This window comes from Melitaea cinxia, chromosome 15, assembly GCF_905220565.1.
Source record: "Melitaea cinxia chromosome 15, ilMelCinx1.1, whole genome shotgun sequence".
Lineage (NCBI taxonomy): Eukaryota > Metazoa > Arthropoda > Insecta > Lepidoptera > Nymphalidae > Melitaea > Melitaea cinxia.
In genome coordinates this window covers 4,655,877-4,944,234 of record NC_059408.1, presented here as the reverse complement: position 1 = coordinate 4,944,234, position 288,358 = coordinate 4,655,877, and the positions used below count along the sequence as shown (strand labels likewise).

Genomic DNA, 288,358 nt, shown 5'->3' with positions numbered 1-288,358 from the left:
TATGTATGTATGTGTGTGTGTATGTATATATATGTATATGTATGTATGATATGTATGTGTGTATGTATTTATAGTTATAAGTTTGTAATACATTACAGTTATTCAACTATTTTCTCAATATTGTTATTTCTTGCACTGTGTCCCCCGCTATATGACACTCTCTCTCATGACCATTGGTTGACTGGAAGAGATCTCTTCTAGGGATAAGTCCACCTTTGCCATCAACTATATATGTAATTTTCTGTATATTCTGTTATTAAGTGCAATAAAACTATTTAATATAATATAAATCTACAAATGCTACAAGTATTGGTAGTAGTCAATTCGTCATAAGTAAAGTCAATAAAATAATGGATTTGTAATCGAGGTTCTAAAGTGTCAAAGGTTCAGCAATCAGCACCCCTGGATCAAAAATAAGAAACGAATGGCACACAAGTTGCACCGATCATTGTATGGCAATATAGTTAAACTGTATCTTAACCCATGCTATCAAAGAAACCTAAATTTCCTTTATGTCTACCAGTGTCGATGATTATACAAAGTTGTCATACTTTACGGTATTGGGCTCGATTACATATTTTAAATTATTCAGAATTGTCCGATAGTTTCGGAAAGTACAGTAAAATATAAATACGTAGTTATTAACTGTGTGTTAAAAAAGCCGACCGATGGCGAAGAATCCTTCACACAAATTAATAAGGAAATCAAGTGAAATTAATTATCCACACCACCATTTTTGACCAATATTTCAAAACAGAAATTTCTGAGTAACACTTACGTTATCTTATAAGCTAAAATACTGCTACGGAACTTAAAAAGCCGACCGATAGCGATAGGGTGAACGCTGAAGTGATGGTGGTGATGATGATGATGATGACGACCATAGAGTAGATAAATTAAAAAGGTAATAAATAGACTATTACCATTAGTCACTGACTCCTGTCAAATTGTCAATGTGACATAAACATAACCTGTACGTCTTTAAACTTTTTTGTATAATAAATAAGTAAATATGTCTAAATCTACTGCATTCATTAACTTAATAATAAAAAGAAATATTTCACTTACCACACCCCGTGAAGGAAAACGCAATTTCCGAAAATTTGTAATACCTAATAAAAGAGGCAGCAGATTGCATAAACAGAACCAAGCTGGTCCAAATCCTGAACTGGAGATCGACAAACGGGGCGTCCGTGATGTAGGATATGTGTTAAACGGGCGCTTCGTCTCTGTACCAGAAATGATACCCGAGCTTATTGTTCCTGATTTGAAGGACTGCGAACTGAAACCCTATGTCTCATACAAAGCAGAAGATGTTATCCAAAGCGAGTTTACCGCGCAACAACTATTTGATGCTGTGTATAGCAAAAAAATTGTAACGGACTTTAAAGAAAATAAGTTATCTGAAGAAGGGTTACCCCTAGAACCATCTGAGGAAGAAAAATTGCAACCAGAAGAAGCCATACAAAGAGCTAAACGAACAGGCTCGGATATATTTTAGGTGTACTCCATAATATTATAGTTTTAGCATGTAGTTTAATTGTATATAACAATAAATAAATTGTAAACACAAATGAGTTATATTACATTCTTGATATATTGAGGAAATTACATACAACACACACAAAATTTAAATATTCCTAATAATTCTTTATTAATAAAATGAAGGATTACATGTCTATATTTTGACAATGCTATTTACCTTTACCACAATATGAATTTAAAGGCATTTTTTTAATTGACCAGGACGGTAAACAAGTGTATAGTCAACATAATGGTAAGCTGTTAGCCTAACCTAACCTTTATCTAGGTAATAAAAACAAGTAGGACACACTACAAAATATTCTGCACTACTGAATTTTATTGCTCTCAAGCAGTGTTGTGTTCCTGGGGTGAGTAAGGTGACCAGAACTCCTGAGGAGGGAGGGGGATGGACGGTGAGGTCGACAATGAGTTACGATAATTGCTTCTCATCAGATGAGCCATACACTTTTTTGTCGACATAAAAGTACAATAAAAAATAGAATTATTGTTAAAAACAATGAGCTATTTACTTATGAGGTATTTAAGTTCAGATGATAACTGTTTACTATTATGAAACCACGATGCAAGTGGAATTTTTGTGAATGGTGAATAAAAACATTTACATTAATACACAAATCAAAACAAATAAATGCCGCGAAACACTTGCGACATGCGATAGATGAAAGAAAATTTTTGGGGCGATATAATTAGTTACATTTCTATAAATTAATTTTTAAAAATTAATTTTTAACCCTACCTGATTCTATGTAAAAGATTTGTATTGAAATAGAAAGGTAAAAAGTTCAGTAAGTATCCAAAGAGCATATAAAAAAATAAGTATTTTCAAAAGTATAGTAAGTCATCATCATCATCATCACTTCAGCCTATTGCAGTCCACTGTTGGATATAGGCCTCCACAAGTTCGCTACAAAAATGGCATGAACTCATGTGTAAATAAGTAATAATAAGTATTTTTCAATGCAAATATTAAAATAAAAATTAATTGATAATTGTATTTGCTAGCAAATGAAAAAAAAAAAACCTACTTCAATTACATCGACAAGTAAGTAGACGAAATAAATTAACAAACGCACTATTCGCCACTACGATTTTCGAAGATTCCCCTCGATTTCTCTGGCATGCCATCATCAGATCCTGGTTTCCTTATCATGGTACCACCCTTGGGATATCTCCTTTCTGCATTAAAAAAACTTTACATATATATATATATATATATATATATATATATATATATATATATATATATACGGTCGAATTGAGAATACCTCCTTTTTTGACATCGGTTAAAAAGAAAGTAATTTTTTTTAATAGCTGACCCGGTCAATGTTGTTAATTTGTTATAACTTAGAGGTTTAAAAAATCGTTTTCGACCGACCTACCAAATATGCACAAAAATTTTCATACCTACGAATCGGTCAAGCCGCTGCGGAGGAGTTTGGCCCCAAACACTGTGACACGAGAATTTTATTTTAGTAGGTAACCTGAAAATAACATTCATATTTTCTTCTTATGTCACACGAAGTTTTGTCGTTATGACTTAAAATAACTATCAATGACACGATTGACCCGGCTGTGTATTATCAGTATTCAGTATCTAATATGAAATTAATCTGAGTAGGGTAACCTAGTAAATTCATTACTCAAACTTCGTTTATTGCTTCGCGCGGTTGTGGTTGTTATATTGTACGGCGCGTGCGCACTCGTTTAAAATTTTTACATATATATCTACATATAGATAAAATGGGTGGTAATTATTCCGCTATGGATCCGATGAATGTGCCTGTACCCGATCTAACAAAATTATTCGAAAGAGATGGTTATTTGAGGCCTTACGAAAGAGAAATTCGCCGACGGTGAGTCCTAATCTATTTTTGCCTTTAATTTCGTAGTAAAAGTTGTACATTTATTACAACAATAACAAATCTTTCGAAAATCGAAAAATATTATAGGTTAACTTTTCTGTTTACTGTGATACTACAAACCAGCAATAAAGCGCTTGATAAAGCTCTCGAATGTTGACAATTTTAGAAACTATTTCAAAGTTAATAGCATATGATACCTATTAATTCTAAAACGAATAGACTTAAAAATATTCTATTTATTGATTGTATCACTCTTGTGTTAAAATTTGTTTCTATAAGAACTATGATTTAGATACAAAGCGCTTTACCGCTTCAAATGGATAGGAATGATATTTTCAATGTCAAACTTAAGGTCATTTCAGTAAACAATTTATATCGTAGAAGTTACCTATAATTTATAGAATGTTTTATATTATACGTGAAGCAAGACCTAGTTATAATATGAGTTTATTTTAGTATGCCTTGATTTAATTTTAAAACTGCCAATTGTATAAGACACAGCATGATAATAATAAAACAGGTACCTATTCGAATTAATTGGTACCGGTTTAAAAGTAGACAACAAAAAATCTAGTAGGTAGTAGTAGCTAATATATACTATAATAATTTAATGATATGTAATATAATTACTAAGGTGTTTTTTAAAACTTTCCATGAACTATAAATAACTATAAATTTGAGTACATTTTAAGTTTCCAAAAATGATGGTACTAACAAATTGCTTTTTAATTAGATTAGCTAGACTAAGACAAGGTGAAAACCGCGACGTGTGACGTGTTAATGGTTACACGAAAAAAATAAACACGAATTACACTGAAAGGATTTCGAAATCCTTTGCCGAATCCTAGGTCAACAAATTTGCATGGATTCGGAACATCTTACACGCACTACATCAGAATTTCTTTTTCAAGATAAAAAAAAAAAAAAAAACATTATAGCGACTGCAACCACAAGTCAGTATTCGATTAAACATTTAATTTGCTTTAGAAATTGTGTGTCCCATTTTCGTTTCTTAGATGTTCAGTTTTCCGATTGAATACTAATTAAGTTTATGTTATACCACAGTTTATTTATTTATCAGTGTTTATATTAAATAAAAGGTGACTTTATTCCTATATACAAAATACAGTAAATAAATAGTTTTGTCATTACTATATTAAAATTACTTAGGTGTAGGGTAGTTAACTACTACCTACTTATATCTATGTCCAACCGTGGACTAAGATAGACTAAAATCAAAGAGTAAAATAACTTGCTTAAACAACTAAAATGTAGCGCATATTAGTCGGATGAAAATGTTTTCCATTTTTTTTCCAGTTATTTTAGTAAAAACATAATTAACAAAAATTTATTCAAAAAGTATTGAAATACTTAATATTAAGCAACTATTTTTTGTTTTTATTGTACAGGTATGCTTGCTTTAAAGACATATGGGATAAAATTGAAGCCTGGGAAGGAGGTGTGGAGGGCTTTACTACTGGATATAGATATTATGGACCACAATTTGGGGCAGATGGATCCGTCGTCTGGCGAGAATGGGCCCCGGGAGCACATTCGGTTCATCTTCAGGGAGACTTCAGTAAGCATTAATGTTATATAGCCTTATAATTAGCTTGCAAAAATGACATTGGAGTTTCTAAAAGCTAACTTCTATTTTTATATTTTTTTCTAATGCTTACGCGAATTTCACTCATCATAACGAAACAACTTTTTCGGATTTTTATCACGATTTATTCAGTTTTTTAAATGCCCTAAGTTTTCTATTATTATATTTTTTCATAACCTATATCCTGATCCTGTTCTAAAATCTTAAACTATAGTGGACTATTATTAGAAGAGAACATCGGCGGTCACTGGTTCGATCTCCATTAGAGTGGATATTCTCTAGTTGTGTCTTTTCACCGCATCTTCGAGAGCAGGTATAGCTGTTGGTCCCGGTAGCTATCATATAGGTTCTGACCCTTCTCCAACACGGACAAAGAGGTTTATGCCCAGCAGTGAGATGTTACAAGCTGAATTAATCGTCAATTAATTCTCGAATTAATTTAAAATCATTATATTAAAAATTATTTTATTTCCAGATGGCTGGAACCCAAAAAGTCACCCGTTTAGAAAACTAGAATTTGGTAAATGGGAGCTTCATATACCAGAGAATCCAGATGGCTCTTGTCCTATCAAGCACGGAAGTCGCGTCCAGTTAATAGTCAATGACCATTTATACAGAGTGTCTCCATGGGCGAGCTATGTCAAACCATTTGAAGGTTTTACGTACCAACAGTTTATTTACAACCCAGATGAGGTAACAGAGTTACGAATCTAACTCTATACATTATATAAAAATAAACATACTGTGCTTATGTTAACTGCGTGAACCTAATTTACGAGTATATTTGACAGTAACGCGAAATACTTTCAAATAAATAAACGCTTGTCACTCAGCAGCCCCCAGCAATCCTATTGCGCCCATGTCGGGGGTCCGGAAACACACAAACACCAGACCACGACAAACATCTATATGGCCAATACAAATGTCTGTCGTGACCGAGGATCGAACCCGCGACCGCCAGCGCAAAACAGCCAGTGCTGTAACCGCTGTGCTATCGCGTCGTCAAACTTTTAAGCTCTGTATAATTTATTACTTATTTGTAGAACGATGCGGTATATTATTTTTCTTATTAAAGAAAATTGCAGTAATGTAACAATATTTAAAAAAAAATTACATTTATGTTATATTTCAGCCCTATCGATTCAAACACAATAAGGTGGATAGACCTGCTTCTTTACGTATTTACGAGTGCCACGTTGGAATAGCTACCAACGAAGGGAGAGTTGGAACATATGCAGAGTTTAAGGATAACGTGTTACCTAGAATTAAAAACTTAGGTATTTTTTAATCAAAATTCAGTAATTTCAATTCAAATTCCTAGAACAAAGTATTATTTAATATTATACAATTTTTTTCAACTTTCAGGATACAATGCAATTCAGTTAATGGCTATAATGGAACACGCATATTACGCGTCTTTTGGATATCAAGTCACAAGCTTCTTTGCAGCTAGCAGGTATACTATTTCAGCTTCATCATTCATCATCATTATCATTATCATTTCAGTCTATCACAGACCACTGCTGGACATAAGCCTACACAAGTTTACGCCAAAACTGGCGAGAACTCATGTATTTTGGTCATAGTCACCACGCTGGGCAGGCGGGTTGGTGACCGCAGGGCTGACTTTGTCGCACCGAAGACGCTGCTGGCCGTCTTCGTTCTATGTATTTCAGCTTATAATCTAATAATAAACGTTACTCAGAAATTTCTGTTTTGAAATATTGGTCAAAATCTTGTAAATAATTAATTTCACTTGATTTCATTATTAATTTGTGTGAACGATTCTTCTTATTATTAATCTTATTTAAGGATACTCATTCTTGAGATGTCATCAACGAGGCCAACTTTATTATTTTTGGTATATATCGTTTACAACAATATTAAAACTTTATTCTAAATATTACCTTTTCGTCGACAAGTAAAAAAAAATTAGAACATCATCAACGTAGGTGAATACTTAATAAATAAATAATAGTCTACTAAATACGCTTTATTAAGGACCGCTCACAAAAATGCCCATCAGATCTCGCTCAAAATCCCACCCACCAAATAGTAATTTAAATTAAAAAAAAAAAAAAAAAAAAAAACAATAATACACGAGTGCACTGGCCTGCGCAGCCGCTACGGCACGCCGTGCGAGCTGAAGCAGCTCATCGACCGCGCGCACGAGCTGGGCATCTACGTGCTGCTGGACGTCGTGCACTCGCACGCGTCCAAGAACACGCTGGACGGGCTCAACGAGTTCGACGGCACCGGCGCCTGCTACTTCCACGACGGGGCCCGCGGCACGCACTCGCTGTGGGACAGCCGCCTCTTCAACTACTCGGAGTTCGTTTTATCCTATAAACTCTTAAAATTCTTATCTTCTTCTACATATTAATACGTGAAGCAAAAATGTTGTACTCTTTTTACGCACACGCCCAATTTCGCAAACTTATAGTTTATATAGAGAAGGAGTACAGAATGCTGATTTTTTTTTTAATTATGCATATAAAATACATTACACAGTTACACACACTACCATGTATTTGAAACACACACACACACATATATACTCTTTTGTTTATTATTATAGAAGTATAGTCTTTGACAACAGAATCTTAATAATGTTCAAACTTATAATTTAATTTAATTATAGTCGAACTTCGACCACTGGGCGACCACTAGTTTAGATAATTATTAAATTTAAAATAAAACTGTAAATATATAAATTAAGTAAAGCACAGCAGGAAATATCCTGCTCAAAATATTTAGCAGCCAACCTGGGGTAGTACCTCGACCTTACAGAAGATTACAGCTAAATAATGATGTTTTCAAGTTGTGTTCCTGTTGGTGAATAAGGTGATCAAAGCTCTTGGAAGGAATTGGGGATAGGGTCGGCAACGCATTTGCGATGCTTCTGGTGTTGCAGGCGTCTATAAGCTACAGTACTCGCTTACCATCAGGTGAGCCTTACGCTCATTTGCCGATCAAGTTACATAAAAAAAAAATCCTGCACAATAATCCCGCTTTTTCCGAAAACGGGCCATTTTGGAAAGGAGCTGATCATGTTCAAATTGCAGTATCGATTTTTACCAAACATACTAAGAAGCACTACAAGGAAAGTCGCTTTTATGACAGTAAAATCATATTAATTCGCTCCCGAAAAGATGAACCTTTGGCAGACAGACATTGGCGCCAAATTTGTAACACCCCATTTTTTTGTGTAAGGGATAGAAAAACGTTTAATTTCGCTCGAAAACATTAAACTAGAGCATGATGAGATGTCATGTACCGATTTTTTTTTCTGAATATAGATACCGAACTTAAATATCTAGGTTGTAGTTCCATGGTGCTTGTGTAACTTTCTACATTAATGTTATATAATATTACCTTTACATGAATGAATGGGCTTAAAGAATGAATTTACTTTTGCAGAACTGAGGTGCTAAGATTTTTGTTGTCTAATTTGCGATGGTATCAGGAGGAATATCAATTCGACGGATTTAGGTAAGCATTGAAATCCTTTTAATTTTTATTTATTGTATTGTTTTATTTGTTGCTTTTTATGAAACGTAGACATTTATAATTTTATTTTACTTGTGTTAAGTAATATTGGAGAATTGATAGAAATTGATGGAAACCTTAACTACAATAGAAAGCAAATATCTGCTCGATTAATTACTAATACTAAGGTACAATATGTGTATTTTAATGCTGGTACGACACCATGAAAATCACCACCATGAAATTACGAGTAGACAATTCGCCATGAGTATTTTTGTCTTTACACATTGTATTATACTTTTCTTTCTTGTAAAAAAATGTTTAATTGGTCTGCAAAGTTGATATTGATAATAATTAGACCGCTATCAATATCATCTCGGTAACTTTTACTTAAAAGCGGCAAGGCGGTACTTATGCATAACTTTTTCAAATTTTGATGTCCTATGTATTTGTCTTTTGTGCAATATATCTTGAATTTTATAAGGTAAAGTGATTTATAATAAGTTTGTTTTTATTAACTATCTAGATTCGACGGCGTCACATCCATGTTATACCACAGCCGCGGTATAGGAGAAGGATTTTCGGGCAACTACGACGAGTACTATGGACTTAACGTCGACACTGAAGCTCTCGTGTATCTCATGTTAGCTAACGAGCTCGTCCACTCCATCGACAAGAGGGCTATTACGATCGCTGAGGTTTATTTTTTATTTTAGTTATACCTTTTTTTCTCTAAAAGCTGTTCCAAAAAAATATCGATTAATTAAATAATTAATAATAAATAAATAAATATTTACAACATACACTCACGGTCATCTGTTCCTAAAGTAAGCAACTTAATGCTTGTGTATAGGTAACAGACGACTGGTATAGCTACATTTCTTTTTTCGATAAACACACATATATAATACATATAAATAAATAAATAAACAAATAAATTACACTCAGACTCGGGGTGAGAATCGAATTCACAACCCCCGGAGCAGAAAGCAGGTTCGCTACAAACTGCGCCAACGGGCTAGTCAATTATTTTATTGGTATGGATTTGTTGGCTTAGTTTTCGGAATTTGGGTTAAAAGTCAGATAAAACTTTCATTTCTTGGAATAAATTCTGAGTTATTTACAATTGTCGGTCTGCAGTATAAATGCATGTTAAGAAAATCTTCTGTCCTTATCCTCAGTAGTAGAAACATTTTGTCCGTTAAATGAGTGGTATATGGTACAAGATGGCATCGTTACAAAGTCTTTAAAAAGACTCACAATGATTTCATATTTAAATAATAGTTTTAATTTTTTTAAGAAACATTAGGGGCAGCTTGTCGTTCATATTCGGTAATGATAACTCTTAACTATTTTATTACATTAATATTTCAGGACGTATCAGGAATGCCAGCGTCCGGGCGACCAATACGAGAAGGCGGAACTGGGTTCGATTACCGTTTAGGTATGGCAATTCCGGACATGTGGATCAAACTGTTGAAAGAAGAAAAAGATGAAAATTGGAAGATGGGGCACATTGTCCATACATTGACTAATAGGCGGTGGATGGAGGGCACTGTGGCTTATGCTGAGAGTCATGACCAGGTATTTTTTTAAAGATTGTTCTATAATTGTCTGTAGTCTTTGATTGTCTATAGATCCTTCGTTTAATTGGGATACTTAAAAAAAATAGGATAAAGAAAAAAAAACAACTTACTAATAATAACATAGGTTAAGTGTATATTGTAAGTACGCCAAGTAAGTCTTAAGTGTACATATACGTTAACTAGAAAACAAGTGTAAATATATTATAGATAGCAAGTAAGTGTATATATATACATAGACAATAATAATTAAGACAAGCCGCAATATAATAAATAATAATAATAATAAAAAAGAAAAATAACATAAAAAACAATGTCTTTTTGCATGTAAGATATCAATTAAGTTAGCATAATTTTGGTCGGTGGACTCACGTCTGCATTAGGGATACTAAGATAGAATAATTAGTTTTCTTAATGTAAGCTGCAGTAGTGTACCAAGTAAACGATCACTGACGAAAATAAAAATCGGAATGACAAAAGCATGGCCATTATAAGCCTGTGGACATAACTTTATATATTTAAAAAAAATTGGGATACTTGGTAGGTGAGCAAATTAAATAATCGTTTTTAAACACTAATTTCACCCTGATTAGGAGAGAAAACGATAACGTTCTGGCTAAAATAAAATAGCAAGTGTTTGGTCTATTGTATTTCTAAGAAAAAATAACAAAAAGCGCCATTTATTTCTTTAAACTCCACATTAAATCTTTTGATGAAATTTTATTGAGATACAGCTGCAAATATCTTTCTCAAAATTTAGAGCAGTCCAACTGGGGAAGCACCTTAACCTTACAGAAGGTCACAAATAGTGCTGTGTTCCTGTGGTGAGTAAGAAAGCCAGAGCTCCAGGGGAGGATCGGAGGTAGGGACGGCAACCCGTCGGCAATGCAGTCTTGCTGGCGTCCATAGGCTACGGTATCCGTTTTTGTTATACATGCCACCCGTTAAGCTGCTACCGTCAGGCGGACCATACGCTCGTTCGCCATAATTGACCAGAATCAGTGATCGCCGACACCTGTACTCAGGCGCTGGTGGGCGACAAGACCATAGCGTTCTGGCTGATGGACGCGGCCATGTACACGCACATGAGCACGCTGAGCGAGCCCAGCGCCGTGGTGGAGCGCGGCCTGGCGCTGCACTGCATGATCCGGCTCATCACGCACGCGCTGGGGGGCGAGGCCTACCTCAACTTCATCGGTGAGGAGCCAGTGTTTTACTACACCGACAGACTAATAGCGTCACTCAGCTTCGCGTTAGTAGTTAGTTTTAACTGAGGTAGGGCACAGCAGAAATTTCCTGCTCAAAATATGGAGCAGTCCGACTGGGGTAGCACCTCGACCTTACAGAAGATCACAGCTAAATAATACTGTTTTCAAGCATTATTGTGTTCCTGTTGGTGAGTAAGGTGACCAGAGCTCCTGGGGGGATTGGGGATTGGGTCGGCAACGCGCTTGCGATGCTTTTGGTGTTACAAGCGTCTATAAGCTACGGTAATCTCTTACCATCAGGTGAGCCGTACGCTTGTTTGCCGAACTAGTGGTATAAAAAAAAAAAAAAAGTAACTACAGAATGATCATGTGCCAGGAGTAAAAATACTAAACATCTTCAAATGTCATCAGGTAACGAATTCGGTCACCCCGAATGGCTGGACTTCCCACGCGCGGGTAACAACTCTTCGTATCACTACGCGCGCCGACAGTGGCATCTCGTAGACGATGACTTACTCAAGTACAAGTTCCTCAACAACTTCGATAAAGACATGAACGCGCTCGAGGACAAATACGGCTGGTTGAGGTCTAATCCCGTGAGTAATAAAATTTTAATAGATTCTTATCGCTGAGTAAGCGAAGCCCTGGAGTAAGCTAGTGAATGCGTAACGAGAGCGTTACGAAAACTTTGATCAGGTGAAGCGAACGAAATTTGTGATATTTGTCTAGAATATATTTGGCAAGTAATATTTTATGGGTGTTGATATTTTTTTTCAAAAATTACGCCATGGACAGCCATGGAATAAAAATGGGGCCAAATTCGCTGATTTTTAAGTGATATTACTACTTAACTTAGAACTTAATAGTCCTTGGCGATAAAGGAAACGACGTTAATAATGAAGGAATTCTAATTCACCTGTTTAACTAGCTAGCAGTAGGAACGAACTTTATACAGCAGGAGCTGTGCTCTACCTCAAAGTGTTAAAAATTTGGAGAACGTCTGAGGAAATACCTCAACCGTACAGAAGATTACAGCTGAATAATAAATAGTGCTCTCTAGTAGTAGTAGTAATAGTATTCCTGTGGTAAGGTGACCAGGGCTCTTAAAGAGGATCGAGAGTAGACCAGCAACGCGCTTGCGATGCTCCTGCTGCTGCAGATTATGGTAACCGCTTACCATGCCTGAAGTAGGTCATGGAGTCAGGTGTGCCGATTACTCTTATGCCGTCTCTTTCACACATAAACAAGCCTTTTTCCAAGTGTGGGACATGTACAAACTGTTAAAATATAATAAGTAACAAAAAATAAGTAGGTTATAATAATAAGTCTCGCTCTAAATTTTTATTCATAATTAATAGCTTAAAACTTCATTTCAAGGGCTACGTATCATGCAAACATGAAGGCGACAAGGTGATCGCGTTTGAAAGGGCAGGCCTTCTGTTTGTATTTAACTTCCACCCCTTCCAGAGCTTCACAGACTACAGGGTTGGGGTTGATGTATCTGGCAAATATCAGGTAAAACTGCGTTGAAGGATTATAATAATTTTTTTGTGTTGATTCAGAATTGATTAGTTCATCTTATAAGTAAATTTAATATACCTATTATGTTATCTATACTTACAAGTTACAAAATTGTACGAGTAAAAACTAAGATTTTGAAAAAAAAAAACAGGAGCCTAGATTTATTTTTAGAATTTCTGCCAGTCTATTTGATTGTTTTTTTTTTTTCGCGTTGTATTAATACTTTTTTACGATTTCAAATTCCTCACCCCCTGAATTTACACAATCAATGAATAAATAATAAAATCTCCTTTCAGGCTGTACTTTGTTCAGACAGTAAAAAATATGGTGGTTTTGGTCGTGTGGAGCCAGATGGAGAGTTTCATTTTACACAGAATATGCCTTGGGCTAACAGAAATGATTCAGTACAGGTAATAGTGATTAGTTTTAGTAGTTTTCAGTGTAGTTAATTTTACTAAATTATTAAAGGAGTATTCAAGATCTGTTATCCATGATTCTTTAAAGTGAAGGAATATTTGTTTTGATTTCTTTTCTGTTTGTGCTCCAATTTCTCCTTGTCTATTTTAAAAAAGTTTAAGAAACATATATTTTATAAGACTTAACATAAGTTGTTTCTTTTTTAGGTCTACATCCCTTGCCGTACTGCTATTGTGTATGCTCGCTGTGAATAAATATATTGTGAAAAGAAAATTAAGTTTGAATATTACAAAATGGCTCATGAAAATTTATTAATATATATAGTTAATGAAAGTCTGTATGCTAAAAGTGCACAATATTATTTTGTAAAAAAAATGTATCTGTCCAGTACCCAAAGGTTATCTGGAAGAAATCGCTATTTAGCGATAAGATCGCCTTTGTACATCTTGTATTGTATCTTTCTTTATATGTGTCTGTATTTTGATGTACATTAAGAATCAATAAATAAATAAATAAATAATATATATATTTTGTGCTTAAAAATTCTAGTTAATGTCTATATGCCATATAGTCTTTAAGAGCTTAAATAATCTGATTTAAATGGTTGGTTGTTACTAAAACCAGTGTTTTTTATTTTATAGTCATTAACCATCACTGTTATGTCTTATTATTTTTGTTATTGTATGAAAAATAAAAGACAGCATTAGTACAAAATTTTTGTTTATATACTTATTTACAATACAAATTGATTTTATTATTTTATTCTATTATTGTTACCTGGTACACCAACAAGAAGGTTATTTTTTTCAGTACACGATAAAGGTTTCAATCTTGATATTGTCACTTTATATCCGTATTCTTCCGCTAATCTGGCACGATCTGAATCTATTATAGCCATACATCTTTCTCCCCTTACAGTCAAAGGATGTTCCTTATGAGTTTGGTCAGCAGTATGACCTATACACAAGTATTGATCAATTGTCATACTCATGAATTTAGAACTCCTTGGATAGGTAAGTCTGTCGGTTGCATGCAGGGAGCCATAACAACAAGGACAAAGAACAAATTTAGCATTTGCTTTTAAACATTTATCTAGAACCAAGTCACTTGCGATTCCACATGCATGTAAGGCAATTCCTATATCAAATTTACCAATAACAAAATCCAAATTACACTGAAAAAAATTAACATTTGTTAAGCCCAGATTGTGTACCCTATTCTTGGCTTTTAACAGAGACCGTTCCTTATTTTCCAGTAATATTATTGTACATTTTGGTAGGAGATAAGCTAGAAGAATTCCTAAATGTCCACTTCCACTGCAAAAGTCAACAATAAGGTCACCTTCCTTTGCCATGCTGATTACCACTTGACACAAGTTCTCTAATTGCTGAGATTTTCTTATTACCCTTTCAACTGGTAAGTGACCAGCTGCAGGATTAGCCCCATCAGGAACTTTATTCCAATCCACAGCTTTGTCAAACTCCAAACTACTCACATTTAATTCCATGCCATCTTGTACACTATCCAATGCCTTTTCTATATCCTCGGTCTTTGTAAACAATCGCTTTTTAGGATTGTGTCTTTTTGGATCCGACTTGTAGAGACTGACATCTTCTATTTTTGGTATTTCAAGATGTTTCATTAATGGCAAGGATAATGCATTAATTTTTTGTAAAAGAAAATCAAAATTAACAATTTCTTTAATGTTCCTAATTTTTAAAAACCATTGATATGACAACGGGAACAGAACTTCAAACATGTCTTTACCAATCTTTTCTATTATTATGTAATATGAAGGCACCAGTACTAAGTCGGCAAGTGTTAAAAATGGTCCTTCAGCAAATTGATGCTTTAAGCCTAATTCTTCAATATTAAGTGAATTATTTACATCAGATTGTTTATTCTTATTCGACTTCCATTTTCTTTGTTTTGGTGTTTTTGTACCATCACTTATTTTCTTGACTTCTACACTAGGTTTTACACTCTGAGCTACTTTACTATTTTCGTTATGTTTAGTACTAACTTTTTTTAATTCCCTAGCAACTTTAAACATATTATGAAGTTTAACAGGCTTATTTAAGTGATTTTCAAACCTCATTAAATTTTTCGGTATTTCCTTTAAATTTTCTTCGATGAGTAATTTTTTTACTGTTTTTATTAAATCTACTTCACAGAACTTTGTCCATATAGATACTTCATTTGGTGCTTGAAGGCAGCCTTTGCGAAAACCTAGTAAGCCATCATTTTCGTATGGTGAAGAAGCAGATGATCGGTGTTTACAAATATATCTGGAAACTGCACACAGACCGGTAATTATCGTGTCATCAAACAGTACAACAGGAAAGAGACATGACGCCACTTGCCAGGCTACATTCTTCACATCAATGAAATCAAAACAATAACAATCTGCCTTCAAAGACAATAATTCTTTATCGTCACTGTCAGTCGTATGCACGAAATATAGTTTAATATTATAAGGATCACAATATTTGTATACACAATAGGTTATAAGTGATTCTAGAGAAACTTTTAAAATAAATGATTTCTCAAAATCTTCTTTTGTTGTATGAGTTTCTAAATATAGTTCGTTTTTCATCTTGTTATGTTATTTGTTTCGTTTAGAGAACTAAACTCTTGTAAAATATAGGTATATAACTCTTTGAGCACAACGTCAAACGTATGACGCACAGAGTACATTGTAATAGTAGGGAAATGACGTATCATTAGCAGTGGTACATAGAGTAGACAGTGTAACCAGTTTTTGACCGTCTCATCGACAAAGCGCCGTGAAATTATCGTAGGTTCGGAATAATTATCGTACACCCAAAAAATTAAAATTCAAGTTTTTAAGTATAAATTACATTGAACAACTTTTTTCAAATCTCAGTCGGCTAAAACAAAAAAGATTGTGCACCAAAAAAAAAATCTGAACAACTGTTTACAAAATTCAGTCGGCCAAAAAAACAAAATGGTCGTTGTTGCTTCAAATTATCATAAAATGTTGACCAAAAAAAAGTTCGTTGCTCCAAATTCTTTTTAATCAACCTACAAGTTATAACTACCGTCCTTTAGCCGGGTAAAAACTTTTTCTCCATGTAGGAGAAATATCGAAACTTAATCCATCACGCTGTTTCTTTACGGTTTGATAAATAATTTGTAACAATTAAAATGTGTTGATAATTATAATTACAAATTTAAACAGCAAACATACAGCTGTGTTAAAAAAGAAAACAATAAATTAATTTTATGTTTAAGGCTTTGACAAACGTGTTTGTCAAATTTTTTGAAAAGGTGCAATTTTGTTTGATGTCTTTGTCAGATAATGTAAATGTTTGACGTGTTTGATGGAAATTTTTATTGACGGTGTGTTTGACAAACCTGTTTCATAGTGTGCAACTATGTTTGTCAAATAAAATCTCTGTTAGCCTTATCTCCATGAAGCCATGGAGAACATAACTGCAATGGCAGTATGTTCCTTTATAAAAAATAATAATAATAGGAACCGGAATGCTCAGGTCTTTGTAAAGTGATATGCTTTCTATCTACAGCTCCAATGCAGTTATCAAAGTTCCATCAGTTCACCAATCAGTCAGTTCAGCCTATTGCAGTCCAATGTTGGACGTAGGCCTCCCCAAGTTCGCGCCAGACATCCCGGTTTTCCGCAATGCTCATCCAGCCTACATCGGTAATCTTACGTATATCGTCAATCCAACGGGCCGGGGGACGTCCTACACTGCGTTTGCCAAGACGCGGTCTCCATTCCAGGACCCGTCTGCTCCAACGGCCATTACTAACCCACTGTCACTTCAACTTGCTAATTCTGTGGGCTGTGTCGGTTACTTTCGTTCTCTCACGGATAATCTTATTTTTAATCCTATCTTTGAGAGAAACCCCAAGTATCGCCCGTACAATTGCACGTTGAGCGACTTTAAACTTGTGGACCAGTCCTTTCGTCAGTGTCCACGTCTCGGCTCCGTATGTTAACACAAGCAGGACGCATTGCTCGAAGATTTTTGTCTTCAAGCATTGCGGAATCTTCGAAGTGAAGACTCGACGAAGCCTATCAAACGCCACCCAGCCCAACTGAATTCTCCTATCGGCCTCCTTCGCGAAGTTGTTAAGGCCGAGTTGGATAGTATGGCCTAGGTAAATATAATCCTGAAAAACTTCGAGAAGGGTACCATCGACCGATACCGGTCTCGATATGACTTGGTTGTTAAACATAACCTTCGTTTTGTCCAAGTTCATACAGAGTCCGATACGACGGGAGGACTCGTTTAGGCCGGCCAGCATGTGGCCTAACTCATCCAACGTCTCCGCAAAGATGACGAAATTGTCGGCGAAACGAAGGTGAGTGATGTATTCGCCGCTGACGTTGATGCCTCGTTCTCCGCAATCCATGGTCTTAAAGACATCTTAAAGAGGTCTTGTTCACTGGTCCTGGACATAAACGGTCATCGTCGCCACGTCGTATATACATCTCAGTACCTCGATATATCGCCAGTTGATATGACATCTCTCCAGAGAGTCCAGAACAGTCCAGGTAGCGAGAGATTCGAAGACTTTCTCGTAGTCCCCAAATGCCATACACGGTGACTGATTATATTCTTCTGTCTTTTAAATAATCTGCCGAACAGTATAAATGTGGTCTACGGTGCTGTAGTCATTTCGAAACCCAGCCTGCTCTGGTGGTTGGAATTCATCGCGTCTTCTGGCGAGACGATTCGTAACAACCCTCGAAAACAGCTTATAGACGTAACTCAAAAGTGAGATCGGTCTGTAATTCTTACAGAACTCAGTCTGAAAACAGAGACTTATCGCTTCTCTTAAAGAACAGCACCACCACACTCCTGGATCTCGCCTCCAGCGTGGTACCTCGGTGGATGACGGCGTTAAAGAGTCTTGCCAAGGCTTGTAGGGCAGGTCGCCCTGTGGCTTTAAGGTGCTCAGTGGTAAATCTGTCATCCCCCGGGGCCCTTCCGTTTTTAAGCTGCCCGAGCGCTGTACTAATCTCATCTTCTTTTAAGTCTGGGATACACTCCGAATAATGGCGCAACAATGGTGCCCGTGGATCTTCGGTGTCCAAAGTCGCAGGCTTGCGTGCGCTCGACGAGTACAGCTGTCCATAAAAATTCTCAACCTCTTCTCGGATCTGAGGGCGAGAGCAGACGGTTCTGCCATCCGCTGTTTTGAGCTTCGCAAGAAGGCTTCTCCCAATGCTCTTTAGAAAACTTTGGACCCTCTATTCTGCTCAATCAGAGTAGCAATCTCTCTCATATTTGAGCAGCGGAGGTCTCAGCGTACAAGTTTCCTTATCCTCTTGGAAAGAGCCCTCCGTTCTGGCGAAGCAGCGGGTAACTCGCGCCTCTGTCACATCAGATCCAAGGCTTCGGAAAAAAGCCTGCTTCGTTGACTTTGTTGGTGGAAAGTGTCTGCGACCCAGTGTACACACCGTCTTCACCACGTTGTCGGTTATCTCGTCCACGTCGCCAGTAGTTTCCAGCGAATCGAATCGGTTTTGGAGTTCCAATTGAAACTGCTCGGAGCCACATAGTATTTGGGCGTAGGTCAGAGAGTAGATTTCATCAAGCGGGCCCGCTCTTTTCGGAGGTATATATTCAGAGTGCCCCATAATAGCCGGTGGTCGCTGTCGGTGTTGAACTTGTTAATCACTGAGACATCTCTGAATATATACCTTTGATCCGCTATGATGAAATTTATCTCGTTCCTCCTCACAGTATCGGGGCTTTGTCATATCCACCTCTTTTAGGAATTCTCAAAAAATGAGTTCATCAAAAAGAGCCCCTCCGATTCGAGGAAGTTGACAAGCATCTGCCTCCTGCGATTCCTGTCCCCCAATCCGTGTGGTCCGATTCTCGATCCGTCGCGGTCTTGTACTCCCACTTTAGTGTTGAAGTCTCTTATAACAACGCTGTAGAAGGTCGAAGTAGTGCCATGTATGGTCCTTGTAATGTCTTCATACAAGGCTTCGATTTCATCGTCAGAGTGGGCCGAGGTCGGTGCATAGAGCCGTATCACTTTCAGGGAGTACCTGCCAGTGAGTTTAATGTCAAGGTACGCTACCCGGGTCGACACACTGCTGACTTCCACAACGTTGTTAGTGGGAATCTTGTGGACCAGAAAACTGACACCACTTTGGGAAAGCCCATCACCTTCACGGAAGCAGAACAAGTGCCCGGAGTCTAGGATCATCGTGTCCTCACCCTCTCTTCGGACTTCAGACAACCTCACTATGCTCCACTTAATGTGACTCAGTTCTACTTCAAGTTCGGTAAGGTGATGGTCCAACCGTAGCGTGCGTCCATTATACGTAGCCAGGTGTAATTTTGATTGGCAGCCTCCCGTAACCCGGTGATTCTTAGCACCCTCTACCCCACTGTGTTACCGCGGCCGTTGCCGTAGCCGGGAATAGTGGGACTGCCGGGAACTGAGGGCGGAAACTTTAGACGTGAACTCATAGGGATTTTTGCCCATAGTCACCACGCTGGGCAGGCGGCTTGGTGACCGCAGGGCTGACTTTGTCGCACCGAAGACGCTGCTGCTCGTCCTTGGTCTGTGCATTTAAAAAGCCAGCTATAGCCAGCTAATATATATTTAGTAGCATTCGTTGATTTGGTCACAAGTGTTCAGTACTATTGTGTGTCATCGTATTATATAATTGTATGTGTTGTGTATGTGTTCATGAATATGTATATTGTCATGTAGGTCATATTTTGTCTTTAATATGTCACATATTATAATTTATTGTTTTCCTTAGTGTATTTATTATATATTAGTATAATTATTAATAATTAATATTTATTTAACTTTAATTTCGCATTATTATTTAATTATCCTTTTTACTATTGCCGCCAAAATGGGAAAACGAATGGTGGTCCTGAAAAACAGTGTCAGGGCTTTTAGTCCTGAGAATAGCTGAGGTCCCACCTTTTTGTGAGACACACTGTTGCCGCACTACTATCTTCTTTTATCGTCTGTTTTTTATTTTATTTTATTTTTTTTGTTTTTTTATTACTCACATATTGTATTAGACCCAAGACTTTGATTGTAATGCCTGCCTCTGATGTTATATGTATATGCATATATTGTGTATGTTAGGAACAGTGTGTTTTTGCAAATAAAGTTATTATTATTATTCTACTGAATGTCACTCCGCCCGCCCAATACATAATAGATACATATATTATAATAACTACTTATATAATTATATAGTAAATTTACTTATACTTACATATATAAATATAAGCGGGTGGAGGAATACGCCCCGGCAGGGAGATCAAACGGCCGGGGGTTAGGGCTGTAGGCTGAGAAACCGGCGGACAATCCTAGCCGAGTCAAGTCAACACCGCCTTCTGCATCCTGGCTGCGAGCGAACCGTCCCGGATCCCTAGTTGCCTCAGATGGTGAGCGAGGCTAACCGGGATCAAACCGTTGGCAGATATTATGATAGGGATTATTTCAGCAGACCCCACACCCCACATGTCGACAATCTCGTGAGCCAGATCCAGATATTTACGTTTTTTCTCAGTCTCGGCTTTCACGAGGTTCTCGTCATGCGGGACGGTGATGTCCACTAAAAATACCCTCGACCGTGCCCTGTCCATCACCACGATATCAGGCTTGTTCGCCAGTATCGTCCTGTCTGTGGCGATAGGCAGGTCCCAGTAGAGCCGGACTCCGTCGCGTTCGAGTACTGGCACCGGTAAGTATTGGTAATACGGCATCCTCTGTTCCAGGAGACTGTACATAAGAGCAAGCTCTTGGTGGAGAATCTTGGCCACTTGGTTGTGTCTGTGCAAGTACTCAGTATTAGCAAGCGCGGAACAACCCGAAAGCACATGCCTGAGTGACTCACCGGGATGACGACAGGCTCGACAGAAGTCGGGAGTGCCATCCTTCAGGACGTGCTTTCGGTAGTTGTTCGTCTTGATCACCTGATCTTGTATTGCACAGACAAAACCTTCGGTTTCCCCAAAGACGTCGCCGAATCGCAGCCACTGCACGGAGGCCTTACTGTCCACGTGAGGCGCGTGAAGCGCCTTGTAGAACCGTCCATGCAGTTCCTTCTCCATCCATACGGTCTCCCGGTCAGAGGTGCTCAGTACGACCGGTTTCTGCCAGTTCTCTTTAGCCAAGGCTAGGGGGGTTAGTCCTTTGTCACACATTGAAACGTCACCATGCAAAGCGCTGTCCCGTCTCGTTTCAAAGTAGGCCCTGAGGCTGCACACCTCGCGGTTATGCATGGTCTTAGCGCTTAACATGCCTCGACCACCACACTTCCGCGGGATGTACAGTCTCATGACCGACGACTTAGGGTGGTGCATGCGATGGTGCGTCATAGTTGTGCGGACTCTTCTGTCCATGGCGTCAAGTTCGGTCTGAGTCCATCTGAGTATGCCAAAGGTGTACAAGAGAGTGGGCATGACCCAAGCGTTATAGGCTCGGACCTTGTTGGCTCCAGACAAGTAGCTCCGAAGAACTTTTGTCAGCCGTCCAAAAAAGATTTCACAAACTGCCTGTTTCATGTCCACTTCCTTCACCCCTATGCATTGTGACATACCCAGATACCGGTAAGATTCAGCTTCGGAAAGGGTCTTGAATGATGTTAATTCGAGACTAAGCTGCGACGATTGAGTCACCTGACCCCTGTCCACATGCACGACCGCACACTTATCCACTCCAAGCTGCATCCTGATGGAACTGCTGAACTCCGTAGTGATTTTCAGCAGTTCCTGCAGGCGTGCAGCGTTAGGTGCCAGCAATTTGAGGTCGTCCATGTAGAGAAGGTGAGAGACTTTAGTACCTCCTCTCCGAAACTGAAAGCCTGTCCCCGAACGCTCCAGCAGGGTGCTTAGAGGGTTCAAGGACAAGCAGAACCATAGTGGACTCAGGCAATCACCCTGGAAAATACCCCTCCGTATCCTGATTGGGTCATCCGCACCCGTCAGTCGCTCGCCCTGGAGACATAGGATCGTGCTCCATAGCCCCATACATACTCCGAGGAAGTCTCGAACTGCCTGGTCAATCTTGTACAGCTCGAGGACCCTCAGGAGCCATGAATGAGGTACCGAGTCGAAAGCCTTTTTGTAGTCGATCCAGGCGGCTGAAAAGTTCCGACGGTTGCGTCTGACAAGCTGGCCCGCCACAGAGTCGATGAGAAGGAGCTCCTTTGTACCGCGACCGCCTCCACGACATCCGTTCTGAGCTGCAGACAAGATATTAAACTCACCAATATGTCGTGAGATCTTACAGCTCAGAACGGTCGTCAGTGTCTTGTAGATGGAGGTCAGACACGTTATGGGGCGGTAGTTGGTGGGATCTGCGGTGTTGGTGGACTTAGGAGCTAAGTGAGTGATCCCGGTAGTGAAAAAGTTCGGGAGTGTCTTCCGATCTATTGCCTCTTGGTATTGTCGAGCCAAGGTCGCATGGCAGACCGAAAGCCCTTTCAGCCAGTAGTGATGCAGACCGTCGGCCCCCGGACTTTTCCAGTTCGGAGCCCGCCGGACCGCACCACTGACGTCCTCCGTAGAGATGGCGATTGGGTTCATCGGTTCGATTTTAGCACATGCGTCCTGAACCGCCGCAATCCAAGGGCCCTCCTCGTGCTCCACCTCCCCTGACCATATGTTGCGCCAGAAGGCGACGAGGTCAACCGTACTCGGTTTTAGGGAAGCAGAGCTCGATATCGGGTTCTCCAGCTTTCTATAGAACCTTTTCTGATCACTCACGAAGAGGCGATTTTGTCGAAAGCGCTCAACTCTCTCAGAGTACCTGCGAATGCGTTTTCCCCATGCCGCGATTCTCTGCTTCAGGCCGTCGATGCGCTCCGTTAGCTTATCGACTATGTCTGGCTGATCGAGGCTAATGCCTAGCCCGTTGAAGGCCATTCTAACAGAGCGCACAATCCTTGGCCTTGTGTTGCCCGACTTGAAAGCTAGCAGCCTACTAATGAGGGCCCTGGCTGTTCCATTCTCTTCTTCCAGGCTGGTACGTCGCTACTCTTATAAGTAGCGCGTCCAGGCTCCTGGGTCTTGGCTCCGACAAGGCGGTGCACCGCTAGAGCAGCACCGAAGAGAATAGAACCCGTATCCTCCAAGCTGAAGCTGGTTTCCAAATAGGGAGGCAACAGCCTGTTGGCTGCCTCAATGGCATGCCGCGTCGTGGCATTGAGGGGGAGGCGAGAAAGTCGCGGTCTCATTTCCAGAGGAGCGCCTCGAGTCTCGGAAATCGCCTCTTGCAAGATCCCTCTCATCTGTTCTACTTTTTGGGCGACTGCTCCCTCAGTGATCGCCTCCACAGGCGCTTCGCTACGAACGCCTTCTTGTTGCATTGACACTTCGTTGCGCACCGTGGACATGGGTTCGACTTCAGGAGCAGCCTCACGTCGAAATCGTTCGAGCTCGGCGGCGTCAAATATGCCCTTTCGTTGAATGTACCGAGCTCGATCTGCCAGGTTCTGTTCCGTAACAGTTAGCGTAGGCTCAAGCAGTAGGAACTCGCGGTGCATTACTGCCCGGTAGCCAGTCCGCCCGGTCTCCCGTCCTACAGCCCTATAGTACGCACGCATGACACTCTCATTCATTTTCGGTGTCCATCTCATGCGACGTACTCCACCAGCGGCGGGCAACGAATGCTGAGTCCCTTGGGACTCTGTCGTCGCCAAGCCAACTGGTGGGGATGGTGGGTAAACCGACCGGTCAGGTGGTGGTGCCGGTCAGCGGGGTTGGCTGGCAGCCCGCATGCTGCCACGTCCAGCGCCAGCTTCAGACGCGCCCTGGCGTCCCCCAGGCAGCGGCCCTATGCGCCTTTCCAAATCATCCTCTATCATTTTTGTTTTTTGAGTGCTAATATACTCACTTGGAGAGGCACTCACGCTCTCCGAGGAGGCTGCGTGGGTGTTATGCAGCTTTTGTTGCCCTTAGTCGTCTTTTACGACACCCTAGGCGTAGGAAGGGGTGGTCCTATTCTACTCTGCCGGGAACCACACGGCGATTATTATTATTATTATTATTATTATAGGATGGCTATCCCGCCATCAGTCGGCTTCGCTAGTTCCATGGTGGTATTGGAACTTTGCTATCCCTTAGTCGCCTCTTACGACACCCACGGGAGGGGGGATATGAGAGGGGGTGGCTAAATTCTATAGTGCCATAGCCACACAGCAAAGTTCCATGTATTTCTAAATTGTCGTGCCAATATTTTCTAACTTTCTGGTGTTTTGGGTTTCTGAAACATAAAAGTACTTTTTTTGAATATTTTTTTATCTAGCGGGTAAATCGTTCCATAGCTTAATTGGCTAGAGCGCCGACACGGTCAGTTGGAGACGCGTGTTCGATCTCCGCTGGAGCGGTCAACATTAGATATGATATTCAAAAATGTTTAGAATTCCTAATGTGTGGGTAACACATGGGTAACACAAAAAAAAAACGTACATATTATAAAAGTACTTTTATTAAGTAATATTTATGTTTATTATATATTTGTTGTTTTGGTTTCTAGGAGTCATCAGTTAATTTAATCTATTGGTTTGATCGTAATTCGTATGCGCTTTTGTTTGATAAATACAAAGTTTCCCTATATATTATTATACTCTTTGATACAAAGTTTGACAAACAGATTTGACCGTCTGCAGTACTATACAAAGAGTATATAAGGTACTATACAGTTCATTTTACGCAGATAGATTTAAATGATCTGTAGACAATTTTATGTTAAATTTTTACTAAAATATTATTATATATTATGTCACTTATAATGTGCAAATAAATCATTGACATATTTAACAAGATTTAATTTTTTTTTTTTTATATTTAAATGAGATTTTATTTAGCTTTTTGTAAATAAGCCATTTATTGTCAGCTTTCATAAGATTAATAGCATGTTTACATGGTGATTGTTCATTCATTTATAAGCCTTTGATAAACCTGATACGAACTAGGTACTAGGTAGTATTCTGCAAGTATTCTGTGCAATGTCGAGCATGGTCAGATGAATGAAGTGTGAACGATGTGAACGTGTGATTCTTCACGTGAAACCATTTTAGACTTGGTTCGTAACTTCGTAGTGCGGTAGTGTTTGATGTGTTTGCGTACTGTTCTGTCGCCGATACCGTTAACGTCGTGTCAAGTACAATCTTGAATATAAATTGTGATTAAAACTGATATTATTCGTTTAAAGCTATATATTTTAAGATAAAAAAAATACCAGTAATTATATGTCTTCGTTTTAACTATTGCATGATAAAAATAAATTGTGTGCATATATAATAAATACGTTGAAGACTAAGCGGTGGTAGTGCATTGTTTATTTTTAGATTTCGCAATTTACAGTCATGTAATTATTCCGATAGCTCTAAAATGTCTCAAAGGGATACAGCGATACACCTTGTGGCTGGAGGGTAAGGAGATTGTTTTGTTTTCTTCATTAGAATGAGTTTTTTGTAGTGAATTTATTGATACGCAGTAAACGTCTTAGCTTTATTTCATATGTCGTAGTATAAACATGTGTGCGGCGCTCATGTTGTTTACGCCACTTTTTATAGAAACTATTTATACTGTACCGGTTATCAGTCGAGGTCCACGTTATACTCTCGCATAACATCGTATTCATCATTATTATTATTATTATTGTAAACACTGTTTGATTTGAACGACTCAGGATAAATAGTAAAAATTGTTGTCAATTACCTATAATCTTTTAGTTTGTAAATGTATGTATTGTGTATGTTATATTACTAAAAAAATACAAACACGCAATCCATTTAATCTATTCTAAATTTTACTAGAATAATTTATTTAATCAACTACACTGTTTATTAATGAAACTATCTTTAATTTTTTATTAAAATGCTTTGCAAAGTGAAGTTTTTGTTAATTATTCCAGATTTTCTTCTATTTTGCTGCAATAGAATGGAATTTAAAGTAATTTTTTTTTTGGATATTTCACATAGAAAAGTTAAACCAAAAATTTCAATATTCTGTTAATATTAATTTCTGATAAACAAACATTACATACACTTTCTAGTAATAGTATAATAAAGGTATAATTAATCTTAATAGTAATAGTATAATAAAGGTATAATTAATCTTAATAGTAATAATAATGCTATTCCAAAATTATGAAAGTAAAAATATTATTTTAGGCTAGCAGGTACTGCGGGAGCAGTAGTAACCTGCCCACTCGAAGTAGTAAAGACCAGACTTCAGTCTTCAAAGGGAGTAGGTCTACCACCCCCACCCCCATCTGGTGCTTCTAACTCAAAACGAGTGTGCTCGAAGATACCACAGCACCAGGTATTTTGAATTTGATTATTTGAACTAACATAATTTTTAATCACACTTGCTATTTACAAAAAATATATAGATAGGAACATAATTGTAGTCAGTTGTTTTGAATGATCTTTTTGTCTAAATGCATCATAGGATACAAAGTTTTAACACCAGACTAGTTTTAAATAAGATAAGCAGGTTTTAATAGATCTCCTGCTTTTTAGGCTACCCTCTAAATTATTTACTTCTTTAAAACCATCTATATTGTAATCTGTATTATTTTGAATTTCTTAGAAAACCATATGAAGAACCCTATTTGTCTTATTAATTATTATTTAAGTCATAGATTTTTTTAAAATAAAATTCCTCATATCTGACAGATACTTCATTTGTTATACTCACCTTTATATAATTTTCTAACATCAGTTTTTTCTTATAAGAGATTCTGATCCCATTAATAGTAATAATAATGAATTTTTGCCATAAAAAATAGTAAGTGAATGAAGATTTTAGACAGCCTGCTGTATTTCTAATATATTAAGATTTTAGTTTCATATAAGATTAATGAATTTTGATTGACAAAACTTACATTTTATTAAAATTTTAAAGCATCTATATTTCGACTAAAGTATATATTACTGTCATGTGATTGTATTTTGAAATTAAAATCGAATTTGATTCCTTTAGATAAAACTAGCTGACCCCGCAAACGTTTCTTTGCCATATATGTTATTAACCCGCTTAATCCCCCCCCCCCTATAACTTAGGGGTATGAAAAATAGATGTTGGCCGATTCTCAGACCTACCCGATATGCCCACAAAATTTTATTAAAATCGGTCGAGCCGTTTCGGAGGACTTCAATGTTTAACACCATGACATGAGAATTTTATATATTAGATTTTTATTTGATATATTTATATATCGGTTATCTTGTCAAGTATTCCAATAATTTTTATTGTTAAGATAATAAAAGTAACCTCTAGAAAAATTAAAATATTATAGATATGAATTTATTTTATTATTTACTTTTAAGAATTTTATTTCCTTCTGATAGAAATAAATTTGCAGTATGTATTAAAAAGAAAGTTCTGAACTACACCTTGTCCAATCGTTTATTTTCTTTTAGACAGTTCACGCCTATAAATTACAGTTTTTCTTTTTGGAATAATATACTAAAAAATTCTACAGTAATGGCATCTTATTAATCTTTTAAACTTAAAAAATATTTTATTAAATCCATTGAAAATTCTTCTTAAATAAAATTGATTATTATTTCAAATCGAATGGGTTATGTGTGAGGGAGTCACTATTTTTAAATTTTCGTGAACTGTCAAAAAGAAAATAAATGAATGGACAGAGTATAAGTTTCTTTAGTATGATTAGAAAGATTAGATTATATATTGTTTTTTTTTTTATTGGTCCTACCAACTAACGTAATATAACATAACGTAACATAGTTTACGATTTTATATAGGACATTTAGACAAACATTCATTTTTATATATATAAGACTAGCTGTGGCCGCGACTTCGTTCGCGTGGAATTTAACAAAAAAGTTATGGTTCGGTTATAAAATAAATAAAGGTTATTATAGGTTACTCCTTGTTACATCTGCCAGTGAAAGTACCGTCAAATTCGGTCCAGCCGTTTTAGTGATTAGCCGGAACAAACAGACAGACAGAAAAAAATTGTAAAAAATGCTATATGACTTACTACAAAGTCAAATGTTAAGTGACCATTAGTAATCTATATGCATAATATAGTATGATGGTGTTTCAATTATCATGAGTAACTTGTCTGGCTTTGGCAGACATCCTCACAAAAATACAAGACATACTTCATTTGAATAATGGGATTGTATCCATAAAAGATAAGAAAAAAAGTTGGTGTTGGTTGTTCCATCATATATTTTTTATACTTAGGTATAGTTTTTAATTTTGGATATGCATTATCTGTGTTAAAAAATATAAGTGTAGTCATAATTTATGTTGTTATATATTATAAGTAAGCATACGCTTCAGCCTGTAATATCCCACTACTGGGCATAGGCCTCTTTCCCCATGTAGGAGAAGGATCAGAGCTTAATCCACCACGCTGCTCCAATGCGGGTTGGCGGATATATATTCCCTATAAGTAAATTCCCTATAAGTATAAGTAAGCATATTATTTACAAAAAAAAGTTTATCTATAAAATTTTGGAACATCTTTATTTTTATACTCGAAGCTTCAATGAATAGCACCAAAACTCAATTTATAAGACTATAAAATTTTCATATTTAAAATAGATTCTTCTGGCAAACAAATTTTGTGACTATGCCAAATTTCTAATCGATAGCAGTTATGATTCTAACATAGACTCGACAGGTAAAAAAAATGCAGAACAAATTTGATTTCTGAATAATTTTTTTAATTGACTATTAGACATATTCGCCAACCTGCATTAGAGCAGCGTGTTGGATTAAGCTCTGATCCTTCTCCTACTCGGGGAAAAAAGCCTATGCCCAGCTGTGGGATATTACAGGCTGAAGCGATTAGGCATACCGGGCGCTTCTGTTTACTTTTTATTGTGTTCTTGCCTAATGTTAATGAGACTATTATTAAGTCATCCCTAAAAAGGAGCACAAAATGGTAAACGTAAACATAAAAATTTCAGATTTTTTTAAGGATATTAGTGTTTAAAATGGTTTAAAAAAATAATAATTATAATGAAAATTCCAGACTTGAATATAAAAAAAATATCTAACTGAGATTTTTTTTTATTTTTATCTAAATAGAGATCACTCTAAAGATAAATAATTAGTGTTTATTGAGTTATTATTTTTAATTATCACCCCACTAATCAATATATTTACATATATTTATCAATTTGGTAGTCTGTTTGTTCTACCTTCGCGTATCAATAAAGCTAGGTCGACGTGTTAAATTTGGATAAACTAATATATTTTATAAAAATATGTACTTAGAAATTTATATATTACGAATGACTGAAGGAGACACTTTATTTATACCTACGTAGTGTACTACTACTGTATGTATGAGAATGTTTGTTTTTAAACGGAGGTGAAAAAGACATTTTGTAGTTATTAAATATTAAGAAGTTTTCATATTGAAGAACTTTTATACTATGCATGTCTATAAAAGCATAGTAACTGATTAAGAACGGTGCCTTGACATGAGAGCCCGACGTCTTACCAGGCTTGTAATGTTTATAGGATTTACTTTATTACATGTCTGTTTGAAAAGGTGTATATTTTTTTGTTACAATGTAGTAAACCGAATGATTCTAATGTAAATTTAAACACAATTTCCGCTTCCATGTACAACACTTAAATAAGAACGAAAACTTTTGGTGATTAATTTTAATTTAAACAATAATATAAAGAAAAAATACTGTATTTGTCTATAATTCTAAACCAATATATTAAAAAATAAATAGAGGGCTAAATATTTGCATGAAGTTTCAATAATTATTAAAATTTCAATACGTCTATACTTTTATTATGCCATTCATTAATTACGAAAGTGTTCCGTAGGGGAGAGGGAGTTGAAAAAATCTCTACATAACCTTACTTAGGAACTGGTTCTTACGTAATATTTACGTGATATTTTATATTAAAAATCTGATCTGAGATTAAACTGGGAGCTTTATGTAGGTGATCCTTTTCTAACATTTTATTATTTTGAATAGTAAAATGGAATCTTACGTAAGTATAGTGGCATTCAAATTATCCTTATGTAATTAATTAATGGCCTTAGTAGTTCGTTATGCATTGGAGCAGCGTGGTGGATTAAGCTCTGATCCTTCTCCAACATGGGGAAAGAGGCCTATGCCCAGTAGTGGGATATTACAGGCTGAAGCGTAAGTAGTTCGTTAAGAAAATGAAGTACTTGACATGGGTGATGCCTGAAATAAATAAATTTTAATTTAATTTGATTCCATAATCGATATCGAGCTGTAATTTGACCCTGTTATCTCTTTCAGGCAAATTTTGACCAAACAACTAGCGAAAAAGTATAGGAAGAAAAATAAATTATAATAAATAAGTAAATACCTAACAAGAAATGTTTATTTTAATGTTTCAAATTTTATCACAAATATAAATAGCCGACCTTGCATTTGAAGATATTGAAATAATTAAGAAAATAATACAAGCACTTTAAAATATGTTTATTATTGTACACTTTAGTAGAAACTAGATAATTGAACATTGTAATCAGAACGATTTCCAACAAAACGTTGATAGTTTTAACGATGAGATGATTGGGTAGGTAGGTTGGGTAGGTTATCTAATTGAAATGGTTAATTTGTACTACTGATTTGAGTGTATTATTGTCCTATAGTTCACTGTATTACTTCCGCTGTTTACAATTAGGTTTGCTTCGGATCATCAAATTCATTACTTCAATAATTCATCAAATTCTATTATGATAAGCTGTTTTTCATTTATTGGAGTAATGGCAAACATCACAATTAGTATAATACTAAAAGAATCATCATCATTGCCCTTAGTGCGTCTATTGCAGACGATTTAGACAGTGTCAGACGGACACTGTGTCGCCTAGGACACTCTTCAGGAAAACGCAGTTGCCTTAGCTCTGCGCCAACCTCTCGACCTCATTGGCTAGGCCCACAGGAACGACGAGTCGATACGTGTGGAGCCAGTTCGGCTGCAGGAGTCATTTTAGCTATGCCACGACTGCTTGAGAGAGACCCCGTTTCGGGTTTCAAATGCCAGAGCCAGGAAGAAAGGGTGTGATGCTATTTTACTCGGCCAACACCACACGCCGATGCCACTAAAAGTAAACATAACGAAATAATGAAAGTAATAACAATATTTATTTTCCAGAAATTACTAACTAAATCTATCTTCTAGATTATTTCGATTCATGCCACAATTATCAAAATCGTACTCGTAGTTAGATTATTCTTATAAAAACACACGCTTAAATTTTTTAACTTTAATCTTCATAAAATTGCAGGTAACATCTGCCTTTGATACGATAGATTTACTCGTACATCCGGTCTCAACAATCTGCCTGTAAATTTCCAAATAAAATTCATAAGAATTTAGTCAGTGTATCTATCGCTAGTAAGCAAAATTATAAATAGATTGATTACTAATAATAGAGGTATTGGAACGAAATCGGTCCTATATTTCTTATTTTATAAAACAGACTAAAAATCTAGTGTCACAATGTTTGTTATCGAACTCCTTCGAAAAGGCTTCATTGATTTTAATAAAACGTTCTGTGTATATTTGTTAGGTTTGAAAAGTTGAAGGCAATTTTTTTTTATACTCATAGGGGACGATGATATCCACTAATCGTATGGCATGTTCCTTTGCTCGATCCTCCAGCATTATATAAAAAAGCTGCCGATATTATGACATAGCGAAAATCTGTGCTAACAAAATGTTCAAGCACTCGTGTTTGCGTAAACAGCAAATGAATTAATGAATGAACAAAATGCAAAACGACGATAGTTAAAGTTTAGTAATAAATCAAAATTTACTATGAACTATATCTGTTTAGTTTATTTTTCATCTTCCAACAATTTGGCATGGCAACGTATTTAAGAAAACCTAGTTTCGCTGTATACAAGCGTGTTCGCTGGCAACGAACTTTAAATAGATACATACCTGCTGGCGTTTTCAAACGTAAACTTTGGTCAAAATATATAGATTTTAAATATGTCTCGATGTCATATATTTTTTGTTGTTTATTGCTTGTACACTTTTTTTTTATTTGGACTTTCTCACTTAAATTTTGAATATAAATTTCGACCCATTGGAATGTAAGGTACATTCCAATGGGTCGAAATTTATAATTTGAACGGATTTTCTAGGATAAGATCGATGATTTTGTGTTATAAGTCATACTCGTAGTACCTAATGCTGTTCTATCGTATGAGTTATAAACATTAATAATAAAAAATAACGTTCAATGTACAAATCGATTTATATTAAACATTCAAATACGGTCAGTCACGGAGAAAAATCTCTAATTTTTTTTAAGAGAACGCTAACCTGTATGATGAGTCTTATATGTAGGTAATGATGATCATAATGAAATCTTTGTAGCGTCTGAAAAAAGCATTCCAAGTTTTAAACCATAACATTTATACCGAATATCATTATGAGACTGGTTTCATTATTAAAACAGATAAAATAGTAGAGTAACGTTTTAATTTATTACATATGAAATGTAAAATTATCTAATTGGGTTTGCATAATTATAAATTGGCCATTGTAAATAAATTAAAGAACGCTTTAGGTAATTAAAAATATATTACAACATTGCACATAATTATGTTACTACATACTTAAGATAATAATTATACCTTATAGGTATCTAAAGTTTACAAGGCTGCAGGGAAGCTATCAATAAAATATACAAAACGGAACATGGAAACAACGCATTAAAATATTTTAACGAAGCAGAATTTACCGCTCTATTTGTGTTCTAAAAATACTAGAATACTCGATTGATATAATAAATGATTAAATGATTAATGATTTATTGTTTGCGTTACGCAGTTTTTTCCGATAGCTACACAGTTTAAATTGTTTTAGCAAAGATGCAGACTTAAAACACAATTTAAAAAATGCTGATAATATTTATGTTTATGCTTGACATCATTTAAAACTTATCGCAGATTTGCAATTTAATTACATTTCCTCGTCTTACGATTAATACCGTTCGTTGTTTGACGGGATCAAGATTAAAATGATATTTTTTAATCAACTGTTTTAATTAGGGTCATCTTTTACTGGTTGCTGATAGAGGTTATCTTTTTTTTTAATGTCACATAGGTCGGCAAACAAGCGTACGGCTCACCTGATGGTAAGCGATTACCGTAGCTCATAGACACATGTAACACCAGAAGCATCGCAAGCGCGTTGCCGACCCAATCCCCAATCCCCAGGAGCTCTGGTCACCTTACTCACCAACAGGAACACAATACTGCTTGAAAACAGTATTATTTTGCAGTTTTATCTTGTGCATAGTTTACTGATAGTCTATCAGCCAAAGGTAAATAAAGCCGGGTTCGTTTCAAATCAACCAATAAACTACAACTGATTCACAGGTTCTAAATGGAATTACTAGTAGTCTAAGAGAAATTTTACCTTACCCTTACTTATTAAATTCTTTTATTAGTTATTAGCCAGTGAAACAGATCCGATCAGATCACAGATCCAGTCCTAGTGTTATCTATGTATATGATAATTAAAATGGATTTATTGATAATTTGATTGTACCTGTGACTATGGTTTGATGCAGTATCCGATAGAATATCAATACTACGAGAAAGGCAAATTCTCAAATATTTTAATATTGAATGCATACGCACCCACCGAACTTACTGAAGTCAAAGACAGTTTTTATGAACATCTCGAAGCGGTTTACGACCAGTTACCCAATTATGATATTAAGATAGTCCTCGGTGACTTTAACGCAAAAATTGGCTGCGAAGAAATTTTTGTGCCTATCATTGAGCGTCACAGCAATCACGACCAGTCTAACGATAATTGTCTGAGACTAATAATAATAATAATAATAATAATAATAAATACTCTTTATTGTACACCACAAAGAAACATTACAAAAAAAGTGATACATGAAAAGAAAGATGTACAAAGGCGGTCTTATCGCTAAGAGCGATTTCTTCCAGACAACCTTTGGGCATAGGACATAGCGAAGAAAAAGAGAAACTAATCAGTTTTGCTGCAGCAAAATCAATGGTTATAAAAAGCCCAATGTTTCCCCATAAAGATATATACAAAGGTACCTGGCGATCTCCTGATGGCCATACCGTTAATCAAATAGACCATGTTGCAATCGATGATAGTCACAAAAATACAATCCAAGCTGTTAGGTCGTACAGAGGCGCCGACTGTGATAGCGATGATGGTTATAAAATTAAAATGTAGAATAAAATCAAATAAGATAACTACAAAAGTAAAAACACCCTCATTAAACATAGATAATTTAAAGGATAAACGACACAGAGAGAAATTCCACATGGAACCACATGGAAGCAATAGGTGTAAAGACTTAATGATTGAAGATATAGAGATGGGGTGGGATAGGATAAAGAACGCGGTAAAAGAGGTTGCAACAACGGTAATTGGTACAAAGAAGAGAAAAGAAAGAAATGGTGGAATCAACAATGTAAAAAAGTAATAGAACAGAGAAGAAAATATAAAATCATAGCAAACCAGGAAGACAGATAGCAGGCGAAATATGACGAACTGAGAATGGAAGTTAAAAGACAAATAAAAAGGGCTAAAAGACAACATCTTAACGACATCGTTAACGAAATGGATCGACTTATAAAGGCAGGTGAGATCAGACCAGTTCTATCAGTAGATTAGAGAAGTGACGAAAGGATATCAGCCAGATACACAAACACTAGAAGACGATCATGGTAACTTAGTCACAGACAAACTTTCTTTGAAGTTCGTAGTGCGAAAATGAGGCTTAAAAACAATAAGGCCCCAGGTGTGGATGGTGTGCCAGCCGAATTATGGAAATATGGTGGAAGCGCTGTACCAATGCTATTCTATATAGTCTTAGAGCATGTAATTAGAGAATTGATGATACTCGATCTGAGGTTTGACCTGATTGGAAGGCATATGGTGATAGGCTACGCTGACGATTTGGCCCTGTTGGGGGAACACATTAATTATGTTGCTGTAGCCGCTATGACACTCGAAGAGTAGGCAAAAAAGGTTGGTCTCATGATCAACCATGACAAGACCGAATACTTCCACATAAAGCGATATAGGAATATTCACGAAGCAAGACAAGACCTCCACGTTGGAAGTACCACATACAACGGAGTACCCAAATTTAAATCTCTTGGCTGCACTGTAACCGATATGAATACACGTGAAGAAGAAATGCAGATCCGTATACAAAACACCTTGAGGTAAAGTGCAGCCTTGCACAAGGTCTTGGTGTCCAAGCTTCTTAGTAGGAAGACTAAAATCACAATTTACAAAACCATTATTCGTCCAATACTGATGTACGGTTGTGAGGCTTGGACACTTACGCTCAGAGAGGAGAATAAGCTTCTGGTTACGGAAAGGAAAATTTACCGTAGGATCCTCGGACCAACTAAAGGGCAAGACGGCAGCTGGCGAACAAAAACTAATGCTGAAATTGCAAACCTAGTGTCTGAACCAAACATCATTGGAGTTACCAAATCCCATCGGTTGCGGTGGCTCGGACACGTCGAACGCGTGGGGGAGGATCGAGCAGTTAGGAGAGCGTATCTGGGTCGACCAACTTGAAGTAGACCGGTGGATTGCCTCATATGGACGAAGGGATGGATGGAGGGACGTAGTTGAAGCAGACTTGAGTGAGATCCAAGCCAATAATTGGCGGGAAATCGCGCAATATCGTGCGAAGTGGAGAAATCTTGTTTCGGAGGCCAAGACTCACGTCGGGTCACTGAGCCAGGTGACTTAATTAGTTTTTCAGTTATGACTCGACACATTGAATACGAGTCTAAATACGAGTATTAATTATATTATTTTAGTATACATTTTAATATTTTTGGTAAGGGTTTTTTCGCCTATACGTAAACCTAATATCTAGAACCAGAAAGAAAATGAGTTTAATGACTTATTTTTATGTGTCGAAATTAGATTTAGTGCTTATAATATATTCGATACCATTGGCGAATGTAAAATCAAAGTAATTAATGCTAGATTAACGATTATAAAATATAATGAAGTAGAAAAATATACTCGAAGATTTAGTTATAGTGGAAAGCTATAAGATGCCGCATTATAAAAAAATCAATGCTTGATATGCTTTCATTTTAAAATTTTGCTCTTGCAAAAGTATAGTTTTATAATACTGTAGCGAGTAGTCGATATCTTCAAGTGATTTTCGAAAATATTCTAAGTAACTTTCGATTTTTTTTTAATAGTTATCACAGGAAAAATGCTTTACGAGTATTAAGACTTAGTAGTATGCTTTTAGCCATATCTATTTTCGGAATGTCAACGAGACAGAAAATATTTACCCTAGTTCTAATGAGTTTTTTGTTCCATTTCTTTGTCAAGTCAGCTGATACACTACCTGTTGTACGTTCGATTCTCGAAAGTAAATGTTTTTGATACAGATTTTTATTCAGTTCTGGATTTTAGTGTTTCTGTAGCGTGTTTCTGGATCCACGAGATAGCAACCTACTGGGGACTATTGAGTGTAATGCCCTTATCTTATATATAAAATTCTCGTGTCACAATGCTAGTTACAATACTCCTCCCAGACGGCTGGACCGATTTTATGAAATTTTGTGTACATATTGGGTAGGTCTGAGAATCGGCCAACATCTATTTTTCATACCACTAAGTTATAGAGGGGGAAGGCCAATAACATATATGGCAAAACAACGTTTGTGGGGTCAGCTAGTAATATATAAATTCAAACATATGATAGAGCATGATATGTCGACGCCATATCGTAAAATTGGCCATATTATAAAATGCTCGAGAATTGACACAAAAATCGTTTATCAATATGGTCGTATCGTAAAAACTTCTACAATTTCAAAAAAAATATCTGCTTTTAGCGGGAATCCAGAGCCCAAAATCTCTATTATTTAAACTACACACTCAATAATTTAAATTAATAATTACTATTTCTTTAATTATCTGAAAGATAGTCCTAATTTACATAAAGAAATTATCAGTTCAGCCTATTGCAGTCCACTGCTGGACATAGGCCTCCAAGTTCGCGCCAGACATCCCGGTTTTCCATTTCCATTTCAAGATGTGATCAATTTAACGAAATGGCCACGACTTATGCTATATCATACTCGTATAGTATGTTAATCTAGAAAGGTCTATTTTTAATTATTTAGTCATACGGACGAGAACTAGCTTGTTTTGTTTGCTTACGGGCACATTTTAATGAGATCGTTGACTCGTTATCGCGTATCACATTCACAATTATGCGTATTATAAACCAACGCAGTCAAACGCTGCAAATTTTTTGCGTTAGCTTGGACTTTAAACTTGTCTTTGTAAATAGTTAATTAAAAAAATAAATACAACTCAATATTTTAATGTTTGCAGTAATTAATAGAATGTCGACAAAAACTTGATTATGAGCCGAGTCTTTAAAATGCTCTTCCGCGCCCGAACTAAAATATTTTCTACTACTCTCACACTGTGTTCTTTACCAATCTTATCTGTAAACCTCCGAAGAACCTTATGATGTGTTTAAAAATAAAACATTAAAGATATTTTTGTCAACACGTCATGGAATTTAAACCTGATAGTTCGGAATCCGAGCAAGTTCAAAAAATATTAATCAAGTCGATAATAATTTCTTTATTCAAGTAGACTTCGTGATTATAATCATAATACAGCAAGATATTATTATTATTATGTTATTCTTTTTTTATATATAAATATGTTATTAATACGTGGAACAAAACATTTGTACCCCTTTTAACGAAAATTGCGCGGAGGGATGGAGGCGTATGAAATTTCGCAGACTTGCAGTTTATATAGAGAAGAAGTGCAGAATGCTAATATAATTATTTTTAAATTATGCATAAAAAAATAAATAAAAAAAAATACATTACACACACTACCCTACCATGTATTTGACATACACGCCTATGCGCGCTATATACTCTTTTGTTTATTGTTATAGAAGTATACGAGTGGTCTTTGACACAACACACAGCAAACAGCACTTTACACACAACAAACAGCACTTTAATAATGATCACACTTATTATTTAGTTATGGTCGAATTTTGACCACTGGGCGACCACTAGATATAAAATACATATCTTATAACATACACATTTTTTTTTTTTTTTTTTTTTTTAATTTATTTAAATCCATTTTACATTAAAGAAAATTACAGTAATACACTCCAAAAATCGCAGAGATTTGTCCGGAGTGTTAAGTTTGAATACAGTTCATTTAGGCAATTAAAAATAAGGTGGGTAGTTCTACAAATTAACGTAAGTAGGTATCTTTTAATTAGGTGTAAATGCGTACGCGGGGAAGGCGATCGAGACGCAATACCGGTTTGTTACAAACAGTTACAGGATGTTCAGATAATACGACTTCAATTCATTTCTTAAATTTTTTGTAGTGATTTTTTTCTTAAATGCCACATCTAATCCATTCAACAAGCGAGGAGTCAAATATTCAGTGGTCCTTTCACCATATACGTTATTTTTTGCAGTAGTTGTTATAAGTTTTTGTTTTGTTATTTGTCGTGTATTAATTTTATGGTGAATTTTGTGCTGTATGTCCATATTAAAAAAGTTTTCTTTTAATACGTTGTATTGAAATTTATATTCAACCGGTAATACGTTGCAGTGCTTAAAAAGTTTATCGTCATCATTTTTATATTGTTCTTTTATTTTAGGAGTTACGATTTGTTTTAGGATCCTTACTTGTAAACTTTGTATAGTATTAAGATAAGTTTTAAAGGTTCTACCATAGGTCGTGATACCGTAGCTTATGATCGAATCAGCCAAAGCATTGTAAAGCATAATTAGAATTTTAAATGGTATTTTCTTCTTAATTATAACTACATTAGCCAAGAAGGCTCTGAGTTTGTCACATATAGTACTTATATGAGGTTTCCAATTAAAATAACAGTCCACCACCAAGCCAAGATAAGTATGCTTTTCAACGGTTTCTATGACTGGGCACTTGCATTGGTTGATGTATAGATGAATACAATTATGATTATGGGCTTTTAATCTATTATTTGTTTCGAAGAACGTCTTAGTGTATGGTGAGCGTATGTGGACTAGTTTTGTCTTGGATGCGTTAAGTACAAGCCCATTGTCATGACACCACTTATTTAGTAAATCGAAATCATGCTGCATTTTTTCCAGTGCTCTGTTTACGTTTGAATGTGCTATTAAGAGGCAAGTGTCATCAGCGTACTGATACGATGAGCAAAATTTAAATATATTATTCATATCATTTACGTACGCTATGAAGTGCAATGGGCCGAGCACAGATCCTTGAGCTGTGCCTTCAGAAACAGATATTACGTCACTTTTGATATTTCCTATTCTTACAAAATAGGACCTGTTTCTTAAGTACTCTCTGCACCATTTTAAAACGGGACCTCTAATACCTGTATTATTGAGCTTTTCTATTAAGGTGTCATGATTAAGAGTGTCAAATGCTCGAGAAAAATCTATAAAAAGAGCCAGAACGTGTCTTCTTCTATGTAAATGCCCATTTACTTCATCCGCAAACCTAGATAAAAGAGACGTGGTACTTTTTGTTGGCTGGAAACCGTACTGATTTTTACTAATTATTTTATGGTCGCCGTAAAAGGTATAAATTTGTGCGCTGAAGTATTTTTCAATTATTTTATCAAGAGAGGGTAAGAGGGAGATAGGACGATAATTACTAATGTCGTCTTGTTTACCCTTTTTGTGAACAGGGCGAACACAGCTTTGTTTAAGGTCATTTGGATAAGTTCCTGATTTAATACTGACATTAATTAATTGGGCGATACTTACTGATATTTTTTTGGCAACTAATTTAATATCTATTACACTGATTCCATCGTTACCGGGTGCTTTTTTATTTTTAAGGTTTTTTATAATATTTTCAATATTTGTGGGCTCTGCTCTTTTTAGATAAAAAGTCATATCTGCTGATTTACTGTAATCGTTCTTATTCAGGAGCTTGGTTGAGCACGTTGGTAAAACATTTTTAACAGCATCCTTAAATGCTGAAGCGAATTTATTAGCAATTTCAGTGTTATTTTGGTTATTTGCATCGGAAGCTTTTAGAATTATGTCGTCAATTGTTTTTGTCACCCTACCACTTATTTTATTAATTATTTGCCATAAAAGACGGGGGTTTTTTTTGTTTTCATTAATTTTATTTTGATAATAATTATTTTTACTATTTTCCAAAATTTTATGTAATTTATTACGTATCCTTATATATTTTAATCGGAGTATTTTATTTGTGGGATCTTTTTTCATCTTATTGTATATATTATCTCTCTGATCTGCTAGTTTTAACATAAATGTTTTAACCCATGGTTGCTTAATATTTTTTTCTGTATGTTGGTTTTTATTTTTTAACGATTTATCGTACGCAGATTCAAAAGCTGATTTAATAAATTTATAAATTTTATTTGGACACGACATATCTGTTGTCTTTGCCCAGTCAGTGCTATTTAACTCCTCACTTAGAATTTTTCTGTTAAAATATTTAATTTTAGAAGTTTTAACAACATCCTGTGTGCGCGTCGAACGAATTCCCTCGCACACTGTCAATACGATACGATGATCGGCCAGTACCGTATCGACCGCCGCTGTGCACGGATTCATACTCGTCAATCGCGTAAACACGTGATCAATACATGATTTAGATATTTTATTAAGTCTTAATTCTATGCGAGTATAATCTGTTATACCAGCTATGAATCCGTGCCCAGAGAGCATGTCTATATATTTATTCTTTATAGTATCATTTGACTAAGACTACTTGACATAAGGTCGTCTGTTCCTATGTTAAGCAACTTAATGCTTGTTATATAGGTAATAGCCGACTGTTATAGCTAAATATTTTTTTCAATAAATACATAGAAATAATACATATTTATATAAATATATAAATACAAATAGAAATATTACACCCAGACTCAGGCGGGAATCAAACTCGCAACCCGCGGAATACAAACTGTGCCAACTGGTTAGTCTTAAACAAGCCACCGTAGATTTGGAATGTAAATTCTGCTGAGGAGAATCGGCAAAGAACTGAACAGTATACGATGAAAGGTCAAATGTTATGCAACTCTAAACACAATTTATATACAAACGTCATGAAGTTTATCTTAATAGTAATTACTAGTATCATTGTAAATTATCTTTAGAATTAATGTTGCTATCAACTATGTCCACACCGTGTCTACCTACTACGAGTTTCGAAGACGATTTGTCTATACTAATATTATAAATAGGAAGATTGTGTTTGTTTGTTTGCATTGAATGGGCTCCGAAGCTACTGAACCGGTTTGAAAAATTCTTTTACTGTTGGGGAGCTACACTATCCGCGGGTGACCTAGGTTGTATTATATTTTCGAAAAAATTAAGAGAAAAAAATTATTTTAAAATTTTTGTTAAATACCCCTGCAAAGCCGGGCCGGGATGCTAGTTTTATATAAATACATTGCACCGTATCTAATCTATATAGATAAAATGTAAATGTAAAATAAACTAACAGCTATACAAATACATGTATATTACACAAGTGAAATAATCATATAACATATATAAGTCGAAAGGGTTATTGTCCGAAACAAATAACAAGTTTTCGAGCTGTTAGGACATTAAGATTGCATAAAATTACATACACAACATAAGATTTGCATGTTTGTCCCTATTTAAGATAGTTTCACTATTGTATATTTTACTTATATGAACTTGACTTAACGTTTGGTCTTCTACCAAAAATTCCGTGGCCAAAGATTAGAATTAATTTTCTAAATATAAATTGATTATATATAAAGAAGAGTGACAACATTTAAGAAAACTAATTTAAATTACAGTGAAGTCTCTTTAATTTTGATTACACGCTACAATTGTTATTACTTATTTTGTGATTGCATGTTAATTTAAGCGGTTTCCTATAATTACATCGTTAAGCTGATGCTCGCCGTCATTAGAGTCTTCCTCACTGCACGCGTTCGCTTAGTTTGTTTTTAACTATCACGTCCAAGTTATTGAAATAAAAATGTATATATTTTATAACATACTTTGTATATCCTAAATAGTAAGACTTTGCCACCGAATTTAACATTATTTTCATGTCATAGGCATGAAGTTGCCTCACTTAAGAGCAAACAAACGTGTGAGTTGTAAAACATATTATTAGCATATTAACAATGAAATTTGTCGATCATGACGTTACTCACGTGTTGCGTTTATTATTTTAATCCTTTTATAATCGTACTAGCTGTACCCTGCGCGCTTTGCTACGCTTTTTTTTGTGGTCGTACCAACTCAGAAACCTTTATGGGCTCATGCATTACACTTTGCTGAAGATCATGACATGATCAAATGCATAGTTTACAACTCTTTAAACAAGGACATACATACAAACATTTATTTTTATAAACATAGACATTAAGAACGTGTTTTGGTAAATGACCTTGCCCAATGTCATGTGTAGTGGTAGCGGGGGGAGCTAATGGCTCAAGGTCTAGCTAATACGTCGTGTTTTGTTTAATTTGCGTACATGGACATGCACATGTTGTCTTGGCGAATACCGTTGCCCTACAGATATGATCGATGTCATTATTGACTTTCCATTCGAAAGCAATTTGGTATTTGCTTTTCTTTGACCACGTTTGGATGTTTTTTTGTTATTGCCAAATTTTTTAGGGTTGTGATAAAAGTTTTGTAACTGTCAATTTTTCTAATTAGGATATGTCTAAATTGAAATCCATTTTATTAGTGGATACACAGATAGATTTTTTTTGTTTAAATGTACTTATGAAAGCCCATTTGTTGGTTATTTATAAGAAGAAACTGTAACCGCATTAAATTTAATGTAGATTTTAATTTATACATTAGTAGTTGTCAATGTTGCCTTACAAGGCTGTAACACCTTTAAGTAAATATTTGTAACAGGTGATAATACTATCTTTATACTGTAGTTCGTTTATAAGTAGTCTTTTTATTTGTCTAACATGAGATTGATATATTGTCATATTGATGATGAGAAGTTTAAATACTACAATAAAATCTTAAGTTTAAATACAATTTTAAGGAATTGGGTATTGCAAACAACATTAATTATATTTGATGTTTTACTACACCTGAGCAAACGCGATGTTACTGGAATTCAAGGAATAATTAAGTTACCTTGTTTCATCTCTTTTAATTAATTTAAAATGTCAAATAACAATAATTTTTAATAAAATAAGTAGGAAAAAAAAACTAAAAAAAAAAAAAAAACTGATATAGTGATAATACATGTAAATTGACTTTTTATTATAAACCCGCAGGTGCGCGTTTTATCGTTTTTTAAATCTCGCTTCATCTTATCTCAGCCAACTACTTGATATAGGCCTCCTCAAGTTTGGATATTCCGGTTTTCCGCAAGTATCGTTTTGCTTACACGATCTTACGATCTAGCTCAGGTTGTTACTGAGGTAGGGTAGGTATATAGGGTAGGTATGACAGCTAAATAACTGCTCTCGAGTAGTGTTGTGTCCCTGGCGGCCAGAGCTTCCGGGGATGGTCCGGGGTAAGTCGGCAACGCCTTTACAATGCTTCTGGTGCTACAAGCATCTATAGGTTACGCCGCTTACTATCAGGTAGGCCGGTCCAATATTCGGCTATTTCATATGCTTGTGTCGTTACTTCTGTGCAATATTTTTAAAAATGCACCACTGTTCACAACTTTTAAAAGTGACTATTAGATTGTTTACTAAAGTAAAATTTTCGACGGGTTAATTTATTGAAAGCTTTATAAATGGTACAGTACTATTACTTATTCCAAGTTTAAAAGTTTTGTCAAAGTAGAAAATGGAAAAAAAAAAACTATTTAAATCGATAATCCAAATAATTCTATATTCAATATTTTTCTATAAAGTTTACTTTTAATGCATACTATCTATTTTCAAGTTTTCTGTAGCTTATCTAATCTTATCTTTCGTATCAGTTTATTTAAACCGCAATACGGTGTTTTTATACCTATTTCAAATAAAATTGCTTACTATTTTATTTACAATTTCCTTAAATTCCTTTATTTGTAAAGTTGTCAAGAGATAATATTAACTCTTAAACGTAAGTCAAGAAATAATTTTAACTCTTAAAAATTAACGTGTTTTATATTTTGTTTATCTTAGAGTCCTTTAATTTGGTGACATTTAATTTATATTTAGATCTATATGAGTTTGAATGATTTTTAATGTAACAATATATCTCTATGATTTTGTTAAAACCTGAATGTTATTTTTGTAATTATCCTTTTGATACCCTCATTGTAATATAATTTTTGTCGGGTTTAATAAAAAAAGGAAATATTTTTTAAATCTTTTTAATATGTTTAACAAAATAGGTATGTTTATTTTTAATACCTACATTTTGGTACCTACCCAGTGGCTCTACGAGACTAACGCTGAATCATTTGTTAAAATGGTTGATCCATTTAGGAGATACGTGGGAACATAGGAACGCAAATATCCATACATATAAGTTAAAAACATAATGATCAATTAGACCTATTAGAATCTGTTAAAAATAGAACACAACGGCTAAATCACTGATAAAATAATGTATCAGAAACGTGCATTCGAGTCAATTAAACATTCTGAATTGTCACATGCATTCATTATCTTAACATATCTATTATATCAACACTTATATATCATATCTATTATATACTTATATCCAATATCTGTATTAAGGTCGTGCCTCGTGTGGAATTATTTTTTCTTTGTGCGCATCTTCTAAATATAACCCAACTCCAAAGTTCAATGCATTATACTAAAAGTGCACTTGTAATTATTAAAATATACATGAAACTTGTTTGTCATGCTATCTGGGCAATTAGTATAGCAAAGATTGTGAGGATTTCTGTTAACAATTGTTCTTGACTGGCAGACCCGACAGACGTTGTCCCCCCCCCAGGAGCTCTGGTACCTTATTTACCAACAGGAACACAATACTGCTTGAAAACCATATTATTTAGCTGTGGTTTTCTATAAGGTCGTGGTACTACCTCAGTCGGGCTGCTCCATACTTCAAGCAGGAAATGTACTGCTGTTCTCAATTGAGCAAATCTCATGTAAGGTTTCTTTTCAATCTTGAAAGGTTTCATTAATTTGTTTCCTAGGTAACTACCCATTTGCTTTTTCATTGCTTGCTCATTATATTAATTTGATCAACGTTCTTTGCTATATTTTTAGCAAATTTTTACTTAAGTTGATTGTTTAAAAAAAAAAAGAACAAAGGAATATCTAAAAAAATCTGTAGACGCGAAACAAAACCAGTAATGTTGGAGTAGTCGTAAAAACTATATCTTTATTACTGCTACAAGACGAACTGAATAGCATTAAAAAAGTAACGAGCACTAATATTAAGTCTATTTAGTATCATTTACTGTACTATTTTTTAGTTAGTGCAACTTTGTACCAGTTAGGTAATGTAAATAATAGTAAATATTAAAAACGACTGAGGAATAGTAATTTTATTAGGTACACCTAATACGATACTAAAACTGTCAACTTATGCCTTTTTTCCATGTCCGCCATTTTTTATTTACTGACGTCATAAAGTAATATACTTTGCACACATCTATAAATTGAATTTTAGTTTTTTTTTTGTTTTCTAATGTTTACGCGGATTTCACTCAATATAATGAAACAACTTTTGCGGATTTTATCGCGGTTTAGTAGGAAAGAGAAGAGAAGATACATAACAGCAATCACGGTCACGGTAGGACTAGTTTTATTACTATAAATATAGCAGTATCATAATTTATAAAATAACTATATATTTACTTATTTACTATTACTATAATATTTATTGTGGTTTTGTTAATAAGTTATATAAGTTTCGAGAATCATGCCGTAACGAGTTTTCACTTAAAGAGTTGGTATCTAAACATCAGATTTCATTTAGTTGTATTACAGAATAACATTACAGATAAAAAATACGATACAATTTACATGTAGAAAAGAAAACATATTTGTTATGTAGAAGACATACTACGTTGAGTATTTGGCAGCGATTCAAAAAAGATTCAGCGATAACTCAGTACTTTCTATATCTCGAACAGGGCATCTATAGTCTACAACTCTAGAACTCTAGAAGGTCAGCGCTTTCGATGCGACAACTATACAAATATAATATAGTTGTAAAAACCGGTGGTGGTTGCGCGTACTGCACTGCAACAGATGTAGTTAACCTACAAAATGTTAAATTTCTTTTAAAATAAAATTAAATTTATACGTCTAAACTAAAACTAAAGTTCAAGAGTTTGTATCAGAGTTCTATTCTCAAGATTTGGCGGTCTGACTACAAGTTCATTTTTTTTTGTGTAAATATAATATTTATAATAAAAAACAGTAGTAGATACTCCGTGTGGCTACGGTAGTAAAGAATATAGCCACCCTCTCTCTTCCCGTGGGTGTCGTAAGAAGCGACTAAGGGATAACACAGTTCCACTACCACCTGAGAACTTAAAAAGCCGACCGATGGCAGGATAACCACCCTACTGCTGGCTTTGAAATACACAGGCTGAAGACGGGCAGCAGCGTCTTCGGTGCGACAAAGCCAGCACTGCGGTCACCAACCCGCCTGCCCAGCGTGGTGACTATGGGCAAAACACATGAGTTTACGCCATTTTTTGGCACGAACTTGTGGAGGCCTATGTCCAGCAGTGGACTGTAATAGGCTGAAATGATGATGATGATGATGAGTAGATAGCAAAACGGTAACCGATGTCAAGCCATAATAACTCTTAAAATTTATTTTCCATTATACAGAAAAAAATAACCGTTCTGATAATTTTGATGTGCTTTTTCCAATTGCGTAACTAAATTTTGGTGGATACTTTCACTAACATTTACAGGACAACATTATTTCTAGATTATTGCGTGTTTATATAAGTAAGGAAAGTAAATATTGTTATCGAAGGAAAATCGAAGTACTTCGTGGTTCATTCAATGTCATGGTTTATTAGATATTTTTTTTCTTAAACAAATAAAGTCAATAAAAAAATATTTGCGTTTCAAATTACGTAATCGTTACAATAATTAGTTAATTAGGACCGAGTGTGTAATCGATATTAATTAAGATTTTAAACACTTTTTAATAATATTTATTTACTTATTTTTGTTGACTAACAGTCTGTTTAGTAAAAAACCAATTGGAATTAAAGGCAGACTCAATTATTGTGGCATCCTCTTCCAGCGAACATTCATTACACTCAAAATTAAAAATAAATTTATAGATATAAACACAAATAGATATAAAATATATACGTATAAATATACAAAAAAACTAACATCAGCTAAAAAAAAAATTATATAAAAATCTACCTATGTGAAGTTATATACCGCCGATGACTAAATGGTTTTGTTGTTTTACTTACAACATTTTCTAAATAGTAGGTTGGAGTATCGAATAACGTTCTCGTAAGTATATGTAATATAATGTTGTTGTTGTGACCTGAACTAAAATGTAGTACGTCAGATAAAGATTGTGTCGTAATTAGGATCATGTTTATCTATACTTAACATTTAAAGCTGACAAGATTTTAATGTTTGTTTCTTGAAAGTCGCTAATCTCGAAAACTACTAGTTCAATTTAAAATATTATTTTTGTGTTGGATAGCCCGTTTACCGATGAACGTTATAGGCTATATAGTATTTGAGTATTTACGATCTTCCTCAAATTAACACGTGTGAAACCGCGGGGAACATCTAGTGTATACTATATGTATGTTTATGTATAAAGATAATATTGAAATACGAATAGTTGTCGTGTGTTTGTGTCTCTAAATTTTATAGTAATATTATAGTTTGATTTTTTATTTTTTGTAATATTACTTTGTGGGCAGAGTGCATATATGTGCATAGTACATATGCAGTTATTAAGGGCTCATGTGAGTTAGAGGAAGGCCAAGGAAAAGTTTAATCCTTGGATGGATGTAAGTAAATTATGCGTGTGTTTTGTGATTTTTGTACGTTATGCGTAAAATTAGATCATGCATAATAGAAAATATATGTATTTTTTGTTAATTAATTTTTATAACATAAAGTCAAATATTGAATAACATAAAAGTTTTTATAGATTACTTTATTAATTTATTTTATTCGAACTAAACGGGATCGAGTAAAACCAAAATTTTCGTGTCTTTAAATGATATTTATTGTTCTTAAGAAGTAACGCTTCTTAGACGGATACTTCAAATGTTGCTTAAATTGGTCTAACTGACCGCTCTCAATTTAAGTCTATATATAAACCAATAAAGGCTACAATAGCAAATTGTCCTTAGCTAAGTAAGTAAGAATGTCACGTTTTGTTGTTGACAAACAATTAAAATGGCCGTCGTTTTATAAGTGCTCCTCGTTAAATGATAATAGGTATAATATCTTCAAATGGATATGCACTTGGCCTTTTTCTAGACATAATTATATCTGTAGATACTGTGAAAAAAGTAGAAATATGATAAATAAAAATATTTTGTAGAGGATATAGAGGATAATAAGAATAATTGTTAACTTTATTCGTAGTAACGGATGTTATTACCTTGTAGGTTTCACGATGGTTTTAATGAAGTGGTAATTTTAAGGATTATTATTAACGTTTTGTTTTAGAAATAGATAGTAATATATAGGAAAGGAGTAAAACTTGTTTTATATGATGCAATTTGAACTACCATACACGTATGATATTTAATTTAAATTTTTAAATCTACTATCATTTAGGTACACCAACCACATAGTTGCTATTTTTTAAGAAAAATATATAAATTTTAGCAAAGACACTTCGTCTTTCAAATTATAACTGATCGCTTAAATAGCGAAATGAATAATCGGAGTATAAATACAGGAGGCCAAATGGGGCTACAGACGTACGATGGGTGCAATGTTCGCCTACAGCAAGCAGGCAGATCGAATGCTGATGTCCTACAATTATCAGGTGCAGCAGTGTGCGAGGGCAGGCCACGCTCGGACAGCCGGGAGGATGACCCTTATACAGTGCCTTAGGTGAGAACTACCCATCGCATCATCTGCTAAAATATTCGTTGAGACTATAAGAACCAATGTGACCTAATATAAAAAAGCATGTTCTAAATTACGACCCTAAAATTTAGTTCTAAATATGCATTTTTTATCAATCAGAATGACCTAAGGTTATTTCGAAATTTTGAATAGCAAAATGTCAAAATTACATTTTTTTTAGTCGTAGCTTATTGTTAGTGATCTCAGTAGATAGGCCATACTTTGGTTCTAATAGCCTTAGATTTTATTAATTTGCTTTTTATGTTCTATCTCTTTCTTAGTGTTTACATTAATTTGCCAGTGTCACGTAATTATGTATTATATTATTTACATCGTAAGGTCCGTATCAGATAAATGTGTAATTCTTAAGTTCATAATTGATATTTCAACACCTAGGCATTGTGTATAAAGTGGGATTAATACTACGTGCAAGTTTATTTAATGTGCTATTGTAATATTTGTGCAATAAAGTGTTTCTTGAGTTTTTAAAATGTTTCATCCCCTAGACGCATGTCTAAGACACAAAGAGAAGGAAGGGAAGGGATCTGTTTATTGAGCAGGAGGTGGGAAATTTCGTGTGACCTTCAACCGGTCAAGGGTAGCGATGTGTTCGTAATAGTTATGCAATAATACGTTTCTTATAAAACCATTAAAAATGTTTCATCATACCTGAACGGTAAGTTTCTTCTGAGGTAATCAATCGTACGTAATTTTGTATAATATTGTGAAGTATTGTAATTGATTATATTGTCGTTTTAAATATGATCGAGATTACAATTTTATATACCTATTATATTTAAATAAAATAAAAAAACAATCTTCAAGCTGTTCAATAACTATTTTATTTTCTGCTACTTAATGTTTGAATTATTTTCGCCAATTTTGTTTTATCTTCGTTTTTGAAAGCTATATGTTTGCTAAGAATTGTTTTCAATTGTGATTAACAATTGTTTTCTTAAAATTAGAGAAAACATCAAATCACTAGAAAATACAATTATTATTAAAATATATATTCTGTGGCGGATTAGTTAATTTCATCTTTATTCATTCATTTGAATGTATGGATTACTAATGTTTAACATTAAAACGGTCAATTTACTTAATCTAACTACTTAAACGGAAATTTGTATATTTTAAAAATATATTCAATATACGGAAACGACCTCGAATATTATATGTATATTCACCTAGTGATGATACAGCAAATACAATACGGAATTTGGCTAAAATACGGATATGTTATGTTTAAATATTTCAAGGTATAAATAAACAAATTACCACATATACCTATTACAGTAATTCAATATTATGATCAAGGTTAGTTTATATAAAAGTATTGTTGAGATTGTTATATTAAACGTTAGAAAACATTGAATCGATAGTATTCATTCATAGAATAAAACCGAAAAATAAAACCTATCTTACGTTTCGTGATAAGTATCCATTATTTTTTAGTATTCTGCTGAGTATAATATAAAGTAATTAGTGTTAGTATAACACACATGTCTTTGGCCCATAGGTAAAAATGTAATATATTGGTAAAATGAGTCATTTTGCATACGTTTTATAAATTAGCGTTTTGCAACTGTACGTTTTTAAAGTTCATAGTTAGCATTAAAATTAACTTGAACAATGCATGTGTCGTAATTGCACATAAATATTGTTTGGTAAAAACTTCAATGTGCGTGCAGTTTCACCGCGGCTAAATATAGATGACCAGTTTACGATGAAATGGTAGGTACGGAATGGTGTTTCAGTTAACATTGAAGCGAAAACTCGATTGGCGACTTCGTAAACTCTCATAAAGTACTTATACATTTTTGTGTAACAGAAAATTATGAATGACCGAAATTACTACTTTACATGTTATTCCTACTTATACATATAATTTTATGATTTATATGTATAACGGGATACTCAGTGCACCCGTGAACATGATAGACGTATTGTATTTTATCTAGGCGTTTAGGCAGTATTATCATACCAGTTAATGATTACTATGATCAATAAACGATTCGTTTTGCTTACGAACCGTTTTACCTTCAAATAGGTATGCCGTGTTCGAATTATTTAATGTGTTCTCTTGTTTGTTATGAAATACAAGAAGAATCGGTTGAAACCAGTAGGATGGCATATAGTTATCGCTGGTACGCTAATAGATAAGACGCAGTCACGAGAGACGTGCGTGAGGGATTTGCACTCCAATTTTAGAAGATACGTTTCTTCTATTAGCAACAATAGGGTTAGCACTTCCTACGTACTATATATAATATTGTAAAGTGACCCTTGTAGTATTGGGTAAAACACGAGTTCACGCCACTTGTGGAGGCCTATGTCCAATAGTGGACTGTATAAGGCTGAAGTGAGTGAAGCGAGTGATCCTTGTAGTGAAGCGAAACAATTTTTTTAAATTTAACATAAGATACAAAATAATTATCACTACGTAGTAATGAGACAGTAACCATTTTGAAGTCATGTTACTAGTTTATAGTTAGATATATAATTTTTTTAATCTTCTTTTTCAATTGATGGTAATAGTTTAATGAATAAAATATTATAGAATTGTTTCTTTACGAATTTTGATTTCTTGACGAAAGCGAATGCTAATTACCTACATGCTTACATGCTTTAATGCCACTCGATATTTTATTACATTTTTTGACATTGCTGATTATAAAATGTTTGATTAATCTATTACAATAGTAAATATAAGCTAGAATATTTTTATAGTGTGTCTTGTTTACATACATTTTGTAGTGTTCCGCTGTTTGTAAAAAAACGATGTATTTAAAAAAAAAATTCACTTAAGTGTTTCAAATATAAGCAACCCTAATGTGTTTTGTCAATTGTAGTTATATTTTATCAATTTTTCCACTGCGCTAACATAATTTATCTTTGTAATCAATATATGTACCATACGTACTCACAGTATGGGGTATTCGTTTTCCTTTGACGGTCGTTAACGATTTGCAATGATGAGATAAAATATCCTACACAAAGCTATGTAAAGATTGACTAATTATAAATCCTTCAAATTTAAACACATACATATGAATGTGAGATTTAATAACTACCTTCGCTTCACTTCAGCCTCCCGCAGTCCAGTGCTGGACGTTAGGCCTCCCCAAGCTCGCGCAAAACTTCACGGTTCTATGCAGTCCTCACCCATCTTACGTAAATCATCGGTCCAGCGGGTTGGAAGAGCGTCCCACACTGCGCTTGTGATATAAATAACACAAAACGAATGATTTATTGTCAGACAATATGAAGGCGTTAAAATATGGTTTTAGAAGCAAATAAAAGGTCAAGTGCGAATTGAACTCGCGCACCGAGGGTTTCGTACAAAAAAATATTAAAAATATTTTTATTATATTATGATGTAACTAAAAATTTATAATTTTCGCAATTTTTCCTTTATCTGTGCTGTAAGACGTTGCTTCGTACTAAATTTCAAGATTATGAGTTTACGACAAGTACCCTTGTAGGTTTTGATTCTCTTGCGAGTGGCAAAATTTGCAACACCAACGGCTGCAGCTTTTGCGTTGACTTAGAAGTTCAATTTTTTCACGGTTCCAAAGGACAGTAGACTCGAGTATTTGATATGAATATTAGCTTGATACCTCCCTCCATGCGTTGCTGAGAAAAAGGGTCTTGACAGACAGACGGATGAGAAAGTGATCTTACAAGGGTTCCGATTTTTCCCTTTGAGGCACGGAACCCTAAAAACGAATTATAATAATATATTTTTTTTAATGTCTGTTTAACGAAGGTGAATATGTAGATTTTTTCGGAAATTGCACCCCTAAAATCTCTTTAATTTAATTAGTTAATTGTTTGGGTGGGAGTTCGTCACTTTTATTGGCTTCTGAAGAAAAATTCCATGGAAGACTAGTCGCTACATAACGATGTTGTCTAAGACTCTAGACCATGAGATGAGTTATTCTGTCATTGTTTACGGGCGTGATCGTTGCGTTATTTTATCGACAAGTAAGGTCTGATAGTTGTTAAAAATTTCGTGTGCTTTACAAGATATCAAAATGAATAATTAGATGATAAAAAATAAAAATTTGTACGTTATCGTGTTTGTACAAATTGTTTTAATTTCGATACGTCGTCTACTTTGAAGCGTCATTCTAGGGAAAATTATCGAAACTGCCTACAGATGATATTCAAAATGGATAGGTTAATTAGTAGATATTAATTTGTTCTATAATAGTTAATAATTGTTTATTGTGCAGTATTTTTTTGTTCCGCTTTTTTTTTACAGGCGATATCAAAATATTTCTAATATCAACTTTTATCATATTTTTGGTTTTATAACTATTTGGTTTGGATTATTTAGAAAAAGAATAATTAATTATATATTTGAAAGATTTTAAGGAAATATTTGATTAAAAATGTAATGATTGTATATAATCTATCCCGTAGACCGATAGCTACAATCAATACATAAGTGATTAAGCTGAATAATTATATTGTTTTATACAAGTTAATCTCATTTAAATGAGAATATTTTTGTTACATAGGCGTTTTTGAGGTATATTATAGGCTGTAAAACTTCGCATTACAACTCATAGTACTGGCATTGCTACCCCGTATTTTACAGTGACCCCAATTTCTGTTCCAGAGATTTTGGGTGCGATTCCCGTCCCGAGTCTGGGTGTAATATGTATAATTTATTAGAATATCAACTTTACCAACCGGCTAATAACTAAAACATTGGTATTAAGTTGCCTTATGAAAAGATCGTGTACCGTGTGCATTTTAAACATATTTATTTATTTAATAATACTGTAAGCATATAAGTAAAAAAGTAAAACAATAGGTTGTTTTTCAGTATTAAATTCGTTATTAACATTTAACGAATGTCGAATAATTTTAATTATTTACAGTAAATATTATCTGCGAGTGATACTGTAACGATTTACGTCAATGGATGTTTGTTTACGATTAACTATCTGCTATTAATTATATACTACCTCGGCGGTCTCGTGCGGCTAACGGAGATAATTGTCATTTTGTAACTTTTAACACCTACGTGTTAAATTGATAATACTGTATGTATGTATGTATTTTTTGTAGTTGAGCGATAATTTAAGGCTGGCGAGAGCGATGTAATGATGATAATTATCCTAAGACTGAATATTAGTAAGCTATTGGATTATCTCCGAGTATTTGATCAATTAATTAATTGTTGGTAAATTAGAACGTCTGTCTAAAGGGCTTACTACTGGTCCATTTGATCACGGTGTCCAAATTTACTACGATTTAATTAATTGGTCAAGAGATGTGGTATATGGATAGCGATGATTCACTATTTTTGATATGCTAAAAGATTATACGTAGTGTAATTTTGCATACTTTGTTTAGTAGATTTAGAATTTACAAGCTTTTATGTTAACATAACCTCCTACAAACTTTGATTTTTTGTAATAAAATATAAGAGAACAATTCAAATTTAATTTTAAATAAATTTCAGACACATTGTCCAAAACGAAGGGGCTCGTGCGCTGTTCAAGGGTCTAGGGCCGAACATAGTGGGCGTGGCACCTTCGAGAGCCATCTACTTCTGCACGTACTCGCAAGCTAAGGCCATACTCAACCAACACATACCGCCGGACACGCCGATCGTACATCTATCAGCGGCCAGTGCGGCAGGTAATACTTTAATATAATCTTATGATCACCAGAATTATATATTTAATATAGTCTTGTATAACTTGTAAGTATAGATAAACTATTGTAATTGATATTAAATCGTATCCTTAAAACTTTTATTCTAAATTTTGTTTGGACTCTCAAAGCTCCACTTCATTAGACAACAACAAATTTAAAATTAACAATAAATTTTGGCGAAAAGCTTAAAAATGTGTTTTGGTAAATGTTTGGCCAATGCTTACGAAAGAGTTAACCCATGATCATATTATCATGATCGTAAGTTTATTGTGGCACAAAAACATCGGACTTACCATAAATATATCCACTTTTATCTATATTTCTAATTACAACATTTTATTTTTAATGAAAATTAAAAATAAATTACTTATATTAATTACTGAGTATGAGTTGATAAATTCTAAAAAAGTCATTTATTTATTTATTTATTTATTTATTTATTTTATTTTATTTCTTACATCTAATATTACAGGCATAACCCAATTCATTAGACATAGTAAAAAAGCAAAAGGAATAAAAAAAAAAAAAAAAAAACTATAGTGTATAACGTAACGTCATATACTATAGTGTAACTAAAACAAATATTTTTCACATTATCAAATGTCCATTTTTTTTTGTTATAAATGTGATATTTTTTTCGTCTCTTACACATTCGTCTGATTTATAATTTCTTCATTTTAAAGATAATAAAGTATGTTGCTTAAATATAAATATCATAGTAAACAGTATTGAGAATTTATTATTCAATAATATCCAGAAACATAGGATTTTATACAGCTTAAACAATATCACGTTTTTCCTTTTAAAAGCGGAAGATTAAACCTTTCGTCATTGCAGTATTAATGACGAGCGTCTAATAATTTTGTTTACATCTTTGAAACTGCAGTTATATATAGAAGTAAGACCGATCGCTTGCCAATTTCATTATTAGGTCAAACTCAGTGCGTTCGTAAATGAAAAATTATTTTATTTAATATATAGATGTTTATTTGAAATCACTTCAGCCTATCGCAGTCCACTGCTGGACATAGGCCTAAGTTCGCGCCAAAAATGGCGCGAACTCATGTGTTTTGCCCATAGTGACCACGCTGGGCAGGCGGTTTGGGACCGCAGGCCTGGCTTTGTCGGACCGAAGACGCTGCTGCCCGTCTTCGTCCTGTGTATTTCAAAGCCAGCAGTTGGATGGTTATCCCGCCATTGGTTGGATTTTTAAGTTCCAATGTTGTAGTGAAACTGTGTTATCCCGTCGCCTCTTACGGCACCCAGTTGTTTAGTTGAAAATTTTTTTTTTTAATCTTTATTTTTTATACAGGTTGAACATGCCACCCTCATTTTTACACACTAAATCTTACACACGACGTTTAAGATATATCTGTACAATTATATATATATTTTTTTGCTTCTTCGCTAAGAGGAAAAGCTAGGATAGTATTATGAACCCCTATTTTACTACGTATTACATTGTGTTCTGTATAAAAAAAACCTCTCTCTCTCGGCTTCAATCCGGACACATTCAGTCAAAATGTAATGGACATCTTCTGTTCTTTCGCACTCCGTGCAATTTGGTGAAGTTACCTTTCCCATAAGAAAAGCAAATGCATTAAGGGGAATGTGTCCCGATCGAACTCTGAAGGCAATAACAAGATCAGACCTGCTCATCTTTGCATCATCAAACCAATTGAAGGTATATCACTTGTTAAAAAATATTTTACAATTAATAATAAAATTAATTTTAAAAAATTTAAATTGGAATAATGACTATTATTAATTGTATTGTTAATTAATATAGCATGATAATATTGATGACAACATCATACATAAACTTTTAGACGCACTTTTTTAACAAATTTTACCAAAACAATATTTTTACGATATTCAATTTAATTCAATATTCGTGCGTAACGTAGCTCATGCCTAGTTGTTGGTATGTTTGCCTTTTTACCATCAAACTTATCTTTATCTATCAGTTATTGCTATTCGCAAATTGTTATAAAAGTTTTATTATTAGATTAATTGTGGTGAAACAGACACTAAGGGCCTGTTTCTCCAGTTGTGGATGAAGTTTATCCTGCAAATAAGTTACGATGAGACTTTGCAACAGGGGGTAGAATAGGCATTATAGGTATTTTTGCGATTAGAAATATCTTATAAATACGGTGGAATTCTACGGTGAAAAAGAATAATATCTATATCTAAAACTTTTTTATCTGTTGGATATCATCATCCGTTGAATAGCGTTATCCGCAACTGATGAAACAGGCCCCAAGTGTTTCTTCCAAAAAAAATAAACTAAAATACAAATAGGTCTTCACAAAAAGTGTTTATTCATTTTAATTTTAAACAATAATTTGGAAATTATTAAATGTAATCTAATCTTAATCTGTTAAACTATCAAACTAATTCTATCAAATAAGCAAAATATTGCTTCCTTTCAGCTGTCATTTTCAGAATATATCTTGAACAAAATGGCTGACTTGTTTTCTAATAACATAAAGCATTTTGTAACAAGCATTTGACATGTACACTTATAGCTGAGACAATGTCAAAAAATTTAAATGGAAACTTTATTACATATTTTAATTAAAATATTTAATTTTAGTTTTATTAAAAAATAAAATAAGACAAATTAAAATGAAGACAATATTAATTGATATAATTTTTTTGTATAAAAAGTATTTATTTATTTATTTTGAACACAGTGAAAATATAAGAGTACCCAGTTATGTTGGACCAAAGCATGAGAACAATAGAAGTAAATGCTTAATCAGCGGAATAGGAATAACAAATGATTTCTCACGTTGTCTCATGCTTTGGGATCATATGTCTTGAGAAGGTATTATTAGAATTAAATCGGCGATTAATCCAGAGCATGTAATTCTGTTCGGACGTGTCCACTGTAATTTTAATTAATTTTTAATTAAATAATTTTAGTTTAATTAATTTAATATTTTTTTAAAAACAGCCCTTTCGCGCTCCCGTAAACTTGTCTACCCTTCAAAGCAAGTAAAACAATGACTTTCAGATATGCAATGCAAACCAGGCCGCACAAATCCTTTTTTTATTTACTATTTTTCAATTAACCATGCTTGATACTTAGTAAAAAATATTAACATAATGAAATTATCGGTCGTATAAATAATAATTTTATTCGCTACTTATCTTATTTTGAATACTTTTCCTTTTTTTTTAATTTTCGTGAATTTTCGGCTATATTTACACTGTCAAGATTGATGTAAGGGGGATAAGCATATATAAATGTAAAATGATACTATCAATTGAAAACACAAAATGTAAAGTCACTTTCTATTTCATAACATTATAAGCTTCGCCTACGCAGTCCATTTAAATATTTATTGTTACATATATTTCCGGTTAATGTGAGTGAGAAAATGTCTGGGCTTAGTCTAATAATACTATTAAATAAGTAATTTTTTTTATTTTTTATTTTCAGTTACGGACGAATAAACAAACAAAAATAATTTTGTAATACGTAGAATATGGACGTAAATTAAAATAAGAACAAACGAATAAAGAAAGTAAAAATAATTCTGCTATCCATAATTAATTAAAAATATATTTGTATCACATTGTATTGTAATCTAATTTGCAGTAAAATAATACTGCAAATTAGGTTTATATAAAACCGTTTTTGTTTTATTATCGAATTTGAAACCTATATGTGAGAAGGAACGTAAGAATAATCCAGATGTTTTAACTTCAGCTAAATGTTATTCTTAGGAAAGGATCTTTCGTCATATTTAAAATATTCAATTTTCAAATAATGAAGTATTTAGTTCCCAAAGCCATAGATAATCCAATAGTAAATATCAATATCTTGTTTCATGGTCCAAAACCAACTAGCAGAGGACATGCAAAAATGAGTCACGTATGACGGTAAAATAGTAAAAAACTATGCACTATGTATATAAAAATCTCTTTCAGGATTCATGTCGTGTACAATGACTAATCCAATTTGGTTCGTCAAGACTCGACTGCAGCTCGACGGTCAGAACATCACAGCTTGGCAATGCATAAAGAGGATATACGCTAAAACGGTAATATTTTTTTTAAACAAGCGTACGGACCCATATCGGTAGGCGGGTACAGTAAACTATAGACGCCTGCAAGACCAGTAGTAAATAAAAATAAATAAAAAATAAAAATAAATTAAATTAATTGCACAGTCGATCTGCTACAAATTTTGAGCTGAACATTTTTTTTTGCCTAGAAATTACTATATAATTAACCTTATACTCTAAGTACTCTCTCTTGGTTAAACTTCTTTTATTGTCATTCATGTTCCACTTCCTTAAGATTTTATAGCGTATGACTTCAAATAACAATCTGGATTTTTTAAAACTGGATTGGTTCAGAGGTTGAACATGAATTCTGAATGTATATGACAAAGCTAAAAAATTATTTATATTTATTTTTATTTTTTATTATTAATTGATCAAAAAAAAATTGAAAAATAACCTTTAAAACAAACGATAAATAAAAATTTAAAAAAATATTCAATTCAAATTCTTACATTTCGTTGGCCTTCAATAATTACGTTTTATTGTTAAAAACATCTTAAATTTCTAAATACTAATAAAAGAAAATTTATTCACAATATTGTCAAACAGTGAAAAGTCGTATCTACACTAGAGAAAAATATTAACTTTGAACCTTATGTCATTGAAAATTCATTTGAAATTCAAAATATCTATGTGAAGAGTTGATATATTTGTTCTATTATCGGTCCGGTTACTATAATTTTATTAATAGTTTATCCTTAACCTACTTTTAAAATGAACTAAGAGCTATTTATGAGATATGTAACTACGAAGAGTAAAAAACGTACAGATTACATACTTTTGTCTATAATAATGTTTTAGAGCTAGAATTAATTTATTTGAACCAACTTTCGATACTTCTATCTTTTTCATTTGATAATGCTTTTCTTTTTCAACAAATATTAGGCTGTAATACACAATGCTACAACTCGAGGCTGTAATTACAAAGATATAACCATGAAGGTCATCTAGCTTGCGTTTAAAATATCACCAATTGTTTTGAGAATGTTACAGGCTGATTCAATCAAAAATTTGTTGTTTAAAAAAAACTATATAAGCACACATTTAGTTTTTCATCTTTAAAATTTTTTAAAAATAAAATTACGACTTACCAGCAAATTTTCTTACTGCTAATCTATACATATAATAAAATGGTAGGAAAGTCAAAACTGTACATTGAATATTTTTTTTAAAGAATACTTGGGGTGTGATCTACAATCAATACCGAAGCCAAACATATAATTTTTAGAATTTTTGTCTGTTTGTCTGTATGTATGTCCGGGATAAACTCAAAAAGTACTGCATGGATTTACTTCAAATTTGGCACGAATATTATTAAGAAGTCGGGTCAACATATAGGCTACATATTATCACGCTATCACCTACGGGGAACGAGCAGTGAACCTTTATTTTTTCAACGCATTCTGTAACAACGTGTAATCTAACGACGCATATTTGAATGTTGTTATTATGTTAATAACCATGTCATAAGCTAGCTTCACACTATAAATAAAGATATTCTGTAGTATATTTAGTATCAGCATTGCACCCGTGCGAAGCCGGGGTGGGTCGCTAATAACTAATAAAGTAACCACACTCCTCAGATAGTATTATTTTTCTTTCTTTATTGTATCTATATCCAATTTTAATTTCATTTTAACAAGAACAGCTCGTTCATTAGAGATGAGGCCGCCTTTTGTACTTATCTCCCATTTTTAGATATTACTCATTCTTGGTGTACAATATTATTTATTATTAATATTTATTGGTTTCAGGGCGTAAGAGGTTTCTACAAAGGTATAACAGCGTCCTACATGGGAATCAGCGAGACAGTTGTACACTTTGTCTTATATGAGGGGGTTAAGGCCAGGCTGATGGCCGCGAGGGCAATGGAAGGCGTGCCCTCCGACCAGCGATCTCCAAAGGACTTTCTGGAGTTTATGGCTGCGGGGGCCTTCTCTAAGACCGTAGCTTCTTGTATCGCGTATCCACACGGTCAGTGCTTTTAATATAACTTAATATAAAAAAAATGGGGTAAGGCTCAGCAGCATATATCCTGCTCAAAAACTGTTTTTTTTTTTTTCGGTGAAGTTAATATCTTATCCTACATAATATGATAAAAAAGCGTAATGTTTGTTCTAATACCTTTTTAACAGCGTAACAAATAAAGATGATTTTAAATCTTATATATTAAGTTGTTTATTGCACACAAAATAAAAAATATGTGTGCCAGTTAATGATTTTTAAAGGAAAAAATATAATAACAGGAAATCATAATAAACTTAAGAATCAGGTTTTGTATCCACTTTTTGTCAGGATATATTTTGGCTTACCTGCCATATATTATTTTTATACATTTCTAAATAATCTGTATAGTAAATTTACCTCTTATCTTAATAAAAAAAATGTCTTAATCTTAATAAATTAAATGTCTCCTAGTCCAAAAACTAAACAAATTTTACCATCAAATCTTGGAAAATAATCAACACCTAAATTTTTTTTTGATTGACTAATAAGTAAAACCACACGATTCTATTTTTACATAATTTACATATAGTTATATGTTATTTTCTTTAACAGAGGTAGCGAGGACACGCTTGAGAGAGGAAGGTGACAAATACCGCAAGTTTTGGCAGACGCTGCATACAGTTTGGATCGAGGAGGGTTATCGTGGTGTTTATAGGTATTATAAACTAAAGTAAAATAATATTATTATATAAAAAATACTGGCTACGCCTATGCTCACTCATTAGAACTACGGCACGACTGAAGTAAAACTTCTTTAGTTGCCCTTACAGTAATATACGAAACGTAACTCTCACTCTTTCTTCACTAACTCATATCTCCCTTTCAACTTCCGTTCGCCTCGCCTGATCACACTTTTCGTAATGCTCTACACACATCTTCTTGTCACACATTTGCCAGTTTAGTTCAAGTCAACCGTGCATTAAGAAGTTTAACTTCAGTTTCAGAGTTTCAGGGAAGCTTAAAGCTGAGAAACACAAATAATAAGTAATGGAAAATACTAAAAACGACAATTGAATTTTCCAATAAAAAATGTAACCAGCTGTGAAACATCTGTCTTTTGTCAAAAAAAATGTCACTTGGTTGTCAAATATTTATAGAAAGTACTAGCTGACTCGGCAAACGTTGTCTTGCCGCTGACCGCTATTTAAACATAGGGGTTGACCGTAGAGGGTTGAAAATTTAGCGTTGTATATATTTTTTAATGTTGTATGATAAAAAAAATAAAAAAAGAATTATTTATCTAAAAATTAAAAAAAATTAGGGGTGGACTACCCTTAACATTTAGGGGGGGGTGAAAAATAGATGTTGTTCGATTCTCAGACCTACCCACTATGCACACATAATTTCATGAGAATCGGTCAAGCTGTTTCGGAGAAGTTAACTACAAACACCGCGACTCGAGAATTTTGATATATTAGATTTTGTCCATATTTTTCACAAATGTATGTCGATGATACGAAGTTCACCGGGTTATCTAGTAATTAATAAAAATACCTTAGACAAATTAATCTACTTTCGTAGATCGTGATTGATTTGTTTAAGATTAAGATTAACGCAAGAGTGTAATGCATACACTTGAAAACTCTCTTTTACGAATCCTCGAGTTTTTCAAAAGTCACACTAAAAGAAAATAGATTAATTATTTTATTTTTTAAACCTTTAAAAAAAAGTCTTTATAGCAATCAAGTCAAATCACAGTCAATTTTATTATCAAATTAGAAAAAAAAAAAATTATAAACTTAACTACATTTCCACTGTAACGGAAAAATATGTAATAAGTTTATATATTGGGTGAATCTTCGTAAAATAAAACTTCGACAATGATCGATAGAATGTCTACATAGATAACCTATTTTTTAGATAAATACATACATACATACATATAATCACGCCTCTTTCCCGTAGGGGTAGGCAGAGACCACTTCTTTCCACTTGCTACGATCCTTACATACTTGTTTCGCTTCATCCACTTTCATTATTCCCTTCATACATGCTCGTCGGTTTAGGGTACTCTTGACCTGGCCTTTTTTCAAGACGTCCCCGATTTGGTCTTGAAATGTCCGCCTAGGTCTACCCCTTCCAACACTTCCACTCACACTCGCCTTATACACTTTTTTCGTCAGTCGTTCTTCATTCATTCTCTCGACATGACCAAACCATCTCAGCATACCTTTCTCAATTTTTGTCACTACATCTTCTTTCAGACCACACCGTTTCTTTATCTCACTATTTCTCATCCTGTCACTCAGTTTAACTCCTATCATACTTCTTAACGCTCTCATCTCAACTGCATTTATTCTGCTTTCATGTCTCTTCTGCCATACCCAACTTTCGCTTCCGTACATGAGTGTCGGAACCAACACCCCCTCATGCACAGCCAAACGAGCCTTTTTAGACACCTTCCGACTGCTCATAAAGGAGTTCAAAGCTCCGTTCACCATGTTTCCTGCATTCACTCTTCTTTCAATATCACTCTCACACTTTCCATCTCTTGTAAACTTCGAACCCAGATACACAAACTCTTTCACCTGTTCAATTTGTTCATCTCCAATCACGATATTACAGTCTGTCACTACCTCATCTCTTTCAAACACCATCACTTTCGTCTTCTTTACATTCATCTTCATTCCCTTTCTAACAAAAGCTCCACTCATAGCAGTTACCATCTCCTGCAACTCCTCGGCCGAGGACGCAAGTAGTACTTGGTCATCAGCATAGAGAAGACATTTGACGAGTAACTCACCCATTCTCAACCCACTTTCATTCTCTTTTAACTCTGTCAAGCAATTGTCCATGAACAAGTTAAACAGCCACGGTGACGCTACACATCCCTGTCTAACACCTTTTTCGATATTAAACCATTCAGTGTATGCCCCGTTTATCCTCACACAAGCACTAGAATCCCTATAAAGAGATTGTAGTGCTCGCATGAGTGCGCCGCTCACACCGTACACGGACAATGTTGACCACAATTCATTCCTCACCACTCTATCATAGGCCTTTTCCAAATCCACGAACGCGCAATAGACCTTTTTGTTTTTTGCTAAAAACTTTTCGGCTATGCACCGCAAGGAAAAGACCTGATCCGTACATCCCATTCCCTTTCTAAATCCCGCTTGTGCATCCCATACTTTTTCATCTGTTTCATTCACAACCCTTTCAATCAACACTTTCGCATACAATTTACCGACGACGCTGAGAAGGCTTATACCGCGGTAATTTATGCAGTCCTGCCGTGAATAAAATCTGTGATGTTATTTATCAACTGAGACAACATTATCACTGATAAACAAAATGCGACGTTAATTGACTAATAGACCATAGACCAAACATAGTATTTCTATAATTTTAAAACGCACAAGTTCACAATATAAAAAGGGGTAGATACTTCATAGGTTAAAAGCGTCAACTGAGTAACCATAACCTCTAAAATTATAACGTTATTTTTATTTTTATATATTTTATTAGTGAAATTTTATTCAAATAATATATAGCTTTCGTGAAGTTTAGACGTCAAATAATCAATAATAAAATAATATATAATCAAGTCTTGAGTCTCAAAACTTACACTGAAGTAGCTGAGTACTCTTGGCGTCTCTAGATAGGATATCACTCGAGGGGCGCAGTCAAATGTCTTTAAAAAGGCGAAAAGCCTTAAGTTCTTGGTTTACAATGAAATAAAATCCTGAACTTGACCTGGTTACATACCTTAAACTTAAAATGTAGATTATGAAATACAAACAAAATCTAATAGAATTAATTTCTTACAGGGGCCTCGGAACTCAGCTGGTCCGTCAAATACCAAATACAGCCATCATGATGTCCACATATGAAGCTGTTGTCTACCTTCTAACGACACATTTTAATAATTCATTCTATGAGAACACTTAGGTTCGAGCAGGAAAATACCTGTGATTCCCTTAGAGAGCTATGGGCTCGACTAACAGACTATTGGCAATGGGCTAGTCGATCTAAATTGTTCCTAGATCAACCGTGTCCCACTAAACTTGAGAATATAGGTCATTATAGGTCTTAGTACAACCGTATGACGAAACTCGATAAGTAAATCATATAATGTAAACAACATTTTGTGGGATATTAGTGTTCCCTTTGCTTTGCGATTTAAACAGGCTTAGAAATCTCTACATTTGTAAGAGATCTTTGTAAAATTTAAATCCTTTGATTTAATACAGTTGGAATTGCCAATGCAAAATCAATAGGTTTTTTTTAAATGTTTCAACTCCATGTTGTAAATAAATGTAAGGGAGTGTGTATAGCAAGCAGTAGATAATGTCTATATTTGTGTCTTATCATACAGTCTGCTATGTCCTTTTTATTACTATTGGTATTATTAGTCAAAGAACAAGTCAATATGGTTTATTTGTCATGTTTATTTTATTTTAATTTTTAATAAATAAGTTACAGCCTTGGTTGTAGTTTGTATGTTTTGATTTTGCATGCATTTGAATAAAATGAGCTCTATGGATACTCATTTTAATCGATAATGCAACAAAAAGTCAAGAATTATATAAGATGTTTAATTGTTAATTAAGTGTTGTTTCAGTATAAGAAATTATAATTTAAAAAATAATTATAACTGTCTATATTGATTCTATAAATTGTTATTTACTCTAATCGTGTTTATAATCAGAAATTTATTTTATGATTTGATAAAAACAAAGAAAAAGATATGGGTACTTGAAAAAACTGTAATATTTATAAAACTTTGAACTGTGTTTCTACATATTCATTTTATACATATAATCAAATATTGTTATACTCTTAAAAATGTAAAACAAAAGTTATTCTTGTTATTTGACTGGCAAAATAAAAATATAAATTACTTAATTTCTTGTTTTCTATTCTTATAATAAAATATGCTTGTATAAAATGTCTACTAAAATGTAAGCTAGTTAACTCTATAATAGTACCCATATTATTGCCTAGAGCCCAAGATTAATAGTCATAAAAGATAATGCTTTATGATTCAAGCAGTTAGCACAGAATTAGTAAGTTGTGAGCTGTGATATAGCACTTGTAAATATTAGTTATTTTCAATATTTTTATTGATTACATAGAGCTTTTTGCAAAGTTTAAATTACATTTTTCATAATGGCTTTTCTTATTGATCTAATATTGTAATTGTAAGATTTTTAGTCTGCCAATCAAGAAATATTTGTAGATTTAATGTTGATTCTTGTTACATCAGGGACTGGTTAAATAGACTTGATTGTATATTTGTTAATGGAAAGATTATGGACTTATGTCAGACTGAGTTTAAGATACTATTCAATTTGTTTATTGATTAAATGATTAAAAAATAACACAGTCTTTGTTATACCCACCCTCGTTTATTATATATAATGCCGCATAAGTCAGATATAATACATTACAAATGGATGCCACCTACAGTAGTCAGAATTTAGATTTTTAATAAAATGAAAATTTTTGTTATTAATATTGTACCATGCTACATTTCCTTCAATTTCAAATATTAATATTGATTACAAACACTTAAGTCCTCATTTTAGGCATAGGAAGCACTGAAATACTTAGTAGTTTTTTATTTTACATAAATTTATACAAAAACTTTAAAATTAGTATATTAAGATAAAATGGGTTTAAGTAAGGATCTTATTGATACATTTGATATCACTACCCACACATGAGTAGAGATGGCATTTGGCATATCACTGGGATATCTAAGCATTGTTGAGAAAGGAAACAGATTCGAATTCAAAGCTACAATTGGTTCACGTCTGAACCAAATCACGGATATGATTATTATTAATGCAACCACTACTTGTAAAATTATATTTATTGATCCTTTGATAGCTAAGCTTTTGCTTAATCGTGATTGAGAATTTTCTTTCAATTCACTATCGAGTTTATTTATTTTACGTTGTAATTTGGAGTAAGCTGCAAACTCGTCTTTCATTGATATCTTCTGTTGTTCAGCTTTGAGTTTTATCAATTCAGTTAAAATTGAACGTTCTTTGCTTGATGGTCTCGAAAAACATGCTGCTATCTGTAAATAATGTTTAATAAATATTGTTTTGAGTTTTGATGCTTCAATATATTTTGCAGGTTATTTGAATTGCAAAATTAATTTCTTACCGGTTTTACTAATATTGGTACTATGGCACTCAGAGTACAAAGAATAACAAAATACACGACTAGGAATCCGTTTATAATTTCTAACATATTGTGTTGATAATTTTTAGTTCTTTTTATTATTGACAGAACCAAAACAGGGTCAGTATGACATAACCTGTCATTTTTATTTATTATGTATTTTTTTTTGTTTCATTTATCCATATCAAACGATAGGAAAAGGTACGAAACCATACAGCCTCGTCTGATGTTTTTATTTGTCGGTTGTCCAATAAAAAATACTTAATATAAAACCAATCAATCAATATACAAAAGTCCATCTAGCCATGCCTTTTGTTAAATTTGTTTTTTAATCATAAATTAGCGATTGTTTTTCTTCACATATAAGTTTTATTACATATATGTGTTTCTATTTCCAAATATGAATCTAAAATTTGTAATTTTATTAATTGGGAAGAAACAGGTTCTCTACTTAGGAACTTCACCTACTAAGGGAAATTACCCGCTTATTCTAGATGGATAACAGTGCAATAATAACCTCCAGAACCTTCGGACGCCTGCAACACCAGGAGCATTACAAGTCACAATGCCTTTCTGATCTGTCAAACAATAGAAATTAGTTCTTCTATCTTATTTACCAAGAGCTTAATCTTTCTAAATATTATATGTATTATTGTAAATATTGTAAAATTAAATATTATTTATTGAAGTTGCTATTATATAGGTTATTAGCATTGAATATTTTCTAGCAACACTTAAAAGTGTCTAATTGGTGACGTAAGTACGTAAACATCTGACATTTTAGGCGATTTATTTTATTTGTTGCGTAATTGATAATTGTATTGGTACTATTTTAATTTGCGGTCATTTACGTCGATAGATTGCCGGTTGTTTGCAGTTTCTACATTTCGTAGATATTTACATACAGCAATACAATGTTCGTCACACGCAGAGCTGGCTCTTTAATGTAATTATAATGTATTTATTAGTCTAGTCTTATTTAAATATGTAACATTATATTTGAATCAATAAGTATATTAATTGATTTTTATAAATTTTTGATTGATTGATTGAAGTGATATGTAGAATAGAATTTTGAAAGTATACTGTTTCCTATCAATACTTGATAATATTTTTAACCAGAGTATTGGTGGAGTATCCGCAATCTTATAATATATTGTAATGCTGAAATACATGTTTTATAGCATGTTTACGGCTAAGGCTATTTTAGTTTATTTTATTATTCTTTGTCCAATAGTATAATATATAATATATAGAATAATAAAGAAAAATTAAATAAATATTCCTTTTTTATTTATTTCGTTTATCTAAAATAATATATGTTTTTTAATAGTAAAGAGAAAATAAATAATTGTTTACAGATGGAGTGTGGGTGCTCGTCAAAAGCACACACTGCCAGATCTTCCGTATGAGTACAGTGCCTTGGAACCGGTGATTAGCCGTGATATCATGAGTCTCCATCATAGCAAACATCATGCTACATATGTAAATAACTTAAATGCAGCTGAGGAGAAACTTGCTCAAGCTCAGGCCAAAGGTTATCCCATTTATTTTATTTTTGTTTTTATAAATTTCTCTTGACATTGAGGTGGACAATTGTTTATAACAAAAAATTATTTATATGTACTACTATTAAGACTTGATTATTTTTTATTGTGGCAAAACAATTTCATAGGCTAGTCATTTCTTGGTCATAAACAAGGTAATACCTATCTAGAAATGAGTTACGATTTTGACATAAGTATATTAATTTACTTAATGTAATAGTACATTTAAATGGGTTACAGGTTATACACACTCAGTTTTATCCATCAGGTTAAAAAGGATAAATATCTTTGGTGTCAATATATACTTCTATTAGTAATTGGCATAAAGTCTTATATACCATTTATAAAGCATGCTAAGGTTTTTAACAAAAACCTATATTTTAACTAAGAGATATTAATTAAGTAATATTATAGACCTAAGAATTTTACTATACAATGTAACATGTATTAGAAAAATAACTAATGCTCTTTATTACCCTTTCAACAGCAGCTGATACTAATACAATACTGTCTTTATTGAGCGCTATAAAGTTTAACGGTGGAGGGCATGTGAATCATTCTATATTTTGGTTAAATTTGTCTCCCTGCAAAACCAAACCTTCGTGTGAACTGTCTAGAGCTGTTGAAAAGTAATTTTCTGTTACTATAAAATTTTAAATAATTATAGAGTAAATAAGAAGACTATTTAAGTAGATATATTTATATCAATCATAATACTATTATTAATGTTAATATATATGTATGTACTAGTACATAGTATTATTCAATTGATAAATATACTAAGTCACTAAGAAATGTAGTGCCAAAATCAACAGTGTTACATTGTAAATCTAGACATATCTCATAGCATTTGAGGCTTATCAGAGTGGTTACTACAAAAAGTTTCATGTAGATGACAAGAGTATTAAATTCCTTAATATTCTATGTAATGCAATAACAAATTGTGTTTTATCTGTAGCCTTAATTTCGAAATTAGCACATTCAAATTATTCAACAAAAAACTGTTCATATTATACAATGTTTTGAAATATCCTCAAATTGTGTCTACTATCTTGAGTTACATAACAAATATTTTTTTTTGGTTTTGTAAATTGCCACTGATTGGTCACTCACTATATTGGATTATTATGTTCCTGGATGTACACTCAGACCAATTTAAGTTATGTTTGGCTTCAGGTGACATTCAGACAATTATCAACTTAGCCCCAGCTTTAAAGTTCAATGGAGGTGGTCACATCAACCACACAATTTTCTGGCAGAATCTTTCACCGAAAGGCAGTAAACCTTCCGATGCCCTCTCCAAGGCTATTGAGAAGTAAATATTATTATTAGTCGTTCACAACTAATAAATATTCAGAATTGAATGAGTTTACTTTACATATCTTATATCTGCTTGGTTCTTTTAAATTTAAGTTATTTCATTATTTTTATTTAATTTCCTTTTTAGTCTCTTCCTAGTTTTTTATAGGTTGAGAACGTTATTTATGTAGTCTAATTTTTTATTCATTTGAGTTTTCTTTAAATATGTGTTTGATTGTAGTAAATAATTTATAATCTGTTGTATTTAATCTATTATTTAGTAAAGTAATGGGAATATGCTGCTTTTTAAACCCAGTGTGTGCAACAAATTATTTCAATTCTTTTATGCTATATACAACAGATATTTTAAATGCTTAAATATTATTTCAGAGATTTTGGGTCATGGGAGAATATGAAAAATCAATTGGCAGCTGCTTCGGTTGGTGTACAGGGCTCAGGATGGGGTTGGCTCGGTTACAACAAGCAGATGAAGAAATTGCAAATTGCTACATGCCAGAACCAAGATCCTTTGGAACCAACTACAGGTATTTTGTTACAGATTAATCTTCTTTTTTAACCGACTTCAATAAAAGGATTTACTCAATTTGACTGTATTTTTTTAATTTTTTTATGTGCTATCTCATAGCTATTCACTGTATTTACAATTGTAACTTATGGTGCAAGCTGATGCTTGTCATGTGGTAAAGCTTACTTAATAATTTTTTTCAACTATGTTGTATTACTTGTTGACATATATTGAAGTCTCTTTTTTCATTTGCGAGCAAACAGATTTATGAAAAAATAAATAAACTGTGTGTTTTCTTTCAGGAATTGTACCACTCTTTGGTATTGATGTTTGGGAACATGCTTATTATCTACAATACAAGAACGTAAGGGCTGACTATGTGAAAGCAATATTTGATGTCGCTAATTGGGAAGATGTTTCAGCGAGATACAATAAAGCACTTAACTAAATGTAATTTTAAATATCAGCATTTTATAATGTCTTAGTTGCGTCGGCTTGAAAAGCAAAAACCAAAAATTGGTCGCAATTTGATTATAGACTGTTTCTGTTAGATGTGATTTATGATGCATTAATAAGTTAAACACCTATGTAATAAAATAAATATTCGATGATTAAGTTTTTATTTCATTATAATTTACGTTAAACTACCCATTAACAACATCTACAAATGTTAAAAGTGTAGGTTCTTAACGAATATGTGATCTAGAATGTAGGTACCATCGTATGTATTCAAGAAGCTAAATAAAATCAACGAGTTTTGCCATCTCAATTTTTATTTATAAAATAAAAAATTTAAGCCTGTTAATAAACAATGAATAAGTTGGATTTATTAGATTTGAATTTAATTAAAATAATTAATACTTAAAAACAAATTATACCATTATTTTGCTAGAAGTATTTTATTGGTAACAAAATAAAGGTACAATTCCGACTTTTACAATTAAGGTGATATAAAGAAATGTATTCACAAATTAAAGTGCATCTGTTATCTGAACTAGTAAGATAACTGTATCTCAGAATAAGAAGGTTCTCCCCTCTAGGAATCCATACTTAATCACAAGTTAGACGTGAAGTGTAATACAGAGCAAAGAATAGTTAACTAAATAAAATAAAATATTAATGTGAATGGATGTGTGCGTGCGTGTCCATGTGCGTGTGCGTGTGCATGTGCGTAGGCGTGGGCGTGTGCGTGTGTGACACTGATATAAACTTAATTTATATCCGCCATAAGCAACAATTCCGTTTCGTAATAAGAGTTTTGTTGGAGCCAACTAAAAATTTTAATTTTACATTGTCCTTTTGTAAGTGAATATATTTTTAATGACTTATTAATAGAGTTATAAATTCTTAAGCCATTTATATAAAAATGTCTTTGCGCCAACTTAGTTCTGTGCTTCTCGACTGTACAAACCATATCGGTTTTCTTCTTTGTAAGATTCCCGTTGTAGCCTATTTTGCAATGTTTACGAAGTACAGTTGAGTATTAAACATCAAATATAGAGTTATAAATTTTCGAGCCATTTATATAAAAATGCCTTTGCGCCAACTTAGTTCTGTGCTTCTCGACTGTACACACCAGAGCGGTTTTCCTCTTTGTAAGATTCCCGTTGTAGCCTATTTTGCAATGTTTACGAAGTACAGTTGAGTATTCAACATCAAATATTCTGTGAAACGGAACGTAGAAATGTCATTTAATGATTCTGTCAAGTCTGTTATGGATTGTCAGAAGGTCTTTATTGTGTTGCGGTTGTTGTTGGGAAATAAATAAATTTAGAGAGTTATCCTTATTGCATTCTATTATAAACTGCACTACAGTGATTTAGAAGAGTTTCTGCTAAAGATTGTGATTTGGTAAGTAGCTCCTTTTTTATTTTTTAAGTAAAATGATGTACGTCAGTGTTACTGTTATTGATTTTTCAGGAGTAATAGTCACTGGTCTATTAACAGGAGAGAAAGTTAATAATAAACCTTAATAAAATATTGATAATAACGTTTTTAGTTTTCGTTTTTGTGCAAGGGTTGACTAATATATTTTCGTAAGAATAAATCCTAACTTGCTGAATAGAATTATATTATAGATATATTCGTGCCCGAAGGTCGAAAATTAATTATTATAGGTCACGGACTAAAGTATAATTCATTCAATAGCCAAGTAAACATTTTAATAGTTACAAGAAAATATTTTAAAACTTAGGATTTAAAATACTGGAATCAATAATCAAATTATTGAACTTTTTATTTTAACATTTAAATTAGTGCCATTTATTGAGTAGAGTAATTTATGTTAAACTTATCGTCACTACTTTTAAATTTTAAAGTGATTTTAATTTCAAGTTATAAATGCATCTCTTATGGATGATGGATGACTCTGTTATAGATAAAGACAAAATCATAAAAAGGGTTTTAAACTTTGGTATTTTGTATCATACTTATACGTTTCGTAAATAAAAAGCAAACTTAATTATGAATTTTTCTAGATACAGTTTTAAAGCTGAAGTAAATATTATTATTAAATGAAGAACAAAATGTGTGGCGCGAACTTGGGGAGGCCTATGTCCAGCAGTGGACTGCGATAGGCTGAAGTGTTGTTGTTGTTGTTGAACAACAAAAAAAAAACATTGAAATATTGAAGAGGGTCTAATCTGCAATAATGTACATTTTCTATATTTGTGCAAACAATTATCACATTCACTATAATTAGTTTATCACAGACTAATACTTATAATTATAATTTGTAAAGTGACGTGAAGTTTTTTTATAAGTCTTCTACTCGAATAAAGAAATTTTTGTTTTCTCTTTTTATATAATTTTTTTTTCATATAATTTTTTTATTATAATTCCTGTTAATCCATTCCAAATGAACTTTGTAGTTTTGATTTATAATATAGCATAACATGTAATAAAATTAATTCTTGGAATCTACAACACAGTTAAGAGTATAGTTTAGGAACTTGAGTTATATTATATGTGATATCTTACGATTTTGTCACAATATATATTTTTTTAACTGAGAATGACAGCATTATATGCTCTATGAGACAAAGTAGGGAGACTCAGGACCAAACACATAGATGTGAAATTTTTGTACTAATACTGACTATTTGCACTTTGGTGTCACAGAGTTTTGAACTTTAACAATTGTTTGGTAGGTAGCTATATTTTTTATTATAAAAAAGCGAATAAGGTAGAATTAAAGTCCCATTCACTATATGTTCTATTTTGTTCAACAGTTATTACACATAAAACAGACGGACAACAGAATAAGAAATAGTCACATAACAAAACAATATCAATTGTAAGGTCTAAAGCTTTAAAGAAGAGGTTCCCAAACTTTTTTTACTTTTTTTTCTCATTGTTCACTTTCAAAATGTTTTTTTAGGAGAGCCAAACCATAATTTAATAAAATAATTGAATCAGGGGAAAATATGTTTCGGTTCTGGCTATGCCCCACGTGTCCATAACAGTGGATCCACTTTGTCGACACGTTGTACTGACCACTTCACGCCACTGTCGCTTAACCGAATATAAAATGATCCATAGCTTAATTGGCGAGAGAACCGACACGGTCAGTCGGAGATGAAGGTTCGATCCGCGCTGGAACGGTCGAACTTTGATATGATATTAAAAATGTTTAGAATTACCTGTGTGGGTAATACAAAAATAAAATCGTACATATTAAAAATAGCATGGTGTCGTCTCCTGTGAAAGATTTTCATTGTAATATGAAACTTTGAATAGTTACAGTTTTCTGTCAGGAACTCACTATAGACGGAGCCATGGTCGCTTAAACCGAATATAAAATCATCATATCAAAAATTTCGACCTAGCGAGTACATCGTTCCATAGCTTACTTGGCGAGAGAACCGACACGGTCAATCGGAGATGCAGGTTCGATCCCCGCTGGAATGATCGATTTTTGATATGATATTAAAAGATGTTTATGTTGTACTGAGATAAATTTTCGTGGACTTACGAATTGTAAACTCCAATTTTTCGGGCACGCCAACGTAGACCCCCGTCGAGTCTCTTGTGGATCCTTAGGTATCCAACTTGACCGCTTTGGGAAATTTATGCTTTAGAGCTTTTACATAATAAAATAAAATTTTGGTTAGTAATTTGTTTTGTTTGTTGTGCAAGACCTACCCCAAAACGGTACTACAGGGGTGTAATTATGAAAGGTTCCATTGTTTAACTATAGATATTAGATATGAACTGTATAGGATGGCCATGAAACATTATTCAGGAAATTAAAATCAATAATTTTTAATTCTTATATGGTGATGGATGATGATGGATGATGGTAAGAGTTTAATGTAAGAAGAAGAAAACCCTTTTTTATTTCGAAACATTTTACTAACTGTAAACTAAACTATGGTTTTTTTTTTAAATTGATTTTTGGTTTATGAAGCCTCTAAAAAATGAGACCTATTGGAATTTTTGTGAAATATCTTATAACAGTTAAAAAGTAGTGCAAAAGCATATTACAAATATTTATTTTACTTTGATAGAAATCCTTGAATCAACATTTATAATGACATGTAAAGGCAAAATAATATGTACTCGTATCAATATATGTAAAAACAGAAACACTGTTACGCGTTTTGCAAACTATACTAATGTATTCATTGGTTTATTGATCTTTAAATTGTTGATAAACAATGGTGATTTTAATTCATAAAATTGTTTGCACCAATTATGCTGTTACAAAGGTGACGGGCCTACCCCAAAATGCAACACACATGCAATATGTGCATGCGATTTTGGACAATATGTGTCAGATGTAGGGATAGGTCCAATTTTTGTTTTAGGGTGGCCATAATTTAGTAATAGCTTAGTATCTAAAGAAAAATTGTACCTTATAATGTATTTAAGTTTTTAAACTTTGATTGTGGTTTGTAAAACGAATATTTCAGTTTATATCTGTACATACAAGCGTTAATTGGTAAAAAAATCATTGATAATTTCACTTCATAATTGCTATTAATTTCTCTTATTTTTTATTATTTACTGTAAGTGAGCTGAAACAGAAAATTAAATAATTCTATAATTGCGAATCTGGTTCATAAGTTTTATGTTCTTAATATTTATTGCTTCGTTTTAGTTTTTACATTCCTTGAGTGTTTTGTTATGTATAGAAGTTATGGCAATTAACGGTTCTATTGCTGTATTGTCCGTAAAGTAATAGAACCAGTGCTGCCCTACGGCGGCGACGTGTTATCGAGCTTGGCGCCGCACGCGATTTTGTCGGTGAATGCACCCTGAAGGGTCTCATCTATAATAAATTTAGTTCCTGTTGTTACTTCAAAATGAAATATTTGAGATTGGAATAGTAAATGTTTAAGTGTCGTCATTCTAAAAAAAAATTAGTCAAGTTATAGCCTACAGGGTTCGACTGACGTTGCATTTTCTTGCTCACTTTCAAAGGTGCTATTTTCGATTCCATGCGACTTTCTTACAAAATATTTAGAAAACTATATTATAAGTCGTATCGGTATAAAATAGGGATTCATTTTTGATAACTTCTTTCGTCTTATTGTTGATTTAAAATAAAATTCGAATCGCTTAGACGTACACTAGGTACATTTATGCCAAATAAGACTAGGTACATTTATAGGTAATTATATAGTCGAAAAGTTATATAGTCGAAGAAATATAAAAGTTGACAGATTAACTGCAACATTATAATACATTACTGATTTTCTTATTTAATGATCATTCAGTCGTTGACCTGTAGCTAACAGATGAGAATATTTATTGTCCGTGAAAAGGGCAACAAAGTGAACAGAGGGTGAATGAACGTCAAAATAAAATGGGAGGATTTTATTAGACAATGTAATATAATGAATGATATGCTTAAACGACAGTCGTTGTAACAAACTGTCTATTTCCTACATCGATAAAATTTTCGAAAGTTATTTTAAAATAGATTTCGGTAAATTATCTATATATATATATATATATATATATATATATATATATATATATGTCGAATTGTCAGTAGATATTTTACGATACATACGCAGTCGATATGAAATTTAGATTTCACTTGAAAATTAAATCACATTTTATGGTACGGAAATAAAAATGGGACAACAATGTACGCTGTTTATTTTTATCTAATCATACAAACAAAAATAAATTACAATAAGTCAGTAATTTATATGAAATCAATCTTTTTCATTTCTTTTTAGAATATCTTCACTTTGTAGTTAAACAGTAGCGATGGTAACGATCCTTAAAATTACAAATGTAAATTGTTTGTAGTTTGTTTATCGTCCCTTCAAGACTTCACGCCTCCGACGTTTGTTGTGAAATTTGACTAACGGATATTTAGAAAAGAAGCCCGAAACAGACTAACGTCTATAACATAAAGATAAAGATATACAGAATACGAAAAAAGTTTTAAATAAAACAATATAATTGTCTAATTAGATGATTTTAACTCGTACTGACATCTTTTGAGTATCACTATTCTAGAAACTTGATGTCTTTTTGAGATTAAAGTTTTAGTCCTATTAACATTTTTAATCAACTTCGAAAAATGAGGAAGTTTTCAATTAGACTGTATTTTAATGTGTTACCTCATAGCTTTTTACTGGATCGAATTATTTCGATGATTCTTTTTTTTTAATCGGAAGGCTGTGCTTGTAATGCGTTATTTCTAATAACGCGTATTTACTTACTTGACTATTTTTTCGTCTATGTACGTTGTTTTACTGTTCGATGTAATTGAAGTCCTTTTTTTTCGTTTGCAAGCAAACACAATTATTATATTTACTACAAGAGTAGCAAAGAACAAAATTAAAAGCAAAATTGTGAAAATAATCGAAAGAACGGTTTCATAAAATCAATTTTCAACGTCTGTGAAAATAGAGAACGTTTTATTCAAACCGTTAATTCTGAAATACTCTGTCCTGTAAATATCTATTTACCTTCGTAGTATATAATAGATTCTATTGACGACGTTTCCTGCACTCTCTTTGTTCACGACTAGGCCTTTGTGAAAGACTTGGGTACTTGGCAGTTCTCTACGAACGATAATAATCGCTTGCAGGCTTGTATCCTGTAAAACATACGTTTCTACTTCACTTTCCCACTCTATGCTTTTATAGTCTAAAAAAACGACAATTTTTTTTAATTTTTTTTTTTTCAATGACTAAGATGGCAAACTAGCGTACGGTCGAGAGACGTATCAGCATCACAAGCACGAGCATCACGAGAACTCTGGCTACCTTATTCATAACAGAAACATTCCATGTCAGAATAATATTTGACTGGGATCTGAATCATTAAGGTTTGGGTACTTTCCCAGTCGGGCTACTGTATTATATAATATATTCGAAACAGCTTTTAAATCATGTAATTGATGGGTTGCGATCATGCCTTTACAATCAGATAATAATAATTGTAGTGGAAGATCAACTACTTCTTCCTAGTTGTTTTCATTCATTAATTGTTTGTTGTTGTAATAGATTAATAGCTTCAATAGTGCCAGAGAAGCACAGATATAGATAAACCTGACTTGCGTGCTTAACTGCTTACATCATTATGTACGTCAATAGAATATAATTTTAGGGCCTTATACTAATCGTAAAAGGTCACATTATAATTATGATACTACTTGTAAAGTATTATGATCATCAATACTTATTTTTATGAACCCCTAAACTTACATGTGCTGTGTGGCTACGGCACTAAAGAATTTAGCCACCCCCTCTCTTCCCGTGGGTGTCGTAAGAGGCGACTAAGGGATAACAAGGTTCCACAACCACCTTGGAACTTAAGAAGCCGACCGATGTCGGGATAACCATCCAACTGCTGGCTTTGAAATACACAGGCCGAAGACGGGCAGCAGCGTCTTCGGTGCGACAAAGCCAGTACTGCGGTCACCAACCCGCCTGCCTGCCCAGCGTGGTGACTATGGGCAAAACACATGAGTTCACGTTATTTTTGGCGTAAACTTGTGGAGGCCTATGTCCAGCAGTGGACTGTATAGGCTGTAATGATGAAACTTACATGGTCTTCAAAAATACATCTTTACATATTTATATTTGGTGTGTTGTAAGATACTTGTATTTATATACATAATTATGTTGGTTACAATATTATCTTGTTTTAAGTTATTTTCTGAACGCATTAAATATGAATTTTGAACATAATGTTTAAAATATTGTTGTATATCGTTGTCTTTAAGGGTACGTCCCGATTTTATAATAGCATCACGCCCGGCTTCGCACGGGTGTTTAACAAAAAATATAAAATAATTTTGCCGCCCCCTAATTGTTTTGAAGATATAATATAGCCTATGTCACCTGCGGACAGTGTAGCTTTCCAACAGTAAACAGTAATTTTTCAAATCGATTCAGTAGTTTCGGAGCCTATTCAATGCAACACCTCACGTATTTTATGAACGCCGCCAAAAAAACAAACAATTATATCTTTCCTCTTTATAATATTAGTATAGAAGACACAGAGTAGTAAGGCACAGAGTAATAATGATGAAATGAATTATCCATTGATAGAATCAATGTAATTTTTTACTTAAAAGAGTCGAAAAGGTTTTATTAAATCAGTTTTTATTTTTAAAACAAAAGTTCATTATGAAGTTGACATTATCAGTTTGAAATTACATTTAAAGATAAATATTAAAATGAATTAATCTGTAACAAGTTTTATAAAAGGTAATTAAACTTTGAAATATTACTTTGTACCTTTAGCTCCCCACGCATTTGACGGTTCACAGCTCTTTAAAGGCGTTGAAATTCATGATATGTCAGCGGTACATCTAATGTGAAGGTAATTGACGGTAAGATACTAATTGCGTAGGTCTGACTCTACAGTACTTTCTGATAATGGGCAGTGTGATGTAGTTTTTATTTTAATTATACCTTACAAGAAGATCACATATAAATAATACTTCTTTCAAGCAGTGTTGTCTTCCTGTGGTGAGAAATGTGACCAGAGCTTTTGGGTAGGATGGGGGGGAGGTAGGGTTGGCAACGCGTTTGCGATGCTTCTGGTCTTGCAGGCGTCTAAAAGCGACGGTAATCACTAAGCACCAGGTGAGCCGTACGCTTTTTTGGCGATCCAGTTGTATATAAAAAAAGTTTGCTTACATGAAATCCTACGTATTTATTATACTATTGTGCTCCAAAAAAACATTCGTAACCATATCTGTGTATTGTATACACCTTATTTAATAAAGGCATCTTAATAAAAATATATCGTGTATTGTACACTGTAATACAAAAAAAAAAATAGTACAGATGACCTTTTGGCATAAGATACGATATGGTAAAAAAAATGATACAATGTTACCAATTATAAGTTGTTTCAATATATTCCATTTTTAATGTTTTTTTTTTAATGTTTGTGACACTCTAAAGTATACTCCTTTAAATATATTTTTAAAGTCAGCTACTAAATAATTTCAATGCTATTCTACATTATTTGAAGTGTGAATAAAGGAGAAAGGATCAAAGTATTAACAAGGGACTACTTGCTCGTAATCATGTCGCTAATCCAAGATTAAACTCCTAACAAAGAAACTTAACACTTTACTTACACCTGTAGACGTGTTATACAAATTACATGTATATATATATAGGGTATCCGGTAATTAATGGATAACCCCGCAGGTGCTTGTGGAGGGGCACAGAGCCAACCCAGAAAAAATAAAAAATCTATCTGCAACGGTCTAGGATTTATTTAAAAAAAAAAATCTATATTCTTAGTGCTGTAACCACGCAGCAATTTTTAGCGCATAGGGCTAAAGAAACACAGGGAGAATAACTAGGTAATTTGACAATAAAAAAATTGAGTAAAATACCATTTAAGAAACTTCATGAAGTAGGCATGTTTTTTAAACTATGGGCCACTTCCTTTTTTTTATACCACAGGTGCTCAAACTTTATCGTAAAAAAATCGAATACACTATTTTTCATTTTTAAGTGTTTAAAAAAAAGAAACAGTTCTGGCTAGAAATATTTTGTAATGCGCGTTAGCAAGGCCGATTATCCACTGTTATTTCCAGAGAAAATCAATTCGTTTTTATTGAATTTGCCGTAGTGCTCAAAAGTTTGAACAAAAGTATCGAATTTCGTACTTAAATTTTTTTTAATAAATCCTAGACCGTTGCAGATAATTTTTTTTATTTATTTTTTGGCTGTTTTTAATTTGAAGGAACACAGTTAGAAGTCGAACATTGTTGAAGTCGAATACAGTTTATTGTGTTGTTGATTCGCGGCAAGGACAAAATTAAAAAAAAATGCATTCCTGGCTTCACTATCGATTATATTAATTAGAAACTGCAAAAAAAAACATTTCATAATAACTATATATAAAGTATATATTACTATATACAAGCACCTATTATGAATATATAAACTTTTAAAATAAAGCTGCAACTTTTATAACTAACTAAAATAAAACTTGAAGCGTACGTGATACGTCTGTTATTAAAAGGTGTAAACGGATCGACAGCTGGACGACGATAATTTCGTAATAAGATCACGTTCACAGCTTTTGACTAGGGACATAAAATAGTACCTTAAAAAGATTTTTATTTAGTTCGTTTTAGCTATAATAATATTTATTAAATTACATCTATTCATAACGGTAGTTTGCTTGCTTAGGCGTTGCTTGCTATTTGTTACTCATGTACAGACAGCGTCCAATTACATTTTATTATATAAATATGTTACATAAATAAATATATACACAATACACACTGTCGTCGTCTGTTCCTAAAGTAAGCAACTTAATGCTTGTGTTATAGGTAACAGCCAACTGGTATATAGCTACATTTTTTTTTTCGATAAACATACTTATAAATAATACATATATAAATAAATATTTATATTACACCCAGACTCGGGGTGGGAATCGAACATTAATAACATTATTAACATTTTATTATATGTTACATTTTTATTGATATTGCTTTATACTTCAGGATGTTCACTATATTGTTTTTTTTTTGTTTTAAGAGGTTAAACGACGAAAACAACAGTATCACTAACAATTTAAATCCAGCATTGATAAAAAGGTGTAATTTTTATAAAATCTCAACCATAACAATATCGATAAAATTATTGCCAATCATTATTATGTTGTAAAACACACGTAAACATGTATTTTATACATGAACACTTAAACTTGCACGAACACTGATGGTTTTTCATTGCACATGGCTCAGGCGTCTTACGTACATTTCTATCGCTGCAAATATCGCTATACACCGCGCAGCGGTATTTCGTCTGCCAATAGTTTGGTTTTATCAATTTCAATTATCTCTAGCAAATTATTGTGAATAAAGGTTTATCTGTTCTCGAAGTAGACGTTTAAATAAATAAAATGAAAATAATTACACGATGTTCATTTGATTATTTACATCATTAAAATACATTTACATAACATATTATATATTAGTCGATATATAGTTTTTTTTAATATGTGTAAGTTACAGTCAAGTTAAAGATATCGTCTCTTATAAAAAGTGCTAAATTTAATTTAGAACTAATGGATTAAGGACTGATTGAATGAATAGAATCTAATGGATTAACGAAAAGAGCATACGGACACTGTTTCAAAATAAATGTTTTAAAAAACCTAAAGTCGATTTTTCATTCAGTATACGAAGTACTTAACGCCCGAAAGGCCTCGGGATTTTGGAAATGCTATACTCTTTTCATTCGTCTTTTTTTTTGTTATTTGATAAAAAACTCGGTTAAATTGAAAGCTTTTAGGTATTTCGGAATTCATTAGTAAAATCGCTCGAGCTCAATTTGCTCTTGGTCTATATTGTTCTCTGTAGATTTATTAATTTTTCGGAAAGGGTTCTAGTCAGGATTGACCTTTGACTTGTAAAAATTTGAAATTGTTATTTATGGCATGGTATGATTGAGTTAGAAGTCTTTTGTTTTCTTTCTCTCTGTGATCATTAGCTTGTGCATCGTGCGTAATTCACTTAAATAAATATATCTTTATACTGGTACAAAATAAAGGATAGTGTTGCAAAGCGTAAAATTAAAAACAATACTCAACAGTTAAAATGTTTGAAGAATAGCAGGTTGGCTAACTTCTGTCAAATAAAGAATACGTTTTCGTTTTGTCACAATACAAAAACATACTCACATCCTGTGTTTTACTTCTGTGCTGTATGTAGAGACAGTATTAAAACATATTTCTTATATTTTAATATATGTAGTCGCCGCAATGTATGTACTCGCATAACTTCTGAACAACTGTACCAGATTGGATAACACTTTTTTTTTATTCACTGTAATCAGTAATAAGGTTTGTATAAAATAAAATTTAAAAAATAATCACTGTATTCAAGTTAAAAAAAATAAAATAAGCGGCAGTTCAAATTTTTATTAAGATAGAAAAACAAATTGACATTTTTAACAGCACCTGACGTATTTTTTTAGCTATGGCAAACTTAATAGGCAGCTTTAAAGTTTAGACGGTAAAGCTTAGTCCATGACAGTAATGGTCGAAGCTAAGTTATCGAACAAAAGCTCTTTTATGTCAACTAAAAGTGTGTAGGTTTATTTTATGTACGAAATCCCGGTAAACAGTTTTAAACTTCGAAATTAATAGTTTTATTTGGTAAATTGGGCCTTAATCATAGAATCCTGTTCTTATTTATACTTGTAAGATGTTTTGAAGAAAAAAATAGAGCACTCTTTAATCGATTAAGAAATCAAAGTAGTATTTTTAATGTGATGAAGAGATAGCTAGTTGGGACAATGGATACTTTATACTTTTTTGTACCACAATTCTTTGTGGTTATCTTGGCAGAGGAAGCTGAAGTCAAAAATTATGATCTTGAACAAAGTTATACGCATAGATTGTACAAAATAATAATACGACTATTACGGTTACACAAAATTGAAATAAGTTAAAGAACAATTTTCGCATGGCATTGAATTTATAGTTGAATTTACAGCTTTTGCAGAAAAAAGTATGTATAAAAACTCAATTTAAAATAATTCTGTTTAATAATTACATCGACAAGTAATATATTAGAACGAAGTTAATGAAAAATTGTCAAGTGAATACGTCAAAGTACTTGTCAGATCTCAATTAAATTTAAATGGCAAATTTTACATATGACACATCACCTATCGAACTCGGTTCACATAGTCAAAAGCTCTGAGGTACCTACATAAAAAATACAGTCAAATTGAAAACGTCCTCTTTTTTAACCGACTTCAGAAAAAAGGAAGGTTACTCAATTCGACCGCATATATGTTTTTTTTTATGTATGTTCGGGGATAACTCCGTCGTTTATGAACCGATTTTGTTAATTCTTTTTTTGTTGGAAAGGAGATATCCCTAGTTTGGTACCATGATAAGGAAACCAGGATCTGATGATGGGATCTTAGAGAAATCGAGGGAAACTCTCGAAAATCCGCATAACTTTTTACTGGGTGTACCGATTTTAATGATTTTTAATTTAATCAAAAGCTGATGTTTATCATGTTATAATGTTACATTTAAATTTCATCGAGATCTGATTACAAGTTTTTGAGTAATCTTTGATAATGCGTATTTACTTGACTATTTTTTCGTCTACCTGCGTTTTATTACTTGTCGATATAATTGAAGTCGATTTTTCTTCGTTTGCATGCAAACACAATTATTTGAAGTTAGTTACAAAATTATTTTATGTTGCAAAAGGTTTATTTTTATTTAATATGCCTTATATTAATATAAAAATTAACTGAGCTAAATATATCATCTGAAATAAAGATAATATAAGAACATAATAATATAAAACTTTTTAATTAGCGACACAATAGCTATTGCTAGAACCGCATTCTACCGCGAAGAGGACTGCGACGTCATCTAATAATTAAGGACGTATTCTTTAAATAAATAATTATGAAAGCCCTTTGTCTCAAGATAATGCGGTCGTCGTCTTAATGGGCTCGTTTAAGTAATTTATAAGTTTGCTAAATTTTTATTTATGATTGTTCTACGAGGCTTTAGCGTGAAATAAACGAAATTTATAATAACACTATATTTTATCTTATTAGCATATTTTGATATTTGTTTTATATATTTCATTTAATTTACTTTTATACTTTATTTTAAATATATAATGATTATAAAAAAAAACTTAAAACATCATGATTTTTTTTATGAAACATCAAGTCATGAATGTCTACCAATTCAGATGGTGATTTAAGACAAACATAAAAAGCCTTGTAGATAAGTCATATGTATTTTATTCAAACAACCAAATATTATTTATTTCAGGTATTTGTTCTAACTTATCAATAACCCTAATAAATAAAACCAAAGAAAAAAAACTGGCTTATACAAATGACGGCCTAATATTTATTACATTTTCGCGTCACGTTCTTCGTATATAATAAGAAAAGTTATTATTTCGGGAGGTAATTTTAAGGATTAGTTAATATATACTTTTATACTAGACATTACTTTCGTCTGTGGTACATTTAAGTATTTCTTAGGCTAGCTGTGCCCTGCGGTGTTACCCGTGTTAATTTGAAAAAAAGTACTGAAATATTATATAGCCTATTATATATAGCCTTACTCGGTAAATTGACTATCCAACAATAATTTTTCAATTTGAAGAAATAATTCCTGAGATTAGCGCGTTTAAACAAACAAGCTCTTCAGCTTTATAATATTGGTATAGACTATAGAATTAATATTTTTAAAATTCGTATGTGACGGGCCCTGGTTTGGGCAAACGACAGCACGATTGCGGATGCGCTCAGCGTCCCTGTGGTCGAGAAGGAACATCCCAGGGGTTTTAGTTCGTGCGAATCGGACATAGCCCGTAGCTCCCCCTAGCCGTGGGTATCCGTTAGGTATTTCCCCCGCGTCAAAAAAAAACATAACGAAAAAAGGAATGGATATATATATGGAACAGCCCGACTGGGGAAGTACCTCAACTTTACAGAAGATCACAGGTAAATGACACTGCATTCAAGTAGTGTTGAGTAAGGTAACCAGAGCCACGCGCTTGCAATGTTTCTGGTGTTGCAGACGTTCATAGGCCACGGTATCCGCTTGCCATCGGGCTAATTGAGGTACGGCACAGCAGGAAATTTCCTTCTCAAAATATGGAGCAGCCCTATTAGGTTAGTACCTCGACCGTGTGGAAAATCACAGCTAAATAATACTGTTTTCAAGCAGTGTACATTGTGTTCCGGTTGGTAAGTTGGAGGACCGGAGCTCCTGGGAGAATTGAGAATAGAGTCGGCAACGCGCTTGCGATGCTTTTGATGTTCCAGACGTCTAAGCTACGGTAATCGCTTACCGTCAGGTGAGCCGTACGCTTGTTTGCCGACCTAGTTCTACAAAAAAAGGTGGAACGTACGCTTGTTAGCCACATTCATAAGATATAAAAGAATCATGACAACTGCGATACAGAGTAATATTATAAGTGCAAAAATATTTTGAAATTTGTCGACACGTTGCCATAGTTGTCGCAGCTGGCCGATGCACTAGCGGTCTTTGCGTATGACAAATATTTGTATAGGCCTTACAGATGTTTCTCGTAGTCGCAGTTTTTGTGCTTATGTCGTCTGTGTTTTTGGATATATCTTTCACGTCCAATTGGGCGCCGTTGAGTGTGAAGCTTTAATTTTTTATTCTTTGATTGCCAAGCAGTGTTGTAACTAAGGCTGAATATGCTCAAAACACTCGTATACATTATAAAAAAAAAACAATATAGCAATAAAATTAATAAATAAATAAAAACACTTCTTTAAGGGTAGAAATTTTGAGTTTAATATTTTCGGTTAAAGAAAGCTTAATCAAATATAACTGAAGACGTAGATAAAATTAATAAAAGCAAGGGTTCTTTTAGATATAGTAATTTGATGTCGAGACAAGATATGACGTCTCAAACAAATGGGGAGCAATGCATATATTTTTTATGTTTCGACGAAGGCCTATCGCTTTGATGTCGGACGTCCTTGAAATAAGACTTACATTTGGGGAGCGTATTTTGTGAATAAATTTTGTTTTCGTAGTGTCATGATGACCATTTCTTTCAAATTAGTTTGTTTGTACATGCTTTAGACATATTTGGAAGTATAAAAACAACGTTACGTAACAGATGATTTTGATATATTGTTTTTGGCGAGCGTCAGAAATGAACTAAATAAATTGGTCAAAATATATAATATTTAAATGTAATTCATTTTAGCTATCTTTTGCCTAATTTTCTTTAAAGCTTATACTCGTTAGAATAAAATTTTTGAATTAAGTTTTGCCATTCAAAAATTGTACAAAATGCTGTTAATATTTATTTTTATTTCGATTTTTAGTGCTTTTTCAGGTTAAATATACAAATTAATATAATAGAAATGTCTGTATGTGATTTTAAAATGACTATGTTTTTTCACGGTACTAAAACACAAACAAAGGATTTTAAAAATCTTCGGAACGGCTGAACTAATTTTTATAAGACTTTCACTAAAAGATAGAGGAGATTGTGGAGCAACTTATAGGCTATATATATTTATCCCGAAAAATTATGTGGTGTCATGGGACACCAGGTAGGAACGAGGTTCCTTCGGATAGTATAGAAGCAACACAATTTGAAAAAAAAAAAATGTTGAATTTTATATATATTTTCTAGTTCTCGATTTTTTTTTACTTTTGTTTCGCTCGCCCAGCCAACTGTCAAGCCTGCCGTAAGGAACTTCGTTCCCATTAAGATTTACGCGGGACAAACCGCATTTACCACGCGCGAGTACCTACCGCCCGTTAGATGTTAGATTATGAAATAACTAAATGTTTTTTTATTAAATACGATAACTTTTGCGAGTAAATCTATACATCTTTTGTTAGTTTGTTAAAACGTGTTAATCTCAGGAACCACTGGTTCGAATTAGCAATTGTAGGTGAAGCCGCGAGGCACAGCTAGTAAATTAATAAAAGCTCGATACAACAAAAGTTCAATATAGGTTTTTTTTTTTACTTTAAATTACAGCTCACAGAGTATAAAACGTAATAAAGAAGAGTTCGCTTGAACTCGGGTTGCTGAAGTATTGCTTCTCTGTTTAAAAAAATGTTGATCTAGTGCGGTCCTAAAATATTTTATTTGCTATCGTTCCGAGGTTTGTCGTTAAGCTCTTTTACGATTAAAGCGACTCGCTGCTTTTAATGATACGTGACCATTGTAAATACTGGTTTTTATGTTTCAATTTTTTTATTTGTTTTTTTAGTATCCATAAGCAATATATCGTGAAGGTTGATACAAATAAATTGAAAAAAAAAAAGATAAGAACGTGGCGCAAAATTAGTTAAACTCTCTCATTCTTTGTGCCGATTTACTGTATTTATAGTTTTGTTATTGTATAAGTTTTTATCCTCAATTATCAATTTAAGTTGAAGAATATTAATAGTAACTAATTCATATGTTATTGTTTGTGTAAGACCAGACTAGGGCTAGACGGCGCCCAACTCTGAGTTTATTCATTACCGAACCTGACTCACCAGCGCGATCATCTCAGATGTGTGTGATTCATAAATAGAAGTGCTATTAAAATGAATAATGGATTATGAATGATTGACTTACTGACTGACTGAACAATTAAACAGGTTTGAAATATGTTGTTAAACTCTTTTATTTTTTATTTTACGTATTCAATAATGCACATTGAGGTAGACTGATGAAGAAAATATATTGCTTAGTGCCAGACTGTGGAAGTACTTTAACTTTTCAAAAGAGCACAGCTAAATAATGCTGCTTTAAAGCAGTTTTGTGTTATTCTGACGAGTGAGGTAGCCAGAGCTCCTGGGGAGGGTCAGAGCTAGGGTCTCTAAATCACTTGTGATGCTCCTGGCGTTGTAGGTGTACATTGTCTACGGCAACCGCTTACCATCAGGCGAACTGGACGCTTGTTTGAAATTGAAACAAGTGATGTAAAAAATTAATAATTTTTTTTGGATAATATAAATAGTTAAACGAAAAAGTTAGGGGTCGTCAGATCTTACTGAAACCAATATGATTATTGTTAATTATATCGCCATAAGATATAAATATTTTGAAGGACATTCAATTATGTAATTGGCATAATAAACTTGACTATCGTTGACGCAGTTTCTAGTAAGTTCTGCTCCGGGGGTTTTGGGATAGATGACCTGAGTCCGGGTGTAATATATACATTTATTTATGTGTATTATTTGTAAGTATACTTATCGAAAAAACAAAATCAGTCGGCTTTTGCCTATAAAACAAGCATTAAGTTGCTTAAATTAGAAACAGACGACCGTGTGTGTATGTTAAAGATATTTATTTAAAGTTATGGTTTCAGTTTAAATGAGACGCCAGCCTTATTCATTGATGGTTTTAACAAAGGACGCCTAACTTTACCGTAAGTGTAGGCGCTAAGTGCGTGCTGTGTTTCAAACGAGCGTACATGACCTATTTCGTCCTTGAAGGCTGTCAAACAATATGTGGGCGGGGTATTATGCTTATGTTTATTTTATCTGATTATCTCAATTTTCCGAGATTAGATTAACTCGAAGTTTGGTTTGGAATTGCCTTTTAAGCTTGGATTTATGTTTAAGAAATTTTGCTTTATTGTTTAACTTACGTATATATAGGGACTGAAGACAAACAATGTTACGATTGTCATTAAATAATTATATTTAACGTTTATTTCCAAGTGTCTAATAGTCCAAGTGTATTATTCGGTAAAAGATCATATAAATGGCAAAGGGCGGGTAAGTAATGCTTGATTTTATTCAGGGAGTAATTATGACTAAATCGATACATATTACGCTTCCGCCTGTAATATTCCACTGCTGGGTATATGCCTCTTTCTCCATGTAGGAGAAGAATCAGAGCCCAGTCCACTACGTTGCTCCAATGCGGGTTGTCAGTACATATTATGAAACCAAAATCCATCGCTACTCGGTCTGTCTGTTCTCGATAAACTCGACTAGAGTAAAAGACACAGTGATTCCTGAAAAAGAGAATTTTACTGATTTGTGTAACCTGCATATCGAAGTACCTATGTGTTAACGCAGACTTCGTTACTATGTTTGTATAATTTATGTTTAAAATATTAAAATCATACACGTAACAAACATTTGTGCGACATCGACGATTATGTCCCCTGGAGCGGCGCCGAGCTTCGATTAAGTACTTGAGTATAATTTCCTTTGCAAAATCTATACATAGCTAATTATAGGTATAGTAAAAGTTTAATAGCGTAGGGAGTGATCATCTGACACCCAACGGCCCTTTTTAAGGTGATACGACACGTCAAATGGATCTCTACGCTATTCGAGACAGAGACTTCATAAAATTTTCGAAAAAGAAACACATAATAAATTATATTGATGTTATGTCGATCCACAGCTATTTAAATAAAGAAAGCATTTAAATAAACGGTTAAATAATTAAATTATTGCTACATAATGCTATTTAATTGTTGTAATAATAATGAAATTTCGTTAATGATAATCACAAGTAAAAAATAATAAATTGCTGTGCTTGCTGCGTCATACCGTCTTTGGAACGATTCGGAATCCCTCGGAATATTTAGGGATTTATCGAGATATCGAATAACTGTAGGCCACAAGATTGTGTCACGCGTTTTCATGGTATCTTATCGCTATTTATTAAGTCCTAGGATCTTATTACAAAAATACGTATACATAGATACGTCACCGTACAACAGTGCAACTTGTTTTGAAATAAGTGTACGATTGTCGTGAAGACGAAATCAACTAGCAGATATAATTTCGTTCTACTTCAACATAACTAATTAAAAGTAATACACAAACTGCCTTAAGCTACCAGAGTAAAGCTGATGCTTTGTCTGTAATGTACTATAAGGTACTACTTTTGTGTCATTTATTGAAGTGTTAATTTTAAGTGTTATTTCCGATACTTTTCATTATAATTTGAAACTTTTACGCTCATACAAAATACAAATATTTATTTTGCATCTAAGTGTATATGGTCTTATCAATAATACAAACTGGACTAGACTTACAACTTAGATACCTGTTTCTGGGTATTGCAAATTTAGGAGATAATAAAGAAGAATATCACGAAATCCTACTTGCAAATTAGTATTAAATAATCACACGCTTAGTACACTACATTATACTACGTCTGGTTAGATTACCAGCGAATAACATTATAGAGCTTTAGAATTTTCAAACTGCATATTGATTTATTCGCACCGGTGTCCTACTTAAAGTCGCTGGAAGGGAGGCTAATGGCTTTCGACTGAAAATGATCGCGCTACGTAGTTTTTCATTCGTTTAATGGTTTCATATTGTGCATTTTCAAAGTGCAGTTAATTGTCTTGTACAATACAACACTATGACTATGTTTTTGTTAAGCACTTGTTTTTTTTTTCTAGAAATTGATATTTTTTCCACTAATTGACTTACACATTTTTAACTATATAGATTTAATGTAGTGAAACATCATTTCATTTAATATCTACAAGAAGACTAGTATCTAAGTGTAGTTAATTTATCAAATAGTCATCAATAGCTAGTAATGGAACTAATTTATTTTTCAATTTTTCCGGAGCGTAAAAATTTCATTCCCGTGATACAAAAGTAGTTATGACGAGTATTTTAAAGGCCATATATACCTACAATTATTGGGAGTACCCATTGATCCTATGATTGGTGTCCACTTGCAATGGGTTGGACCTTACACGCTTGCTCCCTTATTACAAGAAACTGATAGAATATTAAAATAATATCATTTAATCTCAAAATTCATTGTGACGGTTACAGTAGTGCATTTATTATCAAAACAATAGTACACCTCGACAAAATAATAGATTGATAGAGAGACATTTAAATATAAAAAAAAATATCAAAACACGTTGCTGAAACGATTAAATACTTAAAACACTTGTGTAAAGTCCTCAATTCAACGTCTAATTTACTGCGGTTAGAGTTGCGTGCCTCCAATACCTAGTAGGTAGTGCCTAGTTTTGGTTGGTTGTTGGTTGGTTGGTTGTTGGTTTGTGCTGTGTGGCTACGGCACTAAAGAATTTAGCCACCCCCTCTCTTCCCGTGGGTGTCGTAAGAGGCGACTAAGGGATAACAAGGTTCCACAACCACCTTGGAACTAAAGAAGCCGACCGATGGCGGGATAACCATCCAACTGCTGGCTTTGAAATACACAGGCCGAAGACGGGCAGCAGCGTCTTCGGTGCGACAAAGCCAGTACTGCGGTCACCAACCCGCCTGCCCAGCGTGGTGACTATGGGCAAAACACATGAGTTCGCGTTATTTTTGGCGTAAACTTGTGGAGGCCTATGTCCAGCAGTGGACTGTTTAGGCTGTAATGATGAGTGCCTAGTTTTATACATTGATTGGCTGCCGGGACCGACACGACGGCGCCGAGAAAACATGAAGTACTTAAACGTTATCCTTTGAAAGAACTTTTCGTATCGAAAATACACTCAGTGAATTACGTATGAAGAGAATATGATGTTGAATATTTTCTGTTTGTTATGTTAATAGAATTTTTCCATATAGACTATTGCCAGTTTACACACACGCGAAATTAATGGATTTTGAACCCTATTGATTAGAGGTTGTTTAAGTTTTTTTTAATGTATATATTTTCAGTCTTAATATTGTGCTAGGAATATACATTCATTTCTCTATCATACATGTATTTAAGGTTTTATTTACATGTTAAATAAATTAGCGAGACAAGAGTTAGTTGACACGATTGGTCAATAATAGTTCAAAATTTGTAGATTTTGCATTTATATTAAATACGCGCGGTTTAGAGAAACTTTTGAAAAGGGTAGATATTGCATTGTTAACTTGTTAGTGGAGCGGGATTTCCTCAATAATTTACCAAGTGTGGGAAAGGAAAATGTGTAAGTGATATAAGGAAGGAAAAGACATATTGTAAATCGTGTTGTAGAGAGAGTATGTAATTGTCTGTTTGATAATAGAAGATTAACGTAACGTAATTAGTGAGCAAATTGATTTGCATTTGTTTAATAACACGCACGGTCCTATTATTCCTAAGAAAGACCTAAACCTGTGCTTGCGCTTAAGCTTGTGCTTAAGGTGACAAACGACTTATTTGCTTAGTGTTTTTTTTTAAATTAATACCTCGGAAAAATCTTCGCAATTTTTATAATGCACACCGCATTATTATAATTTTATGTATCAGGACTTTAAATTAAAAAAAAAATACATCCATATAAATACTTCACGCAAACTCGGAGCAGGAATCAAATCCACAGTAGAGCAGGGTCAATAATAACAAATGCGCCAACGGTTCAGTCAAATATACATAATGGCATAATTTTTTTCATGAAAATATCAATTTTTTAAACGATTTTGATGATTCTATCATTTTTTGCTAGAAAGGAGATATCCCAAGGGTGGGTACCATGATAAGAAAACCAAGATCTGATTATGGCACCCTAGAGAAATCGAGAGGAACTTTCGAAAATCGTAGTGGCTACTAGTGCGTTTGGTAAATTTTTTCGTCTACTTCATTGTATTACTTATCGTTGTAATCGGAGTCGGTTTTTTTCGTTTGCATAACACAATTATCACATTTCATTAAAATTACCAGACAACATTATATAAAAATAAAAACGTATATACGGATAATAAGCCCAGGTTTCTTAACTAAATAAAACGAAGCGGTATTCCCATTTTGACTGTTTCGAAGCTAACATCGCGTTAACATTACCCTATATCGCGTCATGCATTCTTAACGGCACCTCGAAGGCTGCTCAGGGGAATTGTCAGGGATGCTCCTTTCATCATTTAAGCCTAATATTGTTCGTAAATTGTGCGTTTATTGTTGTTTTCGTTTATAAAACGTATTTAAGGTGATATTACTTATTTGAATACACGTTTTTGTAGCTCTTTTTCTTAATTTATAAGATAAAATATAATTAAAATATGGTTATTGATGGTAATAATAATTTCACAGCCTTTGTGTGTTATAAATTAATAACACTGGTTAACATAATAACACACAATAAGTAACCATATGTGTAGAGTCTAACTGCAAATTTTAAAATTGACTTATAACTCGACTATGGATAGTTTGATTGTGGTGATACCATATGCTCAGAAAACTCCACCGTGTAGGTGTAGTTATTAAAATAGATACAGTTTTTACAAGACTCTCTCTACTCTGAACTCTCCTATTTACTTCCATTTTTGTAGCCAGCAACCTTTTTACACCGGTGTTGCAAGTGTATGTAGATACTAGATACGTCAAGCGAACCGACTTGCCGCCTGCAAAAATAATTTAAAAACATATGTATTATTTATTTTCTTATTTCAAAAGGTTACTTTAATTATTTTATTTTTTATTCATTTTACAAACGTATCAAGTGCATTATTCTAATTTAACATGAGGCTTGTTCGTATATTTAATCAACAGGAGCTTCCGTATGACGTTATGACGTAAGGCTACGATACTCGTGCTACGAATGATGCAAGCGTTTCATTTGCGTACATTTCCAATGCATCCTTGACCTTACGAAAACCTTGTTATAATGAATGCAAAATGAATTCCATTTATTATGTTAATTTTATTTACCGTTTTGTCCTTTTTATTTCAATCAACGTAATGTAATTTTTTCTTTTTTACCGTTTGTGTTTTGTGTTGCCAACATGTATTTTACACTTGAATGGTCAAAGCATATTGTTGTGTCTTTTAAAAAGATAGTATTTATTTAATCATTGATAAAATAATTTAGGAACAACGTAGTAGGAATTTATTTTATTCTTTATGATTGATGAAGATACCATATTTTAGTCACGCATATTTTTTATAAATATTATTTGTGGTAAATCATTATTTTTTACTTAATTTACTACAATGATTGTATAACTTGTAATTTAACTTATTACAATGATCTATCATTTCCTTTAATTTAACAGTTGTTACATAATGTATTGAATCAAATGTCTTTTTCGCTTAAACTTCTAGAAAGAAATTCGTCATTTTAGAACTAATCACTTTAGTTTTAATATATTATTATGTTAACTTATATCACCCTTGTTTCTATATTAATTAATTAGCTATTTTATTTATTTTATTAAAAATTCAATTAAAAAAATGTATTTTCTTTACAATATTTGTAGCTGTTGATATAAGATGAATGGAAATGCCACGCTGACCGATGACGCCGGCCGCTAATATATTTCGTCCTCTCGCCGACAAAGATATCGTAAACAAACCGGGTGGGTTCATAGTCACAAATTGTAAGAAAACATCTATAAATCGAGGGAATCCTTGTCCCCGGCGAGCTATTTGCCACACGCAATATAATTCCTTAAGAATATTTTTTACAGGATAAGAAACAGGTAATTGTATGTACGTGTGAGGTTTATTAGTGTGATGGCGAATATAACGTTTGTTACTTTTGAGTTACCAATGTATGTTAGCTTATATATATGTTAGAAAAATGCATCGCGGAAATATGTATTACTTTCTAACGTTCGCACCAGATTGAATAATTTTATTTTGTATTCGTCATTATCAGGACAACTATAAAAAAAAAGAATACTCACGAAATAAATATTGCGGAACGAGTTCGCGGGTTAGCTAGTACTAAATATTAGGTATACGGTAAAGTCTTAAATTAATGTAATTATATCTGTACACAGTATGTCTATTGTCAATAATTGTCAATAATAAGTTACTGATATACTATCAGAGAGTATTATCTCCAATAGTTAAAATAAACCTTATTTAACCAATTTCACTCAACTAATAGATTACTTGCATAGAGTTGATAGTAACGATTCGTTGTATCAATTTTAATCTATACTATTATTATAAAACTGACAGGTTTGTTTGTTTGTTTAAATGCGCTAATCTCAGGACCGACTGATTCGAATTAATAAATTCTTTAGTTAGGGTAGGCTATATAATATATTAATACCTTTTCTCTCAAATTAACGAGGGCCAAAGTGCGGGGCATAGGTAGTTGATAATATAGTACTAGTAGTTGAAGCTATCTGTAATTGAAACTTTTAGAAGCTTTGAGAAGGCTTTGATGCTAAAATACTGAACGGTTTTAATAATATATACATTTCGTAACGCCTTAGATATTTTATGTTTCGAATACAAAACTTTTCATTTTGTACAAATGGAGGCCTCGGGAGGGTTCGCGAGCGGAATCGTTAATTGCTTTTAAATAATTGATCTAAACACATTTATAAGGCGATGTGTTGGTGCCTTAGTCTCAACACATACGCTAGCGGGCTCGGTCCAGCTCATAATATTTTTTGTATGGGTCATACAGTCATACAGATTTTTTGCAGTACGGGATTCTTATCCTACTGCGGTTCCTGGAAAAATATTTCGTTTATCGTATCGTACATGTTTATTCTCTACGTATGTATATAGTTATATGAGTAACGATCGCTATCAGGTGTCAGGTGTCTATAATAACAACGGGAAACAACAGCTTTAAGTGCTCTCCATGGCAAGGTGAGTACCTACAGGGACATACACCCAAATCTGAAACAAATACCGCAACCACAATCAGAATTGTTGTTTACTAGCGATCTGCCCCGGCTTCACACGGTTGCAAAAACTATCAGTGTTCCTCTACTATATTATGCATATGTTATACATATAAACCTTCCTCTGGAATCATCCCATTTATTAAAGAAAACCGCATCAAAAACCGTTGCGTAGTTTTAGAGATCTAAGCATAGAGACAGCGGGAAGCGACTTTTTTAATTTATACTATGTAATGATGGTGAACATGAAATATTGCACGTAAATTTAAGGATAGTCAAGATAGGTTGATTTGTAAGTAATTTAATAGAAACTATTTTTGTATAGATATATCTATTCAATAAAACGTTGACGGGATATCAAAGGTCGAATCAAAGACATCGACACGAAGGGGAAAAGGCCCGTATATCTCGCGTTATTGAGGTTGAACGTACAGGCCGTGCTCCTGAACCTATTGCCCTTTCATTAAGGTAGCCTTAATTGTTATTTATTTGTATTGGTTTAGTTTATTTGTTCTTTTTTCGTATTAAACGTTGTTTAAATTTTAACAGAAAAATGCTCTCTGATTTTTAATGTCGTTCTATTCCTGGTTATATTACAGTTTGTAAAACATACATTTCATTTTATCCTCACAATTCGTCTATGGTTTTTTTTTTCGCTTTTTATAAATATTTTACAAACAACAAACAAAAGTAACGTTATACGGCGGTAAAAGAGTTGTCTGATTCGGTGTAGCCATACGGTACTTAGGCGTGTACTTATATTTTGGCGTTTCATTTATAATAATATAGACATCTGTATCGTGTCATGTATTTACTCTTTAAACTTCTGTGGTAACTAATATCATTATTAAGATGTAAAAGTTATTATATTTGGTTTAAGCCATTCTCTGTGACACTGACCCCGTGTATGGCGCTACATAGGGCTTGTAACCGAAGCCAAAATATCGCTAATTTTGTATTATGTCATAACTGGCTATAGTCGTAACTTTATCTATTAGAAACATTCACATCATCTCATATATTGTGTTATCAAAGTAACTAAATTTTTCCCATTTTTGTAACACTATTCATGAATACTCCGTTTCTCTTGGGCGTAGTATAATGTTATATATCCTATATATATATATATATATATATATATATATATATATATATATATATATGTCTTCTTAGATGAATGACCCCATTTATCTAAGAAGACTATAGACTATAAGCTATGCGATACTAGAAGAAATTTTCAATTATAACCACTACTTTCTATTAGGGCGTTCAATCAAATAAACTCTTCCGCTTCGCAATATTACTATTGTAATATAATAGTGCAATTTTATTTATACTTATAATAATTTGTAAGCATCTTCACGATATATGCTAAATAAGAAATTTTATTAAGGTCTTCATTGTTTAACCAGATTGTGTATACAACGAATAACAATATTAGCATTCGGAAAGTAAGCCAATTCGTTCTGATTAAATCTATTGCGTCTCTTACAAAAAAAAAAAGTTACGTGGTATATTTGACACTAGATATTTTATAAGTTGGATAAAAACGGTTTACTAAATGTCGTAGGATAGATTCATTTGATGCGTCTACTTGTTAGATAATTTCCAAGCTTTTATTGTAAATGATTTTGTTTTGTAATTTTGTTTTTATCTATATCTTGTATTATTGACACGCGGAGCCCTGGAATAAGGCAGCCCAAAAGACAACGCAATCACTAATTACACACCTTTTTTTGTGCAGTGTGTCTTTAAAACTATAATAAGTAATTCTGATGTTTTTTATTTGTACATAAGAAAGCATTATCTGAAGTATTCGGACTCACGCTACTATGTAATTAGCAGTAGGCTTCAAAATAAATGTAGGCTATTTGTAATAATCCGTTTTATATAGAGTAGGCTTTAGTAACGAACTGTGCCTATACAAACTGTTAGTGTTTATTAAGTTAGTGTGTTAATTTACTCGTAGTAGCTCCGGTTTTCTTTGTGTATTCATGTTCTCTTGTTTACGGTTTTATTGAAATAAATAAAATTACGTCCGTTAAGTATCGCAGAAATCCTTCAACCCTTTGTTTTTCATCGCACCAAGACGCCTTTTCAAAACAAACTATGTGTATTACGCTGTCAGTCCCACGGTCGTGGGGACCAATCGCGTTCGAGTTGGAGCGTCAGCGCATGCGTGCACGTGGGCGTCGGTCGATACGTTGTGACGTCACGCGCCGCGACCAATGGCGCCGGCTCGTCGCACTTTAATCGATGTGACGATTTGCCGAAGTACCTCCGATGTTTCTTAGACCCAATGTCCTATAGTTTTAATACAGGTGACACACAATACATGCATTATAAGAATTTTTAGTATAGTAAATTCTAGAAGATTCGATTACAGTTCTTCTTCATATTTACTCTCACGTCTTAAATGAAGGGCTTGTTTAGAATACGTAATGCGTCGTGAACATCACGTTTCATTCATATTTCGGTAGCTAGATAAAAAATATAATTCGCACTAAATTCCTTTCGCTTCGTAACCTAACACCTACGCAGCTTCTAAATTGCTTTTCAGACACTCGTTCAAACTTTTAATTTTAACGAATTTCAGTTTAAAAAAATTACAAGGCATAAGAAAAAATTGCTTTAGATGTACTTGCTTTACAATTTTACGATTGTTTTTAGATTTTTTGAAGTAAAACTGCTTTGAAATCGTTGTGATTTCAAACTCGATGAAATGAAAATTCGTCACGACAAAGAAACAAACATAAATTTATAGGAAATAATGAGATATGCTCAAAACGTGTAAGCGACGCGTTTTGCATGGCGCTTACAACCCTTTTCATCATCGTCGATAGAATAAATCGCAACGGCCTACCGTCCTACGAATTTTCAGAAGTTCTACTTCTGCCGTGTGTGAATTCCACACACAAACTTTTTTTTATTGTTCATGAAGTTACAATATAGGTAAATTAGTGTATGACGTATTTTTTTTAAAGTTAGAAACAAATATAGCTGTTATTTGGTAAACTCGCATATTTTAATAAAAAAATGACACAAAAAAATAATAAAAAATACCATTTTTCATTTCATCTGCTTCAAATTTTTTAAAATTCAATTTGCAACATAAACTCAAGGTAGTCTAGAAGGATACCTAGTAGAGAATAACGTATGAACTCGCAGGAGTTATGTCCAATTTCGATTTGTCATCGAAACTGACAGCTATAATATACATCCGGTGCTTTGTCTTACGTTCCCGTAGCTATTATATACTTTGTTGTGTGAAAACATCTTAGACGAAGAGGTATTACTTTTGAAATGTTGGATTTATTCACCACTGTTAAATTATATTATTTTTTTAATTTGTCTTTGGAAACAGATTGACATTGTAAATCAAGGTGCATTCCACGTCACATGCTGTGTTTTGGTCAATTGGCAATAGTTTACTACGTACTTTACGTAGTAAAACAATCAAAAACGACTCTACTTTTATCAGTCATCAGTTCAGCCTATCGCAGTCCACTGCTGGACATAGGCTTCCCCTAGTTCACGCCAGACATCCCGGTTTTTCGCAATCCTCATCCAGCCCACACCGGCAATCTTACGTAGATCGTCGGTCCAACGGGCCGGAGAACGTCTGACACTGTGTTTGCCAAGACGCCGTCTCCACTCCAGGACCCGTCTGCTCCAACGGCTATTGGTCCTGCGACACAGATGACCAGCCCGCTGCCAAGTGATAAGATAGTCTTATGTTCGTTTTTATAATCTATAAAGTATATTTTCTAAAGTGTAGAATCGAAATAAGTATATATAATAAAGTGTAGAATCGTCACTTCATGTCCAAGCCAATAATAAATGAGTTTAGATTTTTAGTTCTACATTAACTGTAATTAGATAATCTTAGAGGATATTGAATTGAAACCTACTTGAAAAATAATTATATATTTGATTTGTACGATTTTATTTTTGTGTTACCCACACATTAGGAAATTCTAAACATTTTTTAATATCATATCAAAAATCGATCGTTCGAGCGGGGATCGAACTTGCATCTCCGGCTGATCGTGTCGGTGCTTTAGCCAATCAAGCTATGGAACGATGTACCCGCTAGATCGAAATTTTTGATATGATGTTTTTATATTCAGTCTAAGCGACCGCGACGCCGTCTATAGTGAGTTCTTTACAGAAACCAGTAACTATTCAAAGTTACATATTACGATAAAAATCGTTGACAGCTGATCCTCCTCCTCATCAGATTCCTTCAAATTCATTATTGTTTACGCTTAGGCTTATAATAAAGAACCGATTGAAAATTTGTATCGTGAGTTCCGATTTAAAATGATATAACAATCTATAAAAAATGAAATTCCTCATCTAACGATCAATTAATTTGATCTACACGTTCTTGTTATTACAGTTTTATAAATAAGGACCACCACCTACTTAATCCAACAATATAACGCTAGATGGATGGATGCTTAATATTTTTTCCCTCATCGATCACTCGCACCGTATTTTCTATAGCTGACATCACTAAGAATGTTATGATATATGTTGTATTTGTTTTAATCTGCTCCATATATTATCACTTGTTTTTTACATTTAGATTTATCGAGATCTATGGATAAGTGTCTGTAACCTTTTGTTTGACTGTGGCCTCCCTCTAGTTCCGACTTCGCCAAGGGCAAGGGCTTTTAGAATGTCTAAAATTTTTTATAACATAATTTATAGAAATGCTGTTACGACAAAATTATAATAATAAAAATAACATTCATACTTAGTCACGAGAATCTTTTTTTTTTTGTTATCAATTAAAATATTCTTTATAAGCCTGTTTTTTTATTTATTTTTTTGATAAGCATCTTATCAATCGCTGTGTACGCTTAATAGCTAGTTTCATAATTATGTCCAACATTCTGTCTTTTTCTGATAAATATATAAAAATATAATATAAATATATTCTAAAAAAGTATAAACGTCAGTAACTTTCCTTTAAGTCTAGAAGTATTTGAAGACTGGTTAACAATTTTAAGTAAGAATGCCATTAAAACTTGTTTTTGAACAATATCTCGACATCAACGAATATAAAAAATTCTTTATGCAATTACGAATAAAGTTCTCGTCTTACAACTTGGTATATTTGACAGAGTTCGAGGAGTTATCCTTTCGAAAATGTTTATAAATGTATTTTTTAGCCGTTCGTAATTTAGTTCTCATATTAAAGGAGTTTCTACGACAAAAACCATTTAACTATAATAAAAAAATAAACCGGCCAACTGCGAGTGCGGACTCGCACATTGAGGGTTCCGTACAAAGTTATTAAAAATATTTTTACTGTATGATGTAACTAAAAATGTATGCTTTTCGAAATTTTTTCTGTATCTATGCTATAAGACGTTGGTTTGTACCAAATTTCAAGATTAGACAGTAGACCTGTTTATTTGATATGAATTTCAACTTGATACCTCCTCGCGTTCCTGAGAAAAATGGTCTTGACAGACAGACGGACAATAAAGTGATTGTATAATGGTTCCGGTTTTAGGTAGGGAGGTACGGAACCCTAAAAAAAAACCATTAATTCTAAGTTAACTGTAATAGCTTACAAATACCCCATTTCTGGGCAAAGGACTTCTATTTCTCGTGTCGGCAAACTGAAATTTTACTTTTAGGGGGCGGCGTTTGGGCATGTTTTTTGTAAACATTTGGGCTCTCTTATTTACGTATAGTTAGTTTAGAAATTGCTACTATCGTGATTGGATCCATGGTATGTTGTTGACCAATTTGCAATTCATTTTAGAAGGTATGTGTTCAATATTGGAGTATATTCATCGATTTATACTCGAACCATTAGTGATATGACTAATCCACTTCAAAAAGATTTCGCTTTCACAAAATGTAGGAAATCGTCACAGAACATTTTTATCATATAGTTTAGAGCAGGGTTCGCCAAACCGATTCATAAAGGTAACCGTTTGAAACGGTTACCGTATGAATCGGTTACCGATTGAAAAGGTTACCGTTTTATTTCGGTTCCAAAACCGTAATAAAACGGTTACCGATTAAACTGTAATACCGAAATATAACGTTATGTATTTCGGTTTTAAATGATTCGGAGAAGTAACAGAGGGTGACAAAATCTGTGAGCCATCGTTTGAAATGAAGAATCTGTAATGTTCCTTTGCTTTTATTGATAATGCTTGGTTTTTCATAAGACGGCTTCTTTAACTATGAAAGTAGTAATAATAAGTTTTTTGTTTTGAATTATTCGTTATATGCAATGTAAACATTAACGCGAAAAAGAGATGAAAACTTGCTCGCGCCACGCCCGGGGCCTGTCGTCTATCACAAATAAATAAGTTTTAAGTAAAATCACGCAACACACGGGAGCGAATGAGATAGAGATATGGTGTACGTTCGGACCGCAATCCGAGCTAGCGCAGCGCAGCTACAAGAACGGGAATTGCCCGCTTAAACTTACGACGCGAACGTTATGCCTACTACCGGTTTATTTCGATACTGTATTACCGATATGATTCGGTTACCGAATGATTCTCTTACCGTTATTTTGATTCGATAAGTACCGTTTTATAAAGGTAAATAACCCATACCGGAATATCCCTGGTTTAGAGAGTGATAAATTGTGTGAAAATGGTCACAAAAACCAGGATACAAATTTAAATAAAATAATACAATAAAGAAATTTATTCCTATTACAAAAAAAAAAAAAAAAAAAATTATTAACGCAATTTACGAGTTCCCTTTAGTTTAAACTTTGTAAAATAGATTGAGTAATGTTCGTAATTTAAAAACACAAGACGTGTACTTTTGATGCTTGCACCTCAAGTAACGATGCCGTGAAATATTTTAAAGCGTAAAAGGTGTCTAAAAGAACCGATGTTCAGAAAGTTATGATTCTCTAATAAAGTGTCGCGGATTTAATGAGTGCTTTCAGCAGTAACGCTTGACCTCGTCATTATCATAAAAGGCTCTACTTTCGTTGCATATGGAGCACTAATTAAAAAAGGCTATACATTAAATAATGTTGTCACTCAATACCTTATATATTTTTTAATAATCTTACAACGGTATTTAACTGAAATAAAAATGGAGGAGATTCTCAATTTTTTAATGTATTTTATTTCATAATCTTTTTTTTTGTCTCACCGATTTTGATGATTCTTTCTTTATTCGAAAGCTGACGCTCGTGTCATGTAGTCCCATTTAAATTTGAGCAAGATCTGACGAGTAATTTTTAAGTTATAATTAATAATGAGATATTTTCGAGCACTATTGCGAGCACCATAGTTATAGTATTTCCTTTATATGTTTATTATTTGCTATAACTGCATTAAAAAAGGAAACAAAAATGATTTCTGCAATATAGCTCCGAATAATTGGAATGTTTCGTTTTTAAATTATTTTCCTATATTACGTTTTATTCCAAAGTCTTCTTTACAATTTTAAGTATTTTTATAAGTTGTTTTTCCCATCTAAAAGTACATATTTTGCTTGATAAAACTATAAGAGACTTTACTTCTTACACACCAGTATTAAATGCGAAGTGCTTTATATACTCCTGCAGTTTTCTTTCTACTTGTTTCCAAGAGACTATTTGTTAATGTTAAAAGAAAAGTTTTCCGGGCTTCGGATTCGATTTATCGTGAATATCGGACTATACATACACATTACATCTTTGTGAACTTAGTATATTGTTGTATTAAGTTATCTAGATTGTTTGCAGTTAAAATTATGAAGACCAATGATTTGTTTGCTTGATTATTTATAACTTATAAACCAAAACTATTGAACTGATTTTGATAAATATATTACCATTAGAAAGCTTTACTACAAAGAAGGAACATTAGCTTTAAAAATCAAGACTCAAGTAAGTAACAGTTACAGAAGCCATGAAGCCATTATATAATAAAAATGTACTTTTTTACGCTACAATGTACCTTTATTGTTAATATGTTGTCGTTCATTGAGTATTTATTCATACAAAAGTAGTTAAACTAAAAATTAAATGTCTCGTAGCAACGTAGAGTAGGCGTAGATGGCCGCGTAGAGGGTCTACGCATATGTTCATATTTAAAGCAACCATTGTAGATTAACTTATCAAAGAAACTTTATACTATATTTTTATATATACAAGTAGAAACGTTTATTTAAATAATGCAAATATTTTGAAAAGGTATTAATGTACAAACGACCGTGAAGAATCGGGTCAAGAATCTTACCAGCGTTGCTCAGTTTGATCGTAATTTTATTCCCTAGGCGAAAAATAAACCAGACATCCTGTCACCGCGGGAAGCAATGAGACAGTGTTAAATCTTTTAGCTTTTACAATTTTTTTACTATCACTCAAAGGCTTTAATATTGACGCCTATAAATGAGCTCTTACTGATGAAAAATTATTTTATATAATAATGTCTAAGACTTTGCTTTAGATCCATACTCATTTTTTAATCTGATTGATTTGAAAATATTTAACATCAAATATTTGACTAAAATACTTTTTTTGTAATATTGTATTTTTATACAATGTTTTAACGGTATAAAAAGATTTTTATACTTTGAATGAAATCTCTATTATTGTTTCTATATAATTATCTCAAAGTCAACTGCCCGTAACACATAGTACATTGTATACAGATTAAATTGAGAGTTATTGATTGTATGGGTCTGACCTTTTGCCTTTGTGCCGTACTGTTTCATATTACAGTCATCGTCGTTGTTGTATGTTTTCAGAATATCTTTTTGTAATCTGATAATAAATGAAATTGTTGATATTGCTGATACTAAATTGTTTGTGATGTTTCAATGGTGTTCTGTTTTGATTTTCATTTATGGTTTAATGTAATGTCTTGATAACTAAGGTAAGAAAAATTATAGATCTGAATATATATTTTTTTTTTATGTCACTAGGTCGGCAAACAAGCGTACGGCTTACCTGATGGTAAGCGATTACCGTAGCTTATAGACACCTGCAACACCAGAAGCATCGCAAGCGCGTTGCCGACCCAATCCCCAATCCCCCAGGAGCTCTGGTCACCTTAATCACCAACAGGAACACAATACTGCTTGAAAACAGTATTATTTTGCTGTGATCTTATGTAAGGTACTACCCCAGTCAGGCTGCTCCATATTTTGAGCAGGAAATTCCTGCTGTGCCCTACTTCAGTTTAAATCTGAAAATATCTGATGTTATAAGATGACACACATACTACACTACAGTAAGCAATTTAATGCTTGAGCTATTGGTAACAGCCGACTGACATAGATACATTTCTTTTTTCAATATATATATATATACATATATTACACCCAGACTCAGTCGGAAATCTGGACTGATTAAATTTATAACTATGATGTTAAGATTTACATGGTATTTGAAGAAAACCTAATTATTATAGAAAAAATGTAAATATTTTTGAAGTAAAACTTCTTTATGCACGTTGGACTTGGGGAGTAAGTTGGTGAATGTGTGATGAGAGAAAAGTGTGATGGGGCGAGGCGAAGGAGCAAGTGAGAGGTGCGAGCACACGTTTCATTTCTCATACGTCTCTTTCTCTCATACTAAGTTACGTTTTGTATTTCTAGCGTAGGCCTATTTTGCAGGCCTATTGCTAAAGAAGTTTTACTTCAGTCGTGTGATCTACAGCACCCCCAAATTTTTTTCTTCATCAATTCTAAGACACTGTAATTTTAAACAGCTTAAATTAATATATGTATGTAGTAATACTTATGTATGATGCTTCAAAATGTCGCTGTGTCCAGCGAAATTAACTGCTTCTCGAGACCTCCATGAATAATTTAATATGTCCGCTCTTTGTCGTCTCAAAAGAATTCTATTTTCCCCTCTATCATAGAGCTAGTAGCATATCAATAGTAGGATAAAAGCATCCTAGATACTATACTCATATGCCATATAGCCAGTCTTGTTGAATGTTTGCATATTGAAGCTTTATTTTACAACTGTTAGGCAAACAAGCTTACGGCTCATCTGATGGTACGCGATTAACGTAGCTTATAAGACGCCTGCAATACCAGAAGCATAGCAAACGCGATTCCGACCCTACCCCCCAGGAGCTCCTGCTCCAGTTTTTGAGAAAGCTATTTCTTGCTGTGCTCTATCTCAGTTTCGGTTTTAAATATAATTATTTTAAGGAAATTACATCTATTATATACATATTTGAACTTCTTGTTTGGAGATCAGTAAATTCTATTCAAATAGGTTAGTCGGAACGTTAGTACTGTTCTAGATTGACTCATCTTGTAACGTTTCACTGGATAAATGCCTTATTCTCCATATATGGGAAGAATAGGAATAAACCCCTGAATTAAAATTCAAATTGCTTTACTGCGGGTTGGCAGATAATCTCCCTACTATGAGTAACAACCTTTATCAGATGTCTATGATAACAAACGGGACCAACAGCTTTAGGTGCTGTTCGAATCCAATTGGGCGTAAGACGTATCAAAACAGAAACTAATATATGTACAAATACTAAAATCTGGTAGTCATCATCACTCATCACTTCAGTCTATGGCAGTCCACTGCTGAACATAGGCCTCCTCAAGTTCGCGCCAGACATCCCGTTTTTCCGCAATTCTCATCCAGCCTACACCGGCAATCTTACGTAAATCGTCGGTCCAACGGGCCGGAGGACGTCCCACACTGCGTTTGCCAAGACGCGGTCTCCACTCCAGGACCCGTCTACTCCAACGGCCATCGGTCCTGCGACACAGATGACCAGCCCACTGTCACTTCAACTTGCTAATTCTGTGGGCTATGTCGGTTACTTTCGTCCTCTTGCTGATAGTCTTATTTCTAATCCTATCTTTGAGAGAAACCCCAAGCATATCCCGTTCCATTGCACGTTGCGCAAATTTAAATTTGTGGACCAGTCTCTTCGTCAGTGTCCACGTCTCGGCTCCGTATGTTAACACAGGCAGGAGGTATTGCTCGAAGACTTTTGCCTTCAAGCATTGCGAAATCTTCGAAGTGAAGACTCGACGAAGCCTGCCAAACGTCGCCCAGCCCACCCGAATCCTCCTGTTGGCCTCCTCAAAGTTGTTGCGGCCTACTTGGATAATATGGCCTAGTCTCAAAATCTGGTAGTAAGAATCGGAAATCAAACTTCTGTCAAAATTCGACTAAATTTATAATAAAATGTTGTAGAACTAAAACTAATGTACGTATTGCAGGCCTTACATATTATTGTAAATATCCGTGAGATAAAAACCAATATTTCAGGATGCACGGAGCGGGCTGACACAAGAATTTCGCTATGTAGGTCAACGTGTTCTTCGTCCTAGAGGCTCAAGCCATATTGCAATGACTTCCGACAACACATGGGTAGCGCAGTCTTTCATATTACGTGATATTATAAATGATGAAATGGTCCAAATTGTATATAAAATGGAATCTAAAAGTGTAGCAAGTATCACAACTGTGTGACAAAGCTATGTAACGATAATATATCCTTATTGGATAAGTAAAATAAAAAAAAAAAAAATTCCGCCCCTTCCCACACTTCATTTTTTCTGCCCAAAGGTCGCCCGAAAGAGATCGCTGTATTAGTGATAAGGCCGCCCAATTGATGCAACTTTTATTTTCCTAATGTCATGTATTGCTAAAATTGTTGTATTTACTTTCTCACAAATATACATAAAATAAATAAAATATATATAAAATAAATAAATAACTAATGAAATTTCTATTTGTCCATATCTATACTAACATTATACCGAGGAAATATTATATATTTTTTAATATTATTATATTTTTGCATATTTATAATTTATAACTTAAAGGAAAGCTAATGTTAATGTTAGTATTTTAATTCATATAAAATTATATACAATATAATATATTCTTTAAAAAGCAAAACAGTTGTAGTAGAATATGTGCAGTGCGTATAAAGTGCCGTATTAATGATAAGATAAAAAACCAGTTACAACAAATATTACTCACTAGACATTATTTTTTTATTCATATCATTACATTAAAATTCCGTCCCAGTTATTCTAAAAGCCATTTACATTGATTAAAAATTTCAATAACTGTTACATTTCGTTATATGAAGTCTTATTTTGTAATAAATATATAATCCATAAGTCAGGACGTTACTTTACAATCACATGTGTTTACAGCAGTAGATATTTTATATTAACGATTTTTGTTTGTAACTTAATGTTAATTTTGAAGTAGCTCTTTTTGGGATATACTCGTTGTCTTTTAATTAATTTTTATTTTCATCTTTTCAAAACAAAAGATAATTTTAATTATTCATGTTCACGCCACAAGTTCACGCCAAAAATGGCGTGAACTCATGTGTTTTGCCCATAGTCACCACGCTGGGCAGGCGGGTTGGTGACCGCAGGGCTAGCTTTGTCGCACCGAAGACGCTGCTGCCCGTCTTCGGCCTGTGTATTTCAAAGCCAGCAGTTGGATGGTTATCTCGCCATCGGTCGGCTTTTTAAGTTCCAAGGTAGTAGTAGAACTGTGTTATCCCTTAGTCGCCTCTTACGACACCCACGGGAAGAGAGGGGGTGGCTATATTCTTTGATACTGTAACCTCACAGCATATTAAAAAAAAATTATTATTAAATGATAACTTTGTACATTAAACAAAGAGTGAATATGCGTTTGTGTGTCAAATACATGGTAGTGTATATAATATTTTTTTAATTTATTTAATTTTTTTTGCATAATTTAAAAAAATATTAGCATTCTGCACTCCTCTATATAAAACAACATCTAAATCGGATAAGCCGTTTCTGCGATTAGCGTGCACAAACGCACAGATCAACAAAAATTCTGACAATCATTGTTTTGGGTGCTATTTGCGTTGATAAAGGTTCCAATAACATTTTTTCTCATATATCTTACAGGTACAGACAGCGACCCGTTACATTTTTTTTAAATATGTAAAGATGGACAACTCTTCCCGTGTTTTGGTGTAGTAATTGAATTTATTTCCTATACAAAAATAAGATATAGCTTATATACGTTGTTAAATTACTATACAATTTGCTCTAAGTAATAACAAGTTTCTATGAGAAGTAGTATCTAGAACACTACGCGTCTAAACAACCTGGTTACTGCGCTCTTCCGTTTTAATTAGATTGTCTTGTTGAAATTAAGGCAAGATCTCTGCTTTTAACTTAACAAAGTTACTCGGTACGAGTGAGTACGTGGTTGGTAGCATCCTACAATTATAAGCATGAAATAGCGTTTTAGCAAACGTTTGTTTTATTTTTTGTCGTATTTATTTTATGTTCATGCCTCGAGAATTGTTCCGTCTTGCAAATTGTCAAACGCGTGAAGTTTAAAAATCAACTTACCTATTATATATTCGTAAAAATCTTATGTATTTTCATAAATCGATATGAAATAGTAAATAAACTAAAAGGTTAAAAATATTTTTATTAATTTGTTAAGAAGTTTCTAGGACGAAGGAAAGTTAATGCTTCGCTATTGTTAGACGTTCTAATTACATTATTTGTTAGATAAAGGACCGCTGTATACTTTGCGGAGGGGCGATAATGTTTAATAAAGGAGTCTGATTAACAAAGCCTTAGATATTGATATCAAATTCTTATTTTGTTACGAAGTACCGGATTTTTTTTTTATAAATTTTAATGATTTTTTTGCGTTTGGAGTGCAGTAAGTTTTTTGTTTGAGAAATATAGAAATAAAATTTCAGTAAAAAATGAAGGAAACAATGTTTTCAAACTATGTTCAGATTCCACGTTTAGTGATATATCGATCGTATATCGTTTGGTGTCTTTAGAACCGTAATAGGCATACAAAACGAATATAAAAACCAAGTTGGTTCCTAGGTAAAACGTCTTTTTGGCATTTTTAATGCGGTCTTTAAAACGTTACATTAAATTTTTTGCTATGGTGTTAAGGAACTCTTGTAAAAGTTCTACTTCGTTACATGTTTTAGAATATATAAGATGTATAGATGTTACACGGAATTGAAGTTACCGAAAGGAAGGTCGTAAAATTATTATTTATGTCAAAAGAAATAACGCTAACGTACTATATAAAAAAAAAAAGATTTTTTGAAAATTTTTGAGGAAATTTTTATTGTAACAAAAAGTAAAAGAAAATATTACAATATCAAATATTTTCGTAATCAATATTCGTACAATATTCTCGTTTCAATATTCGTACTATACTTACAAAGTATATAAAATACTTATATGGCTTATGACTACAAAGTTACTTCCAAAAGACAGACCATCAGACGAGGTAAAATAAAATAAAGTATTGTTGCCTTACATATTGTGTTATATTGAAATATTTTCGGAATTAGGAAGTTTTTCAATTCTGTTAACTATGTTATTTCTTCTGGAAGCTTCGAACAATCTTCGCCTATTCTTTTGGGGATACAGCCACGTTCTTCAATTTGATTACAATATTTGTCGAATCCGCCGAGAGTAGTTGCAATGACTAGGATATTTTTGATTCGTCTATTATGTACACCTGTGTTGTTATTGTTACCTGTGTTGTTATTGTTGATTTTTCTTTTGTTTTATGTAGTTCAATTACGAGTTGTTTCCATTGTCGTGATAGAATGGTTTGGTCACTGTTTATCGTACCTGTATAAGGATTTTTTTTTTTGTTAATGACGTGTTAAAAATTTTTTTAAGTAATGTAATTACTTTATTTATACGTTGCTATTTGGAATTTATGTTTGTAATTTTGCTTATACCAACCCCTTTACGCCTCGAACAAAGGACGGACCTGAATGAACCCTCTTTTTCTGTTTGTACAGTAATTTGTGTGTTAGATTTGTATTTATTATGCATTTTTATGTGAGAACATCTTTTAATTTCTGTTCTAGGCTAAAAGTAATAAGGTAAGTTCAAAAGTAGCTATTTATTATTCGATTTACTACCTTTAGTTTTAACTTCATAAGCATAATTTAAGTATTAAGCTAACGTTGTGTGAAAACAACTTATAAGCTGAGTTATAGGTACATGTAGTATATACAAAAAACTCTAGGTAAATAAGGGTACTAGGAAAATGCAAGTTACGGTAGGTCGATCTTTAAAATATTAATTTATTGTAGGTCACGTGTTTTTAATGCCACATCCATTAACACCTATTTATATAAAAAATTTTTTAGAAAGACGGATGAAAGAATGTTTAGAATATGTAGTTTAAATAATTAATTTTCATACTCAACTGCATTTATTCTGCTTTCATGTTTTTTCTGTCATACTCAACTTTTATTTCCGTACATGAGTGTCGGAACCAACGCCCCTTCATGCACAGCCAATCGAGCCTTGTTAGAAACCTTCCGACTGCCCATAAAGGAGTGCAAAGCTCCATTCACCCTGTTTCCTGCATTCACTCTTCTTTCAATATAACTCTCACACTTTCCATCTCTTGTAAACTTTGGACCCAGATACACTATACGTCTTGAAAAAAGCCTAGGTCAAGAGTACCCTAAACCGAAGAGCATTTATGAAGGGAATAATGAAAGTGGACGAAGCGAAAGAAGTATGTAAGGATCGTAGCAAGTGGAAATAAGTGGCCTCTGCCTAACCCTACGGGAAAGAGGCGTGATTATATGTATGTATGTATGCATTATTCTATAAAAATATTTCGAGAAATAAAATGCATGTAAACAGTAACGTAGATATATTAATATCCAAGAATTTTTATGCAATTTGTCTGTCTTCATTAAAACGAAGTAATAGCTATCTTTGTGACGTCAGTGAAGCTATTAGGGAGTGGAAAAGCTTTTATGTTACCGTTAACGCAATTCGCGCTTCCTATTTAATATATATTGTGTGTGATTGAATTGTATAAAAATTAGGTAAAAGCAACAGTTTAGTGCAATAGAAATGTTCTGTCATATCCCTTTTAAAAAAATTGTGTCACAATTTTTATTATAAAGTTTAATAATATTTGTACTTCTTTTTGTAGTAGTAGTTTTTGATCAATAATGGCTTTTAACCGACTCTCAAAAATGAGGAGGTTTTCAATTCGATTGTTTTTTTAAAATGTAAGTTATCTCAGAACTGGGTGGGACCGATTTCAATGATTTTTTTAATCGAAAGGTGGCACGTGTCACGTGGTTTCATTTAAATTTAATTGATATTTGATATGTACTTTTTGAGTTATTGGTGATAATGCGTATTTACTTGACTATGTTTTCGTCTACCTGCGTTGTATTATTATATACCTCATAACTTTTTATTGGATGGACCGATTTCAAAAAAAATTTTTTTTAATAGAAAGCTGATTCTTGTCATGTATATAGTATCATCATCATCATATATAGTATCATTGAATATGGGCAACAGCGTCTTCGGTGCGACAAAGCCAGCCCTGCAATCACCAACCTGCAGCCTGCGCAGCGTGGTGACTATGGGAAAAACACACGAGTTCATGCTATTTTTGGCGCGAACTTGGAGGCCTGTGTTCAGCAGTGGACTGTAATAGGCTGAAGTGAAGTGAAGTCTCATTCAAATTTGATTGAGATTTGATGACTACTTTTTGAGTAATCTTTGATAATGCGTATTTACTTGACATTTTTTTTTCGTCTACCTACGTTGTATTACTTTTCGATGTAATTGAAGTCTGGTCCACCTTTGCCATCAACTATACATGTAATTTTCTGTATATTCTGTTTTTAAGTGCAATAAAGTATATACAATAACGATATATACACGGTACATATACCAAAATAACATTTTTTACAAATTTTGCCTGTCTGTCTATCTGTCTGTCTGTTCCGGCTAATCACTGAAACCGATTGGACCGATTTTGACATGACTTTCACTGGCAGATAGCTGACGTAATAACGAGTAACTTAGGCTACTCTTATTTTAGAAATTTATATATTTTATAACTCTGCGAACTGAACAATAACGTTTTCGTTAAAATCCACGCGGACGAAGTCGCGAGCACGGCTAGTTCTTGATAACTATGTTTATACCACAAAATGTTAGTGAATAAACTTTTAATAACAATAGTTCTGACAGATCCCAAGATAGGTGTTTTAAACATTATTACAAAAATACACCTAGACATTATAAATCTGAAGTTTTTTTGTTTGTTTGAACGCGCTAATCGTTCGAATTGAAATACTCTTTTTGTGTTGGATAGTCCATTTATCGAAGAAGGTTTACATAATATTTACGGAATTACGCGGGATACAGCTAGTAATTTAGTATTAGATATCCGTTGCTATGACGCACATACATTTTACCGATTCTTAGGTACAAATCCCTTACACCCACACTAGTAAAACGTAGAAAGAATAGAAGTCGAAATACATTATCCACTTGTACGCTGAACGCTGCCAACTATTGTTGGCAGAAAGGCTTTAAAACTCGCCAGTGAGCCACGATCGATGGTATTAAAGCCAGAAATTTCGTTTGGTTGAGAACTGTACGTAGAAGTCGTGACGTCACTGAATATCGTAGTCAGTCCGTCTATATTGAAGTAGTGCTTTTATTAGCAAAATCATGTTGGTTTAGGCGTTAGACTTTTTGTACTAAGATATTCGGTGAACTTTATTATCATAGGTCAGGCCTTACATTAGTAGGTACATGTGTACGTCGGCACAGACTTCTTATTTTATATGTATTGCAATGCATTTGGACGTTAATGATCCGTATTTTTATGTAATATATCTTTATATTAATAATTTCATTTTTGTTTTAGCTTATTTTAGGTTTCATATAATCTTAATTTTTAGTTATCACAAGTAAAATACAAATTTTACTAAAGATGGCGATGTCCTTGCCATATTTTATTTCAGGGTCTTCAATTATAACTTTTTGTATAATTGGATCATACTTCTTCACGAAATAGCCTGAAGGCGTGGTAACTTTTTCCAGTCGTTAAATTGCTACTAGCTTTTCATCTCTAGAAATTTCCAGATCGCTTTGTAATATAGCAGCTATGATTCTGTTATACGATATTGGTCATATAAACGGAATGTTTTTGTCAGCCTACATGCGAGTTTTAAATGTCAAAATAAGTTTTAGAGGTGAAACTAGTCGAATCATATGGTTTTACTCGGCTTAGAAATTGCATTTATTTATAATTTCAGAACGCTATGTGTTTTTTTTAAGTTTAGTTCGAAATTGAAGATTGAGATATATTGTTTTTATCGGTCGCTGTACTCGTATAATTTTTTAACCGACTTCCAAAAAAGGAGGAGGTTCTCAATTCGACTGTATTTTTTTTTTTTTTTTTTTTTTTTTTTTTTTTTTTTTTTTTTTTATGTATGTTACATCAGAACTTTTGACCAGGTAGACCGATTTCGACAAATTTTGTTTTAATCGAAAGGTGGTGTGTGCCGATTGGTCCCATTTAAATTTATTTGAGATCTAACAACTACTTTTCGAATTATATCTAATAATGCGTTTTTACTTGACGCTTTTTTCGTCGACCTACGTTGTATTATACCACATAACTTTCTACTGGATGTACCGATTTTGATAATTCTTTTTTTGTTGGAAAGGGGATATCCCTAGTTTGGTACCATGATAAGGAAACCAGGATCTGATGATGGGATCCCAGAGAAATCGAGAGAAACTCTTGAAAATCCGCAATAACTTTTTACTGGGTGTATCGATTTTGATAATTTTTACTTTAATCGAAAGCTGATGTTTATCATGTGGTCACATATAAATTTTATCGAGATCTGATAACTACTTTTTGATTAATCTTTGATAACGCGTATTTACTTGACATTATTTTCGTCACCTTACGTTGTATTATACCTCATAACTTTTTACTGGGTGCACCGATTTTGACGTTTCTTATATAAATTAAAAGCTACTATTCGTCACGTGGTCCCATTCAAATTTAATTGAGATTTGATTCGTAATTTGTGAGTTATATCTAATATTGCGTATTTACTTGACGGTTTTTTCGTCACCCTACGTTGTATTATACGTTATATCTTTTTACTGGGTGCACTGATTTTGATCTTTTTTGTATAAATCAAAAGCTAATACTTGTCATGTCGTCCGTTTTAAATATGATTGAGATATAATGAGCAATTTTTGAGTAATCTTTGATGACACGTATTTACATGACGATGTTAAGACGACTGTGGTCATGTTCAATACTTTGCCACAACGCCATCTATCAAAATGTTATGAAATTACTTCGTTCACTATCGATCAAATTACAATATTCCACTAGAGTAGAGAGTAGCAGTTTATTCGTTATAAATATATTTGAGCTTTTAATTTTTGAGTTATTGCTAATACTGGGTATTTACTTGGCTATTTTACGTCGACCAAAGTTATATTAACCTCATTACTATTTTACTGGGTGGACCGATATCGATGATTCTTTTTTTAATCGATAGGTGGTGCTTGTCATGTGGTCCCATTTAAATATAATTGAGATTTGACTCGAACTTTTTGAGCTATATCTGATATGGCGTATTTACTTGACTGTTTTTGGAGTTTTCTCCTTAAGAATCGATTTTCATTTAAGGCCCCGGAATGAAAAAATTGAACAGTAAAATCTACTGAACGAATGACCTTGTTAGAGATGGCGTTCAGACGTTTTCTAATAACGCAATTAGGTTCCGATAGATGGCGTTATTGCATTCATTTATTTACAATTTGATATAGTAATAATATATTTCTTAGACTAGTAAGCCTTTTTGTGCCTATTTAGACAGTTGATCTGAAGGGGTAAACTCCAGTCGTGCATCGGAGCTGTGTGAAAACATGAACATTACATATTTTTAATAAAAAAGATATAAACCGTAATTCAATATAAATCCGCTTCAACTAAAAAACCCGCCGTAATAAGCGATGTCAGCGCTTCGCGCGAATCGACGACGGGCCTTTTATGAAATTTCTGCCTACAATCGCTAACAAAATGTTAGAAATAACAGTAGGACATTATATAATTCTACAATTTTATAATGTCGCGTTATATGGAATACGAACAAAGTATTACTATTTTTTCGTCGATCTACGTTGTATTACTCTTCGATGTAATTGAAGTCGGTTTTTTTTTCGTTTGCGAGCAAACACAATTATTGCCACCCCTGTTTATTACTAAATTAGAAGTCAAATTTCAAGGAATGTTTTCGTACTGAGCCTACGTTACAATTCAAATAACTATCCGAATTTTACGTTTCTACCTCCATACCGTTTCGGAAGTTAGTAATCAGTGAAGCAACTTATATATCGTAGTTGATACCATAACTTCGTGAAATTTTCGAGCATTTTATGAACGATAATGCAGTTTAGTTGTCCATAAGGGTTAGACTAAACTAAGTTCCGAACGACAGTTTATTTGGTCGACAAATGAATTAAATGCACGGAGCAGTGTATTTTCTATGGTCTGTGATTAAATGTATAACGTTAAAAACTTGATACTTGACTAAGTATTAGTGACTATCAATTGATGCTACTGAAAGCAAAGGTTAAGATGCTATGTTACTTACTATTCATATTTACGTAGCTTACATAAAATTCGTTTTGACGACAGACGAACTTGACTATCGATAGATAATTTTGTTCTCTGGTATATCAAACTGTCTGTTGTGATGGCGATCGCTGTGCAGAACATTGTGATAATTACTGTCATCACAGCGTGTCTAGACAAAATTATGTAGTAATTGATTAGTTTTCTTGAAAACATTAAAAGGCATAGCAATGTGATATTAACAGAATGTTTAATTTTCGCAAAATTTATTTTGACATTTTCATGTATGTTTTAGTGTCAAAAAATTAAAAAAGAACCATGATTTGATATGGCTATTCTTCATCAAGTTCTTCGTATTTTGATTTTCTAATACATATTGTAATTGTAAACAATTTGTAACATAAAGTACTCTTAGAAATAATCAAAATTTTATTTGTGTAAATGAAATATAAGTCTTCTAGTTCAGACTGTAGTATTATCTCTAGATATCAGAGTCTTTGTTGTCGTCCAACCTTGCCCACAATCACAAGTACGTACATAGACGGAGACACTTCATCGGTGTTTGGCATCGACCCAGGTTACACTTGCTTTAAATTTACATACTAAATGCAAGACAAAGACTTCTTCAAACATTGCTCTATTTGAGAATTGTTCTAAAAATCAACATATGATTATTATTATATTATGTATTATTTTAGAATAAAAAAAATTATATCCTACGCTCTATTGGCTTGGCTGGCTTTCTTAGTTGTGTCATTAAACTAGTTATTATTTTGTTAAGTTTTGTGAAAGTATGTATGTGTTATAAATATGTAGTGTTTTAGACAACTGGAAGTTTATGAAAATAAGGACAAATATGTAAAAGGTCAAAGTTAATTTATTACTAGCTGTGCCCGCGACTTCGTCCGCGTTTAATTTAACTATTTTATTAAATTAAGTTTATTGTTCAGTTCGCAGTTACAAAATAAAGAAAAAAAAAACTGAAATAACAGTAGCTTAAGTTACTTCTTATTACTCCAACTATATGTCAGTGAAAGCTTCGTCAAAATCGGTCCAGCGGTTTCAGAGATTAGCCGGAACAAACAGACAGACACAAAAATTATAAAAAATGTTATTTTGGTATATGTACCGTGTATACATACATATAAATTAAGTAAAAAGCGGTTATTTTAATATTACAAACAGACTCCAATTTTATTTATTTGTATCAAGATACTTTTTGCTAAGTCTTGACAGTGGGAAGCTGAGAGAGCCTTGTGGGCACGCTTAAATTTAGACAAGGTATAAACTTAAACTATTACAGCCTAAAGCTAATTTCGCGATCGATCCTAAAGCTGCAAACATAAACTTCGTTAAGGAACCTGCTTCTCTTAAACATGTAATATGCATGTAAAAATATAGACATCAAATTGAAATATTCACGAAAAACAATGGTGATACGAAGTTCATCGGGTCAGTTAAATTAAATTACTGTTTATAAAGATTTTTGTTCACTTCTTACAATAATTAAATACAAAATAATATTTAAATTGCGATGTTGAGTTAGGCAGACATTATTATGCGGTTAACAACCTAAAACCGCGTGGGCAACATTTTCGTGTATAAGTTACTAATCTAGAATTTTAGATGTTTCATATTTATTGGCGCTTAACGATTTAGGACGGCAGCTGAGGGGTCATTAAAAGATGGCTGATAAATGTCTTTGAAAGAAGCGTAGGTCGAGCGAGATGTAGGTACTTACCAATTTGAAGCGTAAGTAGGGAGGCGGGGTGAGCGGTATGAAAAATCGCTTAGGGCGGTACTAATTATAGCAAACTTTTTAATTACGTTGACAAATTGTTACTTTATTTTATAAAATATTCCTAATTATTTACAAATACTTTATATACAAACTTTAAATTGATGTCACTAGATTGTTAAAAGGTAATAATAATAAATTATATAATTAATTTCACTACAATTAGTCTTATAAGTATCTGTAATAAAAAAATATGTAAATTATTCTGTTAAAGAATAATTGAGAATAATCGTTCTATAAAACACAATGATGATAGCGTAGGATTTCATGCTCGAATATGATCCTTTGATAACGGCTTTATATGGTTATATTACGTAAGCGATTAGTGTAATTTACAGATAGTTAAGTAACGAAACTTTAACTTTAACTTTTGGTGACGAAATTTTAACTTTTCACACAGTTTTTTGAAGAAAGTAACTGCGAAGCTTCTTGCTCATTATTCTCTGCAGAATCTACATTCCCAATCGGCGATAGCTTCACTTTAATTATAAATAATTAATTTTAAAAAACTTAATTGTAATTTTAATTTTTAAAATGTAGCCTTAGAAAGTGCTTTTGAAGCCTATTTGAATGATGTAATTTTTTATTTTAATTGATTTCGATTCACGCCACCGTTTACGTTGGATTTTTTCAGAGCAGTTTTTATTTTTATTTTGGTTCACATTTTCCTTTGGGTGTTTATCCATTTGGGCTTTTCTTCTGTTATTCAAATAGCATGTAAACTGTCAGTTGGTATAATTAATCATCCTATAAAGGTCGTTGCCTTTAGTAAGTAATATATCCGTCAACTCATGTAGAGCAACATGGCTGTTTATACCCTTAGAAGGGGTCATTGGCCAAATATTAGAATACTATTACTAACAAACTGTGTTAATTAAGTTTTCTACAGGCAATGAAAGAAATATAAGGTATATTGAACAGTATAGTATAGGATCTTAATAAAATTCACGTGGATTCTGACTCGGAAAGTACCTCAACTTTACAGGAGACCGTAGCAAAACAATATGGCGTATATTACGTAGTGTTGTGTTATTGTAGTTAATAAGGTTGGCAATGCGCTTAAATTATTCATGCTAATACGTCTGTTGTTATAGACAACAATAGGCTACGGTAACCGCTTACCATCAGGCGGATTGTACACTTGTTTGCCACCATAGTGGGATAAAAGTATCTGTATGGTCAGACCTACGTCTGTAGACGAGAGCGCAAACTATTACGTAATAAATCGAATGTACATGATGTGTACATGTATTTTTTATATATTTTGAGGAATAATTTGCCAATCGCTAAGATTAGTCTGCTATTATAGGTCTTACATGTAGCTAGTCTGTAATCGATACGTTGTTGCGTCACCGGGTAAGACCGATAAATAATGCGTGGCGAGGCCGGTTCCTTGACCCTTAATACTTCGCATTTTTGTCATTCATTAACTCAGTAGGTGTGGTCATGTGTGTGTATAAATTCTTATATGTACCCTATATTCTTAGAAGTTGGATGAACCAAGTTATTATTATATATTTTTATGATATTATATTTTTACAAGGTTTTTCATACAAATTAAGCCTTGCTCTTGTGAACAATTTCATTATAATTATAAATCCATAAATGGGATTTTTTGTGTAGCAAAATGTTGCAACACACAAATTTATACTAAACTAAATAAATAAAAAATAAATATATACATATTTCTAATATAAAATAAGTAAAAGGTGTCACAAATCTAGGTGGTACATTAGTGATATTTTCGACCTAATTTGATTTTTATTTCAGGTCATTTTTTTTGTCAAACGCTTGCTTACCTTAACGCAACCTCTATACCAAATCAGTAATCAGTCGATTAGCCAGATAAGGGCCTATTTCACCAGTTTTAGATACCTAAAGCTATATAACCAATAATAATTATTCACAACATTTACTTCATTCATTCAGTCATTTCAGCCTATCGCAGTCCCCTGCTGGACATATGCCTCCCCAAGTTCGCGCCAAACATTATGGTGCGAACTTATGTGTGGTACTCATAATCACCACGCTGAGCAGGTGGGTTGGTGACCGCAAGGTGTCGCACCGAAGACGCTGCTGCCCGTCTTCGGCCTGTGTATTTAGAAGCCAGCAGTTGGATGATTATCCCCCAATCCTTCGGCTTTTTAAGTTCCAAGGTGGTAGTGGAACTTTGTTATCCCTTAGTCGCCTCTTACGACACCCACGGGAAGATAGGGGGTGGCTATATTCTTTGATGCCGTAACAACAGCAACATTTACTTACAATGGAATAACCCAATAGATTCAATATATATATGTATACAATATACATCCTACGAATGTTATAAATGCGAACTTTTTGAGGAAGAGTGAATGTGTATTTGATACTCTTTCACGAAAAACCTGCGGAACGATTTATAATTAAATTTATTACGTAGATTGGTGAAGATCTAGAGTAAAGTAGTATTTCCAAAGGTGATATCATGAAGAAATGGCTGCAGATATATTGATAAAGTTTCAGTACATTATGTGCAGTATGCTTATACTGGGAACTACATATTCGGTACGGATCACCTCAGAATATCAATTGCTTTCATTGGCGTGCATTATATAAAAGTATATATTTATATAAGTATTGCACATCCTTATGCAAAATATTCGTTTAAGTTGTTGCATAAATAAGAATATGAGACAGATATTTTAATAGCGCTAACATTTTATATTTTTATTGTATTGCAAAGGTAAATTTTCAAATGAGTAAGATGTACGATAGCAATGTAAACTTTTTTATTATAACGCAGATGACTTCCTTCAATCTATTTCGATGAAAATGATATTAACGTAGGTCATAGTGACATTTAATTGACTATAGTTCGTGAACAGCTGACGTGCTAAATCACAATATTTACCTACTAGCTGCTGCCCGCGACGTCGTCTGCGTGAAAGATATATAGCACCAAGAATACCTATGATTATACCTTTTAAAATAACATTTATTTACCCGTTTCTTCTTTACATTTCATATCTACAGCAAAATCTCATAGATGGCGCTGCTTTAAAATTGTCTTGTCTACTTACATTTTGTTGTTATTGTGATTTTTATAGTGTGAAGCTAGCTTATTATAGCATGGTTATTAACACAATAACGACAACATTCAAATATGTGTCGTTAGATTACATGTTGTTACAGAATGCGTTGAGGAAATAAAGGTTCACTGCTCGTTCCCGGTAGGTGATAGCATGATAATATGTAGCCTATATGTTGACTCGACTTCTTAATAATATTCGTGCCAAATTTGAAGTAAATCCATGCGGTACTTTTTAAGTTTATCCCGGACATACATACAGACAAACAGACAAACAGACAAAAATTATAAAAACTATATTTTTGGCTTCGGTATTGATTGTAGATAGTGTTGTCCAAATGCAAGAACAAGACGAGACTTAGCCAGTCTTGGTCTTGGTCTTGCGCCAATACACCTGGTCTTGGTCTTGGTCTTGGTCTTGCGCTCCCAGTCTTGGTCTTGGTCTTGGTCTTGCAGCAAGAGTCTTGCAAGTCTTGCAATTACCTATTAGTCTATTACTATTTATTAAAGTTTACTTTAAATCTTAGAAAAACGTACTAGAATTGGAACATTGTGAGCTTGAATTAACATAGCCATAGTAAAGATCAAGCAGATTAATAAATAACTGAAGATTTGATAAGAAATTCGAAAAATCAACTGACCTATATGTCGTTTTCCATGGAAGTAACTGTTTCTTAATAAACATTTATGATTTATAAGCTTACATTTGCTAAAACATGTAAAAAAACAAATTAATTACAATAACTTGACTGTATTTTAAAGAACAATACTTATCTGTCTAGAAAGAGATTGAACCCTCAACTTATAAGAAATTTAATAAAAGAGTTTTACGATTTATCATTTATTTGAATAAAAAATAAAATACAACACAAATCAACAGCTTTATCATTAGGTTATGATACTTTATATCAATTTTTTTGACCAAGAATTAATACAAAGTAACCATCTGGCTGACTCATCACTTAACCTATTTCTATGTTTTCTAATTACTAATGATGCTTTAGAAAATAACCTCTCAGCAGGTACTGAAGTTGCAGGTATTGAGAGAAAATCACGGGCCATTTTCGATAAAATCGGATACTCTGTCTCATGCGTCCTCCACCAATCTAAAATGTCTTCCGAGCTGGCAGTTCTTGGTTTTCTCAGGTACTCCTCCAACTCGTCTATCACTAAGCCTTGAAGACAAGATCCAGATGACGTCGAGGGACATTCATAGAGTTTATCAAAGTCTATTACGTCTTCATCTTCATCACATACTTTATTTTCTTTTTCTGGTAATTCCAGAGATTTGTTCAGTGAGTGTAGACTTTTATATTCTTCATAAAGTTCATTGAACTTGCGCAGACTTTCTGTTTTAAGTTGCTTCCCCCACATTGTCAGGTCAAAAGTCTGAGCCTTATGCCTTGGGTCTAAAATTAAAGAAGTACAATAAATCCAGTTGCTCTTCTTGTAATGTTTAAGCATTTTGTCTCGAGCTGCTTGGAAAGCTAGAATGAGCCTTTCATCCACTTCAGATCGATTAGGTTTCTCATCTAACTGTTTTACCATGGATTCAATTTTATCTAGCAAGAGATTGAATGATACAATGACTAGCGGTAATGTAACATATTTGTCTCCACCAAGTTTTGTACTTAAAAGTTTAAAGTTTATTAGAAATTTATGTAATTTTTCGAGTACCTGCCATTCATTAGCTGTGATTTGAAAATCATTTAATTCGGTGACAGAACTGCACAATATGTCAATGCCCGCTCTCACTTTTAAACCAAATCCAATCATATCATGTGTGGAATTCCATCTCGTTGGACAGTCAAGAATGGCATTTAGATTTGATGGCACGCCAGCTGCTTCACAAGCAGACTGAAACTTCTTCTTCACTATCTCACTTCTTTTTATTTTACTGGAAATACTGCGTAACTTTGTTACAGATGTACGCGAGTCAGCAATATTTGGTGCAGATTCTTCATCTTCCTCATCCTCAGTTTCGTCTGCATAGTCTTCGTACTGCTGATCTTGCGCGTTAGTGTCAGACTCACAGTGTAATGCTAAGGTCTTTAATAAATCTTGTACACCAAGGTTTAAAATGTGAGCAAAGCACCGGAAATGTTGATTGTCTGAATCAAAGTGTGGCGGCAGCTGTTTGCCCAGTTCATACATAAATTTGGTATTTGCAGTTGCGTTGTCGACCGTGATACCTTGTATTTTATCAATTATGCCATATTCCAATAAACATTCATGGAAAATCGTTGCAATATCTTCCCCAGTATGTCGACCGCGTGATGGTATAAAATCAAGAACTACAGATTGATACTTCCATTCGTTGTCTATATAATGAATAGTAACCCCGTAGTAACTCCTACCAGCAATTGACGTCCACCCATCAATGGTAAAAGACATTTTAGATGATAATTGTTGAAGTCGTTCCTTGAGATTCAATTGGAGCTCTTCAAATCGCTCTTTGACTTTCCTTCTAAGTGTAGACCTTTTAGGAAACACCATATTAGGGCAAATACATCGAAAATATACTTGTGTAGCTTCGTCATCGAAAAATGAGAAGGGAAGATATTTTTTCACCACCCAATCAACTGTAGCTGTCGTGATGTTGTCACTGCTGTTTTCCGACTGAAACAAAACAATAAATCTTGTGTTATTATTTAAAACATACTAGGTTTGAGCGCATAAGAGGAGGAGGTTTGTTGTTGTTAAATCGAGAAAATCGTTAAATTGATATTTGTTATATTAAGGTTGCACTGTACTGTAATTTACCAAAATAAAGTACTTAGTTGTTACTGGCCGATTAAATGAAAATATGGGTGTTTATAAAAAATATTTAAGACGATAATTACATACTTAATATGTCGCACCCCTAGATGAAAACACCACTAACTCAAAAATACTTACGTAAGTTAATGGCGTTTTTGAAAGTATCGCATGAATAGCTACGCAGAGTTAAAATTCTTTTAACTGTTAAAAAAATATTCTTACCTGTCCACTTCTTCCAGCGGTTACTAAAAAGCTTGTGATATCTCCACTTAATTTTGGTTTAACAGGAAGAAATATTTCTGATTCCTTTTTGTGGAAAGATATTAGATGTTTCCTTAAGCCTGAAGTGTTTCTGTTTTTCATTTTTATTTCAATCTTTTTATGTTGGCACAATTTACAGAAGGCAGTTTGGGATGCATGAATTATTTCGAAAAACTCCTCAAATTTGCTTTTGGGTCTTTTAGATCTGTGACTCAAACTCTCGTTACTCGGACTAGAATAATTTGAATCTTCGTCACTCATATTAAATTGTACACGTGATACGTTTTTAGAAAACTACGAGAATTAGTAAAAACAATTATTAAGTTAGACTCGAAGCACAGCTCAATTGGAAATGACTGGAATTAAAATAATTCCTTTATTTATAGTACGTTTCCTTGCTTTCTACCGCGCCGCCTCGCCACGTGCCGGCTCTATGAAAAGGATGCCGCCGCAAATCAAACAATGCCGCGTGCGGCGTACAAACACACACTAAATATTACCTACTTGTACAGACGCGACGCGTGAATAAAATATATGTAAAGAATTAGTGCCAATCACTATTCTTTACATATAAGTGAATGTTTTGGCGTACATCTATACTAATATTATAAAGCTGAAGAGTTCGTTTGTATGTTTGATGACAGAAGTTTTAAAATAAATAAATAAGTCCTGAACGTCACTATACCTCCAAAGTTACTATTCCTCGTGGACGAAGTCGCGGGCACAGCTAGTAAATACTTACTCTCATCATCTGTCTCAGAGATATTCGGGCTGGTAAGTAATACAAAACTCTTATCGCAGGCTTTTTATTTTATTAGTAGGTAAGTACCTACGCTTTTTATATTATTTTATTAGTTTTGTAGAATTTTTTTACACGTTTCAAGTATATTTAAAAGTGGCTACAATATTTATTAAACGGGTGATATTTGAACACTTTTTGCTATTTTTTCTTGTAAAAACTTAAGAAATATAATGACTAAATGTACAATAATAGTACCTAAGTAATTAGTTTAAAACCATATAAGTAATCAATATTATAATATATACTTACTAGAATGAATTAATATGACATCTACTACCTATCCTTACCATTTTATCCTAATCATAATACTAATTGCGTGATCAGTATAATGTATTCATTTTCATTCTAAGCACTCTGAAACTTATTTATTCTTTGGAACACCTGTAGGTACTCTTAAAATTCGAAATTATTTTGCATGAGTATACCTACGCCCTATGGCGGCAATCAAATAGTGTCAAATGTTATGATTTCGGCGTGGCGGCAACGATTGTTTTAGATTTCAAAAGAAGCCGCCGGCGCGTGTATCATAACCATGTACTTCCGAAAGCGGCAAATTTCTTTGAGAAGTAAGTACAAAACCTTTGATGCCGCATTATCAAAGTGCCGATGGTTAAAACATAACTATGCATGCACTCAGTTTGATTTTAATAGATATTTTTTTATTCGCTATGTTTATGGTATTAGTCGTAATGCGCATAGGTCCAGTTTTTCATATTCTTTGATACAGTTTTTTGCGTCTCATAGAATTCCTAAGCGTACCTACCTATACACCGAACTGTTACACCTAACTACTCAGTGAAATAGCGCTAAGTCCTAGCTGCAAGACGCAAGAGTCTTGCAGGCTATGTCTTGTTCTTGCTCAAGTCTTGCACGGTCAGTCTTGGTCTTGGTCTTGCTAAAAATACGCGGTCTTGTTCTTGGTCTTGGTCTTGCAAAAACGCAAGAACAAGACCAAGACTGCAAGACCAAGACTGATTTTGGGCAACACTAATTGTAGATCACATCCCAAGTATTCTTTTAAAAAAATATTCAATATACAGTTTTGACTTTCCTACCATTTTAATATATGTATAGATATAGGTAGGCGATGACGTCCTGTCCGAGTAATTAATTAATAATTGCATTTATATATTCCGCATTTAAAACATACGTTACGCGCTACGCTTACGCTTCAGTCTGTAATATCCCACTGCTGGGCATAGGCCTTTTTCTCTATGTAGGAGAAGGATCAGAACTTATTCCACCACGCTGCTCCAATGGGGGTTGGCGTTATTTAAGATATACTAGATCGTTCAATAAGTCCCGAGACTAACCTGGAAATGGCGCATATATTAAAAACTCTTTTGATTTTTAAAAAGTACTGGCTATCAATACAAGAATATGTGTCAAATTTTTAAAAATGGAACAATAAAATTATTGATTTTGAAACACTTAAGTGACGCTACGGTTGTAATTTCGATACAATGGAAAAAAACGAGTTTCGCGTGTTGATAAAACATTGTTTTTTAATGGGAAAAAATACCGTTGAAGCACAGCAATGGCTTATAAAATGTTATGCAGGATCAGCTCCCTCTAAAGCAACCATTTGTCGGTGGTATGCCGACTTCAAACGCGGTCGCATGGACACCAATGATGGGGAACGCTCAGGTCGTCCAAATGAAGCAGTGACTCAACAGAATATTTACCAAGTCCTCAAAATCGTATTGGAAGATCGGAAGGTAAAAGTGCGAGAGATAGCCGAGATAGTGAAGATTTCAGCTGGTAGTGTTTTCACTATTTTACATAAAAATTTGGCCATGAAAAAGCTTTTTTTTAAGTGCGTGCCGCGTTTGCTTACAACTAATCAAAAGGAACAACGTATCAATGATTCAGAGCGATGTTTGGCGCTGATGAATCATAATAAAAAGGATTTTTTACGTCAGTATATAACAATGGATGAAACCTGGATATACCATTTCACTCCGGAATCCAATCGGCAGGCAGCGGAGTGGAGAGCGGCTGGTAAAAGCCGCCCGAAGCGTCCAAAGACTCAGAAATTGGCCGGTAAGGTTATGGCGTCTATATTTTGGGATGCGCATGGAATACTTTTCATCGACTACCTTGAAAAGGGGCAAAATATAAATAGTGACTATTACATGTGCTTATTGGAGCGATTGAAGTACGAAATTGCGGATAAACGGCCTCACATGAACAAAAAGAAAGTGGTGTTTCACCAGGACAACGCGCCTTGTCACAAGTCCGTGAGAACGATGGCCAAAATTAACGAATTGGGCTTCGAATTGTTTCCTCATCCCCCTTTTTCGCCAGACTTGGCCCCCAGCGATTACTGGCTGTTTGCAGACCTCAAAAAAATGCTTCAGGGTAAGAAATTTGACTCAAATAGTGAAGTTATCGCAGCAACGGAGGCTTATTTTGAAGCCAAAGACAAATCGTTCTACACACATGGGATAGAAAAGTTAGAAAAGCGTTGGAGGGACTGTATCGCTCTTGGAGGAGACTATGTTGATGAATAAAAATTAATTTTATAAAAAAGACCTTTTTTTAGTACTTAGTCTCGGGACTTATTGAACCACGTGTTATATGAGAGTAATAAGAATTTTTTTATATAAATAAGTCAGCAAACAAGCGTACGGCTCACCTGATGGTAAGCAATTACCGTATTATAGACGTTTACAAAACCAAAAGCATCGCAAGCGCGTTTCCGACCCTATCCCTAATTCCCTCCAGGACTCCAGTCACTAACAGGAACACAACACTGCTTGAAAACAGTATTATTTAGATGTGATCTTTTGTAAGGTCGAGGGACTACCACAGTCGGGCTGCTCCATGTTTTGTGCAGGGATGTAATCTTAGTTATTACAAGGGCTAACATTGTTGTAAAGCCGCTTTACATAATTTTCTACTTGAATTACATGTTCCGTAAGAAAGAATGTACACAGAAAAAATGTTGTGTTGCGCTATTCTTTGTCTATATCAGTGTTAATATTGTAATGCGGAAGATTTGGTTTGTTAGTTTGAACGCGATAAACTCGCATTTATTGCTCCGACTTTAATATTTTATTTCATTACAGCCTATACAGTCCACTGCTGGACATAGGCCTCCACAAGTTTATCCCAAAAATAACGTGAACTCATGTGTTTTGCCCATAGTCACCACGCTGGGTAAGCGGGTTGGTGACCGCAAAGCCAGTGCTTTGTCGCACCGAAGACGCTGCTGCCCGTCTTCGGCCTGTGTATTTAAAAGCCAGCAGTTGGATGGCTATCCCGCTATCGGTCGGCTTCTTAAGTTCCAAGGTGGTTGTGGAACCTTGTTATCCCTTAGTCGCCTCTTACGACACCCACGGGAAGAGAGGGGGTGGCTAAATTCTTTAGTGCCGTAGCCACACAGCACTTTATTGCATATATTTTATTTATTTATTATTAATTTATTTATACTTTCTTGTACACCACAACTACATTTTAAAGAATAAACACATTTAAAAAATATTTACAGACTGTGAAGTACAATGGGCGGACTTATGGCTATTTAGCCATTTCTTCCAGACAACCCAATTATACCCAATTTTACGTAAGACAGACAGCGTATCAGGGGATGGAATGTCACGCTACAGATGCATAGTAGTGGAGAAATATATATAGGTATTTAGCTATGTAGCAGATTTTTATTTTTTATTGTAGACTAGCGACCCGCTCCGGTTTTGCACGGGTGCAATGCTGATACTAAATATAAAACAAATATTTGCAATGTAAGCGCAGAAAATGTGTTTATTTACGAAATCACATTAGAAACCTCTAAAACTATCAGTATTCCTCTACTATATTATGCATGTATTATACATATAAACCTTCCTCTGGAATCACTCTATTTATTAAAGAAAACCACATCCAAATCCGTTGCGTAGTCTTAAAGATCTAAGCATACAGACAGCGGGAAGCGACTTTGTTTTATACTGTGTAGTGATTTGTACTTTTTTTATCTGAATATGCTCAACCGAATTTAATATTTTTTAATTACACAGAATAGGTATTACTTAATATTTTAACAAAAGCAATAAAACATCGCTCGACGAATTGTAGGAGTGGAACTGTAATAATAATCGTCAACGCGTGCAAAGAGGGCAGTTTTTTGATTGTTGTATGTAATAAATGTCTTTCAGTTCCTATAAGAGATATGGATAATGGGTATAACTTTTTAAAAGGTAAACGAGCTAATGAACTCAGGAAGTTAGTAATATTTCGATTCACGCTCCAAATTCAAAACTCCCGTGACCCATCAGACGGAGCTGAAATCAAAGTGAACGTGACCGGCGTGCTCACGAGATTCATTTCAGAACCTTCAGCTAACCTTAATTTGCATTTTAAAATATATACGAAACGTATACGTACTTTGAAATATTATAATTTATTAAATCAAAAATATTTTAGTGGAGATGTAGAAAGCTTATTTCTAGTACATTTGAGTATTTTATGTTAAAGGCATCAAAAACGTAAATAAAACACCTCTGGTGTTTCATCAACAAAAAGAAACGAAACAAAGCAAACTACGAGTATATAATTTGCTTATGCGTAATGAGGCTTCATTCAGTGCTACGCGTCAAAACGTGTTATTCAAAAAACCTTAAATCGTAATTAGGCTTAATTCAGCTGTGCTCTGGGAGTCGAACACTTGAAATGGTCGGGTTGTGTAGATTTGCTAACGTTATTTGCGGTGAGGGGTGCGCGACGGCGGCGACGCGCATTCCGGCGCTAGATCGAAGGCCCTGGAAGGGTACCGCGCATGCGCCCCCACGGCTCCGCCGATACTTCCTCCGTCAGCCCGCAGTCGCACCGCGCATTCATCGGCGACGTCATGCCGACTGACGCAGCGACTTGACCGGAGCGCCCAGCTCTAAAACATCCCTGAAAACAAACAGAAGCGCGTCAAATCCACACCCTCGTCAGCCAGGCCAGGGTAAGTCCATAGCGGCTCGCTTTCGTCCCGCTAGGCCGTCGGCGACGGGTACTGCGTCCAAGGTTAAAAGTTTCTGATCCGATCTCCTCCGATCGAAAAAGCATAGAGGGCGTCGGTGTGCTCGGTGAGTCATCTCTGCGGCGACACGTTTTCATGGCCGCCTCTTCGATCTCCTGAAGTTTTACAGGCGTTTCAATTGGAAAGATGTAGGTTGCAGTGGATGTTACGTAAGTGCGTGAGGAGTGCAGCGGCCGTGGCGTCGGTACTTTCGACTCCGTGTTCAGCCGACCGTCGGCAATTACGGCACGCGAGGATTGCTCTAAGGAAACATTCACCATTTTGTACGCGGATCTTGTGCCGAAAGCAACTGTGACTTGCTAATAAATTGTGGCAAAGCCATGTGTCTGCCCCCTTTCATTGTGGTCGATATATTTATAGCGTTCTATAAAACGGACGTTGAGTGATTTAAATATCTTGTGAAAGTGATTCTTAATACTAATTTTGTGTTTCGTCTTCTATTTCCTCATACGAGTTGTGCTCTTAAATCTGTGGTGGGTAATTAGATGTTTCAGTTGTACCTATTGCGTAATAGATATTGATTACAATTATTTTATTTATGCGATCAATTTGGAGTCACATCCTTGTAATTTCTAAAAGGAAACTGTATATTATTGCTTAATGTGTCTTACAAAAGCGTCAGCCAACCTAAAAAAAGATTAAAATATTTACCTTACTATATAATTTCTTTACTAAATTACTCTTAACATGAAAAAAATAAAAAATATTAACAATATATATTGAAAATGAAAATAAAATCAATGATCGATGACCTTAAAGCAACGGTAGTCGGGCGACGCGTGCGCAGCTGCCTCAGATGTTATCCGGACCGTGACGGTGGCGGACTAACGGATCTTGACCTGCTACTTTTCTGTAACAATAGTTAGCCCAATTATTATAATGTTATTACTATTATTTGTTTAAAATATTTCAAATTTAAATTAGATAAAAAAAATGTACATTAATTTTATTCTTAAGTATGTACCTATAATTTGTCTTGCACATGAAAATGATTTGTCTTTTGTCCGACGAAAATAATTAGAGAAAGTAAGGTGGGAAGAAGAAAACTTCTTTAGCTAATAAATTAAAATATACACAATATATTTATTTTCTTACTAGCCGACACGTGCCCACTTCGTTGGGCGTTAATTATTATTATATTAACTAAATAACATACTTTAAAGAACAAATTTTATAGCACATAAATAAATAATATGTTGCTCCCGTGTATTTATTATTTTAAATTATAGAACCAAATAATATACTTTAAAGAAATTTTTTTATAGCACTTAAATAAATAATATGTTGCTCCAACGCCATCTATCAAAAATCGAGAAAACGTCGATAGACTAAAATAAGACTTAATTAATAACGTTGAAAGACTAATAAATTGTTTTCTAATAGCGATAGATGGCGCTAGTTTGTTTACCATTTTGATATTATATTTTAATCTTTTTCTTATTTACTTAATTTTTTGTTCAGTTACAATAAAATATAGCCTATGTCACTCCTGAATAGTGTAGCTTTCTGTTAGTGAAAGAATTTTCATGATCGGATCAGTATTTGCGAAGGTTACCCCCTACATACAAACAAAGTTATTAACTTTACCTCTTTATAATATTAGTATAGATTAAAATGCATTAAAATACGAAGTTGTTAATGATTTATTTTATCATAATATTGAACTAGTTAGATATTGCGTAAAACATGTTAATTAAATAAAAATCGAATAACGGATTCGAGTTTATATTGCATCGATTTGAGATTAATTATTAAAATAACTTTATTTAAATATAAACCCTAGTCCGTTTGGTAAATGAGCTTCATAATACTGTTTTAGCAATGACGGGGTCACTAAAAGTATTTACTCCCAATTTCTCCGCGGGAGTGTAAGTTATCAAAATATGTTAAACGCAGAGATGTTTCTTTGATTGCTCTTATATAAATCTAATGAGCGTTCGTCGAAGTACATGTTGAAATTTGGATGACTTTTACTCAGTTCTCAGTTTAATTTAATGACAATGTCAAAAGTAGTGCTTTAAGTCCGGCTTCTGCGCAAAGAATTTAGTACTAACCATATTACGATTTGTACAAGAAGTGAATAGAGACTGTACAGAAGAAAGAAGTTGTTTTTGTGGCATATATGATGCAGTTGCTATTTGTCCAGAGCATTACCAAAATTATGATTACCGTTTAGATTATTTTCACATAAAATCACTTCTATATCGTACAATTTGTTCTCTTGTCATATTGATACTCCCGACCTTTTGTCTTAAATACAAATATTAACTCCTTGAAAAAAAAAACATTAAAAAATATACTTTATTCGTCACAATTAGAACACGTTCAAGTCATGATACAATGCTCCTCTTAATAGACTATTTAGGAGCTACAACAAAATTCACAATACTACCATCAGCAATAGCTGGTGAAACTTCGGATGTAGTTATTTTGGGCATTTGAAGTCGTCAAACAACTAAAACGTCAGAAAATCGATAGTCGTTAGATATTTACAATACAAAGACGTTTCGAACAGTTTGCTCTTTTTAAAAGATTGATTATTGTTTTTTATATCACAGGAGGAAATGCAAAAATAATTTATAATACGTTATGATATTAATCGGTTACACATACTTATTACTTTTTCTTTTAAAATTTTGTTAAAATTACTTTCATTAGTAGATATGGTAATCATTTTTTTAATCATTATATTATATTTAATATAATTTAAAATTTTAAGTTTTACTCGGAGTGTACTGCTAGAAACTATGACTCATTATTAGATTTTTAAAATATCATAACTGCGACTAACTTTCAATTGTTATCATTTGTACTTTTAATTAAATTTATGGCCTTTATGTTCATAGTTAATCATTGATCTATAGGGTTTTTTATAGATCAATGTAGTTAATGTGGTTTGTGCCTATAACGAAAGAGACACTTATATTGTTTTAAAATTTTTGAATTTACAATTTCTTGTTTATGTTGGTGTTAGCCTTATTGATATAACTTGTTAAATAAAGTAAAATATAATAAAATATAGTTAAATACACGAATTAAAAAAAAATGTCTTACGTATTTAATTGGTTGAACTAAAGGTATATTTTATTAAAAGATACTAAGCGAATTGGTTGTCTGTTGAAATATGAAATACAGAAAGATTTTTAATATTAAATTTTACAATTTATGCGATAAATATTCTTTAAATAGAACACAATTAAATTTGTGTTGCCAGTGTTAATGCAGGCTTTTGTGTGGGAATCCTTTGTATGTTATATTCTTACTTTGACAAATTAAATGATTTATTATATATCATTGTATGCAATGGACGTTTCGTTTTTTCTATTTTATTAGAGAAGTAGCATTATCTCAATTTCTAAACATAAAACAGTGTATTTAATACTAAATATTTGTTATTTCAAAAAGCGCTTCTGTGTTTTTGCTGCAACCTTTATCATCATTTTTTGTATTCATTCGGTAAATCTTCATTCGGGCCGGTTAGTTACTAATTAACTCATCATTACAGCCTATATAGTCCACTGCTGGACATAGGCTTCGACAAGTTTACGCCAAAAATAACGTGAACTCATGTGTTTTGCCCATAGTCACCACGCTGGGTAAGCGGGTTGGTGACCGCAGTACTGGCTTTGTCGCACCGAAGACGCTGCTGCCCGTCTTTGGTCTGTGTATTTCAAAGCCAGCAGTTAGATGGTTATCCCGCCATCGGTCGGCTTGTTAAGTTCCAAGGTGGTTGTGGAACCTTGTTATCCCTTAATCGCCTCTTACGACACCCACGGGAAGAGAGGGGGTGGCTAAATTCTTAAGTGCCGTAGCCACACAGCACGTGCTGTGTGGCTACTAATTAACTAATTAATAGTAATTAATTACATATTGTTTTTAAAAGTGGTTAAAAGAATCAAGTTATTTGTTTATATGTATGTCTGTGTTTTATATTTATTAATTAATAAAGGTTGGTATTAAATAAGGTCAACTAAATTATGGCAAGGATATTGAGATATGAAACTCAATTCTGTTAAATTAATTATAATGATATATTTAACATTTATTTGTTTATTTTTGATAATCTTGTTCAAATTATAACTATATTTTAGTTCATTAAAACAATATTTTGTTCTGAATCTCTAAAATAATTTTTTAATTAGTTTAGCTAGTAAGTAGATAGTAAGTGGATATTTTAGATTATAGTTTTTTTTAACCTTTGTTAATATTACTAGCGTTTAGTAAAATCATTTCAGCTATTTCTAATATTATTTCGAACTAACGGACAACTAACGTCATTCTTAGTCAGCAGCAAATTAAGAAAGAAAAAAAAAACTTTTTCTTTGTTTTTATAATAAAATGTAAATTAGGAGAAAGCTGTTGGATACATCGTTTGGGCATTTTCCATTTTTTATGAAGTATTTTTCCTTTAAAATGTGATTAACGTCATCATTGCGAACATGTTAAAATAAATTTACTATTTTTAAAATTAATAAACTCAATAATCTCATAAAAGTATCCCCAGTGTGTGCAATCGTCTTCCGACTTTTCTCGATCTAACGAATATAAAACCATACTCAAATCAGTCATCTTTCATGTTCGAATATTCTATACAAAACGTCAACAGATTATTTATAAAACAAAATACCTAAATTTTCTGCCACCTGTACCCAAGTATGATGAAAGTCACATCCAGTCATCACATTTGGATAGTATAAACATCATTCTAATTATATTCAATTATGTCTATTCTTTCGACCACAGCGATTAATATCATTTTCTTCTCTCGTTGGGATTCTCCAAATTTTGGGCAAGATATTTTTTGCTCTACCCTACATCAATATAAATGAATTAATGGCTTTTGTACGTTTTTATGCTAATTTGTGTGTTTGTTCGTAGGTGCGTTTTGGGCGTAGTACCGATGTGTTAGTGGCGCGGCTGGTAAACGATCAGCGGCCATGTCGTCGGTGAAGGTGGCGGTGAGGGTCCGCCCCTTCAACTCGCGCGAGATAGCGCGGGAGTGCAAATGTATCATCGAAATGTCCGGGAACACTACAGGTCAGTGAACTTATATAAATCTTACACGTAGAACACGACGTGACACGTAGAATTACACTTATTGTGTAACATTGCTGGACAAATAAAGAAAAACCTTTATTTAATGTATATTAAACAAAACATCCAGGAGTACGTCACTAAGCAAGCTTATTCTGCAACTAGCAACTAGAAGTTACAATTTTCAGGCTGCTATTGTTAAAGAAAAGTACAGAGCTTTATCTTCTACGCTGTCCACTATAGTAAGAATTAAAAATAATACTTTTGCCTTATAAAATTTATTTCGTTTGTACGCAGATGAAAATTTTATTTTATCAGTTGTATAGTTATAAAGAATTTGGTTAACTTATTGATCGTCATCATCAATTTAAAGTATAAGGTAGTTTTAAATTTTTGCTAAAATGAAGTATAAAATAACACTTACTTGGAAATATACAATCAAAAAAAAGCTTACTAACTAATTTATGCTACTAACTTAAAAAGTAGGAAGACTTTCATACAAACGACCATTTTGTCATAATCCTCTATTGTAAACCCCTTAAGGGTAGAATTTCTAAGAACTTAATCTAGCTTGTTTAGCGCATACAATGTAAGGGATTTCTACTTTACATTTTGTACAAATATTATAGGTTTTAAGTAATATGTACCTTCTATAGCTTAGGCTCATTGGGGATGATTTAGTAAACCAGTCAGGACTTGTCGTTTGTTTGGACCACCAGGGTGTTATTTCCTAAATATATAATGTGTAGGAAGCAAACATTATAAGAGATGATACAATTCGACCAAATAGGCAATGTCATTTTATAAGCGTAGATTAGTAGCCTAATAATAAGTAATGTGTTCTTTCATTTATAAAAGAGTTCTATAAAGTTTCTTTAAAGCCATACATAAATAATATTTATACTCATTTCGTTTGTTAATTCAACAATTTTTATTCCATTTTGCTTAAATTTTGTGGCAAAAAGTCTTAAGTAAAATTATTTAAAGCAATGTTCCTCGGTGAAATAGGGTTCTACGAGCATTACTTACTACAGCGACAATTTATTAGAAAAGCCTTGAATTACCGCTTACGGCTCTCGGCGCTTATAATGAAGAATGACGCTTACAGCCCTGCGCGACCTTTGCGCTATTCATAAATTGTATAAAAGCTTTCCAAAATAAGGGCTCTCGTGCTAATGAATATTGATAGGAATTTCCGTCTATTTTAAACGTGAGAAGCAAGACAGTCTGAAGAAATAGTGTGAAAATATTTTCATACGTATTTTTTTTATTTATGTTTCAGTAGTTTTATTTAATTCATCTCGCTACGATGATTGGTATTACTTAACTCTGATGCGATGTTTTTAAATTTGGACCAAAGAGGACTAATTCCTTCAAAATTTGAATTTAAATATAACTTATTAAATCATCTTATGTATGGATCCAATTTCAAAAAGACTTATTTTAAATTGGCAGTTTTAATTTCATTAAATCATCACCGTTTCGTTTAAATTGAAAAAGCAATAGAAAAAATAATCAATTAGATCAAGTAGATCTGTCTTTCTTGTAGTCTCCTAAAGTTTATGATCCGAGACTATACTTATTTACTTTTTTATTTACTGTTGTTTTTACTGTCACTTTTTCTTACCGTTGTGAAAACTTTATACCTGAATTTATTTAATTATCTTTGAAAACTTAATTCAGTTAACAAAAGTGCGCCACTTGCAGCTTTAAATTGCGACTTAGGAATATTAGTGCAGCTTTCACAACTTGCCCGTCTTTTCTCCGTTTTACTATATAACTTTTATTCGCAACATAACGTTGTCTTGCACATTTTACATTGAACATGAGTAAAATATACTTTTTAACCGACTTCCAAAAAAGGAGGAACTTCTCATTTCGAATGTATTTTTTATTTATTTATGTATGTTACATCAGAACTTTTGACTGGGTCGACCGATTTCGATGAATTTTATTTTAATTGAAAGGCGTTGCATGTTATTTGGTCCCATTTAAATTTAATTGAGATCTGACAAGTACTTTTAGATTTATATCTAATAATGCGTATTTACTTGACTATTCTTTCGACGACCTACTTTGTATTAAACCCCATAACTTTTCACTGTGTTTATCGATTTTGATAATTCTTACTTTAATTGATAGCTAATAATTGACATGTAGTACTAGATCAAGATCTGACGACCACTTTTTGAGTAATCTTTGATAGCGCGTATTTACTCGACCATTTTTTTTTGTCTACTTACGTTGTATTACTTGTCGATGTGATTGAAGTCAATTTTTTGTCGTTTGCGAGCAAACACAATTATTATTATTCAAGAAGAAGAGGTCGGGTAGGTACATAAAATAAAAAAAGCGATATAAATATTTTAAAAGATTTGTTAACAAGTATAAAAATATAAAACAGTCGAAACCGCGAGAGTTCTCTTGTTTTAAATAATGTCCATATGAGATTATTAATAACTGCAGTTATAACGTTTGTGTATGATATACAACAATGAAATAAACGAACATAAGCAATTCACTATTGCAATAGCACTAGCAGTCCATGAAAATGTCCATAATATATGAATCACCAAACATTAGTACAGTTCGCATTCAAAAGGGGGACGCAGTGAGTCACTTTGCATTTTGGGATTATGCCAATGCGGGACGTTGTCTATTCGAGCATTGTACCTATTTTATTGCAACGGGGTGTACTTCGAATATGAGCTACTGCATTGCCGGTACTATTTGTAAATGTAGAACGGTTTGATTTGTATTGAATCCGTGTACAAGGCTCTCTTGAACCGACTTTAAATAGTTCTCAATTCTACAGAATGAAAAAAACGGAACCCTTATAGATCACTTTGTTGTCAGTCTGTCTGTCAAGTTTTTCTAAGGAACGCGTGGAGGTATCAAGTTGAAATTTATATCGAATACTCAAGTCTATTGTCCCTTCAAGTTGAGAAAAAATCAATCTGAGCCAATGCAATTAAAAGATACAGGCGTTTATGTTATGTTTATGTAGTTTTATGTTCCCGTGAAATTAGAATCTTGAAATTTGGTATGAAGTTTGTGAGTCCCTGGTAATGCGTATTTTAATGATTATTTTTTTTGACGGACGATGTCAACTGCTATGAAGAGTCTCTACGCACGAAATCGCATTTTTGATTCTTTGTAGTTCCGAGGTATTAGCAAATGTTAGTTACGCGGTATCGCAGTGTTACCGACGGTATATTAAATATAAAAACGCTTAACCAATTTTAAAGTTTGTTCTTCATTATTAACCTATCTTTTTTGAAGTAACCCATAAAACATAATTACTGACTCACTACTTTGAATAAGGAAAAGTTAAAACGAGTGAAATCGTAAATGCCGTCTAGCGTTATTAAAAAATCTAATAATTAAAAAATTGTCCCTCAATGATTACTGTTTAAAATAGAATTTTGGTTAAATAGTAAAGATTTTAGGATTAAAACTCGAGTAGACAGCGTTCTTTCAAGCGTGACTACAAACATTTCATTGTAAGGTCATGCTACGAAACCTTTCAAGCCATTATGTCGTTCAAATCCAATCTCAACGTCTAAATATTTATAAAATGTACTCATAGTATTATGTGCTATCAGTATATGGTACTTATTAGTAGAATATAATCGACGCTTTATATTGATAATGAGATCCGAATGTATTTAAAGATTAAAAATTTAATGAATTTTTTCTTTTTTGTTTTTTTTTTTTATATTTTTATTTTTTATGAGTCTCTGCGTTTTTTTCTCTCGTTCTGTAGTCTATTAACTTATCCGTTTCTATAATTTTACCCAACAAATTAGTATAAAGTTAACAGTAGTAACACCAATCCATATTTATGCTCTATCTACGAGTATTAGTATCAATACTTTGGTAATTAATGTGCTTAAAACTTTTTTTTTTTATACATATATAATAAAGATTCAACCCACATATGAATTAATTAAAGCTAGGGGTGCGTAGCCATTAAGTGAACCGTCGAGTGAAGGGAATCTTCCCCACCATAACAGACACGAGGAAGTTGAAGTATAATAGAGCAATCAGATATGGTAAACTGTCAAATATGTCAAGAATGTTTAATATGTTACTGAGTTTGACTTATATAACTGCGTTGCCGAATTGTATATACGTGCATAACTTCCAACGATTGCACTAAATTGAATAATTATTCTCTTGTTTTCGATATTGCCAGTAATAATAATAAAAAAAGATATTTTCACGGAACAAAAAAAAATGATGGTACGAAGTTCAGCGGGCCCGCTAGTATTTTATGAAACGGGCAAAAATGACGAAAATAAAGTCACGAATAGCAACTAGTCTTAAATTAAATATTTACGCGAATTGAGTAACAAGAGCACGAGGGTTTCAATTAAAAAATATTCTCAAAAGACGGAATAAAGCATAATGTTGAATTTTCTATTTATACTTTAGTTACTTAACGAGTTTTGTAAGTTTTTTAAATAAAAGTTTCCGTGGAAGCGAGGTCTTAAAAATGATTCTTTAAAAGGTTTTTGTTCGAATGCCAGTGAGTGGAATAGGAGTGGAATAAGTTGGATATGCGGTAGAGTTGCGTTTGGAATTGTGATTCTCAGTATTACGCCGTAGTCTCGAAATTTCGATAATAAATTAGAGTGTCTGTTTATAATATTAAATATACTACTTTTTACTAAATGCATATGGATGCATACATAACACATATACCAAAATAACATCTTTTACAATTTTTGTCTGTCTGTCTCTCTTTTTGTTTGTTCCGGCTAATCTCTGAAACGGCTGGACCGATTTTGACGGGACTTTCACTGGCAGATAGCTAATGTAATGAGAAGTAACTTACGCTACTTTTATTTTAGAAATTTATTTATTTTTATAACTCAGCGAATAGAACGATAACTTTTTTTTAAATTCCACGCGGATAAATAAAGAATTTGACATTTAAAAAATTATAACGATGCTATCATAATTGAAGTTGTAACACCGCGTATGTTAAAAATGTAACAAGTTCATATTGAACGATGCCATTAGAAAGCATAGGAACTGAAACGACGGTCTCTCGGAATTTTTGTTGAATAAAATATGTGAGATAATACAAACACATTCGTAAAAAGAACCTTGATAGATACTTAGCAAATCAAGATGTATGAAGCAATAGAGAATATCGATAAAATTGTTACGACAAGGTGTGAACAGTAATTATTTACGTTTTTTAATTCATTCAGTGAATATGGACCAGAGCATTTTCTCGAACATTTAAATGTAATGTACTGTTGCAGTGAATGCTTGATGAAATCGCAGTTAATATTTGCTTCTATATCTTTCCTTTCTATTTTGCATTAAATTTCCGTAGACATGTCAGATTGATGTTGCATTTGTAATCTTATCTAATATATAAAATTCTCGTGTCACAGTTTTCGTTGCCATACTCCTCCAAAACGGCTTGACCGATTTTGATGAAATTTTTTGTGCTTATCCGGTATCTATGAGAATCGGCCAACATGTATTTTTCATCCCCATAAATGTTAGGGGTAGTCCACACCTAAATTTTTTTTTATTTTTTAGACAAAATTTTTAATTTCTTTTTTTTTATGATACAACATTAAAAAATACATACAACCCTAAATTTTCACCCTTCTACCACCAACCCCTATTTTAAAATAGCGTTTAGCGGCAAGACAACGTTTGCCGGGTCAGCTAGTTATATATAGAAATAAAAATTAATCAATGAAAAGTATGTGCGCGCAAAACTTCCGAAAGGCACTGTGAATAATTTTCTGTGTTTTTTTTGGCAAGGTTTGTATGAATGAAAAAAAAATCGATATTTGAACAAAAAAATATGGCGGATTTTTTTCAGGTCAGCTAGTTCTTGATGAAAAAAGAAAAAAAAAACCTACGTTCGTCTGTATTCATTCATTCATTCAGATTAATGGTTTCCAACAGTGCCAAACTAGCACAGATGATTTCGCCAATGTTACGTAGAACGGAGAAAACACGAACGTTCTTGTGTAACTTCTAATGTACACGATTCGCTTTGTTTGCAAAATCGTTTTATGACAGAACATCGAACTTATATTTGGATCGTGAGGGGGTGCATTAGATCGGTTCGATGATTTGTTACAAATAAATTCTCTGTGATCATCTTTATGTATCATATGGTTTACGTAAGGGGTAAAACGGGATGACGTCACGCCTTACGTCACAAGCGCGATCATGAATATGAATGACTTGGTAATGCTCTTTTAAATATTGTTCGATGTGTACATCAAGTTTTCTCGAGATTAACTTTGAAGTAAATGTACTGATGTGAATTTTATTAACGTTTGTACATTATGCATTTATTCATAATATCAGTATCAATGCTATACTAATGACATAAATATACCGATACATTTTTACTTTTAAAGTATATCAATTTCATATGTGATGACATTACTTCAGCCTATCACAGTTCACTGCTGGACATAGGCCACCTGAAGTTGGCGCCAAAATGGCGCGAACTCGTGTGATTTTCCTATAGTCACCACGCTTGGCAGGCCGGTTGGTGACCAGGACCAGGTGGCAGGGCTGGCTTTATCGCACTGAAGACGGTGCTACCCATCTTCGGCCTGTTAAAAGCCAGCAGTTGGATGGTTATCCCACCATTGGTCGGTTTTTTAAGTTCTAAAGTGGTAGTGGAACTGTGTTATCCCTTAGTCGCCTCTTACGACACCCACGGGGTGGAGGGGGTGGTTATATTCTTTACTTTTTTTTACGTGGGGAAAATCCTTAATGGATAGTGTGGGAGCGCCAGAGGGTTATGTCAGACTCCTACTGACTAAAAAACCACCACGTGTGAGCAGTCGTCCGCCTGGGTAGGGCGAGATGGGGTCGCGCTAGCATTCGCCACCTCGCCCTGGCGTTATATTCTTTACTACCGTAGCTTAAGTAAGTAGTAAGTAAGTAGTTTAAGAGTTATTTTAGACTTATTCCTCGTATAGTTCACTATAAAATAAAAGATTGTAATATATGAATAATATAGAGTGAAAATTTCGTAAAACATTGTTAAATCTTACGAAAGCAAATAAACTTTGCTCAAGGTTTACGTTGCTTTTGAATCACTTTAATCTACTAACTTTTTTGTGGTTTGCTCGCTTAGACATTGCAATAGTTATCTTAATAGATTACATTCGAAAGTGTGGAGAGTCTTTCTTATGTATTGTTGTTAATATTAATATTAATGTACCTTAAAGGAACAAAATTAACTAATACATTTGTTTGTAGTTATTTTATTGAAAAAATAGTCCACAGCCTTCTTCGTTAAATAGGATAATCTGACACCAAAATAATTTTTCAATCTGAATCAGAAGTTCCTGAAATTAGCGTGTTTAAACAAGCAAATAAACAAAAAAGTTTTTAGCTCTATAATATTAAGTATAAAAAATTTTTTGCAGTCCAAAATTACAAGGAAAAAACAAGGAAATAAAAATTAAATTATTATTAAAAAATAAACAAAATATATCAAAATCTTGCCGTAATAGTTATAATTGTAGTAAATGTAATAGTTATTTTAAACAAGACAATAAAACTATATAACTTTCTGATTTCTAGTCAGTAACTTTCGAGGTCGTAAAACAGTAGCTATTTACTTTTAATAGGAAAAGTACTGACTTAGCAATGTTTTTAACATTTATTTGTAGTGATTATATCTTATATATAAAATTTTCGTATCACAATGTTAGTTACAATACTCCTCCGAAACAACTGGATCGATTTTTATGACATTATGTGTTCATATCGGGTAGGTCTGAGAATCGGCCAACATCCACTTTCTTACCCCTAAGTTATAGGGGGGGGGGGGGGGGGGTTAAGGAGTTTAATAATATATGGCAAAACAACGTTTGCGGGGTCAGCTAGTATAACCTATACATATAATAAAATGGTAGGAAAGTCAAAACTGTACATTGAATATTTTTTTTAAAGAATACTTGGGGTGTGATCTACAATCGATACCGAAGCCAAAAATATAGTTTTTAGAATTTTTGTCTGTTTGTCTGTATGTATGTCCGGGATAAACTTGAAAAGTACTGCATGGATTTACTTCAAATTTGGCAAGAATATTATTAAGAAGTCGGGTCAACATATTGGCTACATATTATCACGCTATCACCTACGGGGAACGAGCAGTGAAGCTTTATTTCTTCAACGCATTCTGTAACAACGTGTAATCTAACGACGCATATTTGAATGTTGTTGTTATTATGTTAATAACCATGTCATAAGCTAGCTTCACACTATAAATAAAGACATTCTGTAGAATATTTAGTATCAGCATTGCACCAGTGCGAAGCCGGGGCGGGTCGCTAGTAATATATATAACTATTTAATTTTAGACCGAGTATTTGTTTTATTTGTAACTTTGGAATATTTTTTTATTAATGTTACCTACTTTGACGTCAGCATTTTCTAACAAAACACTTCTAACAGAAAGGTCGATATGCGTACGCCTCTGAGACTGAAAAACTTTTTCAAAAACTTGACTTGTGTTTACTTTATCTGTATAATATTTTTTAACGAATTGTTATACTATATATATGAAGTAAACATCCTATTGATTTATATTTGTATACAAAAACAAATATATATAAACTTCAGTAAACTTCAATCTACGTATTTTATCCGTTAAACACCAAACTATGTAAGCCTTCGGAAAAAAATCCGTGATATAATATGTTCATATCATCATCATATCACTGTGACATAATATTTGAAGAAGTAAATTGTCATTATACTTAAAGTCTATTTCACGTAGGATGGGTATGGTGACACATGTCAAATTAACTCTATAGTGAGGTGACCATGCATAATTAATGGATGTAATTCGATTATCGAGTACAAATGCGGTTAACCTTTAATCGATTATATAAAAAAAATATAGAAAAATAAAAAATATAAAAATATAAATATTATAGCGATATTAGCAATTAGGGTTAGCTCGGATGCAATATATAAGAATATTTGAAATGTAAGCTGAGTAAAGGTATCTTGATGGTCTATAAAGAAATTCGCTATCTTCCTCTTTAGGGTGGAGGATTACCCTTGACTCAATGTCGTTTTATGAAAAAATTATTATATTATATTATGTACGTATTATTATGATTTATATCTAGGAAAATGCATAAAGTAATCAATCTTGTCTAAATTATTGTTTCTTTTTTGTTTTTTAATTACAAGAAATACTACAAGTGAACATAAAGTGCTTATAAAGATTTTAAGTACTGTAGCATTGATGAAAGTAATTAACTTGAAGGATCGGAATCGGATGAAAGTCTTGACGGTTTATCGATTTAAGATACAACTGCAGGTTTGCTAAAAAAAATATCTAGTATTTGTATACGGATCAAAAGCATAACAAATGAAATAATATAAAAATTGTACACACATCAGATCGCTCCATTTCTACAAATTTTTCGATAGTAAAACCAGCAACATTCATAGTATATAGAAATCGTTTCTATGACAATTTTTCTGTCCGTATCGTTGCTTAGAAAAGTAACTGAAGTATCACGCTCACAATTTGTACCAAGTTTGATATCAATTTTTTTTATTATGATTAAAATATAACTTGTGGTGAGCAATGAACTGTTAAATGAATAAATTATTTCAACCGACTTCCAAAAAGGAGAAGGTTTCTCAATTCGACCGTATCTATAGAAATAAATAAAATTGAAGTGTTGATGTATGCACGGTACATATACCAAAATAACATTTTTTACAATTTTTCCTGTCTGTCTGTTTTTTCCGGCTAATCTCTAAAACGGCTGGACCAATTTTGACGGGACTTTCACTGGCAGATAGCTGATGTAGTAAGGAGTAATTTAGGCTACTTTTATGTAGTAATTTATTTATTTTATAACTATGTTAATTCAATACTTACTTTTTTATTAAATTCCACGCGGACGAAGTCGCGGTCACAGCTAGTTATAAAGTAAAACAAGAGAAAAGTAAAGAAGTTAGCGTTAAAACAAGGTAATGAAACTTTTTATTAAAAATCTGTGTCTCAGCGGAGACTAGTGTTGCCCAAATTCAGTCTTGGTCTTGCAGTCTTGGTCTTGTTCTTGCGTTTTTGCAAGACCAAGACCAAGAACAAGACCGCGTATTTTTAGCAAGACCAAGACCAAGACTGACCGTGCAAGACTTGAGCAAGAACAAGACATAGCCTGCAAGACTCTTGCGTCTTGCAGCTAGGACTTAGCGCTATTTCACTGAGTAGTTAGGTGTAACAGTTCGGTGTATAGGTAGGTACGCTTAGGAATTCTATGAGACGCAAAAAACTGTATCAAAGAATATGAAAAACTGGACCTATGCGCATTACGACTAATACCATAAACATAGCGAATAAAAAAATATCTATTAAAATCAAACTGAGTGCATGCATAGTTATGTTTTAACCATCGTCACTTTGATAATGCGGCATCAAAGGTTTTGTACTTACTTCTCAAAGAAATTTGCCGCTTTTCGGAAGTACATGGTTATGATACACGCGCCGGCGGCTTCTTTTGAAATCTAAAACAATCGTTGCCGCCACGCCGAAATCATAACATTTGACACTATTTGATTGCCACCATAGGGCGTAGGTATACTCATGCAAAATAATTTCGAATTTTAAGAGTACCTACAGGTGTTCCAAAGAATAAATAAGTTTCAGAGTGCTTAGAATGAAAATGAATACATTATACTGATCACGCAAGTAGTATTATGATTAGGATAAAATGGTAAGGATAGGTAGTAGATGTCATATTAATTCATTCTAGTAAGTATATATTATAATATTGATTACTTATATGGTTTTAAACTAATTACTTAGGTACTATTATTGTACATTTAGTCATTATATTTCTTAAGTTTTTACAAGAAAAAATAGCAAAAAGTGTTCAAATATCACCCGTTTAATAAATATTGTAGCCACTTTTAAATATACTTGAAACGTGTAAAAAAATTCTACAAAACTAATAAAATAATATAAAAAGCGTAGGTACTTACCTACTAATAAAATAAAAAGCCTGCGATAAGAGTTTTGTATTACTTACCAGCCCGAATATCTCTGAGAGAGATGATGAGAGTAAGTATTTACTAGCTGTGCCCGCGACTTCGTCCACGAGGAATAGTAACTTTGGAGGTATAGTGACGTTCAGGACTTATTTATTTATTTTAAAACTTCTGTCATCAAACATACAAACGAACTCTTCAGCTTTATAATATTAGTATAGATGTACGCCAAAACATTCACTTATATGTAAAGAATAGTGATTGGCACTAATTCTTTACATATATTTTATTCACGCGTCGCGTCTGTACAAGTAGGTAATATTTAGTGTGTGTTTGTACGCCGCACGCGGCATTGTTTGATTTGCGGCGGCATCCTTTTCATAGAGCCGGCACGTGGCGAGGCGGCGCGGTAGAAAGCAAGGAAACGTACTATAAATAAAGGAATTATTTTAATTCCAGTCATTTCCAATTGAGCTGTGCTTCGAGTCTAACTTAATAATTGTTTTTACTAATTCTCGTTGTTTTCTAAAAACGTATCACGTGTACAATTTAATATGAGTGACGAAGATTCAAATTATTCTAGTCCGAGTAACGAGAGTTTGAGTCACAGATCTAAAAGACCCAAAAGCAAATTTGAGGAGTTTTTCGAAATAATTCATGCATCCCAAACTGCCTTCTGTAAATTGTGCCAACATAAAAAGATTGAAATAAAAATGAAAAACAGAAACACTTCAGGCTTAAGGAAACATCTAATATCTTTCCACAAAAAGGAATCAGAAATATTTCTTCCTGTTAAACCAAAATTAAGTGGAGATATCACAAGCTTTTTAGTAACCGCTGGAAGAAGTGGACAGGTAAGAATATTTTTTTAACAGTTAAAAGAATTTTAACTCTGCGTAGCTATTCATGCGATACTTTCAAAAACGCCATTAACTTACGTAAGTATTTTTGAGTTAGTGGTGTTTTCATCTAGGGGTGCGACATATTAAGTATGTAATTATCGTTTTAAATATTTTTTATAAACACCCATATTTTCATTTAATCGGCCAGTAACAACTAAGTACTTTATTTTGGTAAATTACAGTACAGTGCAACCTTAATATAACAAATATCAATTTAACGATTTTCTCGATTTAACAACAACAAACCTCCTCCTCTTATACGCTCAAACCTAGTATGTTTTAAATAATAACACAAGATTTATTGTTTTGTTTCAGTCGGAAAACAGCAGTGACAACATCACGACAGCTACAGTTGATTGGGTGGTGAAAAAATATCTTCCCTTCTCATTTTTCGATGACGAAGCTACACAAGTATATTTTCGATGTATTTGCCCTAATATGGTGTTTCCTAAAAGGTCTACACTTAGAAGGAAAGTCAAAGAGCGATTTGAAGAGCTCCAATTGAATCTCAAGGAACGACTTCAACAATTATCATCTAAAATGTCTTTTACCATTGATGGGTGGACGTCAATTGCTGGTAGGAGTTACTACGGGGTTACTATTCATTATATAGACAACGAATGGAAGTATCAATCTGTAGTTCTTGATTTTATACCATCACGCGGTCGACATACTGGGGAAGATATTGCAACGATTTTCCATGAATGTTTATTGGAATATGGCATAATTGATAAAATACAAGGTATCACGGTCGACAACGCAACTGCAAATACCAAATTTATGTATGAACTGGGCAAACAGCTGCCGCCACACTTTGATTCAGACAATCAACATTTCCGGTGCTTTGCTCACATTTTAAACCTTGGTGTACAAGATTTATTAAAGACCTTAGCATTACACTGTGAGTCTGACACTAACGCGCAAGATCAGCAGTACGAAGACTATGCAGACGAAACTGAGGATGAGGAAGATGAAGAATCTGCACCAAATATTGCTGACTCGCGTACATCTGTAACAAAGTTACGCAGTATTTCCAGTAAAATAAAAAGAAGTGAGATAGTGAAGAAGAAGTTTCAGTCTGCTTGTGAAGCAACTGGCGTGCCATCAAATCTAAATGCCATTCTTGACTGTCCAACGAGATGGAATTCCACACATGATATGATTGGATTTGGTTTAAAAGTGAGAGCGGGCATTGACATATTGTGCAGTTCTGTCACCGAATTAAATGATTTTCAAATCACAGCTAATGAATGGCAGGTACTCGAAAAATTACATAAATTTCTAATAAACTTTAAACTTTTAAGTACAAAACTTGGTGGAGACAAATATGTTACATTACCGCTAGTCATTGTATCATTCAATCTCTTGCTAGATAAAATTGAATCCATGGTAAAACAGTTAGATGAGAAACCTAATCGATCTGAAGTGGATGAAAGGCTCATTCTAGCTTTCCAAGCAGCTCGAGACAAAATGCTTAAACATTACAAGAAGAGCAACTGGATTTATTGTACTTCTTTAATTTTAGACCCAAGGCATAAGGCTCAGACTTTTGACCTGACAATGTGGGGGAAGCAACTTAAAACAGAAAGTCTGCGCAAGTTCAATGAACTTTATGAAGAATATAAAAGTCTACACTCACTGAACAAATCTCTGGAATTACCAGAAAAAGAAAATAAAGTATGTGATGAAGATGAAGACGTAATAGACTTTGATAAACTCTATGAATGTCCCTCGACGTCATCTGGATCTTGTCTTCAAGGCTTAGTGATAGACGAGTTGGAGGAGTACCTGAGAAAACCAAGAACTGCCAGCTCGGAAGACATTTTAGATTGGTGGAGGACGCATGAGACAGAGTATCCGATTTTATCGAAAATGGCCCGTGATTTTCTCTCAATACCTGCAACTTCAGTACCTGCTGAGAGGTTATTTTCTAAAGCATCATTAGTAATTAGAAAACATAGAAATAGGTTAAGTGATGAGTCAGCCAGATGGTTACTTTGTATTAATTCTTGGTCAAAAAAATTGATATAAAGTATCATAACCTAATGATAAAGCTGTTGATTTGTGTTGTATTTTATTTTTTATTCAAATAAATGATAAATCGTAAAACTCTTTTATTAAATTTCTTATAAGTTGAGGGTTCAATGTCTTTCTAGACAGATAAGTATTGTTCTTTAAAATACAGTCAAGTTATTGTAATTAATTTGTTTTTTTACATGTTTTAGCAAATGTAAGCTTATAAATCATAAATGTTTATTAAGAAACAGTTACTTCCATGGAAAACGACATATAGGTCAGTTGATTTTTCGAATTTCTTATCAAATCTTCAGTTATTTATTAATCTGCTTGATCTTTACTATGGCTATGTTAATTCAAGCTCACAATGTTCCAATTCTAATACGTTTTTCTAAGATTTAAAGTAAACTTTAATAAATAGTAATAGACTAATAGGTAATTGCAAGACTTGCAAGACTCTTGCTGCAAGACCAAGACCAAGACCAAGACTGGGAGCGCAAGACCAAGACCAAGACCAAGACCAGGTGTATTGGCGCAAGACCAAGACCAAGACTGGCAAAGTCTCGTCTTGTTCTTGCATTTGGGCAACACTAGCGGAGACTAAACCATATAACTTGTTTCTACAATACAAAAGCAATTTATATTTTATTTCTACCTAGAACGTGTGTAAAGACCAAATGGTGGACGTAGTGGTTTTCAGTAATGCAACGAACGTGACCGAGTTGTTGGAAAACAGCTTAAAATTTCAACTTGTCGTTATTTATTACCACTTCGATTTTCTATGTAATATGGTTTTATATGGCTAGGCTTTCTGTCATTTGGTAATCGAACTACCCTGAGAGAGGCTATCAAAGATTTTACAATTGTTGTTTTATTTTCACTAGATGAGAAAGTAATTTAAAAAACGTTATGACATTTTGTCTAGCATAAGTTTTGTGAAATAAAAATCGCTATAGAAAAGTAATGGCTTTGGTATGACAAAACGATTTATGGTTACTATACTTATACTTATGATTTATATTTTATTATTATATATTATATTTATACTTATGATTTATATTTTATTATTTATGGTTGTTTTTACTTTTTTTTTTGTTTAATCATGAGAGAGCTTAATTTTACTGGCCGTTCATATTAAGAGAATATTAACAAATTAAAAAAATATATTTTCAAATTGATTACAATTACGCACAAAACCTTAGTACAAATTGTATAGAATCTCACAGTGTATCATATTATTTTATTTTAACAATAAATTTCTATATCGATCTAGTTCGGTTTTGAATGTAAGAAATTTAATTATGTGTATGGATAAATTTACAAAAATAATATCTCAGTACTTTGTTCAGTCACGCGGAAGAAGCCGCAAAAAACAACAAGCCTACTGTGTTTATATACATTGTTATGTAATTATTATATTTCTTAGAATTATATTGTTTTCAAGGTAGTCGTTATTGAGTAGCGATCTGATACTAGGAAAAGTAACAAGAAGGTTAAGGACATATACATAAAATTTAACAGCATTTCCAACGAAGTAAATAAAGTATACTTGAAATGTGTTCTTGGTAAAATTTGCTTTAACTGACAAGGGTGGATATTCACATGGTTTGAGTGTAGGTGCTTGTGTTTCTGGAACTTAGTTGTTCGTAAGCAAAAGTAAAGTATATTTTTTTATATTTTAAATTTTATTTAATCAAGGAATAAAAACGCGGTTTTTTTTTTATAAAACGAGTAATTTTCGTTACGTTATAATTATTGCGATATCATTGAACAAAACGACATACATTGCAGAAATAAAACCAAACTTACTTGACTTTGTCTTGAACATCAAACTTTATTAATTTTAATACCTTATAAATAAAAGCATAATACCTCTGTGCCATTAACAAATATAAATAATCGTAAGCGGTTGGGGTTTTCAATATCTAAACATTAATTATGTAATATGAATACCAGATTTATTAGTTAAAATATGACAGCACCAAAAACACTTTTTAAAAACATTAAAAATAAGAAGACACTGGATCAAATTAGGTTGAAAACGCAACTGTTTGGAACAAAGATTTCTAGAAATCTAGGTCAAACGAGAAGGCTAACACTTTTCAGTGCGCTAGACTTGTAGAAAATTCTAAGAAACGCAAAGGACAATAACCTTTCTTTGACTGGAATAAACGGAAACTAAAAGGCGACTGAATGACATTTTTTCATAAAAAAACATTTTAAAGTTTCAAATGTGTGTAAAAGGCGAAAGATGTAGTTAGTGATCGTTTAGCCAAATAGTCATCATGTCAAATTCATATATTGTATTCTTTTTTTATATTCCTTAATAAACTGTGCAGTGTCACACGCTTTTAGTCACTGCCTAGCTCCCTATGGTCATAGCGAGATGATTTATAACCAAATTCTTAGTAAACTGTCTTTTTAACGTGAACGCTAAAGGTTTAGGGCATAAAATCTGATAGCTAATCGTGAAAGAACACAAAATATGAATTTATAGGGTTTTCAGACTGGTAAATTTAAAATCTATGTTAAATACAATAACTTCATCATTTAAACTTAGAATTGTTTTTACCAAAACCATTAGCAAAATTTCGAACAGACGTGGCACTAATAGTTTTTTTTTAATAAATAGACCAATTTCATATATTACCCATTTTATAAAAAAATTTCATTGAAATAATATTTTTCCGCCATTTTGTAAACATTAGCCTGTTCTCCGTAGCCTCGAATTCAATGTTAGTTGATGAAGGTATTTTCCGGGCTCGATAGCGAGGCTTTGTTGTACATTACCGTTGTCTGCGTTCCGGTTCTCGGCTTTTAAACTAATATCGAATAGAGGAAAAGGGTTGAAAGCTACTATTTATTATGATACGAACGCTGTAAACACAAAACATGTTAGGTATATTTTCATTATATTTTGTGTATTATATTTTTGACTTTCCGAAGTGTTACTAAACTTCCGTTAACGCCGATTTTCTTAGTTACGTTTATAATATCTAAACAAGCTGACTCAAGGAAGCTACCTACCTACTGCAATATTATTTTTTTTTGTAAATAAATCGATTGTTTCAATTTTTATTTTATACGAATCTTCTATCAATAACAAACACACAAAAGGAGTTATCCATTTTTATATATACAGACTAGCTGACCCCGCAAACGTTGTTTTGCCTTATATGTTATTAAATCCCTTAACCCCCGCTCCTTTATAACTCAGGGGTATAAAAAATAGATATTGGCCGATTCTCAGACCTACCCTATATGCAAAGAAAATTTCATACAAATCGGTCAAGCCTTTTCGGAGGAGTATCGTAACTAACATTGTGACACGAGAATTTTATATATTAGATAACATTTTATTTATTTCTATATAACTATACGTTTATAATGAACTTAATTTTAAACTTCGTACATTTTAGATTGCAATCGAAAGGTAATTCGAGGTGAGTTCGCGAAACGAAATAATAAACTGCTGATTTATGTTACATTAATGTTTGAAAGTTAGAAGATGAAATTTCGTTACGACACTGAATATCTGCAGGCTGCATCCTGATGGCTCGTAAAACTCCCGAAGAACGAGTAGTGCTAGAATTTTTTTAATATCCTCCAGACGCTTAAACTGTCTGTAACTACTTTGAAGTAACGAAGACTTTAATGAATCTTTTATTTTATGAATATTGAAGCGATTTTTAATTTGTGCGCTTATAATTTTTGTGTGCTTTTGCGGAAAAGTTTTTATTAATAAAATAGTTTATGCGACCTATACCTAGACGAGCAGTTATGTGAAATATTTCTAGACTTTATGCATAATTAATAATGAGTTTAGCATTTAAGTTCATTAGATATTCCCTTTATATTAACTGTATTCGAAGGATTTTTAACGGGTTTTTTTTATTTCTAATGGTTTCTAAAATTATTATCAAAACGTAAAAAAGGAATAAATTAAATCCGATCCGTTTTCGATATTTCGACACTGTTGTAAGGGCACAGATGTAAGGTAACAGGATTAAAAAAAAATAGGCTTTGATAATTACGAAAAGTTACTAAATGAAATACATATTAATTTTTGTTAATCAAGTAGTGTAAACATAACTATGATTAAATATATCTATCCCGTTTAAATCCATTGATATTGTGTACGTACCTCCTTGCAATGATCCACTTTAATCCACCAAGGTGAGAGCATTTCTACGACATCTGTACGAAGCGGGGATAATATATTTTTAATGTTTAATTATATAATGTGTTAATATATAATCTGTAAATATATAATTAAAACGGTCGACGATTTTGAATTCATATATTGATAAAAATATCGCATATCTTTCTATCCGATGTTTATGTATTTTAAAACGTTCTGAATAAAACAACTTTTTCGGATTTTATCGGACGAAAAAAATTAACAAACGCACAAGTCGTCACTACGATTTTTGAAGGTATGCTTCGATTTATCTGGGATTCTATCATCAGATCCTGGTTTCTTTATCATGGTACCACACTTAGGATATCTCCTTTCCAACAAAAAAAGAATTATCAAAATCTGTTCATAAACGACGAAGTTATCCCCGAACATATATACATATATATATACATATATATATATATATATATATATATATATATATATATATATATATATATATATATATATATATATATATATATATATATATATATATATATATATATTTATATATATATATATATATACATATACACGGTCGAATTGTGTAACCTCCTCCTTCTTTGAAGTCGCTTCAAAACTTAATATGTTCAATCGAAAAAATCTTTCTTAATAAATTTATAACTACCAGTGTACATATACTCGTACATTATTGTTTACATATTTTATTTGACCATGTGATTGACAGATATTTAAATGTGACGTGTGTTAGTCAGATATTTAAGTAAAATTTTACAAGTTAGCCGTCTTGATACCTTAAACTAAACACTTTTTTTTTCATTTATATGATACAAAAAAGAAAACTGTACATGTATCAGAATATCTAGTTAGAAATAAATCCAATAACAGTGCCGTTTCATTTAAGCTTTATAACAGAATGATTAAAAAAAATAACATATCATTTTCTTTGACTCGCTTTAAAAGAAGTTTTATATAAATATTAAACTATACTCTAAAAGTGCAATTTCCGTACTTCACGTACAAAAGACACACAAATGGGATACGACGCTGTCGGTCGATACGTCGCGACGACGCGCCGCGCACCTAAGCCTCGACAAAGAAGCCACGTGAAATAATGTTCAATATTAAAATAATATATACGTGTTGAGTGTTTTAGCAACTATTCTTTTATTTTATAAGCTTTAGATGAAACTGGCCGGCTTATTAATATTTTATAAAAATGAAACCAAGTAAAATGTTTATTGCAAGCGAACCGCAATGTGGCAGCGTAGCAGAATATTTTCTATTTTTTTTCTGTCTAGTAACGTTACGTTTCAATAGCATTTTTGCTGATGAGGCTATTTGATGCATAATAGTATCAAACAGATAAAAGTTTTAAATATATTTTTCTTTTTTCACGATTAAACTTATTTTCATCTGTCAGATGTTTCTGTTCGCTTGCCCTGAAACTAATATTTGTAAAAATACACTCGACCGTAAAGAATAAGAAGAGAGTGCCGAGAATGCCGTTTTTATGCAAGATAATGCCTGCCTGCATACAGCTCAGATAGTGTTTGCCTATTTTCAAGAAATCGGTATAATGAACATAAAGTGGCCAGAACGCAACCTCGACTTAAACCCCATTTTCTAATCAACTCTTATTCTATGTGGTCCAGTTTAGTTCAGGTGGAACAAGCCTTTTTTAACCGACTTCCAAAAAAGGAGGAGGTTCTCAATTCGACTGTATTTTTTTTTTTTTTTTTTTTTTTTTTTTATGTATGTTACATCAGAACTTTTGACTGGGTGGAGCGATTTCGACAAATTTTCTTTTAATCGAAAGGTGGTGTGTGCCAATTGGTCCCATTTAAATTTATTTGAGATCTAACAACTACTTTTCGAGCTATATCTAATAATGCGTTTTTACTTGACGCTTTTTTCGTCGACCTGCGTTGTATTATACCGCATAACTTTCTACTGGATGTACGGATTTTGATAATTCTTTTTTTGTTGGAAAGAAGATATCCCAAGTTTAGTACCATGATAAGGAAACCAGGATCTGATGATGGGATCCCAGAGAAATTGATGGAAATTCTTGAAAATCCGCAATAACTTTTTACTGGGTGTACCGATTTTGATAATTCTTCTTTTGTTGGAAAGAAGATATCTTTATTTTAGTACCATGATAAGAAAACCAGAATCTGATGATGGGATCCCAGAGAAATCGAGGGAACTTCTTGAAAATCCGCAATAACTTTTTACTGGGTGTACTGATTTTAATAATTTTTAATTTAATCGAAAGCTGATGTTTATCATGTGGTCACATATAAATTTTATTGAGATCTGATAACTACTTTTTGAGTAATCTTTGATAACGCGTCGTTACTTGACTATTTTTTCGTCGATCTACGTTGTATTACTCGTCAATGTAATTGAAGTCGGTTTTTTTTTTCGTTTGCGAGCAAACACAATTATTTACTAATAATTTTGTGCAAAATGCACTTCGTAGAACTGGTGAACTTAGAGTGATAGACTGCTTAAAATATTGTTACAGTAAAATAAATTCAGTAATGTTTTTTTAAAGACCCTTACTAAGCTTACTGAACTGAGCTTAATAATAACCTAAGGAAAAGTTTTGGTTCGTGAAAATATTTTTATTTTGATTGATAATTGAGAGTTTAAATCTTAGCAGTCTTGTATTCATCATTACAGCCTATACAGTCCACTGCTGGACATAGGCCTCCACAAGTTTACGTCAAAAATAACGTGAACTCATGTGTTTTGCCCATAGTCACCACGCTGGGCAGGCGGGTTGGTGACCGCAGTACTGGCTTTGTCGCACCAAAGACGCTGCTGCCCGTCTTCGGCCTGTGTATTTCAAAGCCAGCAGTTGGATGGTAATCCCGCCATCGGTCGGCCTCTTAAGTTCCAAGGTGGTTGTGGAACCTTGTTATCCCTTAGTCGCCTCTTACGACACCCACGGGAAGAGAGGGGGTGGCTAAATTCTTTAGTGCCGTAGCCACACAGCCAGTCTTGTATTAAAAACGACAAAATGTAATATATCACATCTATAAAGTAACACATCTGTAAAATACACATACATTATGAAGAATAGTATGGCCTAGTTAAAATTCTCTGTTTTTTGACAAAGAAGGTCTTACTCTGTATTATCTCTGAAGAGACTTTAAAATGAAGTCATTTATGTATGTAGTCTATGTACCTACTCGAGTGTTTATTTATTTATTTTTCATTTGTTACAGTGATCCAGAATCCCAAAGCACCACCCGGCAACAAAGAACCTCCTAAAAGTTTCAATTTTGATTTCTCGTACTGGTCACACAATGTAAGTAAATCTCTTTCTTTATGAAACTATACATTTAAAAAATAATCTAGAACGATCTAGAACAGTCATATAAAAAGTGTAATCAGAAATAGTTTTTATAGCTTTATCTTTTAAAACCTATTATGTAAAATGAATGTTTTAAATGAAATGCGATTAATTACGAAGCCCTATATGAACGAGGAACTCGATATAAAGCAATGTGTCAGTGCACTATGGGCCTGTTTCACCAGTTGCCGTTAAAATAATTTGACATTTAACCGTATCCAACAGATAAAAATTTATAATATATTATTGGAGCTTGCTCCTGGAATCTAGAATCGATTTTCATATAAGGCCTCCGGTATGAAAAAATATGAGTAGTAAAATCTACTTAACGAATGACCTCGTTACGTTTTTGTGCGCAACCTATTATGTGCACCTTTCACTTTTCTTGCGTGAGTATTAAGATTTCATGTAGTCCCATTTAAATTTAATTCAGACCTAACAAGTAATTTTCAAGTTATATCTAATAATGCGTATTTGATTGACAATTTTTTCGTCGATCTACGTTTGTAGTATACCGCATGTGCTTAAGCGTCGTTGTCGTAACGCCATCTATAGTCAGTGATAGATGGCGTTATTTGATTCGTTATATGGTATTAATCTTTTTCTTAGACACACATAAATCAAGAGTGAATAGGCATCTTCTAGGCAAGTGCGCACCACCTTAGGCTGCATCTTCACTTGTAAAATGAATCTAAAAGCTTTAGTTTATTAATTAAGGCAAAATAGGTCTCTAATGTCCTATTCTAACTCCTCTTGTTAAAGTCTATTCGTAACTTATGTGTAGGATAAACTTTATCCACGACCGGTGAACAGGCCCTGCTTATTACTATGTTGTACACTCGCCGTGACAGCCGGAGGCGTACTTGTACTTAGTAACTTTTTGTAGTCCTCGCCACATGACTGAGTGTTCATATACTTGAAAAAGAAAAGAAAAAAAAAACTTAGAAAAAGGACCGGTACGATAAAAATGTTGAGTAAAAAGTTGTTTACCAGAATCACAGATAAATTTTTTGTTTTCTAAATATTGTTTTTATATACACTACACATTATTAAATATCTTAAGATACTATTAAAATGTAATATTATCGTAAGTGTTTTGCCTTCAACTAAAATGTACAGATGAAATTATAAAGGTACTTAAAATTTTATTTGCTACGTTTGCCATAAAAAAGGTACCTACATCTCACAATTCAATTTACCTAGCGGTGACCGGACGAAGACTTCTCAAGGATGTTCTTACCTTTAGTTATTAGCTTTTTTATATAAAGGTTAAAATTTATTATTTATTTAATGATACATAAAAGTAGTCCTTACTCCAAATATAACAAAAAAAATTAATAACCTAATTAAGATAATGTAGGTACATATAATTACACATAATAATAGATACTTTTAATTATTCTACTGTAAATATGATCGATTACAAAGTACTACAACGACATGCGCGATCCCTTACCCTTTATAGATGTACTGGCTTTGCCCCCGCGGTATCACACGGTTTAATTTGAGGAAAGAAATTGCCTATAGCTTCCCTCGGTAAATGGGCTATCCAACACAAAAATAATTTTTCAATTCGAACCAATAGTTCCTGAGATAAGCGCGTTTTATGAAAAAAAAAGCTTGTAAATAATTTTTTTTTCATATTTTTAATATTAGTATAGATTTACAGATTTTGTTATTTTTTCTATGACGTCGTAAAGTGTTGTGTCAATATATGTTGTTCAGCAGCAAGCTACCATTTAATTGTGATTGTATACGATCAAGATTGATACTCTTAAAGCATGGAGTAAAAAAAAGAGATGATTATCATTGTTGTTGATAGACTTTCAGATACAAAAAATAATTTTTGAAAAAGCAAAGCGGCAAATTTTTAGAAAAATACGTCCCGTACCCAATCAGACACTCAAATTTTTAATTAATTTTATAAATTCATTAGCTTCGTGTACTAATACAGGTATACAATTATGTATAACTTTATGAAGGCAGTCGCGTCTGAAGGAAAATCTATTTAATCAAAGTCTAGTTTGTAATTAAATTAGATACAAAGTTTCTCTTTCGAGAGTTTGATTGAAATAATTTAATTTAGTAATCGACTTGTTCTTGATTTCTTTTAACAATATGTATGTACATACAATTAATACTAAAAATATTTACACAATAAATACAAACATAATAAATACAGGTACTAGAAAGTTAAATACGTCTACATACTCTAATAATAATTTATGAATTGATTATAATCATGTATTATTTAAAAAAAATTTTTTTTGAATAGACCTACTAAAGAATAAGAAATTTCCTTTTTTATGTTTTTGGATCTGCGCAGGTAACTTCGTATTTTCTTGCCGTTTCTCCTCTGCAAAATTTAAGAGTAAATTCCATTTGCAGTGCTTTTGAAGCCTGCTGGAACAAAGAGATTTTTGATTTTTGTTAAATTTGATTATATATCAAATCCTACCTAATAAAATATTTATTAATCCGTGATAAAGTAAAACCGTGTTTCGGTGGGTAGCCATATTGTATCGACAATGCGATTAGGGAATTAGATATCTGCGAAAAGTTCGTGTATTAAATAGATATATATGGCTTCTAATCCGGAACGTTTCTTTTATGTAATGAACTGTCAAACGTATTTTACGTAATTTAGGAAAAGGATTATTATTTTGTCATTGATTAGAGATCATGAATGCGTTGGTATAATTTAAGTCACACTAGCTGACCTGGCGAAGTTCATACCAGTTTAGAAATTTATAATGGGAAAAAATCAATGATTAAAAAAATCCGCAAAAATATTGTCTACGAAAAAATACATGTTTGCCAATTTACAATTTCTAAACGCAGGGCGCGTTGACATTTGACAGGTACGAGAAGTTTGTATGAGATAATAAAATTGATGTTTTTACTACTTTTCTTGCATTTTTTTCATATTTTAGCACCTTTTAAACCTCTTTGGACTACTAAAAATATTTCAAAATCAAAATTAGCCAAATCATACACTTATAGTTTATATAGAGAAGGAGTGCAGATGCTAATATTTTTTTAAAATTATGCATAAAAATATATTAAATCAATTAAAAAAAAAAACATTACACACTACCATGTATTTGACACACACACACGCATATTAAGTACACTCTTTTGTTGATTTTCAGTTTGTAGTCGAATTGAAAATTTTAAAAAAAGGTTCTTTATTTTCATATATTTTTTTTTAATTTAAATTTTTAATTATGGTCGAATTTTGACCACTGGGCACTAGTAGTAAATCGGTAAATTTTTATTTGTGTTTAAAATATAACTGATTATTATAAAATAGAACAAACCGAAAGTTTCAAGTTAGACTTCGTAACCATAATACAAATGTGTAAATCAACTAATGGGGTTTGCTGAAATTATTAAAATAATTCGTACAAGAGGGAATCATAAATTCGCCTTCCACTACAGATGTTACGTGGCTAAAAGCGACGAATAAATTTGCATACATATTTTAACTGAACAGACAACATCACTCATTAAAATTACAAATTCGATAGAATTTTCCCAGTTAATTTTTTTTACTGCATTATTGTATCTATTTTGATTATTAAAGTACGTGGTATATAAGAAATAAATAAAACTTTAAATCTATACAAATAAGGCATAAGCTATGCTAAAATCTGTTTGTATATGACTATATTAGCGACCCGCCCCGGCTTCGCACGGTTGTAAAAACTATCAGTGTTCCTCTACTATATTATGTATATGTTATACATATAAACCTCCCTCTGTAATTACTCTATTTACTATAGAAAACTGCGTCAAAATCCATAGCGTAGTTTTAAAGATCTAATAAGCATGCAGACAGCGGGGAGCGACATTGTTTTATACTATGTAATGATTTTTAAATGTTTATTCAGATTGATTTTTGTTACTCAAAATTAAAGAAAAAAGTAACGAATTGCAATTTCTTTTTATGCATAAGAGAATAGGTCTTTAAATTTATATGCTTTTTAACGTAGCAGGTATTTTTATCAATATCCGTCTTAGTTAAAGGTTACCAGGTCAGTTAGTCTAGAATTAAAACGGGTCTTAGAAAAAAAAAAACAGAATAAGTATCTAATACCTGTTATTAAATGAACTGTTTAAATATAAATCGATCTATAAATATAACTGTCAAAGGATCAACAACCATTGTCCATTTCGAAATGAAACCGCAAAACGACAATTTCGCAAACCCTCCCGATCTGTGGCAATCGTTCTAAATTAATTGTCGAAGAGATTGAAGTTGGACGATTTGCGGTTTTGAAACAATTGCATTGCGACCTTAGGACGATTATTCGGTTTCGTCTGTGTTATTGTTATCTATAGGTATTATGTACGTAAGGTTGGTGACATTTATAAATTTGATTGATAATGAAAAGCTCATTTAAAGCGGCATCAATATTTTGTTTGATCTTATATCGTGCAAAATATTTGCAGTCTTTTCAATACAAATCCGTTAATCAATTTATTTCTTTATCGACGTTTTGTAGTCAAAGTCTGTTCTGAATAATAGCAGAAAAAATATTAAAACTAACTTCGCAAATTTTTGCCAGTGTTGTGACCGCTGCGCCAATGTGTTTTTAAAATCTATATAAATAAATAAAATTGGAGTGTCTGTATGTAATATAAAAATAACCGCTTTTTACTAAATGCATATGGATGTATACACAGTACATATACCAAAATAACATTTTTTACAATTTTTGTCCGTCTGTCTGTTTCTCTGTTTGTCTGTTTGTTCCGGCTAATCTCTGAAACGGCTGGACCGATTTTGACGGGACTTTCAATGGCAGATAGCCGATGTAATATGGAGTAACTTAGGCTACTTTTATTTTAGAAATTTATTTATTTTATAACTCTGTGGACTAAACAATAATTTATTTTAATTCCACGCGGACGATTAAGTCGCGGGCAAAGCTAGTCTTACAATATAATTTAATCATATCTTTAATAGATATTGTGAACAACAAAATGATTTTGTGTTCTGAAAATGTAAATGTGTTTATTCGAAAGCAAAAAAAAAGTTGCTTTTTTGTCAATCCAAACGTTGCTGGCGGCGTTTTTAATAATTTAAAAAGGAATCAGTTGAAAATACGAGATTTATTGAAAAAATAAATAAACAAGAGTTCGCCGTCGTTAATGACCTGGGTTCGTGAACCCGAGTCGAGCACTCGACCTGACTCATTGTAATGAACCGCAACGCTTCGCTAAAATGTTTTGTGTTTCTTACTTACATTTATAACTAATTTAGTTATTTTGCAGTTCCCTACAAGTTCTAGTTTTTATAGTTTATAAAACTTTATCGTGTTTCTTATTTACATACATAAGAACCTAATAGTGTTATAACTTAAAGAAATCTTTTTTACTTATGTAGTTACTAATATTAGTTTTAAAGAATTAGGGTTATTATTATTATTTTTATATATATATAATAATCCCTATACACGTAGGTGATATAAAAAGCGTTCGTGTCAAATGTGAATTTACCTTAAAAAAAACTATTTGTTATAAGACTCCTTTCTCATATGTCGATTTGTTTGTTTTAGCCAACTGACCCCCAATTCTCCTCTCAAATCATGGTTTACAAGGACATCGGCGAAGAGATGCTTCAACATGCCTTTGACGGTATTTATTTTTCATTCTTTTAATTGATTATCTTGCTTCTAAAATAATAATTCTAAATAATTCTAAAATAATTCTAAAATAATTCTAAAATAATTCTAAAATAATATAGTTATATTGAGTGTTATACTGCGAATATACGACTGCAATGTACATACACATACATATGTGCATTGGTGTATCACAAGTCATAGTAGATTGACTACGTATATCTTTGTGTCGTATTCGTTAGAAATAATTAGCAAGCTCTATAAAAGTTGGTATGACGTGTCCTAATTAATGCGTCTGAAAAAAAAAAAAGATTCAGACATGCAATGCGTGCGGAGTATAATATTTAAAATGTTATATTGTCTTACTCTGTATATCGCATTTTATTAAGGTTTTTTTTTTGTTTATTACCTTGTGTATTTATTTTCTTATATTTGATATCAAATAACTGGAATATAAATTTTGATGGTTATTATTCATATCTAACTTTACTATGCACCTAAAGCATAATCAAAATTAAGTGTCTATGATTTCGAATGGCCCTACGATAAAGGTTTTAATACTCCTCTTTATTTTTTAGGCTACAATATATGCATATTCGCATACGGACAGACAGGCGCGGGGAAGTCTTACACCATGATGGGGAGAGGGGAAGAGGGTCAAGAGGGCATCATTCCTCAAATATGTAAAGATTTATTTAGACGAATTCGACAAACCACGTCGGAGGATCTGAAATACTCAGTAAGGATATTTTTCACTCAGACTATAAGAACAATCACTAAAAGACAAAGTTGGTTTTTAAGAACACAATAAATTAAATTAGTGAACAAATTTCAAATTTTTGTATACAACTTTGGAATTTGGTGCATTGTTTGTAATTTAATGTAATGCAATTATGTTTGCCATCTCCTTCAATTATTATATCTAGTCACCAGCATAAGTATTATAAATTCAAACAATGTATACGTAAAAAGATTAGTAGGAAACGTAACATGACTATTTTTTGCCTTAGAATTGTTAAAAGTCGGTAAAAGCTGTTAAACTTTCCTAGTTGTCAATATAATAAAATTTGTTTATAATTGGTGCCTAGTAATGTTTGGTAAAATTCTCTGTACTAGGTTGAAGTGTCCTACATGGAAATTTACTGCGAGCGGGTTCGCGATCTTTTGAACCCTAAGAACAAAGGGAATCTTCGTGTCCGTGAGCATCCTGCCCTTGGGCCCTACGTCGAAGATCTCAGCAAACTAGCTGTCATGTCATACCAGGATATATACGACCTAATTGACGAAGGAAACAAGGCTAGGTAAGAGAAATAAATATGTATATTTAAAGCGTTCAGTGGATGAGTAGGTTCATCCTAAAAGGTATAATTTTACCATTGCAATGAAAAAATATAGTTTACTTAAGCAAACTACCATCTAATCACAATTATGTCTGATTAAATACAGAAATAGTCTTGTTTAAAGGTCCCTTGCTTAAAAAAAGGCTTAACAGTTTTCTTTTATAGTTGCCCAACTTAACGTTCTAAATCTTGGAACCTACTAAATATTTTATTGTTTTTAGTTTGTTTATAATTGTTAAACTTAAGACTATTGAACTAATTGGAGTAGTTCTTTTACTTATTTCACTCGCGAATCTAAATAAAATACGGGCTATATAACATTACATCTATGACACTTAGCGACACTTGTCAAGAAAGTTGAAACTATTAGTAATGTCAAAATCACTATTTTAATAACATACCTAAAATCTCGTGGCACTTTAAAGCATTACTTAATTATTTTGAATATCATATCAAAAATTGACCGCTCCAGCGGGATTCGAACCCGCGTCTCCGACTGACCGTGTCTTAATTAATTTGTATGTGTATGAAATTTAATAAGCATGTGTTAATATCACAATCACCTTGACACACTATTGTGACTGTTTAGTTTGTTTTTTAACCGACTTCAAAAAAGGAGGGAGGTTACTCAATTCGACCGTATGCGATATTGATATATTCTGGTGTTAAATAATTTTAATTTGATTGTATACTTTTAAACGGTTATTTATTTATTTATTTATAAGAGTTAACAAAAGTCAGGATTAGTGATCTTTGCATTTACTTATTTAGTGAATCTTGATATGTGTAAGAAAGTATGTCTATGTGTACAAAAATTATTTAACTCTTTTAAGAGAAACTGATACTTTTTCTCTAATAAGTCAGTGACTTATGACATGTGCTATATATTAAATATTTTATTGTATGCATTAATTTTTTTTCAGAACGGTGGCAGCTACGAACATGAATGAGACGTCTTCACGTTCTCACGCTGTGTTCACTATTTTCTTCACACAACAAAGACACGACAAAACCACAAATTTAATGTCGGAAAAGGTGAGTAAATAACCGGTGATTTGATTTTACAAAAATGTTTCAAAACTGTTTATTGACAAAATTGTAAGATCAACTAACCAAAGACATCAAACAGGATTGAAATTCCAAAATTGATTTCACGGAGAGAGACACATTTACTAAAATACTCTGTATTAAATCTCTAAATGTATACTTATTTGTATAAAAAAAAAAAAATGCCTCACACTTAACGGCCCTCAGTAGAAATATCTACTGTGTCTGGGGTTCGGAAACACACAATACACAGACGCCCAGACCATGGCAAACATCCGTATGGCAATACAAATGTTTGGCATGTGCTAGCGATCGAATCCGTGACAGCCAGCACAACAGTGCTAAGACTTATAGCCACCGCGCCAACATCTCGGTATAATCTATATATATATATATATAAAAACTTTGTGTCACGATGTATGTTCCAGATAAACTCCGAAACTACTAAACAAATTTTTATCAAATTTTGTAAGCATGTCTAGTTTGGCCCAGCTTAGGAGATAGGGTAGGTATAGTTTTGATCTCAATTGGACGCGGTAGGTGGCGCTGCTATCGGTATATAAGCAATCAAATTTAGTAGCTGTTTTCCGGGCAGGATAACGTCTGCCGCGAGTATAATATACATCATTTGTGTTAAGTTTTTTTTATACGATTGGGTCAGCAAACAAGCTTACGGTAACCTGATGGTAAGCGAGTACCGCAGTTTATAGACGCTAGCAACACCAGAAGTATCGTAAGTGCGTTGTCGACCCTATCCCCCAATCCCCCAGGCCCCCGCTGACCACCTTACCACAGGAACACAAGACTGCTGGAGTGCAGTGTTATTTAGCTGTAGTCGCCAGGTCAGGCTGCTACAGATTTTGGATAAGATATATCCTGCTGTGCCATACCTCAAAGAAATCAAAGTTTCTGATCCCAATAACATTTTCAGGTGTCCAAAATATCTCTAGTAGATCTGGCCGGGTCTGAAAGAGCGGACTCTACAGGCGCTAAAGGAACAAGGCTGAAAGAAGGCGCTAATATCAACAAATCACTCACAACACTAGGAAAAGTTATTTCTGCTTTAGCTGAAATCGTGAGTATATTAATAATTATTGTTATTGATTGGGCGTAACGTGATAGTTGTGGATAATTTAAATTGAACAATCGGGCATTGAAATTGTCACATTCATCATATTTCATAATTTGAAAATTGTATTGTAGATTAAAAATCAATAGCACACAATAAATAAATGTTATAAAAATTAATTTTTGAGCTTTCTTACATATAATGCAGATCTTTTTTGTGATTTAGGTGCTTAGCTTAATATCTCAGGTTTATGGATAATTTTAAGCAATTGAAAAAAAAATCTATTATTAGGTATTAGAATTAATTTAATTTGGCCCAGCTATTTTTCTTCGATGTTGAATTATTTTTTTTTTCTATTGAATTATAAAGCAATCGGCATATCCAATAATTTGTAACTTCAACGCTGTTAGTAGCCAACATTTGAAGCAACTATTATTACTTTCAAATTTAGTCATTATATCAATGTTAGTACATCAATTAATTTTTCATTACGCATCGTCATGAGCAAATCATAACTAATCTTCTTTTATAATGGGAGAAATTTGATTTAATTTTGGAATACAATATTTTTTTGGTTTACATAAAACCTCTTTGTTACAAAAAGTTAAAAGTGTTTTGGGGTCAAGTATTTTATATTGTTTATGCCCAATTGTACAAATAAATATTTCAGAGATGTATGATGCATTGGTTTGAGTAGGTCATAGTGTGTGGAGATGTGTGGTATGCTAGATTTGTATATAAATATGTAATTGTCTTTGAATGTACTATAAATTATCATAATAGATACTATCAAAAAGTTAAATATTAAAATTTATTTTTGAGGCAAATTAAAAATCCATAGAATGTCAAATTTTATAAGTTTCTGATGAGACTAGTTGTATTCAATATTTTATTCTAATGAATTTTTATTATTTTCTTTTATATTTTTAATGAAATAAATAAAGCATTTAAGTTATTCTCTTAATTATATCGATTCACTAAACTTCTAATAAATTCCAAGTGATCTATAAATAATAGTAATAAATGTATGGCTACATCTTAGACTATGTGTGTGTACGTGTATATATGTATTTACATAGATTTAAACGTATTTTTAACTGTCTTCCTGCATCTTATTTCTACGGACCTATGCAGTCGGTAAGTAACTTGTGGTACTAACACTGCTATGTTTATATGTGCTTGAAATATATATTATTGCATGTAATGTAAATGTAATAAGGTGACTATAATTGGCACGGTTCTTGAACGCTCGGTGAATTACTTTGCGCATCGTTCAGTAATATGATTACCTCGGCCTTGTGTCTCACCTTATACCATCAAAGATACTTAAAATTGGTTTCTGTGGTTGAAGGTCAGCGCTCAAGATTCGTGCCAATAACTTAATTGAGTTTAGCATGTAATGATTACCTATAAAAAGAAATACGTAATCCTTATATATCAAACCATATATGAGTAATTACCATACCTGAGCAACCATATATGAGTATTAGTATTCGTCGAGCGCACGCAAGCCTGCGACTTGGGACACCGAAGATCCACGGGCACCATTGTTGCGCCATTATTCGGAGTCTATCCCGGACTTTGTAGAGAATGAGATTAGTGCAGCGCTCGAGCAGCTTAAAAACGGCAGGGCTCCGGGGGATGACGGAGTTACTACTGAGCTCCTTAAAGCCGCAGGGCGACCGGTCCTAAAAGCCTTGGCAAGACTCTCGTGGTTCGCTGTTCTTTAAGAGATGCGACGAGTCTCTGTTGAAGAATTACACACCGATCTCACTTCTGAGCCACGTCTATAAGCTGTTTTCGAGGGTTGTTACGAATAGTCTCGCCAGAAGACGCGATGAATTCCAACCACCAGAGCAGGCTGGGTTTCGAAATGGCTACAGCACCGTAGACCACATCCATACTGTTCGGCAGATTATTCAAAAGACAGAAGAATATAATCAACCGCTGTGTATGGCGTTTGTGGACTATGAGAAAGCCTCCGACTCTGTCGAGACCTGGGCTGTCCTGGACTCTATGCCGAGATGTCATATCGACTGGTGACATATCGAGATACTGAAATGTATATACGACGCGGCGACGATGACCGATCATGTCCAGGACCAGAGAACAAGACCTATTTCCCTCCGGCTTGGGGTGAGACAGGGAGATGTAATATCACCGAAACTGTTTACCCGTGCGCTGGAGAATGTCTTTAAGACCTTAGATTGGGGGGAACGAGGCATTAACGTCAACGGTGAATTCATCTCTAACCTTCGTTTCGCCAACGATATTGTCATTTTTGCGGAGACGTTGGATGAGTTAGGCCAGATGCTGCCCGGCCTAAACGAGTCCTCCCAGCGTGTCGGTCTCTGTATGAACTTGAACAAAACGAAAGTTATGTTTAACGACCAAGTCATATCGAGACCGGTATCGGTCGATGGTACCCTTCTCGACGTTGTTCAGGATTATATTTACCTAGGCCATACTATCCAACTAAGCCGCAACAAATTCGAGAAGGAGGCCGACAGGAGGATTCGCTTGGGCTGGGACAAACAAGATAAGACAAAAGTCTTCGAGCAATGCGTCCTGTCTGTGTTAACATACGAAGGCGAGACATGGACACTGACGAAGGGACTGGTCCACAAATTTAAAGTCGCGCAACGTGCAATGGAACAGGCTATGCTTGGGGTTTCTCTCAAAAATAGGATTAGAAATAAGACTATCCACGAGAGAACGAAAGTAACCGACATAGCCCACAGAATTAGCAAGGACCGATGGCCGTTGGAGTAGACGGGTCCTGGAGTGGAGACCGTGTCTTAGCAAACGCAGTGTGGGACGTGCTCCGGCCCGTTGGACCGAAGATCTACGTAAGAGTGCCGGTGTAGGCTGGATGAGGATTGCGGAAAACCGGGATGTCTGGCGCGAACTTGGGGAGGCCTATGTCCAGCAGTGGACTGCCATAGGCTGAAGTGATATGAGTAATTGAATATTAATATTGTACTTTGTTTTGGTTATCCTAAATAAATAAATAAGTAGAGATTTATTTTATAGTGTATAAAAATGTCTACATACAAACTACCTTATGAAAAAGGATATCTATGTATTGGTGTTGTATTTTTTTTCACTGTTCTTTTGTGGACAATATTAGATAAATTGGTAAAAACATTAGTCAATAGATTACATTTATTAAATTAATGCTTTTTGCAAGTATGCATCTTATATTATATACATATACAACGTGTTATTAAACAGGCGTCCTTACATTTATCTGGGATATCAAAATTGACATTATAACGCTTCAATAAAAATAATAATAGTAGTTTATGCAACTGTCATATAATGAAGGGTATTAAAACACGAGTGTGAGTTTATGAAACGAGCGCAGCGAGTTTCATAATAGTAACGAGTGTTTTAATACCTGTGTTATATGCAGTTGCATACACTACTTTATCTTCACTAATGCAATTAATCAAACAACAAGAGTAAAAGCTGACAATAGTTTATTTATAATAATTGTTCAAATTTTGGATGGTACAATTTTGAAAGTTAATGTTAATTATTGATCCAGCAGCTGTAGCGGTCGCGGGGCAAGCAGTAGAGCTCGTAGACGGAGTCGGAATAAGTTATTATATTCTTTTTCATATAATTTTCTAGATTTTTCTGGCAAAAGATTGTGAGTTAATTTTGTTGCCAATTCTAGAATATCCGGAGGCGTACAAATATCATCGTCGCTATCCATTTTTAACTTTTAATTTATTAAATTAAATTCACGCGTACGTGTATTGTCACAGTGATTTTGCCGCCATTAAAATCTAATCAATGAGAGCGCAGCTGCGCGCATGCGCGCGATGTTATAATGAGATTTTACGATATCGATGTGGATATTATACCATCATGTGAAATTGCTTAAATTGAGTGTTTTGTTGTCTGCGCTATAACAGTAGTAATTATAAGTCAAGTATTGGAAACATAAGTAGAATGTTACAACATTAGTGAACATTAGTGTTGTTTCAATGACCGAGTTATCTGATTTTTACAGTTAAATCGGTTATTGATAGCCTCTTTACTCATGTCTTCTCATAGTTTTTTTTTTTTTAAATTGTATTTTAAAGTTCCTTAGTAATGATTTGACATTTTTTTCACGTCTAATTTAGGCTATGGAAAGACGCCAGTTTAATAATACGTTGTATAGCAGTTTACATATTAGTTCTGATAAGCAATGCAATACAACTATTGATTTTTTTGTACACAAGAACTTTTGTAATGTTAACTTCATATTACTTTCAAAATTATCTTGCTATGGTCACGGTATGGAAAGTAATTAAAGTTGAAAAGTTTAGGCATTCATTGTTAATAGTATAAAATCTATATAATGTTAATATGTATATGTTTAATTTTTTTTTAGATTTTAAGCTTTCAGAATTTTAAGCTGTCCGTGATTATATAATCACGGCAAATTTTGAGCATTATATTCGTTTAATTACTTTTTACAATCTTTATTCCAACTTTTAACATAATAAAATGATAACTCAGGCGTCAAAAAGCAAGAAGTCAAAGAAGGCGGACTTCATACCGTACCGCGACTCTGTCCTCACTTGGCTACTTCGTGAGAACCTCGGCGGGAACTCCAAGACTGCTATGATAGCGGCCATTTCGCCTGCCGACATCAATTACGATGAAACACTTAGTACATTGAGGTAAATCACATTTTATTTCGTATACGTTTGTCTTATTCTGTTAAAGACGTTATCCTGGTCAATTGCCAATAAAATGTTTTATTTATCCTAATTGTTCATCTCTTAAAAATACTCAGAATATAAAATTGTTGTTCATGTATGTTACGATAGATTTAAATCAAAATTAGAAATTACTTGATTCTACTTGAATCAATCTCTTCAAGAGCACTGTAAAATCGTCACTACTCAAAATAAAGTTGTATTTGCTTTTATTGATTAATTATAGTGAAAAGCGAAACTAATACAGATTCGAAATGTAGATTCTGCAGAGAAGAATCGACAAGAAACTCCGCAGTTACTCTTGAAAAAAATAAAAAATATATATTTAAATAATAAATCTGTTCAATCGTTTTCTATGTGACGTATTTACCATCGTCAAGCAATTCATTATTATTGATTTTTACAGTATATTTAAAAAAAGTATTTTCTTAACAGATACGCAGATCGCGCTAAACAAATCGTATGCAAGGCTGTGGTCAACGAGGATGCCAACGCGAAACTCATTCGCGAACTCAAGGAAGAGATACTCAAACTACGAGAACTACTCAAAGCCGAAGGCATCGACGTCGAAGAAGGTAAGATTTAATCATAGAACTATATAAATAGCCTTAGCCGTCATGTGAGATAATAGTTCGTTATGTGAAAAATATTAGAACGAAGTAAACGCCACAAACGTGTTTATAATTAAAAGATATACTAAACTTGAACTTTTGTTTTCAAACACGAAGGACCAGATGGTAGAGTCGTTTATGAAAAGAAAGAACAGCCTACCAGTAAGTAAAAGCAAAGAGGCTTGCGCATTGCATATGTACACCCCACCTGTACCGCTTTGCCTCCTCGGGGTTGCCAGGATAAAAATATGATATACATTTCACTTTCTACAGTAACACTGGCAACCCAACACCTAAAAAAATAAAATAAAAAAATGCACCCTTATCCAGAGCTTGTGGCGTTGTAGGCGTACTTATTTAGTACATGATTACTATATACTCGTCACTTGTAGGTACATATATATTGGTTCGTTATGTAATATTATAACTGCGCTTCTATTCATATATTGGTGTTGGTTTATATAATAAAAACGTTACGATATTTAGTAAATCTTTCTTTTTCGTAGGAATGTAAGTTATGAATGTTTGACAGTATTCATCTAAAATATGTGTATTTAATTATTATAAAATTATATCTCTGAGTATTTTATTAAGTATATTGTTTAAATTGATATTTCATGTAACACTACTAACAAGATTAAATCTTTGTGTATTTTTCATGTCAATTTAATTTTAATTTTAAAATGCTCAGATTGTGTTCATCGTTCGCGGCTTTACGAAATATTTAACCAAAATATGAGTTAAATAATTATCTAACAACAATTAAAAATAACACGTAAATTAACTTGTAATATTATTTATACATATGTAATAATGTCGCGAACGTAATATACATTTTTATACATGTTTTGCAAACAAAGCTTCATAGCTTCGCATGTTTTTACAATTATTTATGTCCGTTCAACATATTTCCTTCCAGATACAATCGTAGCAAACATCGGTTCAATTTTGATTTCATATTTATAACTTTATATCAATCAGTTGGCTGTCACCTATAACAGACATCAAGTTCCCTATCTAAGGAACATGCGACCGTGTATATTTTAAATATATTTATGTATTAAAGATATTTATTTAATAAAATGCTATCGAATGCTCAAAAGGCTTAGCATGTGACTTAGCTATCATTATATCTACATAAGCAATTAAATCAAAATTGGACCAAATATTTTTGTTAGAACAATACAATGGGTCATTAAATTCACTTGTATTGGTTATGGATAGCACGATGTATTTACCATACAAAACATAAGATCTTACGGTGTTGGTTGCAAATAATCTATATTTATATCTACATATTTAAAAAAAAAAGAATAAAAGTGTACCTCTCGGCGACAAAAAAAAACCCAAAAATTATACTATTTGTTCTGAAAATGTAAGCTTTACTTTATGAGCGAATAAAAAAATAAAGTCCCAAAAAAAAATATACTATTTGTTCTGCAATGGTTCAGGATTGTCTGACTAGAATATATATTTTTTATGGTAAAGCAGGAGAAGAGAATGCGTCGCCGACGCGTAAAAAGAGCGAGTCGGAAGCGTTATCACCAAAGCTATCTCGAGCTGCTACAACCATCGCCGAGGAAGCAGTTGATCAATTACAGGCTTCTGAAAAACTTATCGCTGGTGAGTAAAGGTTATAAAAAACTTCAAAAAGTACAATCAAATTGCAGGATTTCTATCGTCTATGTACAACGAAGAAAACGCCTGTTTTAGTCACAACTATATTTAGTTAGTGTTTTTTACTATATGAAAAAGTTTAAAGCTATAAGTTAAAAAGTTATAAGAGACCATACAGAGATAACTTATATGGCAAAACAATAATAAAAAAATAAAAAGATATAAATAAATACACAGCTTTTGTATTTAAAATGCTATTTAAATTACCTCAGATGATAGTCAATTCAATTATAACGAATTCATGAATTTCCGTGATAAACCTTACTACAAAATAATAATTTAAATTTTAAATAACCAGAACTCAACGAAACGTGGGAAGAAAAGCTTAAACGCACTGAACAAATACGTGTACAACGTGAAGCTGTATTCGCTGAGATGGGTCTCGCGGTCAAAGAGGGCGTAACTGTAGGAGTATACTCGCCCAAGAAAACTCCACACTTGGTCAATTTGAACGAAGATCCCAATCTGTCTGAGTGTCTCCTGTATTACATAAAGGACGGTGAGTTATACATTACATGACATAACTATGTTTATAATGACTAATATTTTAACAGACTTCAAAAAAATGAGGAGTACTCATACATTTTCACTGGTGGCAACGATTTTCAACCATGTTTAAATTTGAGCAAGGCCTGACGAGTACTTTCATGAATTATCCCTAATAATAATGTCTGTTTAATCAACTTAAGTTAATGATATCATATAATTATCAAAACGAACTAAAGATTAAATGACTAAAAACTAACTTAATGATTTTATTATTTTGCTATTTTTGTATTTTTCATATTAAAATATATATATGAAAGGAACCAGAGCTTTGCACTAAAATATTCTTATAAAATGTTGTATTATGGGATATTCCTGATTTGAGTTTCATAAGAAATATTAATATTTGCGATATATATGTAAAAAAAGAGAACTGTGGATGCTTTAACCTCAGTACGCCCTTCAATATCAAATGATACTTGAGTTTAAGTTACAAGATCACATATCAGCTTAGTACGGTTCAATTACAGTGTATTTTGTTCCTTCGACTTAGATCGTCTACTTAAAGAGTATAAAGGAATTTGTTTAACATAGACTTGTTTTTGTGCAAATTTAATTTATTGTGTCGAATGAATTATGTGATTAAATATACAATCGTTTATATTAATCATAAATATTAAGTAATTAGTGTTATAATTAGTTTCTTATTTAATAGAAGTTTCACTAGATAAAGTACTTCTACGGTTACTTCTACAGTTCTCGTGCTATGTTAAAATGTAAGGTATTCCGTGAAATTAAACTATATAATTGAATTTAAAATATATTACATGGAAAGTAACGCCTGTCTTAATTTTTTTTTTCATATCTTTCTACTTTTTTTAACTATTATGTTGTTTTACTTTATAGGTGCTTTACTATGTCTATACAATAAAGTAATAAGTAAATAATATATAAAATAAATTTGAAAAAATATTTTTTGCCTGGCATATACATAAGACACGTTTGTTTAATTTTATAAGTAAAAACTATTGATTAGTTTAGTAGTGATTAGTAGGGTTTTAATAGAACATTGTAATTTGTTGTTTCATCTTAAAGCGACAAAAAAGATGATGTAACGCACGTTACAGCTAGATTTTTTTTTTGTCCACGAGTCTACCTACCAGTTATTTTTTCGAGACTACTTCAACCCAGACTTTTTCTCGAATTCCCATCATGCAATAATTAAATAATTAAGCTAATACACTATTGTCCCCCCAGGTGTCACTCGCCTCGGTACGGCTGAAGGAAATGTCCCTCAGGACATCCAGCTGTGCGGTTCCCACATTCTAAGCGAGCATTGCATTTTTGAGAACACAGATGGCGTTATCTGCCTCATACCGCATCGTGGCGCCCTTGTTTATGTAAACGGACGAGAGGTGGGTAGTTATGTTGGTAACATAAGTTCGGTTGTTACTTAGTAAAACTCCAATTTTTCGTATTGTATACGTCTTGTTAACTTAAAGGTACTTTCAAGATGAAATACAAAGAACATAGATCTTTGAGGTTCAAGTAAATGCTAAAAATTTTATTTGCCCAATATTAATAAATGACATACGTGTTTCGCTTTAGCCTGTAATATCCCACTGTCGGGCATAGGCCTCTTTCCCCATATAGGAGAAGGATCAGCTGTTCACGCTGTTCACACACGTGTTTATTTTACTTTATTAACGTTATTTCCTTGTTATTGCCTAAATGTAGTCTTCTTCTTGTTGCTTAAAGTATGTGATCAACTCTACTTTAAATTTGTGTGTTCATAGATAGACAGATTGAAAACTGTTTACTGTATACTAAGACTAAACTAAAATAAATTATTACAAATAGCTACCACTTTCAAACATAACTTTACAAAGGTGGTCTTATCATTAAGGAGCGATTTCATATGAATACAAAACATTGTCTTAAAACATTAAGTTAATATTTGAATAATAATACTTAACCTTGGATATTTTTTTAAGGTAACCGAACCAATAATACTGAAGACGGGATCCCGTGTCATCCTGGGCAAGAACCACGTGTTCAGATTCACTCACCCCGGACAACCACGAGAGGAGTGCGTCTCCAATAAGGATACGGTCAATGATACTCCCGGAAATAATGCTGATGCTGACAGTGGTATGTCTATAAAGTGTATGGTCACTTATTTCATCAATTATTTTATTGAAAGGGTGGTAACGAAGCGTGCGGCCTACTTGATGATGAGCGTTTACTGGAGCCTATCGATGCTTGCAATACTAAAAGTACCGCAAACGTGTTGCCCGTTCTACCCCTGTGCCTACCCAAGAGCTCTGGAAAAATTCCTTCATTTATTACATTTAAAGCCTTTATAGCACAAAAAATTTAGTCAATATCACGTAGAATAAAAAATACATAAAGAAGATTGATCGCGGTATCCTTATATTTTATACTTTCGTTGCTTGATCAAAGATTCATCATCATCATCATTATAGCCTATAGCGTGACTCATGTGTGTTGCCCATAGTCACCACGCTGGGCAGGCGGGTTGGTGACAGCAGGGTTGGCTTTGTCGCACCGAAGCAGCTGCTGCCCGTCTTCGGCCTTTGTATTTAAAAGCCAGCAGTTAGATGATTATCCCGCCATCGGTCGGCTTTTTAAGTTCCAAGGTGGTAGCGGAACTGTGTTATCCCATAGTCGCCTCTTACGACACCCACGGGAAGAGAGGGGGTGGCTATATTCTTTAGTACCGTAGCCACACAATAATTAGTTATATTTGAAATTTTGTGAAGATTTGTTGAGGTCTTATTCAGGTCATAAAGAAAATTTTAAATGGTAAGGTCAAGAGGTTAGAGAAAGAAAACTCGATTAATGTTTCCAAAAAATTTTTGAGTAGAAAAGAATGAGAAAATGAGAAATAGGAAGACAAACAGGGAATTGTTTTTAATGTAGTCTAGAAAATAACAATAATTTGTCAATGTTATTGTCTCATATTTTATTATATTAAGTGTTTTAATTTATAATTATTTTTTAATTGTAGCACCAAGTGACACCGAGACAGTGGATTGGGACTTCGCACAATGCGAGTTATTGGAGAAACAAGGAATCGACCTGAAGGCCGAAATGCAGAAACGATTAATGGCCTTAGAAGAGCAGTTTCGCAGAGAAAAGGAACACGCCGATCAGCAGTTTGAGGAGCAGCGCAAGGTTTGTAATAAAATGTAAACTTAAATGAAAATTATATTGACCAATGATAAGTGCTGATTTAGACTCTGGCCACTTTGATCTGTCAAAGATTGTTTTAAATATACTATGAGGTAATAGTAAAGACAGGGAAAAAAGAGCTATAGAACAAAAAGTAAAAAAGTCCCAAGTTAATCGGGAAACTTGTTATAGTAATGAATTTTTAACCTTATAACGTTTGCCAGCTAGTGAATATAATAAAAAAATTCGACCTTATGAAGAGAATTTTTTGTCTGTACATAAGAGTATCTCCTAGAATTCTAGGATGCAGATGTCTTAAAATTAAGCAATTTTTTAATATAATTTGAAAGTTATTCTCTAACAAAACCAAATATTTTTTTCAATATTTTACAGTTTTAAAAGTAAACATAAAATCTTTTACCCGCCTTCAAGAAACTTAAAATAAATCCAATTATATTGAGCGTTAATCGTAGCGAACGTAAAATCAACTACTAAAATATTGGTCGAAAAATTTTGGTATACCATAATCAATTATTTTCAGAACTACGAAGCCCGTATCGACGCACTTCAGAGGCAGGTCGAGGAACAAAGTGTTACTATGTCTATGTACAGTTCCTACACGCCTGAAGATTTCCACAACGATGAAGATATATTTGGTGAGTGTATTTTTTGGTTACTAACTGTGAATCTATTTCGGAACTTCGTTAATTGCTAAATATTGTTCTCTGGACGCGATATTTTAATACAGAATTTTAATTAACTAATGTATCTAAATGCTCTGTTATATAACATTTGTAAATAACATGTAACATCGTCATTATAAAACATGCTGTATTACGTGGTTTGGACTCAGGGCAGGAGGTATACTGCTGTGCTTAGATGAAAGGCAGTAAAGTATAAATATCAGATCTGAGAATTTTTTTAAAGGTTTTCAAATTATTTGAGCTAAATACATTTCGCATTTAGTCTGTAAAATCCCACTGTTGGGCATAGGCCTCTTTCTCCACGTTGGAGAAGGAGAAGGAACTAAATATATGGCATTATAATAATAGAATAGGTTATATTTTATAATTATAAACGTAATGGCGTCAAAATTTTACAAGAGCAGTGAAAAACTTTTACTACGTTTTACCTAAGCACGGAAGTATAGATGTTCGTAAAAGCGTACAATATGAGTAAGCCCGACGTCGTGGGGTAGTGAATCCCCTGTTTGAGACAGAGTGCTGGTCGGCGCGGGAGGTGGGGCTGGCGGCGTGGGCCTTCCGCAAGTGGAAGTACCATCAGTTCACTTCGTTGCGGGACGACCTCTGGGGGAACGCGATCTTCCTCAAGGTCAGATTTATTATATTACCTCTGTAGAATCGTTTTTTACCCTTACTAACTGTATTGCACCTTCTGTATGTATTGTTAAGAGGCATTTAGCCTGTAGCATCCCACTGCTGGGCATAAGCCTTTTTTCCATGCAGGAGGTTTGGAGCTTAATTCACCACGTTGTTCCACTGTGGGTTGGCGGATATGTTCCCTACTATGAGTAACGATCGCTATCAGGTATGATAACAACTGAGACCGATAGTGTAACGTGCTCTTCGAGGCACGGTAGGGAGACCCACAAGGACAGATATCCATCCCGGAGAGTAATATTTGTACAAATCAAATATCAATCCCGAGCGGGAACCGAACCCAAAAACCATTGGTGTTTTGGCGATTACTAGCACCAATATACCAAAGCGGTTGTTATACTTAAGAATATAGTGTAAAAAAGTGACATTGAATATACTTCGTACAATGTACCTTCGGTTATAGTGGTACGATTTTCAAAACGTTGGAAATTCTTATAAATTATACATTTAGATGTAAATTTATAAAACGTATGACCAGAAAATTACAATATGCTCTTAGATAGAATAATTTAGAAAACGTATTATTCCAAAATAAATATACGTAATTGGCCCTGTCCATCGCAATTATTTAATCATCTATCAATTTTTAGAACCAGTATTAGAAATAGCTATTTAGAAGAGAAGTTTTGTTAATTATTGTGTCCCAAAATACAGGAAGCGAATGCGATATCCGTGGAACTTCGCAAGAAGGTCCAATTCCAGTTTACTCTGCTAACGGATACTCCCTACTCACCCCTTCCTGCGGAATTAGCGCCAAGGGATGATGGCGATGATGAATATCGACCTTCAGCCCCTACTGTTGTTGCCGTTGAGGTCACAGACACCAAGAACGGTGCCACTCATTACTGGACTCTCGAGAAGTTGCGGTGAGTTTTAAAAGCTTCTAGATTTTTCTAAAGATATTCGTCTGGAATAGCGATATTAAAATTAGATTTTTTGGATTTTCCATTGAATGGATAGAGAGGGTAGTATTTTAAAATTGTTATGGGTTTTCTGACTTGTACTATTTAGAATATCTTATGTGGATTGTTAGTGGTACGTTTTTTGTGAATGTTATAAACTGTGGGGTTCGAAATGTAGAAAGGCAAATAATAGAAGTGTTATTACTTTAATTTAGATTTGTGAGTGTTAATTTTTATTATTTTGTATTATAATATACTTTCAGAATGACATTTTTTAGATCTGTGTAGAGAAAATAATAAAAAAAAAAACAATCCGATTCAGTATTTGTACTATACTGGATTGTAATACAATACATTTACATTTCATTTTTTATATTGATTTTACATTTAATTATTATAAAAGCAAACATTTTAAAAATACTTTATTTTTTTTCATTTGCATTTCCTTGTTTTCTTTTCTTATGGGGTTGATCCATTATTTCATTAGACTATTTTGTATTATTATTTTGCTGTAGCATTATATTTTTATATTTATTATATATATTTTTTTCATTTTATACATAGCCTCAACTTTCCCATTTAGCCAATATTTAAAACTTAGTTATATAATAATTTTGAGTAGGTGTGTAAGTACACTTTTAGGGAAATAGTAATCATGTTTATATTGTGCATATGTATCATATGTGTAAGAGCTTATTATTTTGCTGCTTATAATTTTTTATTTTAACAAGCTTACATTTCGTAATACATACAAAATTATTATTTACATTGACACCGTATAGGGAAAACATGGAAACGATATTTATCAAATATATGACACACACAACCAAATAGTATGTCGACTGCTACCATAGGTAAGTAATACCATAGATAAACAATTATGTTCATAAGTTGTCAGTTGAAAAAGCGTTCCATTATCGATACTAATAGGGCAAGCGAGTAGGACCAGGCTGGTAGTGTCAAGCGAATAGGGCTGGATAGGCGAGCGGGTAGGGACAGACCAGTAGTAGCGGGCGGTTAGTAAGACCGGTAGTGTTGTCCGTAGCCACCGGTTGGAGCTAATGAGGCAGATTTACAACATGAATGAGAACGCATACGGCGAGGATGAGGCCCCGCCCGCCCTAGCGCCGCCCGCCATCGCTCCGCCCGCCCCAGCCCCCGAACCGCTGAGGACTATCACCGCCTGTGCAACCAACACGCGACTTTCTCTCGCCAATCTACTGCCCTCGAGGTTTGTCGGGAGAAACAAAGCAGCGAGACCGTATAGGGCACGAGGGGTTCCGTACTAGCGTTTGACGTTTACAACTAAAATGTAATGTAGATTGAGCAAATTATGAAGCAGTACAATGTACCAATTCTAAAGATTTTGACAGATGTGGAAAAAACATATTTGGTCTTAATCCTTTATTTGTATAGGGTTAAAAATTCAGGAGAAAAATTAACATACAGACGGACAGCGGTATTAATGCCATTAAATATGAAATACTTTCATTGTTTGGGTACGGAACCCTTAAAGGGACATAATTGGACAGCGATAATTCAAGGTCGATGTAAATCTGTATTCGCGTATTTTGAGCTGAAGTAGTTTAGACTTTAGTTTTATTTCTTAAAAAAAAGTCCTGATTAACAAAAGGCAATCAATACTGTTTTGTTTCTGCCTTTGATGTGAACGAAAAAATGTTTAGATTTCGGCATTTTCAAAAGTCACGCTTTAGTACCAATATAATATAAGGCTTTTTAGGCTTCCACGTACGATTGTTGTCGAGGCAAACAGCGTAAGGCCTGGCTTGAATGAGAACAAAAGTGTTATAGATATTATCATGAATGTACTCTCTGCGTTTGATGTTTTATGTGCGTGTCACACTACATTCCAGAAACTACTCGAATTGCACAACATTATCATAACAGGAAAAAATTCATATACGTTTTCTAACGAATATTTGTTAATATTTGAAATGTTGTAATTGTATTGTTATTATTATTACATAATTAATAATATATCAATGTCGTGTTTGTCTTCACACCTACAATTATTAGCGTTGATAGATGTAAATGTGTTTATATTTCTTATTTGCTTTGCATGTTGCTATGCTATTCGAGCCAAAAATGTATGTAAGGCCTGTTGTACTTCGGGAATTATTAAAGGGCCAATACATAAATTACGTCACAATTTGCATGATTAACATATTTTATACTCCGCTCATTAAATTTCTTATAATTTATGATAATCTAATATGTCCTTATATGCCCTGATGTGACCCAATTTTCCCTTTATGGCAAAAGTGATACCGTGTGACCTAATTTATGGATGACCCAAATTTAGATATTAGTAGCATATTTTCTAAGGTATCAAGTATATTTGTAGGCAACGCTTGGAGCTGATGCGCGAAATGTATCACAACGAGGCGGAGCTATCGCCCACCTCGCCCGATCACAACATCGAGTCGGTCACCGGCGGTGATCCGTTCTACGATAGGTTCCCGTGGTTCCGTCTGGTTGGACGGTGAGTTGTTTCAGTAAATTTTTATACGTCTACTCTTCTCTTTTCTTTTATTCTTACTTCTGGCATTAGAAAACTTTCACCATTAATAAATACTGGCATGTAATATGAGTCAAAGTAATATTTTAACCTTAAAAGATAGAAATCTTTTTACAGAACGATGAAAGTTGGTAAATATGAATAACGCTGCGCCGACTCGATTGCATGTTTTATAATTTAGAATGATTTGCATCTTTTTCTATATTTTTCTTTTTTTTTTATAATTGTTGATAGGTGTTATAATGTGTAACTTTGTCCCACAGGAGCTTTGTTTACTTGTCGAATCTCCTGTACCCGGTTCCACTTATTCACAAGGTTGCCATAGTGAATGAGAAAGGAGACGTGAAAGGCTATCTGAGGGTAGCTGTACAGGCAGTCATCGACGCCGAAAAAAGTAAGCAGAAATTGGAAAATAATATAACTTGGTTTAAAGTCTATAATAATGTGATCGTAGGATAAAGTAAATATGCTATCCCTGGACAAAGCTCTTTTCCTCTTTTGAGAAGAAATTTTAAAGCTTTATTTGCCGTCCTATTTCACAAGTTGGTAGATAAACTAATGTAATGAAGTTGTAGAAATTGTTTCTCATTTATTTTTAATGTAACTCATATAAACTTCTCAGAAGTCGTCCGTTCAATTTGTTTAGGTATTTTTGCCTTAGAAAGGCTGTTTTTCTAATTGATGTAAACAAGAATAATATAAAATTTGACAAGTGGAATCAAAAGGTCACCCAAAGAATAAAGTTTTATTATATCACGTGATTAGAAAATAAGGATGCAATTGTTTAATTTTTAGATAATGCCGAATTCGCTGCTGGTGTTAAGCAATCGGCTAAAATTTCGTTTGACGACGACATCGTGCCGGCTAGGTCCAGGCTCAAGACGATATCTAGCGTTGAAAAGAACAACGTGCTCAACGCTATTAACATCGAAGACAGACCCGAACAAGATTCAAATATCAAGATTGAAGGTAAATTAAACCGTTTAATATGTAAAAATTTTGACAGTAGGTAAGCTAAGGTCAGTTATGAAAGCATATTTTATGTATTAGAACTCGCAGTTGGAGAGTGCGATGCAGATAGCGGTCGGGGTGATAGCTCGTTGGCTTCAGAGTTGAAAGAGGAGGATCTTCCCGAACACCTGACCCTCGGGCGCGAGTTCACATTCCGAGTCACTGTGCTGCAGGCGCACAGCGTCTCTACTGACTACGCGGATGTTTTCTGCCAGTTTAAGTAAGCACCGCTTTATTCATTTGGTTATTTTATATGCATCTGAATATAACCTTTCTTGACACATTGTGATCTTCCTCAAAGATCAGGCTTTTTTTGGAAACCGAAAATGAACTCCAATCTAGTATTCATTCATTATCCTGACATAAATTGGAGATGAAATTGTTCTTATAATTTAATTTATAAAATGTCCTTTTTTGTTCTAGTTTCTTGCACAGAAATGAGGACGCGTTTTCGACTGAGCCTGTAAAGAACACCGGAAAGAACACGCCTCTTGGATTTTATCATGTGCAGAACGTATGTTTCTTTTAATAATGAAAAATTATTTAATAAAAATTAAATAAGATTGAGTATTTGAAAGAATGGATATGTAAATATTGTTTCTTTCTCTTCAGATTACTGTTCCAGTGACAAAATCATTCGTTGAATATATAAAATCACAACCTATAGTCTTCGAAGTTTTTGGACATTATCAGCAACATCCATTGCACAAGGTAAGATGAAATATGGTTAAGAAAATGTTACCTTTCGATTTAAAGTATAAAACTGCTTTTTTGCCTTAAAAAAATATTGAATCAGTTGTAATATAAAATACTTAAAAAAATTGTAATGTGAGTTTCAAGTCTAGCAAAACTTGGACAAATGCACCGAGCAAATTTAGAATCAGGATTCTATTAGCATACTTTTGATAACGAAAAATTACTTTTCACTTGCCACCTGTTGTTCAGTAGTACAGATACTTCCACCCCATTTGTGACAGTTACCTAGTGCTATATGCCTAAATATGCGACATTGATTTATATGATCGTGATGCAGTAGGTCCGGTTTAAGCGACAGGTTATGCCAGTATAAATGAAAATAATATATAATATAAAATAATTTTAAAAAGATATTCTCAATTTTGGAGTATTTAAAATTCGGAAAAACTGTATTTTGAATGATACTTGTGAAATGATAACATCTCTGAGTGGTCTCACCCTCCGAACAAGCCAACTGACGGCCAGCCCTCCCCAGGACGCCAAGCAGGACGGGCCCGTGGGGCGCGCCCCGCCGCGCCGCATGCTGCCGCCGTCGCTGCCCATCTCGGCGCCCGTGCGCAGCCCCAAGTGGGTGGCGCCCACGGTGGCCCCGCCCTGCTGCTCCTCGCACCTGCACTCTAAGCACGACCTGCTCGTCTGGTTCGAGATCTGCGAGTTGGCGCCCAGCGGCGAATACGTTCCCGCGGTGAGTAACCCGTCATACAATACTTCACACTCAACGGTTTCACTTGTATTGGGGGTCCCGAAACACACAGCACAAAAGCACAAACGTCCAGACCACAACAATATTTTGACAACAAAAAATATAATAAAATATTTTTAAAAATTTGATCTGGTTTCGGGCAGGTGGTGGAACACAGCGATGAACTACCATGCAGAGGCCTGTTCTTACTGCACCAAGGAATCCAGCGACGCATTCGCATCACCATTCTTCACGAACCATCTTCTGACCTGCAGTGGACAGACGTCAGGGAGCTCGTTGTTGGTAAGTAGTATATTCTATTTTTTTGGAATAGTCCTAAATAGTAAACAAATATGGCGTACTTCCGACCACAGACAATAGAGTAATATTGTAAGTATAGTAAATTGACACAAAGAGCAAATTAATGAACAATATTAATAAGCCATAGACGAATATAAAATTCATTTTATGTTCAAATATTTAACGTTAACATATGCTAAAATTATTTCAAAACCTAATAATATATTGAATATTTTTGCTAAGAATTAGTAGAGGTACAGTATTACGATATATATATATATGTATATATATTTTAATCGAGCATTCGAGCATAAAAGGCATCAAATTTATATTTCGTTTATGTAAAATGGTCGGTAAAAAAGACGTCAGAAATAAAATGTACAACAAAATAGGGCCGCCTGTGTCTAGAAAAAAAGTCGACCCTATTAGTATTATTGTCACATTATTTGTATTCACTATAAATATAAAGCCTTCCGCCGGCGGCACACTCTCTATAACATGTAAACAAAAGGATTGATAATACTGTTGCTCACGTAGCTCTTATTGGATAATCCTAAGTCTCATACTTTAGTCCCACAAATTATCCTGTGAACTACAATAAACTTTTATAGCAATGCTATGTGCTATACTTTTATATTATATGGGATAGCGTTAAAAATGTTCAGAGTGAAATTGATATTCAGAAGTATTCATAATATAAAATAAAACCTTTACAATAAATACTACTATAAAATATTGACATTTATAATATTTTGTCAGCATATTTTACGCTCAACATAAATAAATGGAAAAAAAAAACAATATCTAAAACATAATAACAAATCGTTTTACGGTAACATTGTTTTATAACTTACTAACAAATTATGATTCGTGAAAATTTAAAATATAAGTAAAAAACACGACCCATTTTATCGCTCGTGCCGTTCATTCTCTTCTACTCATTCACCCCTAAAAATATTATGACCACATACATCCCTATTTGCGTCATAAAAAAAGATATTAAAATGTCATTTTTGAAAATATTAATTATCTGTACGCTCGAAATCCGTATTTTACTAATTTTTATGTGTTTAAAATGATAGATTGATATTTGTTTTTAGTGAAATAAATAGTAAATGGAGTTTTACAAGTGTCCGTAAGCTAAAGTGTTATGAAAGAGAGTGATAAATGCGGAAAAAACGTGAATTACGATTGACAGGGGTGTGTTTACCAAATAAGACTTCCAAAAAAACGGAATATAACTAACACTATCGAAATGACAAATTTTCATTTAATTTGTCATACAGGTCAATAGACCTGGGCTAAGATCTAGACTAGGTAAAACCGAATTAGAAAAACCGAATTATGGGGTTTTTGGGTGTGGAACGTGGAGGGTGTAGGGGAATCTATACAAGGTAACACTGTCACACCTCAAAACCCCATGGTTATGGAGATATCCATGGTTAAAGTTTTGAGGTTAGAAGAAGAATTTAAAGCTATTATAATACCTTTGAGCTCGTACTGTTTACATTGTGTGACAAATCGCCACTTTTAAACAAAATAACGCGTCAGACATAATATTCTAATAAAATTAGTAACATTGCGTGCTAGAATATAGGTTTAGAAATTCGAAAAATACCCAAAACCGAATCGGAGCACCCCACTGTCCACGTGGTCTTGGTCTGTCCTACCCCTAGAGTGTTTTTTTTGTGCCGCGGAGGCGCGGAGGGAGGGCAGCGTTCCTCTAACTTTCGAAATTCTTCTTCTAACCTCAAAACTTTAACCACGGATATCTCCATAACCATGGGGTTCCGAGGTGTGACAGTGGTACCAGGGGTAGCGTTCCCCACCCTCTCCCTCCCTTCCCCCCACGGTCCCGAAATTCGGTTTTACCTAATCTAAAGCTTTACCGTAGACCTGTAATAAGTTATAATAGTAACAGTCAATAACATCCTCCTTTTAGGATAAATAACTATAACTTAATGCCAATCTAAATTCTGTTAAATTGGCCTCATACTCTTATATTCTATGATTGTATCGATTGTCTAATATTTTGAGTCTGTTGGCTTATATGTTTACTATTTTTAGTAATCCTAAATTTTTTAAACACAGGACGAATTCGAAATACTCCTGAAGCTAACGAAGACGCAAACGATGGTGACGAAGACGGAGCTCTGTCTCTCGGCCTGTTCCCCGGTGAACGACCTTCGTTTGACGATCGAGCTGTATTCAGGTATTATTGTTGTTTCTGTTTTTTTAATACAAAGAAAGTGTAAACAATTGTATGATTTGCTTTGTGCCTATGACGCCTGCAACACCAGGAGCATAGAAAACGCAATGCCGACCCTAACCCTTTACCTTCCCTCGGAGCTTTGGCTACCTTATGCACCACAGGAACCCATTACTACTCGAGAGTAGTATGTATTATTAATCTGTGACCTTCTTGTTGAATTAGTTGTCTAGTCGGGCTGATTCAAATTTTGAGTAAGATCTTTCCTGCTGTTGCTTACTTCAATAAAAATTAATAACTAATTGGGATAAAATATTACTAAATTTGGTTATTAATGTTGTACTCAGGTTTGAAGCCGCATGGGACAGCAGCTTGCATGGATCCCCGCTTCTGAATCGAGTGAGCGCCAACGGAGAAGTCGTTTACATCACTCTCAGCGCATATCTTGAGGTGATTTATCTACAAGATATAAGTCTCATATAAGTCTCACTGTTGTGTGATTCGATCTGTTACTCACACAAGTCAATATCCTTGTGTGTATGTATAGTATGTGTGTGAGTGTGTTCGTATGTGCGTATGCATGTGTACTTGAATGCATGTGTGTATGTGTATGCACTTGTATGCATGTTTTTGTGTGTGTGGGTGTTGTGAGCGCGTGCCTGTAGTTGTGCGTTGGTATGATTCGGTTTCACACTTCAAGTCTACACAAGTTTGCGTTTGTGGCAGGTGGAGAACTGCGGGCGGCCAGCCATCATCACGAAGGACCTGTCGGCGGTGGTGGTGGGCCGCGAGGCGCGCACGGGCGCGGGCCGCTCGCTGCGCCGCGCGCTGTTCGGGGGACGCGCCGCGCGGGCCGACCGCCTCACCGGCCTCTACGAGCTGGCCCTGCACCGCGCGCTCGAGCCCGGTACTGGCCCGCGTCTCTCTGTAGTGTCTGTGTGTCCGACCGCCTCACCGGCCTCTACGAGCTGGCCCTGCACCGCGCGCTCGAGCCCGGTACTGGCCCGCGTCTCTCTGTAGTGTCTGTGTGTCCGACCGCCTCACCGGCCTCTACGAGCTGGCCCTGCACCGCGCGCTCGAGCCCGGTACTGGCCCGCGTCTCTCTGTAGTGTCTGTGTGTCCGACCGCCTCACCGGCCTCTACGAGCTGGCCCTGCACCGCGCGCTCGAGCCCGGTACTGGCCCGCGTCTCTCTGTAGTGTCTGTGTGTCCGACCGCCTCACCGGCCTCTACGAGCTGGCCCTGCACCGCGCGCTCGAGCCCGGTACTGGCCCGCGTCTCTCTGTAGTGTCTGTGTGTCCGACCGCCTCACCGGCCTCTACGAGCTGGCCCTGCACCGCGCGCTCGAGCCCGGTACTGGCCCGCGTCTCTCTGTAGTGTCTGTGTGTCCGACCGCCTCACCGGCCTCTACGAGCTGGCCCTGCACCGCGCGCTCGAGCCCGGTACTGGCCCGCGTCTCTCTGTAGTGTCTGTGTGTCCGACCGCCTCACCGGCCTCTACGAGCTGGCCCTGCACCGCGCGCTCGAGCCCGGTACTGGCCCGCGTCTCTCTGTAGTGTCTGTGTGTCCGACCGCCTCACCGGCCTCTACGAGCTGGCCCTGCACCGCGCGCTCGAGCCCGGTACTGGCCCGCGTCTCTCTGTAGTGTCTGTGTGTCCGACCGCCTCACCGGCCTCTACGAGCTGGCCCTGCACCGCGCGCTCGAGCCCGGTACTGGCCCGCGTCTCTCTGTAGTGTCTGTGTGTCCGACCGCCTCACCGGCCTCTACGAGCTGGCCCTGCACCGCGCGCTCGAGCCCGGTACTGGCCCGCGTCTCTCTGTAGTGTCTGTGTGTCCGACCGCCTCACCGGCCTCTACGAGCTGGCCCTGCACCGCGCGCTCGAGCCCGGTACTGGCCCGCGTCTCTCTGTAGTGTCTGTGTGTCCGACCGCCTCACCGGCCTCTACGAGCTGGCCCTGCACCGCGCGCTCGAGCCCGGTACTGGCCCGCGTCTCTCTGTAGTGTCTGTGTGTCCGACCGCCTCACCGGCCTCTACGAGCTGGCCCTGCACCGCGCGCTCGAGCCCGGTACTGGCCCGCGTCTCTCTGTAGTGTCTGTGTGTCCGACCGCCTCACCGGCCTCTACGAGCTGGCCCTGCACCGCGCGCTCGAGCCCGGTACTGGCCCGCGTCTCTCTGTAGTGTCTGTGTGTCCGACCGCCTCACCGGCCTCTACGAGCTGGCCCTGCACCGCGCGCTCGAGCCCGGTACTGGCCCGCGTCTCTCTGTAGTGTCTGTGTGTCCGACCGCCTCACCGGCCTCTACGAGCTGGCCCTGCACCGCGCGCTCGAGCCCGGTACTGGCCCGCGTCTCTCTGTAGTGTCTGTGTGTCCGACCGCCTCACCGGCCTCTACGAGCTGGCCCTGCACCGCGCGCTCGAGCCCGGTACTGGCCCGCGTCTCTCTGTAGTGTCTGTGTGTCCGACCGCCTCACCGGCCTCTACGAGCTGGCCCTGCACCGCGCGCTCGAGCCCGGTACTGGCCCGCGTCTCTCTGTAGTGTCTGTGTGTCCGACCGCCTCACCGGCCTCTACGAGCTGGCCCTGCACCGCGCGCTCGAGCCCGGTACTGGCCCGCGTCTCTCTGTAGTGTCTGTGTGTCCGACCGCCTCACCGGCCTCTACGAGCTGGCCCTGCACCGCGCGCTCGAGCCCGGTACTGGCCCGCGTCTCTCTGTAGTGTCTGTGTGTCCGACCGCCTCACCGGCCTCTACGAGCTGGCCCTGCACCGCGCGCTCGAGCCCGGTACTGGCCCCGCGTCTCTCTGTAGTGTCTGTGTGTCCGACCGCCTCACCGGCCTCTACGAGCTGGCCCTGCACCGCGCGCTCGAGCCCGGTACTGGCCCCGCGTCTCTCTGTAGTGTCTGTGTGTCCGACCGCCTCACCGGCCTCTACGAGCTGGCCCTGCACCGCGCGCTCGAGCCCGGTACTGGCCCTGCGTCTCTCTGTAGTGTCTGTGTGTCCGACCGCCTCACCGGCCTCTACGAGCTGGCCCTGCACCGCGCGCTCGAGCCCGGTACTGGCCCCGCGTCTCTCTGTAGTGTCTGTGTGTCCGACCGCCTCACCGGCCTCTACGAGCTGGCCCTGCACCGCGCGCTCGAGCCCGGTACTGGCCCCGCGTCTCTCTGTAGTGTCTGTGTGTCCGACCGCCTCACCGGCCTCTACGAGCTGTTTGAGTGTGACTGATACTTGCATATCTTTGACACATGACTTATTAATGCCTATGAGTTCAGAGAGATTCAATTTAGATTGGTTATTAAAAGATAGTCAAAATTTTAGATCTCGATAATAATTGAGTTTTAAAATCAACAAGTAAAACCTATTTCAATCTTTTTCCAAAAGCCTTATTCAAATTGTAATTTGTCATAAATTTGCTCAGGCGTGCAACGTCGCCAGCGCCGCGTGCTGGACACAAGTGGCACGTACGTGCGCGGTGAAGAGAATCTGCACGGCTGGCGACCCCGAGGAGACTCCCTCATTTTCGACCACCAGGTAATTCCACGCACTTATCTAACCTATTTTACTTAAAAAATCTGTAGACTCTACAATCTTGCAAAATTTAAAACAAAAAATCAGAAATCGGGCACACAGGAAAAATTTGCATGTTTTTCTTTTTGTAATTGTTTAAGTGACGTTACTCGTGTAGCAAAGACTAAATCGAACATGTGCCGTCCTTTTCTATCGTATAAATTTATTTTACTACGCTAGTAGTTTTTTTTAATATAATTTTGATTTGCTACGCTAAAAATCCCGTATTTTTGTTCAATACCTTTTTTCTTCGAGACCTGAAACTGCTCGTGAGTTCGATATCGAGCATATTGTGAATCGAGTCATTAACGATTTTTTTCTTTTACTCAAACAGAAACGTATCTGGCGCAAACTGATCTATGATTGGCCGCTGGACGTTATCGATAGATTCCAGGTCCACAAATATGTTTCCTTAGCTATTTAGTATGTGCGCAATCATTCATTCGATGTAATCATTCATACTAAATAGCTACTGAAAAGAGATTTGTGTACTGGTTACTTGTCCATTCATCCGTACTTCACGCATATTTATATACAATTCGAGTACTTTATATATACATAAGGTGTCCGACTACTGACTGCGTTCCTTCAAATGGGGGGTTCTATTGGTGTATAAGCTTATTTTTATTTTATATGCTTATTTTATTTTAAATATTGCAAAGCAATACAATGAAGTCATTATACTCAAGTACTGGCTTCAAAAAATGTCAAATTGGAAAAAAAATGTTGTCAATTTCAAAACTTCTAATCGATATCCTACAATTGTTTCGAGTTTTTCTTCTAACATTTTTTGCAAAATAATTTGCAATAAACAAATAGCTAAATAGTAGTAGTAGCAAGTAAATAGTAGCAGTAGGTGTATATCTGTAGGTGTATAGATCACGTTCACGATCTGGCAACGTACTTCTGCACATAACCGTCCAATGCAATTTTTCTAAGCCCTAAAAACATCAATAAAGGGAAATATTTAATACTTACCGCATACAACTAAATAACCGCAAATAGAAACGAATACTTTTTCTCGTAGAATGTGTTTTATTGTAAAACGGATGCGGAACGAGTTTATCAGTCTCCTCTATTAAAAAAAAGGAGATATTTTTCACGCGAAGCGTGATCTGTTACACTTACAGAACCCTCCATTTGAAGGAACGCATTTAGGAGTAGAAAACCTTATCTATATACTAGTTTTATTATATATTAGTTTTATTTTATATCTTAGTATTTAAGGGCGGATTCACATTCCAACTATCTAATAATAATAATAATAATATGTAATTATATACTCTCCTAAATAAATATACATGCTTAGCACCAAGATCATGCTTATGTTTCTAACAAAATATTTATATCGATGAGTATATAAGCTGTATTTATAAAGATAATATCAAATTGTCTCAGATATTGTAGATTCGCTCTTATTTGGTTTTATCCTATATTATCACTATTATTCTTGTTGAAGTTTATATGCTTTGATGGCGCTAGAGTTTGTTACTTACATTATTACACTTGTGATCCCGACGGAACCACGCTTTAGTATTGAATACATAAGCTTTATATATTAATAGATTAGTTACTTATATAATTTTTATTTTCACAAGGTTCGTCAATTATTTAAAATACTTTTAAATTACACAAATGTAATATTTTTTTATATATTGCTTGCTAATGTTTTTGTAAGCTAAAATATTTATTTTTCTAGCGAAATAATTAGTTTATTTGCTCAGAATTGGTTCTTAAAGTTTCGCAGCCTGTCTCCCAACTTCATCGTAGTACGAAAATTAATTTTTGTCAAATTTCAGTGGGAGCTTGAGAAGATGACTCGTCTGGAACAAGTCGGTCGAACAAGACATTTCTTGGCGTTGCGTGAACGCTTGCGTCACGGACACGAGAACACTGTTGCACCTAACGACTTTACTAAGACAGAAAAGGTATTTAATGAACAAAATAGACTAATATATCTGAGGAACTATAGTACATTTCTATTTACAACTGTCCGAACTAAAGGGATAGGACTCTTCTACTATGGTGGGGAAATCTGTAAATTGATGAGTTTCAGGGACAAATTTAGCACCTGAATAATCTCTGTCTGTGCCATGTGGTTACGGCATTAAGAATATAGCGACCCCCTCTCTTCCCGTGGGTGTCGTAAGAGGCGACTAAGGGATAACACAATTCCACTACCACCTTGAAACTTAAAAAGCCGACCGACGGCGGGATAACCATCTAACTGCTGGGTTTGAAATACACAGGCCGAAGACGGGCACCAGCGTCTTGAAATAAGATTGAAGTATCTATGATAACAACCGGTACCGACGGTTTAACGTGCTTTTTGAGACACGGTGGGGAGATCCACAATGGCAGACACCTTAACCCGTAATCATCGGTGTTTAGGCGCCTACATGTTCTTGATCCCCCCTAGGAGCCCTGGTCACCTTAACCACCACAAGAACACAACACTACTTGAAAGCAGTATTATTTAGATATTATCTTATGTAAAGTCGAGGTACTTTCCCAGTTGGGCCCTCCAGTTTTTAGCAGGATATTTCCTGCCGTGGCTTACATCATTGAACATATTTCTGCGTCTACGTGTTTTTACCACCGTAGTCATAAAAAATAAATAAAAAGTCGCAAGATCTTGATCAGATTTTCACAAGTCGTGTGTTGTACAGGAGGTGAGCAACATGGCGGCGAAGGCGGCGGCCGAGGGCGCGCACCGCGACGACGTGTGCGAGCGCGAGTTGAGCGCGCGCGAGCGCGACCTCGCCGCCAAGTACATCAAGCTTATACAGGGTGAGCGCCGCCGACCCGCTCCGTATTCGACTGTTTACATTAATTCAGTTATTTTTTTTTTATAATCTGGCTAATGGGTGACATTGTTAGAATATAATATTTGTTTTATTTTTATTTTATTTGTATGTATGTATGACGTACTTGGGTCAAATGTCATTTCGACGCCAGCAATTTATACTAAGCTAACTCATAAAAGTGAACTTTACAATAGAGGCTTATAAAAGGGAAAAACGTGATACCATTTATATTAATTAAGAAACTTATTTGAAGTTTGGTATCTTTAATAGTTAATTTATTCATTACAATTTAGCAATTTTTATTATTACAAAAAAAAAACACATTTATTCAAGTTGCATTAAGAAAACCAACTTATCGAAAATTCGAGTTGGTGTGGTATAAATTGTTGATGTCGATTTCTTTGTCTATTTTCGATATTGGTTTAGCGGTTAAAGCTGTAAATCTTGGCAACTTTTTTTGTATATCTTTGTTACAATGCTTAAATAATTAGTTTGCTTAATGTTTTTTTTCTTATTGTAGGAAGAATAGGCAATAACAACAAGGAAGTAGAAGGAGCTGTATCACCCGCCACGCCAGTGGACGAGGGTGTCTCAGCTGACATTTCGACACCCAGTCTTCTGTCCTCGATACACAGCGCTAGCAGCTTCGAGTAAGTAATCTCAGCTTAATATAAAGTAATCGAAAGTTCGTCTACAGTTGCCTGAAAAAGTAAAGTAATCCCTAAAAATTATGCGGTGACTATCAATTTTTTTATTACATGACAGATTGTGCTCTGCTAAGCGTTTATAGTGTGACAAGCTACGACATAGATAGAGATATATCCGGTGATCAATTAGTCGATTCGAAGTCGTCAGTGACCATGGGTCCCCGCACACTGTGCTCGCCAAGAAAGACACCTCGCTACCCCTCGTTGTTTAATATGTCGACTCGATGCTATTATTGAGCGTGTGTCCGCACCCCGTTGAGTAATTTGTCAACTAGTCGACCAACCAGTCGACAAACCATTCGACTGATCAGACGTTAACAGTAAGCGTGTGTTCGTAGACTGTGCTCGCCGGAGCGCGCGCTGCTGGAGAAGGCTGGCGCAGCGGGGGCGGCGGGCGGCTGGGGTGGAGCGCTGGGCGGGGCGCTGGGTGGGGCGCTGGGCGGGGCGCTCGCCTCGCCTGCCGGGGCGCTGTTCGTGCCCGACTGCGAGGAAGTGCGCGTGTCGGCGGCCGTGGCGCGCCGCGGATACCTTAACGTGCTACAGCACGGTACACACGGCTGGAAGAAGCGCTGGCTGGTATGTACCTTGTATTGTCACGGATCCCCTGGTCTATTAAGGATGTAAATAAAACCAGGGTACCATGAACTAAAATAATTTATTATATTAATTAACCCGGTGAGGTAGAATTAAAAATGTATGTATATGGGCGGGGTCGAGCACTCAATTCACACAAGCTCCAAATGCAGTTCGGCTCAGGTACTCTCCTGGTTCGCCGTGCAGGTGATATTCCCGGGAGTCGCGTGGCAGGATTCCGCTATCGACCGGGGGCGGCAGGAACGGGTAGTTCAAGACCCGGCGGAGTGCACTCTCGTCGTTGGGGTTAGGTGGAAACGTCGAAATTGGTAACCCAAACGTCGTAATTGGTGACCCAAACGTCGAAATTGGTGACCCAAACGTCGTACCCTGGAACGCGCCATCAAAATATAAAAATAAGCGTTCCAGCACTATTTGCAAACATCCACGGCACTGCGTTATAAAAGAAAGCACCTAATTTGTAGCAGTAGTGCCGTGGAATCATAAAGCCAGAAGCGGAGAGTAATATTTTTAAAAAGAAGGTTAACTGATAATGAATTATACAATTATAATAAAAAATATTAAAAATGAGGGTAGACTTGAAAAATGATGAAATCTAAGAACATAATTGAGATGAGATTTATGCTACTGAATACAAATATTATATTTTACAATAGGCATGATTACTTGCATTAACTACATAAATTGCCTGCTATATAAAAATACCACTTACCCAGTTTGGGGGCGATAAACACTGACACTATAATATTTGTTGAATCGAGACAACGCTAAGCAAGGATCACACAATTTTATAAAGTACGGTTACGATGCTTAAATATATATTAGACACCGTATAAGAGACCGTAATAAAAGGTGTGATGTGCGTTAACTATTTCTTGAGACAAAATTCCAAAAATGAATGACCGGCGGCGACCAGTACTGCCGTTTTTATAAGCCGAGACAAAAGATTCATTTGAATTTTTGAAAAAAGATAAAATGTTGCCCGCGCGAATATATAAATGCCGGTTGATGAATTTATTATTTTTTGTAGAAAAAAAAAATAATTTATGATAAAATAGTGTATCATAAATTACTGTAGATTTTCATTTCATTTAATTATAATAAACTAATGTTTTTTTTTAAAGAAAAATCATTTCACGTATTTAAATATTAAATTTAAGTATATTTTAATTTAGCAGCACAAATAATGTACGTATAACGTTACAGTATCCACTGCTCTAACACCTTCTACCCACAGCTCTATACTCTGATCTGTCTGGTGCCCTCCTACCTTACTCTACCCACATTATCGTGCTTAGATAAAGGACAGAAATCTGAAAAAATTGAAGTGTGATGTTATGAAGTTAGTCACTACGCCACTGAACTATTAATATACCTAGTAAATCTATGATGGCGGTGGTTGTAGGTGGTGCGACGGCCGTACGTGTTCATCTACCGCGACGAGCGCGACCCGGTGGAGCGCGCCGTCATCAACCTCGCCAACGCGCACGTCGAGTACTCCGAGGACCAGGAGCAGATGGTTCGGATGCCCAACACATTCAGGTAACAACGCTGTTATAATTTCGGGGTTATCAAGCGTCGAATGTACATTTTAACCCCCTACTTCTTTCTCCTCTGATGATATGTGGTGAGGATTTCGAAATAATTGAAAAGCTTCTATATACGTATATTGAAAGTTCAGAAACATATCTTTAAATACATTATGATAAAAATGTCAAGATAGGCATTACGTTTGGAGGGTGTTTGTTGGTTGTTTGTTTGATTTAGAAATCACTTGTTCAACGAAATATGATCACATGGTTAAATATATATACAATGATGCAATAAATATACGTTAAATTTTTATATAATATTTACAGCGTGGTAAGCAAGGAACGCGGCTACTTACTGCAGACGTTGGGAGACAAGGAAGTACACGACTGGCTGTACGCGATCAACCCACTGCTCGCCGGACAGATTAGGTGAGATTTATACATTCATTCATATTACTGTTTATATTTAAAAATCGAATGATTAAATACTTGAGGAATGATCGTATGGAATGGAAATTAATGATTTATTTTATATTTAGGTTTAAGTCAATTTCATTAATTATCTGTAATTAGTGATTAAAAAAAATATTTACATAAAAATAACTCCTGTTCTGTTATTAAAAAGTGTTATTAAAATCGCGTTAGTATAAATAAAGCTCAATTAATTTTATAATGATATAGTTTTGGTAATCCATATTAAATATAAATAAGGCTACTGAACGATTATAAGTAATGCTTATTACTGTTGCAAATTATATCTAATATTAATTGATCATGTATAAGTATAGTAAGAAGAGAGAGGAAATTTTCATCAAGATCGACAACCTCGAACAGGTCAGACACGATTGAATGAATGACGTAAAAATATAGTGGCCGTTGAGATTAATGAAGGAATGAATCAAAGCAATATTGACCAAACAGAGCGGATTGTAAGGGTTTCGAGTAGGAGTGTAGTAGACTGTGGTAGTCACTTTCACGGCGAAAGGTTTATCAAGATCGATAACCGCGAACAGGTATTACACGAACGAATGACACAAGCGTGTAGTGACCGTCGAGATGACTGAATGAATGAGGTAGTTTCGAGTGTCAGTGTGGAGTGCGCTAGAGCTAGAGCTAAGAGCCGCGCCTCGGGCCACGGTGCATATGTATGTCATACACGCTGAAGGTGTCCGCGCGCAGGTCGCGCTCGGCGCGCCGCCGGCCCGCGCCGCGCCCCGCATGAGACCCCCTCACCATGGAGTCTATACTCGTTTATTAAGAGCGTCGCCGGCACGCACGCGCACAGACCGCTCCCCGCGCTGCGCGCCTCGCATAGATATTGAAACGGCCCCCCGGCCTTTTGCTCGATTACCGTCGTTCGGAATTTAAATTCGAATTCGTAAATAAACAGTTTTACGTAGTCACGTATCGAAATTTAAATGCCATTTAAATTCGAATTGAAAATAAACAATACGCATCTCCTCGTTCGAAATTTAAATGCGATTTCAAAATGTGTTTTTAGTAGGTGTACGTTATGAGATGCCATTAAATTGAACTTCGAATTTAAATTACGTTCGATATTTAAAAATATATTTATATCTTATACGTAGTTGATTAGTGTATGTAATCGTGGTTCTCACCTGAGCTATGTAATCTGTGCTGTATTAGTAATCTATGATTCTAAAAATCAGTGATATGAATATCGAGCAAAAGTCGAGTATAAAAATTTGAAGAATTCTGTGACTGGTTTGGTAGAATGATAAAAATAAAAGAATTACTTTATTTGAGATTTTATTCGAGAAAATATTTTTTTTTTTATATATGAGAGTGGTTTTGCAGAGAAATACGCCACGGGATCTCGTGTCCTAGTCGGGGCCACGCAATAAATAAATATAGTTAATAATATTTATATTTTAAAACTATTATCATTCTAAATTATATACCAAAGAATCAATTAATTTAGCATATCCGTTTATTGTGAACAGTATTGTATTGCATTTAATGCGAGATACGATCTATACGTAAATATAGATGTGTTTTATATGTTGTTATATTTTTACAATGTTCAAAATAGTTTTAAATAAATGGTCAAGTGTGTGAGTTGGGACCAAACCGGTGCACCGATAGCGGGAATGGGGTAAATTAATAAAAACTATTTACACAAGTAATAACGTATTTATTAAAATGTTAGTGGGCTGTTTTAATATCTATGGTAGGACGCACAAGTTTTGTAATAAGTTTTTTATCTGTGAATTTTTTAACAGTGTATAAATGTTACCGATCATTGCATCGCCCCCTGTTTTAATGTTTCTTGCCAAATGTTAAAAATAAAAAAAAAAATGTTATGTTCACCAGTCTTATACAAAATAGTCAATGTCTTGCCAGTTACTGTATTCTGCTGAAATGTTATTTAAAATTCTATGTAAGCTCAATAGTTTTAAGTTTTCAAGGTGCAAGGACCTTTTTAAAAATATATGCCAATTATTGAACAAAAAATACCTTTTAGTGTTAATTTTTTTTTGTGCAGTAAGTGTTAGGTCGATCACGTGTTGCGCACAAAACAGTATGTCGGCGACGACTTTTATGGACTCCATAATGTATTGCGAGGAATAAAAATCATTATACTATGAAATGACAAATTGAAATTATCTATATAAATTTTCACTAAATGTTATATACATTATCGATGTAATTTAACTTGTATATACGTATGACTTGAACGGTAGATTATATTTTGAAGCGCGAGCGCCTCGCGCCGGGCGGACGGTCCCTGTGACGTCATACGTAATGGTCGATTTCACTCTAGTATTGATTGATTGTAAATACATAATATATAATTTAATTGCTATGTAGTTAAACCTAGAACTACGTGTTTCGAGGTAATTTAAAAGCTTCTGATATCGAAAATAATTTAATATAATATTATTTGTGTCGTAGTGTAATGTATCATTTTCGAAATAATAATTTTATCGAAATATGGATTGTATAAAGTAGGTTAATGTGATGTTACCGGTGTAGTCACAATCACGAAACGTTCTCTCGTCACTCGAAAGTGTCCAGTGTCACAAATCATTCCGTACGTGTCTAGTCATGGACCCCGTAGTACATTGTATGTGATAGAGTAGACCCATAGGTACAATGCTGTGCTGCGAACAATCACTGAATAGTTTGTTGATAAGTGTCTCGGTGTTGTGTTAATACACATGTATATCATAATCGTTTCGACCAGGTCACTCGACTGATCATCGTTTTCATGTCTCACGCGTCACACAGACGACAGTCTTCACAGTAGTTAGAGTAATTGATGTGGTTATAGTTTCGTGTCATCCGCGACCTTGCTGTTCGTTTAATCGTTTCAATTCTATTCCAAACGACTTAATCTCGTTACCGCTTCGATGAATGTTAAATAATCGTCACACAACTATCGCTTCTAGGTGACTATTTTCGAAATAACGTATTATGTAATTCTATCTTGTGACAATTTCGTAAGCTTAAGTAAAGTTTAGTGAGTGTAAATAAATGTCTTTTAAATAGTTCGTTTGGCATATATGAGTTTCAGAAATATAAGAAAAGAAATAAAAAAGATTTTACATGATTACTTTCATCTACGTTTTAAAAGTCCCGTCACCGGCTTGCACCCTGAATCGTAGACGAATTCTCGGTATAACACTAGAGTATCCTGATAATAACTTAGCATAGATAAAATAGTTATAAGGTCAAAAGTATTATCCAAAGTTTAGTCATGCTGTGTGTTATAATATTTCTTAAAATTATAATAATACAATAATTGTCGTCGAGATTGTTTAAACTCGATTATGAAAGTAATGTTTCTGTCTGGCACAACGTCAAATACTCCTTTTGTTACCTTCGACATTATCGCCGTTTCGAGGACTTTGACGATGTGCTTTATTTATCCATAAAACGTCCTCTTCATTATCATAAAGTTGTGAGTATGTCTTGTGTCCAAAATTTGTTCTCAATCACAAAATATATTGCTATTTGTGTAACTCTCATGTTATCTAACGGATGAAAGGATCTCAAGTTGCATGTAATATTTGTAATACTTTTCTTTCTAGTCATTTATTTATAACATTCCGAAACTGTTGATTCCTTTTTTTCTACTAGCATAATGTATTTTGCGTAGCAAAATGATATTTATCTAGTTCAATGATGTGAAAATGAAACCTTTCGATGTATAATATATTTAATTTTTCTATCGATATGACTTCGTTTGCATAGCTTCGTTCGGTTATATTTTTGTAGTCCAAAAAGATCTTTTTAAATTAGAGATAACAGCTTAAGCTGTATTATATATATTTTTATAGAGTGTACTCTAAAGCTACTGTTATTTTTTATAGGAATAGCTGTTTTCTAAAATTACGTTTACCGTTTCGTGTAATTTACGTTTAAGTATTAGTTGTTCGGGTCTGTTGGAGTGGGGTGGGTTGCGCGCCAGGTCGCCGGGAGTTGCTCGTACGGAGGCGAGGCCGCTGCCGGCCGGTCTTGTGATTTCGATAGTGATTGTTGTTTGTTGGGCGAGAATGATATTTGAATAATTATATATTCTATATATAATTTATGGATTTCATTCAAATTTATAAAAATAAGAACAATGTAATAATTGGTAATATTACTCATTGCTCTAAATGTACTATCAAAATATATTATACACAGTGTTAAAGGTCATAAATAAAATGCTTTGAAAATTTCCATATCGTTGTTTTCTTTAACATCTACCCTTATATTTATAATACCTACCCCTATATACTATAATTAATCTACAAAAACATTCGTCTTATTTTTATAACACAAATCCACACAACATTACAAATACTTTTAATGGTAAAATCATTTACATAAATTAAAAATAGACTAGCACTTAAAACTGGTCCCTGTAGAACACCCAGCTTAACAGATATTTGTAAGGTTTTTGTGCTATATTCAAGGCATGTTCAATTCTATATGTAAAATATGGCAATGGAAATGGGATATAATCAAAAGCAGACTATTAATTTCGTTGTGTTAAAGTTTACACAATAAGGTTTTATTTTATATGCACTAAATTGCCTTCGGTAAATTACTAAATACGTTAATTGCGTATTGACCTTTTTTTAAAACATTCACTTATTAACATACTTAACTGTTGCGAACACTTCTATTTCTACTTTTTATTAGTGGCAAAATTTTATTATATTTTAATAAAATAAACAAATATCCTACCCAAAGGCAGTTGTTAAAGATTAAAATGGATTCGATTCCCGTTCGGGATGGATACCCACATTACCCCCGTACATGCATATTTTGACGAATATGTTTATTCTTTACGGATATGGAAAAAGAAAAACGTTGTATCAAATACAGTCAATGTTCTATCTTTGCAGACGATTTAAAGTTCTACAAAATTGAGCCACTGCAGACAGACTTAGCCTATAGACGTCTGCAACACCAGAAGCATCGTCGTGTTAACGACCCTAGCCCCGACCCCCCAGGAGCTCTGGTCACCTTACTCACGGCTAGGCTTTAGATTAAGAACCGTCATTTTGAAGTTAGATAGGTTAGGGTTATTTTTTTTAGACTTAGTAATCCACTGGTGCAGTACCAATAAAATGAACATAAATGCTTCAAAGTGTCTTCATATAAAGTTTACAAAAAAGAGAAATCGCACCTTCGGTGGAACAAGGGCTCAACTCCACTTTTTGTAATTTTACAGGAGAGCCATTTTAAAGTTTTTTTTTACATTCCGAGTCATATTATTCGTCTTTGTACTTCTTCAAAGTGTTTGTTCTTTGCATGAAATACGACCTATTTATTTGTGAATATGGCCATGTAGTTTGCAAGTGCCAAATATTTTTTGTAAATTGCTATTAATATTTTTTTCAAAATAAGGTGTACATTTATGCCTTTGTTCCACCAACATTTAAATCGTTTTGTAATTATGACCATATTTATCGTTCGTGTTTTAAAGATTTTGAAAAATAGAAATTAGTTTATTTGTTGCAAAAAATATTTTATTTTATAATTAAACATCTTTTTTAAGAACTTCTGTTGAAAAATCTTAAAAAACTCTAGCGAAACTCTTTGGAATTTGCCTTTAAAATTAGCGTCAATATTAACGTTATAAAATCTTTGTTCATAGTAATCAGTCCGTTTTTACTTTACTCTTACAAATCAAACTCACTTACTCACTAACTCCACTTGAACAAATCAAAACTAACAAACATAAAACTACAAACAATCTTCATAGTTATTGTTGTACAGACCACTTTGGCATTTTACAGTAAATATTTAACAAAAAAAAAAAAAAACGATAAAAAGAAAACGTATCTAAGAAACTAAAATAATAATAGCAACGATGCTTTCATAGAAAACAAATGAATCACGTAGCACGAGATCTATCTCTTAAAGAGGTATCTGTAATTTCACCCCATCTCATCCCGTGGGTATCGTAAGAGGCGATAGAGGAAAAACCACTAGAGGGTGGGCAGCAGCGCCTTCTAAGCACAGCCTAGCAAGCGTGGCGATTACGCCAAATCCCCCTAAATGGCAGACACGACAAAAAATTGTTCCCCAGTCCCCGGCGGCCCCGATAACGGCGGGGCAAGAGGCTATAATCTCCGGCAGAAGCCAGGCCACCACACCCAACGACAACACTTGGCCCTGGCAACATATAACGCTAGGACACTGCGGACCGACGCGAAGCTCATTGAGTTGAAAGAAGCTCTCAGCAGGTTGAGCTGGGATATTATAGGCTTATCCGAAGTCCGAAGAGAGGGAGAGGACTCGATATCTCAAGTCTGGCAACCTGCTGTACTATCGGGAGGACGACTAACAGTCCCAGGGTGGTGTCAGGTTCCTCGTCCGCAAGGCTCTCGTCAACAACATCGACGTCGTCAGGAGAGTGTCGAGCAGGTTGGCGTACCTTATACTCAGAATATCCAAGCGGTATTCGCTAAAGGTCATACAGGTTTACGCACCGACCTGGACACATCCATATGACGAAGTGGAAGCTATGTATGAGGAAATCTCTACAGTCATACATAGCTCTACATGCCACTACACTGCTGTGATGGGGGACTTCAATGCGAAGCTAAGCAGACGATGCGGTGATGAGTTGTGAGTGGAGCAATTTGGATACGAGCAACGGAACTCCCGGGACTGGCTACTGACTGACTTCATGGAGAAGGAGGGACTCTTTATAATGAACTCCTTCTTCAGGAAGCCGGAACGGCGCAAATGGACCTGGTTGAGTCCCGACGGCACCGTCAGGAACGACATAGACTTTATCATGTCGACGAACAAGCACATATTTAGTGATGTCTCAGTGATCAATGCTGTGAAAACAGGAAGTGATCACCGACTTGTCCGAGGCACATTGAATATCGATGTCAAGTTTGAGAGGGGTCGGCTGATAGGGTCTGCGCTCCAACCTGCGCCTGCTCAGATTCAAAACCCCGAGAGCTTTCAACTCGAACTCCAAAATCGCTTTGGCCTGTCGCCTGGCCGACTGCGTAAATGTGGACGAACTCAACGACGGGCTGGTGGAAATTGCCCGTGCGGTGGGGTCTAAGTTCTTCAAGACCTGCTGCCAAAAAAAAAAGAACCAACGCAGGACCGATCGTCGTCGAAAGCATTAGGGGAGGCTTATGCTCAGCAGTGGGCGTCCATGAGCTGGTATTATGATGATGATGATGATTTTTTTATTCTGGTGGTCTTCAACGAAGGTGGCTTGGATGCTATCAATTTGAGGCACATGCATTTCTTCGATATTCTGAATGCCTTTGTCATCATTTAACATCATCAAAACTTTTCTGAAAATTTAACTGTATAACTTAGAATAAAGCTTCAGAGTTTAAACAGCAACACCATTTTAAAATTGAAAAAAAAAACTATTTGTCACAGTGTAATCAACTACTCAGAGTTAGAAAGGAATTCGGTATGAGAAAGTATGAATTGTTTTTATGCCTATTTTATAAAACATGTATTGGAATAACAACACCACATTTGTTCATAACACTATAAAATAATAAAAATGTTGGAAGTACAAAGTCACAAATGTTGCAATGGCTTTGTCTTTCCAAGCACTTGCTCACGAAAAAGGCATAAGTGTGCTAAATATGACTTTGTCTCTCCAGGAATATCAAATATCAAAAGGCATATTTACCTTCGCGGCTTTGGCGCTCCAAGATAAAAACATTGTGCGCGGGGGCAACGGTGCAACTGACCAATGAGACGATGTCGCGCCAAAACGCCCACCAATTCGATCCAAAATGACAAAGACACTATTGCCGTGTAGCGACTTTTAAAGTGAATCTAATGGGAGTCTTTGTCCCACTAGATACTAGAGTGTTTTTTGGGCATTTCTGCATATTTAACTCATTTTACGATTTTTTGTAAGATACGCCCTTGTTCCACCGAAGGTGCGAAATGTCAACCCTTCATGCTATGCAGTTGGTAATAAAACAACGTCCCGTTGAGTATGCGTCCGCTATCTGGAACCCTAACCATAATTAATATACATATTGACAGAATTGAATGCGCGCAGCGCAGTTTCATACGCTTTCAGGCATGATAATAATAATATTCTTTATTGCACACCATTAAAAGATACAAACAAAAGTAGTATAATTAGAGGAAGATCTACAAAGGCGGTCTTATCGCTAAAAGAGCGATTTCTTCCAGACAACCTTTGGGTATAGGTAGGGTTGCCAACTTTTTTTGACAAAAAAAAAAAAAACGTATAAAATGGTTTGGATAGGAAAAAATAAAGTATTTGGAAGATAATTGTGTTTGCGCGCAAACGAAAAAAAAACCGACTTCAATTACATCGACAAATAATACAACGCAGATCGACGAAAAAATAGTCAAGCAACTACGCGTTATCAAAGATTACTCAAAAAGTAGTTATCAGATCTCGATAAAATTTATATGTGACCACATGATAAACATCAGCTTTCGATTAAATTAAAAATTATCAAAATCGGTAAACCCAGTAAAAAGTTATTGCGGATTTTTGAGAGTTTCCCTTGATTTCTCTGGGATCCCATCATCAGGTCCTGGTTTCCTTATCACGGTACCAAACTAGGGATATCCCCTTTCCAACAAAAAAAGAATTATCAAAATCGGTACATCCAGTAGAAAGTTATGTGGTATAATACAACGTAGGTCGACGAAAAAAGCGCCAAGTAAAAACGCATTATTAGATATAACTCGAAAAGTACTTGTTAGATCTCAAATAAATTTAAATGGGACCAATTGGCACACACGACCTTTCGATTAAAACAAAATTTGTCGAAATCGGTCTACCCGGTCAAAAGTTCTGATGTAACATACATAAAAAAAAAAAAAAAAAAAAAAATACAGTCGAATTGAGAACCTCCTCCTTTTTTGGAAGTCGGTTAAAAAAAAAAGTATTTTTCAAATTTTATGTTTTTATTGATTTAAAAACGTATTTTTGTGTGCCTTTAGCACATGCTAACAATTTTTTGTTATATTTAAATGTTTCAAACTTGTTTAACAATCAATATTTAAATTTATATAAATAAAAATTCGTGTCTAATTAAAATTGACGCTATATTTCTCTCTTCTCGCTACTTTAGATTCATTACTAAAAAAAACCTTTCAGTAAAAGCTTAAGTAGTGGGAACAGAGAGTAAGTAAGATTTTTTTTTATATTTGGTAAGCTATCAGGTGCATTTTTAAGTATATATTGCCATTTTTCGACTGTACTTTTCACTGAAAATTCTTTATCATCATTAGTGATTTTTTTTTTGTCTTATACATTCGAAATATATATTCTGCATCTTAATATTTAATCCGTCTTGTAATTTAGTTTTTATAATTATCATTTCAAAATGTTCAAATTTAACCGCATTTTTTAAGGACACGTTAGGAAGCATTGAAAGCCAGTTATCTTCGCTAAGGTCAAACCATTTTTCCAACCATTGATTCCTTAACTACATATAAACAAAGCCAACGGTCATTTTTTCTACAATATCGTAGATAGTGAGTCGTGACATCTGTGACAAATGTCAGATTGTCACCTGTCCTGTCACATTCAAAACACCACATCTGACATCTAACATTTCGTTCAGTAATTTTAAATCCTTTCCATCATCCGTTTTACCTTATGTGTACCGTTAAATAGTTAAGTACCCATAATGAGTATTTTGTTTCACGCATCACAGTAAAGATTGAAAATAAAGTATTTTCATATACTTTATTTGTATGCAAAAGTATAAAGTATATTTACCAAAAATAAAGTAGAATACTTTATTATAAAGTATGGTTGGCAACCCTAGGTATAGGACAGCGCATAGAAAAGCGGTTAGGAAGTGTGTGTAGTTATTATAGAAATTAGAACACATCTCAGTAAATTATAAAATTATACATACATATGCTTACACACTTACATAGATTCACATATACACATATACTCATATATAAATATAAACAATTCATACATATTTATGTCATCCAAAGGTGAAAAGACAAACATGGCGAATTTAGCGACAGATAGTAAGCCTTAACATACTTTTTGAAGCTAAAGACATACAAGGATCCTAGTTGTCTCTATCGCGCGGACTTATAGATTAGCGCACTTCAATTTAAGCTCTCTCGAGATGCGATGAAAAATTTGTGACTTGAAAACGCTTCACAAGATTCTATATGGGCAAGTGAGTTGTTCAAATGTCATCAAGTGAATCAATATCAACGTCCCCAGATCTATCCCTAGACATCCTAATAACAAAATTTTCTTTCCCTCCTGTACCAGGACTAACGTTGGTAAATATGCTCGTCTCAACAGATTAATGGGAACTTACAATGAATTATTGTTAAAAGGCGGCATTGATATCTTTTTTCTATTAATTGTAAAGAATTTGTCGAAAATTGTTTGTGTTTATGTACAACTCGTTAAATTAACTGTAATCTATTTATTTGTTGGAATTTTTGTGTATGTTTATTAGATTTAACGGTGCATTTGTATTGTATTGATTCATACCTGTCAACTCTATGTGCTCACTAACTGTTGTATAATAATTGCTGTATACACCTTAAAAGACAAATCATACTGTATTGTACTTGTGTCGATATTTATATTTCTATTTGCAATATTTTTATGACGTGTCGATGGTGTGTCTATTTAATAAATGAATAAATAAAATATTTTTTTTATTTATTAACACTTTCGCACACTAATACAAGGTTTTAACAGCATAACAAATGATATATAAAAATAGAATTTGCATCAGTTGCAACAGGCGGCCTTACCGCTAATACAGCGATCTCTTCCAGGCAACCTTTGAGCAGAGGACTAAATAAGAAGTGTGGGATGAGAAAATAAATGTATGACCACGCATAACTTTTTACGGAGTAGTCCGATTTTGATAATTCTTTTTTTATTGGAAAGAGTATACCCCGAAGTTTGTCCCATATAAATTTGAAAGTAAAAATCCGACCATAAGGGTAGGAAAACAGGAGATGATTGATTGTTCACTCAGTGATTGTAAGGTTCATAGCACAACTTTTACAGAGTAGTCCGATTTTGATAATTCTTTTTTAAGTATTTATAATATACAACAAACCACGGTTAAAGAAGTATTATATGAAAGTTAATAGCTAAAGTAAAGTAGGTAAATATTTTAAAAGTAATCAAAAATTAAGCATGTAGTAATTAAAGGACTATAGCCACAACAAATAACTGAAAAGCAAAAAATTATAAACATTTTTTATTTAACCTTAATAACTAACTTCTTAAAGTATTGAAACTATGTCTAAGTATATATTTTTGTAAATAGTTGAGTTTTTAATTAACCTTAATAACCAAGTTCTTAAACTAATGTAAGTATAGCTAAGTAACTTTTAGTCGGCGCCAAACAAAATTACCTTAAATTTAACGAAATAGTCAAATTCAAATAACAAAGCAACATGAAATCTCCAGCGATAAACATTAACATTCCAAAAAATACGCCCTCTGTACGACCACTCGCAACGACGTATGCCTCGCCCTCACGTGTTCGGGTTGTTGTCTCGCTGACATTAACTTCGTGAACGCTCGGCATTTTCCAGCGAAGGGATGTGTCGCGCCGCGCCGCCGCCGTGCATTACGCTTTACGTAATTAATCAATTATATAGCTTGTTTGGCGTCGACTCAAAATTACTTAGCTATACTTACATTAGTTAAAGAACTTATTAAGGTTAATTAAAAACTCAACTATTTACAAAAATATATACTTATATATATTTTCATTACTTTGAAAAGTTAGTTATTAAGGTTAAATAAAAAAGGGTTTATTATTTTTTGCTTTTCATCGTGGGTTTAATTTTTTGTTAAAGAGTTTTTATTTTGAAGTAGGTTGTCTCTTAATCAATGTTATTTAAGTCTACATCAATTAATAATATGTGAAGTGTGTTTGTTTGTAAACATTAATTTAGATTTAGAAAATTACTAAGACATTTATAGTCTTATAACCAGTCAACCACTTTGACAAACTACAAAATTGCAAAGAAAATAAATAAATAAATAAACGCTTCACACTCAACAGCCCCCAGTAGGATTTCCACCTGTGTCGGGGATCCAGAAACACACACAATACACAAGCGCAACGCCCAGACTACTACCAACACCTATAATCGCGAATCGAGCCTGCGAAGCAACAGCCAGTGCTATGACCGCTGCGCCAACGCGTCGTCATAAAGACATATCACAAGCTATATACTCTATTGCTTAGTAACGATTTATTATATTGGATGCAACACAATTTTAAATCTATACAAATAAATAAAATTAAAGTGTCTGTTTGTAATATTCAAATAACCGCTTTTTACTAAATGCATATGGCACATAGGGTACATGTGCCAAAATAACATTTTTTTACAGTTTTTGTATATCTGTTTGTTCCGGCTAATCTCTGAAACGGAAGGACCGATTTTGACGGGACTTTCACTGGCAGCTGATGTAGTAAGGAGATGTTACTCCTAGCCTATCCAGGCTACTTTTATTTTAGAAATTTATTTATTTTATAACTCTGCGGACTGGACAATAACATTATTGTTAAATTCCACGCGGACTAAGTCGCGGGCACCGTTAGTAATAAATAAATAAAATAGTTGACGTCACGCCCGCCGCAACGACGAGCAGGACAGGTTTCGACTTGCATTGCGCGCGTATTACTTTTATTTGCGGGCACAGCTAGTAATTACATAAAACTCAAGCAACCATAAGAATTGTGAGAAATCTTGAAAAAACATATATATACTTGCCGTGGAGGGCGCATGAATAAGACTTAAAGCTTTGGCTGATATTTATAGGAGAAAACCTAAGCTAAATTTTCTTTTGTACTACTGTCTACTGACACATTCGTACTCTACTCGTTTACTACGAAAGTAAGTCAAAAAACTTTAGGCAGAGGAGTACAAGAGCTCCAATAAACGCTCATTACATTTCTAGCGCTTACAAAGAATGCCGTGATCGGTTCAGGGTTATTGACGTGTAAGTAAACGTTTTATTTGAAACAAATCAACAATTTTTGGCTTGGATTAGAAAAAAAAAAACGCAATAAAGTTTTTATTATATCTTTTATTACGTTATCACATTTCTCAATAGAAAACTTTTGATGGCATAGTAGCGTATATAATATCAGATTCTTTAAAGAGGTAACACTGTACTTTTTATAGGAATGTGATGTTTCAAGTTATTTTGTCGTTGGTGGCATGTGTGGGCTTGTGTAGTAGATTCAGTAACTTCGTGTGTGACAAGATGTACAATGAAAAGCACCTTTTCAATTACAAATTTATATTGTTGATGCAAAAAATATAACCGTGCAAGAGTAGGTATGATTCTTTAGCCAGTATAGGAGTATTTAATATATATTTAAAATAACATATATGTAACTTTCTTGTGGTAATTTGAGATCTATTAGAACCACATAAATTATCTTTTAAAATAACTAAAATTCTCTTTAAATTGAATTTTTAGACTTTATTTTCTCATATACAAACCATTATTACAATATACAAGTAAAAGAGACATTGATTATTAAACTTATAGATTAATGAAACGTGTTTGCTTAATTGTATAGTTTACATAGTCGTGACGTCACAGACGTCACTTGATACAGTTTTCAGGCTTTCACCAAACACTTGTTAGTGGTTCACGAAAATGGATTTAGATTTTTGTCATAATCTTCATCCTCACCAAAGGGGTTAGTGGGATCGTTTGTTTCTTCATCTGCGAATGGGTTTTTCGACTCATCGTATGTCTCCTCAAAGGGATTTTTACTTTCATTGGCGATGGCTGACGATATCTTTGGTTCCTCTTTTTTCCTCACAACCCTTGGCGAGGCGAATGGGGATTTTTGGGCGTGAATTTTTGGTTCTAATTTAGTAATATTTGCTTCGAGACTAGAACTGTACTGCTGTTGCTCCATTAGCCTCATTCTGCCTTCTGGTACTGGAATGACTGATGTACCTTTCGGCGCTACCTGTTTCGCTGTGTTTGGTACGAATACTGAAAATAAAATCAATAACTTATATACCGTATATCTGTTATTATTTTCTTAATATAAATAACACAAATAAATCTTTTATCGTAACTAATGGATGTACATACTATGTACTCTTAAGTAGTTGTAAATGAATGTTCTGTAACTGAATAAAAGTTTTGTATTTTATTAATAACCCGTATATTATCCGAAACATAGCATGATTTATATCTCTACTACGAGTTAGGACATTTTTATTATCACAAAATGCAGTACGGTTACTTTGGGAAGCAGATGAAGTCAAAACGTGTAATCACGAATGAAGTTGAAGGTGTGTATATATACTTATATAATAAAAATTAATGTTTGTTTGTATGTCCTTTATAGAATCGTAAACTATGCATTTGACTATGTCTTGATCTTCAGCAGTGTTATGTATGAGCCCACAAAGGTTTTTGAATTGGTACGACAAAAAAAAAAACGCGTAACAACGCGCGCAGGCTACAGCTAGTATATAATAAAATGACACATGTTTACAATACCTTGTTTACTCTGTCCCTCTTGCAATCTTAGCTTAGCCTCTGCACCCGGCCCATAGGTCGTTTGTTTCATAGGCGCAGGTGTAGGTGTAGGTACAGGTGCAGGTATAGGAGCGGGTACAGGTGCGGAAGATTCCGGAGGTTCCGTCACGACCGTTAGCTTATTGAATAGACCTCGTCCGAAGTACTCCGATACTACGGCAAACCTGCAATGAGACATTGTAATTGGTTTACTCTATATCTACTTACTTTCTCTTTCTCCATTTTATTAGCTTTCTCTTACTCCCTTTTAATTTATTTGTGGCTCTGGGTGCAACAATAGTGTAGGGTTTATAGGCAGTGTGTTCTCTTATTATATGTTTTTCTTTTTTCTTTTGATATCTTAAAATATTGAAATCAATATTATTTTTCATTAAATGTAAGCTTGATTGTGACTAAAAGCAGTGGAAAACTTAGCGATGCTAGTTTACTTTGAAACTCGTGTTTTCTCTGCATATTTCAACATCCGTTGTGGTAGTGATTATAATAGTATAACAATGAATTAAACATAATATGGTTAGTAGAAACAACAACATTATTGCTTTTTTCTAATTACAATTATTTAGAGTTATAGAGTATATGATAACAACTATTAATCTATACATATAATAAAATGGTAGGAAAGTCAAAACTGTACATTGAATATTTTTTTTTAAAGAATACTTGGGGTGTGATCTACAATCGATACCGAAGCCAAAAATATAGTTTTTAGAAGTTTTGTCTGTTTGTCTGTATGTATGTCCGGGTTGTTGTTATTATGTTAATAACCATGCTATATAAGCTAGCTTCACACTATAAAAATCACGCAATATAAGTAACTAAGCCGATAAACATAATTAAATGAATATAAGTAGACAAGACAATTTTAAAGCAGCCCCATATAAGAGTTTTTTCTGTAGATATGAAATGTAAAGAAGAAACGGGTACATGAATGTTATTTTAAAAGGTATAATCGTAGGTATTTTTGGTGCTGTATAGCGTTCACGCAGACGACGTCGCGGGCAGCAGCTAATTATAAATATTTCTGATATTGACACAGTATATATTAAACATATTTATTTTAATGAATGGTCTCTTACGTCTTTATTATATTTGACAAATGCTACAAACGTGTTATACAAATATAACACAATAAATATATCACAATTATCGACACGAAAGATAATGTTGATAACATCGGAATTAATTAAAGATGGTATTAAAACTGGTTACACGGCTATGTTTATTTAATTTTCGCCGGTTAAACTGGAATTTTAACGTCTTTGAGCAACATTGAATTTTAAAAGATCTAATTAGATCTGATTAGATAGATAAATATTTTTAACAGATATTAAATGTTTTTATTACTAAATTTCAAACTTAATATTTTTTAAAGACAGTTACTATTATATGATTTTTAAAATCTAATAAAATGCAGATTCAAGTATAATTTAGTTAATACTCTAGGTACAAACTAAAAATGTATTTATTCTGTTGAATTGATTTTATTTTCTAAAAAAAAGGAAAAAAAAAACTATTTATTTATTACAATTTTAGTCATTAACTCCTGTGAGGTACGTATTATAAACGCCTCACAATTCGTTGTAAAAATTATCCTATTAAAGAAAATAACTGAATACATAGATTTAATTTACAAACCTGCGATATCCATCATCACTCGGTCTATAAAAACACCAAGAAAATGTCGACAGCATATTGTTTACACGACACAAACATTACCGACACGTTATCAATATTCGATAATCATTTATTGGTACTACTAAAAATTAACTTGATAAGAAAGTAGAGGTTCGCGCGCGGCCGCTGTTGGCGTAATAATGACATTGAACGTTAAGAAAGTCCGTGTATTTCTAGATAGTAATGTTGTATGCAAAATTAATTTTAATATTACGTAACTATTTATTATTTTTTTATTGTTATGTATACATATTTGTGTTATATCATGGTTTTTTATACCATACAAGTGTAAGCACCTGATGGTAAGCGGTTACCGTAGCCTATGGACGCCTACAACACCAAAAGCATCACAAGCGCGTTATTGACTCTATTAACTACTACTGACTACTAAGAGTTGGGTAACTCTTCTCAGAAGTTCTGGCTACAATACCCATCACAGGCATACACAAGTTACTTGAGAGTTGTTGTTGTTGTCGTTATTTGGAGCTGCTCCAGATTTTGAGCAAGAAATTGCTTGATATGCCATATCATAATAATTACACATCCTAACGTGACTAAAAACATGAAAGATAAATACGAACAACACGAAGATTTTTGACGGCGGTCCCAGTTTCGTCCGAAATAAATTAAAATCATTTTTAACTAGTTATGAAGGTCAATTTTAAAATATAATTTCTGTTATGTCACAAGGTCATTTTACGTGCATACGATTAATAAGTTATTTTTAATACAGTATAATATTTTTTGTTTTACGTTTGTCGTAATGTCTGACATTCTAATAAAAAAAAGCTTAACTCCTTATGTAACCTATGATTGTCATAAATGAAAATATTTTAAAATAAAATCAGCATGTCAATAAAAGTTATTCTTTCTATACGACGAATGTGTAAATATTATCATATTTTATTGTTTAAACAGATGTCACGATTCTTTATAGGTACTATGTGGTAAATAAATATATTAAGACAGTGAATTCATATTAGATTCCACATTATTATGTGAATCAAATGTGAAGCAAATCGGTCCACTCAGTCAAAAGTTCTGATGTAACATACACAAAAAAATACAATCGTATCAACAATCTCCTCTTTTACCGAAATTCAGTTAAAATATTTTAATTTATAGGAAACAAATTTTTCAATAGGATTCCAATGACATTTTTGTATAAAAATTAGTGTCTCTAAAATAAGGTAAAGTTGAGATGAAAGAAAATTAAATTATTCTAAATTAAATATGCAAACTGTAGAATTTAATTTCGTTTTTAACCGACTTCCAAAAAGGAGGAGGTTCTCAATTCGACTGTATTTTTTTTTTTTTTTTTTAATGTATGTTGTTACATCAGAACTTTTGACTGGGTGGAGCGATTTCGACAAATTTTCTTTTAATCGAAAGGTGGTGTGTGCCGATTGGTCCCAATTAAATTTATTTGAGATCTAACAACTAATTTTCGAGCTATATCTAATAATGCGTTTTTACTTGACGCTTTTTTTCGTCGACCTACGTTGTATTATACCGCGTAACTTTCTACTGGATGTACCGATTTTGATAATTCTTTTTTTTGTTGGAAAGAAGATATCTTTAGTTTAGTACCATGATAAGGAAACCAGGATCTGATAATGGGATCCCAGAGAAATCGAGGGAACTTCTTGAAAATCCGCAATAAGTTTTTACTGGGTGTACCGATTTTAATAATTTTTAATTTAATCGAAAGCTGATGTTTGTCACCATGTGGTCACATATAAATTTCATTGAGATCTGATAACTACTTTTTGAGTAATCTTTGATAACTCACAGTTACTTGAGTATTTTTTCGTCGATCTACGTTGTATTACTCGTCAATGTAATTGAAGTCGGTTTTTTTTCCTTTGCGAGCAAACACAATTATTGATATTCGTATGCCTTTGATGTACTCGTAAGCCGTACGCTTATTTGCCGACCTAGTTATATAAAAAAAGAAAGATTCAGCCACAAATGGGTTGAATATTTGTAGTATCAGTGTAGTGTCTTATTTAGGCACTAGCAACTAGGATTGCTGGATTTAGGGAAGTAAAAATCTTCATATCGAACAGTTATAAATCTTATTTATACTCTCTTAATACTATAGGTATTTTAGGTATTATACGTATTCTTTTTTATACTATAAAGGTGGCAAACAACCGAATGATCCGCCTGATGGTAATCGGATACCTACCTCTATGGACGCCTGTTAAACCAAGAATCATTACCAGCGCATTACCGAACCCCATCCCCAATCCTCTCCAGGACCTCAGGCTAGTGGCTACCTTACTCACCACAAGAACTTAACACTACTTGAAATCAGCATTATTTAGCCGTCATCTTCTGTAAGGTTGAGGTGTTTTCACCGTTGGGCTACTTCAAATTTAGCCCAAGATATTTCCTGCTGTGCCGTACCTATTCAGAAACTGCTTAGCAATGAAGTTGTTGTTATTATATATAACTTGTCAAACAATTTTGGTCAATATAAATAGTTGACTTGTACCATATTCAACAAACATTCAAAGCATCTAGCAATGCCATCAAAGATACAAATAGCGTATAATATTTAATCAATAAATTAATTTAATCCGAAGAACACAGCTAATTTTAGAAGCCTGTTTTTAACCGACTTCAAAAAAAGGAGGAGGTTACTCAATTCGACCGTATATATATATTTTTTTTTTTTTTTTTTATGTATGTTCGGAGATAACTTCTTCGTTTATGAACCGATTTTGATAATTCTTTTTTTGTTGGAAAGGAGATATCCATAGTTTGGTACCATGATAAGGAAACCAGGATCTGATGATGGGATCCCAGAGAAATCGAGGGAAACTTTCAAAAATCGTAAGGGTGACTAGTAAATTTAATCATGTTTTCATTAACTACTATAAAGCACTACTATTTAATAAAGGTCTGGAGTCGATCTGATGATGGAGAAGAAAGATAGTCGAGGGAACTCTTTAACAATTTATAGCAATTACCTGGTTTTTGCACTTAATTCGTTTCTGTTGATGCGACCTTTGCACCTGTATGAGTTATAAGTGCCATTACAGTCTGATGATGGAGACAAAAGATAGTCGAGGGAACTCTTTAACGATTTATAGCAATTACCTGCTGTTTGAACTTAATTCGTTTCTATTGATGAGAACTTTGCATATGTATGAGTTATAAGTGCCATTTCAGTCTGATGATGGAGACGAAAGATGGTAGAGGGAACTATTCAACGACTTATACCAATTACCTGCTGTTTGAACTTAATTCATTTCTATTGATGAGAACTTTGCACCTATATGAGTTACAAGTGCCATTACAGTCTGATGATGGAGACGAAAGATAGTCGAGGGAACTTTTCAACGATTTATAGCAATTACCTGCTGTGTGATCATCTGTGTCGCAAGACCAGGTTTGATGATGGAGCCCATAAACACTCGAGGGAATTTCTCAACAATTTACAGCAGTTACCTTTTGCTGTTTGACGACCGCTTTGATATAATGGTGCATGTGCCGTGTCGGCGGCGCCTAAACACCAACGGTCGCGGGTTCTATTCCCGCTCGGAGTGGATATTTATGTTTATACAAATATTTATTTTCAGTCTAGTTGTTAATCCTTGTGGTTCTCCCAACCTAGCCTCAGAGAACACGCTATGCTGTCAGTCCCGGTTGTTATTACGTACACCTGATAGCGAACTTTACTCACAGTATGTCGACGCCTTAGCGCAGCGGTCACAGCACCGGCTGTTGCGCTGGCGTTAGTGGGTTCAAGCTCCGCGCACGACAGACATTTGTATTGGCCATATAGATGTTTGTCATTGTCTGGGTGTTTGTGCTTGTGTATTATGTATGTTTCCGGACCCCCGACACAAGAGAAAAAGCATTCTTGTTAGGTCTACCCATCACTAAAAATTGTAAAATAAAATAATTTTTAACAAAAAAAAAACCGACTTCAAACAGGAAACTAAAAAGTGAAAAATAAATTTACCTAGTACAAAGTAATTCGTATTTTGATTTAGTTAATCAGAAATGATTAAATAAATATTTTATAATTTTGAAGTTGGTGCCAAGTAAATACTACAACAACCTGGCTACAATAACAAATACAAACAACACACACACAACAAACAAGTACAAAAAATATTATTAGATATGTTAAAACAATGACAGAATAATAACAGTATTCAACCTAATAGTCAATGAAACAAATTATGAAAGAAAACTGAATACAACTTACGAGTAGATATATTATAGTTATTGTTTTACTTGGCACCGACTTCAAAATTATAAAATATTTATTTAATCATTTCTGATTAACTAAATCAAAATACGAATTACTTTGTACTAGGTAAATTTATTTTTCACTTTTTAGTTTCCTGTTTGAAGTCGGTTTTTTTTTTTGTTAAAAATTATTTTATTGGAATGTTATGATATTTTATTCAGTTTACTAAAAATTTAAGGCATAAGACATGTGGATCACTCTTTTCCGGGCTTACTTTGGAAATTGACAGGAGTGTCAGATGCTTCATAATTCAGTGTTTATATGGTTGCAAATTTAAAAATAAATGACAAATCTGGCAACTTATTAAACAACTGGTCTAGCTACTAGTTAAACAACTAGTCAAGCGACTAGTTGAGATAATACAAAAATAGAGCAAGTTAGGAATTTATTCAATTCGTTCAGATATTTTTAAAGAAGAAAACATACGGTAATTACAGTATGGATTAATTGTTACCTAATACTACAGCGGTATACGATAGCTGGTAGGGAATGAAAATGAAATTAAACAACGACAAACCAGTGCAACGGCGCCAAAGTGCGGTAATAACTACGTTAATATGAAACTGTGTTGCAGTCAATAACGGCCATCGTACAAAGGGTCGTTTGAGACGCGAGTGCAGCAGCTCGGCGCCGGCGGGAGGGGGGCGCGGTGTGTGTGAGTGTGAGGGCGTGTGTCACTCACGGGTCGTGGTCGGCTCTGAGACGCGAGTGCAGCAGCTCGGCGCCGGCGGGAGGGGGGCGCGGTGTGTGTGAGTGTGAGGGCGTGTGTCACTCACGGGTCGTGGTCGGCTCTGAGACGCGAGTGTAGCAGCTCGGCGCCGGCGGGAGGGGGGCGCGGTGTGTGTGAGTGTGAGGGCGTGTGTCACTCACGGGTCGTGGTCGGCTCTGAGACGCGAGTGCAGCAGCTCGGCGCCGGCGGGAGGGGGGCGCGGTGTGTGTGTGTGTGAGGGCGAGTGTCACTCACGGGTCGTGGTCGGCTCTGAGACGCGAGTGTAGCAGCTCGGCGCCGGCGGGAGGGGGGCGCGGTGTGTGTGAGTGTGAGGGCGTGTGTCACTCACGGGCCGTGGTCGGCTCTGAGACGCGAGTGCAGCAGCTCGGCGCCGGCGGGAGGGGGGCGCGGTGTGTGTGAGTGTGAGGGCGTGTGTCACTCACGGGTCGTGGTCGGCTCTGAGACGCGAGTGCAGCAGCTCGGCGCCGGCGGGAGGGGGGCGCGGTGTGTGTGAGTGTGAGGGCGTGTGTCACTCACGGGTCGTGGTCGGCTCTGAGACGCGAGTGCAGCAGCTCGGCGCCGGCGGGAGGGGGGCGCGGTGTGTGTGAGTGTGAGGGCGTGTGTCACTCACGGGTCGTGGTCGGCTCTGAGACGCGAGTGCAGCAGCTCGGCGCCGGCGGGAGGGGGGCGCGGTGTGTGTGAGTGTGAGGGCGTGTGTCACTCACGGGTCGTGGTCGGCTCTGAGACGCGAGTGTAGCAGCTCGGCGCCGGCGGGAGGGGGGCGCGGTGTGTGTGAGTGTGAGGGCGTGTGTCACTCACGGGTCGTGGTCGGCTCTGAGACGCGAGTGCAGCAGCTCGGCGCCGGCGGGAGGGGGGCGCGGTGTGTGTGAGTGTGAGGGCGTGTGTCACTCACGGGTCGTGGTCGGCTCTGAGACGCGAGTGCAGCAGCTCGGCGCCGGCGGGAGGGGGGCGCGGTGTGTGTGAGTGTGAGCGCGTGTGTCACTCACGGGTCGTGGTCGGCTCTGAGACGCGAGTGCAGCAGCTCGGCGCCGGCGGGAGGGGGGCGCGGTGTGTGTGAGTGTGAGCGCGTGTGTCACTCACGGGTCGTGGTCGGCTCTGAGACGCGAGTGCAGCAGCTCGGCGCCGGCGGGAGGGGGGCGCGGTGTGTGTGAGTGTGAGCGCGTGTGTCACTCACGGGTCGTGGTCGGCTCTGAGACGCGAGTGCAGCAGCTCGGCGCCGGCGGGAGGGGGGCGCGGTGTGTGTGAGTGTGAGCGCGTGTGTCACTCACGGGTCGTGGTCGGCTCTGAGACGCGAGTGCAGCAGCTCGGCGCCGGCGGGAGGGGGGCGCGGTGTGTGTGAGTGTGAGCGCGTGTGTCACTCACGGGTCGTGGTCGGCTCTGAGACGCGAGTGCAGCAGCTCGGCGCCGGCGGGAGGGGGGCGCGGTGTGTGTGAGTGTGAGCGCGTGTGTCACTCACGGGTCGTGGTCGGCTCTGAGACGCGAGTGCAGCAGCTCGGCGCCGGCGGGAGGGGGGGCGCGGTGTGTGTGAGTGTGAGCGCGTGTGTCACTCACGGGTCGTGGTCGGCTCTGAGACGCGAGTGCAGCAGCTCGGCGCCGGCGGGAGGGGGGCGCGGTGTGTGTGAGTGTGAGCGCGTGTGTCACTCACGGGTCGTGGTCGGCTCTGAGACGCGAGTGCAGCAGCTCGGCGCCGGCGGGAGGGGGGCGCGGTGTGTGTGAGTGTGAGCGCGTGTGTCACTCACGGGTCGTGGTCGGCTCTGAGACGCGAGTGCAGCAGCTCGGCGCCGGCGGGAGGGGGGCGCGGTGTGTGTGAGTGTGAGCGCGTGTGTCACTCACGGGTCGTGGTCGGCTCTGAGACGCGAGTGCAGCAGCTCGGCGCCGGCGGGAGGGGGGCGCGGTGTGTGTGAGTGTGAGCGCGTGTGTCACTCACGGGTCGTGGTCGGCTCTGAGACGCGAGTGCAGCAGCTCGGCGCCGGCGGGAGGGGGGCGCGGCGGCGGCGCGGCGCTGGCGCACGCGGGGCACTCGCGCTCTGACTCCGAGTACGTTTGGAAGCAACTGTGGGATAAGAAAATTATTAACATGGGAAAAAAGTTTAAAGATTTTTTTATTCAAGTACTTTAAATATAATTATATGTGACCGGCCGATCAACTTCATTGACATGTGCGAAATTCACCTTTGTATCCTAACGATATTGTAGTCATTTGTTCATTTCTTAAAAACAGGGATAAAACAATATTTTCTAAAAATGAATCCTAGCTAGATTGATTTATCGCCCCCGAAATCCTCTGCATACTAAATTTCATGAATATACATATCGCTGGCCCCGGGCAATAAAGCGGTATACGCCGATTACACCCTTTTTAATGTTATTTAATTTTTGGCTTCTCTGAGTATCAATCTATCACTCTTATTTTTTTCAGTTTTTTTTTATTAATATTTCGTTAGAATAAATGACAATAACCATTTTATTGCATGGATAATTCTCTTACGACTAAGCTATGTATTATTGCATTACTCTAAGAAAAATAACACAAAAAACCGGTGAACATCTTTACAGTAATTGTTAATGATCTTGCAATTAAAATAGTATCATCTATGAATTGTATTATAACATTTTTTTAATGATTTCATTAAAAAATTATACGATTTGTTTTTAAAAAATTATTTTTAAAAGCTTAAATTGGTAAAAAAAATAGCTTTCATTTGACATACTGAACGTCTGTTTTGGATCACTGTACACTGCACTATAAACAAATTAGCTTCTTTTATTTCTCCTGTAAAATTTGATTTTTGATATTACCACTTTATTGCCCGGGGACAGCGATATATATACAAGAATTGCTCGTTTAATAGTATTAGATAAATATTGGAAAGTGACAGTTCATTCTAAATTGTTTTCAAGCCTAGTACTTTGAGGAAAAAGTTATACTTACTCTTGATGGAAAGAGTGTTGGCAGAGGAAATGCACAGTAGGCAGTTCCAAAAGTCTATTACAAGCGGCACATCGCGAACTTTGGAAGGTGAGTGCTTCGTTTTGAATGGTATGGATTTGAGCTTTCATTTTTTCGATTTCACTTTTATATTTAGCAGCTAATTCTTGTTCGCGGGTTATGACTTCGTCTTCTGATTTCAGAACGTCCATTAAATATCTAGGAGAAAAATTATTTATGGTAAGTTGTTACAGTTATATGGCACATGTAAAAAATATTTATACTAGACACTGGTTATACTAGCAGTAACCAATCTTGAGAGTATTTTTAACCGACTTCCAAAAAAGGAGGAGGTTCTCAATTCGACTGTATTTTTTTTTAATGTATGTTACATCAGAACTTTTGACCGTGTGGACCGATTTCGACAAATTTTGTTTTAATCGAAAGGTGGTGTGTGTCAATTGGTCCCATTTAAATTTATTTGACTTTTCGAGTTATATTTAATAATGCATTTTTACTTGACACTTTTTTCGTCGACCTACGTTGTATTATACCGCATAACTTTCTACTGGATGTACCGATTTTGATAATTTTTTTTTGTTGGAAAGGGGATATCCCTAGTTTGGTACCATGATAAGGAAACCAGGCTCTGATGATGGAATCATAGAGAAATCGAGGGAAAAAAAATAACTTTTTACTGGGTATACCGATTTTGATAATTTTTAATTTAATCGAAAGCTGATGTTTATCATGTGGTTACATATAAATTTTATCGAGATCTGATAACTACGAAGTTGCTTGACTATTTTTTCGTCGATCTACGTTGTATTACTTGTCGATGTAATTGAAGTCGGTTTTTTTTTTTCGTTTGCGAGCAAACAATTATTTGACATTTACTATCGTTAACTGGACTAATTATCCTGTTAAAGTAAAATTAATTTTTTTTGTATTTTTCTCACAATATATGATGATAGTTTCTCGTGTAAGTGACTGTGTGTTTTCAATGAGAAAATAAATATTCTTTAAACCTAAGTAAGCTCTTCAAACAGGTGTTCTAATTTACTACGATTCGATTCATAGTCCAAGAACGTGGCTAAGCTAATTAAAATCAATTAGTCACTATTTTCTTAATGGGTATAAAGTATATCACTATAGTATAGCAAAATTGTTCCTGTAACTGACTTAATGATTAATTTCACCAAAATAACATTGCTTTAAGATTATTAGACATTTATAGACTATATCCACTATTTAAACGTATATTGTTTTTGCATAGAATCCGGTGATTTGTTAGGATGAAATACTAACTTGCGAACGTCGCCTAGGGTGTAGGTGGGTGTGCTAGCGAGGCAATCGATGACTAGAATAGGTGATAGTAATTTTTCACTATCTGAAACAAAATAAATTGAACAGATTTACTCTCAGCAACAAAAAATTAATGCAAGTTTGAAAATATATCAACCAGTGTTCGAAGTAATTTCTAAACCAATCCAGAAGTAGTTATAATTATTTTTAAATAAATCAGACTTAGCTGTGTGGCTACGGCACTGTAGAATTTAGCCACCCCCTCTCATCCAGTGGGTGTCGTAAGAGGCGATTAAGGGATAGCAAAGTTCGAATACCATCATGGAACTAGCGAAGCCGACAGATGGCGGGATATCCATCCTAAAGCTGACTTTTTAATTGCACAGACCGAGAACAGGCAGCAGCGTCTTCGGTGCGACAAAGTCAGCCCTGCGGTCACCAACCCGCCTGCCCAGCGTGGTGACAATGGGCAAAAACCCCTATGAGTTGATACGGAAACTTGTACGCCGAGACCTCCGCTGCACAAATACGAGAGAGATTGCTACTCTGATTGAGCAGAATAGGGGGTCGAAAGTTTTCCAAAGACTATTGGGGAGAAACCTTCTTGCGAAGCTCAAAACAGCGGAGTTCGGCAGATTATTCAAAAGACAGAAGAAATAATCAGCCGCTCTGTATGGCATTTGTGGACTACGAGAAAGTCTTCGACTTTGTCGAGACCTGGGCCGTCCTGGACTCTCTGCAGAGATGTCATATCGATTGGCGATATAACGAGGTACTGAAATGTATGTACGACGCGGCGACGATGATCGTTCATGTCCAGGACCAGAGAACAAGACCCTTTTCCCTCCGGCGTGGGGTAAGACAGGGAGATGTAATATCACCGAAACTGTTTACCAATGCGCTGGCGGATGTCTTTAAGACCTTGGATTGGGGGGAACGAGGCATCAATGTCAACGGAGAATACATCTCTCACCTTCGTTATCGTCATCTTTGCGGAGACGTTGAATGAGTTAGGCTAAATGCTGGCCGGCCTAAACGAGTCCTCTCGATGTGTCGGTCTCTGTATGAACTTGGACAAAACGAAAGTTATGTTTAACAACCAAGTCTAACGATACCGGTATCGGTCGATTGTACGCTTTTCGAGGTTGTTCAGGATTATATTTACCTAGGCCATACTATCCAACTAGGCCGCTATAACTTCGAGAAGGAGGCTGATAGGAGGATTCAGTTGGGCTGAGCGACGTTTGACAGGCTCATCGACTCTTCACTTAGAAGATTCCGCAATGCTTGAAGACAAAAGTCTTCGAGCAATGCGTCCTGCCTGTGTTAATATACGGAGCCGGACTCTGGACACTGATGAAGGGACTGGTCCACAAGTTTAAAGTCGCTTAACGTGCAATGGAATGGGCTATGCTTGGGGTTTCTCTCAAAGATAGGATTAGAAATGAGACTATCCGCGAGAACGAAAGTAGCCGACATAGCCCACAGAATTAGCAAAATGAAGGGCTGGTTATCTGTGTCGCAGGACCGATGGCCGTTGGAGCAGACGCGTCCTGGAGTGGAGACCGCGTCTTGGCAAACACAGTGTGAGACGTCCACTGGCCCGTTGGACTGACGATCTACGTAAGATTTCCGGTGTAGGTTGGATGAGGATTGCTGAAAACCGGGATGTCTGGCGCGAACTTGGGGAGGCCTATGTCCAGCAGTGGATTGCAATAGGCTGAACTGAAATCAGACTGTAATTAACACTGTCACAGATCTGCAAAATATTAACCGGTCGGTCTACATGTTACATACTATATTCTCGCCTATGAAACAGCAGCTAGGGAAGGCGCACACACTTAACTACGTGCTCACCCACGACGCGCAGCAGCTCCGGCAGACAGCGGGCCGGCGGCGGCGCCCACAGCACGTCGAGCCACAGGCGCCGCGTCGTCTGCACACACTTAACTACGTGCTCACCCACGACGCGCAGCAGCTCCGGCAGACAGCGGGCCGGCGGCGGCGCCCACAGCACGTCGAGCCACAGGCGCCGCGTCGTCTGCACACACTTAACTACGTGCTCACCCACGACGCGCAGCAGCTCCGGCAGACAGCGGGCCGGCGGCGGCGCCCACAGCACGTCGAGCCACAGGCGCCGCGTCGTCTGCACACACTTAACTACGTGCTCACCCACGACGCGCAGCAGCTCCGGCAGACAGCGGGCCGGCGGCGGCGCCCACAGCACGTCGAGCCACAGGCGCCGCGTCGTCTGCACACACTTAACTACGTGCTCACCCACGACGCGCAGCAGCTCCGGCAGACAGCGGGCCGGCGGCGGCGCCCACAGCACGTCGAGCCACAGGCGCCGCGTCGTCTGCACACACTTAACTACGTGCTCACCCACGACGCGCAGCAGCTCCGGCAGACAGCGGGCCGGCGGCGGCGCCCACAGCACGTCGAGCCACAGGCGCCGCGTCGTCTGCACACACTTAACTACGTGCTCACCCACGACGCGCAGCAGCTCCGGCAGACAGCGGGCCGGCGGCGGCGCCCACAGCACGTCGAGCCACAGGCGCCGCGTCGTCTGCACACACTTAACTACGTGCTCACCCACGACGCGCAGCAGCTCCGGCAGACAGCGGGCCGGCGGCGGCGCCCACAGCACGTCGAGCCACAGGCGCCGCGTCGTCTGCACACACTTAACTACGTGCTCACCCACGACGCGCAGCAGCTCCGGCAGACAGCGGGCCGGCGGCGGCGCCCACAGCACGTCGAGCCACAGGCGCGGGCACGCGGCGCCGCGGCGCCTGCACACACTTAGCGCGAGCTCCGCCTCGCCGTCCCGGAGATATAGCGCCACTTGAGATCGCCATCTAGTGAGTATATGAAGTTTGTTAGCAATAATAAAATAAAAATAAAAAGCCTTTTCTGGTTTTTGTACAAAAATTAATTACAAAAAAATTTATAAAAACAAACAAATTTGCTATTGGTAAATAAAAAGTTGTTAGCAATAAACATCATTTAATTATTGATTATCCGCTAACCCGCATTGGAGCAGCGTGGTGGATCTCTGTGATATCTGATCCTTCTCCTACATGGGATATTACATGCTGAAGCGTAATTATTGATAGTATAATTTTATTTTATACACCTAAAGTACATACAAACTATGCACGTAATTCTATCCTTAGCCGTATAGTCATCACATATCAGAAATAGATTTGTTTCACATGACAAAAATAATTTTAAGGAAAGCACTCAAAAATGCAGTTAATTAAAACACACGTACGCGCGCACGCACGCACGCACGCACGCACGCATGCACGCACGCACACACGCACACACACAAACACACCAACTACTCACTCAATTAGATTCTCAACTTAATTTTTTGCAAATGCTCATAAGATACGTCTTCTAGTTTGTAAATATTTAAGAACAAACGGTGTAATCCTATTTAAAAATAAAATAAATAAAATTATACTTTAAGTAAATAAGTTGTGTATCGAAACTGTTGGATTATCTAATAAATAAATAAATTTGTTTTTTCAATCGTAAAAATTATTTGAAAGAATGTACCAAAAATAATCCCTTGTGAAACACCACAGTGAAAAAAGGTTTTGTATCTAAGTACATTGTGTAAATTCTATATATACGTTATTAGAATAATTAAGCACAAAAACCATTTTCTGGTCAGGGTGTTACTTCTTATTGGTAACAGCTTATTTCGAAGACTACTAATGCATTGGTTTCAGTTTCTATACTAAACACTTTATAGCAGTCACAAGTTCTTCTTGGAAAAATTGGCAACCATTAGGGGAAACTAATGAAAAGTTATACTTTGACCATTGGTACTATACAAAAAATGAAGCTTTAGCTTTAAAAGTGCAATTATTTTTTGTGAACAAGACTGTTCAAAGCTTTAAAAAATCAAGAGTTACGCGTGTTTTAATGTCACTAGGTCGGCAAACAAGCGTACGGCTCACCTGATGGTAAGCGATTACCGTAGCTTATAGACACCTGCAACACCAGAAGCATCGCAAGCGCGTTGCCGACTCAATCCCCAATCCCCCCAGGACCCCCCAGTTTTAAACGTAAATACCAGAAAAGACAATCGCAGATTAAATTATAAAATTGTTAATAGGTATATCTGTTTCACTCACAATTTTTTCTCCTCGTACAAATGTAGAATTCCTGTCTTAAAACCTAACATTTGACAGATTATAAGAGTTTGGTCTTTGTCGTAATCAGCGTCTGGATCCTTTAATACTGTAAGAACTTTCAGTTCATATTTTTTCTTATCACTTTCGGGTGACTTCGCCCTAAAAAGAGTGTCTATTTAATTAGCAAATTATAACATTAAAACAAAATTAAAATTATGCTTTGGTATTATTTCAAAGAGATTTTTTTTATCTTCGAAGGATTACATAAGATGAATATGTATACATACCAAACATGTAAATAATGCTCAATTAAAGCGTTATATACCAAGCTTGAACAATTAGCCGCATCAGTAGCGATCATATGTTCCAGGAAATCAATCAATCTTTCCGAATTACTCAAAAACATGTGCACATAGTCATCGGGCATAGCTCTATCTGGTTCTTTAAAATTGCCTGTGAGGGCGTTCTCGTCGACTAGCGGTCGGTTACGAGGTTTGTAATCCGTGCATAACACTGAAAAACATATATAACCTATAAATACACTCAAACATAAGATAAATAACTACACACTACTTTATTTTTACTATATTTATTTACTATACTATAATAAACTCAGAAAAATAAAGAAAATTTAAATATCTTAATAGTACTTCGAGATATTGTTTGAAAAAATTGGAAATTGTGGAAGCAATTACAGATTTTTATTATTTTTAAAGAATTTTAATACTCATAATTTTTTTAAATAAAAATGTAAATTTAGTTGTAAAATTTGAATACACTATACAAGGTAGTCAAACTTTCCCTCTTTTGGACAAGGGGTTTTAAATAACTACTTCTATTTAAACTTAAGAAATAAAATGAGAAACATGTTGCCGATTTGGAGGCTGGTATATTTTTAACTCTCACAGAGTGAACAGAGTATATTATTACATTCATGTCTCTTCAAAACTAGTTCAAAGAATTAATTAATATCCATGTTTTGTCTCAAGAAGTTAAATCTATGAGCTGCCCGGTGGCAATGCAAAGTCAGCGGAACAGTCGTGTACTAATTTTATTGGAAATAATCAAGTAATTAAAGATAAACGCAACTCACACTTAAGCAGATTCGTACTTTCTTCCGGTTCGTTCTGAATCAACTTGTGACCATATTTTTTCATATACATATCCGCATCATCAAATTCAAGATTAGCGATGTATTCTAAAGCTTGTTTGAATTCCTTTTTGTCTTCTATTACGATTCTGAGATACCAGTCGTGTCGTTTGTGGTTAGCCGCTAGAGAGAGCGCATCGTCTATGCTTACTTGACGAACAACCTTCAAATATTCTCATATGTTATTGCATTTGGACAATTTAAAAATAAATTTGGTTGAAAAGCTTAGTAGTTGGATCAGATGTGACTTTCTATTACAGTGGGTTAAAAATAACAGTTAATTAAATGCCTCCTGATGTCAAGCGGTAATTGTACGCACAAGGGTAGAAAACAAGCGCATGGATGCGTACAACATCAAGAGCATTGCAAGCTTATTACCAACTCTATCCCAGACCCTACCCAGGAGCTCTGGCTACCTTACTCACCACAGCAACATAAACTCACTTGTGCTTTGTGATATTCTGCAAGGTTGAGATACTTCTACAGTCGAATGGCCAAATACTGAGCAAGATAATGGCCAATTACTGAGCAAGATATTTCCTGCTGTGCACTATCTCAATAAATTATACTAATGACATTTCTTAATTACATACACATATATGTGATGGCTGTGTGGTTACGGTGGCTGTGTAGTTACGGCAATGAAGAATATAGGTACCGCCGCTCTTCCCGTGGGTGTCGTAAGAGGCGACTAAGGGAAACACAGTTCCACTACCACCTTGGAACTCGAAAAGCCGACCGATGGCGGGATAACCATCCAACTGCTGGCTTTCACACACACAGGCCGAAGACGGGCAGCAGCGTCTTCGGTGCGACAAAGCCCCGTGGTCACCAACCCGTCTGCCCAGCGTGGTGACTATGGGCAACACACATGAGTTCACGCTATTTTTGGCGCGAACTTGTGGAGGCGTATGTCCAGTGGACTGGGAAAGGCTGAAGTGATGATGATGAGTGATGATGTGATGTAGGTTTCCTTAAATTTAAATAATATATTTACATACCTTGATAGCGACATCAACATCAAAATCTATAGCTTTGTCCTTCGAATTGATGAACTCTTTTAACTTTCCTTGATGGTCATGCTGGTCTATCTTGACGTAGCAGGTTAACAGTAATGTTGTATGATCCTCTGTAGCATAGCCTTTCTTGTGTAGCACTTCTAAGTATTGTACAAGAGGTTCTAAGTGTCTAGACTCGAGATATTTACGAATAACATACGAGGTTTCAAGCCAACCTATCGTTTTTACGTATTGATCTATGGCACTCTTTAGGTCACCCTGTAATGATAGTTGTATGAAGAAAGAAAAACTATGCGAGAAACTTGAGTAAAGTAATGTTAGTAACATAAATTACAAAAAATAAGGAACTATTTAACCGGTTTATGATAGCTTTTTTTTTGTTATCGCAGGGGAACCCATTTATGGGTGATATCCAGGATGCCCGGGTAGTTATTTCTAGACCGTATGTCGGCTTAAGCACTTGGGGGTGCACTGCCGACCAAAACCCCTACGAGAGCCTTCAGCCGCTTTAATTGGAGGGTCCCGGATCTGCAGGCAACAGGATCCCTCCAGCGACAGGCTGGTCTCGGCGAAAAGGCCAGACTTCTCCTCCATGGGGACTGTCCGGCTCACCTCTGAACAATCCCGACGACGTCGTGTCTAGCAGGACCGGGTTCCCATCCCGGCCCGACACGGGCACAGGGGCGTTACTGGATGCGCATTAAGTAGCGTCTCCTATGCACACTCATTCGTCGCCTGCGGACGGAGGTCTCGTCGGCGGTCCCCTCCCTTATCCGCTCGTCATTCTCCTTCTGTGACATTACTGTCTCGCAGAAGGAGACCATCGCCTTCCAGGACTCGTCGTCGCCGAGCATCGCGGTGATGACGCTCGGCAGTGACAAGTCCCCTCCGAGAACTGTCGTTAGATCGCGACGCAGCGCCGCCCATCTCGGGCACACCTCGAGGGTGTGCTGGGCAGAGTCCACCACCGCGCCACAATCGTGACATCCAGTCGTCGGCTCCCTTTGGGCCGTCCGACACAAGTATTCACCAAAGCAACCATGCCCGGTGAGAACTTGCGTCAGACGGAAGGTGAGGGGCTTGCGCTTACGGCGCATCCACCGCTCAAGGACCGGGCACAAGGCAGCCGTTACGCGTGTGCCATACAACTGCTCCGCCAGGTCCTCCCCCCACCTCCGCATTAGCGTTTCTTGCCCCATCCGGCATACCCGTAGCATCCCATCCAACGTGGTGTTCTCACCGAGAGCCCCCCTACCCGAGACGTACGAGTAGGTCTCGGCAGGGACCTCCGCCACGAGCTCCCACGGACGGTCGCCGGCTAGAGCAGTAGCTGCAGCCCACGATACCGTACGGTACCCCCGGATCACCCTCACCGCGATGATCCTCTGCGGGTTTATGATACCTTATCCAGTGTGAAAGTTATTGATAGACCTTATCAGCATGAGATAAAACAAGCCCTTACAGTGTGTTTCACCTCATCTAATAGATGACAGTGAATCTATAGAAATATATGACAGATAAAGTGGAGCTTGATAGTGACAAACAAAATATATCATAAACGGTTAGATCTTGTTACACATCATATATATTTATCAGCAAACGATGAAACAGAACCTAAGTATCTTAAATTAAAATATAAAAAATTCTTTTAAAAAAATGTAATTTAACGTCCAAGTCGGGATAAAACAAACTTAGAATTAGGAATTATTTTAAACGTAAAATTCTTAACTAACCTTGTTATACAGATGGTCGCCATATTGCTTATAAATCTCCGTCAAACCTTCAGCATCATAATGCTGACTGCTTGCTATCCTTATCGCTACATCATAGAGATTCTTCTTGAACAACAACGACAGTTTCGACTGCAAATCCTTTTCCTCCAAATAAATCATCTCTTTATTCTTTGTCAAGATGTAAAACGAACCCCATTCTGTTAGCACAGCATCTATTTCGTCAAATGACTTTGAAAATACAATAAACTTGTTCTGAATGTCTAGTATAGTCAAATGGTGTGATTTTGGGGTGTTTGAGGAACTTGAGGCTTTGTTAGACGTTTCGTTGGTGGTGATAACTAAGTAGCTACGGAACCAGTTAAGACGAAGTTTCTCTCCCTCGAGGGCGTAGCATGGTCCGCGACCTTCGGTTGTGTAGCAATATATGGCCTGGAATGATATCAATTAGTGTAATTTAAAAAAAAATATTCTAATTTAACATTTTTGTTGAAGAAAAAGAGAGAAATCGGTATGATGATTTGACAATTATCAAATGTTTGTAGAAAATTTTATATCTAACCTGAATGAATATGATTATTAAATTTAATATTTTTAAACATTTACATAGGACTAATTATAAAATTTAATCTTTTTAAGCATTTCACACAACACTAAGAAAATTACAAGTCTATACTAATATTATAAAGAGGTAAAGTTTCTAACTTTGTTTGTAGGGGGTAATCTTCGCAAATACTGATCCGACCATAAAAATTCTTTTACTAACAGAAAGCTACACTATTCAGGAGTGTCATAGGCTATATTTTATTGTTATTGAACAAAAAAATCAGTGAAAAATAATGGTATACGTAAATCGAGTTGGAGAAATGCAAGTGAGATGAAAATTTTACAACATATTTGCATCACAATAGTATATTTAAATACAGTTGCTCAAAAAGTGGCGTATTGCAGAGATGTATAGCGTTCGGGATGTGGGCTATTACATACTCGTGCTTTTTATTTACCTTTCCCGAACTCGAGCGTTCTCTTTCCCAACTGTCATAATAATGTCTATTAAAAAGAAAAACCAACCATGAAGTTTTTACTAAAAATATTCATAGAAGTTTTTATGATTCATGCAAATACGTATATTTCTAAAAAGAAGCTACTAATTTGTTTTAATATCAGATTTAATGATTTGATTGAATGAGTTTGGTTATTTTTCATTTCATTTCATCGCATTAAATTTCATTTTCATTTCATATCAATAAAAAACTTCTACTGAAGACTTGGCTGTATGGGCATAGTTCCCTTTGCCTACCAGAATGGGTGAAGAAAAAAAAAACTCTGCTTATATTCTACGGTTGGCACCATTTTTCAGAAATGGGCACGGGTAGGCTAGTATTTTATAAAAATATACAGTATTTCAGATTTTTATTTGATAAATATTGCGTACACCGAGAATAGATAGTAATATCATACGAGTATTTCTATATCATACAGTCAGGAGTGACGAAGTGTTCTATCGATGTCAGTAGTGGCACTAGTGAAAGCCTTTTCTAAATAATATGTACTTCAATGGTGGCGACGTGACATACGTAAGTTAGTAGTGGCTACATGTCATACATATGAACATGAGCCAGTGTAACACAAAATGTCATACGTATGCAATGAACCAGTGTGGTGTATGGGACGTACGTCAGTGGTGGCGACGGTGAGGCGGTGCGAGTCGGCCAGCACGCTGCAGGCGGGCGCGGCGCCCATCGCGTCCAGGTCAATGAACCAGAGTGGTGTGTGGGACGTACGTCAGTGGTGGCGACGGTGAGGCGGTGCGAGTCGGCCAGCACGCTGCAGGCGGGCGCGGCGCCCATCGCGTCCAGGTCAATGAACCAGAGTGGTGTGTGGGACGTACGTCAGTGGTGGCGACGGTGAGGCGGTGCGAGTCGGCCAGCACGCTGCAGGCGGGCGCGGCGCCCATCGCGTCCAGGTCAATGAACCAGAGTGGTGTGTGGGACGTACGTCAGTGGTGGCGATGGTGAGGCGGTGCGAGTCGGCCAGCACGCTGCAGGCGGGCGCGGCGCCCATCGCGTCCAGGTCAATGAACCAGAGTGGTGTGTGGGACGTACGTCAGTGGTGGCGACGGTGAGGCGGTGCGAGTCGGCCAGCACGCTGCAGGCGGGCGCGGCGCCCATCGCGTCCAGGTCAATGAACCAGAGTGGTGTGTGGGACGTACGTCAGTGGTGGCGACGGTGAGGCGGTGCGAGTCGGCCAGCACGCTGCAGGCGGGCGCGGCGCCCATCGCGTCCAGGTCAATGAACCAGAGTGGTGTGTGGGACGTACGTCAGTGGTGGCGACGGTGAGGCGGTGCGAGTCGGCCAGCACGCTGCAGGCGGGCGCGGCGCCCATCGCGTCCAGGTCAATGAACCAGAGTGGTGTGTGGGACGTACGTCAGTGGTGGCGATGGTGAGGCGGTGCGAGTCGGCCAGCACGCTGCAGGCGGGCGCGGCGCCCATCGCGTCCAGGTCAATGAACCAGAGTGGTGTGTGGGACGTACGTCAGTGGTGGCGACGGTGAGGCGGTGCGAGTCGGCCAGCACGCTGCAGGCGGGCGCGGCGCCCATCGCGTCCAGGTCAATGAACCAGAGTGGTGTGTGGGACGTACGTCAGTGGTGGCGATGGTGAGGCGGTGCGAGTCGGCCAGCACGCTGCAGGCGGGCGCGGCGCCCATCGCGTCCAGGTCAATGAACCAGAGTGGTGTGTGGGACGTACGTCAGTGGTGGCGACGGTGAGGCGGTGCGAGTCGGCCAGCACGCTGCAGGCGGGCGCGGCGCCCATCGCGTCCAGGTCAATGAACCAGAGGGGTGTGTGGGACGTCCGTCAGTGGTGGCGACGGTGAGGCGGTGCGAGTCGGCCAGCACGCTGCAGGCGGGCGCGGCGCCCATCGCGTCCAGGTCAATGAACCAGAGTGGTGTGTGGGACGTACGTCAGTGGTGGCGATGGTGAGGCGGTGCGAGTCGGCCAGCACGCTGCAGGCGGGCGCGGCGCCCATCGCGTCCAGGTCAATGAACCAGAGTGGTGTGTGGGACGTACGTCAGTGGTGGCGACGGTGAGGCGGTGCGAGTCGGCCAGCACGCTGCAGGCGGGCGCGGCGCCCATCGCGTCCAGCACCACGCAGCGCTCGCTGCTGGTCCAGCACACCATCACGCATGCCCTGGATACCACGAACAACTTGTCTGCTCCTCTGTAATATTCAATACGAATTTGCATGGTTAGAAATATATTTACGCATTAGAAAGCTTGTATATCGAGGAAGATTATGGATTAATCATCGCGACAGTTTTTCTCTATGTAAACTTATAATATACAAACCCACACTCCAATAAGCTAATGTACAAAGTTGATATGGTATCCATTGTAAATGACTATTCCAAACAGCTGCAGGTTAAATCCTATTCACGACTAATGATTGTATCATATAGATGTATGTATATATTTTGACATTTTAATTAAATATTAATTTATTACAGATCTATAGATTGTTAGGATTGAAAAAGCTTAGATATCTTACTTGAATGCTAGTCCTGTTATCGGACTGGACCCAGTCTCTGGTAAAGTTTTCATCTTTCCGCTTTTTTGCCTTGTTATATCACCTCGGAACAACGTCACTGAACCATCTTGGAAGCCGACTGCTAACAGATTCTTTAAAAGCAACAGAAAAGATAAAATTTACTTGTATTGAAGAAAGAAAGAAAGAAAGAAAGACATTTATTTGAGACACATACACTGCTTACAGACATACAACAAACACAATGAGAGCACAAATACATTAAAAAAGTAAAAAGAAAAAAAAAAGTCAAAATTAAGTAAAAATGTAACTAAAAATTTAAATATTTGATTTAAAATAAGAAAAGTAAAATTTTATCAAATAAAAAAAAAATTAAAATAAAAAATAAAGCGAAAAGAGTAATAATAAAAAAAAAGCAACAAAATTCATCTACAAAAGTTATTTACACCTGTACAGCAGTGCACCGTCGTATTGTAATATAAAAACCATTTAAATACCTGTTAATCTAAAAGCAAGCATCAAAAATAAAACAATACAATTTTTAACACAAAAGTGAATAAGTAACTATAGACAACTAATCTAATAGGTAAAACTTGACAGATTTTCTGGTTATATTAATAAAAATAGTTATTCTTCATTATACATACTTTATTATCGTGGACAGCTAATGCAGTTGCTTGTGTTGGGTACATGTGTGAAGGCACTGCTCGTGTTGTTCTCACACACTGTGGATTTCCATGACGATCGACGCGTGACCAATCCCATACTTTTATTAGTGGAATGACTCCAGCTTCATCTTCCTAAATAATAATATAGAATTAATAATGAAATACATAGAGAAAATTGTTTTATAGCCAGTCTCGATACCCATCTACAATTTTACAATAATTTTATTTTAGATAACAAAAGCAACATATTTGTGTATCTACAAACTATCAAATTGAAATTTGTATGATTATTAAAGAACTTTCATCAAATTATCTTACCTAGTGTTGCAAAATTTTTTTTATGACAGCAGTAAGAGATAAATTAATTGTTAATGAAAGACTAGAAATATAGTAGTAAGGCGAGGTAATCAAGTTTATCTAAACTTAGATAATTGAGAATGACCACTGGAACAAGGAAGAAAAAATTTGTAATCAAAATGAGATTTTCATTAATACACTTACCCCAATAGTGACTAAATATGGATCATGAGGCAACTGCTGAGCCAAAGAAACTGTCAAATCATATGCTTTGAATGACGTGATCTCCCAGGAACGAGAGATAAGATGTGCCCATCCAGTTACGTCACAAATGATCACATGATTGTTACCGCTAGTGGCTACTGTTACATTTGTATCCTAAACACAAAAACATTTTTATGGAATAAAAATAATTGTTTATTTTAGAATAAAACAATTGATATACTTAATTATAAATTATAATTTTACTGTCAAACATTTAGAATGTCAAAATTTTTTTGAGTAATAATTTTAAATTTATAATAAAAGTAAATTGAAAACAGACCAGAGTGATAAATTTGTCCCTAGCCTTACTATTGTTTATTTATTTTTTATCTGACAAAAAATAAAACATTCTCTTATAATTCAATATTTAAAATAATTAATATAATTATAATTATTATAATTTAATAACTGATTATAATTAAATCAGCTTAGAAATAGATTAAATAATTGTATACAACATATTATTTGTTTGAGAATACTATAATCACTACAGTATACTTAAACTTACATTATTAGGATGCTGTTTAAAAACACAAACAATATAAATTTTAGTAGTTTAATTTTTTTTTCGGGCAATTGTAATTATAACAAATGTAATTATAACAAAGTTTAATGATAAGAATATTTTAAGTCCTTATCAAATAGGATCAATTTATTTTGGTGATAAAATTAACAATGTATTTATTTCTAATTGAAAAAAATGTGTTTCACATTATAACATTATAATCCTGTCAATCTAATAGTTACAGTAATTTGAATTACACACATAACATTATTGTTATTGTTTATTATTATTTTGAAATATTTTTGTAAATATAGGAATCTAAGAAATTAGAGTTGATTCCACTTTTGTGTGCATGTCTTATGACCGATGCTACGTACACCAGACATTGATATACAAATCAGTGAATGTTGCACGTTTTGTAATTATTTTGTTGTTAAAATGCCATAACACGTATACTGCTAGTGTGTAAGTAAATAAAAAATTAAATAAGGTGCATAGCAATATACTATATCAAGGGGCGACTAATCCATGTATAATTTTGTTGTAATGAATATTACAATGTTTTTACTTACTTGAAGACATTCAGCTATTTTTCCATTATCTACATTCTTATGAATGTCAAAGAATGTAAATCGACGCCACTGAAAAATAGAAAAATTGTAAAAAAAAAATTATAATTTATTTTCGAAAAAAAAAAAAGATTTACATTTGTAGTTATAGGAAGTAGTTACAAAGAAAATTTCACAGTAATTATATTTAAGATGCCTCAGCTGACATACCAGGAAAACCTATGTTACGTCATACAGCACCACCCCCTAGATAATGAGAATAAGTACAGCTTCTTACAGAATAGTTGTTTTGTCATTTTGGCGAATAGAGAAATTTTTTTTACTAATGTTGTACATAATGTTATAAAATAATTGTTAATTAAATTTAAAGAGTTTATGCGTGATCTGAAATATTTAGCAAGCCAATTGATGAATGCCTATTTTTTAAAACGTTTTTTCACAATATTTCAATAGCATTACTTATTTAATCTGTTTCAGTTATTTTTATTATAAGATATCTTAAGGATTAAGTTAGGAGGGAAAACTTTAGTTTTTTTATGTAATTTGTCTTATATTATGGCATTATCCACGGGTTTAATATTTTCTTTTGTGATGATAAAATAGCGGAGGTACTATTATTGTACACACCTTTATAATCGCATTAATAAAACATTTTATAGCATGGTTAGAATCATTAGAGGCAAAAAGAGGCATAAGATTAACTTTTAATATACCAATTTTATATTTGTTGTATTAAGTTTACTATAAATTGTGATACCAGATCACAATCTACTTTTAAATTTTCTGATATCATAACATGAAAGTGGTCAGCTATTTGTTTCTGCGGGATAGAGGTTATCGTTTATATATTAAATAATAAGTTTTCTTTTTATGTCTGGGTTGTCTGGAAGAAATGGCTAATTAGCCATAAGTCCACCCATTGTACTTCAAAGTCTGTATCTATCTTTATGCTTTGTTTGTAATGTATTTGTGGTGTACAATAAAGTATAAAAAAATATATTATTCATTTAACAATCTCAGTATATTATATCCTAACAGTAAAATACTGGTTACACTATCAAAGAAAAATGCTTAAAATATCATTCAAATCTGTCAGGATTTATTAAATTAATATATTTGACTATTGTAATATATGAAGTTTAGTAACATTCATGGCAAATAGAGCTCTGATATGGTTAAAAAAGTACAAAATAGTTAATATAAGAACAATGAATAAAATCCTACCGCTATGTCACTAAAATAATGGACCAGCTGTAATTGTTACAATTAAAATTAAATATTTTGCTGAAATTTAGAACCACTAGAATTACAAAGATTTGTTTTAAAAACTAAGGGGATTTCGGTCAAACAGACGTAGGCTTACCTCTAAAAATGCCATTTTATTCAATCTATAAAAAGATTGTCATTATAATCGTATTTATTTGCTCCAATCTCTTTTCACTACACTATATTGGAATTACAAATTTACAAAATTACAAACAAAAATGGTAATTTCTATTTGACGTAGAATCGACATTGACAGGTTCATTCAAATGTCATTTTACTGCGCTGGGTTGGAAGATTTTGAAATATTTTTCCCTACTAGTAATAAATTTATGAAAATTTGAACTAATAAATTTATTACCTAATGAATTGTGATAATTATATTGTGCCAGCTTAATTTCTTAATTATATATTACTAGTGACCCGCCCCGGCTTCGCACGGGTGCAATGCTGATTCTAAATATACTACAGAATGTCTTTATGTATAGTATGAAGCTAGCTTATAGCAGGGTTATTAACATAATAGCAACATTCAAATATGCGTCGTTAGATTACACGCTGTTACAGAATGCGTTGAAGAAATAAAGGTTCATTGCTCGTTCCCCGTAGGTGATAGCGTAATAATTTGTAGCCTATATATTGACCCGACTTCTTAATAATATTCGTGCCAAATTGGAAGTAAATCCATGCAGTACTTTTTGAGTTTATCCCGGACATACATACAGACAAACAGACTAAAATTCTAAAAACTATATTTTTGGCTTCGGTATCGATTGTAAATCACACCCCAAGTATTCTTTTAAAAAAATATTCAATTTACAGTTTTGACTTTCCTACCATTTTATTATATAATAGATTAACACGACCTATCGCATTAATGTTGTTCATATTTATTTTTACAAGAGATCGATTGACCATTATCAGTAGACATCTTACAACTTTATCACGTTAATTTTCCAGGTTGAATAAAATCTATACGAATAAATAAAATTGGAGTGTCTGTTTTTAATATTAAAATAATCGCTTTTTTTACTTAATGCATATGGATGTATACACGGTACATATGCCAAAGTAGTATTTTTTACAATTTTTGTTTGTCTGTCTGTCTGTCTGTTTGTTCCAGTTAATCTCTGAAACGGCTGGACCGAATTTGACAGATAGTTGATGTAGTAAGGAGTAACTTAGGCTACTTTTATTTTAGTTTTTTTTATAACTGCGAACTGAACAATAACTCTTTTCTTAACTTCAACCGTCTTAACCGTCTAACAGTTAAACCGTCGTATTAACTTCAACCATCTGGTTTAAAGCACACTCGTTTTTTTTTCCTTTGACCATTGCCATAAAAAGTTAAACATAAATAAAAAGATCTCTACCTATGCCAAAAACATGTTTTTGCTTTGTTTTTGTAAGGAAAAGTTATCTAGCTATGTATGATGCGGCTCTATCTGAAAAATGTGATATTAAAATGAACATTAGTTAAATACTTTAGTTCGATTCAGTTACTTTAATTCGATTTAGTTTAGTTCTTATACCAATACGCTCGATACTTGACGACTTGTAAAGATAAGTACTCAGACGCGTTCTTTGATAATTATTATGTAGGTGCCTACTTGTGATTAGTTCTACACACCCATATATTTAACAATAAAACAAAATATGATTGCATATAAAGTCAATTCCAATGTATTAAGAATGTAAAGAGCAACATCCTCTGTTTTTGTTTTGTTTTAATAAATTATGCAATTGACGTTTTTGGTCCGTCATAACGTTACTAATTTTTTGTGAAGCTATTGATAAGTCAACAAGTGATCGTTAGCAGTGGAGTGACTTGTGATTTAATAACAATGTTTAATGTTTTACCTATTAAAAAAATATTAAAATATGTTTTGAAAAAATGTGGCATTCAAAGTAAGATTTTTTTTATTAATTAATAATTAGCTCTCGAATGGATGAAACCGAATTCGACGAGTTTTTTTTTTGTGAAAGCGATTTTTTTTGCGGTGATTTTTAACTACGTGTGGTGAAAATTGATTAAGCTGTTTGAAAAGTATCAGGTGCTTTCTAAAATGATGGGAGGCATTTTCGGCATACAATTGAATTATTCCGTTGGTTTCTTTTCAATGTACTTATATACTAGCTGACCCCGCAAACATAGTTTTGCCATATATGTTATTCACCCCCCCCCCCCCCTTGACCCCCCATCCTTAAACAGCTGTATGAAAAATAGATAGAGACGATGTTGGCCGATTCTCAGACCTACCCGATATGCACACAAAATTTCATAAAAGTCAGTCCAGCCGTTTCGGAGGAGTATTAATTATAACTAACATTGTGACACGAGAATTTTTTATATAAGATTCAATCACAATAAAATATAGCCTATGTCACTCTTGAATAGTATAGTTTTCTTTTAGTGAAAGAACGTTCGTGATAGGGTCAGTATTTGCGAAGATTACCCCTACAAACAAACAAAGTTAGAAATTTACCATTTACCTCTTTATAATTTATTTTAGTATAGATTATTTACTTTTTGTATATTCTTTTAAGTAAAGCTTACATAGCTTGTATATTATTGATTTCTTAATTAAATGAGTGTATTAAAACATATTGTATTTGACATTATTTAATCTGTAAGCTAATAAATTTAGGAATAACTGAGTCTATAACAATAGCATATAGGTGTTTTATATAATTTTAGGCCATCTATTTAGGTATCTCATATAACGTCTTGGAACGTAAGCGGTTGGCAAGCGATCAAAAGGAAATGGGATCAATAATAATCGCTGCGATTCTGTGTCCTAAGATGATGTTTATGCTTTCGTACCCAAGGATAAAAACGGGACCCTATTACTAAGACTTCGCTGTCTGTCCGTCCGTCTGTCTGTCGCAAGGCTGTATCTCTAGAACCGCGATAGCTAAACAGTTAAAATTTTCACAAATTATGCATTTCTATTGCCTCTATAACAACATACACTAAAAACCAAATAAAATATATATTTAAGAGGGGCTCTCACACAAAAACGCCTTTTTATGCTCGATGTCAATAAATGGTAACAGGTAAGCACTTGAAATATTCACAAAATATTTAATTGTATATTTACCTTAATAATAAATAATAAAATAAAAAAATATATTTAGATTAAAACAAAATGTCTAAATATTTTACCAAGTCAATGGTACGGAACCCTTCATGCTCGAGTCCGACTCGCACTTTTTATTAATTCTAGCTGTATTTTAGTGCTCAGGAAATTGTTTTTTATATTCACTCAGAAAAAAATATTTAATAATATTTTTATTTATTTCTAATAATTTCCGCGTTAACCGCAAAAGCGTTATAACTCGACTTACATCATTCATCACAGGAGGATCACTGATTATAATTATATTGGGTATTCAAAGATAAGGTTCTAGACTTGACCCTTGTGGAACGCCGATTGTTAGTTAATATCTAGAAGACAAAACTCCGTTTATCGATATGCGATGAATTCTATTAATTATGAATTACAAACATACATACACACAGCCTAATGGATATTTTCTCACCGTACTATTACAGTTTTTATCTAATGATAATTTTTCAATAAATACCGGTAAAAATATTATTATTTTTTCATATAAATTGATTTCGAATATAAATTCTGCTAACAGGAGTATTCAATAATTATGACATGAATTAAATTTATTTATATTATTGAAATTTATTGAATTTATATTTTGTAATAATTGCTTTATTTTTAGAAAGAACGCGTACTTCAAAAACGTTCACAAAAAATAACAATGACGTCCAGGAAATAAGAAGTCATACTGGAATAATATGTTTTCTTGTAGTAGTACTAGTAGTCATTTTAATTCAATATTGGAATATTTACGATACAAATATAGAAAAGTATGATAATATGAAATTCTTATCTTCTGAAGAAGCAAACACTACTTTATACGAATTGTATATGAAGGGTAGGTGTATATTGTTTCTTTAGAATTTAAATGTATAAGTAGTATTCAATATTAATAAATGTTTAAGTTTTTTAAATTTTGTTTTGAGACATGGGTGATCCCAGATTTTTTTTAAGGGAGGGGCAAACAAATAAATGTGTGAGGCAAAATAATAAAAACTCAATAAGTAGTAGAAAATTAAAAATAGTGTATTACCGCAACTTTTCATTCATATTAATCATCTAAACAACTTTAATAATAACTTGTGAGGTTTTGGCGAAGGTAAAGGTAAAGGAGTTAATATAGTCTATTTTTAAGTATAAACGATTACATACCACGATATAGTTTTTTTGACGATTTTTGTCGATATTCGATCGATCGGTACCTGCACGGTTCATCTCACCATCATCCATGTTACCTTGCGTCTGTATGCAAAACTCTTACAAACCGTGCTCATGTTCTGAGCGATGAGCACCACATAGAAGAGGAGCTAATACATTTCGACGTAGTTTTGCGTAAAAATGGACATAGAACGGTATCAACACAGCTTTTATCGAGGCAACGGGTTCGACCACAAGAAGCTCAAAGACGGCCAGCTTTCTTACCTTTTGTAAAAGGAGTAACAGACAAGATAGGAAGGTTACTGAAAAAGCAGTTTAACATCAAAACTGTTTACACACCTTGGAAGAAAATAGGTAACGTATTACGTTCTCCCAAGGATTATATCCCCTTTCAACACCAAGGTTAGAACTTCATAAGCCTAAGGTTCTCTCTAACGAACGCCACTATATACCGAGGCTAGTTCGCGAAGCTATAGACATTCGGAAATACAAAAAGTTCAATCGCGAAGATGGTTTTGTGTTGGAAAATGCGTGGTTTGAAATTGCGTGAATGCAGTGTTGGAACTTTGTAAAATTAACAACCGGTTTCAAATAAAACAAAAAAGTGACGTTGTTAGTGTAGTTTGCCGGGAGACTGTGTCTAAAGTAAGTGATTGGGTGGGTTTAAAAAGAACGAGACGGAGGGTAGAAGGATACTGCCCGTGATGGATGACAGTTGACGCATCGCTCCACAGCAGTCTCGTCGTGACCACGGGCCATGTAGTTTCATGGCCCGTGGTCAAGTTAACTGTTCCGAAATATCGACAAAAATCGTCAAAAAAACTATATCGTGGTATGTACTCATTTATACTTAAAAATAGACTATGTTTGAAAACCGCGAGTGTCTAAGTCTAAAAAAGTTAAGGTGGTAATACTCATTAAAATCTAAATTATATATTACTGTAAGTCTGGGTGGGGCAAATGCCCCATCTTACCCCACTATGTTCGCCTATGTTTTAAGGCAATACTAACTTCCTTCCTTCCTTCCTTTTTAATAGAATTTTCTCAAGCCTTAGAAACAAAATTTCTTAAGTTTCTCGGATGAGTTTCACTTGCTTTTGAAACTTCTTTACTCCAAGAATGGTTAACAAAAGATACTCTACCACTTTTCCATCAGTATGCTCTGTACAAAAAATATGATTATTCGGTATTTTTATTATCCTCTTAAAGTTACATATAGTAAAATACAAGCAGAATGAGGAAGTGGGATGGGTTTTTATATATAATCAAATAACGTTAGATTGGAATAACGAAATTTGAGTGTAAAAATTGGTATTAAAATTTTTTTATACAGAGAACGGGAAATAATCCCTTTCAAAAAAACTTTTAACGATGTATCCCGTATGATGTTAAATTAAACCTGTGAAATTATGAATAAATATTTAGCCTTTTTACGAAACGCGGTAAAACAACGCCATGCCCCTAAATTTTATAAATCTCTTTGTGAGTTCAGAAATTAATTGTCTGTATATTTATACGCGTATGGTAAACCCTTTATTCGGATTTGTTGGTTTAGGTTGGAAAACCTTTAAATTCACGAGATTTAAATAAAAAACAAAAATAAAAAAGTTTATCTAGGTATTTGTTACTCTTTTAAAGTAATAAATTGTTCTTTAGTCCCGTTTTTGATTCTTGATACATATTATATTATAAGTAATAAAAATATATTATTTTTCTGATTAAAGATTTAAATTAAGAACAATAACTTCGAATTTCTAATTTTAAATTTTGATTTATAGGAATGAGGTTCTATTTTTAAAGTTTTGGCGTACCTAATATACTTATTGTTATTGTTGGAGATCAGGTGTGATTATATAATTATAGTGCACAGTTTAAGAAAAAAAAACTGTCTTGAGGCTAACTTACACGAAATTTTACTAAATTAATAAAGAAAAACAAATTGATTTGTAATATAACTCTAGCATAGATGCAAAAGTTTTATTGATATTTGACTAGTTATTTTCTTTTTGACGCCCTAAATTGATTTAGTAGCTAAATGGTTCAAGCGAGTTTTGACGACATATCGAACTTCAGATATACGACTATTTGTCGATTAAGGATACAAAACTATTTCCCTTCAGTTCAGTTTAGTTCAGCCTATCACAGTTCACTGCTAGACATAAACCTCCTCAAGTTCGCGCCACACATTTTGGTTTTTCATAGTCCTCATCCAGCTTCCGCCGACAATTTTTATCACTATTTCACTATTCACTATTTCCCTTATCATGTGTCATTAGCGTTGTGTAAACATCTTTATCTACAAATCAAGGCAATGTATGCTATAACATTACCGTAACGAATTAATTAAATTAGATGAGGTATTTACATAAAAAGTCACAAATTATTTTTATAATATACAAAATTTTACTATTTTTAGAGAATTACGTCACGAATCAAGATACAAGCTTATCTATATGTTACTTCAATACATCGGGATTAGGTAATATTTTTTTTTTTACTGTAAATACCTAAGTAGACCACACAGATCTTGGCTCAGTAGTGACTGTCATTTTCTTCTAGGAGTGGATAAAAATTAAGGGTTCAATTTTCTATTATTTTATGGCTGTTTTAAAATATTTTTATTTTTAGGAAAAATAACAGCAAATAAAACGATAACAAGCTATATACTACAAGTTGTATATCCAAGTGTTCGTGCAGGAGGATATTATAGGCCGGAAAACTGTAGGTCTAGACATAAAATAGCTATTTTAATACCGTACAGGTAAGAAAAGTTCATTGACTATACGTTACGTTTTTTACAGACAAAAAAAAAACAACAACAAAGAGGTTTTCGACATAAATATTAAGACAATTAAAAAAATACTAGAGCGTATTTTTTTATTATAATATTATGCAAATGCTATATTGTATTAAAATTTCGTCAAATATTTAATGTACTATGTAATCCGTAATGTAGTGCGGTGCGGTGCGATCCGGTGTGGTTCGGTGCGGTGTGGTGCAAGGCGGTGTCGTGCGGTGCGGTGTGGTGCGGTGCGGTGGGGAGAGCGGCATGATGCGTGCGGCTTGGGACGTGAGGCGTGCGATGTGGAGAGTGTGGCGTCCGCGGTGCGGAGTGCGGCGTGCGGTGTGTGGCGTGCGGAGAAAGTCTTGTGGCATGCGGCATGTGGCGTGCGGAGTGCTGCGTGTGGCGTGTGGCTTACACCGTGCGGGGAGCGGCGTACGGCGTGACACATGTAGGGTGTGGCTTGCAGCGTGTGGCGTGCGGCATCGGCGTGTGGAGTGCGGGGTGCGGAGTATGCCGTGCACCGTGCGCGGTACAGCGTGTTGCGTGCGGGATGCGGCGTGAGGCGTGTAGCGTGAGGCGTGTGGCATGAGGCATGCGGCGTGCGGTGTCCTTCGTGTGGCGTGTGGCGTGCTTCGTGCTGTTGCTACTGCTGTTTCTTCTTCTTCAGTAAACGTTGTTTTGCCAAGTATTTTATCAACCTGCCTGAACCTGACCTGAAAGGCGGGGGGGGGGCGCCTTACTTACTTACTTACTTAGGGGTATGAAAAATAGATGTCGGTCGATTCTCAAACCTACCCGATACGTACACAAAACTTTATAAAAATCGGTCCAGCCGGAGGAGTTTCGGAGGAGTATGGTAATTAACCAGATTTTTATATATAAGATTTCTAAAGGCCGATTTTGGATTAGATCAATTTTGAGCTACTTTAAATATGTCACATAGCTGAATTGAGAATATAATACGGTTTATTGTATTAATGATATCCTTCAGACATCTTGTCTACTCTATTAAATAGAGTCGGGTAAATATTAGCTTGTGAGTTGTTTTTCCTTTTGTAATAGACTGAACGATTTCAATGCGTCATATTAAATCCATTATTTAAATTAATGTTTCAGAACGGAAATTCAGATTTATACGTTATCTGCGCTAAAGTAATACATAGTCTTATTCATTACAATTGATTCTATATAAAATACTTTTCGTCTTCGGTGCGACAAAGCCAGCTCTGCGGTCACCAACTCGCCTACCCAGCGTGGTGACTATGGGCAACACACATGAGTTCACGTCGTTTTTTAGCTTAAAATTGTGGAGGCCTATATCCAGCAGCCTATGGACTGCTATATGCTGAAGTAATGATGGATGATGAAAATACTTTTATCTGATACATAATTATAATTCTAATGATCTTGTGAACTACCATTACTAGAACCGGATTATCTGTTCTAAGCTTACGTGCCTGACTTAGAATTAAGGAATAGCATACCAGTGTTAGAGTATCACCAAAGTTACTAGATGCTACTCTCTATAAGTTGTAAACTGCAGAGACATTGTCATACAGTTTTATTACAAAGTTCGTTCGCTCGACATTTTTGTCCAGACGATTAAAGTGGTGCCGGATTGTATCGCGTACCATTTATTTGCCGGAATGCTACATTGTTTTGTCCTCGTGTGGTTTATGTTTATTTGACAGACATCCATAGCCCCTATGAATATCCTAGTACGTTATAATTTTTTTTATCCTCTAATGTCAGTTTGTGGTCCTATGTGAAGGCCTTATAGGTTAATTTGCCAACTCTAAAAATAGGCTATCCACAAAAATGTTTTTATACTAAACTTGTATTAAATTATGTATTTGTTTTTTATAACAATTAACAAGCTCTTCACAATTTTTCTTTGTCAGCTATTTTTGGGTAAACCAGTAGTTTGAATAATTCTGGTTTATAAACAAATTGGTGAATCTAATAATTCTGGAAATAAAATCTTAACAAAAGCTTTAGCACTTAAGGATATGTCAAAAAATCTTCGTAATAGTCTTCAATTAAAAGTATTTTTTAATAATTAACAAGCTCTTTAAATAGTCTGTACTTTCTCATAGCAATAGTAGCTATAAGTATTTCCCGAGGTTAAATGCGATTATAAACTAAGTAAATGTTTGAATAAACGACGCTTAAAATTGTAAATTCAGTAGTAACAGTCTCCTTACAATAAAAGGAAGCGGCAGGAAAAATCTTTTGAGTCTTCCTAGCGTTGTATGGAGCTTACATAATGGCCACCATTTTGAATAGTGAATGTTTCATCACGAAGAATACAGTTCTCGATTTCATACTGAAATTTGAATGGAATTTTTACATAAAAGAATCTTTTCTCTATGTATACAATTTATTTTGTAAATTGAGGGCGCTTAATTACTAAAGGCATATTGTGTTACATGTGTTTGGGCTTCATGCTTATTACCTTTTCATTTGAACTTTAATTAGAAATGTATACATTAAATAAGTTAATTCGGTTTGATTTGCTGTAATTGTATTTAGATTTTTTAATACAGTTACCCAATCTTAACAATCTCTTATTTAATTTTTAATTGTCATCAAATATTCGGTACGTCAACTTCATTGTCTCCTATGGTTTTTTAATTTAATTTGGTAAACTATACGTAAAATTTTAATTTTAAATTTGAAATCTAAAAGCTATACTGAAAAAATAGTTTTGTGAGTCCCTTTGCAAAATGTTGATCTGATATCTCGCATATCATATATGTTGTCTCTTAAATATATAATAAAAATTATGTCCTCACGAAAAACTGTTTTTTTTTTCTTACACCCAAGCTTTGATCTTTTTAACCGACTTCCAAAAAAGGAGGAGGTTCTCAATTCGACTGTATTTTTTTTTGTTTTAATCGAAAGGTGGTGTGTGTCAATTGGTCCCATTTAAATTTATTTGAGATCTAACAACTACTTTTCGAGCTATATCTAATAATACGTTTTTACTTGACGCTTTTTTCGTCGACCCACGTTGTATTATACCGCATAACTTTCTAATATATGTACCGATTTTGATAATTCTTTTTTTGTTGGAAAGAGGATATCCCTAGTTTGGTACCATGATAAGGAAACTACGATCTGATGATGGATCCCAGAGAAATCGCGGCAAACTCTCGAAAATCCACAATAACTTTTTAATGGGTATACCGATTTTGATAATTTTTGATTTAATCGAAAGCTGATGTTTATCATGTGGTCACATATAAATTTTATCGAGATCTGATCATTACTTTTTGAGTAATGTTTGATAACGCGTAGTTACTTGACTATTTTTTCGTCGATCTACGTTGTATTACTCGTCGATGTAATTGAAGTCGGTTTTTTTTCGTTTGCGAGCAAACACAATTATTGAAAGTGCAGTTTACGTGAAAGTCGCTCTATAAGAATCCTATTTATCATCGACGTTATAATACAGATTTTACGCAAAGGTTAAATGTGAGCTATACAATCACATCATTACAAGAACAGGTGAAATAAATCTATGTAAAAATAGTTCTTGCTTTTTCCTTTTTACTTTTCTTTGCTATTTTCTTTAATACTGTACAGTAGGTTCAGTCTTTGGCCTATTTGTCTTTATGACAAATTGCAACCATAACAGCTTGTCAGATAATAGTTTAATCTTACGTTTTTCTACAGGAATCGTGAAAAGAATTTAATGGTATTTATGTACAACATTCATGCTTTTCTTATAAAACAGAAACTGGAGTACATGATATTTGTTATTGAGCAAAAAGGTGAGTATAGAATTTTATATTATTACTCTTGCCGCTAAATCCTATTTAAAAATAGGGGTTGGTGGTAGAAGGGTGAAAATTTAGGGTTGTATGTATTTTTCAACGCCAAATCATAACAAAATAAAAAATAAGTAATTTATCTAAAAATAAAAAATAACAATTTAGGGGTGGACTACCCTTAACATTTAGGGGGATGAAAAATAGATGTTGTTTGATTCTTAGACCTACTCAATATGCACGCAAAATTTCACGAGAATTGGTCAAGCCGTTTCGGAGGAGTTTAACTACAAAAACCGCGACACGAGAATTTTATATAATAGATTCAAAAATACCCTTATATGTCTCCACATCGTGCCCCGAATAAGCTGTCGGTCCCGTTTGTTATATCATAAATACCTGATAGCGATCATTACTTACCCACATGGACAAACATGAAAACCGGAAAGAAATAATATATGATAACAAACAAAATCGATGGCTTTATAAGTCGCAACAATCGGCGTTTATTCAAACTTTTAATACACTATACTATTGCAATTTTTATATTCGATAAAATGCTGTAATTAACCCTTATCTGTGGAACTTACTGCGTTTCAATATCGTAATGTATGATACTAATGTTTAAGGTACAGATAATTTCAACAGAGGAAAGATTTTTAACGCAGGCTTCCTCGAAATGAAGAAATTCGGGAAATGGCGTTGCGTGATATTTCATGATGTGGATCTGTTACCATTGGACGACAGGATCCTGTACTCTTGCCCGACATGGCCTCAGCATATGTTCGCGACTGTTGTGGAAGTTACCAAGTAATTATATGTATAAATAATAAAAAAGTGTGCGTGTTGCGTATGTGTGTGCAATTCACACAGAAGTGAAATTTCTGAAAAGTAGCCTACGAATATTTTTTCACTGATGATATAAAACACTGTGTAATGTATTCTATCTCGTTCTATCCTATACGTTTATGTGTTTGTTTCTTTATCGTGACGCATTTTCGTTTCATCAAGTTTCAAATGACAACGATTCTAAAGAAGTTTCACTTCAACAAAGTCCAACAGTCCCAAGAGGATGTATATCATGTGTGGAAACATAGAAAAGAGTACAAAAGCTCAGACAAGGAAGGGACAGGAATCGAACCCGTGACAGCTAGCGCATCAGTCAGTTACAGTGACCACTGCACCAACAAATCGCAAATAATTAACTGTACCTACTTATATTTGTATATTAATAGTTGTACATATTATATACTTATAATCTAAATAAAAAACTTTGGTTGTAGAGATGTATTAACTAAAGACGCCAAATATCGCCAAATTCACCATTAAAGAAGTACTTTATCTAAAAGTTTTACAGGCTATTTAAGAACACTTTACATTTCACAGTACTGGAATAGTAATCACAAATACTAATCTCTGTGAAATCGGGAATTTTTAATAATTTTTTTTCATATAAGTTACCATGTATTTTTAGTCCAAAATTCCGGTCTCTTTTTGGTGGAGTAGCTGCGATGGATGTCAAACAATTCGAAATGGTTAATGGGTATTCAAACTTGTATTGGGGATGGGGGGGAGAAGACAACGACTTGTTCTGGAGGTATGTTGTATTTTACATGATAGTGCGTAATTACAATTTTGGAAATTACATTTTTGTCTAATTTCGTTTTTTAGCCTCATCATAACCATACTCATTTATACATTATATTCGCAAAAAAATATAAAGTACACATGTCGGAAGTGAAACTTCTTTGGCAAACTAATTTTTAAGTCTCGTTTATATTTATACAAATCTAAAGCTTTAGATTTCCGTTCTAGCGCCATCGACAAAAACGTTGCCGTTTCATCAAAACGTTGCCATTTCATCAAAACGTTGCCGTTTCATCCGTACAAATTTTACCCTCATGCGCTAAAAAAGTGCCACTTCAAAAAATCATAAATATTAACCAATGCAAAATAAGTAGTTCTCATATTACTTAAAAAATCTTCTGTCGTAGAATCCGAGCTTCAGGTTTACCAGTAGTGAGAAATAGCAAAACGATTGGCCGTTACACGTCATTAGAGCATTCGGCACAGTCTCCGAATCCACTTCGGTATGTTAAAAATACATTTGTCTTTTACTGTATCTGATAACTTGGCAAATATCTCTTTACTCAATAGGGAAAAGAATTGGAGTTTAAATGTTATTCTATTGCGGATTTGGTTCTAAATTAAGTATTAAACATTTATATTGCCTAAACAAACATTTGCCAGGAAACGAAGATAGAAGTAACGATCGTATATCTCTGACTAACTTTACAAAAAATTATGCAATAAAAAAAAATACTGAAAGAAGTTTTTAAAACACCTTTATACCAGAATGTTTTATTTACCATTATTATACCATTATACTATTTTTCTGTGGTATGAATGGTGATTGAGTTAAGTATCTACTTTATAGTTAAGGGACAACTTATGGAGTAACGACTTATTGACAGTCGATGTGATAAAGTTCGTCTAAATTTGTTATCTGTAATTTTTATTTATGTATTTATTAGCTGTACCCGCGACTTCGTCCGCGTGGAATTTAACAAAAAGGTTACATATAGTTCAGTTCGCAGAGTTATGAAATTAATAAATTTCTAAAATAAATGTAGCCTAAATTACTCTTTATTACATAAGCTATCTACCAGTAAAAGTCCCGTCAAAATTGGTCCAGCCGTTTCAGAGATTAGCCGGAACAAACAGACAGACAGACAGATAGACAAAAATTCTAAAAAATGTTATTTTGGTATATGTACCGTGTAAATTAGTAAAAAGCGGTTAATATTACAAACAGACACTCTAATTTATATAGATTATTAGGAAGCATTAATTACGATATAACAAAAAATCGATTTTAATGGGTCTGTCACACTTCTGGGGTAATTGATGCAGGAAAAGCTTAAATCTATCGTTCCACAATAGATATCTATATGAGTTATATGTTTACGGCTAGGTACAGATAGGAAAGATTAGTTCGTCGTATATTGGTAACTGTAGGCTGTGTGGTTATGGCAGTAAAGAATATAGCCACCCCTTCTCTTCTCGTGAGTGTCGGAAGAGGCGACTAAGGGATAACACAGTTCCAATACCAACTTGGAACTTAAAAAGCCGACCAAAGGCAGGATAACCATTCAACTACTGACTTTGAAATTCACAGGCTGAAGACGGCACCAGTGTCTTCTGTGCGACAAACCCAGCCCTGCGGTCACTAACCCGCCTGCCCAGCGTGGTGACTATGGGCAAAACACATGAGTTCACGCCACTTTTGGCGCGAACTTGTGGAGGTCTATATCCAGCAGTGGAATGCGATAGGCTGAAGTGATGATGATATTGGGAACTTAAGATACACTAGTACAATTTATTTATTTTTTGAATTTCTGAAATATAATAATAAAGCATTGTGACAAACACATCACACCATACTAGCACGGGCTGGTTAATCAACTTGGTATTCAAAAAAAATCAATGAGTGTATTTTTAGGTTTTTCCTATTGGCTACCAAGACGGAACGTTTCAAAAAAGAAGGGTTATCAAGTTTGAAGTACAAAGTGGATTCGGTCACGCTGCATCCTCTTTATACACTTATTACTGTCGATATAAATCCAGATAAAGAAAATACTACGGAAATTATATCGAAGTGGATAACGTGAGACAAATTATTAGAGAAAAAGAAAATAAAATAAATATTTTATATTTGCCATTCTTTATTTATTTATTTTAACCCAATTAGTTTAAGTATTTACTACACTTTAGGTAAAAATTGTTTCACCTACCGTTGTGAACACTATTATTATCGTTATTTATTTAACTATAGTTATAACCATCTAAATATATATTTATATCAAACCGTGATTGTCCAACGTGAACTGTCACAAAACTTTTATACATATCAGTTATATCATATTCTTCATTTGGCGCCAGCCGTCTGCTCCCACGGCACGGAGCACATTCTTTTCACTTGCCCTGGTCGCACGTTTATAACCTAATACAATGTAATATTTGTTTACTTATTTGAAACAATTGTTATTTTACAATTCGATGGATTGTATTCTGACAATATGAGTATTGTAGAATCCATCGAACTATATACTTATAATAGATTCATGACGAATGACGACCGCTGAGCCATGTGTAGCCATGTGTCGCCTAAGCACCGGAGGTCCTGGGTTCGATTTCGATTTATACCTTAAATATTTACTTTCGATCTTGTTGTCTATCCTTGCCTCTCCACACTTTGCCTCGGAGAGCATAAAGCTGTCGGTCTCAGTTGCTATCATAGACACCTGATAGCGATTATATTACTTATATAGGTAATATATTTGCCTCCCTGCAGTGGAACAATGAGCGTGGTCGATTAAGCTCCCACCCTTCTCTTACATAGACAGAAAAGCCTATTCTCAGCAGTGGGATGTTCCAGGCTAAATCGTAGTCAATTATCTACGGGAATATCAATAGAAATATTTTAATGAGTAGGTATTACATAATACCGTTAGTATTGCAGAAATTATAAATAATATTAATGAAGTATATAAAATTTAATAGTAAACGAAACTCATACAGTTAGTACATACGGACTTTTTCATTATTTCTGGAAATAAAATATTACGCATACAGTAGTAATTAACTGGGGTTTTAATATTTTATAATAATTGTGTTTGCTGGAAAACAAAAAAAAACTGACTTCAATTACATCGACAAGTAACACATCGTAGGTAGACGAGAAAATAGTCCAGTAAATACGCATTATCAAAGATTACTCTAAAAGTTGTAATCAGATCTCGATGAAATTTAATTTTTTCTACCGATTTGGATGTTTTCTTTTTTATTAGAAACTTCAAAAAAAAAAAAAAAAACAAATATCGGTACATCCAGTAAAAAGTTACGTAGATTTTAGAGGGTTTCCCTCAATTTCTCTGGGATCCCATCATCAGATCCTGGTTTCTTTATCATGGTACCACACTAGAATATCTCCTTTCCAAGAAAAAAGAACTAATAATATTATAATTAAAATATATACACGGTAGAATTGAGTAATCTCCTCTGTTATTGTAGTCGGTTAAAAAGAATCTCAAATGAATGCTTGAAATGAAACGTTTCGCGTAAAATACTGTGTTGCTAGAACTGCCTATTTTCCCATATTAAAAGATATCTTTATATATAGCCTGCAATAATAATAATCGTAAGCGTTTCACAAATAATATTTAGCCATTAGTATTTAAAAAATTATAATATTATTAAATTAAATCATTTAATTTAACTTATTACAATCCATAAAGACAAGTATATTGAATATATTTTATTTAAAACCCAAATTAAAACACAAAAATTTTTCCTATTACTTTAATTATTTATTTATTCAATATTAAAGTCATGCAAATTGATAGCACAAGATAGTAACATTGAGTCTGACTCCACTAAATGTCAGTCTAACTAATGTCAGTTGGAGATTGCGGTTTGCGGTAGAAGGTGATCGGTCAAAGGATTTTCCGTGTTTTCTGTCATCATTTTCGCACTTTCACCATTTTTTCTTATGTTTTTAATATTTTTAAATAACTGAAACTTACTGTTAAATTTTTATAAAGTTGAATATACGTTACGGGAATAAATATATTTCAATAATAGTTCATTTTATCGAAGACAGACAGTGTGTTTTATAAACTGATTGGTTTTTGTGTGGAAATTTGATCTAGTTTTGGCGCAAGTTCTTCTGAAGCTGGAACAAATGATTTAAAAGGTTAGTAAAACTTTAATTATGTTTATTTATCAGTTGTAAAACGTAAACATTGCAGTTTAGTCTGCATCGTTCTATATTTAGATCTGCCCTTAGTGGGGGATAATATTGTTCTGTCATCATGTGTTTATAATCATAATATTATAATGAACTAAGCAAAATATTTAAAAAATAAAATAAAAACCATAAGAAAAGAGAAATATTTAGGACAATAAAATAGAACTAAAATAATAAAATGTTTTGACTAATTAAGTTTAATATGGGAAATAACATTATTAAGCCAAGGGCGGTCGCGTCATTAAACAATAAATATTTTTGTTATTAAAAAAATAGGAAAAAAAATACTAAAAATAAACTGTTTTGAGATGTTTAATATATGTATGTAGATAAAATTACATACTTTCTGTTTCTATAAATTTAAATCATGGTCAAGGAATTAAATGTACACTTATAATAAAACATAGTTATATAATAAACAAGAGTTATTTATCATAGATTAAATTAAATTTTAATCTGTAATTGATTATATTCACTTTTAATATAATTTGGTTATATAATTATTATATGTATATGGAGTTTAATAATTATTTGTGTTATATAAAAAAAAGTAAGGTACATTTAACACAATAATGCAAATGCATATTTTTTAATTGTAAAAATTATGATTTTTATATTATAATCCTATTAAGTAGCCAATGTATGTACTTTTGTTCTAGAAAATAGCAATAGCTATAAAAATAAATAATTTTATCTCATCTAAGGAAAAATTCGCTTCGCATTATATTTTTATGTAAGTAAGATGAAAACTCCGACATTACACCCCTTCATAATTTTGCCGAGAACTATTTCATTAGAATAGTATCAACCTGTTTCTGATTTATGGAAAAGATCATAACCCCTATATCATGCAAGTAGAGCTTATTCCCCCAGTATTCTACCAATAAAATTGCCAATATGTATAATATGTAAATAATATATACACATATATTTTCAAGTCAATAAAATATATGTACTGATGTCTCACAATGTGGAAAATTAATTTTCTCTATATACACTCGAACCTAGCTTTGACCCCCAGTACTCTAAGAATAAAATCATCATTTTATATCATGTTAGGTAAGCATTGAATTATATATTGTTTGTTATATACATTATATATTACAGTACAACAAATATGAAACCGAAACTCGTGATTTGATAAAATTTGTTAACAATGCCGAGTCCCAAATACCTACCACATCACTAAAGTTAAATAAAGAAATTATTTCCTATTTATTTTTAGTTGGTAAATGTAAAAAATGCCATCATTCAGATGACTAATTACATTATTTAAAATATAAGTAGTAAAATACTTAGGTATTTATATATGTATTATATGATAACATAACTGACTTTTTCCTTGTTTTTCATGTACCTAGAATTTTCTAATAACTTGTAATCTATTGTATTTAAATAATTTCATATTTATATTTGAGAAATGAATACTTTAATTTAGGGCTGGTTTACAGCTGTGGATAAAGTTTATCCTACAAATAAGTTTCAAATAGACTTTAACAGCAGGATGATGAATAGGTCATTATGACTTGTTTCTCTTCAATTAATAAACTACAACTTTGAGATTCACATTTGCAAATAGATCTATACTAATATTATAATGCTGAAGAGTTTGTTTGTTTGTTTGAAGTCGCTAATCTCAGGAACTACTAGACCGATTTGAAAAATACTTTCAGTCTTAGATAGCCCATTTATCGAAGAAGACTATAGGCTTTATATCATCGCGCTTAGATCAATAGTAATGGAGCACTAATAAAGACTGTTACAAAATCGAGGTATTTTTTCAAGTTGCTGGCAGTAGCTAGTAATAAATAAAGAGGAATTTGATGGTAAAAAAGAAGAAAATACCAAAAACTTTTATCTTGGATACTGTCAAATAGAGTTATCTACAACTGGGGGAAAAGGCCCTAAATAACATGTTTTGTTTATGTGATATGAAGAATGTTTTGTTGTTCCATTACTAACTGGGAAATTTATAAAATAAAATGTTTTTTTGAAAAACTTGTTGATGTAATTGAAGTCTTTTTTTTTTTCGTTTGCGAGCAAACACAATTAGGTACATACTTAGTAAAAATTATAATATTCTAGTAAGAAAAGAGTTTGTAAGCAAATATAAAAAGTTTTAAATGAATAGAAGTCTTTCTGATGACATTGTAAGATTGTAATTGGCTTATCACATTCCAAGGCTATTTTTAATACTTCTGAGATAGAACTGACCTTCAGTGTTAGACAGTCTGTTATGTGTACTAGAGCATTAAGGTGTTAAACTTAGCTAAGGTTCTTATATGTACATAATGTTGCGATGTAGAAGTATCATTCTAATTTGTTATCACCAACACGAGAGTAATCGTAACTCTTATAGGTCATTATTATTATCTTCTAACTCGCAGTAGACAAATGAACCAGGTTCAGCTCAGAACTTTCTTTTATATAGGATGAAGGACTATTTGCTTAGACGTGAAAAATTTATAGGCAGTTTTAGTACAGCTTAATACAGTGCTATCTTCATTCACATTTTTCTCGTCAGTATATTAAATTTCATTTTTTTTCAAATGGCGCATCTGGATTTTCGCTTTGTCAGTGAAACGATTATTTTTTATCTTTAAAGTATTTGTTCATTCATGTGTTTGGTTCATTCATTCATTTGGTGTAATGGATTTTCAATGTCCTAAATGTTACAAATAATTACGCCGATGTCGCGTAGAACTGAGAAAACACGAGAGATTGATTGATTTGTTTTTCTAAAAATTACTATTTATTTAATAAATCTACATTAAAAAGAGCAACAATATTTTAATTGAAAAAAATTAAAGTCGGGCTTATCTTCTTGTGTTAGGTTCAATTCAGTTCTCGGGTTTATTGGCTTTTATTTGTATCAGAGTAGCACAGTCGATTTCGCCAATGTTACGTAGGATAGAAAGTAGAAGAGACACTAGGGTGAATAAGTGTCGTTGAGATTGTTAGTTAAAATGAAACAACTTTTTCGGATTTTATCGCGGCTTATTAAGTTTTTTACATGACCGACGTTTCGGATACTTTACAGCAACCATAGTCACGGATGGGGTAAAAAACCTTATAAACCGCAAAAAAATTCGAAAAAGTTGTTTCATTATAATGAGCGATATTCGCGTAAACGTTAAAAAAAAATTGGTAATTAAATATAATATGGCGTACGTTGGTACTTAGGTTAAATATTTTGATCTTGAACGATTAAGATAACTTTCTTACTAGTACTAATTATCGTTCTGGTGCTAAAAATTTTGGTCTCCATACAAATATTATAAATAAGAAATATATTTTTTGCACGTTAAACTCCGAGGTTATTGTTAGGTATATATTGTTTGTTCCTTCGCTTTTGTGATTTATTAATAATATATATAATAGGTAAAGGCTTTATTCAGAAGTTACATGAAATATTATGATTACGATAATACAATAAAAATAAAATTCATTATTCCGGCGGGTGTCAAAGCCCAATACAGTTACATACGCGATGGACTTTTGTAATTAAGTCCAGTTCCTATATTTCATGAAACGATTCGTTTTGCTTATGAATTAATGCTTTTTTAACAAAGGAACCAAGCTTATATCGATAATAACTTGTTTTTCAAAATTTCCAATAATAAATTACAGACATTTTTGCTTCCTTTCTCTAATGACTTGAAATCGGGTGAAGTAGAAGAAAAATGTAAATCCGACTTTTGCGGGAAACTATTTTATGTAATTTGGCTGTTTCGATAAGCGGATTTAATCGGACTGTATTTCAGTTCATCAATTGATATGTTGTTATCTGTGTGTACTTTACTTCTAGCAATTGATTCTTTACGTGAATTGGATTTTAATAAAACTTACTGGTATCGCGTTGATTTCCTGTAATTTATAGGGCCTTTGCATCTCACGTTTCCTTCAAGTTCCTCTAAGTCCTGGCTGATATGATTTTAGGCATGGTAAGAAATTAGCGCTTATATTATTGATCCATCGTCTATAGATAACTTTATTATCATAATTATAATCAGTCAATAGGTTTTTTAGCGTGGTAATAACCTTGGATTTTTCAAAATTAGCTTGTTTAATTGATTTTAGTAAGCGATATTTGGTACTTGGTTTGGTATACTGTAAGCCTAGACGCTTTCTAAAAGGAATGTTCTTAATTACCAATTGGGAGCTAATGCCGGACTGAAATTCAATCAACGCAAAAACAGCCGCCAGTTTTTGACTGGATTTTAGTCCTCTGTTGAACTTCTCGATGCTCTTGAATCGCTTGTCTGTGATATAAATTTAGATAAAAAATATCTAACCCCTTTTTTTAAAGTCAGTGAATAAGTTACTAAATTTAAAATGAAAATAATTTTCACTATAATTATCGTTGGATATAGCAAGAATTAGATTATATAATAGATTAAGACTTTTGAATCAAGAACGTATTACCAAATAAATTTTTACTACAATACAATTTTAACACCGATACACTACTCTCAGAGTCCGTGTCATGAATTTTCAAATCTAGATGAAAAAAAAAACAGTTCACTAGAAGCAAGAAGAAAAACCATTGTTACAGTAATTAGTTAGGAGTTAATAATGCTTATTAAAGCTATCGTTAAAGTACTTATATAGTTAAGTAAACTATCTTATAAGTCACATATATAATAAATATGGTTATACATAATAAAAACTACTAAGTACTACCTATACATAATTATGTACGTATAGTCAAGGATATATAAATCTTGTAGTTTTTAAACGTTATTTTTTTTTTATTTATTGAGCAAATATACCTTAAAATTATAACATACATTAAAGTTTGATATTGATTGTATGATCTATGTTGGCTATCATTGAATTCGTGTCCCTTCTTGGAAATCTTAACTTATCTACCAGTTTATTTGCATTTATTTGGATATTTGTATCTCAGTTGTAGGTATGTTCTGTGTACCTATATAAATAGCAGTGATTTTATTTATTAAGAGTCTTTTTATCCAACATAACACGCTATATATAATTTTTTCTATATCTTAGAACGTGTATAATATAATCGTAAATATTTCTTGCTCGCTTCAAGCTACCGCAATCCGTTGCTAGACATAGGCTTCTCCAAGTTCCCCAGACTCAGCCGGCGGTCCTGAAATCGTTGGTCAAATTGGAGGACGACCCACACTGCGTTTGCCTAAACGTGGTTTCACTTCAAGTTGCGTCTGTTGCGTATGTGTCTCTAGGTTTGTTGCTGCGTCTTATAAGTGGTATAACGTTTTATAAAAATATTTCAAGGAATTCCATTGAAATGCTTGATCCTAAGGATACTACTGTAACTCAACATGGGAAAAATACAGGACAAAGTTTCCTTACATATTCTTAAGTATGGGTGCTTCAATTGTGGAAATTTTGTGAAAAGCGTTGATTTTGCTATTCAATATTGGAGTACGCAGGCATTTATAAATATGTAACCGTAGGAGGGACTATTAATATCTCATAAAATCTCATTTAAATTTAGGCCGTAACAGGAAATCATACGTTGACTTTAATACGTTGAATTTAATTTAATAAAGAAATATTTTAACTTATAATTAACAAACTCGTTAAAGTGTATTCTCACGATGTATTATTTTTGACATCTATACAAATAAATAAAATTGGAGCGTCTGTTTGTAATATTAAAATAACCTTTTAACTAAATGCACATGGATGTATACACGGTACATATACCAAAATAACATTTTTTACAATTTTTGTCTGTCTGTCTGTTTGTTTGTTCCGGCTAATCTCTAAAACGGCTGCACCGATTTTGACGGAATTTCACTAGCAGATAGCTGTTCAAAATGTATTTATTTTATAACTCTAGAACTGAACAATAAATTTTTGTTATATTCCACGCGGACGAAGTCGCTGACACAGCTAGTATATAATATATTTGATTAAGGATAGGGAATATTAAAATGTAATAAAAACACTATGTAATTAGTGTACAACATAATGTGGTATGTAGGTTTAATGTACGTATGTATCTTAATTGTATTTGCTTGCAAACGTAAAAAATTCAACTTTAATTTATCGACAAGTAGAACAATGCAGGTCGACGAAAAAATTGTCAATTAAAATACCCAATATTAGGAATAACTCGAAAAATACTAGTGAGAGCTCATTTAAATGGGACCCCATGATAATTACCAGGTTTTGTATACAAAAAGAATTTCCAAAATTGGTACACTCAGGTTAGTAAAAATTTATGTGGTTGACATATATATAAAAATACAGTCGAATTGAGAAACTCCTCCTTTTTTGAAGTGGGTTAAAAACTGTGGCTATACGATTTTACTATAAATATGAAAGTTGATGAATAGAATTTTGTGTAAACGTTTGTAAGCCAATCAAGCTAGAACATTTAAACGGATTGGGAATAAACCTAATTTGCAGATAGCTGGTTATCCAGAATAACACACAGGCAACTTTTATTACTAAACTAGCTTTTACCGCGGCTTCGCTCGCATTGTTTTTTTTTTAAATAAAAAGTACGTTATGTTATTATTAATGTTACTTCTAATACCTTCAAGAATATGTGTACAAAGTTTCATGGTGATCGCTTAAGTAGTGAAAGCGTGCAAGCAAACGTTTATTCACGTTTATAATTTATCTAATATGTATATAAAATTCTCGTGTCGCGGTGTTTGTTGTTATACTCTTCCGAAACGGCTTGACCGATTCTCATGAAATTTTGGGTGCATATTGGGTAGGTCTGAGAATCGAACAACATCTTTTTTTTATCCCCCTAAATGTTAAGTCCACCCCTATTTTTTTTTACCGAGTCAGCTAGTATAATATAATAATATTATATTTATATATATATATATATATATATATATATATATATAATGACAGAAAAAAATAACAATAAACATAGAAAAATCCCAAACAGCTAAAACTATAGTCAGTTGGATTGGATACAGTGCAACGGTATTACTGTACTCAGGGTTGGAACTTCATTACTAGATTTTTTAGCTAGATGGCGTGGAAGTAGCTAGACTGAGATTTTTTGACATTTTTTTATTTTTGTGAAAAATAAATATATTTTTTTCATAAAAAGTATCCTATGTTACTTCGAATACCTCCAAGAATATTTGTACAAAGTTTCATGGTGATTGGTTGAGTAGTTTTCGCGTGAAAGCGCAACAAACAAACTTTTATAATATTATAGTAGGGATTTACAAATAATTAGAAGTTACCAAGATAAAACCACGATGCGCAGCTAGTTTTGTATAACTCCATTGATCTTTATCGACGTTCAGAAGTAGATACACTTCTTTCTTAACAATCTCAAATCGAGCAAGATGCTTCCCGAACGAATGCTAAGACATATTTATTTACATTAGTAGTTTGATGCCTCGTTACTTCTCTTGACGAGGGTCGCAGTTAGTCATGGTAAATTACCCACGTAAGAAAGTACAATTTATTTATTTTGCAAATTAAATTGAAACGATACTGGATTACACATTATAAATATAAATTAATGCTAAATAAACTAAGGTTTTTTTATTAAACGCTCTACTTAGTATTCCGGGGTTTTTTAACTGTCTTTAAAATAAAGAAATTTTTCAATTCGAAGTTTTTTTTTATTATTGTTTTTAAGTTAAGATTTAGATTCTTTTTTATTCGAGAACTTGTCATGTAGTCCTATTTAAATTCGAACGAAATCTGACGATTTGTTTTTTTTTTTCGAGTTATCCCTAAATTGCGTATTTAATCAACTTAGAATATGTTAATGAAGTTTTTATTTGATTACTTGTCGATGTAACTTAAAGTCGATTTTTTTTGTAAATCTCAATTTTTTAAAGTCGTACTGTTATGGATTTTTCTTTTGGATTTTTATTTTATTTAAAAATTAATATCCACGGGCTCAAATGCCCATGCCTGTTTAACCGACTTCCAAAAAAGGAGGAGGGTCTCAATTCGACTGTATTTTTTTTATGTTACTTCAAAACTTTTGACTGGAAGGCCACCCCTCAGCCATGTAATGTGGGAGCGTGTCGTCCGGCCGGTCGAAGTCCCCCGACTATCGGCCGGCGACCCCATTTTTACGAGGTGGGCAAACCGTCTCCTCCTTTCCCCCGTACGTCTGTGCCGGAGTGGGTCAGCGGAGACGTCATTATCCCTGGCTCGCTCCGCGGCCTCCTTCTGCGTCATTACTTCTTCGTAGAAGAAGACCGCCGCCTGCCACGATCTCACTGTCAAGCATGGCTTTTACGACGCTCGGCAGTAAGAGATTCCGCCTAAGGACTGCCGCAAGCATGCGCCGCTGCGAGACCCACGCGGCGCATGTGGAGCGCCAGCGTGTGGAGCGCCGTATCCTCTGGCGCCCCACTCTCGTGGCAGCGGCCCGATCCCACTTCCGAAGGACGAAGGATGATATCCGCCTGCGATTCCCAGGGATCGTCGGTCCAACGGGCCGGAGGACGTCCCACACTGCGTTTGCCAAGAGCGGTCTCCACTCCAGGCCCCGTCTTCTCCCACGGCCATCGGTCCTGCGACACAGATGACCAGCTCACTGCCACTTCAACTTGCTAATTCTGTTGGCTATGTCGGTTACTTTCGTCCTCTCGCGGATAGTCTCATTTCTAATCCTATCTTTGAGAGGGACCCCAGGCATAGCCCGTTCCATTGCACGTTGAGCGAATTTAAACTTGTGGACCAGTCCCTTCGTCAGCGTCCACATCTCGGCTCCGTATTCCGTTTCACATTCCGTAACACAGGCGGTACGCATTGCTCGAAGACTTTTGTCTTCAAGCATTGCGGAATCTTTGAAATGATTAATAATTAGTTATATTTTTTACCCTTAAATCGTCTGTAGGATAAGCATAATTTTAATTTATGATATTTGACAAAAGGCAAGCAAGACAGGAGTTTGTGAAAGATTATTTTCAAATTAAAAAAAAAAGTATCTGTTGTTAAAAGTTGATTTGATAAATATTATTCATTTAGTCTGGTTTTCTGTGTCAACAAAATTATTTAAATGTCAGGAAACCAGTTTTCCGCAAGATTTTCGAACGGATGGCATGTACCTAAATGAAATAAATGATGTATCAAAGACGACATCTTAAGGTAGATAACATTTTTATCTATTTACAAAGATTATTAAAATCTAAATAATATCTCATCAATATAATATCATAGAATAACGGCGTATTTAATAATAATAAATACATCGAAAGAGTAATAAAGTATAGAGCATTTATTTATTAATTTATAGATGAGCCAACGTGTGAAGTTTGTCATGACGTAACTTATAGAACAAGAATGCTATTTTCATTCACAAGATATGACCTGTCGACATGCTATTTCGACGCTCGTTACTATGTATAGGTTCACTGTGATGTCACTTCTACGTCACAAGAGCTCTCAATAGAATCGACTTGGTAATTTTCTACGATTTGCTCTTTTTACACGCTTTTTATTAGCTTCACCTGTAAATGTATGGTTGTAACCGACTCCTTTGGACTTCATTTTGATCCACTTCAAATGTTCAGATTTATTTTAAACTTAGGAGACTTATCGAGGACCGATGATAATACACTAATTTGGATAATATCATTTTTTTAGTTTGGTTTATTTATAAAAGCATGTTTTTTTTTTTGTTTTTTTTAAAACTAATATTTATTTAATGTTTAAATAAATAACTAAATGTCTATTTGAAACATATAATTTATATAAATATATAACTTTTTAACGGCCGCGCCAAATTGTATAATTTGTAACAAGTAAAGTGAATTGAGGAGCGGGTATTGGATAGGAGGCGCTAGTCTAGTGGTGTGAAGAATGAGGTGAGTAGAGGAGAGTTGATAGGGATGGCGTGGGGTATACTAGTATAAATGTTGTGCTCAGAGTTCAATAGATTATTCTGCAGTGTTAAATTGTTAGTTAAATAATTACCAGTGTATAGATTTGAAAGTTTTAATTGTAAAGTCTGTCATATAAAGTGATTAGTGAAAAAATAATATTTATATTTTTCTTGACTACTTCACAAAAAATTATTATTTGTGTTTGTTGTTAGAATAACGGAAAAAAATGGCGCTAACAAGATTGTCGGTCATCTAGTACTTATAATTTATTTTTAATATTTTTAAGTACGCTTAAACACATACCAAATATACATATAATCTAATAATGTAGACTGTGTTGAGGTGTGTCATTACTATAGTACGTATGTATTATACTGATCACACTTGTATACATATCGTAATGCGCAGGTGTGCATATTTTAGCGTGGTATTTTAATATATTAAATAAATTAAATAATAACGTTTTATTTAGTTATAATTATAGGTAATTACCAAATTCTATCATAACATAGTTTATGTATATTTTAGTGTACGCCACAACTACATAATACACATTAAATATAGTTTTAATAATAGTTACACATATTATTGTGTAGTATCCTGTAATGGGTGGGCTTATGGCTCTTTAGCCATTTCTTCCAGACAACCCACTTTTAGGTTATAAGTTAAGTTAACACCCAGCTGTAGCTGTTAGCTACAGTTAATTTAAACGATTCTGTGCAAATAGTTGATTAAACATCCAGGCTCCGTAAGCCTTTGGTCAACAAATATTATTATAATAGTGATATTCGTAGACATAAAATATTCTTTGTGGAAAATAACTTCATACAACAAACAACAAACATCGTCAAACTGTCAAAGTCACATAAATATACTCTTATATATTTTATACGATTTAATTAAAAATAACGTTATAAATTGTTTGAAAAACGTTGTAAAAGTGTTATAAAAAATCCTAAGTTTTAGATTATATATTTATCTGTGTAAAAAGAGTGCTTTGGAATGTTTGATTTAATCAGAAAAACACCAACAAATTATATTTTTTGACATAACCGAAAATCAACTTTAATAATTAAAAACGAATACAATATTTATAGAAGAAATCAACCCCAAATGCAAAAAAAAAGAAAAGCGAATTGAAATAAACAGTGAATGGAGTTTTACAAATTAATGTCTGTAAGCCTCTTCGACTACATCCAATTGCAAGACCTTTCTGTGACGCTCCTGGTTATTTAAACAAGCATCCGTCATATTTTAACTTAGACTTATTATTTTTATTTTTAATCGGTGTTTATTTTAAGTTACTTTATTGTGTTTTTTTTAATTTGTTTTTAAGTTATTCCTTTTTTTTATGAATGTATTTAAATGTTTTAAATGCAGTCCGTGACCCAATCTTGTGATGGCACGTCGAACACGACCCATACATGTACACAGTGCAACAAGAAATTCAAATCATTGAAAGGCCTCAAAATACATACTACAAAAACACACAGGAAATGTAGCCAAAATAGTTCACCTTCAGACATCCATCCCATTATTCCGCGTGCGCCTACTTATGTAGCCAACGATGCAACTTCTTTCCACACATATCTCAGCCATTTGAAAAATAGTATACCCATAGCTAAAAGAATCCCTCGAGGAGCTCGAATAACAGTTGCTAAGCATTTGTCACAATTAATCCAGAAATGTTACATTAGCAATTGTACTCAAGACTGGCAGAACCTATTTTTATTCTCATACAGCACATTACATATAATAAAAACTGATGAACCGAATTTATCGTTGACACAAAAGATTAAGAATAACTGTGCTGTAAGCTCCTCGCCTTCTCCCGCACCTCCAATCAAGCATGATGCCCCTCGTAATCGCAACAAAGTCATCGAAAACAAAATCTGTGAGGGAGATCTCAAAGGTGCCGCTCGCCTTTTGTTCTCCAACGACGTGCTATCACCAGATACCCCTGACACCCTTCAGGCCTTACGGACAAAACACCCTCCAGCTCCAGTAAACCCATTTTTTCTAGACCCACCAACAGCAAGGCAAGAATGCCTTCAAATTCAAAACAAAGATGTTACGGGTGCCATTTTATCTTTTAAACCAGGTTCGGCTGCAGGTTTAGATGGAATCTCACCCCAACATTTGAAAGACTTAACATCGCATTCTGTGGGTGATGCAGGTGAGCAACTTGTAAATTCGATCACTAAATTAATCAATTTTATGTATTCCGGTAATGTCAATCCAGAAATTGTTCCCATTCTTTTCGGCGCGAACCTCATCGCCCTCACCAAAAAGGACGGAGGGGTGAGACCGATTGCTGTTGGATCAACACTTCGACGTCTGGCCTCCAAAATTGCTGTTAGATATATTTTACCAAAATTAAATTCGGAATTTGAACCCGTACAGTTAGGCTTCGGTGTAAAAGGAGGCTGTGAGGCAGTCGTCCATGCCTTACGCTCTTTCCTAACTTACGATCGGCCTGACGTGTTGCTCAAAATTGACGTCAAAAATGCTTTCAATTCGGTAAATAGGGATACCCTGCTGGCAGAAATAAAACAGTATATACCGGAATTATACAATTATCTTCTTCTCAGTTACGCTGACCCAACAAAATTATTATATCGTTCTAATGAACTGTCCTCGGAAGTAGGTTGTCAACAGGGTGATCCCCTTGGGCCTGCAATTTTTATTTTAGCTATAAATCCGATAATTAAAATTCTAAATTCAAAATTCAACGTCTGGTATTTGGACGACGGAACCCTAGGAGGTGATGTGGATACTGTGTTTTCGGACCTTTTTTTAATCAAAAATAAATTTGAAGCCATAGGTTTGGAACTTAATTTTAGCAAATGCGAACTTTTTATAAATAACTGCGACTTAAATTTAAATGGCGTAAAACAAAAATTTAATATTTTGGCTCCAAATATTAAAATAGTTAACAGTAATTCGCTTTACCTTTTAGGTTCTCCAATTTTTGATGAATGTATTTCTGAATATATTAATAATTCATTCACTAAATTTCAAAATTCAGTTGACCGTCTCCTTGAAATTAGTCCACATTATGCACTTTGCATCTTAAAATATTGTCTTTTCGTCCCTAAATTTACGTATGCGCTCCGTTGCTGCTCCTTTTGGAATCACCCAGATCTTTTAACACAAGTAGACGACTTAATCAAAATTAGCTTAGAATCGATTCTTAATATGCAACTGAACGAGCAATCTTGGACCCAAGCATCCCTACCTATCCGTTATGGTGGTTTAGGGATTCGCAAAATTTCCAGTGTCGCTTTACCATCCTTTCTATCTTCTGTCCATAGTTCAGCAAATCTCATAAGTAAAATTTTAAGGGCATCCCCTTCAAACTTTGAGATTGCTGGTTTGGAAGAAGCTAGAAACGCTTTCTTAATTGCATGCCCAGGTCAAAATTTTCCAGTTTCTCCAAATTCACAGAGGAGCTGGGACGACATAAACTGCAAATTGACTTATGAAAATCTTTTAAGCTGTAGTACAGGCTGGGCGCGTGCTAGGCTTTTGGCCGTGGGTACGCATGAGGCCGGCTACTGGCTTCACGCGTACCCTTCGACAAATACAGGAACATTTCTTGAGCCTGACACGCTCCGAATCGCAACCTGTCTACGGCTTGGGGTTCCGGTCTGCGCTCCTCATAAATGTCCCTGTGGCAGTGATGTCGATAAGCTAGGACATCACGGTCTGTCATGCATAAAAAGTGCAGGCCGCTTCTCGCGACATGCCGCACTTAACGATATCATACGCCGGTCCCTTGCCACCGTCAACGTGCCAAGTCTACTTGAACCGACTGGTATTGCAAGAGACGATGGCAAGAGACCGGACGGTATGAGTTTGATTCCATGGAAGATGGGCCGGGTGCTGGTATGGGATGCAACCTGTTCAGACACGCTGGCCCCTTCCCATCTACATGGAACCAACAAAAGTGCTGGTGCGGCTTGTGAAGCGGCGGAAAAAACAAAAGCAGACAAATACAGGGGTCTAGGCTCCGAATATGATTTTGTCCCATTCGGTGTCGAGACCCTTGGTCCGTGGGGTCCTAGTGCTATAACACTTTTTAAGGAAATATCGAAAAGGTTATTCGACGTCACAGGAGACCGAAGAGCTGGCAGCTACTTCGGACAAAGAATTAGTATAGCTATTCAAAGGGGGAACGCTGCCAGTATCTTCGGAACCTTGCCTAAAGGGACTCCTTTTAATAATATTTTTTAATTATTATATTATGTATATACTTAAGGTTTTTTAGTTTAATGTTATTTATCTAATTATTATTATTATATTATAAATTGTAAGCTTTAAATTGAGAATTATATAATGTGTCCTATATTCTAGTATATGAGAAAAAAAAAAACAAAGTAATATTAAATTTCATATAATGCTATTGTGAACTCTAATTGTTCTATTTTACAATATTATTTCGATCTAACTATACCTCGCGGTTTTACTCGCGTTAATTTGAGGAAAAATTATGCCTATAACTTTCCTTGGTAAATAGGCAATCTAACGCAAAAACAATTTTTCAATTCGAACCAGTAGTTCCTGAGATTAGCGCGTTTAAACAAACTAACAAACAAACTTTTCAGCTTTATAATATAGTATAGATGTATAGATTTGCTCGCAAAAATTGTCGTATTTAATAGAAAACGTTTAGCTACTTCAAATCTAAATAGCCGGTCGGTTAATTAATTTATTTATTAACTTTAATTTACGAAAAAGCTTTTCCCGCGTCAATCCTGATTTCGCGGGAATTCTGGAATAAAAAGTAGCCTATATGTTTCACCACAGTTTCTCTGTTTTGTAGTCAAAGTCACATAAAAATCGGTTCAGCCATTCCGAAGATCTGAATCCCGGAAAAACAGAAAGACAGACAGACTGACAGGAGGACAGACACACATACAAAATTTTAAAACCGTTTGTTCGTTTTATCAACATGTAAATAACTATATTCACTAAAAAAAAAAAAACTGATTTTGAAATCACAGAAGCACTTCAATATTATTTATGTGTATAGATGTCAATAAACGCCACGTAACTCAGTCACATGATGCATGAAACAGACAATATAGCGGTCGCTAATTAGATTCGTCACATATTGAATTCTTTAGACTTCAAATATACAGTAGATAGACAATAAATAAAATAATGTTTATGTTTTCCACGTGTTCACGGTTCTTCACTTTTATATATTTACCGTAAAGTATGTTATTTCTAGATTTAGGAGCATGAAAATTATATTTTCGTCAACATATAAAATGTTCTAATTATTCCTAGGAAGCGAATTTTTATCTTTCCATTTTTTTTCCTTTGTTCAATCACGGTGGGTTTTTTAACTTTCCATTAAATCAAACCATTTGATTCAATGGAAATGATTTATTAAAAAAGTTAATCATTGTGACCAGTATGATGTTTACATCTTTATGTGAAATTCAGCACGTAATGCCAGATTATATTTTAGTCAAAAAAGTAGGTATTATGTTACACAAATCAAGTAACTCAAGCAAACGTGCACAGCGCTGCGGGTCAATCTCAAAGCTTAGACGGGAAACGATGAGACTTTAGAGGTGTTCAAAATGTAAGCACATAAAATTTTGAGATGATAACACTTAGGATAATCGAAGAATTAATCGATAGAATTATTTTGCAGGGAACAATTGTGTTGATGGATCTTATTATATGCAGAGACATTCCAGGGTCTTTTACTGATCAAACTGTTCCTATATCTATAAAAGTTAACAAAAATAATAAATTATATAATAAATTTTAATACATTTATTTTTACAGAATCCACCTCAATCTAAAACTTTCCGAATCAGAACCTAATCCTGCTTTCGTCCCGACCAAGTCATCAACTTTTACCAACCAAGTCGTCAACTCCTATCAACCAAGTCGTCAACTCATACTCACCAGATCGTCCTCATAAAAAATATTATGGTTGTCTTCAAACACAAGATTATTGCAATAACAATATTTGTATTGGCCTGTGTAATAATTTACAGCATGTATTTGTACGTTTTTGAAAGATATAACACGAAAACAGATTTGTTTCTACTTGGTAACATATTTACTTTTTAATGAACTTTTAATGGCGTTTTAAATTCATTTGATCTTGTATAAATTTTGTAATTATCCACTGTTATGCTATAAAAGGGCTTATGGAATTGTAGTTATATAGTGAAATCTGTACCTATTATATCAAAATCAATCAAAACAATTTATTAATTGATGGCTTAGAAAAAACAGTTGTAATAAATAACGAACAATATTCTAATTGAAAATGATACCAATTTCAATTTTGAAAATTTTATAACTTCGTGTTTGTAATATTATTTTGCCAACGTAATAAATTGTTGAAAATTTTGCGGATTTATTTTTGAATCTAAATAGAATATTAATAAATCTACATAAATAAAAATGAATGTTGCTAAGCGCATAACTCGAAAATGGCTTGACCAATTCGGCTAAATTTGTCCCTCGGAAGGTTTTAATACTAAAAAAAATAGATTTTTTTACTATTAACTTTTGACAGAACGAAGACTGTCCAGAAAATTTTACATCGTTTTACAATTCTAAGATCATGATCAATAATCTAAGTAAACAATTTTTCTTAGTTTTTTGCACCCGAATAGACTTAAAAACATTTAAGATAGGTAGTACAAAAACTATCAAAAATAGTCTGTCAAAATTTTAAGGTTTTATACTAATTTGAGTTCTTTCAAAATCTGTAATATTTAGTAAGTATAATTAATAAAATATCAAAATAAAAATATAGTTTTTCCTAAATTTGTGTGTTTAATAAGTAATATCATTTCTTTTTTTAGGAAAAAACGCTCACTGTTATTTAAGTTTTCTAACGGCCGAACCCAATATTCAATCTATCTCTGGTTATGTCCTACTAGAGACAGAAATATCTATCTATCATTCATTTTACTGACCCAATAAACTTGTCGACGATAGGCAATCCTATCCTTAAAAGCTGTCTATCGACGAGAGGGAGGATAGCTTACCAGAGATAACAGTTCGTATGACAATGACAGTGTAAGCGTCCCAATAATAATAGAGTTCTATCTGTCAGTAGCGTTGGTTATCTTTAGTAACAACAACATCCGATCTATAGTTTTCGGGGGATAACTAAGATTTATTAATTGAAAAAGTATTTTCTTTGTTTAAAATAAAATTAATTTCGAGTGAAAAATAATGGCAGACTCAAGTTCTAGTAGTAGTTCAAGTGATATTGCTCTTTTGCAACAATTAATTGAATAAAAATAATAAGTTTCTTGTGAAATAATACTTACTTTACTCATCTTGTGAATAAAACAAAAAATTTGGTGAATGATTGTATAATTTGCAATGATTTGTATAATTTGAATTTTGATTTGTAAAAAAAAAATACAAACGAAACGACGATTCAATAAAGCGTAATGGCGTCGTAGCGTCTTTTCGTGTCGTGTTATAAAACGTTCCGTTACTAGATTTACCATGGATTCCATATTAAAATAATATCATTTATTATAAATTAAAAAGTCTATGTAAAAATTAATTTGTCCATATTTTTATAAAACAAGATTACTTTAATATGAATAAAATTTTTATGACAAATTTAAATACTATAAAACATCTGTGTAACATAACTGAGGCCGTCTGTGACGCTGTGTATACTGGAATGTAAGGAAGAGCTCAGGTAGCCGGTCTATCTACAGCTAACTGGAGATAGTAGTCCCCTATGCGAATTATTGGGACAACTACAAAGGATAGATAGTTAGTTATTAGCAGTCGATGATAACTACCTATCTCTATCTTTAGATTGAATATTGGGTTCGGCCGTAAGAATAATAAATGGTATCGCTATCGATATTCGATTAATTTAACCCGATTCCAATTTGTTAATTTGCAAATTTGTCTTTGGTATTCATAAATTTGTCAAACATAAAGGAATTGATATTTTAATGTCAATTAAATAAATATGTATTGAACTTATATACATATTACTTTATACATGTATGTTCTAATTTATTTTCGTATCTGTCTGAGTAGGTTACTGATAATTTGGTCCAGTTAGTTATTAATATCTTCATAATTGAGCAGTACCCATCTGTGATATAACGTCTTGCGTTTCTGTGTGAGACGCAGACAGTCCGCTGATGCGACCTGATATTTATGAATGAACTAATTTTAACATTAAGTATATAATACATCCGATAGATATATAGGTGTTTGCCGTGGTCTGGGTGTTTGTGATTCTTGTGGGTCTCTCCAGCGTGCCTCGGAGAGCACGTTAAGTCGGTCCCGGTTGTTATCATGAATACCTGATAGCGATCGTTACTTGTAGTAGGGAATATATGCGCCAACCCGCATTGGAGCAGCCCGGCGGATTAAGCTCTGATCCTACTCCTACATTGGGAAAGAGGCCAATGCCCAGTAGTGGGATATTGCAGGCTGAAGCGAATATAAAACATCCGTTATGGTGTCCCTAAACAGGGTTAAAAATTATAAGGTACAGAGTTCTATAAGTACTATAACTTAAAAAAGAAAAACTTCTATAACACAGGTAGTAGAGGTAGGGCATAGCAGGGATAGCAGGATATATTCTGCTCACAGCTGAATACCTCTCAAGTAGTGTTGTGTTCCTGTGGCGAGTAAGGAGACCAGAGCTCCTGGGTATATTGGAGGTAGGGTTGGCAGCGCGCTTGCGATAGCTCTGGTGTTGTAGGCATCTATAGGCTACGGTAACCACTTACCTGATGGGAAGTGGTAAGCCGTACGCTTGTTTGCTGACCTACTTTTGGATGAAAAAAATAATTCGATATTTATTTATTAGAGCTAACGGAAATAAGAAGCATGTTAAAGAAAATATTTATAGTAATAAAATCCGGCTTTTGTCTTATTTCTTTTTTACTTGATTCAAACAATGCGGGCCGTCAGTCAACTAGAAAATTCACAAGTTTGAAACGAATTGAGTTTTCGACAATCAATAAGCTGGAGGCGTCGTCGTTGTTTTATTTCTTATATTAGTTGGTATACTTTATATAATTTCGAAACAGGATGATGTATTCCGCTGTTTTTGATTTATACATTCGAAGATTCACCACCTAAACAGTGTAACCAGGTTTACGTAGACTATTTTAGCTCTTTACGGGATAAGTTGTTAGATACACATACTAAAAAAATAACTGATATATTTATTGTCGGAGACTTTAACCTGCCAAATTTGTCATGGAATAGTGATGATATTTGTGATTTAAGTAATAGTAGTGATTTGAACCTGGCATATAGATGCATTTATGATTTTATGTCTATTACTTCTTGTCATCAAGTGAATTTTTTAAAAAATTTCAATAATAGCATTTTGGACTTGTTTTTCACTAGTAGATTTGACTGTGAATTAGCAACAGTGACTATGCCGTTAATATCAACGGATAAACACCACCCACCTTTTTGGGTTTCAGTCCCATTTAAATTCGATCAGAAAAGTTTGCGGTGCAAACCGAGTTACAAATATTGTTATAATAAAGCCGACTATGACTCGATTAAACAAAAAATTTCCGATACAGATTGGGCACAACTATTATCAAATAAAGAGCCTGAAGACGCTGTATCTGTATTTTACGAAAAAATTTATGAATTAGTCAGAGAGAACATACCACAGAAATTAATAAAATCAAATTCCTATCCTACTTGGTTTTCATATAAACTTATTGAATTATATAAGAAAAAAAATAAAGCCTGGATCAAAATGAAAAAATATAAAAGTGAGTCATACTATAATTTGTTTTCAATATACAGAAGGGAATTCAGAACTGAGTCGAATAAATGTTATAAGAAGTATATGAATACGCTAGAATCAAGTTTAAAAGATAATGTTAAATATTTTTGGAGGTATATATCAAATCGTAGGCGTATTAACGATATACCTTGTAATGTACAATATAAAAATACAGTTGCGAATAACCTGGAGCATGCATGTGAGTTATTTAGTTCGTATTTTAGCTCAGTATTTGAACCGTCTGCCGCAAATATTGAATCTATGACTGACAATAGTCTTACTTACAGTAACGCATCAGATTTAATACTGAGCAATGTTTATTTACCTAGAACAAATATTTGTAATTACCTTAAAGTCCTGGATGTCAGTAAAGGTGCTGGAATTGATAATATACCTGCCATTTTCTTTAAAGAAACTGCAACAGTCATTGATGAGCCTCTGTATTATATCTATAATAGCTGTTTAAATAAGGGTATTTTTCCTCGAATTTGGAAGGCTGCTCGTATTGTTCCTGTGCATAAAAGCGGTTCTAAAAGAAACGTAGAAAACTATCGACCTGTTTCTATTTTATCTGTCCTCTCGAAAGTTTTTGAAAGATTGGTTCATAACCTTATTTATCCTCGTTTGCAGAATTCTATCTTGCAACAGCAGCATGGTTTTGTTAAGCGAAGATCTACAGTGACTAATCTTTTATCTTACACTACTGACCTATTTCAAGCTCTTGACACTTCCAAACAAGTTGATTGCATATATACAGATTTCAGCAAAGCTTTTGATCGCGTCGATCACAAAATATTATTAGAAAAAATTGCTTACAATGGAATAAGGGGCAACCTGTGGAGGTGGTTTAAGTCATATATCAGTAATAGAACTCAGAAAGTGGTTATTGGGGGTTGTGAATCACAAGTTACGGATATTAGTTCAGGTGTACCACAAGGATCAATTTTGGGCCCCTTTCTTTTTGTAATATTTGTAAACGATATTGATAAATGCTTTAAAAATACTAAATTCCTACTTTACGCAGATGATCTTAAGATATATCGTAATATAGACAGCTTTCAGGATCATATATTGCTACAGAGCGATTTGGATAGGTTTAGCACGTACTGCATTAATAATAAACTCCATCTTTGCGTTGATAAATGTAAGAGTATAACATTCACCAAACGTAGAAATGTTAGAAACTATTCCTATTCACTGTGTGATGTTGATCTTGAGAAAGTCAGCTTCATCAGGGACTTGGGCGTAACCTTGGACAGCAAACTGCACCTCAACATACATGTGGATAACATTATTTCTAAGGCATACAAATTGTATAACTTTGTGATGAGATCTACTCTCGAGTTTAGAAAATCTTCCACCTTTGTTTACTTGTACAAGTCAGTTATTAGGCCGCAATTAGAGTATGCAGTGGCTATATGGAACCCGCTTTATGAAAAATATAAAATATCAATTGAAAAAGTACAAAAAAAGTTTCTGCGTCGAATTCAGTTCAGATGTCATCGTAAACGGTTATCGTATTCAGAATTACTGAGTAAATATAAGATGCTTAGTCTTGAGTCCCGGCGGGTTCAGCTTGAGGCTATGTTGCTTTTTGACATTTGCAATAATAAATATGATTGTGTAGATTTGGTAAATAAAATGGATTATTTTGTTCCGTTACGAGTCCATATGCGTCCATCACGCGCTAAGCCCTTATTTGTAGTTCCAAGACATAGAACTAATGCTGGAATTCGATCCCCATTATATCGCATGCTTGAAACTTATAATAGAATTCTATACTCCGCAGATATATTTGCGAACAGTACTAGTCGTTATAAAAAAAAAAGTAATTAATATCCTTTTAGAAAGTTGATACTGATCATTTAGCATGGGTCATAAAGCAGTAATGAACATTTAATAAGAATGTAACACTGTAAGATGAGGCATTCTTCTATAATAATTTTCCTATTTTACTTAAATTTATGTGTAATACTATCAATACCCTACTTTGTAATTTCAAATTGTGTATATAAATATATATGTATGTATATGTATATATAATTATAGTAAACTTACATATATGTAGACATAATAACTTGACTCATTTTATTATATATTTATTATTATTTAAATAGTATATGTATATATAATTATAGTAAACTTATATAACGTGGTACATTATAACTTATTTAATTTTATTTAATGGGTCCTCAGTCGCACTTGCAGGTTTCACAAATATTTTATATTATTATATCTAATTGTAACCATTGATGTTGAATTTGTAATGATACATTTCTGTTTATTTAGTTTGTTAGACTTAGTTGTATTACAAATTTGTTAAATGGTTTTTGTTAATAAAAAAAAAAAAAAAAAAAAAAAAAGATTCCGCAATGCTTGAAGACAAAAGTTTTCGAGCAATGCGCCCTGCCTGTGTTAACATACGGAGCCGAGACGTGGACACTGACGAAAGGACTGGTCCACAAGTTTAAAGTCGCTCAACGTGCAATGGAACGGGCTATGCTTGGGGTCTCTCTCAAAGACAGGAGAAGAAAGGAGACTATCCGCGAAAGAACGAAAGTAACCGACATAGCCCACAGAATAAGCAAGTTGAAGTGGCAGTGGGCTGGTCATCTGTGTCGCAGGACCGATGGCTGTTGGAGTAGACGGGTCCTAGAGTGGAGACCGCGTCTTGGCAAACGCAGTGTGGGACGTCCTCCGGCCCGTTGGACCGACGATCTACGTAAGATTGCCGGTGTAGGCTGGATGAGGATTGCGGAAGACCGGGATGTGTGGTGCGAACTTGGGGAGGCCTATGTCCAGCAGTGGACTGTGATAGGCTGAAGTGTGTGATTTATACATACAAATTTAATGGACTGTGGAGATATGTTGCGGATTTTAATGGATTGATATATTTTTTTATTATATACTACATCTATACAAATAAATGAGAGTATCTGTTAGTAATACTAAAATAATCGCTTTTTAGTAAATGCGTATGGTTGCGGTAGATGTATATCTACTATCAAACTAACATTTTTTACAATTTTTGTCTGTCTGTCTGTTTGTGTCTGTTCCGGCTAATCTCTAAACGGCGCGCAAACGAAGTCGCGGGCACAGCTAGTTTATTAGAAATATATTACTAAATGTATATATATGCTCAGTGGCATATTTAACTGGACATTTACATTTTTTCCAGTCTCCAGTTGCATTTTTTGGGTGTGTAATTAAATGAAATCATAGCACCCTAGCACCTAGATTTTTACTAAACTCGTTATTAAAAGTTTAATCTTTCACGGTCTATATGAACACTTTTGATTCTTATAATAGTTGAATAAATACCACAAAACTCAATAAAGCGCTTGCACGACTTCTTTTTTTGTTTATTGCTTATACCTATACCAACTTATGGAGTTACGACTAGGCTCAATGTTTGCTACATCAAAAGACTATTGCGTTATAGATAGTGGTCGGTTAATTGTGCCCCTGAGTATATGTTTAGAGATTGTGTCCAAAGAGTAGGAAGTGAAAAACATCTTACTGCGTTTAACCTTCTAGATAAGAATAGAAATTATTAGTCAAGATCTATTTCTAGTATAACACTAGTACTACTCTGTTTAACTATAATTCTATGAGAGATTTATTTACACAAACCTTTTTTGTAAACCGAGGGGAAAATCCTTATACACACTAGGGGGTTTTCATATAAGAAGTGAACCCTATCGTAATAAAAATAGTTAGTTTCAAAATTTTATCAATTTCTTTCAAGTTATAAATAGTATGTCTTTATTTGATATAGAATTAGAGTCTGCAAACATAAATACATACAGCATACGAGGGTAAAATTACAAGATAATGGGAACGTTTGTTTCGGTTTTTTGATTGACGTTTGATTGACGATATCCAATTTAAATATTGGTAATTTGAAACTACAAGAGGTATTCCCGTCATGTCATAATCATTAAAAATATATTAAATAAAAGGTCATTGCACTTTTTGTACACAAATATGAAATACACGTAAAACTGATCCAAGCGTAAACATTTTTTATTACTACATTTCAAAATTAAATTAAAACGTAACACCGTGTCCAAATTAACCAGTACTAGTAAACTCATGAGACGGGCTTTCTAATGAATGGCGCCATTTCACTTTTTAACCGACTTCCAAAAAAGGAGGAGGTTCTCAATTCGACTGTTTTTTTTTTTTATGTATGTTACATCAGAACTTTTGACCGGGTGGACCGATTTCGACATTTTTTTTTTATCGAAAGGTTGTGTGTATCAATTGGTCCCATTTAAATTTATTTGAGATCTAACAATTACTTTTCGAGTTATATCTAATAATGCGTTTTTACTTGACGCTTTTTTCGTCGACCTACGTTGTATTATACCGCATAACTTTGTACTGGATGTACTGATTTTTATAATTCTTTTTTTGATGGAAAGGAGATATCCCTAGTTTGACATGATAAAGAAACCAGGATCTGATGATAGGATCCCAGAGAAATCGAGGGAAACTGTCGAAAATCCACAATAACATTTACTAGGTGTACCGATTTAGATAAATTTTAATTTTATCGAAAGCTGATGTTTATCATGTGGTCACATATAAATTTTATCGCGATCTGATAACTACTTTTTGAGTAATCTTTGATAACGCGTAGTTACTTGACTATTTTTTCGTCGATCTACGCTGTGTTACTCGTCGATGTAATTGAAGTCGGTTTTTTTTTTCGTTTGTGGGCAAACACAATTATTGTAAAGTTACTGTTTTTAAGAATAACATCGGAAAACGTGCATAATTTAAAAATGAAACTTTGAAGGGCTATTCTTTAGATTAAGACCCGTCGAATTAGTTTTGTAACGAAATTCAGCCGATAAATGGTTAAATTTTGAGCTTAGGTTAATTATTTTTTATTCGACAGGTCTTAATATAAAGACTTACCCTTTGAAGTAGTTTAAATCTATATAAATAACATTGAATCGCTGAAATGTATCTAAGACCATAAGTTTCGACCAATCATCAAATTGTATAATTCTCTTTTTTGTCTTCATTATTGTCAAGACCAAGTTCTATAAAAGGAAATAAGTAAAAAGATATAAATACACAAAAAAATGGCGGTACGAATTTCGACAGGTCATATACGAGTAGGTAGTTATAAATTGGTTATATCTTAATATAGTTTTATTTCGTGTATGGCGACATGTGTCAAACATTACTAGTAACGTGCGTCATACCAGCCAATGTCATCGATAAAGAAAGAGATTTTTGTTCTGCTAAGCGCTATACCACTTTACATTAGCTTATGTTATGTCACGAATACATACACAACACTTTGTATGATAAGCCGTGTTTTACCTGTATTTTAAAACAATAATGCGCATACAATTTTATATAGTATAATAATTATGGTAATGTCGATTATCGCGTGAAATGTTACAATAATACTAATTACACGATATTGGTTCAGCACGTGTATATTTGTGATGCAGATGTGCCGCCAGCCTTGGAAGATTGTTCGGATGTTAATGTATTCGTTCAATTATTATTGTATTGTGAATCTTATTTTACTCAGCTATTCTAGAATACTCCTCCTAGTTTATTGTTTTATATTTTGTGTTGTGTCAAAATTGCTAAAAACATGTTTTTGAAAATTTTACACGTAATGATACAAATCGAATTTGACGATCGAAATGTAAGTAACATAAATAAGTTCTACCAATTTTCAAGTTACTTAAATTACAATGTTTTTTTTTATTATTTTTTATTATACACCTCTTAAACATATAAATCTACTTTTAGGTTTTAGGGCAAGAAGCCGCAAATTGCAGCTAAATTAATAAAAATCAAAATCAACAAATATTACTATAAAATATTTTCAAGGTAATATAATTAGTAATTTATATAAGAACCAGCATAACATGCAAATGAAACAATCATTCTGATAAAATAATAACAACAGACATCATAAATATGATTATAATATCTTAACAATGTGGCATTTCCAATTAGTACGAAATCAGACTATGCAAATAAACGAACCAATTACATAATTAATTTTAAACAAGAATGTTTTCTACATTAAATCGAATAGTAAAACTATTAGAAACATTTTTTTTAATAATAAAATAAATTAATTTATCATTTATTATTTAAAAAAAAGAACAAAACAAGGTTATAAAATTTGGTTTAATTTATTAGTTTTTAACTGATTTTTGAAGTGAAATTTAGTTAAGGCTTTAAAATCGTTGTCATTTGAACCGCATATGCGTCACAATAAAGAAAAAAAAAAACCAACGTATAGAAGAGAATGAGATAGAATACATTACTGTACGTCTACCATGAGTTTCCAGAGACGATACACGTTAGCGAGTGTAGTAGAAAATTTGTATGGCAAGTTGAGCAGCGCCTCTACCGGATAATATCATTACTATATTTGGTACCATAAGTTTTCTCAGGACAGTTAAGTTAACTACACTCGTAAATGTCATTCTAGAGCGCCGATATTTTCATACAATTCGCTACCATGAGTAACATATTTGACAGATGTCACCCTGTTTAACGTTACTATTATAGTTGCGTCACTCACTTGAAAAAATCGTGCGAGAAGTTTATAATTATTAGGTTTATATACTATTTAATTGCATTATATTTGGTAGAACATAGCCCCGTTCCTAAAACACAATTTACGATATAACAATATTATTTTCTATATTCAATTTACGAAATAATATAATAATATAATACAAATTATACAATTTATTTATAAAATTATGATCACGATTTACGTTAATAAAGAAAGAGATAAATAACCATAACACTTAAATAAACACTCACTTTTTCATATAATCCACCATAAGTTCGAACTGGGAAGCATTAGTTCTCATTTTTTATATTTTGTTGTTTTAGAATTATTGTATAACAATTAAACAATATGATTGTTTCACAAGTGTTTGACAACAACGTAAGTTAGACGTTTAAACTGACGGAATAAATTGAAAAAATTTAGAATTATTGTATAACAATTAAACAATATGATTGTTTCACAAGTGTTTGACAACAACGTAAGTTAGACGTTTAAACTGACGGAATAAATTGAAAAAATTTAGAAGTTCTTGAGCTCGCATGAATACACTGTAATATGCTGCTTTGCATTTTTGTCGGATTATTTTAAACTTCGTTTAGACCTCACTTCATTCGAAAGTCATCATGTTTACTCTTTCTTTTTTCTATACGGAAGAAAGAGATAAAGATATTAGTAACTAATACCAATATAACGGATTTAAAACTATAAGTCTTATCGAGTGCTCGATAGACTCTATAGTGAAATTTAGAAATACTCATAATAGGTATGGTATAGATAACTATTCCTGTTGCGTTTCTACGTTTACTACTGTAGTTATGTCATGTGCGCTTGTAACAAAAACTCATGGTAGACGTACTGGTCAAAACGCGTTAGTGTAGCGTTTTGCATAGCGCTTACGACCTTTTTCACGCGACCGCGATCATCGTCGATAGAAAAATAACGACCTAACTTCCTACGACCTAAGAAGTTTAAATAAATAAATATCTTATAACATACACACAGGCCGTCTGTTCCCATGTGAAGCAACTTAATGCTTGTGTTACAGGTAACAGCCGACTGTTGTAGCTAAATACTTTTTTAGGATTAATATACACATAAATAATACATATATAAATATATAAATACACATATTACACCCAGACTCAGGTGGGAATCGAACCCGCATCCCGCGGAACAGAAAGCAGGGCCACTACAAACTGCGTCAACGGGCTAGTCGAGTTTTTTTTTCACACTTTTTTAATGTTGTAGAAGGAGCACATTCGATGCTGACAGGTAATTTATTATGTACGATTTTTATTTTTGTGTACCCACACATTAGGAATTCTAAACATTTTTGAATATCATATCAAAAATTGACCGCTCCAGCGGGATTCGAACCCGCGTCTCCGACTGACCGTGTCGGCGCTCTAGCCAATTAAGCTATGGAACGATGTACCCGCTAGAGCGAAATTTTTGATATGATGATTTTTATTTTCGGTTTAAGCGAACCGTGGCGCCGTCTATAGTGAGTTCTTTACAGAGACCCGTAACTATTCAAAGTTTCATATTACAATGAAAATCTTTGACAGGAGACGACACCATGCTATTTTTAATATGTACGATTTTTATTTTTGTGTACCCACACATTAGGAATTCTAAACATTTTTGAATATCATATCAAAAATTGACCGCTCCAGCGGGATTCGAACCCGCGTCTCCGCGTTCGCTTAAACCGAAAATAAAAATCATCATATCAAAAATTTCGCTCTAGCGGGTACATCGTTCCATAGCTTAATTGGCTAGAGCGCCGACACGGTCAGTCGGAGACGCGGGTTCGAATCCCGCTGGAGCGGTCAATTTTTGATATGATATTCAAAAAAAGGTAATTTATTGTTTATTAAAAAACTTTAATTAGGGGTTAATGCTCATATGAATTGTATATTTTCTAAAATCAAGAATAAAAACCCTAAGACATCATTGATATGTCTTGCTAACAGTAGGTAGGCCTTCGTCTTAATTTAATTAATAATAATAACTAATAATAATTAATAATAATAATAATAATAATAATAATAATAATAATAATAATAATAATAATAATAATACGCTTCATTGTACACCAAAAACAGAAATGATGCATAGCAAAGAAAGAAACATATTAACAATATATTCATTAAGTACAAAGGGCGGCCTTATCGCTAAAAAGCGATCTCTTCCAGGCAACCTTAGGGCAAAGGAAATGGTCTAGCGTCAGCAATTCTTATTGTATACGCTATATATAGTTAAGGTGATAAGTATCTACATAGGTATTATGTTAAAGCTAAAAGTGTCAAAATAATCATTTAATAATTTAAAATATTGTTTTCAATAGTGCTAAAGTAGTACGAATGATTTCGCAAATGTCACGTATATAGGATGGAAAAGCACATGTTTACCTATTACTGTAAAAGTATCTAATATTAACTATATTAATTTTTTACAGTACTTTCCAAAAAAAATTCAAAAAAAATTTCTCTACGGTACGACCCGTGGATCGACCTCATCAACTTCAGGAAACTGTATAGGTTTATTATTATAGGTTATTCCATCCTTTTTTCCTCGTGTTATCATTTTGTTATTACAAATTAAATGTATTCATAAATAGATATACTTCACTGGTTTTTGTAGGTTTGGCTTCATAGGTATAGAATAATTGGAAAATATACATTTTATATTCAGTTTGCCCATAAAAATGAAATAAGAAAACTTTATAGACCTTTTTAAATAAGTCCGTGTCATAATCGTAAAAATTTGATGGCACTACCGTATGACTCTCTTGCAAAGAGTTTTAAAATAAAACAGTTTTGTCCAACAGATTAGAAATAAAAAAAACTAAGTGTATGATTAGATATAACAGATATGAATAGTTTCGGACATTTATATACAGTAGGTATATGCTAAAATCATTCTGAAAATCAGTTTTAACTCTTAAGATAACAAGCGTTGTTAAAAATAGCATTGTCTTGCGTTTGCATAAGTTTAAATACTAAAGCCAAACTTCTCGACACTTCCGATTTCGATGCACTAGGGAACCTAGTCTATGTATTAATAAACGATTTTTGATGGTGTATTTGAGTAGGATATGTGGTAATTCTGTTTGTATAAATATACATTTGTGGTCTGTCTCGGCCGAGCTCTGTACCTTAACGTGGACTTGGGTCGCGGGTGCCGCAGTAAAGTTTTACCCGGTGTGGAGTACGCAAACCTAGGTGGACTGAAACTTACTTGCAAATACTTAAAAAAAATAGCAGGATTCAAATTAGCCAATTGGATATGCATATTATATGTATCTTATTAGCTAATTCGATTAGTACTCAAATTAACAGAGTTAGTCTATTGTGTATAATATAATATATTAATAATGTGTGTATGTGTGTGTGTGTTGACGATATTATTGTATGTGTAATTTAATTTTTTGTATTCAGATATTATTTCATCCTTTAGGATATGGATCGTCTTTCGGATTAATTTCTTTCAATTATACGAAATAATCAAAATCAAGTATAACTTTATTCAAATAGGCTTCAAAAGCACATTCGAATCGTTATCTTACATTAATACAAATTACATTAATACAATTACAATTTTAATTATCGTTATTGTGAGAAGATTATCACAGACGATTTCGCCAATGTCAAGATTGTGGAAATAATAGGTACCTACATGCATAGCGACATGTATGGTCGACATGTTTGGCTTCGATAACTGGCAGCTCACGTTTTGACGTATATTTGTAATATTATATGTCACGTCATGTCATCTAAAAAAATGCATTAATAGCATACATGTTAATCAGTATTAAAAGAAAATAGTTAATATCTCAATATACATACATGTTTTATCAGTATTAAAACACGATTTACGTGCACTTTATCTATATTTATTTATATACTAGCTGACCCGGCGAACTTCGTATCGCCTAACAGTCGATTCTTTAATTTTATTATTTTTTTTTGCATTTTTCTCTCCGTAAGAACCATCCTCGTACTTCAAGGAATATTTTAAAAAAAGAATTAGCGAAATCGGTCCAACCGTTCTCGAGTTTTGCGCTTAGCAACACATTCAGCGACTCATTTTTATATTATAGAAGATGTATTATTTATATGTATGTTTATATCTACGTCGCTGTATCTACTATAAATCTTTCTATTATTATATTTTTGTAATTAAACAAAAGTTACGAATTTAATTAAAATACACCCGTACTAAGTGGTCTGTCTAGTTTTGTGTTATACAAATTAAGCCTACAGTTTCGTCACTACGATTTCCACTTCCGCCTAAACTCCATCTTAATTTATACGTAATTGTCAAGAAGGATTCAACGCTCATAATTTTAGTATACTAATGTTATCGATCGTTAGTCATAGTAGGCAATATATTCGCCAACCCGCATTGGAGCAACGACCTGGATTAAGCTCTGATCCTCCTCCAACATGGGGAAAGAAGCACATGCCACACTACAGCCTGAAGCTAATGCCTAATTCAAATACAAGATTAGAGAAAATACAGGAAGTTATGAAAGCTTTCAGAGTTATGAAAGTTTTTAGAATCAAATAAAACTTCGAAAAAATCGCCTGAAACTTGAAATAGCCAATTGAATCCGATCTGTAAAAATTCAAACAAATGCAAAAGAAGCAGAATCCCTTATCATTTTCGAAACTTTCAGAAAACCGTGTAAAAGCGAAAGCCTTTTAACTTGAACCCTTTGAATACAATACTGAGTATTCTATTGTGCCGTTTCCGGATTAAGTTTTCATGTGTTGGGCATATGAATACAATTTTTATTTTACTTTCTGTTTCTGTTGCAAGGCAGAAGTTTGTACTTCTTCTGACTAAAGGTTAAATATCAATTCTATTTTTAAGTTTGTTTTAATTTTTATATAGTACTATTATATAAAAATTGATGTTGAAATGTAAAAACACGAAATTACACAATGTACGATGGCGTCTATATTTAGAATTTTAACGTCGCAGCTATTTTTATAAATGGTGGTTAAATATTTAATAAACGTTAATAAAACATTTCCTATGAAACGTTTCAATTAAATGTCCAAACTCTAATTAAAATATATTTAGTTGTATAGTGCAACTAGTTATTAGAATTACTTCTTATTGGTTGTTAAATATTATGAATGATGTATTCATTTATCCGTATAATTAATTTCGCGCCATTAAAATGTTGTTTAGTTTAATTGATAGTTTAGGTTTATTTTGGCTGCTGTGTGGCTACGGCAATAAAGAATATAGCCATCCCCTCTCTTCCCGTGGGTGTCGTGAGAGGCGACTAAGGGATAACACAGTTCCACTACCACCTTGGAACTTATAACGCCGACCGATGGCGGGATAACCATCCAACTGCTGGCTTCGAAATACACAGGCCGAAGACGGCCAACAGCGTCTTCGGCGCGACAAAGCCAGCCAGCCCTGCGGTCGCCAACCCAGCGTAGTGACTACGGGCAACACACATGAGTTCACGCCATTTTTTGGCGCGAACTTGTGGAGTCCTATGTCCAACAGTGGACTGTGATAGGCTGAAGTGATGTATTTTTTTTAATGTTGATAACTGAACATAATAAAGTATTGTATATAAAATTACTTTGGTGTCTAAGACGTTTACAAGTCAATTGTAAAATATACCTATTCCGCACCGTAGACTAATAAACTGTCTATCAAGAGACTTCATTTCCGTAGGATGAGGTCACCCGACACTACGCGCCAAAGCATATTACGTGGGATTTTACCAACCACAGATTAAATATGTTACGAGTTTGTTGAAATACAAAAGTATTTTTTTTTGCAGATAATAATTATTTGATTGTATGTAATTCAATACCAAATCAATTGATTTTAATTTTATACCTATGTATAGTATAGATGGAGGAAATATTGTATTTATGCTATACTCACGTATATATTCAAAATATTAGCACCGTTTGTCTAGTTTTGTCTTGTTATCAATATTTAATTTATAGACATAGGTGACTGTGAGATCACTATCCGTGCCCTTAAACTTTGGCAAGTATGAATATTGCAATATTTTAGTAGTGTAAATGTAAAACATAGTATTAAATAAACGAATAAAATGTATAATATAAAATCATCGTAAATATGTAATCGTCGTATATATATTATTTTTTATTTTTAAATCACTAGGTCGGCAAACAAGCGCATGGCTCACCTGATGGTAAGAGATTACCGTAGTTTATAGACGCCTGCAACACCAGAATCGAGCTGCTCCATATTTTGAGCAGGAAATTCCTGCCGTGTCCTATCTCAGTTAAAATATATATATATATGTGCAATGCACAGTGTCGCTTAAATATGTTGAATCCCAAAATGATAATAGCAGGAAATCCCGTTTGTATGAATGGTATATGAGTAATGACTTTAAAAACTTTCAAACTGATAATAAAAAATATTATTGTATGAATATATGTTTTTCAAAAGAATTTTTTGGTGTTACGTAATCTACTAAAATAATACAGATGTTTAATTTTGTTTATTTAAACGAGACAAACTCCTGAGGTAACTGAACCCAATTTTATCCAATTTTTATAATTAGATATAGCTGTTGCACCTGGCTATAACTCAAGCTTTCATATGTCAAGTTCTACGGCGTATCAATTTTCAAATGTCAAGCTACGGCTTATTTTAACGGAACGGTAACAGTTAAGGTCACTAAGTGTAAATGCCAATTTTTAATACGTAGTAAATACTATGTGAATGATTCTATATCACAATTTCTTTTTATAGGTACAACTAGGTCAGCAAATAAACGTGCGGCTCACCTGATGGTAAGCGATCACCGTAGATTGTGTTGCCCGCTCTACCCTCAAATCACCCCGAGGAATTCTGGTCACTTTATTCATTACAGGAACACAACACTGCTTGAGAGCAGTATTATTTAGCTGTGATCTTCTGTAAAGGTACTTCACCAGTCGTATTGATCCAGATTTTGAGCAGGATATTTCCTGCTGCGCCCCACCTCAGTTCCCATCTTTGCCACAAAATGAATGATATTCAATCTGCTATGCCTAATCATTATCGTTGATGTTATCAATTATGTAGTTTACCATTACAAATGGGAATCATTACTGTAAAATATAAATAACTCTGCTGTTGTTTTGACAACTTATTTCTTTTTAAATTAATTCTCACTTTAGCTTGATTAGGCGTAATATAATAAAATCTTTATTCAAAACCACAAATTAAAACTCAATTAGTACATTATTGTATTTAAAAAGGCTGCAATATCTGTTTTTGGATCGCTTTAAATTGTAAAATAACTCTTATTACAAATCAACAAGGCGAATTTAACAAGGCAACAACGCGAAATTTACATAGAATATTTAACGAATAATTAAAAAATTTAATGAATACTAACAATAAAGAAATACACTCAACGCTTTGCACTCACGACCAGTAGGATTTTCTCCAGTGTCGGTGGTCCGGAAACACACAAAATACACAAGCATAAACGCCCAGACCACGACAAATGTCTGTATGGCCAATGTTTCTCATGTGTGGGGATCGGATCCGTCATCGCTAGCGTAACAGCCAGTGTTGTGACCGCTGCGACAATGTGTTTTAAAAATCTATACAAATAAATAAAATCGGAGTGTCTGTTTGTAATATTAAAATAAACGCTTTTTACTAAATGCACATGGATGTATACACGGTACATATAACAAAATAACATTTTTTACAATTTTTGTTTGTCTGTTTGTTCCAGCTAATCTCTGAAACGGCTAGACCGATTTTGACGGAACTTTCACTGCCATATAGCTGATGTAATAAGGAGGCTAATTTTATTTTAGAAATTACTGTATTTTATAACTCTGCCAACTGAACAATAACTTTTTCCTTAAACGAATGAAGTCGCGGGCACAGCTAGTATTAATATATAAGTTGTGTATATAGATTTATTAATCGATAGGTTTAGGTGTCTGAGATAGAAAGAGAGAGACATATGTGTCGGTCTGTGTCTGTCACTCTTTATCTGAGTGTGTCTGGTTCATTTACTGCAACATAATGAGTGCTATAGAGGTGTAAATAATAATAATAATATAGATTGCCAATTTTGGATGACCCGTTCGGTGTAGCAACGACAAAGGTCCAAACATCGACGGTCACGACGTTGATTCCCTCGAGGAGCGTAAATTTGTATTTATACGTGATTTGGGTATTTGTCTTTGAGGCTGTCTAATTCATGCTACGAAGATTGGGTAAGCTTTCGGTTACGGTTGTTATCATAAGCACCTAATAACGATTGTTACTTTTGGTAGGGAAAATTTCCACCTACCCGCAGTAGGGTGATAGTTTCATTTCAGTGCCTTTCTAGTGTAGGTAATCTTAGTTGCGATGTGCTTGGCTAAATAATTTATTGGAAAAATAGCAAAAAAGAAGCTATAAAGAGCAAAAACGTCGCAAATCGCAGATGAAAATTCTTTGACAGTTCTTTTATTTACCTACCTTAAAAAAACCTTCCTACAAAAAACTAAACTTCAAATAATTTTAGGCTGTAATAACAGCTTTAAGAATTATAATTATGGAGCACGTTCATAAGTATAAAGAACCAATATAATGTGGCTATAAATTTTTAATATGTTAGTTTTGGTGATTTTTATAACATTTCAAATGACACTAATATAAAACAATTCTCATGTATTTCATGTGTATATTTTTACTAAAATGTTTTAGTAAAAATATACGAAAAGGACTAAAATAACATCAGCTACTTTATACAGTCATAATAAGTCACGAAAAAATTGGTATACATTTTTAGACGCAGATCATTCCGTCATTTTCAATTTAAACTTCCGTCTGCAATGTTGTAATCCTCGGATCCAAGAGTTACTGTGCCTCGTCTCGGATAAAGGCAAATCGTATTAAGACCGGAGACAGTTGGAGGACATTCGTGGATATCCTCCCGCCTACGGATTTCGTCTAAAGCCGGCACAGTCGATAA

At 34.4% G+C, this 288,358-nt stretch overlaps 9 protein-coding genes and 3 long non-coding RNA genes across 13 annotated transcripts; 9 read left to right on the top strand and 3 right to left on the bottom strand.

Annotated features, from left to right (window-relative positions):
* The first annotated feature begins 924 nt into the window (after positions 1-924).
* On the top strand, positions 925-1,574 carry LOC123660729 (39S ribosomal protein L41, mitochondrial). Its single transcript, XM_045595777.1, has one exon. The coding sequence runs from the start codon at positions 1,013-1,015 to the stop codon at positions 1,499-1,501; it is 489 nt and encodes a 162-aa protein (XP_045451733.1). The 5' UTR covers positions 925-1,012; the 3' UTR covers positions 1,502-1,574.
* Positions 1,575-3,083: 1,509 nt separating this feature from the next.
* LOC123660684 (1,4-alpha-glucan-branching enzyme) lies at positions 3,084-13,504 on the top strand. The gene is made up of 14 exons (XM_045595736.1): positions 3,084-3,398; positions 4,817-4,986; positions 5,489-5,706; positions 6,146-6,290; positions 6,379-6,469; positions 7,135-7,344; positions 8,434-8,505; positions 9,029-9,200; positions 9,877-10,086; positions 11,111-11,282; positions 11,705-11,889; positions 12,671-12,808; positions 13,111-13,224; positions 13,438-13,504. The coding sequence occupies exons 1-14, from the start codon at positions 3,286-3,288 to the stop codon at positions 13,483-13,485; spliced, it is 2,058 nt and encodes a 685-aa protein (XP_045451692.1). The 5' UTR covers positions 3,084-3,285; the 3' UTR covers positions 13,486-13,504.
* A 430-nt stretch (positions 13,505-13,934) lies between these two features.
* On the bottom strand, positions 13,935-15,904 carry LOC123660683 (glutathione S-transferase C-terminal domain-containing protein homolog). The gene has a single exon (XM_045595734.1). The coding sequence runs from the start codon at positions 15,825-15,827 to the stop codon at positions 13,986-13,988; it is 1,842 nt and encodes a 613-aa protein (XP_045451690.1). The 5' UTR covers positions 15,828-15,904; the 3' UTR covers positions 13,935-13,985.
* Positions 15,905-15,943: 39 nt separating this feature from the next.
* Positions 15,944-25,035, top strand: LOC123660680. The gene is made up of 3 exons (XR_006744230.1): positions 15,944-15,963; positions 17,346-17,347; positions 24,885-25,035. It is a non-coding gene; the product is annotated as an uncharacterized LOC123660680 (long non-coding RNA).
* Positions 25,036-25,089: 54 nt separating this feature from the next.
* LOC123660090 (mitochondrial carrier protein Rim2) lies at positions 25,090-65,479 on the top strand. Of its 2 annotated transcripts, XM_045595199.1 has the most exons (9): positions 25,090-25,378; positions 25,566-25,649; positions 26,394-26,544; positions 49,116-49,273; positions 54,768-54,946; positions 58,907-59,019; positions 60,798-61,017; positions 61,603-61,705; positions 64,821-65,479. In XM_045595199.1, the coding sequence occupies exons 2-9, from the start codon at positions 25,609-25,611 to the stop codon at positions 64,939-64,941; spliced, it is 1,086 nt and encodes a 361-aa protein (XP_045451155.1). In that variant the 5' UTR covers positions 25,090-25,378; positions 25,566-25,608; the 3' UTR covers positions 64,942-65,479. The 2 variants fall into 2 exon arrangements, with proteins under 2 accessions (XP_045451155.1, XP_045451154.1); XM_045595198.1 differs by having other exon boundaries at positions 25,090-25,649.
* Positions 65,480-66,381: 902 nt separating this feature from the next.
* Positions 66,382-67,320, bottom strand: LOC123660092 (guided entry of tail-anchored proteins factor 1-like). Its single transcript, XM_045595201.1, has 2 exons — positions 67,168-67,320; positions 66,382-67,078 (listed from the first exon to the last, which is right to left on the bottom strand). Exons 1-2 carry the CDS (start codon positions 67,252-67,254, stop codon positions 66,656-66,658), a joined length of 510 nt encoding a protein of 169 aa, XP_045451157.1. The 5' UTR covers positions 67,255-67,320; the 3' UTR covers positions 66,382-66,655.
* A 627-nt stretch (positions 67,321-67,947) lies between these two features.
* LOC123660091 (superoxide dismutase [Mn], mitochondrial) lies at positions 67,948-71,172 on the top strand. Its single transcript, XM_045595200.1, has 5 exons — positions 67,948-68,131; positions 68,547-68,722; positions 69,909-70,047; positions 70,422-70,576; positions 70,860-71,172. Exons 1-5 carry the CDS (start codon positions 68,100-68,102, stop codon positions 71,003-71,005), a joined length of 648 nt encoding a protein of 215 aa, XP_045451156.1. The 5' UTR covers positions 67,948-68,099; the 3' UTR covers positions 71,006-71,172.
* Positions 71,173-72,265: 1,093 nt separating this feature from the next.
* Positions 72,266-76,981, top strand: LOC123660093. Its single transcript, XR_006744130.1, has 2 exons — positions 72,266-72,408; positions 76,749-76,981. It is a non-coding gene; the product is annotated as an uncharacterized LOC123660093 (long non-coding RNA).
* A 58,158-nt stretch (positions 76,982-135,139) lies between these two features.
* LOC123660520 (kinesin-like protein unc-104) lies at positions 135,140-197,906 on the top strand. Its single transcript, XM_045595580.1, has 39 exons — positions 135,140-135,239; positions 156,560-156,642; positions 162,252-162,330; positions 162,896-163,056; positions 163,434-163,618; positions 164,581-164,692; positions 165,636-165,779; positions 166,908-166,910; positions 170,289-170,452; positions 170,927-171,066; positions 171,220-171,264; positions 172,594-172,725; positions 173,078-173,278; positions 174,523-174,680; positions 175,260-175,416; positions 176,297-176,463; positions 177,002-177,116; positions 177,659-177,792; positions 178,515-178,726; positions 179,808-179,993; positions 181,128-181,265; positions 181,565-181,695; positions 182,097-182,270; positions 182,352-182,532; positions 182,736-182,826; positions 182,925-183,023; positions 183,544-183,753; positions 183,915-184,053; positions 186,142-186,262; positions 186,607-186,709; positions 186,986-187,166; positions 189,669-189,781; positions 191,617-191,745; positions 192,487-192,607; positions 193,145-193,274; positions 193,670-193,907; positions 195,331-195,467; positions 195,785-195,886; positions 196,623-197,906. Exons 1-39 carry the CDS (start codon positions 135,140-135,142, stop codon positions 196,777-196,779), a joined length of 5,373 nt encoding a protein of 1,790 aa, XP_045451536.1. The 3' UTR covers positions 196,780-197,906.
* An 11,091-nt stretch (positions 197,907-208,997) lies between these two features.
* Positions 208,998-236,809, bottom strand: LOC123660293 (vacuolar protein sorting-associated protein 11 homolog). Its single transcript, XM_045595390.1, has 17 exons — positions 236,659-236,809; positions 235,299-235,367; positions 234,162-234,335; positions 233,640-233,792; positions 232,996-233,126; positions 232,518-232,668; positions 229,453-229,881; positions 227,702-227,977; positions 226,644-226,863; positions 225,838-226,063; positions 225,551-225,709; positions 224,103-224,260; positions 221,409-221,490; positions 220,104-220,319; positions 219,099-219,224; positions 210,459-210,661; positions 208,998-209,942 (listed from the first exon to the last, which is right to left on the bottom strand). Exons 1-17 carry the CDS (start codon positions 236,671-236,673, stop codon positions 209,587-209,589), a joined length of 3,144 nt encoding a protein of 1,047 aa, XP_045451346.1. The 5' UTR covers positions 236,674-236,809; the 3' UTR covers positions 208,998-209,586.
* Positions 236,810-247,177: 10,368 nt separating this feature from the next.
* On the top strand, positions 247,178-251,111 carry LOC123660488 (beta-1,4-N-acetylgalactosaminyltransferase bre-4-like). The gene is made up of 5 exons (XM_045595554.1): positions 247,178-247,393; positions 248,020-248,200; positions 248,865-248,987; positions 249,385-249,480; positions 250,893-251,111. The coding sequence occupies exons 1-5, from the start codon at positions 247,315-247,317 to the stop codon at positions 251,059-251,061; spliced, it is 648 nt and encodes a 215-aa protein (XP_045451510.1). The 5' UTR covers positions 247,178-247,314; the 3' UTR covers positions 251,062-251,111.
* A 12,253-nt stretch (positions 251,112-263,364) lies between these two features.
* On the top strand, positions 263,365-269,271 carry LOC123660701. The gene is made up of 2 exons (XR_006744234.1): positions 263,365-263,428; positions 268,826-269,271. It is a non-coding gene; the product is annotated as an uncharacterized LOC123660701 (long non-coding RNA).
* The last annotated feature ends 19,087 nt before the right edge of the window (positions 269,272-288,358 follow it).

Coding starts and splice junctions, on each gene's coding strand:
- LOC123660729 (XM_045595777.1), top strand. CDS start 1,013: ATGTCTAAATCTACTGCATTCATTAACTTAATAATAAAAAGAAATATT.
- LOC123660684 (XM_045595736.1), top strand. CDS start 3,286: ATGGGTGGTAATTATTCCGCTATGGATCCGATGAATGTGCCTGTACCC. Junction 6,291..6,378: donor ACCTAGAATTAAAAACTTAG/GTATTTTTTAAT, acceptor TTCAACTTTCAG/GATACAATGCAATTCAGTTA. Junction 7,345..8,433: donor CGCCTCTTCAACTACTCGGA/GTTCGTTTTATC, acceptor TTACTTTTGCAG/AACTGAGGTGCTAAGATTTT.
- LOC123660683 (XM_045595734.1), bottom strand. CDS start 15,827: ATGAAAAACGAACTATATTTAGAAACTCATACAACAAAAGAAGATTTT.
- LOC123660090 (XM_045595199.1), top strand. CDS start 25,609: ATGTCTCAAAGGGATACAGCGATACACCTTGTGGCTGGAGG. Junction 25,650..26,393: donor ATACACCTTGTGGCTGGAGG/GTAAGGAGATTG, acceptor ATATTATTTTAG/GCTAGCAGGTACTGCGGGAG. Junction 54,947..58,906: donor ATCAGCGGCCAGTGCGGCAG/GTAATACTTTAA, acceptor AATCTCTTTCAG/GATTCATGTCGTGTACAATG.
- LOC123660092 (XM_045595201.1), bottom strand. CDS start 67,254: ATGTTAGAAATTATAAACGGATTCCTAGTCGTGTATTTTGTTATTCTT. Junction 67,079..67,167: donor TACCAATATTAGTAAAACCG/GTAAGAAATTAA, acceptor CATTATTTACAG/ATAGCAGCATGTTTTTCGAG.
- LOC123660091 (XM_045595200.1), top strand. CDS start 68,100: ATGTTCGTCACACGCAGAGCTGGCTCTTTAAT. Junction 68,723..69,908: donor TGCTCAAGCTCAGGCCAAAG/GTTATCCCATTT, acceptor GTTTGGCTTCAG/GTGACATTCAGACAATTATC. Junction 70,048..70,421: donor CTCTCCAAGGCTATTGAGAA/GTAAATATTATT, acceptor ATATTATTTCAG/AGATTTTGGGTCATGGGAGA.
- LOC123660520 (XM_045595580.1), top strand. CDS start 135,140: ATGTCGTCGGTGAAGGTGGCGGTGAGGGTCCGCCCCTTCAACTCGCGC. Junction 175,417..176,296: donor TAATGCTGATGCTGACAGTG/GTATGTCTATAA, acceptor TTTTAATTGTAG/CACCAAGTGACACCGAGACA. Junction 195,468..195,784: donor CGGATGCCCAACACATTCAG/GTAACAACGCTG, acceptor TAATATTTACAG/CGTGGTAAGCAAGGAACGCG.
- LOC123660293 (XM_045595390.1), bottom strand. Junction 229,882..232,517: donor TCACCGTCGCCACCACTGAC/GTACGTCCCACA, acceptor ATATCATTCCAG/GCCATATATTGCTACACAAC. Junction 227,978..229,452: donor GCGACCATCTGTATAACAAG/GTTAGTTAAGAA, acceptor CTATCATTACAG/GGTGACCTAAAGAGTGCCAT.
- LOC123660488 (XM_045595554.1), top strand. CDS start 247,315: ATGGTATTTATGTACAACATTCATGCTTTTCTTATAAAACAGAAACTG. Junction 247,394..248,019: donor ATTTGTTATTGAGCAAAAAG/GTGAGTATAGAA, acceptor CTAATGTTTAAG/GTACAGATAATTTCAACAGA. Junction 248,988..249,384: donor GACAACGACTTGTTCTGGAG/GTATGTTGTATT, acceptor CTTCTGTCGTAG/AATCCGAGCTTCAGGTTTAC.